Below are 283219 nucleotides of genomic sequence, written 5' to 3'. Positions count from 1 at the left end.
TTGTGTTGTTATCTCCATTTAATGGATGAAGAAACTGAGGCTTGAAGAGGTGGTGTGGCTTGCCCAAAGTCAGGGTCGGGGCCGGGCCAGCCAGTTCAGAGTCCAGAGTGTGGATGTGCCAAGCCCCAGGGGTATGTGCCTGGGACAGCTTTGCCTTTTCTCTCCTGTGTGGACCCTTCTCTGAGGTCCCGTAGCCCAACCCAGAGGAGCCCTCGTGTGCTCCTATGCTGTCACCACCCTGCATGCAGCCCCTGGTTATAATTTTTTGTATTTATATCTTCCCTTTGCTTGTCATCAGGCTGTTTATCAGCACGCAGTGATGCACCCGTGTTAAATATATATGCATCCGTGTGTGTGTGTGTGTGTGCGCCTTCCCAGTTATATTTATGCAGCTCCTCGGAGGATTAATTTAGCCAAATAACCGAAGCTATTTAGGTAGTTGACATTCACACTGTGAAGGAATGCGGGCGCTAAGTCAGCCAGGCACTGGCTTTGCTCCCAGGCCTTCCGAGGACTCAGTTTCCTTAACTTGGGGTGAGTGTGGCAGAGAATGCAGGAGCTCAGTGAGTCTAGGGGTCGAATCCTGACTCTTCAATGGGGAGCTGCAAGACTCTGGAGGAAATCTGAATGGGCCTCAATTTGTTCAGCTAAAAAAAAAAAAGTGGTCTTGTTCTTGCAGAGCTGTTGCAAACTTTGACCGATTCAATGACTGTAAACTTTTTTTCCTAGCAGGTGCTTATTGTTTCATTCTGTTTTTTTCCCCTTCTATCCCTCCATGTGGCTCCAAGAGGCATATAAGATGAAGTTAAAAATTCCTTGGGTTGGCCCCTGAGGTCCTCAATCCTGTTACCTTTGCTCACTTTCTTTCCTCCAAAAGTCACCCTCTCGCCGTGCCTGGAAGGACGGTTTAGTTGGGATGGCTGATCCTATTGGTGCCCTTTCAATCCCTCTCTGGCTCACTGTTGTGGGGCATGCCAACCTCATGGCTTCCCCCGGCCAGCAGGTGCAAGGAGAGGGTTTTCTCTGGGTGCAGAACCCATTCACCTGCCAGAGGGGCAGGCCGGAGGTGGGAGCAGCCCTCAGCCACAGACCAAAGGGAGAGGGTGTGTAAATACCCCAGCTCCCTCGCCCCTCGGTTGGAATAACTCCTAGGTCTGTTCTACTGTCTCGCTCACTGTGCCCCAGCGGGCTGGAGCCCTGGTTGCCCACAACAGGAGCTGCTCCATAACGCTCATGGTTGGCTTTCTTCTCTTCCTTTCCCTGTCTCCTTCCCTCGTGCTCCTACAAGGTGTGTCCAGGACCCCCTTCAAAATAAATCCTGTGCGTTCAAGTCCTTGTCTGAGGGTCTGCTTCTGGGAAGACCCAATCTAAGAGCAGGTGGGGTGGTGGGTGCTAAAAGCCTGGGCTTTGGGCCTCCTCACCCGTCTTTGAATCCTGCGTTAAGAGGCAGTGAGCAATTAATCACTCCCTCTTTCTGAGCCTCAGCTTCCTCGAGGATCTGTGGCATAGGGGTGGTGATCACAGCACCTGCCCCTGGAGGCATGAGATGACCTGCCCCTCACTGGCTGGCTGCAGCTTGGTCCACCGGCCTCTTCATCCTCTTCACAGAGCTTCTATTATTTATTGATTTGCACGTGGTCCATCCTCACAGACAGTGCCTCCCCCATCTAGAAGATCAGCTCTGTGAGCAGGGGTCCCCAGCACCTCTGCGCACTTCTGCTCCTCTGCACCATGGGCAGCAAGCGCTGAGCCCATTCTGCCCCCAGACACGATCCTATCTCAGTGCTTCTCACTCAGGAGCTCGGCTCCTTTGGCCTCTCGTTTTGCTCTAGCCGTTCCCATCACCTTGCATTCCTATCTGTCCAGCTCTATCCACCCTTTACAGCCCAGGGGGCTTCTCGGGTCAACTCTGGCCCTTACTGACACTGCTTCCTCCTTGATTCTCCACTGAGGCTCATCCTTGGAGGCCCAGACTGAGGTCTTGGGCCTAGAGCCAACAACTGCTCAGCCCTTTGTGGCTCTCCTCTCTCTTCCTTCTTTCCAGGTTCCATTGAGATGCACCCCAGACACCTGCAGCTCGCCCCCTCCTTAGCCAGCAATAGCAAGCAGAGAGTCCAGCTGAGGACCTCTCTGGACCTCTCCATGGCCATGTTCACAAGACCCCTCCCCTCCGCCCTGGCTTCCTGACCCCTGGCACACACAGGTCCGCTCAGCTTCACCCCTGTGTCCAGCTGCATGTCCAGCCTCACATGTCAAGAGCAGCAACACGGCTGTGTTTCCTTTTAACCTCCCTCAAAATGACTGAGGAGTTCTGGCTGTAGCAGGGGAAAGTCGGGGTGCTGAACTGCATGGAATTAGGAACAAAGTATCAGACAGGGGCAGGACGTTCAGAAGACCTGGGCCAGGCCAACTTGCTCTGGGGCCTCAGGGAACCCCTTCCCTCTCCGGACCATGTTTTTCCCATGCACACTCCAAGAGGGGTGGGCAGGATGACCTCCGAGGTGTCCCCAGCAGAGCAGAAGGGGCCCCTCCCTGAGTATCTAGCATATGCCCGCGTGCTCACAGGTGTGATCCCACTTTGTTCTGACTTCGCCAAGTGGTTACGAATTTCTCCGTTTTGCAGCGCAGAGTTCCTGAGGCCGGCGGGGGAGGCGGGGGTATGTCTGGAAGCCCTGGAGCTCTCTGCACCTCCAGCTGAGCCTCTGGGAGGAGCTTCCTGGGTGGGGGGGGGGGCACAGGAGGGACAGGATGAGGTGGGAGGGGTGCATGGCAGCTGGGCCTGGACGAGATCCCACCAGTGTGGGGCAAGCCACCTACCCCACCTTCCACTGTTGTCCCCGTGGGAGCCCTTGCCCACCTCCTGCGTCCCAGTTTTCTCCTTTTCTCCAGTTGCAGGTAGGAATAATAATGACGCCTACCCCTGCATTAACGTGAGAATTCGGTGAGTTCATATCAGTAAAGGACTCGGCTTTGGCTTGGGGCCTGGCAGGGTCAGGCTCAATAAGTAGCAGGTGCTATTATTATTTAACTTTGTTTTCCGTCACTCTAATTGCTACTAGTCTCACTGCAGTTTCCCTTTGCATCTGCCTTAGGTACCCCCACCTGCAGCCCACCTGGCCCCCAGGACCTGACGGTCCCTCACACAGCTCAGCTGCCAGCACCAGCAGAATGCCTGCCCCACCCCAGTCAGGGGGCTGCACTCACACGGGGCTGGGCTTTGCCACACTCCGTCCCACATGGGGTCGTGGCCGACTGGACCCAGGATCGAGGTCTGAGGCAAAGGCCACCTGTGGGCCGGCGTGAGTCAGCCCAGCCTGGAAATACTAGCAAACTCACATTGACCCGGTCGTGTGCTGGACGCACACGACCTGACTGCCATCCTCTGAGGCTGGTGCTCACAGATGCGGAAACAGAGTCACAAGGGTGAAGCAACTTGCCCAGCAGTGGGACTTGGCTGGGTCTGTCAGCATCCAGAGCAGACACTGGGGCGAGCACACTCTGTCCTCTCCTTCTGGGTGGTGATTAAACCGAGTGCACAAAGTCCTCCTTAGTGAACCACTCAGCTCTGGGTGCTCCTGCCTGAGGCCGACGCGGGGTTCGGGGAGTGAGGAGGAGCAGACACGGCTCAGCTCTGCGGCGGGCAGTTGGGGGGCAGAGGCCGGGGGCCGACGGAAGCCCCAAGAGCAGGTGTCAGGCACCGTGCCCTAGGCAGGAAGCTCCATCCTCCACGAGGCCAGGGGTCGCAGCGGGGGTGGTTCCCCATGCCCCAAGGGGCCCCGATCCCGTCTCCATCCCTGGGAAGCTGAGTGAGCCAATCCAACACTACTGCAACAACACCACCATGACATTGTCCCAGCCGCCGGTGTCCCCGTCCCCGGTCTGGTCACATGACTCCCATGATGTCATCTCCACGTCACCAGCACCGTCGACATAAGCACATGTGTTCACACACTCATTCTTGTATCCAGCAAATACCCAGGGAGCCCCTGTTATGGGCCAGGTGCTCCTGTAGCCACTGCAAACACAGCAGCGAACAAAACCAGGTGTCAGCTCTCGGGGACCCCATCCATCACCCTCCCGTGCCCTCCGTGACCTTGACCGCCAGCACCCGCATCACTATTGCATCATCACCTTTTAAGGACCGGGCATCGACTGTGTGCAACGTCCCAGGCCGGGCGCTGAGCATGTTCAGGGAGGCACCCGCCCTGCAGCACATGTCCTGCTTCCTACCCTATCATCTGTGCAGAGGGAAACCCCTCTTTCCCGGCACACGCCCCCACTGCCCCCCCCAGCTGGTACCCCTCAAAGCCTGCCACTGGGAGGATGGTGGTCTGACCTACTTGGAAGTCTTCTAGTGCAAAAAGGAGCTGATGCTTCATCACAGAGGCAGCTGCATTTCCCCAGAGCGAGAAAGGATATAAGACAAAGACAGTGGCTTTCCAAAAAAAAAAAAAAAAAAAATGTCCATGAGATACCAGAGAGGAGCTGAAGAGAACACCGGGGGTTGTAACGGGCTTGGCAAGCTCTGACCACGGCAGCGGCTCAGCGCGACGCCCGTATGGGATAACTGGCAGGTCAATAAGGATGCCCGGGTGGGGGGCAGGTGAGCCTTAATTCTCTGGCTGCAGATGAGCCCATGCATCCACCCAAGGGCCCCCCAGCACCCCGTATCACAGAGGGCTCCCTCTGCTCCCAGGCCTGGGCTTTCGGTAAACAGCGAGTGAGCTGTGTGGCTACAGTGCGTGTGAAGCAACGTTTATTACGATCAATAAATCATGGTCCCGGATCAGATCCAGAGACGGAAATAGCCCGTGAGCCCTAGCTGCAGGTGGCAGCCAGGTGACTGCGGCCCCGAGATAAGCCAAACCCGATGGAGGTCGCCTCTGCGCAGCGGCTGCAAGACACCCCAGCGGCCCGGCCTCTTCTCTCCCCACGGACCCTCTTGTGCCTGTCGCTGGGAGGAGCCTGGGCAGAGCAGAGGGCCCGTCCTTCCTCCACGTGAGCAGGCGTGTGCCTCACGGGGCCCGGTGGGCTCCACGCAAGAGCAGGACTTGGATGACAAGTTTGCTGGGGTCTCCTTGGCTGATGTCTCTTCTCATTGCACGTGGAGTTTGGCTCCCATCCCCGCGGGTCTGGAAGGGAGGCAGGGTGGCGGCGGGTGGGGACAGGACAGGGCACGCCAACGATGGGGAAGTCTACAGCCTCGCATGGGAGGAGAGGACGCCGTGGACGGGCAGTGCCGCCACGTCTCAGAGCACAGTCTGGTTATGGCAAAGCGCCGGGTTCGAATCCCAGCTCGGCCACTTCCCTGATATAGTTGCCTGACCTCTGCGAGGACCCGTTTCCTCTTGTAGGAAGCTGGGGAGGGGGTGGTGAGCAGCGTCGCCCGTCTCCCACGGTTGCTGGGGAATGCAGCGAGGTAACGTGCATAGACGTACTCGGTGCAGAGGCTGCAAGTGACACGTGTCGTGGGAGGCTGAGCGATGGCCCCAAAGACATCCTCGTTCTAATCCCCATGACCTGTGGGTGTCACTTACATGGGCAAAGGGACCTTGCGGAGGATCTGCAGGTGGGGAGCTTATCCTGGATGATTCAGGTGGGCCTGGGGTAATCACAAGGGCCCCTATAAGGGGAGGGGAGCGATCCGAGTGAGAAGGCCACGCGACAACGGGAGCGGAGCCAGAGAGAGAGAAGGTTCTACTCCATCGACGCTGAAGATGGAGGAAGGGGCTGCAAGCCAAGGACTACATGCAGCCTCTAGAAACAGCTTCTCCCCTGAAGATTCGAGAAGGAGCCGGCCTTGCCAGCACCTTGATTTTAGCCACGTGGGACTTGTTTCAAACCTCTCACCCCCAGAACTGTGAGAGTTTGTGCTGTTTAAGCCCTTGGGTTTGTGGCGATTAATTACAGGAGAAACAAGAGAACCAGTAGATCTGTGAAGACAGGGATGTTAATGATGCTGGTGCCAACTTCTGAGATGCTTCCCAGGGTCCCTTGAGGGGGCGTGTTGTGCAGGTCACCCTGCCAAGCATGGAAAGTGAAATCTGGCTACGGAGGACCCTACTTGTGCCTCTTGGCATGACCAGGACAGACCAGGTGGGAAGGTGGAGCGTCACGTGGATTTCTCATGAGGGTATAGGTGACAGCCAAGCCCTCGGTGGTCCCAGGCTTGCGGGTGGCATTTGTGGGTCACCTGAACCATTAAGCGGCTAATTCACAGCCCTGTGATCTGCCAACCGACACCGCTACACTGCCTGAGACGGCTGCTATTTGGGGCTTGGAGAGGGAGGGGATGGCAAGAGCAAGTTTTGGAGGAACCCAAATGCTGTGTAGGCAAGGAGGAGGAGGGACTTGGCAAAGCCGACTGCCGAGACGGAGACAGGACAGGAGGCCGCTTACTGGTAAAAAGCCGGAGCAAACCTTCCCTGATGCAGGGACACCTGACACCAGTCCAGGGCTTCTTACAAACCCCTGGCTATGATCAGGATCCGTCCTGGGCCTCAGGGTGGAGCATAGAAAAGCCCCCAACCATGGTGTCCGTGAGCTCTTGCTGCTCCCCCTGACCCCGAGAGGAAGAGTGGGGGGCTGTTAAAATGAGGTTATTTTCTCATGCATCACGTTGTCCTTTAGATGGATGCAGGGGCCCAATCTCAGGATCTACTCTGTTGAGGGAGGCTCCTCCTATTGCCACATCAGCCAGGCGAGCCCTCCTCAGCAGAATGACTCAGGCTGGTGGGAAGCAGTGGCTGGCAGTTCCCTTTCCTTCGCTGGGGCTGCTGGCTCTCCTGGGTTCTCCCTCTCTGCGGCGGGAAGGACTGTGCGGGGCAGGGGCCGGTGGTGACCGGTGCCGGGATGTGCTCAGGGGAGATGTCAGGGAAGAGAGAGCATGAGGACACCAACGTGCATGAGTCCAGGGTCCCCCCTAGTGGCTCCCAAACTCTGGTCCCTGGATTAGCCATAGCAGAGTCCTCCAGGGAGCATGACCGCTGCCCAGAGACTTCTGCTCTGTGGTCTGGGGTGGGGCCTTTGCATGTTTAGGCAGCGGGTTTGGGAAGCGCTGGTTTGCACATTGGTTTGAGCACGTGATGTCCAGGGGGCCCACAGAAGGCTTGGAGAAGAGAGAGAAAAGGAGGTGGGAGGAGCGGACATGAGGATGGAGAAAGCGAAAGAGGGAGAATCGGAAAAGACAAGGCCCGGCGTGGAGAACCCACCATTCGCGGGGCCCCTCCAGACGCCAGGCCTCTTTACTCCCCGTGACATTAATGCTTCTATTTACCACGACTCACTGTGGTTTGGCTCAGGATATCGGGGCCCAAGGAGGTTACGCAGCTTGTCCAAGGTCAAGGTCACACACAGACGATGGGCCGGGCTCTGATCATGTTCGTGCTTCCAGCGTGACCCCTCGAGAGCTTGTGTCCCCTGCATACCCCGGCTGAATGACTGGGAAGAAACGATGGTGCCCTTGGGTCCCTGGGAGAAGGAGCAACTTTCCAGCTGGAGAGTCAAGGCTGCTGCCATGGCTCCTGGCCCCCACCCTAACCTCAGGCTTTAGGGACTTCACCAGGGAGACGCGAAGTCTCATTCGCCAAAGCAGAGCCCCTTGGGAGCTCACCGGAGCCCGCTCCTGTCCCTGCACCCGGAGCGGCCACAGCAAGGGCCTCTGCCCCTGCCACGCGCTCCAGCCCAGGCCCTGCTCCCAGGCGGCTTCCCTTGGCTGCGCGCATCTCAGCTGCAGGCCTCACTTAGGGCCCGGGCCTCCGGACTGGACACTGGGAACCGCTCTTCCCCTTAAGTCTGTCTCCTTCCCCGAGGACTTGCCCCCAAGCCACCAAACGGCTCGTTCTAACCTCAAGTGCTGCACCTGAGCCTCTCTTCATCCCTGCCGCCCTGTTCAGAGCAGCATTGAGGACAGAATCCCCCCCCCCCCTCTGGGACATTCGAATTTTTGTTAGTAGGGCAGGGACCCAGGGTGTGATATGGAAACTCAGGCGGGGAGGAAACTTGTCCTGTTCATTTTTATCTTGTGTTTGTACTGAGGGGTGATCCAGCTCACCTCCAACCGGGAATCCCGGAGCGCGCCTGGCAGGGACGGGGCCAGGCCAGGAGCGGTGTGATGATCAGCTCATCAGATGAGGGAGGCGGGGGACGGGGAGGGAGTAAGCCCGCTTCTCTCTCTCTCTCTCCCCCACCGCCGACAAACCGCTCTCGGCACAGTAGGCAGAGCCATGACTATGATGCTCAAACAGAAAGATGTCTCTCGGCTGCGGGGTTTCTCGTTGACATTTTGGACGGGAGGATTTTTTGCTGTGGGGGATTTTCTGTCCGTTCCAGGATGTTTGGCAGCCTCCCTGGGCTCTACCCACTAGATTCCAGCAGCACCCAACCCCAGTCATGAGAGCTTAAATTACCTGCAGGTATTGCTGAATGTCCTGGGGTGGGGGGGTGGGGGGGCAACGTTGCCCCCAGCTGAGAACCACTGCCCAAGCACCACCAACCCTCCAGTGGCTTCTCTGCTGGTTTATACCACTGTTCCTCATTCTTCGCGGTCCCTTCCTTTAGAGACAGAGGACATGTCCCCATCGTGATGTTGGGCACAGCCAGACTTGCCATGGCCACTGGGATGAGACTGGAAGTGACAGCGTGCCAGTGCCGAGACGAGACCCGAAGAGACATCACCTGCTCTGCTCAGCCATCCTCTGGAAGCCCGTGCCCGGGGCAGTCCGCCGGCCTCCCGAAGAGGAAGCGTAGCGTGGAGAGAACCCAAGCTCCACCGCCAGCTGGCACCAAGGCCAGCCAAGCCCAGGCTTGCACTCAGCTGCCCCCAGCCAACCTGCAGACGAGTGAGCGAGGACAGGTGACCGCCACTTCAGGTCATTGGGTGGTTGGGCTGCAGCGTTAGGCGGCCCAGCTGACTAGTACAGCTTCCTGTTGAAACCAGGTGAAACCCTGAGGTCCTTGCTCTCACCTAGGAGGCCCTGCATGGTTCGACCTCCGTCTCACTCTCTAAGGGGTGGAGGATGGGGTGCACACGCCAGGTACGGGTGAGAGCACAGAAGGAGACCCTGAGACAGGACCAGTTCGAGGAACAGAATATGCTCCGTGTTAGGCAGGGACCGGAGCACAGCTGCAGGCTCCCGTTTCGGAGAACCTGTACCCGTACTACAGGTACAGCCAGAATTAAAAACCAGAACATTCCACCCTCGTGTGCTATCGGTGGGAACGCAAGTGACTGTGGCCGCTGTGGAAAGCAGTATGGAGGTTCCTCAAAAAATTAAAGATAGACTCATATGATCCGGTAATCCCGCTACTGGGTATTCACCGCCCCCACCCCACAAAGGAAAACTCTAATTTGAAAAGATATTTGCACCTTATGTTTACTGCAGCTTCAGTTACAGTAGCCAAGGTGTGGAAGCAGCCCACGCGGTGCCTCTAGACAGTGGGAGACCACTCGGCCCTAAAAAAGAATGGGATTCGCCGTTTGTGACAACATGGGTGGAGCTAGGGGGTGAGTTATGCTGAGTGAAGTGAGTCGGAGATAGACAAACACCATATGATCTCACTCATGTGCGGAACCCAAAAAGCAATAAAACAAACAAACGGAAGCAGCAACAGACCCGTAAATAGTCAGTCACCGGGATGGAAGGTCCAGGATAGGGACTGTGGTCGGCGACATCGGCGCAGCGCTGTGTGGCGACGGACGAAGCTGCGGCCGTGAACACGCTTCGACCTACAGACTTGTCCAATCACCGCGTTGTGCACTTGAAATGAGGGTAACATCCCTGCGTTGTGCTTCAGTCAAAGAGTAAAACATGAAAAAAGTAAAACTAACAGCCAGGATGTTCCAGTTCTAGGCTCTAGGTGTGCCTTTCTCTCCCACACCATAAATAAAAAACGATGATGAGGGCAGCCTGGGTGGCTCAGTGGTTTGGCGCCTGCCTTCGGGCCAGGGCCTGATCCTGGAGACCAGGGATCGAGTCTCACGTCGGGCTCCCTGCATGGAGCCTGCTTGTCCCTCTGCCTGTGTCTCTGCCTCTCTCTCTCTCTCTGTGTGTCTCTCATGAATACGTTTAAAAAAACGATGATTATTTTTTTTGACAATGATGATTATTAATATCACTATTAAGTTCTCCCTCTGGACCAGGCTCCAGGCTGAGTACCTCACATGGAGGATCTACCTCAATCTCCTTACGCTAATGGGATTCTGCTATTGCACCCGTTTTACAGTTGGGGAAATCGAGTCATGGCCTGCTTGAGCTCACACAAGTAGCGGTGATAGGGGGGGGATTTCAAGTCAGATCCACCTGACCCCCAGAGTCCAAGAGCTCAAGCCCTTGCCTCACCACCCCCCACTGCCCTGTGACGCGGTCTGCATACCCCCAGGCACATTCTGAAACAAACTTCCTTTCACAGAGCCAGAGGGATAGGCTGCTTTTCAAGTGCGGGACACCATCGCCATCAAAGTCACTTGCAGGGCCTGCTGCACACTCTCCAGGCTCCTGCACCAAATCCCCACCTTCTGCAAGGGAGGAGGACCTTCAGACCCTGGAGCCGGACACCACATCCGACACCAACATGCCCAGGAGGGGTGGGCTAGGGGACGTGAGAGGCTGGTTTTGCCAGACGCCAGCCGTGGAGGATGTGGAGGACGGGTCTCCGGCAGGAGGCCTTCAGGGCATAAGGGAACTTTCAAGGCTCCACCCAACCTCTGATTTATTTTTTTAAATATTTTTAAAGATTTTATTTATTTATTCATGAGAGACACAGGGAGAGAGAGAGAGAGAGAGAGAGAGAGAGAGAGAGAGAGAAGCAGGTTCCCTGCAGGAAGCCCGATGCAGGACTCGATCCCGGGTCTCCAGGATCACGCCCTGGGCTGAAGGCAGACACCCAACCACTGAGTCACCCAGGCGTCCCCCAACCTCTGATTTAGACTCAGAGCCGTCTCTGCTTTAAGTTCTCCTCCGTCCCCAGGTGGTTCCGAGTTAAGACTTTCTGCCCTGCAGGCTGTGTTGCGTGGAGTGCTCCTTCCTCATCATCACATTTCACGGCCAGGGGCCTTGGTATCCCCTCCTCTTCCAAGATGCCTTCCTCGGTTTATCAGTCCTAAGGCCAAGCGCCTTTTCTAGACTCCTTCCTCCGTACCTGAGCATGTGAGAACCTCAAAACCAACACTCCACAAACGGAACTCATCCTTGTCCTGGGCCACTCCTCCTCCTTGGGTTTTCTCTCTTAATAAACGGACTCTCCGTCCCTCCAAACGCCAGAAAAGGAAGGTACCACTGATCACGGGTTCAGGCCGCTGGGCTGTGCAGCCAGGCTCCTCGGTTTGCCCCACTCCCAGCTGTGTGACTGGTTAAGCCAGTACCTAACCCCTCTGGGCCTGTTTCCTAACCTGAAGGACGGGGTGACGGTCCTCCTGCAATCCTAGGGGTGTCGTTAGGCGTCCATGAGCTGATACACATAGAATGCTTAGAGCAGCAGTCAGCACACCGCGTGTGCTCAATCAATGTTCACAATTGTCATCCCTGAGGCCTCCCTCCCCCACCCCTTGTATGCAATCCATCCCCGAGCCCTGTCAGCCTGTCTCCTAAATATCAAATCCATCCCCTTTCCCGCATCTCCGCGGCCACCCGCTGAGCGCAGGTCACTGTCATCTCCATCCAGAGCCGCTACACCTGCCTCCTCATTAGCCTCCCTGCCTCTTGCTCCCCGCCTTCCAGCTACTCTCCACACAGCAGCAGCGCGGTGATCTTCCAGAAACATGCACGGAACCGTGGCATCGTGTCCCTTTGCTGCTTAAAACCTCAGTGGCTCCCCATCTCCCCCCAGGCTCTTGCGACGCCATCCTGCCTCCCGAACCCCTCTCTCCACCCGCATCCATCTTCTCCTGACTCCTTCCTGCTCATCATCAAAGCTCATAGGAGCCTGGCTCCCAGGTCAGGTCCCTGGGTCGGTGCCCCCCTCCCCCCAGCGTGTCCCGGGCGGCGTCCCCCGTCACGGCACCCAGCACATCTCTGCTCCCGTCTGCCTTCCAGGCCCGACCGCAAGCACGCCGCCGCTCAGCACAAAATGGACAATTGGCAGAAGCGACTGCGGTCTTCGGCATCACCCCATCCCCGTCACCATCTTCTCTGTCTGGTCGGCGGCTGCCCCAACACGGCCGCGGGCTTCTGTTGAAAGAACAACCCCGAGGGCTGCCCACAAGCATCAGGCTGGCGTCGGCTTTTAGCTTCTCTGCGACCCACTCTGCTAACCCAGGGGCCAGCTGAGGCTTTCAGAGCCTCTGTGCGTGGTCTCTCCTCCCTTCCCCACCTGCTGCCTGAGCCTGAGCAGCATCTCGGAGATTCCCCCCCCCCCAAGGCAAAAAAAGCCTCTGCCAGAGTAGCAGGCTCCCCCACCCTAAATGGCCCTGGGGGACAGCGACTGGGTCATCTCTCTGCTCCCCAAACCCCCACCCCGGCCCCAAGAGCCCACCTGCCCTGCATAAGGTGCTCTGTGTTCCCAGGAAACAGCCTCCCAGCCTCCCTAGTGAAGGCTTCTTCTGCATTTTTGTCGTTCGTCACTGGCTTTGCCTGTCGGGCTCCTGCATGCAGGGTGAACAGTGACCGGGAAACTCCCTTTCTGGCCCGACCGGGCCGATTCTTGGTTGCCACCCCTGCCCAGCCAGCATTTAGGTTGGTGCTACCCATGCACCCACAGTCCAGGAGACAATAGAAGACTTTTGGGAACTCAACACTTAATTCAGCATTCTTTTTCCTCTTCTTCTTTGAAAGAGAGAGAGAATGAACAAGCCGATTTTACACGGGGCGATTTTTTTGCACCTGTAGGTGCAAAACGTAGCCCGGAAAACTCCACCATCCCTGGCATCGTGGTAGGAAAAGGAAAGCTGCCCCTCTCTGCCTTGAAACCCTGATCATAGCATGGAATCCGCCAAAGAAAAGCAGGAGAAATCCCAAACATTCGAAAACCTATCCTCACATTAGCCCCCGAAAACATTAAAAAAAGAAAGAAAGAAACCGGAGAGGAGGGTCTTTCAAATGCTCCTGAATGTTTTAAAAATTTCTCAGACAACCCATTCTCAGGGGATGCGGTAAGACCTGTCTGCTCCCGGAGGGCCCCAGGGAAAATCACTTCCCCCTCCCGGGCTGGAGCCGAAGGCTGTCTCCCTCCAGGGAAGGGGGTGGCTCCGTCAGCCTCAGACGAGCTAGAAAGCAGCCCTTCAAATCAGCGTATGCTCCAGATGACCCCACAATCCCACTCCTGGTTATAGATCCCAAGGAATTGAAAGCGACATCTCGGAGACCTATTTGCACACTGGATTCACAGCAGCGTTATTCACAGCAGCCGAGAGGTGAGAGCACCCCAGGTGTCCATCGACTCATGAATGGATAAACAAAATGCGGTGTATACATATACAATGGGACACTATTTGGCCCTACAAAGGAAGGGGATTCTGATACCTGCTATTGTGTGGAAGACACCCCGCCACCACCGCCCCCCCCAAGACATTCTGCGGAAGGAAATAAGCCAGTCACCCAGCATCCAAAAGCTGTGAGTCCACTTCTCCGAGGTACCTAGATAGTTAAATTCCTAAGGACAAAAGTGGAAAGGTTGTGGCCGAGGGTTGGGGGAGGGAGAAATGGGGAGTCGTTAATGGGTGTTGAGCTTCAGTTCTGTAAGATGAAAGCATCCTGGAGATCTGTTGCACAACAACACGAGCACACTTAAGGCTACCGAGATGGACGCTTAGTAAGAGCTAAGATGGTAAACCTCATGTTACGTGTGGGGTTTTTTTAAAAATCATAATTAAAAATAAAAAGGTGTATACACTGTCCATCTACTAGATTTGTTAATGCCCACAAATATAAAGGTGAAAGCAAAAGAGGCCGTTCATTCCCACAGCCTGGCCATCCACTTTTGAACACTTCCAAGAAAACGAGTAATTTGCACAAGTGGTTAGAATTGCTACACGTTATAGAAAAGCAAGATTTGAAAAAAAAAAAAAAAGCAAGATTTGTATCTACTTTTTAAAATTTTGCACAGATCTTCTCATACCACTCTGGGTCTTGCTTTCCTGCCTTAATAATATACCTTGGAGATCTTCCGAAACCGGCACATCTAGCTACCATGTTCTTTTCAGCAGTCCACAGACCTGGGAAGAGGATCCACGGCTCAGCCTCTGTTCTAGGTCAGGTGCTATTCCGAGCGATTCACCTGTGCCCACTCATCTAATTTTCCCAAATGTTCTTATTATAACCCCCATTTTATACAGTAAGAACCAGGCCCGGAAAGGTTATGTGACTTGCTCAGGTTCACATACGTCACTGGGAAGTGATAGAGGATGGATTGAAAGCCGGAGGATCAGGCTCCGGAGCTACGCTCTCGGTCACTCTGCTGCCCTGAACCAGGTGGGATTTTCGTGGACAAATGAGCTGTGCTTTACTACCAGTTCCCTGTCTGTGGCGTTCTGGTTTTTTCCCTCTTTTACTATTACAAATATTGCTGCATGACTATTTCTGTGTGTGTGTGTGTGTGTGTGTGTGTGTGTGTGTGTGTGTGTCTTGAGCACAAATACAGGAATGAGTCTAGAGGGTAAATTCCTAGCCATGGCATGGATGGGTTGAGAGGGGCGTGCGTTGAAAATTCTGATGTGATCACCAAATTGCCCTCCAAAGACATAACATCACGTACACTCTCATCACTAGTGGATGACGGGCTGATGAGCATCTCTTTTGAAGCACACAGCTCTCCCTTTACAAGCTCTTCTCACACTTCACCAGTACGCTGGACACCTTGACCAGCTCCTTCAGGAGATCGGAGACCTGGACATGGCCCAGGTTTTGGCCCACCCCAAAACCAGGACGATGGAGACACCATATGAACCACAGTGCAGTGACTTGCTGTCACTGAACGCCGAAGTGCCTGCTGTTGTCTCGCTTTCCCAGGGGGGACAGCTGCCTTCCTCAGGGTGACCGCTTCCCGAGAGGATCCCCAGGGTGCAGGGGATGAACTTGCTGTGGGCCCTTAGTCAAGTGGCCCTTCCCCTGGGACTCGGTCTACCCATCCATAAAATGAGAAGGTGGTACCCAGCGCCCTGTGACGCCCTCTCCGGCCCCACCATTCTCTGATTCCGTGGCTCTCGGTATGGGCAGGGGTTTTCCGTAGACTCCTTCCAGCCTCAGGTATGTCCACAAAGCGCGGCAAAATACAGGGAGGCTGAAGCTGGATTGCCTGGGTGCAAAGCCCAGCTCAGGGTCCTATTAGCTGTGTGTCCTCAAGCAGATTCCCTAAGTTCTCTGACCCTCGGGGCCTTCACCTGAAGGTGGGAATAAAAGAGTTATATGTTAGAATTCTCGTGAGAAAAGAGATAAAGCATGCAAAGTGTCTGGCATTAGCAAAGACTCAGCAAATGCAAGCTCTGAATTCCTACAGCTGCCTTTACTATGTCCACACCACTGGCACCCGGAGCAAAGCAGATGCTCGGAAGGGCTCCTTCTCCCCGATGCCAGCTGCCTGGCTGGTCTTTCCATGGGGCACTTCCTTGGGCACCTCATGCCTTGAAATCTGCCTGAAAGCGAAGCTTCCATGTTGCGTGCCCCACGTGGCTCGGAGAGGTGGGGAGACACGTTTGTAGTTGCAACTAACATTGATAAAAGGTTTGGGGGTCCACCAGGGAGAGGATGCTCCAGGATGTAAAGAGGCGGGCCCACGGTTCCCCGAATGGAGGTCTTCGGTGCCTGGGAGCACTGCTGGGGGAGTGGTGGTGGGGCAGGGAGGCACTGCAAGGAGCACCTTGCTCTGCTTTGATGCAAAAGCAGGTGTTGGGAGGAGAGCTACCGACCTGGGGTCAGAGGCTAGGTCTGACACCTGGTAGCTGGGTGTCCCCTGGGCCTCAGTGTCTTCATCTCAAAAATGGGGATAATGTTGCTTTGCCAGCTGTAGTAGTGAAGAGCATATGAAAGAGTGTGGCACATAGTAGGTGCTCAGTAACTGCTAGTGTACCTTCCTCCCCTCTGAGCTCAGGCAGTCCCATGAGCGAGTCCTGGCGTGAGCACTGTAAGGAGTCAGTGGGGAACAGCAGATGCAGCCTCCCCCCTCCTGGGGAGCTCCCAGTCTAAGAGGGGGTGCCAAGCCCCCCACCCCTTGGTGAGCTTTTGGCCATCCAGGTGACACTTTTTGTCCTCCCCCAAGAGGCACATGGGGCCCTGCTCCTCAGAGTATGGCCCATGGACCAGCAGCAAGTGCATCCCCCAGGACCTTGTTAGAAATGCGGAATCAAGTCCATCCCGGGCCTCTTGGATCAACATCTTACACTTTAACAAGATCTCAGGGGATTCGTGCGCACAGCCAAGTTTGAGCAGCACTGGTGTGGGCATCCATCCTCATCCTCACTCTCCCGGCTCAGCCCAGCATTACCACGAGAGCTCCCCTTTCCTGGGTCAGGAAGGCAGTGATGAGTGGAAAGGGTGTGGCCCCGTCGGACCCACAGAGGAAGTAGGGGGTGCTCCCAGAGGGGCACACCTGCTGGGATGGATGGGCCCAACCCCAACCCCTGCCCCTGGATCCAGGAGGGCAGGCAGGGACGGGGGACCACGTCGCCACCCAGCAAGCAACCCTAGAGCTCGGGCCAGCAGGACAGAGCCTCCACCTCCCCCAGGCGACAGGCCCCTAAGCATCCTCCTACTCCCTTGTCTCCTGCATCTGAGGGAGCGAGCTGGGGAGACTGAGGCAGCTGGGGCCAGCTGGCTGGTAATGAGGCAGATCCAGCAAACAGCCGCCACAGAAGGCGTATTAAAGACGCTTGATCCCACTTTAATAACCTGCCAGCCCGCGCGGCCAGACGCGGCTCAGAAGTTGTGGAACAAGAGGGCCATTTCTTATTATTTTTAATAAAGAGCTTTTCATAACCGACTTCGTTGGTGCCATTAACATGCCGTGTGTTTAATAAGACTACACGGTAACAAGGGGACTGTCTCGTTACTCACGTGCCGGAGAAGCAGGAGCAGCTGTGCGCGCATCCGTGCTCACATGGCAGCGTGTGCCACGCACGTGGAGCCATACACATGCTTGCACGCCGGCTCTCCCAAACCCGCAAGCCCGGCCCCCGTGCAGCCTCACCCACAGGCACATGGGAGCACATCCCTAGGCACACGCGCGCTCTCACACACGGATGTGCGTGACACGGGTGCAAATACATGAACCTGAAATGGGTGCGCGTGGATCCGGTCTCACGAGCTGGACAAATGTACGCACACGTGTCAAGAAAACTGTCCTTGTGTGCGCACACAGGTGATTTTCCAACCCACGGCGTGGAGGGGGGAAGGCACAGTTGAGAAATGTCTCCCGCAGACCCACAGGAGCATCGTCCCTGGAGCTCTGCAGAGCGGGAGGATGGGGGGTGGGAGCACCGGGGCCCCTCCTGCTCTGTGCGTGTCAGGTAGGAAAAGATGAGTGAAGTGGCCCTCGGAGGATGTGGTCAGAAAGGAGAGAAGCCAGCCAGGAGAGGGGAGGTAAGAGCCTTCCCAAAGTCTGCTGGCCTGGGCGGGGTTCCGTGCATCAGCAAGGGAACTCGGGGGAGAGGGAGCCTGGGGGTGGGCAGGAGCGCTCGTGGAGGGCGACTTGTGAACAGTCAGGAGGGAGGTCAGGAGGGGGCATGAGGATAGAGGTCCTGCCTCCCTGTTCCGGAGATGCCTCTTCCACTCTCCAGGGTGGGCTCTGGGGTCATGTCGCTCTCACACACACGTAGGCAGGTGCACCCGGAATAAATCTAGTAGCAAACATCATGCAGCACCCACGACGTCCCGGGTGCTCCTCTAAGCCTTGTGCAGCTCTGAGCTCACTCAAGCCTCTCCACAGCCTTCTCAGAGGCCCCTGACCTCCTGGCTCTCTAGGCAAGGAAAAGGGGAGCAGTGATATGAGGGAAAGGGCGCCTGCAGCCTCAGCTGGGCCGTGTTTCCCACCCTCTCTAACAGCAGGGAGGGGAGAGCAGAGGCGGTGTGAGTCCAGGGCTGAGGACTGGGCTCCGAAGGAAAGAAAATGATGGGACGCCTGGGTGGCTCAGGGGTTGAGCGTCTGCCTTCAGCTCAGGGCGTGATCCCAGGATCCGGGATTGAGTCCTGCATTGGGCTCCCCACAGGGAGCCTGCTTCTTCCTCTGCCTGTGTCTCTGCTTCTCTCTCTGTGTCGCTCATGAATAAATAAATAAATATTAAAAAAGAAAGAAAGAAAAGAAATGAGGAAAGACGAAAGGTGAGTGCAGGGGACAGAGGACAGAGGGACCGGAGCGAGTGAGCACCCTGAGAACTACACCCTCCATGGCACTTGGTCCCTGGGTCAACCCAGGGAGGTGGCAAGGGAGGGCAGGAGGGTTGGGTGGCCTGGGAAGTTGGGCCACGAGCTCCAAGTGACTTAGCAGAGCAGGTGTCCGCCCAAGTCTGCTGGTCGCCCCCGCGGGCGTACGTTCGGGGCCTCCACTTGGAGTGTGACCACACACCTCCTGGCCACTGGCCACCCCCTTCCTGTTCCTTTGTCGACAGAACCGGAGAACAACAGGTCAGCATCTTCCTTGCAACATCCCCACGCTGGGCGACTGGTAACGAGACACCTGTCAGCCTTCTCATCCCCAGGCTTCCGCGCAGAATAGATGAGAGAAGCTCTTTGCAGAGTCGCGCTGAGCGGGAATAAAGAGGAGGAGAGGGCAGGAATGAGGGGAGGGAGTGAGGACGATGAATAAAACCATCGACGTTTGCAAAAGAACAGACGCAGCGTTTTTTTTTTTTGCCTTCTGATCTGTAAGCCTCTGGAAATTGGGGGTCTGCGGGGGTCCCTCTGTGCGGCTGTTTTAATTCTGGCCTCTCTGCTCCACGCAGCTTTCTGGAGCCATCATCGAACGGGCTCCCCAAAGGAGGCATCGATAGGCCCGGGAAAGACAAAACGGTGAATCCCTTGCCTTCTCCAGGGGCTGGGGGGAGGCGGCAGGCGGATGGGGAGCGATCGACATTTTAATAGCCGTAGTCAGCGTGGCACTGGGCATCCCAGGCCCAGACAAAGGCAGCGGGTCCCTCGCTCCCACCCCAGCCTGGCTTCCCCCTACTCAGAGTTGGCCTTGCCCCTGCTGGGCCCTCCAAAAGGTCAGAGGCTCCTGCCGCCAGGCTGAACTTGGGCCTTGAACTTTACAGGGGACATGGGAGGCTGCCGGGGGCTGTGTGTGCAGCGGATGGAGAGAGGGAGTGATTCGGGTGGGATGAGGTGCTGGGGGACAGTGGGAGGATGCCAGGGACAGGCCCACTAGCCAGCGGAGCACTGTGGTTATCGACTCCGCGTCAGGCGGCGCTGCGTCGGCCCCTGCGGCTTACACACTGACCTACTTTCCTGTCCCTCGTCTCCCCACTGCTCCCACTGCAACCGCCAGCCCCCTTCCCTGGACTGAAACCACTAATGCTAATGGACGTCTCTCCGACGCAGCCCCAGGACCCCCTATTATTGCCCACTGTCCTGATCCGCATCCCTAACCAAGCTTGGCAGGCCCGGCAGGGCTCAGACAAAGGGAATGAAACAATGGTCAGAGACACGCTCTGCAAAGCAGCCGCACAAATGTGGGCAATTCTAATTACAGAGGGAAGGGGAGTACTGTGAATGCACATCACCGCCACGAGGGAGACCACACGGCAGCGAGCGCATCGTCCGCGCCAGGTATGCAGTTCAGCAGTTTGCACAGGAGATTGTATTTAGTCTAGACAATGACCCTGAGAGGTAGGCATTATGATCTTCCTGGCACAGAGGGGGAAACTGAGTCTCAGAGAGGCTCGTGTGGCTTGCTCGCCATGACACACGGTAAGTGGCTGCGCCTGGGCTGGAGCCCTGGCTACCTGAGTCCCAGGTGCTCGCTTCTCTACCTTCCCTACTCACTGGGGGTGTGGGATGCAGCGTATCCCCCCTTCTAGTCTCCTTCCCTGTTCCCTGTGGATGCTCTCTCTGCCGATCATCTGTCCTCAGACTCACACCAGCTCAGTGACCTCCAAGTGTCCCCAAACTTACTGTCACTTTCTGCGGTGCTACTTCTCTCAGAAGCTCTAGAACGTCTCTCTGTAGGACACTGGTAGACGGTTAATGATGCTGACCTTGTCTCAGCAGGACCCCAGTCAGGGTGACTGCAGGGCCGGCACCCACAGAGCCCGCCAGGAACACTGAGGGTGGCTTTATAAGCTCAGCTGGATACTCACCCACATAGCACTTGCAGGGGTTGGGAGCAGGGAGAGGACAGCCTCATGTTCTGGGTTTTTGAGGCCAGCAGGAAAAAGGCACCAGAAAGTGGAGGTGAGCCCCTGCAGGATGGGGCACCTCATTTCTTGCTCTGCTGCCAGCACAGGGCTTGGAAGGCGGGTACCTCTCCAGCCTCCAGCTACGCATGGAATCAACCTCCCTCATCCATCTCCGGAGGATGAGGGGCAACAATGAGAGGTGGCAAGTGGCAGGAGAGACCCAGAGCCCATACTGGGAATCAGGCAAATAGGAGTTCAACCCCTATCACATATCCTATCACATATCAGTGGTAGGATTTTCCCAAACTGGGCCCATTTGGGCCTGAGTTTTCCCACCCGTAAAAATGAGGACAATCAGGCTCACTTTCACAGCTATTGTGAAGACTAAAGACTGAAGATGCCCGGTCATGCATATGTGTGGAGGAGCATTAGGGTCAAGCCAGGGCCGCTAACATGGTCTTCTAGAATCCCTATCCATCTTCGGAGAACAGAACTGGGAAGAAGAGGGGGATATTTGGGGGCCCTAACAATAGGGTGGACTGCCAGGGGGTCCTGAGCCGTGGGTAGTCAGTGGGCAGAGGCTGGCTGACCGCCTGGTAGGGACGCTCCTGAAGGACTTCTTCACGGGCAGGGAGGGGAGCAGGATGGCTTCCCAAATAGGGGTGTGCTCGTCGGCTCGGGCTGCCGTAACACAGTCTCACAGCCTGAGTGGCTTAAAGGACAGAGATTTATTTTCACATGATTCTGGAGCTTGGAAGTCTGAGATCAAGCTGTAAGATCAAGCTGGGTTGGCTTCTTCGGAGGCCTCTCCCCTTGGCTGATAGATGGCCATCTTCTCCCCGTGTCCTCACATGGTCTTCCATCTGTGCAGGTCTGTGTCCAAATTTCCTCTTCCTATAAGGACACTGGTTGTATTGGATTAGAGCCCACGCCGATGATCTCATTTTCACTTTATTGCCTCTTTGAAGACCCTTATCTTCCTGAGGCACCGAGTAGTTAGGATTTCAACATATGAATTTGGTGGTGGGAGGAGCACAATTTAACCCGTAATAAGGGGGCTCAGGGAATAGGTGGGAGACGAGGCTAGAGGGACAAGTAGGGTCAACTCCTGCCAGGGCTTCGCGTAGAAGGGACACATCTGGACAACATCTGGAGACACAGGTGAGGGTGGATGTGACTGGGTGATGGGGCTGTAACAGACCCTCCCCCATGCTTCTCTAGGCAGGTTACTCCACCGGGACAAAAGGCTCCTCTGGGTACCCACTTTGCAGTTGAAAAAAAAAAATTGAAGTTGGTGATGATGCTAAAGCACCACCATGCATGCAATTCTACGCATTTGCTTTGGCCTGGGATGCATGGGCGGTTTGCTTTTAACTGTAACACACGCACATCTGGAAATCCAGTAGACTTAACCAAATGCCGTAAAATGAACCAAACCCCCTCTAACAGACTAAATTGATAAATGGTGATGTTACGCGAGAAGGCATCACTAATTACAAGCCAGAGAGAGCAGCCACTGAAACCCGTAGCTCTCTCAAGCCCACCCTGCTGATTCGCTGATAACAGGGCATCCTTCCCTGGAAATGGGGCTTGCCACACTCTGCAGGGGCACACGCACAGTAGGGGCTGTGTGATGCTGTCGAGTGTGTGAGGCACCCACGTCTCTTAAAAGAAAGACAACGCTCAGCTCCGAGTTGGTGGTCACTGTTCACAACTCACTGAGTCGGTTAGTAATAAATGGATCTTAGTCTGATGTTAAAACAAAAGCTCGCAACCCAGAGCCATTTGCCTGGGAGAAGAGAAGAAAGGATCTGCCTTACGAGCTTGTTCGTGGCCACCAAGTGACCCTCATGAGGCCCTAGGGAGCTGCAAATAGTACCGTGAAAATCCCCGTGGTACAGAAATGTCTCAGAGCCACCACACCTGGCCCACACCCTGGACAAGAACAAGATAAGGTTCTGATACAAACAGAACATATTTAAGTGTATTAAACATATCCTCAGTGAGAGGTGTGCGCTTTTTCCAAATCCCTATTTAAAATCTCAAAGAAATTTAATGGCAACCTTCAACAATTCGTACGCCAGCAGAAAAAGTTCTGGACAGGGAGACAGAAGGCCCAAGTGCCATTTATCTGCCCCGTCCCAGCTCAGCCACAAATCAGCTGTAGAGATTTATTGATCTTACCTATAAATGTGCTCATTTAAGCAAAGTGTGGCTATGATTCCTTAAGGTCTGTGCTCCTATGGAAAATCGTCTTTTCCTGTACATTTCCTATATTAATGATCTTCCACAATGTAACAAATTATCCTCAAGGCTTAGAAGAGCACACTTTATATCATAGGTTCTGTGGGTCAGGAATCCAAGGATCCTCTGGCCAAGGATGTCACTGGGGCAGTGGTGTCATCCTAAGGCTCAGCTGGGGATGGATCTGTGTCTGGGCTCATGCCAGTGGTCACTGGCATGATTCAGTTTCTCCAGGCTTTTGAACCAAGGACCTCAGCTGCTCATGAGCTGTTATTCCAGCCTCTCTCAGCCCAGTTCTTTGCCATGTGGGCCTCTCCATAGGGCAGCTCACAAGGTGGCAGCTGCCTTCATCAGAGTGAGCAGGGTAGGGGCCAGGGAGAGCGCCAGCAAGTCAGAAGTCACAGTCTTTTCGAACCTAATCTCAGAAGTGACATCCCATCACTGTTGCCTGTTCAGTTCATTGGACGCCAGTCAGTAGGCTCTACCCAGACTCAACAGGAGGGGCTTACATGGGGGGTGTGAAGTCAAGAGATGGGGGTCACTGGGAACTACCTTCCCTCTCCACCATTCTCTGTGCTTTCCTAGGGCATCTGAGACCACAGTTCCCCTCCCGGACTTTTATGAGATGCTCCATTAAATAGGGATTGAGGTGCACCTGGGTGGTGCAGTCGGTTAAGCCTCTGTCTCTTGGTTTTGGTTCAGGTCATGATGTCAGGGTGGTGAGAGGGAGCCCTGAGTGTCTGGCTCTGGTCTCAGCAGGGAGTACACTTGATTCTCTCTCTCCCTCTACCCCTCCTGCTTGTACTCTCTCTCTCTCTCTAATAAATAAATAAATCTTGCCTTTCTCCCTCCTCCTCAAATAAATAAATACAATCCTAAAAAAAAAAAAAAAAGGTTTGAGAAGTAGGAGTGGTGGCTTAGAAGAAGACGGTGTTGGTGCACCGGGAGTACGATAAAGGGGAACACTGACACCAGATGTGGCCTCGTTACCATCTATGGGGGTTGCTCTAGCCAATTGCCCTGTGGAAGCTTCATCTTAATACTTTGCAAAGGACTTGGGAGAAAAGGTGGTATCCAAGGCACGTGAGATTTGAATCTTCCTCATGCTCCATAAGACCTTTTGCTCCCCACCCCCCCGTCCTCTAACTCCAAGTGTCGGGGGTGCTGGAGGCTGATGTGACCACCGGAGCGAAGCGTGGTATTTAACAGTTCTCTTGAGCTCGATGGATATGATCACCTTCCTGAAGAGAAAAAACAAAAAGCCAAACCCTCTTTAAGAAGGTTAATGGAGAATTATCTCCATTCCACGGGAATATCGCTTTCTTGCTGTGGGGAGTGAAGGAAAATCTAGATGCTTTGTGAAATGTGGAAGGACAGGATGGTACCCGTCTCAAGGTCTCGCCTCCCACCTTGCCTGGGCCAAGCGCAGGAAGGAGTCGGACCTTGGAGCGTAGAAAGCAGCACGCCGTGGGGTGCCCGAGTGCTACTTGGCAAATGCAGATGTTTAGCTGCGGGTTAAACTCTGTTGTGTGGTCTGGTTCCACAAATGGGGTTTCACCCCCTCTAGTGCCCCAGCTGGCAGGGCAAAGGCAGGCCAGGGCTGGAGCTGTTGAGGTACTGGGGGAGGGGGTGCCATGTATGGAGACCCTCAGTGTCTGAAGTGCGGCAGGACCCCAGTCCTGGCCCTGGGGTAGACTAACTGGCCCCGTGATTGCTGTTCAGCGTCAGCGTCTCCACGGGCACCCCGTGTCTGTTTTCGCTTACCACTGTGTTTGCAGTGCTCCCCACGGGCTCTGGCACTTATTGGTGGGATGAATGAATGAGTAAGTCATTGACTCAATCAATAAACTCTCCACTGGGTGAGATCCCATTTATCTGTCAAGACCCAGCTCAAAGGCTCTTCCTCTCTGAAACATTTTGCCTATTGCCCGGCCAGCAAGTGGCCACATCTTGGGTTCCCATCACGCCTCGAATCCCCCATCCCAACCCCCTCTCCCACCTTGTGCCCTTTGACCTGCCGTAGGATGGTTCTTAGGAGCTTGGGTTCTGCTGGCTTCGTGTCCTTGCTCCATCTCATGAGCTCTGGCGAATTAGCTGAACCTCTCTGTACCTCAGTTTCCCTACCTGTAAATTGGAGCCAATAATGGTCGTGTGGTAAAGATTAAAGACACAAAGACACGAGAAGCACTTAGGATGATGCCAGACACATAGTCAGTGCTCAACAAATGCTGGCTACTCCCTGCATTCACTCGCTTACCACCCTGCGCTGTAATGATCAACTTACTGGGGATTGTGGACTTCTCAAGACCAAGGACTTTGAGTGTCCCGTCTCCCGGCACATGGCGAGCTGTATATCGTCCCTCGCTCAGTGGACCATCTTCCCTCGGGGGGATAGAGCACAGCCTTGAACTCTAAGACCAGCCTGTGACCTCCTACCTCCCCGCCGCCTTTCTCCAGCACCCTGACATGATACAGACCCCTTTCTTGGTCCCTGGAGGTGTGTGGAGGGCTCTGGGCCCCCCGTTCCTCCCTCCCAGCCCCTCATTAATCTTGATTAGGAAGTCCTTGCACTGGAGTTAATTTTCTCGTAGATGCATATCAGTCATGTAGCAGGGAACCTCTCCCGAGCTAATGAGGAATCATAGTCTTGCCATGTTATTACTTAGGTAATTAGTACACAGGCTTCTTTGGTGGCGGTGGGTGGGGAGAAGGTCGGGGAAGTTATCGGGGAAAAAGGGAGAAAGTTGGAGTCTCCCGGGGACTGGGTGTAGGTGGCGAGTCTCCCACGAGGTGGGGGAAACACGAGACTCCCAGCCTCTCCTGGAGGTCAGGCCAGGGCAGAGAGGGTGTCCCTACCTTGAGCTCAGTGCCCCGTGGGGGGTGCCCCCCACAGCATCCACACCCCACCCTGCCCAGGTTGTGAGAGCCTCTGGTGTGCAGATCCGATGTCCCCGGGGGCGCTGCAGAGGCCAGCTGGGGGGGAACCTGAGGGCCCAGGGTGGACAGGAGGACTGCCAAGCCTGCGGGCCAGGAGACTAAGCCAGAGCAGAGGCGAGGCTCTCAGGGCAGCATCTGGCTGCCTTGTCTGGGTGTTTTGTTCTTCTGCTCAAGATTCAAATTCTGAAGAGGGGCCGGGCTCCTTGCCTGCGCCCCTCCGTTGAGTGGAAGTCGGCTGGTTGTGCCTGTCACGGAGGGGAGGGACGGGCCCTGCTAGGTAGGAAAAGTCACTCTAGCAGACAGGGAAAAGGCTCTCTCTGCCTCTCTGGTGAGCAAGTTTTCTCCTTTATTTTTTTAAAGCTTTCATTTATTTATTTGAGAGAGAGAGAGAAGGAGGGAGGGAGGGAGGAAGGGAAGGAGCGAGCATGAGTGGGTAAAAGGGGCAGAGGGAGAGGGAGAAGCAGACTCCCCACTGAGCAAGGAGCCCAAGGTGGGGCTCAATCCTGGGACCCTGGGGTCACGACCCAGCTGAAAGCACATGCTTAACTGAGCTCTCCAGGCACCCCTCAAGGTGTCTTCTCTATTCAACAAAGACAGATTAGGTGCCCACTGGGTGCTGGCATCTTGGGTTACGCGTGAGGGGCCTAGCGGGGAGGTCAGAGAGACCCCCATGTGTCTCCCAGGCATGGCTCACTCTGGAGGGCACGCTGGTCACACGGTCCCACTAGGGACGGCAAGAGGCCTGCCGTGTGGGGCTTGTGACATCCAGGACCCTTTCCAAAACCAGTGGGGTTGGGACCGAAAAGCCACGCAGAACGGTAGGGCAGACAGGTCTTGGCTACCGGCCCCCTGATGTGGCAGTTACGTCTCTGGGCCTCCACCTCCCCCGCTGCGGACGGGCTGTGTGACGATCGAGTAGGGCGATGCGTGGAGTGGTTAACAGAGGCCTGGCACGTTGTGGGTCCCCGGGCCTGGCAGGACCCAGAGTGCATCCGAAGAGTAAATTTGAGGCCACATCAGGAAACGATGCCAAAGATCAGGCTTCAAGGAGTGAACACAACGAAAGCCTAGCAGGCTCGGCCAGAGGTAGGGTGGGGTAGGACAGTTCCGAAAGGTCCTTCTGGCTGGAGGGCCGGGGGCACTGGCTGGCTTCAAGGTGAGTGCATCCTTCTGGCTAGATGGCAGCCTCCTCAAGGTGGAGAGCAGGCCTCCTCCCTCAGACAAGATGCTCTCTGGGGGAGGGCTTGGGCCTCCCTCGTCCGGATGGTGTGCAACAGCACAGACCCGGGAGCCAACTGCTTCTGGTTGAATCCTTTTCCTTTTCTTTCCTCTTCTTATTTATTTATTTGAGAGAGAGTGAGAGTGCATGAGTGACAGCAGGGAGTGGCAGAGAGACAGGGAGAGAGGGAATCCTAAACAGGCTCCGTGCTCAGCATGGAGCTCGTGCAGGGCTCGATCCCAGGACCCCGAGATCATGGCCTGAGCAGAAATCAAGAGCCGGACGCTCAACAGACTGGGCCACCCGGGGGTCCCGTGGAATCCTTTTTCTGACGCCTCTTAGCTGTGTGGCCTCGGGTAAGTTACTTGGCCTCTCTGAGCTTCAGTTTCCATGTCTGCAGAATGAGGATAAGAGTAGCACCTACACCGTAGAATGCGTACACGTAAAGGCCACAGTAAGGGTCTAATAAGTGCTCGCTAGGTATCAGTTATGAGCTCCTGCGTCGCAAACTACCCCAGAACTACCTCAGAAACAGCAACGTCTACTGCTTCAGAAGAACCAGGGATCAGGGGTGCAGGGTGGCTCAGCGGGGTCCTCTGGGGTTGCCATCCATGGAGGGCTTGTGAGGCTTCACCGGAGGCAGAGCCTGAGGCCTCTCTAGAGGTCACTCTCCCACCGTGGCCGGCAGGGTCGGGGGGTCAGGTCCTCCGGGAGCCCCCGAGGAGCTGCCCTGGGGCTGGTGGCCCCCCTCAGCTCCTCATTTGGGGTGGGGGTCCCTCCTCACCTGGGGAACAGGGGGCCGCTCCACAGGGCCGCCTCATCACAGCCAGCAAGGCAGGGGCCAGAGGGGCGCCGGCAGGTTACGAGTCACTGTCTTTCGGGGCTGATCTCAGAAGGGCCGCCCTGTCACTGTGGCCTGTGGGGTCCACCCGGAGCCGGGCAGTGCTCCTGCGAACACCCGGAGGCAGTCACCGTCGGGGTGGGCACGTCGGCAGGTTGGCAGTCACCCCCAGACGGGGCGCGGCCTGTGGGAAAGGGCTGGGCAGGGGCCCCATCCTGGTCTCTTCCTTTGCTGCTGCATCCCAGCACAAGCTTCGTCCCCCGTATCAGAGCAGGGGGCTCCCTGGGGCCAGGGGCTCCCCTCTGTCCTCCCAGATGGGAGTGTGGGGCCCAGAGCCCAGAAGAATCCCCGCAGGAGAGCCTCCCCCGTGTGGAGGAGGCCCCGGTTGTGGGGCAGCGTCTCGCTCTGACCTCCCATTCTGAGGGAAGACAAATTCCATCCAGGAGGAGATGTGCGAAAATTGGATTTGCTGCCAGGGTCAAGCTCTATCCCAGCTGTCACCTGCTTCTGAAACAGAGAGTGTGTCTCCAAGTGACACCTCTCAGTCGGGCCCTCCCCGCTGGGCTGAGAGCCCCGGTTCCCCCCCGCCGGCTCGTTGGCGGCCCCAGCCTGGCCTGGCCCCCTTGTCCCCCAGGGCCCTGCGCGGCCCCCTCCCTCCCACAGTGCACACAGCAGCCAGAGAGGAATTTCCAAAAATGCAAATCAGATCACACCTCTCGGAGCCCCATGCCCTGCCCCCACCGAGCCCCCATCTCTTTTCCCTCTGAAATAAAATCCCTACACCTACTGTCCCCAGCCTGGCCCGAACCTTCCAGAGCTCATTTCCTAAAACTCACCCCTGTCACCATTGGCTGGTTCCTGGTTCGGGCGAGGAGCTCTTCCTCCCTCCAGGCTTTCCTCCGGCTCAACCCTCTGCTTTTCTGCGACGGAGGCTCCTTGTGATGCTTCTTACGCAGCTTAATCGCCACCTCTTCAAGGAAGCCTTCCCCGACTGCACTGCCCGCCCATGATCACAGCCGGCATCCTCTTGTTTCTTTACGTCCTGGTACAGATGACAACCTGTTATCATTTTTTGCTTAGTTGCCAGCCGGTTCATTGTGCGTTTTCCCCACCACATCAGCTCCAGGAGGGCCGAGAGGGTGCCCGATGGGTCAGGGCTTCATCCCCTGGGCCCGGCATGCCTTGGGATGAACGAACTCCTCCAGCTGGAGGATGGCAACACCACCTCAACCTCCATCTCTGCCTGCAGGTGTGCCCTTGCCAGTCCACCCTGCACACGGCCGCCGCCGGATGAATCGAGGGGAAGCTGAATCTGAGCACACCACGATCGGGTCGGTCGCCCTGGCCGCCCACAGTGCCCAGGACACTTGGCCTCGGGTTCAAGGCTGGGCCCAGCCAGTCAGTTCCTAACGTTCCTGTACGTACGCACCATGCTCGGTCCAAGTGGACACCCCCTGCCCTCTGCAGTCTCTGCGTGTAGGTGGATATGTTCCCTCCACCTGGAAGACATTTCTCACCTTTGGAGGCAGAGGTGTGTCCTCATCTGGGCTCAAGCCGCCTCCCCCAGGAAGCCGTCCCGGGTGCCTCTTGTTGGGGCAGAGGGGAGATGTTGGGCTTTAGACTCTGGCCTGGATTCGGGTCCCTGCTCTGCCTCTTGCCAGTGTGTGTGACCTTGGGCAAGTCAGCCCACATGTCTGAACCTGTTCGGAGGGAGCCGCCCTGGCTATAGGAGTTGCTGGAGGAAAAACATCATCAGGAAGTGCCTGCTCCAAAGTGGATGCAGGATGGATGGGGGCGGGGGGGGGGTCCTTTCCAGGTTTACCGGTAACTTGGATGCTCCCTCACTCTTAACTCTTCCCACCGTACATCCCCACCGGCCTAGGAGCCACATGTGGGCAGGACCATACCCCCTCCGTCTCCACTCCCTCACCCCGCCTTCCAAGAGACTTGCGTGCACCAAGGAGGGTCCTCGGACAGTTTGTAGAACGTTCTTGACCTCTCTTGACCTCTCTTCTTCTCTGAATACTCCACATTTTTTTAAAGATTTATTTATTTAATTATTCCATTTATTGATTCTTCTCCCTCAGGCAGAGGGAGAAGCAGCCTCCACGCAGGGAGCCCGATGCTGGACTCGATCCCAGGACCCCAGGATCACGCCCTGGGCCAAAGGCAGACCCTCAACCACCGAGCCACCCAGGCATCCCTGGATACTCCGCCTTTATAGAATAAAGCAACTTGAGCAGTTCTATGTTTGTTCCTTCCCTCATTCCCTGAGCTTCCATCAAGCCAACGTGGCTTCACATTTCATCCCACCGTGGAACGTGCTTTCTAGAATTTTGGAGCTTGTGCCATTCATTCAGTCAGCAAGCATCCACCCGCTATGTTATGCACGTACTAGTGACCCCAGGAGAGCCTTCAGCTTCTGTAATGTTTTTAGCAATTGCCAGGGTCATCTGGGTCCCTCTTTCCTGGAGCTCCAAGTTCTCTGGGCACCGTCCCCCCCAACCCTACATCCTGCCTACAACGAGGCCCGTGAGACTCAGGACTCACGCGGATGGAGGCTGTGGAATCGGCCACGATCCACTACAGCTGGTCAGGGCGTCGGGAGCTCCACGTCTCCCAGCGCCTGCGTGCATCCCTCCCTGACCAGGCCCCCTACCTTCAGAGATAGCAGGAGGCGGGTGCCTGGTGGATGATCCCACGGGGCCTCCTTCCTTAAAGAAAAGCCAGCATGTGATCCAGCAATCCCACTTCTGGGAATATATCCCAAAGAACTGAAAGCAGAGTCTTGAAGAGATACTCGGGTTCACGGCCACGTATTCACAATAGCCAGAAGGTGGAAACCATCCCAGAACCCACCAACAGGCATGAGCAAATGTGCATGAGCAAAATGTGGTCTGGTCCATCCCTACAATTGGGTATTAGGCAGCCTCAGAAAGCGAGGCAACTGTGACATGTCCCACCTCGTGGATGAACTTGAGGGCGTTACTCGAAGGAATTCAGCAGGTCACCAAGAGACACATCCCGGATGACCCCACTCACATGAGGCACTTAGACCCGTCAAATTCGTCGCGACATCGTAGCGACGGGAAGCAGAAGGGCAAACACCACCGGCTGCTGGGAGGGAGAAGAAGGAATTGTTTAAGGGGTACAGAGTTTCAGTCTTACAAGATGAAAAAATTCTGGACGCTGGTTGCACAATAACGGGAATGTACTTAACACTATTTAAAAACTGGACGGTCAAATTTTATGTTATGTGAACTTTACTACAATTAAAAAAATGTTTTTAATTTTTTAAAAGATTTTATTTATTTATTCATGAGAGATGCTGAGACACAGGCAGAGGGAGAAGCAGGCTCCATGCGGGGAGCCCGGTGAGGGACTCGATCTCAGGACCCCCGGATCATGCCCTGGGCCGAAGGCAGATGCTCAACCACTGAGCCACCCATTGTCCCTCCAAAAAATTTTTTTAAAAAGTGAGCTAGAGGGGAGCAGAGAGTCCCTCCTAGGAGAGGACTCCTGGGCAGGTAGGAATGACCCTGTGGGGTCTCCGAGCTCCGCCTCCTGCCCACGTCCCTCTGGTGTTCACGTCTACTCCTACCCGACTGGCCAACCGGCCGACCCTCTCTTCTCTCTCTCTCTCTCCCTGTGGCCTGAGGGTGGACGCACCTCCTTTCCCCTTGATGCTCCTTCACACTGCTGACTAAGGCACCTGCCTCCAGCTTTCCCGAAAACAGAAATAAATCAGAAAGGAGATAAAGCGAGAAAAATCAGACTGGAAAGAGCAGGTTTCTGATCCAGTCACTGCCAACCTGCTTTTCCAGACTCCCGGTCCTGCTGGATTCCGCGAGGGCCGCCCCCTGACAGGCTCACTGAATTCTTCATTTATGAGTCGAGTCGGCGTGGCTTTTCCTATCAGCACGCCGGGCCGCTCCCCTGTATCCTTTTCACTGCCACGGCTCCCCTCGCTCTGCACACCACCCCCTGCGCAGGTGTGCCCGGGGCTCTCCCGGCTGGCATCCTGATGTCGGTGGCCCTGGACCATGTCCTTGTCCAATCCATCCTCCCTCTGGGCCCTTAAACGTGGTACTCACCCTGGAGGGCGGTGCTTCCCCTGGGCCTTCCTAATACCATCGGGGTGGTGGGGGGCACCCCAGGCGGCTCAGGCAGTTAAGCATCCCACCCTTGATTTTGGCTCAGGTCATGATCTCAGGGTCCTGGGATTGAGTCCCCTGTGAGTCCCGCTCACTGCTCAGCGGGGAGTCTGCTTGAGAGTCTCTCCCTCTCCCTCTGTCCCTTCCCCTGCTCCAGCACGCTCTCTCTCTCTCTCTCTCTTTATAAAATAAATGCATAAATCTTTACAAGCAAAAGCAAAATATAGTCAGGAAAGGTTTTTTCATCAGCTGCTAAGCCTCCCTATGCAGGGAGCTAGAATTCGGGGAGCCCTCTGGGGAGACAAAGGTAACAGGTGCCCAGCCCTGGACCCTTGGCACCTCCGGCCGGCCTTAGGGGTGACCTGGCCCCTGAGAAGAGAGCAACCTGCTTCCCCTCTGGATCATCCACGCTCGGATGTGAGTTCAAGAGATGAAAGGCCACAGCTCAGCATCCTTTGGCCGCCCCCACCGCGACCTTGACCGGCAGAGAGCTGTAATTGCTCGAAGACCCATCTTCTTCCCCGAGCACATCCCCACCAAAGCCTTTGGTTTCTCTCTCTGACTCTGGGGGCCTGGCGGATGAAAGCCATCCTCCCTCTGCTTCGGTCTGTGTATGATAAAAGCCGGGGCCTGGCTTCATGGCCCCTTGATGGCTGCAAGGTCACGGCCTCACGAGCACCCTTCTGGACTACGGGCTTGCTCTCCATCCGGGTCACCGGGGCGAGGCTGCTCCGAGGGACACACCACGGGCTGGGGCAGCCCCTGGCCCACCTCCAGCGGCAGCCCCAGATCCCCTGTGGTTGGTGCTGGGCCTCCTGGCTCACTCGCTGGCCTCCTGACCATGCACACCTTCCTTAACCTCCCTGACTCCGGCCTCCTCTGCCAGTGAACCGGGGTAGCGCCACCCCCCTACCCCCACCGCTCTGTTCAAATGCAATAATATATGTGTGTAAAGTCGCCAGGCCTGGAGCCGGAGGTGGGTCAGTGCTCCTTCCTTCCTCCTCTCCACGATGGGCGAGGCCGCCTGGAGCCCCCCCGCATCCCCTGCCAGCAGTACCAGACCCCGTCTTGTACTTCCACTAACCTGCTCCAAATGAACGGCTGGGGAGGAATAATGATAAGCCTCTTACGGTTGTATATCACAGTTCTCAGAGGCCATTGCAAATTCGTCATTATATTTGTTGTTTTGTAAAGACCTGGGAGGCTGACAGGGGAGGCATGATTAACCCCATTTTCTAGATATAGGTGCTGAGCCCCAGAGGACAGAAGGGCCTTGTCCAAGGTCACACAGCCGGCAAGTGGCGAGCTAAGGTGGGAACCCAGAGCTGTCTTTTTTTTTTTTTTTAATTTTGTTCTGGAAAGTTTGCCAAGGCATCCCCTTGTCCTAGGAGCTGATGAGCGCAGACGCCCACTCCAGGGAGAACAGAGCCAGTGATGCTGGGGAGTCAGGGAGGGATGGGGACGTGGCCTCTAGACCTGCCAGGGCCTGTGCCCGGGTTGAACTAATTGCCATGCTCCCTCACACTCACACTGAGCCCTGCCTTCCACAGAGGCCCTAAAGTGCTTCTGAGCTCCTCGTACATATTTATATGCCTGCTTGCGTGATAAAAATAAAACCACTTCACCCACCGCTGAAATGCAGCCACTCGGGGTGTGAAATATGGGGCTTATCGAACAACCACGAGGAACAGCTCTCGGGGAGAGGCCCCTGTCCCTCCTGACATTGCAAAGGGGACAGCTGGAGGCAGGTGGAATTTAATTATCTGGATAAGTAAGTGTTGGACTTGGAAGCAGGAGCCGGGAAGGCGACTGGTCCCCAGGCTTCCGGGACACCCTCAAGCCTTCCAGGGATGGAGAGCTGGTCCTGCCAAGGGGAGATGGGGCGACCTAAAGGGGAGAGTGGGCCCCGCTCCCTGAGAACCGGGCAACCACGCCAGCCTTCTGTTCTAGACCCAATGTTCACCAGGTACCACGTCTGTCTTTCAAGGAAGCTGCCAGGAGGCTTCAGTGATCTAAACATCTTGGAGCGAGGACGAGCATCTTTGCCGGCGGGCCACTCAAGGCAGCCCTAGTCAAGAAAGGTATTGCTCTGGAGATCTTCTGCGGCCGTCCCGACCTTCCAGTGGTGCCTTGACTCTGTTCTGATTGCTGATGCTGAGCCTTGCTCTAGATTCAGACTCCTGCCCACCCTCTCCCTCCTTGCTTCCCTCTCCCCTCCCTCCCCCTGTACTTTGCACCTCTTGCCACCATGCTCTGAATTTCCTGGGCCAAGCACAGACTAGGCACCTAACCCAGACTTCCTGAGCTAGTGGGAGCTGAAGCTGAGCCTGGGGCGTGAGTGGGAGTTAGCCTGCCTACAGGGTGTGTGTGTGGGGTACAGGGGGGTAGGGGAAGGGGGATGGGGAAGAGAGTGGGTGGGGGGAGGAAAGGGGGGGAAGGGTGTTTCCCGCAGAGGAGTGAAGGGTGTAACGGGCACTGACAATTGCAGAGTGGAGCCCAGAGTGGAGGTGAAGACCCTGTAAGCTATTCCAGGGATGTTGGCTTTGCTCTGCAGGCCATGAGTGGCCAGTGAAGGATTCTCAGGGGGCCGTCCCAGCCCTCCGGTAGCCCTTGGTGTGACCTGGGGTGTGGGGAGATGGGGGTCGTGTTTTACAGGCCGGCTAAAGGCCAGGCAACCACGCAGAGGTCCTTTCAGGCACCTGCATGGGGTGAGGCCTGGGGGGACATCCAGGAAGGAGGAAGCAGTGATGCTGACCGGTGGGCTCAGGACTCTGATGGTGCAGAGCCCTGGGGAGCAGATGCAGGGTGGGCGGCCCTGACTTTGGCTTTCAGGAATCTGAGCAGCATAGCAGCCCCTGCCCACTGTGAGCTCCTCAAGAGCGCAGGCTGTGTCCTTTCGGATCTGTACCCTCAGCACCCAGCTCCCCTGGGAAGACAAGACACCCAGGTGAATTGCCTGGAGAGACGCTGCTTCGCTTTACAGTACAGACAGCACGCACCTCCGACAGTGAGAATCCAGGGAGGCGGCAATCTTGTTTTGGGCCTCAATTTTCTCATCTGTAGTACTATGGACCCATCACACAGCTATGACTAACTAGGGAGTATAAGTGCACATGCTTCCTGCCAGTGTGCCTCACTGTGATTATACTAGAGCTTAGCAGAACTCCTGAAGCGGGAAGCCGATTCATTTAACAGAATATAGACCCTGGAACTTAAAAGGTTGTAAAAAATGGAACAAATCACATATTAGATGGCGCCACCTGTTGTCTATGGGGGGTACTGCAGGTTGGCAAGGCTACCTGCGAGGGGCTGCTGGGAGGGTGACCTCAGACCATCCCCAGGCCAGCTTGAGTCAAGAGCCCCGGGGCAGGAACAGATGGACTGATGCTGTGGAGCCGCATAGCAGAGGAGAGAATGGCAGATCCAGCGCTCACTGACATGGTCCTGTGGTGCGTGGTCACGGCAACCGCCCGCTGAGTCCCTGGAGATCCTGACCCTGGAGTCGCCACCTCTACCCCTTCTCCGCTGCAGAGAGCAGGAAGCTAAGGGCGAAAGAAGGAACGGCAGGGTGGGGTTCGTCACAGCATCGCGTGGCTGCCTCTGGGAGCAGTCATTGCTAGAGCTGGTATTCACCGATTTGGGGCTAGGGAGGCCAACTGCAGAGCCCGTGCTTTTACCCACGGTGCCTGACTACCTCTGTTGGCACCTTCTAACTATTACTGATACTTGTTAGTCCAGGTGTCTCATACTTAGCAAATCCAATGACACGGAAAAAAGTTAAATCTTGCTGATGCTTTCTAATCTTGATTCATCTATCCACTCTTCCATCCATGTGCTCATCCACCCATCAATCCTGCCTCTAATCCATGTGTCTACACATCCATCCACCATCATCCATCCATCCACCATCTACCCATCTACCCACCCATCCACTCATGCACCCATCCATCGACTCAACAATTCTCACATCCATCCATGCGCTCATCCATCCATCCATTCTCTCACCCATCCATCTTTCCATTCATCCATTCTTCCTCCTTTCCATCTATCGATCCAACACCTTCTTGAGTGTAATGCAGAGATGAATCAGCTGCGGTCCTCATTCTTACGTTGGTTATAGTCTCAGAAATACGTAAGAGCAACGTGACCTTAGGAAAGGAGCTTCACTTCCGTGCTTACCTTTCTTTGTCTTATTCTATTGGGGTTCAAAACAGAACCTGCCCCCTAGGGTTATAGATAAGATTCAATATACTAGTTCAAGCAAAAAAAAACACTTTGAACAGAGCCTGGCACATAGTAAGCCTTCGATAAATGCCATCAGTTGGCAGTGGTTGTTGTTTTTCTTCAGATGATCATGATTATGGTTATGATCACTGCTGCTGCTACTACTACTAGGGTAATCCGGGACGCTGGTCCTGGGCATCTCCCATCCACCCCATGATCTCCACACCTCTCGCTTATGACATGTTAATGGGTATTTATGCAAAAAGAGTTCTGAGGCCAAGCCGTTTGGGTTTCAAGGAAATAAAACCGAGAAGCTCTGCAGGATTTCAGCCTTTAATATGCTCATGTGGATTGTAAATTTCCAAGAAGCGAGGGGGATGACCTAATATGCAGCATTTCAAGAAATGCTTATTGCAAACTTGCAAACCAAACGGATGGGGGACCCACTGTTGGCCTGCTTCTCTACGCTGAGCTGGTCCCCGGGGCTGCATTTCCTGTCCCTGCTCCTCCTTGCGGCCCAGCTCCTGTCTCTGGGCTTGCATTATGGAAGCCCATTCAGCAACCCAGAGCAACACATTCCCCGCAGAAACCTGCTGGGGTCCTCCTGGGGGAAGACCTGCTGGAGCAGGAGCTTGAGAGTTCAGGTGGGGCTGAGGTCCATTAAGGACGCAGCGGTGGACTTAATTCTAAGCGGCCAACTCCGTATCGATTTGGGTCACCGGTGTCAAGGCGTCACTTCCAGTTGTGTTTAATTTAAACAAACAATAAAAAACTTGGTTCTGTCCGGGATGCGGCCTGATGGATGTTTAATTCCCAGCACGGAGTAGCAGAGGGCAAGGTAGGAAGGAGCCAGAGGACTCCGTGAGTGTGTGTGTGTGTGTGTGTGTGTGTGTGTGTGTTTGTGGTGGGGTGGGGATAGGGGAAGAGAGAGAGACTGTGTGGATCTCGGGGTGGAGCCCGGGCAAGGCCCCCCCAACTAGATTCCTGTCTCCAGAATCCAGCATGCCTCTACCTTCACCCCTTTCACTTCTGAGACTCAGTTTACTTATCTGCAAATTAGACATACATAAAGCTGCCACAGAGGGCTCTCATGAGGGATCAGGGAGGTGGGACACACTGGGCTCATGCGAGTTTTGTCACTTTTGTGTTTGTACCTCATTTCCAACCAAATCCTGGCTCCCGGGGCGGAGGCGGGGGCGCACATTTCAGAGCTCCGGCCTCTCCCTGGGTTCCAATCCGGCTCTATAGTGAGCTGTGTTGCAGGGGACAAGTTTCTCGGCCCACCTGTGCTTCAGGTTTCTCATCTGTAGAATTCAAATAAGGATAATACCCACCTCCTATGTTATGGTGAAGACTCTTGTACTTACTGTTTAACGGTGCCTGGCTAAGAGAAGCACTTAGGTAAATGCTCACCACCCCTACTGTTATCATCAGAGGCTGTAGGGTGTCCTTCCCCAACCAGCAGAGCCCATCCCCTCGGAGGCCAGGCTGGGGGAGATAATGATACGGTCACAGTCCTCCCCTCTCCTGGAAATAAACAGGCTAGAGGTCACAGAGGGGTCTCTTTGACCTCTGGGGGCGTTCCCTAGGGTCCGGAGAAGAGATTTGCTTTGTGCTGTAGTGCCCTCTGTGGGAGAGCCTAGCTCCGTAACCTGGGTCGGAGGGAGGTGGGGACAACTCCCCGCTGCCTGGAGGCTTCTGCTCCACCCTCTGCCCAGGGGGGAGGCATGTCCCTCCATGACTCATGGGTCTGAGTGCCAGGACTGCAAAGTGGAGGCCCCGTGCTGGCAGCCAATCCATTAGGAGTCAGGAACAGAGGGACATTTAAGCAAGTTAAAACCCTGTGGCTGCCCTGGGTGACTTTTCCTGTGCCCTCTGCCCACCGTGCCTCCCGGTGCTTCCCGTGTGACTTTCTCTGGAGCCACAGGGAAGGGCGCGGAAGCTGTGTTTATGAACCCGGAGCGGGAGGAGTGGGCTTCCCCAGGAGAGGGTGTGCAGAGCTCGTGCTATTACTCTGAGCGGCTACCAGATGGTCATAAACACACACTTCACCGCCCCGCCCCTTCGGGAAAAGCTGGGCCCCCTCGGGCAGGATGTCCTGTCTCTGAACACACCATCCAGGGGGATGTTGGCTCTTTGAAAAGATTCACTGCCACAGGATGCCTGCTAGCAGTTGCTAAGTGCCAACTTCGTGCCCAAGGAGCTGAGGCATAGAGTGGGAAGGACAAAGTACCCTGTCTTCATTCACCCACCCATCCATCCACCCAACCATCCATCCATCTCTCCCTCCATCCAACAAATATTTATTCTGGGCCTACTATGTGCTTATAACCCAGGTGATGTTGCAAGAGAATGGGGATGATTTGGAAGTCCAGGGGCTGGAGGACGGTTCATGGGGATCTCCCCCACCCTGCCCAGGCCCAATCCTTTGTCCCAGGAGGCAAACCTCCCTTCCTCCTCTCACCAGGTGTCATTCACCGCTGGCATAATGAAGGTGGGACTCTAGAGACTCTAGAGCCCCTTCCTGCTGCTCCTTGGGGATTTCTCTCCCGACTGGCTGGTACTGACCAGGGCTGGGAAGAGACATTATGGTGGGGGAAGGGGGGGGAGCACCGGGGGTGGGGGAGGAATGGAGAAGCTAGGATCCCCCACCCCCACCCTCCCATGTCTGGATCTCCTCTCTAATGGCTGGGCTGCAGTAGCGCAGACAGGAAGCCTCGCCTAGCAGGCGTTCACCTGGCGAACTGTTGCCCGTCTACCTGCCTGGCAGCTCTCTGATTTGCAGCTGGGCCAGTAAAGCAGGAATGCCCACACGGTGATGCCTGGTATCTGCCCTCAAGACTCAGACCAGCGTGCCAACGTGAGAGTCCTCCCAGCTTGCCGCTGCTCCCCAGCCGGGAAGGCTCTCCCATGCAGGGCCTAGCACCTGGGATGCACTGGGTTCTACTGGCTCTTTCCTGGGCTAGAGGTGGGGAGGTGGAGAAGTAGGGAGAAGACAGTCAGGGACTGTGCCCCGTGGCACGGCTGGATCAGCCCCGAGAGAGGGTGTGGGGGAGAGGTGACCTCAAGCTGACTCTCAGCTACTTGGAGAAGGGGAGACCTGGGCAGGTGGGGGCGAAGTGGAGCCAAGAACAGCCAGCCAGAGGGAGAAGGGCTTAAGACTCCAGCGCTAGAGCCACATCCAGCCCAATCAGCCTGGCAGCCAATTAGTCTGATTCAAAAAAAAAAAAAAATACCCACGTAGGGACAAACTGTAATCAAACACCTATTTATAAGGGTTTATTACGATCATTATTATTATTTTACTGAGAGGATCATTCTAAAGCCTGTCAGGTGAACGTATGCTTTCAGATCTTCATAAATGCAAATCGCTCCTTCCCCTGGGTGGGTGGGCGTGAGCTGCAGCAAGGCTGCCTTGGGAAGCCCTGTTCTGAGGCTTCTGGAGGGCAGATGGAGGGAGCAGCTCCCCGCCATGGGCATCTCTGCCTAAGAGTGGCCAAGAGAAGGCTTAGCAACCACCCGCTGCCCATCTCACTCCCTGTACCCCCTCAAAGGGCCACTGGAGATGCAACTGGCAACACACCCATTGCCCATCCAGGTAAACAGCAAAGCCCTTGTGCAACAACCTGACAGCTGGGGATTCACAGAGAGGGAAGCTGCGATCTCTCAACAGAATGTCCTAGAAAGAACACTGGGTCAAGAGCCCAGAGGCCTGGATTCTGAGCCCAGTTCTGCCCTCGGCTGTTGATGGCCTTTCTGGGCCTCAGTTTGCCAGGGGGGTAATTCCCTGCCAGGTGTGACCTTTGGTGCTCTGAACCCCATCTAACCTCCCCTGTGCCCACAGCCCACCCCAAGGGCTGGAGTGTCTCCCCTCCCACGGAACCTCATGCTCACATCCAGCCTGAGGCTCAATGGTGTGTGTGTGTGTGTGTGTGTGTGTGTGTGTGTGTGTGTGTGTGATGAGCTACAAGCCCCAAACCTCACTGGTCAGGCCTAGGGAACAAGTCAGGCCTGCCAAAAAGGTGAAAATGTGGTCTCTGCCAGGAGGAGAAAACCACCAGCTACTTAACCATCCCTGCCTGGATTCAGGAATGTGGCCACTCTTGGAAGAAAGGACGAAACATAACATTTCTGCCGCTACCCTGCGGGGTGGGGGTGGGGGGGGGACCATCCTTAATTTGGGAAGTTTGGGAACAACGATGCCCCTAATCCTTGCCACTAAAAAGCCTTAGTAGGTGCCAAGGCCAGTCCTGGGGCCACACCCTGCCTGCTCTGCTCCTTCTCCATCACCAAAGGCACCGCTTGCTCTCCAGGGACCTGCCTCTCTCCATCAGGCCGGCGGCGCGCAAAGAGGGGGGAGAGGGGGGTGACCCCAGGGAAGGGGTTAGGCGGAGGGGAATCAGACGGAGCCGGTGCTGGGGGGCAGGGGGGCTAGGGCAGCTGCGGGAGGGTTGCGCAGAGGGGAGCCCGGAGGGGAAGGAGAGGGGGTGCGGGAGCGGGGAGCTCTCCTTCTCCCTGCAATAAATCGGCTTAGCGGACGAGAGCCGAACAGCCCAGAAAGGATTAAAGAAAAGTCTGTATAATACAGCGGGGAGCGCGGCGAGGGGGGGCGGGGGCGGGGGCGGGGAGAGGGGGAGGGGCGGAGGGCGGGCGCGGGGAGGGGGCGCTCGCGCGGCCCGGAGAGGCGGGCGCCGGGCGGAGAGCGCGCTTCGGCTCCAAACTCCGGCGCTGCCGCCGAGCGGAGTCCGGGCCGCGCAGCCGGGGAGCCGGAGCCGGAGCCGGAGCCGGGGCCGGGGGCCGGGGGCGCGGCCGGAGCGCAGGGGCGCGGCGCCCCAAGCCCGAGCCCAGGGGAGCCCGGCGCCCCGGAGGCCCGGCTGCGCGGCATGGGGGCGCCCCCGCGGCGCCCGGCGCTGCCCGCCCGCGTCTCGGCCGGCGGCCGGCGGCAGGAGCGCGCCTGAGCCCATGGCGAGGGGACCCGCCGCCTCCGCCCGCGCCTCCGCCTCCGCCCGCGCCCCCGCCCCGCCACCGCCGCCCGCGCCCGGGCACCATGCGAGCCGCCCCGAGCCCCCGCGGCTGCGCCTGCCTGCTGCTCGCCGCGATCCTGCACCTGGCGCGCGGTGAGTGCGCGGCCGCCCGGCCGGAGCCCCGGGGTGGGGCGCGCGCGCGGGGGCGCAGGCCCGGGGCGCCCCGGAGAGCCTCGGGGGGCGAGCTCCGGTCCTGCGCGGGGGTCCGCGGGGTCGCCCGGCTCGGGCACGGAGCGAGGGAGGGAGCGAGGGAGCGAGGGAGGGAGGAGGAGGAGGAGGAGGAGGAGGTCTCCTCCGGAGCGAGCGCTCGCGGGTCTGTGCCAGCGCGCGCGCGTGTGTGTGTGTGTGCGCGTGTGCGTGTGTCTACGAGCCTGTGCCTTTGTTGCGTCCATGGGTGAGGGTGTCCGGGAAGGAGCCGTGTGCGCACAGGGTGCAGGAGTGTATTCAGAGACGCGAGTGTGCCGATGGGGCGTTTGAGTGGCCGTGGCCGTTCCACGGAGGAGGTGTGCGTGCGAGAAAGAGTGAGCCAGAGTGTTTGGGGGATGCGAGCCGGTGCCAGCTTCCCGGTGAGGTGTGAAGTGTGAGAGACCTTGTGTCATCGTAGGTGTGAGCATGTTCAAGGGTGGTAAGCGTGCGAGGTGTGGCGCGTCTCCCGGGTCCCAAGTGTGCGGGTCTCTTTGGGGGTGTGTGGCAGTGGATGACTGTTTCTCTGTGTGTGTGTGTGGGGGGGAAGCGTGTGTGCCTGGGAGACGGGGAGTGTGACACTCGGGCAGGAGTGTGCATGCATCTGGGATGTGTCGGGGGTTGTGTTGCTTCGTGGGCCGGGAGTGCGTGTGCGTGTGATGGAGCGTGTGGGTTTAGTGTGGAGGGAGGTATGGATGCGTCCGGGGGCAGAGGAGGTGTGAGCAGCCATGTGTGCGTCCCGAATGGACTTGGTCCCCACTGGGCTGAACCAGCCTGGAGGAGGTGGAAGCCCAGCTGGGTCCCCAGAGCAAGCGATCGGTGGCTCCGGGCTCCCGGGTCCAGGGCTCGCTGCTGCCTGGGTGCCTTGCTCCCAGCGCCGCCGCTGCCGCCGGGTGGGTCGTAAACGGTGCCGGGGCTTATCCTGGCAAGCCAGGCACCTTTCGGGCAGTGAGCCCACACCTTGGCCAGGAGCCCAGCAGGGGGGAGGCGGGGCCAGCAAAGAGCCGCCAGCTCTGAGACCAGAGGGTCCTTGTCCTCAATTCCCCGCTGAGCCTAGTACCGGACCTGGGTGCCCAGAACCGGCCCCTCTGGAGTCACAGCCTGGCTCCACCGTGAAGGAGAAGGGGGTGCAGAGTGCTCAAAAGTAGCCACTGTGGCCAGTAGGATCTCAGCCCCTAGCCCAACCGGGCGGTGAAGGTAGGGGGTCAACTCTGTCCTGGTGTTTGCCTTGCCCTACCGGCAGGTGCCTCGCCAGGCTCCGAGTGCGCCTGCCAGGAAGGGGTGCCCCTCTGAAATAACCCCGCCCCGAGGTGCTTGGAGAGCGCTGGGTCTGCGGATGGGAGGAGCTGCAGAATTTGAGCCTGAATGGTGGTCTCGCTGGTGGGGGCCGGGGTGGGGGTGGGGAGGGGTTGTGTAATGTCAGCCCGGTACTTCGTCCCCCTACCCTTGGAGCAAAAGACTTTCCAAAGTGGATCAGAATGTCCCCCAACTTTGGGGTGAGGGCTCCCTCCGTCGGATGCCTCTAGAGGGAAAGGTTGTATGGGAGAGGGTGTCTCGGTTCCAGCGCTGGGTACTGGGCTTTGTTGAAAGGCACTGGAGCCCTCACCTGGACATTGCAGGGAGAGGGGATTGGGGGTTGGGGGCAGGAGGGGAGCACCCTATACTCCCCAGAATGTGCAGAACAGACGCGGTGGGGTTGACCATGGATGGTTAAAGCGACATTGGGAAACCAGCTCGGCCTGGACCCCACCCTGCGAGCTGTCTCCAGAACCGAGAGCGCGTTCTTTGGGGCTGCAGGGCTGCGGAGAGCTGACCCGGCGTCCCGCCCCCCTTGCCCGCCCCTGCAGGCTGCGGGGAGGTGGGGGTCCGGGGGCTCAGGAGAGGGAGAGGGGGGTGATGAGCGCATCTGGGCCCGAGGAGCCAGGTGGCCTCCAGCCCCGCTGCTCAGGGTGAAGAATGAGCGCCGACCCGGACCACGGACGGGAAAGTTTCCGAGCCCAGGGCGCAGGCGAGGGACCTGGGCCACCGGGGGGCCCTCTTCTCCGCAGAGGAAGAGCCAGTGACTGAGGGTGGGGTCCCTTCATCCCCCTTCCAAGTCTGTGCCCACGAGGGGGTGGGGGGTACGAAAAGGGTCAGCAGGGGATGCAAGAGGCTGGCTTGCCGGGGGAGGGCGCCCTTCCTGGATGTGACCGAGAGCTGTGCACCTGGCAGTTAGCTTCTCCGGGCCACCTGCCAGGGGCCGCCCGGGCGGGAGGAGAGAGTGGAATCCAGGGCGGGCATTCCGGAACACGCCTGCCAGTGGGGTGGCGGGGGGTGGCGGCCGCTGCTAAGTCGGAGCATGGCTAGCGGGCCCTCGCCGGTGGTGCCACCAAGGGTTGCAGACAAAGGGGCTCAACCTGGGAGAGGGAGGTGGGTCTGTGCATCTGGAGGAAGGACTCCGCGCGGCACACAGGACTGGCTGGGCCCTAAGTTTCTGGCCCTATAACTCACCCTCCCCAGTATCTGACTCTGCAGTGGAGAAAAGCACGTTTCTCTGGCTCCCAGGCCACTCAGGAGGCGCCCCCAGGCGTTTTCAAGTCTTGGGGCCCCAGATTCCCCTGCCTGGGCACTTCTGGGAAGGAGATCCTGTGGTTGAGCCTGTGACACCGGCGACGGTGGGGGATGGAGGTAGGGGAGAGAATGGTTCTTGGCGGGGCCTCCTCTGGCCCCCGGGGAAATTCTCCCCCCAGAGTAGGGGGTGGGCTGGCCCAGCTAGGGCGAGGTGGAGGCCCCAGCCAGGGGCCCGGTGGGTTAGCTCTGTCTCCGCAGGTGGGTGCAGGTGGGTGGGTGCAGGTGGGTGGGTGCAGGTGGGTGGGTGGAGAGCTGGCTGGGCTGGGCCGAGGCTGCCGCAGCTCCGAGACTGCGGGGGCTGTGCGCGCCCGAGCTGCTGTGCAGACTTTCAAGTATTTATCCTTGCTCCCCCCCACCCCCCACCCAGGGCCTGGAGCGGGGCGGGGCTCGGGCACCGCTGGGCTCCCTCTCGGCGCCCCGCACCCGGCCGCCGAGCCCCAGCCTGCGGCTCCGCCCCTGCTCCCCGCCCCCAGCCTGGCCACACCCCCAGCCATAAACCCCACCCCTTTCCCAACCCAGCCGCAAACTCGCATTTTTCCTGAGAGGTTGAACTAGTTTTTGCTTTTTAAGTGCAGGGGATGTTTCGAGCCACAAGCGACCTCCGCCATCACTTATTCCGGTGGTTCTGGAACTCCTGGTTTTTTTTTTTAAGCAGGAGGACCCTTTCAGAGTCAGAACCCAGGATCATGCTCTCCTCCCTAAAATCCTAATGCCTTGGGCAAGATGGCAGGCACAGAAGGAGAGCTGCCTGGGTTCCTGCGGGTGATGAGACTCCACTAGGAGCGATCCTTACACACAAGTCTCCTGAAACAGTCTGAGATTGCTTCTTTCTCCTAATATCTGGCAGGGATTCTGGTTTTTCAATAGCCCCCATTGTGTGGATCAGCTGCAGTGTGTCATGCACGTGCTGGCCGCTTCCCAGGCCTCATGCAGCTGCAAGATGGGCTTAAGCTCCTCTTTTCACAGACTAGGAAACTGAGGCTCAGAGGTCTATGGTTGGTTAGTGACAGGAGTACTAGCTCCTTCCAGCTCCCACCTGGCCCAGCCCCAAGTGCTCTCTTTCCTTCCAATGTTCCTCTCTATGGGGCTCTGAGGATCCCTTGGGCAGGAGCAGGGAGCCTACTAGTGATGCCTTGCATTGGCCTGGCTAGCCTGACTTGCCAGAACATCTGTCTCAAGCACACCTGGGGCAGTGTAAGTGGCTTTCTCAGGTTTCTGGGTTATAGTGGTCATAAACTAGAAGGTGGAGGCCAAATAAAGAAGAGGCTGGTTAGTTCTGTTAACTGGATCTCCTGGGGTCCATGTAGGTGTCTAACCTGGTTTACCTCTCTACCCACATCTGCAACATCTGGGAACATGGCCTTGAACATGATGGGGGAGTCCCTGCCTTTATGGTGTTTACCGCTTAGTAGAAAATGAATTGTTTGCTTAGGGAGGAAGGGGCTGTATCTCTGACCCTACTTGAACTCTCACCGTGCGCCCGCATCCTGCCATGTGCTCCGTCGTTTTTCTCATTTAATCCTGACAACCACACTGAAAGGCAAAACTAGCCCAATTTTTGCTGGTAAGGGAACTGAGGCTTGCAGAGGGTAAGGGACTTGTCCAAGGCCCCCCAGTCAGTAAGTGGGGAGCAGAGCTGCAGATACAGGGCTGACTCCTGCCCTATGTACTCTGGTGCCTCCGCATGGGAATGGCCCTCGGGCACTTCCTCGGCTCTGGCCACGTGGACCGTTGCGGGGCCTGCAGTTCCCTGTCTGGATGTTTTACTCCTTCCCAAACCCTCACTGAGATAGAATTATCCAGTGTGTGTTTCTGCAAGGATGGGAGATGCTGTCCCTGAAAGCCCTCGTCTTCTTTAAGGAAATGAATGGGCATCCCTTGTGGACAGGGCATGTCAGAAAAGAGAGAGACTTCGAACCTCATCCCAGTGGGGTGAGAGGTTGGCCATGTTCCTGAGAAGATGAATGACAGTCCAGGTGGAAATGTGTTGACACTTGCCAAGTGATTGACATCCCCCCTACAGGAAGTTCCTGGGGAAGAGTGATTCCTTGGGGTATCAAGGGGATGCTTCACAGAGGAAGAGAACTTGAGCCAGACCTTGAAATAAAGAGAGGACATTAAAAAAAAACCTGAAGGCAAAGGAGGAAAATGTGCCAGGAGAGAAACCAGCGTGAGCAAAGAACTAGGGGTGGGCCTGTGCGTGGCGGGACCAGCTCACCTCAGGGGTCTCCCTAGAGTCCAGTTGAGAACTAGGAGAAACGAGAGTCATATTACAGGTAGCGACCATCTATCGCACACCTATTGGGTGTTATTTATGCATTAAATGCTCTCAGTAATCTGTGAGGCAGTGTCATTAGCCACGTTTTGCAGATGAAGACCAGAAACCCAAGTTCTTTCTCTTTCTTTCTTTTTCCTTTGTTTCTTTTCTTTCTTAAATAATGGATGAGGCTCAGGATCTCTTTTTAAGTGCAACAACTGGGAGTTTCAAACTCGGGTCTGAAGCAATCCAGAGACACTGCTACTCCCAGAGGAGAGGAGAGGAGAGACTATTTATTTTTTCTTCACTGGAAGGAGGAATACAATAGTCTCTACCACTTGCTAGAGGATGCAACGCCTTCTGTTTTAAATAACAAATATCAGTGGTGGCAAAACACACGACACCACTTCCTAAGGGCTGTGTGTCTTCAGGATGAAGATCCTGGGAAGGAACGGGGGATGAGGTCCCAAAACCCACCTTTATGCTTTTAGTGGGGTCCAGTAGCCCATGATAGGCAAGACTTACCGGCCAGGATTTCATGGATGGAGCAAATAAATCCAACATGCGTGGAGCTGGAGGTGCACGGGAGAGCAGCCCAAAGGAGCAGGAAAGGACATCGTGGCATCCAGGCAAGGAATCCGATCAACCAGCCATTCCTACATCTACCAGCAACGTACTAGATTTGCCTTGGAGAATCATGCACGCACCCCTCGCACCACATGCCGTCTTGGCAGGTGCCACAATCAGATAAACCGCCCCAAGATGAGCCCATCGGACACTCTCCCTGGGATCTGAATCCAGAGCAGAGGAAGACTGAGAACCACTGGAAAGCATCCCTTGCCAGTGGGCACCCCCAAGAAACTGGATTTCTCTGGTTCCCTGAGGCTAATAATGACAGGACCTACCCCCCGGGGTGTTCACAGGATGGAGCGAGTCATTACATGCAAAGCTCTTCTCCCAGTCCGTGCGCTCTGATGATCACCAGTAGTAACCGTGGTCATGCCAGGGGTGCTATGACTCAAGCCACATGGGTCCTCCTGGCGCCTGGGGCTTCAGCTTGGCCTTGTGTTCCAAGAACGTGCATTATTTTCCTACCAGTTCCTTTTTTGGGGCTTGAGCTGTCCGGAGTTGGTTTCTGCTGCTTGCAAAACGAGAAACCCCGCTGATGCCCAGCCATCCCAGGCTTGAGGAGCCTCAGAGCTGCTGGGGACGCCTGGGATGGTCCTCATGGACCGCTCATGGCCCACTAGCTGGGGGTGACTGACCCTACCACTTGCTCCCTGACTTCCCATTGAGGTGCAAGGCGCTGCCACCGCCCCTCCCCAACACCGAATGTAGATGCAGATTGTTTCTGCCAGTGAGATGCAGGGGGTGGAACCAGTCTCACCGTGACCCTCCTGTCCCCTACCCTGGGAAGCCCCCTGAAGGCAGCACCCCCCCCCCCCCGGCCCAGTCGCTCGCTAGCAAATCTTCCCCGTAGAAGACACAGTGGGTGTTCAGTAAAGCTTGGTTGGTTGGGTGCGTAAACCATCTTTGGCCTTTAGACATGGTTTAGAAGAGGCTTTTTACAGAAACGTGTTAGGAAAGGCTTACGACGGGTGAAATATGGGCTGGACTCACAGGTGAACTTTCCGCTGGCCAAGTTCTGCTCCTGGACCTACACTCTCGTCTTTCTCTCAGAGTCAAAATGGCAGAGGCGCTGGCTCCAGATCTCCTGCCTCCCTGCTGGTAGTCCTTGAGGGCTGACAAAATGCTTCCACACCCGGCATGTCATCGAGCCCTCCCATAAGACACGGAGACATCTACTCTCATGCCCGTCGAGCAGGGAAACTGAAGAATGGGGCGGTGAAGAGACGGGGTGGGAAGTGGCTAGAGTGGAATCTGGATTGTGCTGCTTCATGCAGCCCCCAGGGGTCTGGACTGGGACAGGCCAGCTCCCAGAAGCTTCCAGGCTGGTAAGCTGACCAAAACGCATGCTCTGTGAGCTGGGTGCTATTCTAGGCACTTTGCAGACGTAACATCCTTCTTCTTCCACTGCTGTCCAGGTGGGTGTTACACGCCCAGTGCATCGACAAGGATGCTGGTGTGTCCAGGTCACAGCGGGGAGACCAGAGCCCACTGTTTTCTCTGCCCCGCAGTCTTGGCTTGCTCAGAGGTTTCTGGCCTTAAACTTCACCTTGTCAACCTCCACCCCAATTTCTACGTTTTCTTGACTCAGAGGAGAGACACCTGCCCCTAGCCAGAACAGCTTTGACTCCCCATAAACCTCCCTCCGGTTTCTGCCCTCTAACTCCTCTGCTTGCCACCGACTCAGGTGTCCCCTAAGACTGTTGGCAGCAGCACTTTGGGCAACACTGTTAGAAGAACCCTCTTCTGGAGCTGGAGATGCTTGAGGGCTGGTCTCCCTGCTGAATTGAGAACTATCTAGGGTGGGCATCCCTGCACCCCCAGGCCTGGCACAAAGCTGGCTCTGGGCAGATCCTCAAGACGTTTGTTGGATGAATGGATGATTCCCGCCCCCCCCACCCCCAAACCTGTGGTTCAGTCCAGACACTAGACCTGGGCCTGTTTCTTGGCCCTGACCAGTCACCTCTGGAAGTACTTTTTGGTGTGAGAAGGTGGTCGTGGTCCAGCACTGCTCACCATCACTCACATTGGCATCACGACTGGCATCTGGGGGATGAGCCAACAGGGGAATGTGGTGGGAAGACCAAAGGGCTTCCTGTTTCCTCTGGGTTCTCCTTGTATAAGGGGCTATCCTGGCTGGTGATGGGTGGGAGTTTGGGGAAGAAAGGATGGAAGGAACCCAGGAAAGAAGGGAAGAAGGAAGGAAGGAAGGAAGGAAGGAAGGAAGGAAGGAAGGAAGGAAGGAAGGAAGGAAGGAAGGAAGGAAAGAAGGAAGGAAACATGCTTTGAGCAGCTACTATGTGTCCAGGCCTGTGCCAACCTTGTTCATGTGCGATGTCCTATTAAATCATCCCAGAAACTTTGGGAGGTAATATTCTCCCCATTTTATGGATGAGGAACGAGGCTTGGAGAGACTGTGATTTGCCTAAGGTCCCACCACTAGTGATGGGCAGGGCTGGACTCACACCCAGGCATTAATTTGCACCCCTCTTTCCAACTCCGAGGTGGTGGCCTGAATCCGACCATGGCAGGAGTATTTACACCAGGGAAATTGGCAAACACTCCAGATCAGAGCTCCGCCCAGCCCAGAGCTGGTTGTTAACATTTGCCAGCACGACACTGGGCAGCCTTGTCCTTCCTCAATCACTGTCTCTCTGGCTAGCCAGCTGGTGCTAATGGACCCGGGTTTCCATCCGAACTGGGTTCAAGTCCCAGCATGGCCACTTCCTAGCTGAGTATGCTTGAGCCAGTGGCCCCCTTTCTGAGTCATGGTTTCCTTGTCCTTTGAACGTGGAGGGGGTCCTGAAACAAATGAGATTCTATAGGAGAGCACTTGGCAGGTAACCAGCCGGCAGTCTTGGCCCCTCCCTTCCTCCTGACCCTCAGGGTGGAGTCACTTGGCCAGGGAGTGTCTCTGATAGGCCACGTGGGCTCGCCCTTTCTTCTCCCTCCCCAGGGGCTGATCCAGTCACTTCCATGAATTGAGCAGCTGCCCTGGCCTCGTGCTGGGCTGCCAGAGACCTCCCTCAAGGAGTTTCAGGTTGTTGGCAACCCCACAGCACGGACTCATTTGAGAACAATCAACGATCATGTATGATAAATGGCCAATACAGGGATACCATGGATAAATCTTGGGGGACTAAAGGAGTTCTGAGGGATTGAAAGCATCTTAACGGGCAAGGAGGACGTCCTGGGCAAGGGAACAGCTTACAGAAAGGCCTGGAGGATGGAGTCCGAGTGCTGTCCTGGAGTGTGAGAGGTTGGGAGGCAGTGAGGCTGCTGACCTCACTTGAGCATACGTGCCCGTCAAGAGGCTGGGGATGAGGCTGGAGTTGTTGGCGCGGGCCTGTGTGCCCGAGCCCGGGGACTGCGGCGAGCAGTTAAAGAGAAGAGGGGGACATCCCTAGAGCAGTGTTCAAGGAAGATGAATTGTTTTTCCTGGGCCACCTGAAGCTGGAAACGGTTTGGAACCTCTGTTAGGTTATAAATGGTTGCTTTGGGGGGTACCCAAAGAGACAATGGCCTAAAGGAAGAAATGCTGTCATGAGGGAGGGGAGCTTTCATCTCACCTGGAGTGTCCAGATCTGCCAAGAGGAAAACCAGGCCCCACCAAGATCACGTGGCTCAGAATGGGGCTGCTCCAGCCAGAATGTGTACCTTGGGCCTGAACCCTGAGTGATGGGAGTAGCTTTTCCTGGGGAGAAGCTTCTAGATCTCCAGGCACATGGCCTCTGGGGGTCTGACCAGGGTTCAGATCCCCTCTCCACCTCTCATCCAGCATGTGAACTCAGGTAGCTCTTCATTGCTCTCAGCCTTGGTTCCTCCAGCTGGACACACAGCTTGTCATGGTGGCCTGGTGGGGTGAGGGCAGCGGGGCAGCGTAGATCACATAGTAGGTACACATAGTAGGTGTGTGAGAGGTGGCTGCTGCTCTTATAATGTCTGCCTCACAGCCAAGTCCCTGAGTGTGAAGGGGAAGAAGGGTTTCCAAGCCCTGGTGTCCGGCCCAGTGGATGCCTCGTAGGTGTGCCCACAGGGAGCCCTGCACGAGTCCCCAGGCTTGGCACTACGGAGCATCAGAGCCAAAAGGGAGCTGAGAAATGGACTATCGCCTTCCTCCCATTTTAAGCTGGAAAAACAGGCCAGAGAGAAATGACTGTCTGTCATTATACACACTGTGTGTGACATGAGCACAGGCTTCTCCCTCCTAGTTCTGGGGACCATCCCAGACCTCGGTCAGGGGGACCCACCACCCTCATCGCCTTCCATCAGGGAGGCATCAGGGTCTCCCAGACTTGGGTGGGGACCTTGGCGGCACTCCAGTGGGAGCGACATTCCCCGCCCCCCCCAGCCCCATAAATCACAAGAGCAGCTTGGGAGTCGCTGGGGAGAGAAGCAGCTGAGCCATTGGGTTTTTTTGTTCCTTTGCCAAGCTGGTCCGTTTGCCCTTTTGTTTCTCTTTCTGCAGAAGCACTCGTGCCCCTCCGATGGGGTTGTTTGTCACTCGTCATTGGCGCCTCCATTATGTCCCCAGCACCATCTCTTCCTCCCCTCTCCCTAACACTGCCCCAGAGGAAGGCGTCCATCACGGGCCACCCTGGCGTGGTGCTGAGCTGGCGGGGAGGGGCCGCGCGGAGGCTCGGGGGCATTGGCAGGGTGAAGACCGGCTGGCACGCCTAAAGGGTGGATGGCATCCTCATCTAGAGCCGGTGCTCACTGCCCGGGCGCTCAGGCTGCCATCAAGAGGGCATTCGGGCCGTACAATAACCCAAGGCCAGGTGCCTGGTTCTGCAGACGCAGGTGATAAGCTGTGCATTGTTGCCCAGCGCCTGATGTCGCATGCAGGGGCCAGGGAGTGGGGTGGGGGGCGGGGAGCCACAAAAGCAGCCACATCACAAAGACTTCTTTGTTTGCTGGGGCAGTAGAGTGAGCTGGGGCCCAGCTCAGAGGAGAGGAGGCTGGGGAAGGCGCGTTCCTGAAACCAGTTGCCTGCCTGAAGAGGCTGGTGGGAGAAGGCAATTCCCCAGTGGGGAAGGGCTGCCATTGCCTAATGGGGAGGAGTTAGTGGTTCCCAGGACGGTCTGGGTGGGTCGCAGAGAGAGCAAATTCTTGTTGCAGGGAGCAGCACAGTTCATTCATTCACTCATTCATTCATTCATTCACTGACTCCATCTCAGGTGCAGCCAGGGTTCATTGAATGCTTCCTGGCAATGAACCACTGTGCTGTCCTAGAAATCCAGAGCCGAATGGAAATCCTTGCCCTCCTGGGGCTTACAGTCTAGGGCTGTGCTATTCATTTTGCCCCGGGGCCATGGCCTATGACTGCCATTGACGTCACAGCTACCCAGAGTGTCTCAGCTTTTCTTTCGCTGAACGAAACAAAATTCAGTTCTGCTGTCACAGCAGCCACATTGCAAGTGCCCAAGAGCCACACGGGCCTCCTGTATTAGCACAGACGGAAAGAGGACATTTTCATGGTTATAGCAAGTTCTACGGGACACCGTGGGTCCGGGGCAACATTCCTCCTCAGGCCCTAAGTAGCAAGGACTCGGGGAGGGAGGGTCTTTCCGGGCTTTTTCCTCATCCTGCCCTTCCAGTGGTGGCAAGGAGAAAGCCTCAGGTGGATGACATCATGTCTTTAATGCCCTCTCGTGTGCTAACCTGCCTTTCCAACAAAAACGGGCGGGGGGCAACACACCTCCGGGGAGCCCAAGGGAGCGAGAGTTGTAGTAAAGCAGCGTTTTGTTTTCGTTGTAATTCTTTTAGTCACTCTCTGTTTCAGGCAAGGGAGGCTGGCTTGCCATTTGGGGCAGTGATTTAAACTCTCTCTCTCTCTCTTTTTAAAATGGCTTATTTAAGTAAAAAATGAGCCGAGTTAAAGAAAAATGTTAAATACGCTGCGGAGCAGGTGGCTCACGGATATGGCCAATCTGTGAAGGTGGCGGGTGTGAATGCCTACAGTGCAGAGCGACACTGAGAGTGGGGCAGAGAGTGGGGTGCAGGTTTCAGCGCCCCTGTGTGCACGCTCTATGGCTTTGGGACGAGGTACTCCCCTTTCTAGCAGTGGGGTGCAGGCAGGAACCACCACGCTCAACTGGGGCCTCCCGGAGGGGTCTGGCCCAGGAGCTGGTTTGCCCCGGGGGTTAGGGCAGGCAGCCGGGGATGGCGCCACCCTGGGCGGGGAGCGGAGGGCGGCGGCTACCACCCATGGCCTGGAGAGGGCCATGCAGAGAGAGCCTCTGGGACCTGAGGGGGAGCTGGAGGGAGAAACGCCCCAACTTCACCCTCCGCTTGGCTTTGCATGGTTTTCCTTGGTGCCACCAATTGACCAAACCCAGCTGGAAGCCCATCCGGGGCAGCAGGGGTCTCCCAGGTACCCAGTGGGTGGAAAGCAGAGGAGAGTGAGGTGGTGTGTAAATAGCACCATCTTCCTAAGCCTCAGTTTCCCCATCTGTAAAACGGGGATCGTGCTATCTGCTGGACAAGAGTCGCCGTAAGGAGGGAAGGGACCGCGTGTGGCGCTAGTAACAGGTTGCTTTCTATATTAACGGCAACAGCAGTCACCCAGTGCGTACCCCTGTGCCCGATCCTGTGCCGAGGCTGGATTTTCCTGAGCTGCCTATGAGCGTGGGTCCCTAGGAAGGTGGAACCGGTGTTCAGGAGCACGTGACCTTAAAGCAGCGGGTACCTTTGGGATCACGTGGCGGTTTGCAAAGAGGACCCGCCTGCGCTCTCCACTCGCCGCTCCTGTTGACCTTCGCAGTGTGTCATCCATGCTCTGGACTGCTCAGTGTCCCTCCACCGCCCCGTCCCCTGGTCCATCTCGCTGATGGATTACCCCACCCCAGGGCACCCGAATTCGTCATCCTCCAGTCTATTTTCCACCCGATTTCCCACGGAGAGGTTCTTTTTCCTTAGATCCATTTAGGTCATCTTTCCTGCCATGCCCACTGGCTCCCACCACTTGCAGCCTGGTCCACATCAGTCATGAACGGGCTCCAGGCTCGCCTGCTTCCAAGTGGAAAGGCAGGTGCTCTCCACCTGCTGGCCTCTTGCCCTGGAGGCCGCTTCCATCCTCGCAGGTGGAGGAGGAAGGGGAGGAGGACCAGAGGGTAAAGTGAGCCCCTTGGACCCCCAGCTCTTTATCTTTCAGCCAAGAGCTGAAAGTGCCACTGCCACTTTGAGCGGCATCTTCTCAGCGGGGAGGGGTAGCCGGAGTTCAGAGAGTAGCCGCCTTCCAGGATGACAACTATGTCTTGGGAAAACTCCCTCCAGCAGCTCCCCCGCCCCACTCCGGCTTCTTGGTTGGCAGAGGTGACTTTCCTTATGGCCCTCCAGGTTCCTCTGTCTGGCCCTTTTCTTCCCATCTTCCTTGACTGTTCAAAATGACTTTGATGGGGACTAATGCTGTCCGTTGAAATTCATGAGACGCTTACACGTTCAGTGCTTTGCTGAAATTGCTGTGACAAATACCAGTGGCAATTTCTTCCCTGGCTCGTTCTCTAATGTGCTCCGGGCAAGACAGAGTGCCCCTGCCCCTCGCCAACACGCCATCTGGCGACATTGCCATCTTTTGCCAGCCCCGCCGCAGGCCCTGCCCCAGTGCAGGTCGGTTTCAGCCCCGCCCTCTGGCTCAGTGGCAGCCGCACCCTTCCGAGGGGGGGTGGGAGGGGGACTCGCTGCTCCCTGGGGATAAACACTCATTAGGGAGAACTTCACCATCAGCCCCCTTGGCTCTCAGTTTCCAATTTGGCCTCAGTGACATTCTTCTGTCCCCCCCACCCCCGCCTCCCCTGCTTCCTGTCTACCTGGTTGTCCAAATTGGCTTTGACGAGGACTCATTTTTCCAGCTGAATAGGGGCCGTGTCCCACAGGCCAGGTCTTCCTCTGTGCTGGCTTTGGGGCCTCCGTCTTAGCGCCAGGGTGCCACCTCTGGCTTCTTGGGTGGGATCCCGGGTCTCCGAAGGAGCTCTTGTCACCCCTGGATCTTATCTCCCTCCCTGGATGCTGATGCCTTCTGGTTGGCCAGCTCCAAACCACTCCCTGCTGTGATGGCCAAATTTCAGCTTCCCCTTCACGACATTTGTCCCACCTGGCGACATCCCATCCCTGCTACTATTTACATCATCACTTTCTTAAAATCAAATTTGAATCAATTTCTTCTTTTTTTTTTCTGACCTGTTTTATGTAAAGACGTAATGTATAGGTTTGTTATACAAAGTGTATTCCCCCCCCCCTTAATTTGTGGTAAAATAACACGTAACTATTTGGATTTTGAAAAAAGCTTACTCATACTGCCCAGCAGCAGCATCACGAGCCGCAGTGGAAAACATCAGTTTGGTAGAAGGGGCACCAGCCTCAGCCTTACGAGCCCCAGGATCTGATTTCAATTCCTCCAATAACTTGCTGCGTGACTGGCTCACCCCCCCCCTTCTGAGTCTTAGCTCCATAACACAAAGGGGTGAGTCTGGACGATTCCAGTTCTGAGATCCCGTGATGGGTAATAGGACTGGGAAAGAGAATCTCATCTACATCCAAGTTGTCTCCTTTAAGACGTGTTTGAAATACCCTCGAATTTCCGCCTTTGGGAATTTTGGAAGCATCCTGCCTCCAGTGGAGCTTGCTAAGAAACGGCAAAGTCCACGAGGGACGGACCCCTCCAATGGTCGCTCACTTCCTTGGTGCACACACACGGCCTCAAATCAGTTCCATCCAGCGGTCATCGCTCTGGGTTGGGCCCCGTGCAAGGGCTGGCACTGCAGGGATGAGTAAGACTCAGGGCCCGTCTTCAAGGAGTTCACAGTCCCCTGGGGCAGACAGGCAGGCAGACAAATACACTGTGCTGTGGTATTGGAAATGCTAAAATTGAAATCGCTTACCAAGTCCTTGCAGGAAGGCAGATGAGGGAATTAACTAATCTGCCTAAGGTTCAGGGGGAAGTGATATATCCCTAGAAGGGGTGACACATGACTGGGTCTTGAAGGATGCATAGGATTTTGCCAGGCTAAGGAGATGGAGAGATTTTAGGAGGAAGTAACAGTAGGGACAAAGACTCATAGGCTGGAGGGGGCCTGGATCTTCTGGGAGAGGCTGGGAGACAGTGATGAAAGGTGTGTGTTGCTGGAAAGGAGCAAGGCTGGAGGTGACACAGGGGACAGATCAAGTGCATTTGCTGGAGGCCGGTTAGCCTCACAACGAGGGAGCTTTTGGAGGCCTGGACCCACTCACAGGGGCCAGGAGAAGCCTGCTGGCCCCACTCTGGGAAGCAAGAGGCTGTCCTTTCCCACTGAAAAGACCTCGTGGGGCCATTGGCCACATACAGACGGGGGAAATGCCGTGGGCTGTGTGTGGCGGGACAGGACTTCAGGGCTGGAAGCAGACAGGCATTTTTATCCCAGTTGGTCTCTTTGAAAGATGCCCCCTCCTGTTAACCCTGGGCTCAGACCCTGGGACAGCAACTTGGTTACAAAGCAGCCTCTCTCAGCTGCGTGGATCCAGGGAAGGACTCCTGGGCTTGAAGTCAACAGCGCTGTGTGGCCGGGTAGTCCAAGCTCTCTGCCTGCACCTTCTGGACGTCGCCTGCAAAGTGGTGATAGTAGGAAACATGGACCGAACACTCACTGTGTGTGCACAGGCCCCGTGGAAGCTCCTGTTTGTGTTAATGACTCATTGCACCGTCTTCCTAACCCCCTCCTGGGAGGTTTGTGTGGCTTCAATCCCCAATTTTTACAGTAGGAGAAACTGAAACGCAGGGAGGTTAACCCACTTGCTCGGGGTCGCACAGCTACTAAGTGGCCGCGCTGTTCTGAATCCAGAATGTCTCACGTTTTAACGGCCTTCTGTGGCCTCTGCCTTCTTGCCTCTCTGCCAGAGATCCTTTCGCTTTGTGACCCAGACCTTCCACGCTGATCCTCCGCGGCTCTCAGGGGCTCCGGGACTCCAGCTGGAGCTAGGCCTGGGCCTCACGGCTGCACCATGGTGGAGGGCCACGGGCCTTGCCCCTCCCGACGCTGGCAGGCATGGGGTGGCAGCCCGGTTCTGCTCTTGTTGTTTGTGGCCTCGTTATTATTATTATTTCTTTCCAGCATGCTGCTAAAAGCTTCCCGCGGAGAGCATGCATCCCAGCTCTTTAAAATTTTACAGGCTTTACTTAAACAACGTTATTTCCCTCAGAAAGGAGACAGAAGAGGCATATGTGATGGTTATATTTAGTGCAGTGTGTGGGTCTGAGCACATGAGCATTCGGTGGGCCTGGAGGTGACTCTGGAGAGGTGTGTGTGGCAGTGGGAGTGTCTGCAGCTGGTCTGCCCTCCCTCCTGCTCCCAGAAAGCACAGCCCCAGAGAGAGCCTATCGTGTAGTGTTCAGGGAAGAGGAGGACGGATGCCAGCTGCGGGGAACCGCTGGGGAGACATGAAGCTGGTCAGAGAGCCCCATCCTCCTGCCATCCTCCTCGGCACCCAAGACACTGTGGTCCTAGCTGCCCCGGGGCCTTTGCACATGCTTTCTGCTCTGCCGGAAGCCACCTCCTTCTTTGGACGAAGGTCTGTTCATTATTCAGGTCTTACCTTGGACATGATTTGATTCATTCATTCTACAACTATTTTCTGTGCACCTACCGTGTTCACAGCACTCTGGGGCACGGGGGCCCCCTTGTGACCCATCTTCATGCCTCCTGCTTCTGGCACAGGTCCTGGGGTGGAGCAGGCATCAGCATGTGTCCGTGGAACTAATAAGAGCCCTGCACCGATGCAGTGGGATCTGGAGAGAGGGTATGGTTGCCTTCCGGGAGCTTCTTGTTGAAATTCCTACTGGAGACACCGTGAAACGCGAGTGAGCCCTTCAGGCCTGGCGGAGCTGTACTCATTCAGGGCAGGAAGGGAGAAGTCACTCCTTCCTCCTTCCTCCTTTGGAGCGTCCATCCATCCGACAGCCCGACAGCCCGAGCCCTTGGGGGAGGGGGAGAGCTCAAGCCCGCTCTCCTGGCACTTACCTTCTGCAGCTCATGCCTAGCACGAGCCTGAGTAGGAATTTCCACGGAAGGGCAGGGAGTGATAACCGCCGGGAGGAAGCGTGAGGCCTGGGGACGGTGGTGGCCATGTGCAGAGGTGCGGGGTCCGGGCGGCCCTGATGACCCTGTGCAGGCCCTGGGGCGGCGAAGCCCTCAGAAGAAGCCTAATCGTGGGCTGCGGTCAATGTGTGGCAGGGATGCGTGGGGGCCCGGGGTCTGTGTGAGGCCCACACTCAGAACTGGGCCTCGGAGGGTGGGAGGTGCTAGGTGGGATTTGGCAGTCAGTTTTCAAACCGTGTTGCTTGGAACCCCAGTATCCCACAGCGGCACCCCCGGCACTGCTCTGGGAGGCCAGGATGTGGGTCGCAGAGAGAGTCGAGCCGAGGGGACCCTTGTCTGCAGAGGAAGCCCGGAGCCCTGCTGTGCCAGGTTTACAGCCTGCGCCTCTACTTCTGCTTAAGGCTTCCTTTGAATGGAAGCTTTGGAAAATGAGTGTTTTGGATGACGGAGAGGGACCGTCGGGGCTGGAGGAGGTTCTGGAGCTTTCCTGTTTAGGTTCAACCCTCCTTTCATTCTACATGTGGGGAAACAGAGGCCAAATGCACGTGTGAGTGGCCCCGGGTCACTAGCAGGAGGGGCCACACCTGGAAGGCCTGTCCAAGCTGGAGGGGAGGCCCGTCCCCCCTCCCAGCCCCAGATCACCCCTGTAAACCTTTCTCCTTTGCCGGCCTGGTCGGTCTGCCCCACCCTCGTGGGGGCCTGGAGTTCGATGAAATATTTTATGATCCCACGCTTCGTTATGTTTTATTAAAAGTGCCCGTGCTGGCTTCCGCTGGCACATCTGCCAGGCCCAGTCCTGGGGCTTCCTCTCCCTCCCCACCCCCACCCCTCGCTGCCGCCGGAGGAGGAGGCAGACAGCTGCCACCCCATCCCCCCCGCCCCTTCCCTCCCAGAGCACGGCGGGGCTGTCAGGTGTCCATGAGATAAAGGGGAATCCCGCAGGTGAGGACAGATTGGGGGGCTTAGAACCGTAATCCTGTGTGTTCACACATCCCTAACCCCATCTGGCCCTGCTGCTACCCCTGGAGGGGACTGGTGCAGAGCGGGGGGGAGGCAAGTCCAAAGTCATGCAGCACATTAGATGCACCTGGGCCTGCGTTCTTGCCCCTCCCCTGCGCAAATCCCAGATCAGACTGACATCCCTCGGCAGGCCGGTCATGTCATATCCACCGGCGACCACAGGAGATGGCTTGCTCTCAGCAGCTGCCACTTTCGTTCTGGGTGCTGGGAGGAAAGCCTTGGTGTCCGGGTATTTCCGGCGGAGAAGCGGCATCCCCGTCCCTCCTGGTGTGAGGTGCTGTGCCATATCGGGGGGGCCGGGGCGGGGGGACAGGTGGAGTGGTTAGAGCGTGGACCACCTGGATCCGAACAGCAGCCGAGTCACCTGCTGGATGTGTCATTTGGGGCAAGACACGTGACTGCTCTGAGCCTCAGTTTCTTATCCGTAAAATGGGAGTGATGACACCTATGTTGTTGGGGGAGATCTGATGCCTAATAGATGTTTTATAGATGGGGGCAGTGGTTTTTAGTGGGATCCCCCACTATAGGCGAGGAGGCATTTATTCGTCTATTAAGGACTTACTGATCTCCTGCTGTATGCCTGAGGACATGGCACAGAACAAGAGAGTCAGAGCCTTGGGCTCATGGGGCTGCCATCGTGGTAAGTGAGGCAGAAATGAACAGACACATAACCTACCTCCAGAGGGTGCCATGCTGTGAGGACAAGGCCACAGGGTGGTGGGATGGTGCAGGGCTTGGGGGCAGAGTGGCTTCTCCAGATTGGGTGATCAAGGACGGCTTCTTGGAGGAGGTGCCTTTGGAGCTGAAAAGGGAGGAGAAGAGAAGCAGGACAAGTTGTGTCTTTCTGGCCAGGTCCTGTGTTTGTCTTTGACTCCTCCTGACGCGGCTGTCTCTGTACCTTGCTCTCCAGTGCCAGGAATAGGCCACCCCTGTGCCATGACACCAGTGCTGCAAACTCAGCTGGCCCGTGACCGCAGCCCCTTCTCCCCAGGGGAGAGGCCCAAGCAGCAGGAGGCATTAGGCACCTTCCTGACCTGTTCCCATTGAATTCTCGCCCACGTAGGAGGTGGATCCGTGGCTCCTTCCATTTTGCAGGTGAGGAACCTGAGAGCACATAAAAATGTCACAGCTGTTTGGAGGGGGCGCCATCTGGGCCCATCCCCCTGAGTTAGCCTCCACCTTGCACTCGCCGGCTGTACCCATTGGTGAGCCCAGCGGGGGATGCTCTCTTGTTCCTCTGGGCTGGGGCGGGAGCCCCTCTGGGCTGAGGCTGGAGCCCAGGTCAGTGGGGTCGAGTGGGCTGGGAGGGCAGGGAGCCCAGAGTATTGATGGCCCTCGGAGCTGGCAGGTGTCAGGAGGCAAAAAGGTATTAATTAGCAGTTATTCCCTGGCAGTGAGGAGATGGATAGAGATTAAGGTGGCGGCCTGTGCATCCTTTTTGTAGCAGCTGAGAAGCAACAGTAAATCAGTGCTATGAATCGATACTGTAAGAGGGAGATATGTTTTAATCTTATTAGCAAGGCGGGTGAATCCTTCACTTGTGAGGCCGGATGGGAAGTACGGTGGGAAGTGACAGGGGCTTGGACCTTCTGGGGGCGGTGGGCATCAGGATGGAGAACCGTGATCCCTGTTGGGAAAAAGCAGGGGGCAGGAGGTGGGAAAGCTGTCCTGAGTCAGCAGAGGGGGACGCCTGCCTTCTTCCTGAAGGTCTGTGTCGCAGCCTTGCACCCCTCCTGCCCCTCCCCGTGAACAGGGGTTTGGGGGCTCCGTGTTGGACATTGGTTCAACCACTGGGCGTGGATGGGACTCTGACTGTGGCCACGCTGGGATTTGACCCCATCTCTGGGTGGCCAAAGCCTGTGCCCTTTCCACTGAAACACCAGACCACCCCCAGCAAAAGCAGGGGGAAGACCCTTGAAGTCCAGCTTCGACGTGTGACAGGGTCTTAGATTCGGCACCTTCGTTCTCCTCCTCTTGTGGGGTCAGTTGTGCTCTGCACACTGGGACCGGAGGTGCCTGTGCCAGGGAGCCTGGGATGCAGAGGAGAAGGTGGAAAAAAAAACCCAAAGCAGTCAGATTAACTCCTAGCACCTGCCTTTCTGTTCCACCCCCGACAAGCAACAACTACTGTCTCTGGGCCTCATTTTCTCCACGAGATCTCTGAGGCCCCTGCCAGCTAGAACATTCTCAGACTGTATATTTCTCTCCTCAAATGATCAGTTGCCTGCTATGTGATTTACTCTCCTCCAGCGTCCCTGTGATGCAAGCATTGTTAGCCCCATTTTCCAGTTAGGTAAACAGAGGGGCTCCTAGAGGGTGAGTTGCTTGCCCAAGGTTACGCAGCTGGTGAGCGTCGGGGTCTGGATTCTAACTCAGGCCGATCTGTTTTCAAAAGCTTCATTTCACAGCAGCACCATCTTCTTGTCTGATGGCCAGACTGTCTTTCTGCAGTAAAGAGCAGCAACCCTGCTGTGGGCATGCAGTGGGGCTTCCAGCTCCCCCACCTGCCCCTGGGGCCTATCTGTGTGTGGCTGCCCCTTGTCCGCCAGCCTGTTCTGATGGCCGAGCCAGCCCCTGATGTGGCTCTGACTGCCTGGATGGGGGACCCAGAGCGCCCCTCGCCTCTGGCAGCTTCAGTCTGGCCAATGAAGATGTCTTGGAGGTCTGCCTGGGTTGCCAGGGCCTGGGCCAGGCCTTTGAAGGAGCCGGCTGCTTCCTGCGGCCGTAATCTCGTGTGTCCATGTCCTTGCTTCCTCTTGTCCTGGGAGGAGGCAAAGGGGCTCCTCTTATGGATTGAGAAAAGCCCCTCCAGAGAGACAGCAAGTGCCAGAGGAAGGGGGCTCAGCCTGGGGACTTGTCATCCCTGCTTGGGGAAGGGAGACACCAGAGACAAATTTGGGTTTTTTTTTTCCTCCATGTGTCTTGGTAACAGAAACCATCCTGGTGGTTCCAGGATAAACACCCAGACAAAGACATCAACTCCTCCTGTCCCAGACCGTGGTTCCCTGTCTGTATCCCCAGCTAGGAGCATACTGTCATATAAAACACATGGATGTGGGAGTTGGGTTCAAATCCTGGCCTGCCACCTACCAGCTGTGTGACTCTGGGCAAGTTTCTTCACCTCTCTGAACCTTAATTTTTTTTTCATCCATAAATGGAGGTGACAGTTACCTATCACATGTGGTTATAAGAATCAAATGACGTGATTTTATCCCTTCATTCACTTACAGAAAGTTGCTTTGCAGAATGCTCTTGTACTTGGGTAGCACTTGCTGATGTAACACACAAGCCCCCCACATTTCACTGGTGCAAACTCAGTAGAAGTTGAGTTTTAGCTTACACTGCAGGTGCCTTTCTAGGCAGGTGCCCCTCCTCTGTGTGGAGACTCAAGGACTCAGGCTCCTTTCATCTTGTAGCTCTTCCTCTCCTTTGAGGCTTTATAGCTCTCCTTTCCAGCCAGTGGGAGAGGAAAGAAAAGTAGAGAAGCATCTGAGAAATGTTGTCTATGGAGAGGTGCCATTTGCATCCTGGAGTCAGCTACATGGTGTGTGTGTGTGTGTGTGTGTGTGTGTGTGTGTGTGTGTGTCTGTGTGTTGGGTAGCCAGTTGCTGTCTCTGCTTCAGTAAATGTCCCATTTACTCACCTGCCTCACTCACTCCATGAAATCACCAAGGACAGGGTTTCTCTTTGTCTTATTTACCCTGTCTTATTAATTTCTGTGACACAGAATTCTGTGAGCACAGAACATGTTTTTATTACGCATTTGGATTGGTGGATGGATGAAAGATGGATGGGTGGGTGGATGGATGGGTGGGTTGGTGGATGGATGGGTGGATGGATGGATGGATGAATGGATGAATGGGTGGATGGATGGATGGATGGATGGATGGATAGGTGGATGGATGGATGGATGGATGGATGGATGGATGGATGGATGGATAGGTGGATGGATGGGTGGATGGATGGATGGATGGATGGATGGATAGGTGGATGGATGGGTGGATGGATGGATGGATGGATGGATGGATAGGTGGATGGATGGGTGGATGGATGGATGGATGAGTGGATGAATGGGTGGATGGATGGATGGATGGATAGGTGGATGGATGGGTGGATGGATGAATGGATGGATGGATGGATGGATGGATGGATAGGTGGATGGATGGGTGGATAGATGAAAGATGAGTGGATAGACGAGTGGTGGATACATGGTTGGATGAAATAATAATTAGTGAATCAAACCATACTGACCTGAGACTAGGGAACCCAAATATTTATGGTTAGTTCTGTGGGCGTTCCTGCCTTGTCAACTGTTAGATTCCCATCTCTTAGCATGGTAGGTGGCAAGTGGTTTTCAGTTGAATGGAATTCTTAGAAATCCTCTGAAAATGTCAGTATTTGAAACTGGGCAGAGCTTAGAAGCCCCAGTGGGCAGGTAGAGAGATGGCCCAGAAGACCTGGGTGTGTGCAAACTCCCCAAACTGAGGAATGACTGCAGAATTTTCCGCCACCAATAGATTCTGGTCCCCTGCTCTTGGGGCCTCAGAAAAGGAGATTTTGCACGTTTCTCCAGAGCGTCATTAAAAAGTGCCCTGCCCTGTCCTGAGTGCCACTGAGGCGGCCGGTGTTTCTCCGCTCTCTTCCCTGGCAGAGGCAGGGCCTGTGATGCAGACAGAGAGGCTCTGAGCAGGCAGAGAAAGGGCGGCGGGGAGTCCACTGAGACAGGGTTAAGTGCATTCCTCTCTTCTTGCCAGGCCAGTGAGAATTTGGCTTTAAATTTTTAACCTAAATAGAGTTATATTCATTCTCTCTCTCTCTCACTAGATGCAAAGCGCTTTTTTGGAGCAATTAAGGAAAAGCATAAATCAGTCCATTTTTAAAAGCTCAGGCTGACTTTGTGGCTGGCTAAAATTAGTGTCTCCATAAAGGAGGAGGAGGAGGGGGAGGAGAAAGCTGGATTTGGCTTCAAGACATTCATTCACTGAGGCTGGGGGTGAAGCCAGGCCTCTGTCCTGTGTGGGCCAGAGCTCAGGGAGCCACGGCTTCCAGCCCTATCTGGCTTCTGCCGACCAGCACATCCTTTCTGCTCCAACGCCCATCTCAGGCCTTTCCTGATTCCCTGATACGGTGGAAGGAGAGTGAGTTCCCAGAGCCACTGGGCTCAAACTCCAGCTTCACCGCACACTTGCTGTGTGGCCCTTGGCAAGCCATCTCACGTCTCTGAGCCCCTGATTTCTGTGTCAGACAAATGCCACCTTCCCACCTTCAGACCTTCTCTCTTCTACCTGATTTTGGATCCATACAGCTCAGAATACGAAGTAACGGCCCCCCTCTTGCAATCCCCCACCTCACTCTGTAATCACACACGGTCAGCGTATTGGCTCTTTGGCCACAGCCCACTCCTCCACTGGCCTGGAAGCCCCCGGGGCATCTCATCAGCTTGCTCGTTGCTGGCACATTGTAGGTACGCAGCCTGTATTTCATTCCTCATGGAAGGAATTCATAATGACCCCATGGACCTGTCACCTTACCTTGGGGCTTCACTTCCTAACTGTAAAATGAGAGTAAGAAATGTATTCTTTGCAGGGGGGTATTAAGTGCGACAAATCCCATATCTTGGAGATCTTTATCAAGCTCTTATTAGGTTCCGGGCTTCGGGGAGGCAGCAGTGACAGGACAGGTGTGGTTCAACCTGTGGTCCTACAAACCTAGCGGGAGAGAACGTAGGTTTCAGCACCTAGGAGAGCGCCCCGCCGGTTGCTCTTGGTTGACTAATGAGTGAATGAATGACTGAATGTGGAGTGAACAAATGAATGGATGAATGGAAGGAGAATCCTCCCCATTTGTGTCTCCCTTAAGTCCCATCTGTAACATTTCCACTACACGTTATCTGGGGAGTTACTTTTTGTGCTAACAGTTTAGAGACCTGGTTCCGCTCTGGCTGTGTTGCCCTGCTGGGTGCTGCACCCTCTCTGGGCCTCATTTTCCCACCTGCAAGGTGGAGATGCCCTTTGGTTTGGGAGAGATGTTCTAGTCTCTTGTAGACAGGGGCCTCGGAAGCTTCCAGGATAGAAATCCTGTCACCGCCCTCCTCCTCCCTGGTCTGGTTCTTTTGTAGGTCTGGCTCTGATGCCGGCTGTCTCCCAGGGGGAGGGTTAATTACTCACAGGCACTATCTGCTCATCTCCCAGGCCTCTTATCTGGGACATAAGCGTTTAGGCAAACACATTAGGCCAGAGCAGGCCAGGCACCTGGGAACCAGAGCCTTTTGACAAACATCTTTGGGATTCTCTCGGCCGTGGAGGATGGACACGGACACTCGCCTGTGCTCCTCGCTGGCCTCCAACCCCAAAGGCCTGTCCAGCCCACCTGTAGGATTGACCCACAGGTCCTGAAAATTCCAGGCACCTGAACTCAGCCCTCCCCCGGGACCCTGTTCAGCAAGACCAAGCTCTGGACTGGACCTCCCCCCTCCATCCTGCTCAACTAGACAGACACATTCTGACAGGGCCTCAGTCCATCACAGCGAGGCAGAGAAATCCTACATAGAGTTCCACGGCCATGCCTGGGAGATTAGGGGATTCTCTGCGATTTAGATTGATCGACAGATTTTTCTGGAAGAAAATGGGGCTGTCACTGAGCATATGCTGTCCTCTGGGCCTGGGCTCAAACTCTCACATGCACCAGCCCAGTGAACTGGCGTTCGGGGCTCCCATCACAGGTGAGAACCCGAGCCCCAAAGAAGCCAAGTGACTTCTGTCGGAGAACGGGGGGAAAGAAGCTCACACTGCATGGGCTCCTCAGGGCTGGGGGAGGGGAGGGCTGGGGAGGGGAGGTGGGCCCTGGGCCAGGTGCCTCCCTTACCTGTCTTCCAGTGCTCACCTCACCCTAAGAGATGGGCACCATCACTACCCCTGAGGCTGGGAGGTGTGCAGCCACGCCCTCCGGGTCCCACGGCGGTAGGGGCAGCACCGTATCTCCTGCCTGGCTCTGGGGGACTTCAAAGTCCTGTCTCTGTGTACCGCACTACAAAGCCCATGGAAGGAAGCCCCTTTGGGGAAACGGAGGAGAATTCATAACTATAATAGACGTGCCTGGATTTCTACCACGTACAAGGGATTTTCATACAGGTATCACCTGGTGATTCCCCCACAACCCTTTGAGGTAAGCAATATAGGTGTTTATTTAACAAATATTTATGCAGTACGTACTGTGCGCCGGGCATTCTTCTAAGCACTTTGTAAATATTAATGTGTTTAACCTGCATTAAAAACTCCACGAGGTAGACTCTGTCATTTCCCCCCATTTTATAAATGAGGAAGTGGGGGCACAGAAAGGTTGAGGAACTGACTTAAGCCACACAGCTAGTGAGTGGCAGAGCTGGGATGCCACCTCCATTAGTTCAGACACCCCTCTGCCCCCTGCCCCGGGGCCACCAGGTCCCCCATGTGGAGGGTGTTCTTTGTCTCGCAGCAAAGGCGATGAGCTTGGATCCGTTTCAGGGGAGCGTTCCTCTGGCCCAGGGTCGAGGCGGAAGGGAATGGGGCCCTAAGTGACAGGCACGGCAGCGGGCAGCCAAGTGGGATTAGCAGAGCCAGAGCTGTGCCTGCGTCCCACGGGGGGGGGGGGGGGGGGGGTGATGGCAGAATCGGTGAGCTTTAAGACCTTTATCTCACTTCAGAAATCTAATAATCCCTCGAGGGATATGTGGCCTCTTTCTTCTGTTCCTCATCTTTGTCCTGCTGTTTATCTCGCTCACTCCCTGGATGCCCGGAGGAGTAAGTGGGAGCAAGGGCGGTGCTGTGCGTCAGGTATTCAGTGCTGGGGGCTGTAGCATTTGCCTCAGGGGCTCCCATCAATGCGGAGCCTGGGACAAGAATTTGGATACTGGTAATTTATTTGGGAGCAAGCCCAGGAAACGCCAGCAGGGAGGAAAGGAGAGAGGCAGGAAAAGGAAGGAAGCCCCAGTACAAGGTGCCACCCGACTGCCCCAAAAGGCAGTGTGGGCCGTACCCAAGGATGGCCATCCCCAGGATGCAGCAGCTGGGACATGCATCCAGCAGTCTCCTTCCATCACTGAATGCACGTCTCTGTGGGGGTGTCGCTGCTCTGGCCTACCCATGTGGGCCAGGCATGCTCACGGTGGGGGTCTCCTCTGTGGTGGGGACGCTTGGGACGCCAGCCCTGCATCTGCTTCCTCACCCACTGCTGTAGACTGAGCACCTCCAACAAGCCAGGCTCCTGCTAAAGGCTTTCCCTGGATTATGGCACCTAAATCCCCTTTCCATGGACTTTACTGACCTTCTGCAGGTCAGGAAACTGAGGCACAGAGTCTGTGAGACAGTGGTATTCAGACCCAGACACTCCATCATCAGGCACCTGATAAGCACCTGCTGTGTGCTCCATCCTGGTGAGGACGACAAACCCCATGTCCATAACCGTCGTCCTCAGCACCCCTCCGTGCACGTGCGTGTGGGCTCTCATCCCTCTGGAGCACAGAGACTGTGTTTTCCAGATTCTCCAGGATGGTCCCTGTTGCAAGTAATTTTTTTTTTAATCCTTTTCAATACAGACAGTTTGTGACATAATCAAATACATGTGAACGTTTAGACCTTTTGAGACTTTTTGCATGAATAAATATGCTCTTCCCTTCCCACCGGGGGAGCCATGTCTCTAACAGGAAAGTCTAGTCGGGGCTGGGAAAATGTGGTCATCGAACCCAAGGGCAGGGAGCCTGACTGAGCCTCAGAACCTTGGGCTCCGGGGAAGCCCTGCCTGAGCCTCACTAAATGAGGTCATTGGGGTTCCCCAGCGCCTTCCCCGGGGCCTGGAACATCTCGGAGCTCCCGAGGTGAGGTACCTCGCCCTCTCTCCGCCCAGCAAGTCTTGGCTTTCTGCCCTTCCTGGCCTCCTTCTCATCTGTTTTCATCATTCATGTAAGCCCTCCTGTTGGGGGTAGACCACCACTGGGCGTCGTGGCTCTGTGGTTATGATCGCAGGCCCTGGGTTTGACCCCACAGTGTACTGGCTTGTGACCTGACATGTTTTGGGCCTCAGTTTCCTCCTCTGTGAAGTGGGGATAACATGATAGCTGTCAGAGCCCAGCCACCACCTTCCGGAGAGCCAGTGTCTGTTCACTGTGGACACAGGGACCCTCGGCTTGGGAACAGCAGCCCCAGTCTGGGCACAGGGCCGGCCAAAAGTTCTCTGGAGAGCTAGTGTCCCCGAAAGCGCCCTCAACCCAGGATGGACAAGAAGTGGGAGGACGGATGCCCTGCGTTGACACTCCAGGCGCACCCCAGTGAGATGGGGCTCCAGCTGCACACGGTGGCCAGGGGCTAGCGTGATGAGATGCCCACCGTTGGCTCCCTTCTCTCACTGACATTCCCTCATCACCTCCCAAAGAAGCTACCTGCACCTGAATCATTTTCTGAGTCCACATCTTGGGGACCCCAAACCAAGCCATTGTCGTGCCTCCCTTTGGGGCCACAGTGGGGATTTTGTGTGTCTTTGTAAGGCCCAGAACAGAGTGTGCCGTCAGGCAAGTGCTCCTGTAACTACTACCTCAGTTCATCAAGCACACCACACACTGCATAGTCTCTGTGCCTTTGCTCCTGCTCTTCCCTCCGCCTGCCCGGCCTTTCCCTTCCTCTTCATCTGGCCCATGCCGAGATGTCCTTCTGGATTCAGTTCAGAAGTCACCTCTTCTTGGAAGCCTTCCTTCACCACCCTTGGCACTTGGCTGGCGAGGGGATCCCTACTCCTTGCTTCCACAGCCTTCCTTCCTTCCTTCCTTCCTTCCTTCCTTCCTTCCTTCCTTCCTTCCCACCCAAGTTTACAATCCTCTGCTGACTGTCCCTCCTTGGGGAGAAGAGGGGAACTTGTGTGTGTGCCCTGCACCTCCCTCTGCTCCTCGCAGCCCCAGACACGTGTCTGCACACACACGAGGTGCCCAGCAGGCCTGGAGCACCGATGGCTTATGCCCACGCTTCCTCCCTCCTCACCACCTCCTGGGGTCACCGTGTGGGGCAGGATCCTGGGGCGACGGGAAGCCGAAGAAGGATGAGCACCCAAGGTGATGAGGATTGGCTTTGGGGAGGAAGGGTCAAAGGACCTAAGACCAAGGTCTCCTCTGGTGAGGAGGCCAGGGGGAGAGACAGACAGAGATGGAGACAGAGCGAGAGAGAGACAGAGAGGGAGAGGGAGCTGAAAGCTTTGAGGCCTGCTTTGTTTCCGTTCTATTTATTACGATGATAACAATGGTTATTTAATGAGGAGGACGCTGAGCCAAGGTTTTCCCCATCTGCCAATGATTAAAAAAAAAAAAACACACACACACACAAAAAACCCCGTTGGTTTTAAAGCAGGGAATTTGCAGTTAGACACAAGGGGGATCTTCCCACTCTGGTTGAGCAGGACTGGCTGTCATCAGGTTCTCAGCAGGCAGTCAGCAGGACGGCAGCCTCAGCTCAAAACAGCCAGGAACAGAGACCCTGGGGCAGAATGATGGCTGGAGGGGCGAGAGGGAGGAGGGGGGAAGGGGTGCACAGATGTGCGGGGTGCTGTGGCTCGAAGGCGCTTCAGAGTGAGGGGCCTGGAGACCGGGTGCCCTGAGCCATTGGCAGCCTGCTGGGCGACTTTAGGCCAGTGGCTTCACCTTTCTGGGCCTCAGTTTCTTTATCTGTAAAATGGACACCCCTGCCTCCTCCGCCAACTTCACCAGCCCTTCCCTAAGTTCCCGGATGGAAATACACCGTCGAGACGAAAAAAAACCAAGCAGACAAACACCAACAGAGTGAGGGGAGGAGAAGCGGAGGACACTCGGGGGTGTGCTTCTCACTCTGTCCCTGTGCCCAGCGGCAGGGGATGCCGTTCCGTGAGCAGCGGCTCCATACCCGGCGCTTCACCTGGAAGGACTCCGGGGACCCTCCTGATAACCTAGGGGGAGACATCGGGTCCATGTTACAGATGAGGATGCTGAGGCCCAAGGAAGTCAGTTCACTGACCCAGAGTCACCCGGCGGCAAGTGGTAGCGTCAAGGATTAGAACTCACATTCCTCGGGGTCGAAGCCTGAGCTGTTTGCCTTTGCCATATTAGCAGAGCTGTGATGGTCCCGTGTCCCAGGCTCATCGGATGACCCGACAGCCCCCTCCCTGTGCCGGAGATGGCCCGGCTCCTGTGGCTCCTCGGGAAGCTGTGCACGGGCTCCTTTGCCCTCCGGAAGGGAGCAGTAGGCCCAGTCGGGGACTCCAGCACCCACCGGGCGCCAGGCCCCCAGCCCAGCGGGAAGATCCCAGGCACTGCAGCCAATCCTGGCGGCCAGGCCCAGAGTATGCTAATTGCTCTGTCGGTAGTGGAGAGCCTTGTTTGCATATATGCAAATGGGGGGCTTATTAGCTGTTCTCCCAGATGGGTCAGTTCGGGCCTCGGCCTGACCCCTGCATGGCCTGGTTTGAAGTCTTCACTCGCCAGTGGGACAAATGCCCAACCAGATGGAGGACTCAGCAGGCCGGGGTGGCCCGTGGCCTTGGCAGCTGAAGGGTCCAGTCAGGACCTGAGTGTTTTGATGGGGGAACCGGAGGCTGTGGCCTGATGTTTCTCTGGCTCTCCCCATCTGGGGGACCCCGGAATATCCCGGGGCCTGCCTTGGGCCTTCCCCTCCCAGGCACAGGCTTCACAAAGCTGACCTTGGCCCCACGTGTGCCTAGTCAGGCCAGATGCCCATCGTCTAGCTGTGAGGGCTCCTGCAGGCCAGCGGGCCTCCGCAGAGGACCCCGGGGCTGTGTCCTAGAGCCCAGCCAGGCAGGCACTGAACCTCCTCACCCCTCTGTCAGGCGGGGCTCGAGGTGCAAAGCTTCAGGACTTCCGTTCAGCATCCTCCACCTCCAGGCCCTCGGGCCGGGTCCCTCGTTGCCTCCTGCCTGGATGACCACAGCAGTCTCGGCCCCGGCCTCCCGCCTGCACTCCTTCCCCGCTGCCTCTTCCTCCGGGCAACCTGGCTGATCTTTTCAAATCACACATCTGATCCCTCTCTTCCCTGCTTAAAACTTTCCAGGTTCCCCAGTGTCTGGACATCAAGTCCAAACCCCTGGCCTCGCCTATACCCCTTACATGGGTGTCCAGTGTCTGCTTTCCTTGTCAGGCTCCCTCCTCTTCCACACCATGAATTCCCTGGGGGCGGGGAGCCGGTCTGGTTAGTGGCCATAACCCAAGAGCCTGACAGAGCTGGGCTGGATGTTCAGAGAAACCATCTCCTCAGGGAGGCCCTCCTGGATGCTCTCTGTGCCTTTCCCTCTTTCTGGATTTGGCATCTCTCGGAAACTCCATTAATGCAAGACAACCCAGCTAGTTCAGACCACCCAAAAAGAACACCCGGGACCCTCCGGGGTGAGTGGACGCCTCTCACCCCATCTGAGGATGGTCAGCAGTAACCTCCGACCCTCCGGGCCAGCAGGGAACGTGGACGGAGAGGGGTGAAGGCCGCGCTGGGAGTGGACAGGGTGGCGGCTCCTGCTGGGGCCTTTTCCCTGAGTGACCTTGCATCAGACATTTCAACTCTCCGTGCCTCGGTTTCCCTCCACCCTTCAAGCCAGAGAATCATGTTGAGAACAAAATGAGATGCTCGAATAGGCGTCCCAGCGATGGGTTATTTCCGTGGGTGAATCGTGGGTGCCTCAGAAAACGTTCCTTCCTGCTGTTTTGGATGATCTGACTTTTAAAAATCACTTTTTCCCCCAATTACAAACGTAATACCCGAAAGCTGGAAATAATTTGGAGCATTTAGAAAGGCACAAAAAAGAAAATCCCAGTACTCAGAGATGACCGCTGTTAACTCTGCGGTGATTATCCTGCCAGCCGTTTCTGTGCGTGGAGATGCAGAATTTGGAGGGCAAAACAGAAAGGAATTTATGTGAATTTTTTTCTTGTTAAGTTAGCATTGCAGTGGTTCTTGTGGCTAAGCTGGCACTTCTTTGCCTTTGTCCCCTGACCCCGGTATGAGTATCTGAAAGCCGCCCGTGACCCTGTTTTTGCCACCAATTTCCTCGATTCATACTCCCTATAAACCACCATGGGGAACTTTATAGACCCACAAAGGCATTCAAAGTTAATGGCAAAACCAACCATGTGAAAACTCTGCCATAAAACCCGCCTCCCCCTCTCCCCGGCACCCGAGTGCCCCTGCCCCTCCCAGGCCCCACGAGGCCGCCCGTTCCTGGGCTGCCCCAGCCAGCCCTGGGCTCTGGGACAGGCCTGGAGGCAGGGAGAGAGTCCTGGGGGTGACCTTCCCCTCTGCCAGGACACGGAGCGCACACACACGCTCTTGCCAGCACAACACAGAAGCAATAAATATTGGGGCTGTAATTTATGTAGATGTTTGGAGTCCAAACACAGGGGTGGGGAGGGACCTAATGAAATGACATCCCTCATGTCGGCTTCTCAGGGCAGGCGCGTAGCGGGTTCATAATGTGCAGGGGCCCTGGCTAGCCTGAGGACGGAGGTTAGATAAATCCAGCCGCCGGCTGCCCTTGGGCTCTCCTTGGGCTCCCCTGCCGGGGTCAAGGCTGTGTCAGGGGGTGGAGGCCAGAACCGGGAAGGACTCCAGCCATTCCTTTATTCATCCCTTCAGTAAATCTCTGCAGGCTGTGTTCTCTCTCTGGCCCCAGCCCACCCAGGAAAAAAAAAGAGACAGAAGGCCGGCTTAGTCTTCTAGTGGAATTACGCGTGGCTTCTGCGAGGGCAGTGGACACAGCACGGGAGTGAGATGCTGGGCTGGGGGGCAAGCGTGATAAATGGCAGGTCCTCCCACCCTTCATCCTCTCCTGATTGCTGGTAAAGTGTGAGGGAGGGCAGGTCCCTCGCCACATACGTTGCAGATCGCCTGGGTTTAGAAGCCCCGGGCCTAGCAGGCTTCGAGCAGTCTGGGGACTGCCCTTCCCTCTTTTCCAGACAGAGGCTGTGGGGGCGGGATAACTCAAGCCTACTTTGCCCCTCTGATTGACTCAGCGAGTGACCTTGGCTGAGTCCCCTCCCCTGGGCCCTCGGGGGAGCAGGGACACACTGCGGTGGCTCCAAGGCAGGGAAGGGTTGTGGCGGGGAAGGACCAGACTGCTCCACCTGCCAGCCCAGCCACACCCCTGCTGCCCCCGCACACCTGCAGGGGGCACATCCTGCTCTGGGGCCAGGTGGGGGTGGGTCCTCTAAGCTAGAGGGTCATTCCCTTCAGCCTCATTGGCTGGGCGAGGGAGCTGGAACTGGTTTCTGGTCGAGGTCAGAGCCACCGAGGGTGCCAGGCGGGACCAGAATCTGGTCCAACATCCCTGCTGGCCACCCCCTACCCCTCTTCCCCGCTTCTCTGTTCAGAGCTTTTATCTCTCTCTGGCATATCTTGACTGATCCTCACAGCAAACCCTGTAAGGGGCCAGATAACATTATTCTGAATTTATTTGTGAAGAAAGGAGGCTCAGAGAGGTCAGGTGACATATTCAAGGTCACGCAGTGAGTTAATGGCAGGGTCGGAAATAAACATGTGTGTCTCCTAACAGATGCCCCCAAACCACCACAACCAAAAAAGGGGTCACCCGCTCTTCCTCTCATTTTCCGAGTCCGGCCTAAGAACAAGTCCTGGCGGCTCTTCCCGCCAACACATCCCAGGTGTGGCTGCCTTTCTGCACTGCCGTTGGCACCCCCGGGCCGGGCCACCGTGAGCCTGCGCCTGCCGCGGCCTCCCAGCTGGTCTCCGTGGCTGCCACCCCTCACCCTCCTGCGCTCAGCTCCTCTCCGTGTCCAGAGAGATGTTATTAAAATGTAAATCAGATCAGATTGCTTCCAGGCTTAAAACCCTCCAAGATTCGTCATTGTACTTGAAGCCAAATCCCACTCCTTACCCTGCCTCCTCCGGCGGTGGCCGCCCTCTCCGACCTCACCTTGTCTCGCTCGCTCGCCTGCACGTCGATGCTGTTCTGGCCACTCTGGCCCTCCTGCTTTCGTCTCCCCGGGGTAGGAGCTGCCCAGCCAGCAGGCCTTTGAACTTGGACTTTCCTCTGCTTGGATCACTCGTAGCAGGATCTTCCCATAACTGTTGTCTTCTTTTTCTGCAATTTCAGTAAAAAGGCCGAGGAGATGCCCTCCCCAGCCACCCCATCAAACCACACACTCTCTCTCTCTCTCTCTCTCTCTTTCCCTCACTCTCTCCCACTCTCTCCCTCAATGAACACATCTGAGGCATCCTTTAGGGCACTTTTTGCTCTCATTAATATTTTGCTCGGTCATTTGTCCGCTTGTTCATCATCTGATTCCCTGCTAGAATTGATTATTATTGAAAACTTTCTCCCTCCCACATACCAAGACTGTTCTAGGAGTTGATACACGACTCATTTAAATTCACAACTCTGAGGGGATCCCTGGGTGGCGCAGCGGTTTGGCGCCTGCCTTTGGCCCAGGGCGCGATCCTGGAGACCCGGGATCGAATCCCACGTCGGGCTCCCGGTGCATGGAGCCTGCTTCTCTCTCTGCCTCTCTGTCTCTCTGTCTCTCTCTGTGACTATCATAAATAAATAAAAATTAAAAAAATAAATAAATAAATTCACAACTCTGCAAGAGAGGTGGTTGTTACAGCCATTTTACACATGAGGGCACCGAAGCCAGAGAGGTCAAGTGATTTGCCCAGGGCCACACAGCTGGTTGGCGGTCAAAGTAGAATTTGAGCCCAGGCATTCTAGCTCTAGGATCCAGGCTCTGGCCACACAGCAGAGGATAAGCTGCACCAGGGCAGGGGCCGGGGCCTTCCTGTCCACTCCCTCCACTCCCCCTCCCCATCCCTGCCCCATTGCCCGTCGCATCTCCAGTGCCTGGCGCAAGGTCTGGCATGGAGAAGGCACACAGGACAGGTTTGTCATGGGAAAGAGTGCAGGCCACAGTGAGCGAGAGGCCTCCCGTTACAGCTTATTGCATTGCTTAGAAGATAAGGGGAAATTAAAATAAAAAGTGGAAAAAATACACCTGTATAGTTCAGGAAGTGAATGTTTCATCCTGCCCCCGTGCAGACACGTTAATGGTGCAGACCCATTAGGAAAGCCGGAGGATAAACCCAATACCTGAACTAAGCCCCTGTGACCTCTTACGGCATCAGTGAGACATGCTCACCATCCCGGGATCCGTGTCAGGCTGAGCGCGTGGAGGGGGTCCAGGGTCCCGTGTCCTCTGAAGTGGCCCGGCGGCTCGCCTCACCTGAACCGACAGCCAGGCCAGGTGTATGACAGGCACGTGGGCCCGGCCTGTGTCCCAGGCCCAGCTGGTCAGCGCTGGGAGTCAGGACTAGCAAGCCTCTGGGTGGTGGCGGGGGGTGGTGTGGCCAGAGTGGGGAGCACTTGGTGCTCAGGGGAGGCCACCTGGGCTGGGACAGCCCCTAAAGCCTTGGGGCGAGGGCCTTGCAAGGCTGGGATGACACGCCCGGAGGGAGGGGCCGGGCACGTCCACAGGCTCAGACTCATTGCTGGGCTAATCACTAGAGTCAATACCTTGGATGCGCGCGAATCACGGAGCTAATGTTGCTAATAATACGGGGTGATATATCCCGACTCCCCCCGCCCTGGCTGGGTGCCCAGAGACCGACCTGCCTCCCCAGCAGCCCTCAGCTACATGACTGGTCCACGCACCATGGGCTCTCGGTGGGCGCCAGCCCCCCAGCTTGCCGTGGGGCCGTGGGCAGGCCAGGGAAGTCGTGGGCGTCTTTCTAAGGGTGCTGCTCCGCAGGACGCAGGCTTCATTTACGCGTCTCTCCATCTGGCTAACCGTGTGACCGTGGGTAAGCCATTCCCGCCTTCAGTTCCTCATCCGTAAAATGGGTGCTGCGGTGCCCGTAGCGACTCACGTGTTCGTTTACGCAGCAGCAAGAATGCATGCAGGCTCTGGAACCAGGCTGATCTAGGGGAGAAACCCCTGCTGCCGCTCACTCTGAACCTGGGCCTCCCGAGCCTCAGTTTCTTCCTCGGGAAGGTGGGGATGATACCTACCCTGGAGGTGGTGGGGGCAATCAGAGATGGTGCGTACGTAACACCCGGCGCCAGGCGTGAGGGGAATCTCAAGCTACTTAAGGAGACTGGAAGCTGGGTTTCGGCTGTGCGCGTGTCCCTGTGCCCAGCCCTGGAGACACTTGTCCCCGGACGCTGTTTTAGGTCTGGGTGCTGGAGGCAGTGTGGCCAGGGACAGGAATGCTGGCCTCCTTGAAGCCTCGCTGGTCGGGGGACAGGTGTGTAAGCACCTAGTTGGGGATGAGGCAGTCCACAGACACCTGGGCCTTCCCTCCTCCCTGGATTCCCAGGGGGTTTATGTTGATTTTGTAGCACTTCCTGGGGGGCTGCAATCTCCGAGTGCCAGGTGATCTAGTTATCCCATCAAGGCCACCAGCACCGTCACCGGGGCAAGTGCCACCATGACGTGGTCTCACCAGGCGGGGTCGTGATGCCAATGTGTTCTGGACTGTTCCAAATGGAGAGTCTGCATTGAGGCAGGAGAGGCCTGCCTGCAAAGCCCCCTGGCATCTACTGCAGCATCAGCCTCCCCACCTGGCGCCCTCAGGGGACAAAGCTGGGGCAGTGCCCATCCCTGTTCACACCATAGAAAACACTTTCAGGCAGGGTATGAGACCCGAGCAGTGGGGCCAGGTGGCGAAGGATGAGACTTCTGGGCCCCTGGGGCCTTTGCCTGCGCTGTGCAATTCTCTCACTTCCTGAGGTCTCTGTTCACATGCTTTGTCCTCCAAAAGGCCTTCACCGACTGCTTGTTTTCAGGTTAATGAACGCAAACTGCTATAATAGATAATTCCCAACTCTCCATGACTTAATGAAAGTGTATTTCTTGCTCAGGCCAAGTCAAAGAGTATCTATTCCTGCATTTACTCCCCTGGGTGACTCACCTCTCAACAGTGGTTCAAGGGTCCCAGGCTCTTCCATGTTGTGTCTCTGTCACCCTCTGGGCCTTCTGGGGGTCTCCACTGAATGCTTTGTGGGGTTTTAAAAAAGATTTTATTTATTTATTCATGAGAGACACAGAGGGAGGCAGAGATACAGGCAGAGGGAGCAGCAGGTTCCCTGCAGGGAGCCCGATGCAGGACTGGATCCCGGGACCCCGGTCACGACCTGAGCGGATGGCAGACGCTCCACCGCTGAGCCACCCAGATGTCCCCTGATCGGATGCTTTTTACTCAGCCTGCTGCAGAGCAAGGAGAAAGCATCCAGAAAGCATCTCAGCTGGTCTTTCGGGGGACCAGGTCCAGAGCGGCATGCATCACTTACGCCCACATCCCAGCGGCCAGAGCAGGTCACATGGCCAAGCCCAACATCACAGTCAGCGGGGAAGGGAAGTCGCTCCACGCCAGGCCGGGGAGGGGAGTGAGTACTTGCTGACCAATCACTCACACTGTGGCAGAGTGTTTCACGGGGCGTCCGGGGCCAGGCCCGGAAGCGGCATGTGACACTGAGCACCTCCTTCCGGTGACCATAGCTGAGTCAGGTGCTCTCCTTAACTTCAGGGCAGCTGGGAAACACTTCTGTCTGGATATTGGCAAAACCAACAGTTTCTGCCTCGCAGCCGAATCAAAGATAGCTGGATAGTGTTTCCTGTCACAAGGGTGACACCGGGGTGTCACCCAAATGGGATTATTTTATTTATTTTTTAAAAGGTTTTATGTGTTTGAGAGAGAGAAAACGAGAGACAGAGCATGAGCGCAGGGGGAGGGGCAGAAGGAGAGGGAGAAACAGACTCCCCGTTGAGCAGGGACCCTAATGTGGGGCTCAATCCCAGGACCCCAGGATCACAACCCAAGCTGAAGGCAGACGCTCAACCTACTGAGCCACTCAGTGCCCCTAAATGGGATAGTTTTAAGGTGAGAAGGGTCAATAAGGGTTATTATCCACTGGATGTGATTGGCCCAACTACCCCAGATACATGGTCACCCTACTCATCACTGTCTGCCCCCTCGACCCGCTTTGTCATTCTTGTCTCCCCAGCACATTTACCGCTGATGTCCCTGTTCACGTCTTTGTTATGTCTTCCCCACTAGGATGCATGCTTGGTGGGGCCATACACTGCTATCTCCTTGGTGCCTAGGACAGGCCTGGCACATAATGGGCTCATCACATGGTTGCAGGATGGATGGTTGGATGGATGGATGGATGGATGGATGGGTGGGTGGGTGGGTGGATTTGCTCAGTCATCCCACAGATTCAGTTTGAGGACCAGCTATGCCTCAGCCCACGATGTGCCTAGACTCCCAGAGCTGAACTCTAGGGGCGCAAACAGATTTTGAATCGGGGGTAGTACAATTCGGGGGCTCCAGGTGGGGTCGGGGCAGCTCCACTGTGGAGGTGATGTCCGCACCTCCACAGTGCGGTGCGGAGAAAGCAGACCCCACCGTCTCAGGTCTAAACGGTCTTGAGCTCACGGCCCAGTATGGCCTTTTAGGTGCCGTGGGAGCCCCAGTGAGCTGCTTGGCCTCTCTGAACCTTAATCTCCAACTGTGGTGAACGAGGCCATGCCCCTGTACCCTTGCAGGGTGGAGGCGATGTCTGAATGCTGTGTTGTTAGAATGAGCCCGGCCGGGAGGCAGGGACCCAGCAGACAGTGTTGCTTGTCACCCCTGCTATCCCTCCTACATAGGTTTCAGGCTTGGCTTCCGTCACCATGTATTTTGGCCTCTGGCCATGTGGAGGACGTGAAGGTCCTGTCCTGCTCCCGATGTATCCCCGCAGAGCCCGTGCTGTGTTCGTGCATGTGCTAACAGGAGAGGCTGTCTTACGGGGCGAAGGGGAGGACTAAAGGGTCTTCCAATGCAAGAACCCAGCACAGCACCTGCCGTGTCGCGATGAGGTAGCAGCCCCAGCCGGACCTGCCCTGATCACTCGCAGTGTAACCGCCAGCAGTGTGACAGCCCTGGGCCCGGGGGTCCTGTGTGAGAGCCCCCGGAGCACCAGGGCCCTCCCAGCAGTGGCAGCAGCGGGCTCTGAGCACCAGAGGGAGAGGGGCATGTTGAAGCATCTGCTGGCTGGGAGAGGCGGCCGGTGGTGAGGAGGTGGGGAGAGGTGAGGACCACCCCTGGATGCTGGTTCGGCGTGGGCACCGGCCGTGTCACAGCTACAGGTGCTTCCGTTCTCTCCAGCTGGCCGTCCCGTGACCATCCGCAGGTAGCCTTCCTGGGCCTCGGAAGGCCTATGCCGACGCACGCCTTTCCTCGGCAGGGGAGGCCCCACCGGCGGGATGGGGTGGGCTCTGAGCAGCTGCGGCCTCCACCGCCCAGTCCCCAGCCTGGACACACTGTCCTCGCTCAGCCAAGCCCTGGTGGCCGGGCTCCTTTCGGGGGGACGGGGCGGGGACCAGTAGAATGGTCTCAGTCGCATGCGAGGTCCAGGAGACCGAGGGACGGAGGAGTGTTTATTCCGAGGCAGGTACCAAACGGGCACTGCCTTCCTCACTCCTCATTTGCCGTGTGTGTCTGGTCGTCTCTGCAGACGAGGCGGCCGGCTGAGGGCCAGGGAGGGGAAGCTGCCTTCGGAGATGCCGCAGCTAGGGATGGTGAGGGGATGGCGGCCGGGAGAGGGCTCGAGTTGTGGTCCCCACCACCCCCCACGGCGTCTGCACGACACGCCACCGTTGACCCAGGGAGCCAGTGCTTTATCCCATCTCACTGGCTGCTGAGAGGTCGGCAGTGCCTGCACAGCATCAGGCCTGCACGGTCATTCAGCAGATGGGGACACCGAGGCCACCACAGCATGGTGAGTTAACCCTGGGTGTCCGTGTTCCCACCATCTGTCTGTGTTAATTAATTTTCATACCTTTAGGCAGAGCCCACATTCCCCATCTGACCCCAGTCCCCACCACTCCCTAATGCCTCCACCCCGACAGGTTCTTGTGTCCCAGAGCGCCTGCGTTTGCCTCCCTGGCTCGGCTCTCCAGCCAGGAGACCTCGGCAGCACCCCACCTGTGCGGTTCCCTTCCCTGAGCACACCATCGCCCCTTCAGGCCTGTCAGCCCCAACTTGCACTTTACACCTTTGCTCCGACCTCCCTCCCACATGAAAACCTTCCCACTGAAAGCCCCACGCCCTCAGCTTCTCCGCTTCTGCTCGGCGCTGGAGGAAGCACAGGAGAGATCCTAGCGGCCTTGCGGCCTTCTCTCCTCTGACCTTAATGCCTGGACGGGGGAGGCTGGGGTCCGCCCTGTCACCTCCCTGACTCTGTGCCAGGTCCTGCCCCGAGAGAAAGCACACACGCGTCTCTGGGCATGATGCCCGGGCTGGGAATGCCTCCCTTGGAGGGACAGTCAGAGCTGAGAGAGGGACTCACTGTCCCTGGCAAGGGGCAGGTGGTGGCAGGGGCTGGGCACGTGGGGGCCTCACTCTTGCCTCCTGAGGTCCCAGCCGAGGCTGATAGAACCAAGAGATCAAGATGGCTAGATTCGCTCCTCCTCCAGGCAGCCCTCCAGGACCTTTGCCGATCCCTAGCATGGGTCTTTTCCCCTCTCATGAGACTGGGATCTTCTTAAGGGCAACCTCATTTTCTTTGGGCCTAAATGTCTTAGCTCATGTTGTTCCTGCCTGGAACACCCCCCCCACCCCCCCGCAAGCCCTCCGTGTGTCCTCCAAGTTCTAGCCCAGAAGCCACTGCTCTGCCTCTCTGCTCCCCTTCCCTCTGCTCTCCAGCCTGGTGGCACTTTGCATGTGCCTGGATTTCCTTCCTTACCTTTGTCATCTGTGTCCTCCCCGACCAGACACACACACCGTGACCTCCTGGAGGACAGAGCTGACCTTTGCCCCAGCGCCCAGCACAGGGTTTGGCACAGAGAGATCCTCACCCGGGCTTTGGGGTTGTCCCAGGAGCGACCCGAGTTTGAGTCCTGGGGCCCTGTGACCTTGGACGGGCCGTTAGCCTCCCAAGGCCTCTGCTCCTTCATCTGCAAAATGGAAGTAACAATACCAATCTGCTCTATGGGGTTGCCATGGGAATAAGAATCTGGCATCTGTGTACAGTGAGCTGGGTACGTCTTAAGGATGCATCCAGAAGTAGCTGTAGCATCGACAGAAAAAGAGGGCCTGACCCTGGCCGGCTCCCCCGCACGCTTCCAGGGCCATGCTGCTGAGCCCCCAGCGGGGGAGGGCACAGGGCCTGTGGGGCCCAGGATCTCCAAAGAGCCGGGGTCCCTAACAGAAGGACTTAGCTCCCTGCCAGAAACCAGGGTATAAGCACATGGCTGCAACCCTGAAATCGAGAAAGCCCGAGCAGCCTGGGGGCTGGTGGTGAGCGGTGCCGCCCCGAGTGGGGCAGGGACAGGCCGGAGGAGGGCCCGCCAGCGCCAGGCTGTAACCTTGGAGGAGCCCCCTCCGGGAGGAAGGGAAAGCTAATAACTGCGGTCGGTCAGGGAGGCTGGAAGCTTAATTGATTAATGTTGGTTCATGTTTTGACGGGCCCAGATGCAGTGCTGGCGAAAGGTGAAGTATTAATACATATAATATATAATTATGATGTACCACCGGCCTGGCAGCCTGTGTAAATAGTTACCCAGCTGGGAACTAATCCGGGTAAGTGGGCCGGGGCTGCTGGCCGGGCCCTCTCCGGCGCAGCAGGCCAGCTGCCACCCTGTCGGGAGGAGCTGGGCTCTTCCTGGCTTCGCGCACCCCCCGGGGGACCATTCTGCTGGGTGGGGGGAAAAGAAGGTCATTTCTTTCTCATCGACCTCTGAGAGGTGGCAGCCGGGGAGGGAGGAAGGCCAGGGTGGGCCGAACACTCGCCGCCGGCGAAGCGCTGTTCACACATTATTCCGCTTCACGCTCCTTTTGGCAGCTCATCCTCTCCTCTCTGCGGACGAGGAAACAAGTTCAGAGAGTGTGAGGACCTCGCTTGAGGATGCACAGCCAGTGGGCCGCAGAGCTGGGGTGCAGGCCCAGGCTCCAGGCCCGGGTGCTCTTTCTTGGGAAAGGCGAGAGCGCGGCCACCAGCCACCCCCTGCCCGGGACCCCCTACCACGGAGACGCCCAGGGAGGTCTGCTGCATTCTGGGTCTTTCTCCCTAATGTAAAAGTGTAGAAACTGGCTCTCATAGAGAGATTTGGGGAGGACCCCAGGCAACTCTAGCCTCCTCGGGCAGCCAGTTCACATAGCCCGGGAGGCACGGCACGGCCAGGAGGCACGAGGGGCATGAGGAGCAGCGGGAGTGGGGCCAGGAGGCTGTGGCTGGGTCGAGGCCGTGGAGTCAGGCACCCGGAGGCCCTCCTGGTACCAGCTGTGCCTTCCCAGACCAGAACTCCTCAGCCTTCCGGCCTTCTCTGCCCTTCCAGGGCCTTTTGGGGCCAGGAAGGGTTCTCACCTGATCTTGGGAGCTCTCACGCTGCCTCCTGGTCTGTGTCCTGGCCTGGGCTGAGCAGGACCCCAGGCCTGGTGACTCCCCTGCCTGGTGACTCCCCTGCATGGTGAGCTCAGGCAAGTCCCCGTTCTCTCAACCTCCTTCCAGTGCGGCCCCCACGCCGGGCCGGGCACTCCCCAGGCAGGGGATCCGTTGGCCCCCACGGTCTCCTTCCCGCCTCCCGGCCGGGCCTGGCACACTCACCTCCCGTGACGCCGCGGTGCACACGCCCCGTGCTTCCTCCCTGGCTGCAGCCACTAATGGGATGCTAAGTGCCTATTTTGCAGATGAGGAAATTGCAATTAAGGGAGGTTAAGTAACTTTGCCTGGGTCCCGTGTTCGGTTTGCCTGCCTCCAAACACTGATTTTTCCACTTTATCAGATTGCCTCTTGGATGGATGGATCTTCCAGGGCAGGGCTGCTTCCCCTATCAGACTCAGGGTCCCCCAGGGGAAAGGCTGGAGCTTCTCTAACAAAGTAGGCCCTTGCTCGGTGCAGGAACTCTGTCTTGGCCACTAGGCGGGTGAGCTTCCTCGGGGCAGAGGCTGTGCAGCCCCCGGCGGCCTGGGATTCTCCAAAGGTGGGATCTTGTCCCCATCAAGCCAGGAAGACCCTAGCGTGGGTCTTTTTCCCTCCTCATCAGACTGGGATCTTCCTAAGGGCAAGCTCGGTGCCTCCTCCATCCGAGTGCAAGCTCCTCGAAGGCAGAGGGAAGCCAGAAGTCCCTCAGCATCCCTGCCCGTGGCCTCTCACCCACCCCACCCCGAGGACCAGTGGCACCCAGGACCCTGCCCGTGTCCCGCACGCAACTTGCCCTTGGCCCAAGCAGAGGCTGCCGACAGGCCACTAAGCCACAGAGCACCCCCGGTATTCATTAGAGTTGCCGCTGGTAAGTGTTTCTTCCCATTAATGCAGATCAACGAGGTAAGAGGCATATAATGAAGTGTTTGTGGTTTAATACTGTGCGGTAGGAAGGAAGATGAATTTTAATTACTGGCTCCTAATTGGATGGACGGCTTGTTAATACCCTTCTGATGGGATGTCTGAGCGGGTGCTGCCCACCCACCCAGGCCCAGGTGTCTGCCGACCTGTTCCAGGGCGGCGCGGCCAGACGGCCCCTCTGCGAGCCTGCCTGCCTGCCCTTGCACAGGGGTCAGGCCGGCCATCCCTCTGACTTTGCCTTTGGAATGCTCGTGGAAGCTCGTTCTCTCTCTCTCTCTCTCTCTCTCTCTCTCTCTCTCTCTGCCTTTTGCGAGGTCCTGGGGCTTGAGCTCAGAGCCCCACTGTGCACTTACTGTGTGACCGTGGGCAAGTCCCTGTCCCCTCTCTGAGCCTCGGCTAAGTGCTGAAGGGCATGCCTGGGCGGCGGTGGGAAATCTGCAGGGTGGTGCAGGTACAGGACATTTCTCAGAAAAGGGGGGATCCTGAGCGATACGTTGACCAAGAGATGTGGAGGGAGGGGGCGGCTCAGGGGGAGTCTGGAGGAAAAGGGGCGTGTGGGGTGTTTGGGTGCATTGGAACTCAGCGCTGCCTGAGTTAGGGGGCTGCTGGGACCTGGTCGAGGGGCCCTGCCCCGGGTTTGTTGGAGAACTCTCAGGTTTGATGGCCTCTCTGCCTGCCATCGTAGTGTCTGTCACACGCAGCTCTCATTGCACATTTAGCGTGAGCCACCCTCCGTCCAGTCGTGAGCTCCCTGGGGCACAGGCTGCTCTGTTTGTTCGCCGGGTAGCCGGGGTCCGGCATGGCTCCAGGACCCTCTAAATTGTCCGAGGCTGAGTTGTCCGATGAAAGAAGGATCCGCAAGAGGGTCCAGCTTGAGGCTGGATCTGGCTGCGGCAGGTGCTCCAAGGCAGGGTGCCCTTTGGAATCTGGAGAAGCCAGGCACCCCACTGGCAGGGTGACACTCCCAAACCCCGAGAGGGAGGGAGAGCGGGCATTTACTACACACCTTCTGTATGCAGCAGGCAGTCCTGTGGGCGTTGTAATCACCCCCATGCTGCAGACGAGGAAACAGGCGTCGTGTCTGAGATCGCGGAGCTGGGGGTCCCACCGAGGCCCTCTGACTTGGGCTCCGTGCTCTCCGCTCTGGGCCTATGGACACCTGCTTGGCTGCCAGAAGTGTACCCAAGCCACCAAGAACCTTATTTGCCTTCCTTCTGGGCCACTTCCTGGGGCTTCTCAGGCAGACGCCAAGGCAGCTGCTCACATTGCAAATACTTGTTCCAGATGCCCTGCCAGTGACAGGAGAACAAACGAGGCTGAGCCCTCAGGAATCCCCTGGCTGAGAGGCCTGCCAGGGTATTTAAAGGATGGAAAAGCCATGAAACGGGCATTAAAAACAACAACAACAACAACAACAACAACAACAACAACAAAACTCAAAACCATTTGTTTGAAAGGAAAGCAGATGCCAGACAGATGTGCTCCCAACTCGCACGGCAGCCATCTAACGTGGTGGTGGGGACACATTCTTGTCCTTGGGAAAAGTGGCCAAATATTGATGAAGCATTGGCGGCCAGAGGCAAAGTGATATGACCAAAGGCACAGACACTTCAGGACCAAGCCGGTGAAGCAGGTCTGGGTTTCAGTCCCAGCTTCCCCTCTGAGTGCTGTGTGACCTTGTGTCACTTAACCTCTCTGAACCTCGATTTTCTCTGCTGCAGAAGACGGTCATCATACCCATCTTTTTTTTTTAAGATTTTATTTATTTATTCATGAGAGATACAGAGAAAGAGGCAGAGACACAGGTAGAGGGAGAAGCAGGCTCCATGCAGGGAGCCTGACACGGGACTTGATCCCAGGACCCTGGGATCATGCCCTGAGCCGAAGGCAGATGCTCAACCACTGAGCCACCCAGGTGCCCCCATCATACCCATCTTATAGGATTTATTAGTATATAATAGGGCATGGCATTGGTCCTGGCAGATAGTAGGTACTCAGGAAAAGTTGTTTCTTTCCCCATATCATAGAGGCTTTAGCAATCTAAGAATATGAAACTTAACCAGTGTTCGTCCTATAGATCAGGCCAATGGAAAGAATGATGACACGAAGTGAGATCCTGAGGCAGGAGGGCTACATCCTGTAGGAGGCTTCGGGCTTGGGGTGCCAAGACAGGCAGGCGGAGGCTCAGAAGGACCCCCTGATGGTGTCACCCTGGGGGAGGGGCCCAGCGGGGTGGTAACCGGATAGGCCAGTTGAAGGCTGTCAGGGAGGAAGTAGATGAGGGGAGACTCCTTGGCCACTCCGGGGTGACCCCAGAACTGAAGAGGTCGGTCTCCATGGGGCTTGGGGACATCACAGCAGAGACCGGGTGCTGCCACAGCCTCGTACCAGAAGGTCTGGGCTCTGAGTGTGGTTCTGCTGACCTTGGACGAGACTGCTTCACTTCCCCAAGGCTGTTTCCAAAACTGTAAAACAAGGGTCATAATACTGCTTACCTTGTAGTTTTGTTGCAAGAAAGAAAGGAAAGAAAAGAAAAAAGGAAAGAAGAGTACCAGGCAGGTGTTAAATGCTCTGAAAATAGTAGTTTTTAGTGTGTTGCTGGCAGTGATGGCCCCAGGGTGGGGGCAGGGGAGTGAGGGTGAGGGATGGGGGTCGGGGGAAGGGCTGGAGGAAGGGTTTCAAAGACAATGAGTGAGGGCAGCCCGGGTGGCTCAGGGGTTTGGTGCCCGCCTTCAGCCCAGGGCCTGATCCTGGTGTCCCGGGATCGAGTCCTATGTCAGGCTCCCAGCATGGAGCCTGCTTCTCCCTCTGCCTGTGTCTCTGCCTCTCGTTCTCACTCTCTCTGTATCTCTCATGAATAAATAAATAAAATCTTAAAAAAAAAAGAGTTTGTTCTAAAAAGAAAAAGAGAGGATGAGGGCAGGGGGAGCAACAGGTGCAGGTGCAATGCGGGAGGGTAGCTGGGTCTCTAAGGAAGCCTTCCTTTCCTTGGCACTGGCGAGGAGATCCTTTTATGGGAACAATGGCTCTGGACAAGCCTGCCCAGGTCAGACACGTTGGCCTCAGTTTCCCCAACAGGAGGCAAAGGCTGGGTGAGACAAGCCTGGACTTTGCATCCACTCGGGTTCGTGTTGAAGGCCTGCATGTCGCCAGCCCCCCTGTAGCCCCACCAGTGCCGCCAGCTTTGATGGGTGGGGAACTGCACCCTTTGGGGGGGCCGCAGAGAGGGGAAGGAGCCCAAGCATTCACCAAGGTCACCTGAGGACATCTGGGGGTGCTCCTGGGGTTAAGTGGAGGTCATAGCTTCCAAACCCCAAATCAGGGCTCGGGACCTAACAGGGGATGTTTCCTGATTCCTGGAAATCCACGTAGGAATCCAGAGGGAAATACAGTGATAGCCGTTAGCTTAGTCACTGATTCGGTAAATCGCTTTACTGGAAAAAAGCAAAGAAGAGGAAGAGGGCAGAGTCCACCGATAGGAAGCCCCAGTGACGTCACACTAAAGGACAGTGATGGTCACACTAATAGAACGATACCAGCTACGTCTGTATGGCGCTCTGTGTGGAACGCACTACTACTGTCCCCTATATAGATGGGGAAACTGAGGCACAAGGGAGGTTAAGTAACCGCCCAAGGTTACTCGGCTAAACAGTGGCAGAGCCAGAATTTATTTTTTTTCAGAGCCAGAATTTGAACCCAGACTTGACTGACGCCGAGACACAAGCTTTTTTTTTTTTTTTCTTTCCTTGCCTTTTCTTATCTTTCCCTCCCCCCTTCCTTCTCTCTTCCTTCCCTCCTCCCCCTTCCCTTCGCTTCCCTTTATTTTCCTTTCCTTTCCTTCATTCTTTCAGTCAGATACGGCCAAATTGCCATCTGCAGGCTTGCACACTTTACACTGCCACCAGCCCCTCCTCGCTCTCTCACACTCATGCCATAAGTGACGTTAGCACGTCTTTGGAAATCTGGTCCGTCTGATGAGTGAAAGATGATGTGCCAGCGCAGTTTGAATTGGCTGTGAATGCGGTTAAGCACCTCTTGAGGGATGGGGGTGGGGGGAAGGACTGGAGCTCATAGGTTTATGAGCTACCTGTATTTCTTTTTCTTGCGAACGCCTATCATATTTGCCCATTTTTGATATTAGTGTGTTGGTCTTTTTCTTATTGATTTCTAGGGACTCTTTAGATGTGAAGGGTAGTATTTGTAATAGGAGACTGTATGGGTTTGCTCAGGCTGCCATGACTAAATACGACAGATGGTGTGGCCTCAACAACACAAATCTATTTTCTCATGGTTCTGGAGGCCAGAATTCCAAGATCGAGGTGTCGGCAGTTTTAATTCTTCCCGAGGCCTCTTCCCGTGGCTCGCAGATGGCCCACTTCTCACTAGGTCCTCACAGGGTCTTTCTTCCGTGCACACACATCTCCTTGTGTTTCCAAATTTCCTTTTCTTATAAGGACAGCGATCAGATTGGGCTAGAGCCCACCCTAACAGCCCTACTGGAACTTAACATCTCCTAAGGGCTCCTATAGTCACAGTCTGGGATACTTGGGGTAAGGGTTTCCCAAATATGAATTCTTGGGGGAACATAATTCAGCCCATCACAGAGTCTTCCATATTTTTTCTCAGTTTGCTTTTCTTTCTTTCTTTCTTTCTTTCTTTCTTTCTTTCTTTCTTTCTTTCTTTCTTTCTTTCTTTCTTCTTTCTTTCTCTTTCTTTCTTCTTTCTTTCTTTCTTTCTTTCTTTCTTTCTTTCTTTCTTTCTTTCTTTCTTAACCATGTATATTTTCTCTTACTGTATTGTGAAGCCTCCTCAAATGCCTGAATTTGAGTATCTGAAATGAGGACTGATCCAGAAATGTTCCCAATTTGTCCTCTGAGAGAGCTTGGTCCAGGGGGAAGGGTGTGGCATATTCGGGGGTCACTTGGACCTGGCCTGAAGTCCTGGCGCTTTACAGGCAGCGGGATGACCTTGGGCGAGTCACTCTCTGTGAATCTCAAGACCTCCCTCCTATACACGACGCTGTTCATAGCTGGCGGGCAGGGCTGGGCTCAGGATACAACGAGATGACATCTGTAAAACGAGCTCCGTGTCTGGCCCACAACAGGCTCAATGTGCGGTAGCTGTTGTGATGTCCCATGTTTACCAAGCATCCAGGATGCGCGGGGTGTCCGGGTGTCCACCCTCAGAGGCCCCCGGTCTGAAGGGGCAGCTGGAACACAGCAGCCAGGCCCTGCTGCTCTGCAAAGCTGGAACGGGGAGGGGAACGGTGTGCTGGCTGAGCTCTGAGTCTCCGAGGAGGCGGAGGGTTTCTGCAGGTGGGAGGCAGGTGCCAGGGGGAGGGCCACTTAGGCACAAGAGCAGGGGGCAGGAAGGTGGAAACCACCTTCGTGGGATAGGGGTCTCTTTCCACGCTGGGAAGAATGGAAGTGGTTGCAAGTGGGGAGTCCCTGGGGGAAACAGAGCCCCCTTCTCCCGAAGTGAGCCGATCACCTGAGTGCTTGATGGAGTTTGCTTGCTGGGTGAGCAAATGTCCAAGTTGTGCATCAGTGCTCAGCATATCGGTGGGGAGCCCTCACGAAGGGGAGCACGGCCTGGCACCAACTGCTGAGGACCCTAGCAGGGTGCATCGCAGCAGGAGTAAAGGATGACCAGAGTCATCGGCAGGGTGGTGGGGACTGGTCCCAGGGACCACACTGGGTAGAGGCAGCTCAACAAGACAATGAGAAGGAAGGGACCTCAGTGCCTGGCACTTAATCTCATCCAACTCTTGCTTCCAGCCTGCAGAGTGGATGCTACAAGTCCTGTTGTACCTGGGAGGAAACTGATGCAAAAGTGAAACTGTTGCCTAAAGTCAAATTCGGGGACGGATGGAGCAGCGGGTCTCAGAACCAGGGTGCCTGTGTTCTCTCCGTGCACCCCTGTGCTGGCTGGGGAAAGGGTCTCGGGCAGGGGGAGTGACTGTCAGGACAGGAATCCTCATGTCAGGGGTTGGTGCTCCCGAACCATAACCACCTGCCATGCTGCACCCTCTCCTTTCCCCCGGAGGGGGATTTGGCTGAACAAGTGTGCGGTTATGGGGTGCCCTGTATGGCTCCCTTCTTAGGAGAAAAGGACCCCTTCTTTTCTACTTTGTACCTTCACCCTCGTGACCTGATGGCGGGAGCGCATGCCGGGCCTCTCCTCTGCCTCCCCTCCCTGCTGATACGGAGGCCAGGAAGGGCCCCGCTTTTCCCATTTCCCCGTGGCGGGAGGCGCTGGGTGGGCAGGGAGCTCTTGCTCTCCGTGGGGTCTGGGTGCCCCTCTGAATAATTTTGTTTGGCTGCGGGGTCCTGGGGCTGAATCTTCTCCCACATGTCCCTTGTCCTCCCTGCTCCGAGTTGGCACCTTCGTCACATGTATTACAGGAACATCTCTCCTTTTAAAGATCGCGTTCTCGGGAGGCGACCCCCCAGCTCAGCACCCAGGACCGGAATGTCTCCCAGGGCTGGTGGAGGCCTTGAGAGTCCAGCGGGGCCGCCCTGCTGCCGATGGGATGCGGGCGGGGCGAAGACACAGGAGACCCTCTGAGCTCCGAGGAGGGTCTCTGCTGCTCCTGCCAGAGCCCCCTCCGTGTCCCTCTGCCCGCCACGGAAGAGCATCTGGCCGTTAACTTATATATAATAACCCTTAAACACTGCCATTAAGTCACTTCTCATTCTTTTAAACTACCCAGGAAGGGAATTCAGGGTGATATATGGAGGCTTTTATGGCTGGTACTGGGCAGCTTAAGGACTTAGCAGCACGCTGAACACACACATTGTTGCATAAATAAGAATCGCTGTGATATCAAAGCATCACTCAACTCTGCATCTGCGCCTCTCAGCGGCGCGGAACCCCTCCTGGTGCCCCGAGTCACTGCCACTTGGAGGAGAGACACTGAAGACAGAGATTGGCCTAGAACCGGGCCCCTGGATCTCCATGAGGTCACCACAGCTGGATGCGCTCGGAGACCCTGTTCCTCGGTCTGCCCCTCCTTGTCCTCAATTACCCTTCATTCAGCGCGAGGGACGGGGGTGGGAGAGAAGAGGCACTGCCTGTATTGGAGTTGATGCATGTGCGCCAGGTGCTGCACGCGTGTTACTGCCCCAGAGCCTCGCTTTTACACGGTAGAAGTGGTGTCTGGTCCAGTAACACCAGGAGAGGGGGTCGAGGTCACCCAGCTCTTCAGTGGCCAAGCTGGGGTTTGAACCCTGCCTCTGTGCCTTGCCTGGAGGTGGTCTGTAAGAAACACGAGGCTCTTGGGCTGGGGGCGGATACTGGTGGACAGCTCGGGGGGCTCAAGGAGCCCTGTGGGGGTTACCAAGGCAGGATAGGAGGCGGGAAGGAAGGGAGAGCTCAGGGCTTGTCAGTGGGTCTGCAGCCGAGGGAGCCGCTCACCCAGCAGGTGCACTCTCATACGAGCCAATGGACAGTGTTAATATTTAATGAGCGATGCTGGCTGGGGGAGAATTGCTGTTTACTCAGCCATTCTCTTTGACCTCCCTCTGCGGAGGGCCCCGGGCCCTGTAGGCAGGCCCACATGAAGGCGTGTCTGCAGGCACGCCAGGCCTTGGGGCACCGGCTTCGGCTCCGGAGTTAGGTGCCAGCCAGACAAAGAATAGGGGGCTGGAGTCCGGTCACCGTGCTTGGGGACCTACGTCTCTGCCCAGGAGCTGCTGAAGACAAAGCCCAGACAGTGTTTCCGCCTTCTTGCTCTGTGCAGTCCCCCTCAGCCCTCCCTCCAACACCGTCTGAGATGCCAGGGTCGCCTGGTTATGCCGGGGTCTCCTGCCTTTCCCCTTTCACAAAAGCACCGCACGGGTGCAAGAGTCCATTCCATTTTCGTCGTAAGACCTCAGGGAAATCATCCGCCTCCTCTGTTATTGCCACCATCGTGTGGACAGTGGCACAGGTGACCACGTTAGCGGGTATCTTTGCTTGTGGCTGGAATACCTCTACCCCCTCCGCGGGGGCCCCCGCAGCCCAGGGTAGGGAGTTCTCACAGAGCTCGTTACGTCTCATCGACAAACAGGGAAGATGAGCTTGATGCCAGGGGACATGTGCGGCCGCCTGTCTGGTGGGGAGAAGCAGCTTTGCCAACCCCAGAGTGCCGGGGAGGGAGGCAGAGGCTGCAGATGGGCCTCCTGGTTAAAGGGTTTGGAGTCCACAGGGTGCGTGCTTGCTGCTTATCGCTACGAGCAGTCTGCCTGCTGGGTGGCCGGGAGTGTGCGGGCTCCAAGCCAGGAGCGGAGCAGGGTCTTCAGGAGTGGGGCTGGGACCCGGAGGGGTTCGACAGAGCAGATGTGCCAGTGAGGCGACATGGCTAACGGCCAAGGGCATGGGCCTCGGGGCCGCGGAGCTCTGTGCTCAGACCCAGGCTCTATCCACCCAGGTGGTGCCAGTGGGTGATACTGTCATGGGGAAGGCAGTTAGAGGGCCCAGCACGGGCCTACAAGCCGCACCTGGGGAATCCTAGTCCGGCATGAGAGGAGAAAACAGAGGCCAAGGGAGCGGGGACTGGTGGCAGTGGGAGGTTGGGGACCAGCTGTCTAGCTGAGGAATGGGGTCCTGGGGGCAGAGAGGAGCCAATGACCATCTCTGAATAGGGATTCTGAGAATAAGACACAGTGGCAATGCTCTAATGGGCAACCCTGAATCCCTGCTGGCTGGCCACAAAAGACCCATTTGGGACAAGATGGAAAAATACAGGGTTTAGGTTTCAGAGAGTCTGGTTCAATCCATAAAATACCTATTAGGTATTGGATGTCTTCTAGTTGCTTTAGTTTAGGTGCTTTACTTTTTTTTTTAACTTCATATAATTCTCGCCATCGTCCTATGGGTATAGGTACTATTAGTGTCTCCATTTTACAGGCGGGCTCCGGGTGAAGCACGGAGAGGTCAGGGAACTTGCTCAAGGTTGCACAGCAGCAGTCGTCAGAACACCCTGAACCCAGGCTGCCCGATTCCAGAGTTCATGCTTTTAATCACACTGCCGTCCTGGCCATTCTGCAGGCGGGGGAAATTTTACTTTACCCCCCTCTCTTCCGTGACGCTAACGGGCCGCAGACCGGGGACCCGCTGGCATTGGTCTGCAGAGCGCCCTTGCATTCAGAGAGGGGAGAGGTCAGAGAAGTGGCGTCACAAGGAAGGGCTTCCTGGAGGAGGTGGACCTAAGGGGGTCAGGTCGGGGGCACTCCAGGTGAGCAAAGCCAAGGGCAAGCGGACACTCAGGGCAATGGCAGAGGCTCGTGGAGGCTCCAGGGAAGGCGAGGCCGGGCGCGGAGCAGACTTCGAATGCCCCGGAGAAACGTTGGTCCATGCATAGCATGCGGAGACCCGAGTGGGTCATCGTGGGATTTCGAGACCCCCTTCTTCTCCAGAATCTCCCGAGCCCGTGTGAGAATGTGTGCACGGTACAAAGGCCAGCCCCGCGTGGGAGCACCTGTCCCTTCACTTAGAAGCATCTCTCTCCACAAGGACTCCTTGGTTCCCTTGGAGCCAGAGAGCCTGGTCCTCAGGTGGAACATTCTAGTTCTGACTCCGCCACACACTAGCCACGTGGCCGGTTCCACTGACTCTTCCTCTCAGAGCCTCCGTTTCCCCTGCTGCAAAACGGGGAACTCACATCACCCGCCGGGGTGAGCTGATGCACAGTGCTCATCACGGGTGCTCACTACACCAAACCCACTAATACTGTTTCTTGTCGCCAACTCTCTCGGTCACCTGCCTAACAACCGCTGTCACGCTTTACTCTTTTTTTTTTTTTTTTTTAAGAAGACTTTTTGTTCAGAAATCCACCTTTTTCCATGTGGACGTGGACTTCACCAAGGTGGTGCCACCTTCAGCCCCAAGGGCCGAGCCATGGTTGGTCTAAGGCTAAGCCAATCTCAGCTGTCCCCATCCCTCTGCCAGGGACTGAGGGGGTCACAGGAACCTGACATGGTTCTGGCCGATGAGAGGAAGTCTGCAAGGGGGTTTCTGGGAAAAGCTTATGTCAATCAACTAACCAAAGAGGGTACGTGGGAAGAAATGATCCCTCTTCATCCCGGGATGGCAGCTGATGGCTGGAATGGATGCAGCCATCCTGTAACCATGAGGGGACTTAGGCTAACAGGCTGGGGGGCGGGGGGAGGTGGGCAGGGAAGAAAGATAATGAGACCTGGGACCTCAGGGAGGGCCAGTCAGGCCTAGGAGTCCCCTCACTCAGGATTTCTTATGTGAGATCACATATTTGCAACGTTGTTTCAGCCAAGTCTGAGCTGGAATTACCCACCTATCGCCCTGGATTAAATAATTAAAGTTTATTAAGCGAATGAGTGTCCTGGAATAAGGCGCTTATGTACATATGATCTCGTGTTATCCTCACAATGACACAGCAGAATTGCCACCTGTTCCCCCCCCCCCCCCCTCCGCCTTAGTCAGCTGGGGCTGCTGTAACATTGGTTTTCTCATGGTCTCCAGTATGACCAGTTTCAGGTGAGGCTTTCTGAAGAGCTTGTAGATGAAGGGCTTGTGGATGCCACCTTCTCTCTGTGCACCCATGCACCCTTGTCTCTGCACACTCACGGCGGGGGGGTGGTGGAGAGGGGTGGCGAGAGATCTCCCCGTGTTCTCATGAGGCCACTTGTCCTATTAGATTAGGATCTGACCCTATGGCCTCACTTAACCTCAGTTTTTTTTAATTATTATGAACAGCCCCATGTCCAAATACAGTTATACCGGGGCGCCAAGGCTTCCACGTAGTATTTTGCGGGGAACACGATTCAGTCCATAGCAGTACGGGGCACACGAGAACATTTAGGCACACACAGGTGACGTGACTCATCCAAAGTCTCCCAGTTTGCGAGGGGATAGAGCTGGGGCATGAACGTGAATCTGAATTCCAAGGTGTGTACCTTCCGTACTTGTCAGGCACCTCTGGGGAGCCTGTGTGTTGTGTGTGTTGTGTGTGCCCTTGATTCCCTAGTCATCTCGCTCTAAGATACGTGGGGTTTATTAATTTTTCTTATTGGTGAAGTCAGCTTCAGTGGAGGTATAATTTACCCACACAAACCGCTAGTTTTAATCGTCCAAGCACAGGACTTTCGACAAATGTGTCCATTTGTGCAAACACCACCGCTGTCAAGATACAGGGGGAAAAAACCCTTATTATCCACAAAAGCCCCTTCAAACCCCAGTGTCCCCACCCTGGGTCCAGGCAACCATTACCTGCTCCCAGTCGCTGTTCTGGAATTGCCTATGAATGGAACCATCCAGTCTGTGTCTTCCAGGTCGGGCTTCGTTACTCAGCCCAGTGCTGAGGTTTACTCCGATGGTGGCCAGTGGCAGTCGTTCGTTCCTGTGCACTGCTGAGTACTACTCTGTGATAAGGATATACCAGCGATCGGTTCATCCGAATATAAAAATAATGCATCACGCATGTGGATGCTCCAGGAAGGGCAGCCCCGTGTGTTCTGTCGCTTCGCGTATCCTCTCCGCAGCGCGTGCCTGCGGGGCGTGCAGGTGGCTGGAAGAGCCCCGGGAGGGGGGGGCTGTGGGGTCTGCGTGGCTCTCCACCCCCTGCATCTCAGCAGCCCCCGCTCCCCGGTGTCACCGGAGAGCCTGTGAAGTGCCGTGGAGACACAACTCTACGCGTCCCCCCCACATCCTCCTAGCCAGTGTTTAAGCATCTTCACAGATGGGCAGTTCTTCTTTTATCTGGCCCCAAACCTTCATGCTTCATTACCGCCCTTCCGGCTGCCGACAGAACGGGAGCTTTGAAGTGAGGGAGGCGCGTGGCTCTGAAGGCACAAGGGGAAGAGCTGATAAGACGACCCAGGAGCCCCTCCTCCCGTCCCTGGTTGTACAGAAGCTGTTGAGCTCCCCCCCCGACCCCCCAACTTCAGAGCACGCCTCCCACCCCAACCAGCAGCTCCTGCATTTCCTCGCCTACAGGGCCGTCTTTGTCTGGCGGAGCCCCTTTTGCCCACCTGCTACCCCGCCGCCTTTCCCCCCTTTGCTCTGGCCTGGTGGCTCCGAGGCTTCTGTTCCCCACTGGCTCCCAGTGTCACCAGGGGACTGAGCCCTGGTCACCCACAGCCGTAAGCTGCCTCATAACACACTCCCTCTGGCCTCCCCCGGGCCCCTGACCGTGTTTCCAGGAACAGCCCCCCAAATAAACGGCACGTACTCGAATCCTTGTCTTGGTCTGCTTCCGGGGACCCATCCTGAGCCAGACGGTACCATTCAGTGAGCCCTCTGGTCTCATAGGCTTGGGGCTAGATGTTGTTTTTTTTTTGGGGGGGGGGCTAGATGTTTTCTGCATGCTTTTAAAAAAAAAAAACAAAAACTTACTTCAATTAATTAACATATAGTGTTTTATTAGTTTCAGAGGTAGATACGTTCAGTGATTCATCCGTTGCATACAACACCCCGTGCTCATGACATCACGCGCCCACCAGTTACCCCATCCTCCCACCCTCCTCCCCTCCAGTGACCCTTAGGTTGTTTCCTACGATTCAGAGTCTCTTATGGTTTGTCTCCCTCTCTGATGTCACCTTGTTTTCTTTTTCCCTCCCTGCCCCCATGTTCCTCTGTTTTGTTTCCTTTTTTTAAATTTTTTTTCCTCTGTTTTGTTTCTTAAAGTCTGCATATGAGTGAGATCATATAATTTTCTTTCTCTGATTGACTTATTTCACTTAGCATAGTACCCTCTAGTTCCATCTACGTCATTGCAAATGGCAAGTTTTCGTCGTTTTGATGGCTGCGTAGTATTCCACTGTGTATATACCACGTCTTCTTTATCCATCATCTGTCAATGGACATCTGGCTCTTTCCATGGTTTGGCTATTGTCGACATTGCTGCTATAAACACTGGGGTGCAGGTGCCCCTTCGTATCACTACATCTGTATCTTTGGGGTAAATACCTAGCAGTGCAATGGCTGAGTTGTAGGGCAGATCTATTTTCAACTTTTTGAAGAAACTTCATTCTGTTTTCCAAAGTGGCTGCACCAGCGTGCATTCCCACCATCAGAGTAAGAGGGTTCCCCTTTCTCTGTGTCCTCGCCAACATCTGTCGTTTCCTGAGAGGCTTATCACTCCTTAAGTCTCCCAAGGTGGGACACAAGCCTCCCAAGGTGGGACACAACCTTTGTCATTTTGCCGATGATGTGACCGATGCCCGGAGAGGATGACGAGCCTGTCCTAAGTCACACAGCCAGTGGCCAAGCCAGTTTTCAACCTCCCAGCACTTACCCTACCCCTGAAACACACACTCAGATAATCTGTGTGCCCCTCATCTGGAGGCTGGATTAGGCGCTCTGTCTTGGGAGTCCCCGGCTCTGCCACAGATGTACTGCGTGGCCTTGGGAAGGTCATTTGCCTTTTTCTGGGCTCCATTTCCCCCATTACAGTCTGGAGGGACTGGATCGCTTGACGTAAATAGGCCCTTCTAGCTCCAGCATTTGGTAAAAGTCTAAGGTTGAAGAAGGCACTTTTAGGACAGATAACAGGCCACCCCGTTTCACCTAGTGGTTAAGTAAATATGTTGAATTAGTCCCAGTAGTTGGTAGGAAGGGAAAAGAGAGTCTTAAAGGATTTAGGGGAAGATGACCATAGAGTAAAAAAGCAGCTCCTAGAGAGATAGCGGGGGAGGGGGTGTGGTGTAGACGTCCAAGGTTGTCGCGGGAGGGTCAGCCTAGAACCAACCTCTCCGCACCCCCTCTTGTCTGGAGGTGTCCTGGAGAGAACCCAGGAAAGAAAGGGAAGAAGTCTCTCTTTTCCATCCATTATGTGGGGTCCCTGGAACAGAGGCTGCTCTAAATCCTCCTTCCCAAGGCGGCCCACTCCCTGGGGGGAGGTTGTCTCCCCCCAGCACAGAAGAGTAGCAGATGAGGTGGCGGGAGTGCTAATGAGCCAATGCCATGTTCCCTCCACCTCTGAAAGCAAAGAGCAAGGCAGAGGGAAGAGCCGGGTGAATTATGCATGGGCCTGTTAATCATGCCCTGATTAAAATGATTGTGCTAATATTAATGCCGCCAGCCCTCTCAGAGGAGGGGTGCCGGGGGCCCCGGTGGAGGCCAGGACCCGCTCCCTGCCCCTGGGGCCGGATCATGCCCACCAGACCGGTGAGTTTGTAGGATGCTGGCTCTCTACCAGGCCCTGAGCACCCCCTGGCTGTGGGCTCACCCCCCAGGTGTGCGCCCCCCCCCACCTTGTGGAGGAGGAAGGATCTGGTGATTGACCTGGTCCATCCCAGGAACCCACAGAACAAGGATCAGAAACATCAAAGGCCCAAATGATGGACATGACATGGCAAGGGGGTCTGTTCAGGAAGCAGGGTTCTGGTCCCCCGTGTGTCCAGAGGGGAGGGGACAAGAAGGATTTTCAAGGCGGTGTCTACGGGGGAGCTAGTTTGGAAAAGAGGATTCTTCATCTGGGCAGACATCTTCAGGAGGGGCGCTGGGAGACATCCTCAGCTTACAGATTCCTGAGTTGTGAGGCCCCGGGCACATGGAGCTCCGTTTTTTCAGACACCTGGAGGCATCGTGGTGACATTAGCAAAGAGCGTCGACTCTGGAGCTAAACAGATGTGAATTCTAGCCGGGCCTCTACCAGGCTCTAGTGAGTGATCTTGACGCTAACTGACCCCACTTCTCTGAGCCTTAGCAGCCCCATCTGGAAAATGGGGTAATAATGCTCCCCCCCGCCCCCGCCGATGCCATCAAGGTGGAAGGAGACGATATAAGTAGGGCACCTCCTGGCTCCTAGTGGATGCTCTGCGAGGATGAATTTCCCAAGGAGAAATCCTGCTCTCCGTCCAGATGGTGGGTTCACACAGAGCTAGTGTTTGCGAGTTTCTACCCCGTCCTCCTCCCTGCCGCAAGGCTCTAGAGGGCTTGCCTCCTTGTCCCCGGGCCGGGCAGGAAGAGACCCAACAGAGAACACAGAACACAGCTCAATTCCCCCAGGACACTGTTTTCAATCACTGGTGACCACAAGCACAAATAGAACTTCCTCGCCAGGTACCGTGGGCATTCCGAGGGCTCTGGGGGGCCACCCTGGGACTCCAACAGCCATCGATGGTGAGAGCAGCGAGCTACAGCATTAGCAGCGATGCCAGGGGCCGCAGCCTCGGCTTATTAAGTACTTGTCTGGTGCCGGGCTACCGACATGCATTATGTCCTGTTTTTTTTTTCCAACCCATTTGAGGTTGGTGGATATTTTAATTCCCCCTTGTTATAGATGGGGAAGGAGAGTGGTTCAATGATTTGCTGAAGTGTGCCTTCCTCAAAGTCTGTGCTTTTCCCCGCGACCTTGTTCATCGCGTCCGGTGACGCTGTTTCTCTGGGAAGATGTATTGCTTGGTCCAGGAGGCTGACTTGTCAGTGAACTTTGGGCACAGACCCTTCCATAAACTTAAAGATTGTGTGGGCTCTGGTGGCCGGAGGACCGAGGGCCGGGAGTAATCCAGTCAGTGGGCACTCTCTGAAGGGCCCAGATCCCAGGGCCGGAGGTCCAGGACTTGAGCTTTTGCTTCTGCCCAGAAAAGTCCCAACAGAGCTTCGAACACGCCAACCAGGGATGGCTGGTGAGACCTGTGGGCGCGTGAGTGTGGTGTGTGTGTGTGTGTGTGTGTGCACACGGTGCATACACCTGAACCTGCCTGTGCTCACCTCACACATGCATAAAATTTGCAAAGCTTCCCGGAATGAAATGTTTTGCCCAGCTGATGACTGCCTTGCTCTGTCCCCTCATCCCTGGTTTACAAACCCGCTCATCTCATTGGCGTGGTCTGCATTCTGTTCATTTGCATGGGTTTGCATAGTGCCCGTGGAAGGATTGCAAGGTCTCCTCTACCCTCACTCCGGCTGCCGACTGATCAGTGAAGTGAAGTGACCCCATGCAGGGGAGAGGATGCCTGTGTTTTAGAGACGGGACTGGGGGAGGTGGCACGTGTCCTTTGGAGAGCCATCTCCAGAACATATCCTACAGCAACTCAAGCTCCTTGGTCGGTGGAGGAGACAATGAAAGTCTGGATTTGGAGCTGCCGGGGGTTGGGCATGTGTGGATGGAAGGCCCCTGAGGTCGGTGAGTTTAGCTGAAGGGGAAGGGGTGATGGTTGAGAAGCCTCCCAGAGAGTCCCAGGCCAGGAGTTGCAGCCTGGCAAGGAGGTGAACGGAGCCACCACGGGGCCAGCCTCCTCTGTGTGCCGAGCTCTCACTGGCCGGTTTCGAAGAGCTCGCTTAGGTTTCCCTCAGTTATAACAGGTGTAACCTGGAAATGCCAGGTTGTGAGGTTCTTGGGGAAAGCAAAAGGTGGTGGCAAGGGAGGGGGACGCTGGCTGGAAAGAGGGAGAGCTCCAGGCTGTCTCCAGAACACCTACTGTGCGTCCAGCCATTTCCCGGAGGCCTGCTCAGGCCTGGCACCCTCCTGGCGATGATGCTCTGTGCTTTCTCAGTGAGGAATTGGGCCCTTAGAGAGGCCTCTTGGCTGCCTGGGGGAGACTCAGGTTCGAGCCTCCCTGTCTGTCTTCCTGGGTTCAAATCCCTAATCTGCCTCTTACCGGCGTGTGATATCAGGCGCGTTATCTAACCCCTCCATTGCTGCCTCGATTTCCTCTCCTGTGAAATGGGATTAATACGTTGGAACCCACTGGGGTCATCTGAGCATTAAATGAGTTAACGTATGTGACATGCGTGGAGCGGTGCCAGGCACACAGTAAATTCCGTGCAAGGATTAGCCATTAGTCTGTTATTGTTATTCTATGTGCGTAGATTGTTCGCCACGGCCCCAAAAGCCCTTTTCGTCTCTTTCTCCCCAAACTCCCCCTTCCTGCCAGTGCCCCCTCCTTATAGAGTCCGGCCCTGGGGTCAGCTTCTCCAGCCGGCCGGGGCTCTGGGCAGCCCCCGGCTCCCACCCAGGGGTTCGGCCTCATGAACGACTGAGACCCCTTATAGCAGGTGGAACAGTGTGGGTGGTGGGCACCGGGATGCGGGTCCCCCCACCCCTTCTCTCTGAGAATCCGAGGGCATAAGTTAGATAACCGTGACACCTGTTTTAAATTAGCCTTCAGAAGCCTCCGACAGCTGAGAAATTATTTAACAGGGAAAGAATTGAGTACATGAATAAATATTAATATTAAATCACCGCTTCCCTAGATTTAAGAGGAAGGAAGGGGGGACTCAGTAAGAAATGGAGGCAGCGGCTCTCCCAGAGACACGGCTGCCCGTGGCTTGGCGAAGCGAAGCATGGAGCGCAGGCCGCCGGTCTCGGGTTCCTGTTGGCGGGCGGGGGGGCTCCCCCTGTCAGCCCCAGGGAGCGGGGAGGGGATGAGCAGGTGGCAGAGGCTCATGGCAGCTCAACAGGTAGCTCCAGCCTTCCTGGGCTCTCCCGGGGGGGGGGCAGAGGGGCAGCCTGGGGGTGGCCACAGGTGGAAGGAGCAGGTGTTCCCCCCAACCCTGCGAGGGCAGCCACGCCGTGACTTTCACAGGCCTACCAGTGTTGTGGCCATGGGCACCTCCTTCGTCTAAAACATTTTATGGGCTCCTGGGTGGCTCCGTGTGTTAAGCATCTGACTCTTGGTTTCAGCTCAGGTCGTGATCTCAGGGTCGTGAGGTCGAGTCCCGTATCCATCAGGCTCCATGCTCAGCAAAGGGGTGTCTGCTTGAGGTTCTCTGTCTCCCTCTTCCTCTCCCACTGCTCATGCTCTCTTTTTCTCTCTCTCAAATAAATAAATAAATCTTTAAAAAAAAAAGTTGTAAATTCTTTTTAAAAAAAGTGTCTTGGGCAGCCCCAGTGGCTCAGCGGTTTAGCGCCGCCTTCAGCCCAGGGCCAGATCCTGGAGACCCGGGATCGAGTCCCACATCAGGCTCCTGCGTGGAGCCTGCTTCTCCCTCTGCCTGTGTCTCTGCCTCTCTCTCTCTCTTTGTTTCTCATGAATAAATAAATAAATAATTTTTTTAAAGAAAGTGTCTTATGGCCGCATTGATATAAAGACAAATGCAAAAAAAAATTAAAAAAAAAAAAAAAAGACAAATGCATTCCAGGCCAGGTGCATGATTATATATATATATAAAGATTATTTATTTATTTATTCATGAGAGACAGACACAGAGAGAGAGAGAGACCCAGCAGGACCGGTGAGGAGGGGACAGCCTGCGGGCAGGGGTCCTCCAGGAGAGCAGAGTCACCGGAGGGTTGCGAGGACTGGGGAGCTCAGATCCTATCTTTCAGGCCCAGATCACATTGTATTAATGGACAGTAATAAGTTACGATGAATAACAAAAGTAAGAACGATGGCCCCAAGTACCTCACTGCGCATCTGCCACCTGGGCTTCCTGGGTACTCAGGAGCCGCACGCACGCTGCGGCCTTGACATTCCCCCCTCCGCCCCCCGGCCGGGAACCCAGTTTTTCTAGCATCTGGATGATGCCCCCTCCTGCAGCTCCTGGGGATTTATCCTCTAACGTTACTGCCCCGGTGGGGTCCTTCCTGGCCCTTCTATGTACAAAGCCCCCCAGTCCTTTCCCTCTGTGTCCCCCGACCCTACTAAGTTTTCTCCATAGCCCTTCTCGATCCTTGAACCTCATTACGTGACAGATATAAACAGAGAATACAGGAGACGCCGTATATGACACGTGTGTCCGTGTTTCCTCGGCTGTGGTCCACCAGACGCTAAGCTCCCTGCGGGCGGAGGCTGTGTCTCATCATCCATCCTGTGTCTTCAGGATCTAGAGCCTTAATGCTTGGCTTATAGCGTGTGCCCCATAAAATGTTTGCTGAATGAATGAGGGAATGAGGCATTTATGGCACGTGGTAGGTCCAATACTCACGTTGGGGTGTTGAGTCCTTGGTGCCCCATATGAGGGGGTGTTGCCTCACTCCCCCTGCGGGGGTGCTGGGGCCTGGAAACTCAACAAACAAGCCTGCCCCCAAAGCCACGCGGTCAGATCCAGCATCCCTCAATAAAACAATAGTCTGGAAAGTCCAAGGTGTGAACCAAGAAGGTCTGGGAGGTGCATTTAGGGAGGGGTGAGGCGCAGCAGGCTGACTCAGTTTCCCCCTCCTACTCAAGGGTTAGCACTTCAGTTCCTGCTCCCTTCGGAGCCTTCCGGGCTCTCCTGTGGAAGTTGGGGATGCCGCGCAGCAGCTGCCCCGGGGAACCTGAGCGGGTCTCCAGTCTCTGGGGGCCTCACTCCTCACCTGTGACTCCTGCACTGGCCGTGGGCTCAGCGCTCCCCTCTCACCAGGGGAAGAAACATGCCTTCCTCACTTCTCCCCCCCCTTCCTCCTGGTCTTCCCAATGCTTGGGCACCTCCATTTTTGTCCTTTAAAACCCTTTATTTTGGGGCACAAAGCCCTGAACGTCTGGCAGGCCATGCTTCCTTTTTACCAGAAAGGGTCTCTCATGGGCTTTCCCTGGACCGGTGGCCTGGGTCCCATCCACCTGCTGCAGGCTGTCACGGGACACCTGTATGCTCCCACCGAGCAGCTGCCAAAGCTGTGATTAGGTCATTGTGAGTCTCAGGGGAAAGAAGGCTCTGTTGTCTGTCTTGGTCATCGCTGTGGAATGGATGAATGCGTGCATGCCTGAGTGAAACATGCCGCTCATTCCTGAATCCCTTCCTCTCACCCTCCGCTGCCACCCAGCTGTCCCACCTCGATGACTGCCTGGGAGGGGGTCCTCAGTACAAATAGGAGGGACTGGGCTCCGTGTGCCAAGCGGGGCTGGAGGCCTTTCCATCTGGCGACATTGCCCATGGGGGTCACCGCTGTGTCCATCTACCTGACCCACTGTGTCCTCATCTCTCGTCCTTCTGATGAATCACATGAGCGCTCGTGATCTTATCGGGCAGGTGCGACCTGGCCCCTCTTCACCTGCTGCACCGTGGGTGCGCTCCACTGCCAGAAGCCGCCCCACCCCCTCCCCAGCCAACCTGCGGTCCCCCAGTAATATCCTTTTTCTAATAGAGTGACCTGAACCCTGGGTGATGGTCTAAAGGCAACTCGGAAGCCCCTGAGAGAGGCGGCCGGGTAACTCCCAGGCTGACGCGTACCTGGTACCTGTGTGGAGCCTGGCTGGCTGGCTGAAGAGGCTTCCTCCCCGGGCAGTCTGGTGGATGCTGTAGGGACATTGCGAGGACCATTGAGCTAAGTAAGAGTCAGGCCACCCCGCTCTGTCGTGCTCCCCCCCCACCCACCCGAGGCTCAGTGTCCCCACTGATGTCAAAATAAAGGAGCTTCATTTCACAAACTTGGAGGCACCAACCATCGCTGAGATTTGGGACTTTTTCCCCATTACGTCATCAACTCCATGAGAACAGAACATCTCTGTGAATTGGTGGATTTTATTTTGTGTAAATTATGCCTCAGTATAGCTGGGGGGAACATGAAGGCGGGCGAGCAAGATATACAGCCGTCGAAAGAATGTTCTAGGAACCATGAGAATCGTGTGCCTATGGGACCAGCGGGCACGAGGTCAGAGACGACCCCAGGACTGGTCCTGGTCACGGGAGGCCTTCGACAGTATTCGAATGATCCTGAGATCCGTAACTGGTGATAACCGGCCCCAGACTTGGTGGCTTAAAACAATCATTGATCCCAATATCCAAGGATCTGTGGCCGGAGAGGGGGAGACGGGGCAACTCATCTGGGCTGGTGTCCAACACCCTAGGATCAAAACAAGTCACATGACCGTGCCCTGGATTAATGGGTGGGGAAGGGATTGGCGAATGATGGTCCGGGTGATTCCAGGGTAACGCAGGATAATAGTTAAAAGTCAGCTTGGGCTCCCGTTCTGATACTCATCAGCCATGTGACGTTATGTTGTACCTCAGTTTCCCCATCTGGAAAGCAGATACCAGGCACGGCCTACTAAATTATGGAATGTCCATCAAGCTTCACATGCAGGGAGCACCTGTGCCAGCCACTATTTCAAAGAGGGCGAGAGATTTTCCCAATGTCATCGTCATCATCGTCTCCGATGCCCCTTCCCCTCATTTCCTTCCTGTCCCCTCCCCTCCCTGGGGTCTCCACTCTCTTCAAATATTTGGAAATGTTCCCAAAGTCCCCAATCTCGGTCATGGTTAAGCCAAGCTCTACAGATTTAGTTCCTTTAATCTTTCCTTGTAAATTAATCCCTCTGAACCTTTAATCATTTTCCTCGACGAGATTCAAATGAGACACGTCTCTGGGCCCCCACCGTACATAGGCTGCAGTCTGTGATGGGCTGTCGTGCTGTCGGGCTCCTCGCCCTGCAGGGAGGCTGCCCCGAGATAAGAAGATTGGAGCCTCAGGAGCCTTACCCCAGACCATGAGCCAGCCCACGGTTTTGTTGGGGTCCCGCCCCTGGTAGAAGGAAGGACCATCTGGCCCTGTGCCTTCTCCACCGTGGGGGTGGGTGGGTGGACCCACGCATGCTGCCTCCCCCAGGCCCTGGTGGCCGTCAGCCACCAACGAGCGGCCTGTCCTGGATGCAACGTGTCTAACCCTCCATTTGAGCTCCAAAATGTTGAGAACCCATCTCTTTGGACAACTCGAAAGCCGGGGAGGTCCCGACTCCCTGGTTACCTTTGCAGAAAGGGAGCTAGGTGTCCCTAAAACTAGACAGCAGGTGGGGCCGACAGGCCCATCTGGGAGCTACACCCAGGATTGGGGACCAGCAGCAAGCCAGGTGCACGCCCGGTCCACACCTCTGTCTTTCTCTGCAATGCAGGTTTGGAAGCTGGCTGCTTATTTCTACGACCTTCTAGGAAATACTCCCCTGACTGAGCTTCGGCATGGTTTCCAAATATTAGAGTCAGTGATCGCGGAGGGACACCAAAACGTGGCACGTGTCTGGCCCGAGTTTCTCCAGGCAGCAAGATCTACGCAGTTTTGTGATTCCTAAATGGCCTTTCTCAGGCGCTTAACTCACAGGCTGTGTGGCCCACGGGCAGCTGGGGTGCTGTGACGTCAACACGGGGCAGATCAATCTAAATTCCTCCCGCCTCGTTCTGAGGGCACCTCACCTGGCGACTAGAGATAGATCTCGGGGGGCGATTTCCTGGATCCCAGCTCTGCCACTTGCTGGCTCTGTGCCCTTGGGCGAGCACCTTTGCCTCTCTGTGCCTCAGTCTCCCCCTCTGAAAATGGGGATTATAGTAATACCTGTCTCCTAAAGTTGCTGTCAGTGTGAGTCGATGAAATGTCTACGCTTGCCTCCGTGGTACCAGGACTCGGACCCGCTTGCCACTGGTATAGTAGTGACCATTCCACTGTGTCTCCCATAGCCTGGCAGGTCATTTGCCTTCTCTGGGCCTTGGTTTCTCCGTCTGTAGAATGGGCACACAGCCACCTGTCTCCCAGGTGAGATTCAGGTGAAATAAAGTGTGTAAAGCGCTTTGCAAAATGGCAAGGCATTATGCATTTGGAAAGATTACTACAGCGCCGGTGATGTGAATGTGCTGGCAATGAGGTGAGTGATGAGCTGTGATATTTAATGAGAATTTCTAAGCTTCCCCAGAAGCCTTTATTCCCCGTCCCCAAACACGTATTGTGTCGGAACATCTCGGAGCTTTCTGTTCTCTACCTGGGAGACTGATTTGCTAGAAATTGGCTTGGGGAAGGCAGAGCTGTCGGGGCAGGGCACAAGGGACGGGTTGTGAGTCTCTCAGCAGGGAGTTGCCAGGTGATGAGAAGATGGGTCGTAGGATCTCAGTCTCTCTCTCTCTCTCTCTCTCTCTCTGCACACTTCCTGCCTCCCCTGGGATGATGGAGGAGTGAGATGGATACTGTCTGTCAAAGCCAGATACCTGGAGCTCACTCTCCATACAACTTCCATGGCCTGTAAGAGCTCTCCAGAATGTCACTCATGACTGCAACCCCCCCTTACCCCCTTCCTCGGCCAGAGCCGAGGAATGTCCCCTGAATGTCTCTAGTAGCATCCTAGCTGGACCCCTTGCTTCCTTTCTGCCCTCCTGGAATCTATTCTTCAAGTGGCCACTAGTAGGGTCTTTGAAAAATGTGAATCTGATCCTTCCCCACATCCTCTGGAGGCTTCCCTTTGTGTATTAAAAAAAAAAAAAAAAAAAAAAAAAAGAGTTCAGGGGCAGGCCAGGTGGCTCAGCAGTTTAGTTCCGCCTTCAGCCCAGGGCATGAACCTGGAGACCTGGGATCGAGTCCCACATCGGGCTCCCTGCATGGAGCCTGTTTCTCCCCCTGCCTGTGTCTCTGCCTCTCTCTCTCTCTCTCTCTCTCACTCAAAAATAAATAAAATCTTAAAAAAAAAAAAAAGAGTTCAAAATCCTCTGCAGTAGGTAACTGTTATGATCCCATTTTACCAGTGAGGAAACGGAAGTCCAGTCCAGGGGAGTGTCTCTGGCCCCATGTCCCTGCTCTGAGAAGTGTGAGGATTGGGTGAGTCCCCCAGCTGCCTGAGTCCATCCGCCTCTCCAGCCACTGTCTTCCCCTTGTCCTTCTGATTGAACAGCCTCCATGTGACCTCAGAACCTTTGCATGTGCCTTTCCTACCACCTAGAACTCCCTCCCCTCCTCTCCTGGTCTCTCTAACCCTGCTTCACATCACCTGCTAGAGCTGGGTGGCTCCTGCTCCACCTTCCGGTCACCATTCCCAGGGCACCTGCCGAGAGGCTCACCTTCCTGGCTGGGTCTGGGGTCTGCACGCTCACAGCCTCTCTCCCTTTCTTTAGGGCGCTTCTCCTGATGCAGCCATCACCCCCCTTGTGACTGCGTGCTGAGTATCTGGCTCTCCCGGTAGAGTGACATCTGATGGCGAGGCAGGCGTCCCAGCCAGCTCGGGCTGCTCTAACAAAATGCCACAGACATATATTTCTCAGGGCTCTGGAGGCTCCAACTCCAAGGCCACAGAGCCAGCAGATTCAGTTCCTGGTGAGATCCTTCTTCTTGGCCTGCCTTGGGCCAACATCTCCTCGTAGGACAGAGACAGGGTCGGCGGAGGGAGCTAATCCCATCGTGGAGGCCAACCTCATGACCTCATCTAAACCGAAGTAGCTCCCAGAGGCCCCACCTCCAAATACTTATCACACCAGGGGTTAGAGTTTCAACATAGGAATTTCAGGGGTTCACCATCAGGTGGTATGTATACAGGTGGTATATGTCTTGCTCCCTCTGGATCTGTGATTCCAGGCACTTAGAACATCCATAAACTGAATGAATGAATGAATGAATGAATGAATGAGTGAAAGGATGAATAAGGAATTGTCGTCCTGCTTGGACACTGGATCTGGACGTCCCCTCTGGATGTGAGAGGAACCCTGCCAACCCACTTAGGTCCCAGGAGGCTTTTGTGACATCAGAGAGGGCTGAACGAGTCACCATTTGGCAAAAACCCTCCTTTTTATTAGCAGTGACCTCACCATTGGCAAACTTGGGGTTTGCTAGGATACTTTCCCTTTTCTTGAAACATACAAAATTAAAAAAAAAAATTTTTTTTTTAAAAGAAGGGTAAAAAGTCACGATGAATAGCTCTGATCTCCCAACCATAAAATATACCCCTGGGATTAGATCCCCCCTGTGAAATATTACCCCGTGATTAGATCTCAAGCCATGAAATATAACCAGGAGTTTAGATCTCCACCTTGGAAATACAGTTTGCTGATGAGATCGCCCCCATGAAATACGGCCTTCGGGTTAGTGCATACGGGTAAAATATGGCCTTTGATTAGATCACTGCAGGGAAGGCTGAGACGCTAGCTGGGTGTGGGGACCTTTACCACATCCTCACAAAGTAAAATATAAATATATGGAGAGGAAGAGAAAGTGGAGAAGGTAAATTAATAACAGTGACATGTTGGAACATGGGCTTTCTTGGAGGCTGTCAGCGTGAGGCCCGGGGATGGGGACGGACTTGGCGTGGAGACCCTCCCACCAAGGCCGGCAGCGTCCTCCGCGGGGCGACGCTGGTGGTGGTGATGGCTGTCGTACGGGAGGTTCCTGTGTGCCAGGCACGGCGCCGAATGCTCCCCGAAGGTTGGCTCTTCCAGTTCTCAAGAAGGCGACGTCATTACCGTTTCCAGCGGCAGGTGGGACCTGAGTCACAGAGGAGTGAAGTCACTTGCTCAGGCATACGTGCCCCAATGTGTCAGAGCTGGGACTTGAACCTGGGTCATCTGCCCCTCGAGACTTTTCCCGTCACCGCTGCCCTTTGGTTGGTGGAGCTGATGCCATCCTCGGTGGTGCTGGGGACGTGTGTTCCCCACAGGCTCTCTGTGTCGTAGGGATGAGGGGTGGGGAACCCTGCAAGAGTCAGAGACAGGCTGGTGGTGCCCCTCGATCACCCTGGTGAGGATCGGGACAGAGAACCCCAGGGTCAGGGCCCACAGGGACATGGGGTCCAGCTGGGCTCATCCCCTACCCAATAGCTGCTTGATGGGACACCAGAGCCCTGTCCTCTTGCCTCAGTTCAGAGTCATCTCACCCCTGGAGCCACCAGGGGGACCCCGGGGGACCCACAGCCCCCTCCCCTCTGCCTGTCTTCCCTCCCACACTTCCTGTGCTCCCATAGGGGCCATCCCAGGACACCCCCAGGTCCCCCCCAGCCCCCTGCACACGGCTCTCAGCCTCATGGCCTGTTTCCCGGAGCCCAACCTACCCCAGCCCCTCGTGTGCCTCTTCAGACCTTCGTCCCTCGTCTGTAAAATGGGGATGTGACCACAGCTCCCCAGGGCTGGTTGGAGGCGAGCGCGGGCTGGCGTGCGTGGTGTTTAGTCCAGCTCCCTGTGCGCGGTGAGGGCGCAGCAACCCGTGCCAAGACCCCTGATGGCGGACCTCCCGGAGGGGGAGCAAACGACTGCGCCTCCTTTCATCTGCAGCCTTGGGGCCTGTCCGCCTGTCCTGGGGGGCCGTTGTAGCGTCCGTCTGCCCGGGGCAGTGGAGGGGGGTGCGTGGGGGCCTTAGCTCTGGCTGCCTCTTTCTTCCCCACGTGGGTGCTCAGCGAGCCGAGGGAGGGAGAGGTGGGCATCTCCTTATCTCGCTGGAGCCAGCCGACTGGCCCGCTCTTATCGCGGATTTGTGAGCTTGTAAAACATGACCGGTATCGCGCCATCTCCCTGGGGCAAGGGTGCTCTCAGCTGGACCTTATCATGGGGTGATCTTGGCCTGTGATTGGGGGGAGAGCTGGGGTTGTCCCGGGCAGGCAGCAGGCACGGCCGCTGGGGAGGCAGGGGGAGGGCATTAGGGCTGGCCCACGGGGGAGGGGGGCGGATAGCACTGTGAAGGCTCCTCCTTCCCTCCTCTCTTCCCTGCCATAGGGTTTCAGACTGTGGGGTGACCCTGAGAAGCTCCAAGAACCCAGAAGGAGAAAATCTGGGGGGTAAGAGGAGGACTGCATCAACCTCAGTGACCCCCTTCATTCCCCCTTCCTTATTGAGCACCTGCTGTGTGCCAGGCCCTTCTCGGGGACTTCAAGTGAAGTCTCAGACTTCCCGTTGTGCCTCTCGCTGTGTGACCTCGGGCCAGTCACTTGCCCTCTCCGAGCCCCGTGTGTCCAATAGGGATAAGAACACATCTCACCAGTGGCTGTGAAAGCCGCCCTGAAAACTGAGGTCTTGTGCCCATAGGAAGGGTGGGATCCAAGGATACGCTTGCACGTGCATTGCACACAGAGAGGGATGACGGAGACCAGGGACCAGAGCAGGATTCCGTGAGTGGGAGCCGATCATGCTAGGGCTTGCCGAAGACTCTGGGGGAAAAGAGGGAATTAAATAAAGAGAGGACATTCCAGGCGACGGGAATGGTCCCCACAAAGGCCGGCTGGGCAGGGGGCACCCGGGGCGGGCCCTCCCCAGTGGTGTGGGAACAGGCGGCCTGAGCCGAGCTGGCCTGTGACAGGCTTGCTGGTTGGGGAGGCCGGACCCATCTGGCTCTGTTTTTCTCTCATCAATTGGATGCTTTTGTGCTGAGTTCCCCGTTTGTCACTGTTTCCCTGTGATTCTCTTTTGAACCTGGCATCTGTTGGGGGCTCCATCCGGTCCCCGCCTCCTGTGTTCTGATGCTCAGATCTGTTTACAACCTGGGCATCTGGTCTTGGGGCAGTAGATGCTTCTGGCTCCCTCCCAGGGTCTTGAAGATGAGGTGGGGGGGGATGGGGGGGGCCAGGGCAAAAGTCGCATGTGGCAGGCCCTGGCCCTGTGTGGCTCCGGGCATGTGGCACCTTCCCTTCTTCCCCTGCGCCCCAGGCCCACGTGGGCCTCCCTTTCTCCCACGGGTGCATCCGCCCATCCTTCACCAGGCTTCAGGTAGCAGAGGGCCCCACCCCCCAAGTGCTGGCTTTGGAGCCGGCAAGCCTGGGTGTGACCTTTGGCTTCGTCACTCACCAGCTGAGCATCCCTAAGCTCAACATCCTGGGGCCTGTGTCCTGCCTCCTTGAAGTGGGGATGGTTTCACCTGCCCAGGGCTCCTGCAGGGCTTTCCTGCCTGTGATGAGCACAGCCCTGGGCTGGGCGCTGGAGCTGTGTCCCGGTTCCACCAGGGCACGTTAGTTAACCTCTCTTTGTGCCTCAGTTTTCTTATCCACAAGATGGGAATGAGCTGTGTCCTCGTAGAGTTGATGGGAGCTGTCAGTGAGGTTCTGCGTCTGTGAAGTGCCTGGAGCTGCACCTGGTGCAGTTATGGTCACCGTCAGCATCGTTAGTGCCCCGGAGCATTGTCCTGGGGCTGCCCTGGGGCCCGGAGAGGACAGAGGCGATGACCCAGGTTGCAGCGGGCACACTGAGGACCAAGGAGGTCCAGCCATCAGGCTAGGCTCGTACTGCCACTTATGATTTGAATCTGTGTGTGTGCGTGTGCGTGCACGTGTGTGAGTGTACGGCGATGGCGGGGGCATCAGGAGACTTGGATTCAAGTCTCCCCCTTTGCTGATAACTGTCTGGGTGGACTCCAGCTGGTGACTTCTATACTGTAAATTCAATTTTTATTTCCTTCTGCTAGAAAATTGAGATTTTGCCCCATGAAGCATTTATGAGAATTAAACAAGAAAATAAATGTGAACGTTGTTCAGAAAACCAAGTGCTATAGGCGGATTCGGTTCATTGCTTGATACCAGACTAGTGAGCACCTACTGAGTGGACCACTCCTCCTGGGTGCTGGGGACCCCAGGGTGAGCGGGACAGATGGGATCCCTGTGTTCACAGAGCCTTTGCCCGAGACGGGGCTGCAGGCAGCATAGCCTGGGCCGAGGGGTGGACTCTTCAAGTTCATGCTGCTAAGATAAGTGCTGAGCACCAGAGGGGCCATCAGGGTGGGCAGTGTGAGCAGGTGACATCGACATGACAGCTGAAGGAACGGGGACAATCTCGCAGACTTATGGGGCAATGGCATGTGGGTGGAGAGACGTGGAGCATAGAGGTGGGAGGGCGAGCCTGTTCAGGGACATGGTGGGGTGAGGTGGGTGTGCAGGGGCTTGTGGGCCAGGTTCAGAGGCTGGAATCGGCTCAAAGGGAGATGGGAACCATGGGGGGCTTTAGAGGCGGGCGCGATCTGATGGGATGTTTGTCCATTGTGCTCGTGTCATACACGGGTATTAGTTAGCCTACCTGGGACGGGCTGGGGGAAAATGAACTTTCCCACGTGTGTGTGTTTGCGCGTACGCGCGTGCACACATATATGCACACAGGCACACGCAGGGAGGGTATTTGTGAGCCTACGGAGATGGTGCCGTGGTTTAGAGGACACTCGTGAGTCAGAAAAGAACTGGATGAGTCAGCCTCTGAGGTGCTTTGTGACCCAGAGACTTTCATTTTAGGAAGAAACGATCCCGAGGCTTGTTTCCCGAGGCCCCAGACCATGAGCGAATGTGAGATGTTAGGAAGAAGCCCCGTGTGGACCTCGCCGTGCAGGCAGGTCGGGGCAGGGGAATCGTGGGAATTGCCTTCCTCCACCCTGAGGTCTCTGCTGCTGGAGGAGGGAGAGGAGGGAGGCGTGGCTGCTGAATTTTTTTTTTATTATTTTATTTATGATAGTCACAGAGAGAGAGAGAGAGAGAGAGAGGCAGAGACACAGGCAGAGGGAGAAGCAGGCTCCATGCAGGGAGCCCGACGTGGGATTCGATCCCGGGTCTCCAGGATTGCGCCCTGGGCCAAAGGCAGGCGCCAAACCACTGAGCCACCCAGGGATCCCTTCTAAATTTTTTTTTTTTTTTTTGTGGCTGCTGAATTTTTTTTTTTTTCGTGGCTGCTGGGTGGCTCAGCACCTGGTTGGTTAAGCATCTGCCTTTGGCTTGGGTCATGATCTCGGGGTCTTGGGATCGAGCCCCACTTCGGGCTCCCTGCTCGGCGGGGAGCCTGCTTCTCCCTCTCCCTCCGCTGCTCCCCCTGCTTGTGCTCTCTTGTTCTCTCTCTGTCAAATAAATAAATAAAATCTTTAAAAAAAAAAAAAAAAAGAACCAGTGAGCACTAACGTGTTGGGGGCGCTTACTGTGCGCAGGCTCCATGTCCCGCTTCCCATGAACTCCATCTCCTGCCTCTTACGCCCACTGCATCCGTCTTCTAGGCCTGCCCTAACAAATTACCCGAACCTGGGTGGCTAAAAACAACAGAAATTTATTCTCTCCCAGCCGTGAAGGTGAGAAGTCTGAAATCAAGGTGTCGGCAGGCCGCGCTCCCCCCCGAGGCTCAGGGGAGGGAGGCTTCCTTGCCTCCACAGCCCTGGTGGCTGCCAGCGGTTCTTGGCGTCCCTCGGCTTGTGGACACGTCACCGCGTGCTCCTCTCTGCCGTTGTCACGCGGCATTCTCCCCTGTGTGGCCGTCTCTGTCTCTCCTTATAAGGACGCTCATGGTAACAAATGACATCTGCAAAGACCTTCTTTCTAAAGAAGAGCACGCTCTGATGCTCTGGGTGGACACGAACATTGGAGGGGGGGACGCTGTTCGACCCACTACACCCACTCTCTTGAAGGGGGTGAGAGCATCACTCTGGTTTCACAGAACCTCCAGAAGGTGAAACATCCCACTCAAGGTCACACGGGGACCAAGTGGCAGAGCTGGATTTGAACCCAAGAGCGTCTTCCACGGGGCTCGCTCTTGCTGCGCACCACGAGGCTGGCTCCCCTGGTGGGCCTGGCACGCCCGCTGGCGGCACAGCCCGTGGAAACCAGAGGTGCGTGCAGCTGTGCGGGTGGACGGGAGCGAGCCGGGGCGGGACGTCAGCTGCGGGGGAGCTGGAGTGAGGACTGGCGCAGGCTCCCAGGGCCCCTCCTTGTCCACCTTCTGGATCCCTCGAAACCTACCAGGGACCTGCCCTGGGAAGCCTCCCAGACGCCCTTCGCCCTGTTAGGCTGGGTCAGCTCTTGCTCTGAGCTGCCCCCGCCCTGTTACCTGTGTCTCCCTGGAGCCAACTCTCTTCTCTCCGCACCCTACGTTCTGTCGGGAAGTCGCGTTCACCTTGGTGCTTAGTCTTGACCTCCAGGCAAGGTGCTGTGCTTGAATCCCTAACCCCCCGGAGGAGCGGCATGTTGCAGGTGCGTCGTAAATTCAGTCATTCTGCACATAGCTACTGAGCATAGGTCGGTGCTGGAAACTGAAGACATAGCCTGGAAGGAGAGACCGTCTGGTGAGGTGACAGACACAAAGACGGACACTGTCCATGGGGGACGCGCAGCAGATCGTGGGAGCCAGTGGGGAGCCCAGTCCAGGGGCAGGGTGACAGGTGAGGCCGTGTGGTGATGGGAAAGGAGAGGGAAGGTCGCTGTGCGGGAGGGGGGTGAGCAGCAGGTGCATCACTCTTGCCAGCAGCAGTGAGAGCTCAGAGCCTTCCAGAACTGCGGGCACTCGCTGAGGCTGGCAGGTGTGTCCAGAGAGAAGGTGGGAAGGGGAAGTGATGGTGGGGAAGCTTGGATGAGGAGGTTGAGGCTTTCTCCTGGAGTTACCCTCCCCTTGAGACAGACATCGGAGTGGGGGGTCGCTATCAGGGGGTCTAAGTGGGGTCTGGAGAGCTCTTACTGGTGGCAGAGTGGAGCGAGGCTGGAGGCAGGGAGGCAGGGAGGCAGGGAGGAGGCTATCCCGTGGTCCCATAGAAAATGCCAGTAGTGGTAGGGGACCGTGAGGGGCGAGACTTGGGTATTTACTAAATCCCCATTGAACCGAATTCTATATTGACCTGCGGGACTCGATGTGACCTCCCTGCAAGGAGGAAGGGCCATGTCTTGGACGCCTCCTGGGTCCTTGCTGAGTGTAGGGGGTCCTCTCTGTTGTGGGGTTGGGGGTGGCGGTGTGCAAGGGGAAGGCAGGGAAATGGTCTTCGTTTGCCACTCCCAGCGAGGTCAGGTCCTCTCCGTTGCCCACGAGGCCCGCAGCTGTGTCTGCAGAATCCAGGGGTGTGGGTGGCCCGGAGCTCAACAGCCAGTGAGTGCACTCAGACGTCAGGAAGAGAGCCTGGGGCCTGTCTTCCCAGCCAGAGCTTAGCAGGGGACCCCACGGGCCCCGAAGGTGCCCCCCTTTGAGAATCCCAGTCGGAGCTGACATTTACCGATGACTCACTGTTCACCAGACTCTGGTGCAAGAGCCCTGGGCATCATCTCATTGAGCCCCGTTATTATACCCACTTGTCGGAGGGAGAAACTAAGGCACTGAGCGGGGAGGTGACTTGCCCGAGGTCGCACCCCCAGGGAACAGCAGAGCCGGGACTGGATCCCTTGTTCTCGTGATTCCCAAGCCGGGGTCTGTGCCGCCACCCCTGGAAGATGCTGTTTTCCGGGGACAGTGATCTGTCCGGAAGATAACCTGCTGCCCGGAGCCGCGGAGCCGAGCGGGACAGCCGCGCCACGTCCCATCCAAATGAGTGAGGGAAGACTGACGGGCTGGCTTCCTCCCTTTCCCTGGCTTCCCGGTACCAAGTATATATTTTTTCTAATCGGCCTGGCTGCTGATGGTTATCTGGCTTCGCGAGAGAGCGAAAGAGACTTTGTGTCAAATGCTGAAAAATGACTTTTCAGGCAGCCTCTCTGTCTCCCGAAAGGAGGTGACGTGCTCAGAGCATACAAATCACTCAGTGCCCGGGCGTCTTGATGCGAGGAAGGAGTGTGTTTAGATTGCTAAAACCACTCCCGTCCCTTCCCAAGGTCACGGGCAGGCAACCCGGCCTTGTCAGCACCCGGAGGGCAGCGAGGCCCAGAGGGAAGAGGTGCTGTGGCCCCGGACGGCAAGCCCAGGGGGGCTCTGGGCTCAGGAGGGGTCCCTAGGATGCAGAAGCTGTGAGGGCCGCAGGGGAGGGGTGGCCTGGGGTTCCAGGTCTCCATCCGCCTGCAGTAAGCTGGCTGACCTTGGGCAGGTTACTTAGCCTCTCGGGACCCTGGGAATCCCTCCGTCGACATAGCCCCCCACGAACGCCGTCTTCAGCTCTGCCCTGCATCCAGCCAGAGGTTCTAATAAGTGGGCTTGCCTGATGTCAACTGACAACTCGGAATCCCAGGCTGCAGAATTTCCCGAGAGGCCACTGGGTGCAGGGGAAGAGGGTGGGCTCGGAGCTCACCAGAGCGGTGCTTGGATCCAGGGTCTGGAGTGGGCAGCCTGCTTGGGTTCCCATCTTGGCTCTGCCACTCGAGCTGTGTGACCTTGGGTTCGTGGTTTCCCTACCCTGAGCCTGTTTCCTCATCTAGCAAGTGGGGAAATGACCAAGACTACCTCGTGGGAGGGCTGTGGTGAAAGCAGAGGGCTTAGAACAATGTCTGGCAGGTGCACCCAGGCCTGGGTATGGTCCTGATGACTGCTTTTCAGTGATGGGAAGACCTCCCCACCTGCCCAAGCCTCGGCTTCTTCGTCCATAGGAGGGAATAAGGATTTAAAAGGTCAAAGTACTTAAAATACTTGGCACTTAGTAGGCTCCTAATCCCATATGGACGTTATTCGGGTTTTGTGCACAAAGATGGTTTTTAATGAAATTTCAGCTTCTAAGTGGCGATGATGTTTTGCAATCTTTTGACATTTTAGGATGAAGTAGCTCAATATCAGTATTGGATTAACTAGAATGTCCCATTTTCTGCGTGGCTATGATAGGGGTCAACTGGGGGGGGGGGTGTCTTTTTACTGGAGTGAGAGCCCGTGGAGGTCAAGGCTCGGCGAGAGTGCCCAGAGTAGGCTCCAGGGTGTAGCATGTGCCCCATTCTTGGATGTCCAGCTCCAGTGCCCCTAGGGCAGGGGCCCCACCCTCCCTTCCTCCTGGAATGCCAATGGGCTGGAGGGTGACCCCCCACCTGCACAGAGAGGGAAGCGGCTGCCAGAGCCAGACCTAGGAGAGCACAAGCCAGACCCCCAGGCTACTAAGGGGAGGACATTCATCATTTCTCTCTCTCTCTCTCTCTCCCTCTCTCTCTCTCTTTTTATTTTCCTACCTATAAAACACAGAGAAGGCAACAGCCAGGACTTTAAAAATAGGGACGGTCTCCAGATCAGTTTGTGATGTTGGCCAAGGCACTTCCCTCATGCTGTTGCAAAACCCCTGGCCCTCCCTGGCTGGGAGAAATTCTAAAATTAGGGAGTTAGGCCAGCAGTATAAAATGTGTGGGATCAAGAGGGAGAGCAGAGTATTGAGGAAAGGGCATCACTTCATAGCTGGGTGACCCCAGGCCCATCACCTCCCTCCCGGCCCCACCTACCTCCTGGGGTGTTGTGAGGCTCTAAAGAGATCATGGAGGAAAAAGGCTTTGCATTTTGCAAAGAAGTAGCATAAACCGATAATGGGAAGGCCCCTGTGGCCCCGCAATGCCCCAGCCCCCCCACCCCACAGATGCTCACCAAGAGCAGAAGCATGCTGCAGTGACAGGCTCCACAGGACAGGTGAGGGTGGCTGGGTGGGGCTCTCAGACAGGAGCGTCCTGGAGGGAGCACAAAGGAGCACAGTCCAGGGGCACCCAAGGGCTGAGCAGAGAGGGAGCGGCGGGCACCACGCCACAGCACACAGGGCAGAGCAGCCTACAGGGACGGTGCCCAACAGAAGATGGACAGTCCTGGCATTGAGGAGAGGAGGCCTTGCAGCAGCTTTCTGGGGGCGAAGGTGCCGGGGGGTGTCGGTGGGGAGGAGGCCCCGACCCAGGGCGGTTGCTCCGTGCCCCTGTGCCTGTTCACGCACCACGTGACCCAGGTGATGACCTCCCGGAGCACACATTCGTGCTTGGAGCCTTGTGGGGTACCCCAACATGCCAGACAGATATCAGGGAGCTGCTCCAGTTAAAGAGGGATTCGGGGGCTCCACATCCCATCTGTGAGGTGCCCCCCAAGGTCCTGACACTGGCTGGCCAGTGTCAGTAGGGGGAGGTGTTAGGATAACTTGACCACTGTTCGCTCACCTGTAAAATGGGGATGGCGTTGGAACTGATCTCACACACCGGAGATGACATAAGACAGAGCAGGTGCCCGACCACAGTGTCCCCCACAGTAACGGGGACTCCCTGGTGTCGCGACCCCTCCCCGGTCCCCTGGGTCCGGGGTCTGGGTCCACCTGTCTACCAGAGTGACGGTCGCCTCGAGTGCCCTGTGGCTCTAAAGTCCTCAGCATCCCGGACCCAGCGACTCCAGGGGTCTCTAATTGGGCGACGCTGCCCTTGCGTGATGGGAAATTGTGCCACCTTGCCCATGGTTGTGGTGATGGGCAGGAGGAGAGGGCCCAGCCCCTCCCTGGGCTCCCACCACCCCGCTGGTCGCCACCTCTCGTCTCAGGCGGGCACAGCCACAACACTGGCCACGGTCCACCTTGTCTGCTTGGCGCCTGCAATCTGGGCTTGGAACACACAGTAACAAGTGGGCAGAGTTTCATCGGGAGCCGGGCTCCCCTCCCTGCTTCGTCAGATAGGATGCGCCCCCCTCCCGGGCTCGTGCTGGGGAAGCCACTCCCTCGGGAATGGGCCCCTGGGCCTTTGCACAGCCGGCAGAGGGAGAGCAGCAGGATGGGCGGGGGCTGGGGGGCGCTCCTGGCGAAGACCCCCTCCGGGCTCGGGGCCCCTGGAGACTCTGCCAGCTGTGGGGGGGTGGGGAGGCTTGCAGGGGTTCTGGGTTCGAGTCCTGCCTCTGCCTCTTCCTACCCGTGTGATGCGCACGCGTCTCTTCCCTTCTCTGGAAAAACAGCATCAGCCTCTGGTGTCTCGTAGGTGACCCGTCACCCCTCTTTCCTGTATTAGTTTCCTAGACCTGGTGTAACAGAGTGGCTCAGGACAGCGCACATGTGTTCTGTCCCCGGTCTGGAGGCCACACGTCCAAAATCAGGGTGTGGGGGCCGCGCTCCCCCTGAGAGCCCTGGGCAAGAACCCTTCCTTGGCGTTGCCAGCCGTCCTTGGCTTGGGCATGCGTCCCCCGGCGCTGGCTCCGTCCTCCCCTGGCGGCCTCCCTCTGAGGGTCTGTGTGCTCGTGTCTGCGTTTCCCTCTTCCTGGAAGGACACCTGACACCGGATTGGAGTCCTTCCTCGTCGGAGCTTGATTGCGTTTGCCAAGACTCTGTTTCTAAGAAAGGTCATGCTCACAGGTGCCAAGGGTGAGGGTCTCACATCTCTCCCCGGGGGACACATTTCACCCCCCATCTCCCCAGTGCTACTCTTTGGCCAGACCTTCCTCCGAGGGGAGGGATCATTAGTGCCCTTGGAGGCAGCCCACATCCCCAGCCTCGCCCTGCTGCCAGGGTCACGTCCTCATCTCATCTACCTTACCGCGGCCCCGTGGGGGACATGCAGCTATGGCCCCCCCCATCCCCTCCTCGGCGGCTTCTCAGTGCTCTGCAGGCAGGGGGGTGTAGACAGATAATAGTCTTCACGTGCAGCGGGGGCCCTGCCAGAGACACGAGCATTTACGGCAGAGACACGGTGTTCCTTCTGCATAAAGGGGAAGTGAAATTAGGAAAGCTCTCAAGGGACCAATTAATGGAGCCCAGAAGAATACAGAAGGATGAGAAGGGCATTCTGGGCAGAGGGAACAGCAAAGGGCTGGAGGAAGGGATGCACTTGAGCTGTCCGGGTCGGGGGTGGGCGCCCCGAGAGAGGCCGGGGCAGGGACTTAAGTGTTTACTGGAAGGGGGAGGGAGCTCCCGGGAGGAGAGGCTATGGGGGTGCAGCTGGACTGACACCTGGAAGGGCTGAGAAGTGCAGACTTGAGCCTGCAGGCACTGGGGAGCCGGAGAAGGTTGTGGAGCAAGAAAAATGGTGGCATCACAACTGTGGCTCACAGGACTAACCCAGTGCCAAAAACATTTTAAGGTTTTTGCCAAGGGAAGGCTCTCCTACCTAGGGACATAATTATCACTGGAAATGGAAAGAGCTAGAGAAGGCTGTCGACCAGAAATTTGCCAGCAGGTCTTTAAGCCGCATCAACTCAGCCTTCTGGTCCTGGCTCCTTCTGCACGTCGACGGTGGACATCAGACTTGACCCAGGACATCCAGGAGCTGGGGCCCAGCTGTCCTCTGTCCTCAGGAAAGAGGCCAGGGGGGCACATATCCCTGGGGCCTGTCCCCTTTGCCCCTGATCAGGCCATGGGGATCAGCCCTTCTTCGTGGGCCACCCTCTCCCATCCCACTCCCCAAATTTTCACTTTTACCTCCAAACTTCAGCTTTCCTGGTGGAACCTCCCGGAAGCCAGCAGTGAGAGGCCCCAAAGGCCCGGACATCCATTTCCGTGCCCTGTACATAAGTGCAATCATTTATTTCTGTCCTCCGACCTTGAGCCAGATATTAAATCTGTGGTCTCAGCTCTCCCTCCTCCCTTGCCTCCCCTCCCTCTCTGCCCCGCAGGAGAGTGCCCAGTATGGTCCCGGAGAGCATGGGCCATTGGAGCATCCGCGCTCCAGGCCCACCCACCCCTCTGTCCCGTGCCCCGCCGCCTCCCTGCCGCCTCCCGACCAACGCCTCACTCCTAACTCTATTTACATTCTGAAAAGTATGTAAGATTTCTATCGTGCACTTTCCTAATGTCAATTTTCCCACGAGGAGAACAAGGCTGTAAACACCCATATTTTCATAAGCCTATTATAGCTCTCCATGTATTCAGAGTAGATTGAGTGATGGTATCTCACGCTCCCTGGGCTGGTGGGGGCTGGTGGGGGCTGGCGGGGGCTGGTGGGGGCTGGCACAGGACGTCGGCCCAAGGCGAACATCAGGTGCCTAAATTCATCCGCGTTGCCTTTATCATTCATTCCATGATTGGACCACCACTTTCGTTACACTTCGGTGGCCCTTCTTCTTCGGTGCCCAAGTCACATACCCATTTCTGATCGGCACCATCAAAACCTGCAGGGCTGCTAAGTCAAGGCAAGGGACAGATGGCAACAGTGTCACCCTCTAAGGGAGGGCACAGGGCAGGCATCCCCTAAGCCCTGGGCGCCCTACTGGCCCCACGTGGGGTTGGGCTGTGCATGAGAGACACCACCCGTGCGGTTCTCCAGAATTCTAGGGCTCCTGAAAGGAACAGGATGCATTGGGCTGGTGTGTGATAGTGAAATTTTAAATCCTTGAGCTTCCTTAAAAAAAAAAAAAAGTTTTATTTATTTATTATTTATTCATGAGAGACACACAGAGAGAGGCAGAGACACAGGCAGAGGGAGAAGCAGGCTCCCCGCAGGGAGCCCGATGCAGGACTCGACCCCAGGACCCAGGGATCACGACCTGAGCCGAAGACAGATGCTCAACCACTGAGCCACCCAGGTGTCCCCAAATCCCTGAGCTTCTGGCGGGGGAGGGGGGCTTTCCCTGGAGGACATAAGATATCAACCACCAGAGCAGTTTTCTGGTCAATCTGAGCTTCAGTAGGGAACCCTTGCTCCTTCCTGCAGTGCTCGGGTGAGGTAAGGCTCAGCTCCCTGGGCATGGAGCAATGTAAGCCCCATGAGCGCAGGGACATGGCTGGCTCCGTCCGTGACCCCCGTGCTAAATAAATGAGTGAATAAATGGGTGAATACTGTTTGCATCCCCTTCATGTGGGCTGAAGGGGATTCCTTCACTAGAACTAGTGCGTCAGAGTCTCTATGAAAGGGGACACGTTTGGGGCTCAGCATCCCACCCCCAGTCTTTAACCCTTCCTAAGCCTGGGGTTGGCAAACTTTCTGAATGAACCAAAATAGCTTCGCAGACCAAGACGTAAAATTGAAGATATTATGTGGGGACTTAGATGACCATTTTAAATGTAATCATTTAAATACATAAAAATCATTCTTCGCTGGTGGGCCCTACCAAAACAGGTGACAGGCAGGATTTGAACCCTGGGGGCCATGGTTTGGTGAGTGCTGCTCCAAGCCTTGTGTCCTGATTCTGTAAGTTGTGCTCAGGCCTTGTCCTATGGGCGGTCGTGGAGAGTCCATAGAAGGTGATACTTGTCCGGATACAAGGTGTTTCTCTGACAGTGTTTAGCACATGAGAACAACACAATCCTAAATGCTCTGTGGTTCGAACAGCTTACCAGGTCCCAGGCACTGCTCTGAGAATATGAATTCGTGAACTCCTCTGACCCTATGAAGTAGGTACTGCTGTGATCTCCATCCTACAGATGAAGAAACTGAGACTCCGAGTGGCACAGTCACCTGCCCAAGACAGAGCTGGGATTTGAACCCAGAGAGTTGAGCTCCAGAGACCGTGCACTTAACCACCAAGATCTGCTGCTCGAAGAGACCTTCCCACTTAGGAAGGCCTAAGGACACAGGTCACCTCCAAGCAACGGGCGACCCGCAAGCCCCCCCATCTGGGCGTGCTGTCCATGTGTTAGTGTTATTCGGCCACCAATTTCCATCCTGAGTGACACCTGCTTGGTGTGACATCTCTGAGCACCAGCTCGGCAGGGACGACAGAGGGGAAGTGATGGGGAGGAGGTTTCTGGGGAAGGCTGAGCCTCGTAAAAGAGTCACTCAGATTTGCAAATGTGCAGACAAAGCGGTCAGAGTCTGGTCGCCTTTGGAGCATGAGAACTGGTTTCTCTCTGTCCTGAAAACAAAGACGCAAGGAGGACAAGAATAGAAACTAGAGGGAGATCGTGCAAGAATGGGATGCACGTCCAATCCATGGCCTGGTTTCATCCAGGAGGCAGGGCAGTGGACAAATTGCTCTCTCTGGGAGGCATCCTGCTTCCCTGTTGAGCCGGGAGTGTGTGGCCTGCAGGAAAAACCACTTCACAGTCTCAATGTTCTCCTTACAGTTTGAGTGTTCAAAACCCCCATGTTCAATTTTGCTTAAAACAGACTGAGGTTGGAGATACAGGATCTGAGAGGCTTTACCAAAGCTTCCTCTCTCTGGGCAAGTCTGGAAAAATTTTAGATGATTACGGTATTGGTGTTACGGATGGAATATTTGTATTGGCCCCAAATTCGTATATTGGGATCTGACCCCCTCCCCCCACCCCCAGGTGATGGTAGCAGGAGGTGGGGGTCTCTGGGTTAGGTCAGGAGGGTGCTGTGCTCATGAAGATCGGAAGATCGGCGTCCTTGTGAAAGAGACCCCAGAGAGCTCCCTCACCTGGGGAGGACACGGAGAGAAGAGCCCATGGAGGCCGCGGGAAGTCGCCCTCACCAGACCCTGAATGTGTCAGATTGGAGAATTCCCAGCTTCCAGAACCAGGAGAAGCAAATTTCTGTTGTTTGAAAGCCACTCAGCCCATGGTATTCTGCGAGAGCAGCCCCAATGGCCTAGGACAGAAATAAATGGCGTCCTTAGCATCTCTGCATCTAACCAGGTTAGAGAGCCAGTTCCAGAAACCCCAGAACCAATTCAGAAAACTCGTCCTCAAAATTCTTATCCTCTAGACCCTTATGGGGTTTAGAATCCTGTGAAAGTCAGGGTTCCCCAGGGAAACAGAGGCTGAGAAATCCCATGACCTGCCTGTCAATGAGCTGGAGACCCAGGAAAGCCGGTGGTGTGATTCAGTCCGAGTCCAGGGCCCTGAGAATTGGGGGGAGCCCGTGGTGGTGTAAATCCCAGGCCAAGGACAGGGGGACATGAGAGGAGATGTCCCAGCTGAGCCAGTGAGGCAGGAGATAAAGAGGCAAATTCCTCCTTCCTCTGCCTTTTGTTGTGTTTCTGGGCCTCCATGGATTGGATGCTGCCCACCCACACGGAGGAGGAGGAGGAGGAGGAGGAGGAGGAGGAGGAGGAGGGGGAGGAAGATAAGCTACTTTACTGAGTCCCCTGATTCAAATGCTAATCTCATCCAGAAGCACCCTTACAGACGGGCCCAGGAATACTGTTTAATCTGGGCACCCCATGACCCATCCAAGTTGACACATGCTCGTAACCCTCACAATTGGGCAGGAGATGATTACCATTTGCGTGTCCAGGGATACCAGTATCACAGAGTCCCACTATTTTTTATTCTTATTTATTTATTTTTTTTAGAGAGAGAGAGAGAGAGAGAGCAAGCGAACATGCATGAGTGGGGCAGAGGGAGAGGGAGAGAGAGGAGGGGGACGCTTAACCCACTGAGCCACTCAGGCACCTCCCCCCCACCCCCAGCCACTAAAACATTGATGGGGGAAATAGAGGCTGGGATTCCTGTAATGCTCTTCTCCATGGGCTGGTTTACAGGATGGGATGGGTGTTTGTTTGCTTGTTTTCTGTACTTCTACTGGTATTGTTTATTTTCTCCACTAAACAAATGTTCTTGAAGTCACCAACAGGAGGTCATTAAAGATAAAAATATTGATAAGAGCAGGCTGCGTCTCTCCTTTCAGAACCCAGTGGGGGAAGTTCCCTTCTCCGTGGAAAAGCCATCCCATTTGTGCAGGGGGTGTTTGTCATCCCGGCCTTTCCCCGACTCCTTATCTTGCTGACAAGGAGAAGGATGGAAGAAGGGGGTTCTGAGCAAGTGAAGCTCACAGGAGCATGACTCAAGCAACCCCATCATGAAGAGAATTAATCACAAGACTCGGCTTTGTAGCTGGGGTGGCGGGCGGGGTGGGGCAGGGGGGTCTCTCGAGCATTTTGATTCCAAGCTCTGCTGACACCTTGGAGCCCCATTTGAACCCCAGGAACACTGACGGGCTGACTCAAGGTGACCTACGCACAGGATGCTAATCCAGATGGAGTCCCGCATGCGAGTCCGGGAAAAACCCCGAGTGCTGTCAAGGGCTCTTGAGGAAGGTACAGGCTCCTCCTACCTATGGGATCTTTCTTCGTGAAGCTTGTTCTGTAAGATGATCTGTTTTAATGTTGAAGAACGGTCGTGTCGACTTGTTTTCAGTAAAGCAGCGGGTGGCATCTAATGCAGGGCCTCGCTCGCTGCCATGAGTGCTGTAAAACGTTGGCGACTCCCAGACACCGTTCCCGGTGCTGGAGACACTGCAGCAAACAGACAGACGAAGCCCACCCCCTCGAGGGGCTGACATTCTAGTTACTGGTAACAAATTACACGTAAATTAAAACATCGTGTCAGACAGCGACAGAGTCGTGCAACGTAAAGCAGTTTCAGGGATAGGAGAGAAAGAAGATAGGTGGGAATTTTAGAGAATTTTAGACTGGGTGGTCAAGGAAGGCCTCGGGCATGACAGTGAGCAGGGATCAAAATGAAACCAGTAGGCCAGCCTCACACACCGCTGGGAGGTGATAGGGTTCCAGGGAGAAGAAGCAGCAGGTGCAAAGGTCCTGAAGCAGAAATGAACTTAGGGTATTTACGGAAAAGCAAAGAGGCAGGTGTGGCTGGAATGGAGTGAGCCAGAGGGTGCGGTAAGAAGCAAGGTGCCTTCGGGACCATGAGAAGGTCTTGGCTCTCACCGTCTAGTGAGCTGGAAGCTGGGTGAGTGCTTGGAGCAGGGGAGTGGCGTGATCCAGTCGATCCCTCATCAAAAGGCTCCCCGGCTGCTGTGGCCTCAAATGAGCATGTTGTATCAGCAGCTTAGCACAACACCCATCTCTTATCTCACATTTCTGTAGGTCAGCAGTCCCCACGGGCTGGGCTCGTCTCCCTGCTCCGGGCCTCACAAGGCCCACACCAACGCGTCGGCGTCCTGGCGGAGATGCCGCTTCTCATCTCATTCGGGTGGTTGCAGAATTCAGTGCCTTGTGGGTGTGGGACTGAGGTGTGTGTCTGCTTGCCGGCCGGCCGACCGTGGGGACTGCTCTGTGCTCCCGCAGGCCGTCCGCACTCCTTCCTCGGCCAGCAGGGGTCATGCAGAGTCCTTCTTGGACCTTGACCTCCTTCGACCTACACACGCGTGATGTCTACTTGCAGGGAAGCTACATGGGTAGATGCAGGCGTCTCCCTAGTTGTAGAACCTGAAGATCCAGAATCACAAAGTCAGTCCGACAATTCCAGTCTCCCTGACCCTCTTGCGGAGCAATTATTAGGCACTTCTGTATTCCTAAGACTTGCTGTATAATATAGAAGGATTATGGGTGGGAGAAAAAAAAAAATTCATCTCTCCGGGGAGCTGGGATTAATGGTGCAGAAAGCAAGCAGTGGATTTTGTAGAACACAAGGGCACTCGGCACTGAGGCATGCAGAAGCCAGAAGAATCCGCCAGGAGGTATGGTTCTGTGTTTACGCATCTCCCACCAAATTGATTCCTGGGCTCTGCTCAGATGTCGGGGCCCAGCAGCTGACAGGTGTTTCATGAATATTTGTCCAGGGAGTGAACAAGTGGATGAATCAACGTGTTTTCAGTTTTCCTCCCTGGGAAATGGGACATCCGCTTCCCCAGAGGGTCTTGCGAAGATCAGATACAGGAGAACTCCTCCGTTTGCAAAAAGCCAAGCGGGTTCAAATGTCATGCCGTCTATCGTTCGAGGTGTCAGAGATCGGCTTTGACGGGCCCCTGGGAGGAAGGGCAGGGGTCCAGGGGGCCGCTCGGGCGTGCTGAAGGCTACCTCCGTCTTCTTCATTACCTACCAGCCGGCCTCCCTGCCCAGAGCTGGCTAAGGACAGAGAGCAGTCCCCCTGGGACGACAGGGGGCTGGCCAGTTGTCCCTTTGGGGCTAAGATTAATTTTTTTTTAAGATTAATTTTTTAATGACACAATAGGCTTTATTTATAATACGCCTAAACTAGAAACCACCTAAAACATCCCTCGGTGGTAGCATGGATCAGTGAATTGTGGTCTCTCATACAACAGAATGCTACCCAGGGAACATTTTTTTTTTCTTTTTTTTCTTAAGCACGAAGTGCTGATAAATGCAACGCAGCGATGAATGTCACAAACACCGTGCTGAGACAAAGTGGCCGGACACAAAAGGGCACAGCTCGCATGATTCTATTTATACGAGGGCCAAGAAGCAAAGCTAATCTGAGACGGAGCCGCCAGGATAGAGGTTATCCTTGGGGTGGGGGTGGGGCCTGGCGAGGTGCAGGAGGGAACCTCCAGGGCGGCCGGGCTCGTTCTGTATCTTGATCCGGGTGGTGGTTACAGGAGTGTGTGATATATAAAAATTCATCGAGCTGTTCACTTGAGATTTGTGCGTTTTACCGTAAATTCTCCCTATAAAAAGAAATAAAATGGTGCCCACCGTGGTAGTGTCAACCAAGAATTGAGTGATGCATTAGCGCTGTACATCCCTTCCCTCCAACCCCGGGAGGCAGGCATCCGGATTCCTAACCGGTTGGATAAAAGGCTGGAGCCTCGTACTCCCAGAGCCAGGAAGCGTCAGAGCAAGATGCCAATGTGTGTTCAAGCCCGATCCTACCAGAAAGGCGGGCAGGCGTGCCCCGTGCCTGCACACAGCGGGTTTGCCATTCTTGTGTGAGCTGAACTAGAACCTTCTTTGGCGTGTGCTGTGCTCTGTTCATGCATTTTTATCTCCGGTGACAAACTGGCCCCAGACGTGGTCCGTGCAACTCTTCCCCAGAGGCCTTTCTGTCTTCCCCGGGAAGCCTCGAGCCCTGGAGGGTGGGAATAAAGTGTCTCCTGCTCACCCGGCGCCGACCCACTTGCTCCCCACCTAACCCGTCCACTCAGTAAGATGCCTACAATCTGTACCTTGGCCTGCAGCAGGAAGAAGTTAGATGGTGAACGAATCGGGCCCGAATAGCCTTCGGGTGACAAGAAGTCACTCCATAACCGAACAGCTGTAATAGGCTGATGTTTATCTTGCAAGACGTGTGCGTTTAATAAAGTATTAATATGAGGACCAGATTGCTTCTCCTGCCAAGCAGCAGAGCGAGATTAGCAAGGAGGGAGGCTCTGAGTGGTCTCCGGGGAGGAAGGAGCCCTGAAGACTCTCTCCTCCGTGAGGCTAGGACTCTTTTACTTTGCGGAATAAATGCGTTTTGCCAAGGGTGACCGTAAAGAACTTTCTCCTAGGATTCTTGTATCAGAAAATCAATAGAGGTTCCGGAGGGCAGGAAGGATGCTCTGATGGAGTGAGTTGATCCATGTCGGTGGTAAGGAAGCTTGGGTGAAAGTCGGGTGTCAGGCACAGCTGGTGCTGGGGGCATGTTGAGGGACAACTTTTCGACCATCTACATCCCCGGCTTCAGATGGCTGGATGTTCGGAGACTCTCTTGGTCTTGGTCTCCCGTGGCTGCAGACTTGTGAGTGCATATTCATGACCTTCTAGAAGTTTGCTTTCCTCACTATTGACATTTGGGGCCAAAAGACTCTTGGTTGTAGGGGATCATCCCATTCACTGTAGGATGTTTGGATGTTTGGCAGCGTCCCCGGCCGCCGCACAGTGGATGCCAGTAGCAACCCCCCCACACCTGCTGTGACAGCCAAAAACACCTCCAGGCATCACCCAATGTCCCCCAAGGAGGAGAGGGGGGTACAAACATTGCACCTGATTGAGACCGCTCTGTTTTATGGGACTATTTCTAATGGCTTCCAGAATGAAGATTTGAAATCTCATGGACCAGGAAGGCTGGGAGCCTGACAGTGGAGCCACCCCACCGAAGAATCTTAACATAGGGGCTTTGATTCAGCAAAATGAGCCCATTCCCCCAAGTCATGAGTGGGAAACTCTGTCGCGTGGGTTTAACGCCGGCGCAGGTCCAGCGAGCCAAGCCACACCTCGTTCAGAGCATGCCTTCAAATCACAGGTTGAGGGAAACGGTTGCTACCGAGCAGATTCCCTTTGCAAATTTCCAGATCCTTCGGTGCCGAAGTGAGGAAATCTAGTCCTTAACGCAGGATGCCTCTTTGGCAGAGAAAAATAAAAGATCAAAAAATTAAGGATTCCTTTACTGTGCCTTTAGCTTCCGAGTCCAGCAATTAATTCTTAGATGCTAAAGGACTTCTGTGTTTATGAGGCATTATTATTTAATGGAGGCCTATTTTAAATTGTAATTTTTTTCATTAAGTTGCCTCGTTTTACTGATTAAGACCAGTTTATAACCCAGCTTAGACTGTGTTCCTTGAGTAATAACTATTTTTCTTTTAAAATATTCCTTAATAACTTATCATCCATATTTTAACTTTTATTCTAAGTCAGAGAAGCCTCCCTGTGGCTCACGAGTCTGTCCTCGTGATCCTGAGTGATGTCGGAGGAAGCAAGGCTGCCAGGCCCTCTATGTGCTCTGCTTCAAAAACCCCCACAGAGGAAACAGGGCGGCATCGGCTAGTGCCACTCGGCCCGTGTGCTCCTGAGGCTCATCAAACACCCAACGAAAAACGGGCCATCTGCCCCAAAGCTTTCTAGCAAAGTCCTCAGAGCAGTCTTGCTTGGTGGAAGAGGGCAGAGGGTGTGGGGAAGTAGGGCGGCCGAGGCAGGGGGGTGATGGCCAGGCTGGAGGCACCTGCTCCTGCCCCAGGTGCCGGGCACTGTACTGGGCTCCTTGCGGGGGGAGGACGGGTCTCCCTGCATATGCCTTGTCCCCACCCCTCCCAGCCCTAAGAAAGAAGAATGAGTATCTCCATTTGGTAGAGGTGGAAACTGAGCCCCAGAGCAGTGAAACAGCTTACTTGGCTGCAGAGCTGCCTGTGACAGTGTCAGAAGCTGTGCCCACAGCTGCCTGGTTCCCAAGCCCAAGGCTATAACCCCTCAACACCAGTGGCTCCTGGTAACATCCCCATACAAAGGAGGCCTTTTCCAATGGTGCTTTTTAGATCCCTTTTGCCTCTGGTTTAGGTTTGGCATCGCCATGGCCTGGAGCATCAAGCATCACGAGCCCCTTTATCAGAGGAGACCACTGAGGCCCAGAGACGGATGGGGACTTGCCCTCCATGTCCATGGCAGGACAAGCTGAGTCTTCAGCTTCAAAGCCTAGAACTGTTTCCTTTTCTTCCTGCCGCTGCCTGCGGCTTCCATGTCGGCAGCTGCATGGCCAGTCCTGACGGGGCTGGCCCTGGTCCCCAGAGAGGGCACAGCGAGGCAGCCACGGCTTGTCGGGCATTCCGTGGGCATCCTACATCACATATCTCTCGGCCTCCCGCCTCCCAGCAGGTCCAGCTGTTCTTTGGATGCTGGACTGACCCAAGGATAAAGGGATGGTGATTCCCTCACCCACACCCAAGGATACAGAGAAAGTTCCGGGGCGGGGGGCGAGGAGGTGGGTGGCAGGCTGTGAGATGAAGGCAGCTGGAGGGAAGACGATGCTGTGGCAGAGGGGTCACAGGACCATGCCTGTGGTCTCTGTGACCCTGGCCACGGCCCTTCCCTTCTCTGGGCCTCAGTTTACTCATCTGTATAACAGAAAGTTTTTGATTCGAGATGAAGAATACCACTTCCCTGTGATAATCTGTGATGAGAAGCATAGCTTGGGAGCCCAGCTCAATGACGGTGTGGCTAGAACCATCGATTGATTTTGTTGCTTATTTCTTTACCTGCCCCTTCACTTTGGTTTCACCAAGAACCTTCTGAGTACCTACTATCCACTGTACCAGTGGGAATAACAAAATCTCGGCGGCTTAACACAGTAAGATTTTATTCCTCGCTCATATCATTGTCCACTGGGGACTGTGGGAGGATGTCCCTCCATGCTGTCATTCAAGGGCCCAGGTTCTTCCCCCTTATGACTCCACCTCCCTCCAGGTCCTCCATGCCCCCTCCATCCAGGCAGCTGGCACAGAGATGGTGTGGAGAATGGCACAGGCCATTCCCAGGGCCCAGGCCTAGGTGCCACACTCTGCTGCCATTAGTCACATGGCCCCACCATACTGCAAGGGAGGCAGGGAAGTGTCATCTGGGTACACAAAGGAAGAGAGATAGAGCTTGGGGAGCTTGGGGAGCATGCACACATGCAGAACAGGTGCCATGTACAAGACAGAGCAAAGACAGCTTTGGACCCTGGAGTGGATTCGGGTGGAGGAGCCTGGGAGGGGCCGAGCACAAAGCTCCAGATGGAGACCTGCTTGGCTGGTCCAGCATCAGCGTCCTGCTGTCAGTGCCCTGTTGTCAACCAAGGACATGCTGCCTCGTGAAGCTTTCCCCAGTCTAGTCACTTCTCCGACGTACATCTCAGAGGCAAGGGGACTGACTGAACAAATCCTGCCTATCTCCGTCCTCAGTGTCTCCCATCCACAAAATGGGAAGAAAAATGGTTCTCTAGGGAATTGGAGGAGCATCAGGTGCCTGCAAAGGGTCACAGAACAGCTTTCTCCAACCTTCTTATTAATAGTATAACCACATCATTATCAATAATGAAACACAAATTAATAATAAATAAACAAACTAATGATAAATAATACATAGGTCATGAATAATACATCAATACTACAAGGCTTTTGAGCATCTATTGCCTCTGACGGAGGGGAATTTGATTAGCTGGCTGGAGATCACAGAGTGGGAATATTTCACAAGAGCCTGGAGGCTGGTGCACGGGATGGACGCCCGAAAGTAGTAAGCACATCTCCCTGCAAAGCCTGCAAAATGTTTGAGGCCCCCGGTGGCTCCAAGATGGGCTGGGGGAGGTGAGAACCAGGAGACTGAGGGTAGGGACTTCCCTTCTAGATTTTCTTTCATGGCCCAAATTTTAGGATAAAAATTTCATAGCCCACTGAGGCAGAGAAAACCTTCCAGCCCCAGCAGAATTGGATGTTATGGCCAAGGCTAGACCAGCTAAAGTTATCTGTAGAATTTATTTGTTCAGCCATGGATTCATTCATTCATTCATTCATTCAGTAAATATGCCTTTAATGCCAACAGTGTAGTCAATAGCATGCTAAGCCCTAACAATGCAGTTACTGAGCTATGCTTTTGGCCCTCCAAGAGCTCACCATCCATGGTATTGGGAAACAGATTAGCCACAAAGGGTGTCACCATACAGTGTGTTAGGGCTATGGTAGATGCTCTGAGAGAGGCGCTGAACCCCGGCTTAGGGGTGCTGGCTCTGAGCTAGGTGAAGCTGGGGTGGTGTCAGGAGAGGCCTTTAGCGTAAGTGATGTCTAAGCTAAGCTCTGAGGGCATATCAAAATGATGAGGGTAAAGTGATGGCAGGTGTTGCAGGTGGAAGCATGGCATGTGGACAGACCCAGTAGCCACATGAGGTCTAGCATATTTGCGGAGCACTAAGTAATTCAGGATGGCTGAGGCGCAGCATATAGAAGACAGACCAGAGATGAGCTGAGGAGGAGGCAAGCCAGGAGTGTGAGGAGAAAGGGTTTGGACTTCATCCCAATGGCAGTAGGGAGACAAAGAAGGATTTGGATCCAGGGTGTGACATCAGTACACTAAGCTATAGCATAATCCTCATTTGTCCAGGGCTACACAGCTCACCAAGCACTGTCACATGCAGTGTTCGTGGGATGGCTCATTCACTGCCTCATTTGTGCAGCACGCTGGTTGAGCACCGCCACGTACCAAACATCATGCAGGGAACTGGAGATGCACATCAGGCCCCTGACCTTAAGAATTAAGAAGCTCCCAGTCTGATGGCAGAGACATACACAGGGAACCATGTGTTACATTACGGTTGGCGTGGATGGCTATGATTGAGATGTTTACAAGGGTGTACGCGCCCAGAAGAGGGAGCATCAGACTCAGATAAATCCAGGAAGGGGTGACCGTTGCACTGAACCTAGAAGGACACGTACAAATTTCCCTAGGTGAACTCCGCGAAGGGCATTCCAGGAAGAAGAAAGTGGAACCCGAGGGGCTGTGGAAGGGGTGGCGGACGGGGTTGCTCGGCGGCACAGACGCGGCGGGAGACTGATTGAGTTGGAGAGGCTGAGAGAGGCAAGATCATTAGGGGCCTGGTTGGCCATGACAGAGTCTGAACTTGATCCTGAATTGGAAGGCAATGGGGTGGGGAAATTGAATGGCATTAGCCAGCGAGGTGGCGTCATTATATTTGCATTTTAGAGACGCCAGTGAGACCCCAGGTGGTGGTATGTTGGAGGACCCAGGCTGGAGGATGGACACCAGCAAGCTGGCTGCACAGAGTCCTGGGGAGGAATTTTAGGAGCCCAAACCATAGCACTGGTGCTGGGCAGACACAATTTTGAGAGCTATTTGAGAGGAAGAATTGATCCATCCTAGAAACAGGTGAGCTGCTAACTTCTCTTTGCTCAGAGGCTTTCTTTTCTTAAAAGGCCCCCTCCACCCTCTCACCGCGGTCCCCGCTGGGAGCACCTGTTAGCCCAGCATGGAAAGTGTATTTCACAGAACGCTCTGTACCTGCCTGAAAGATCTGGTTGCAGTAATTGTTTTGTTGTAATAATATTTATTACGATAGTAATTATGCGGCACAGGGAGCCCAGGGAGGCTGTCGTCAGTGCCACGCTATGGTATTTATCTTCATGAGATGGGGTGACCTCCTTTCTTCATGAGTGCTGGTGCATGGAGCTCCCTATCACATGGAGATAAATCCCAGCCCCACAGAGAGAGGAGGGTGTCATCAGGAATTTATGTGACCCCGACTCCCATCATCTACCCCAGCAGGGTCTTAAATCCAGCTGGTGGAACTGCTGCTACCACCTGACTGTCTGCCCCAGGAACGTCTTGGGAATCTAGGATGATTCTCCCAAGGGAGTGGGGTCCATGAGTCCCTGCATCACTTCTGCACTCATACCCACAGAAGGAGGTGAGACACTGTCCCTGCCCGCCCTCAGGGAGCTCCTAGTCTGATGGCAGGTGCAGCCCCTGCCTCTGATAGAGAAGTCACAGTGCATGGCCTTTGATTCTTCTGCAGCTACTTTACATCAAAAAGTGATGGTTTGAGTGACACCAAACCGGCATTTTCAGACTAAGGTAAATGTCCGGAGCTGGGATCAGGGGACTGTGCACGTTAGGGTTGCGATAGAATAAACTCATCCGTCCAGGCTTGGGTCTCTCACTGCCCTGGAAACGGTCTCAGACACCTCTCCCTGGCCTTCCTAGCATCATCTGCTGGCTTTGAACTTGAATATGGCCTCAGCTGCCTGCCAGTCATCCTGCTGTCCCTTGTGGAGGTGTTATGTCCTGCTGATCTTGCCTGGCGTCTGACCCTGCGCACCCAGAGCAAGGTTTCCAGGTCCTTGTGGGCACTTGACCCTCCGACTCACCCCTGTCTTCAACTTACTTGCCATTTGAGAGCAATGGGCAGGGGGCTCCTGTGGGAGGGATGGCAAAGGAGTACCAGATTCAGAATCTGCCTGCCAAGCCTGCCTCCGTGTGATCACGAGGAAGTCATTCTGTATCCCAGCGCCTCCATCTCCTCACCTGTAAAATGGGGACACTGACCCACAGGGCTACCATGGTGATCAGTGAGCTAATATTTACAGGTATCCTTTGAAAATCACCAAGCACTAATCACATGTATTTGCTCAGCTTTTGGTGCCTTCAACACGTATGTATGGCAATTCCTATTGAAATGCCAGGAACTGGGATCCCTGGGTGGCTCAGTGGTTTAGCACCTGCCTTCAGCCCAGGGCATGATCCTGGAGTCCCTGGATCGAGTCCCACATTGGGCTCCCTGCATGGAGCCTGCTTCTCCCTCTGCCCACGTCTCTGCCTCTCTCTCTGTGTCTCTCATAAATAAATAAATAAAATCTTTAAAAAAAAAATTAAAAAATGCCAGGAACTGTTCTAGTTTCTAGGGATAAAGTCATGGTTTAAAAAAGCACACACACAAGTGAAGGACTTCTGGTGTGACGTGATGAAGACCAGCCTCCCTTTATCTCCCACTCATATGACTGTGAGACCTGGACAGAATGTGTGGACACCTATGTGGAAAATCAGAGACATAAACACTAGCAGGTGGCTCGGGGAAAGAACACCAGGATTTGAAGTGCCCAGGAAAGAATGAGTATAAACAAGTCTATAAACCAGACTCTCATAGGGTAATACTCAAAATGTCCGAGATACAAACTAAAATCACTCGATACAGAAAGAACCATGAAAATCTCAATTCACACAAGGAGACAATCAGCAGTGATGAGGTGACACCGGTGTTGGAATGATCTGACAAGGACTCTGGAGTAGCTTTTATTTATTTATTTATTTATTTATTTATTTATTTATTTAGAGTAGCTTTTATATATATATAAAAAAATACTTGGACAGGCAATCACAAATAGTCTTGAAACAAATATTAAAATAGAAATGCTTGGCAAAAAAGTAGAAGGTAAAAAAGGAGAACCGAATGGAAGCTCTAGAGCTGAAAAATATAATAACTGAAAACAAACAAACAAACAAAAAAAACACCTCACGGGATGGACTCCGTAGCAGGACAGAGATGACAGAGGAAAAGTCCATGAGCTTAAAGTTGATCAATAGAAATCATCCAGTCTGAATTCTGGAGGGGGAGGGAGGGAGGGAGGGACTGAAACACACGTGCATACACCAGGGCTCTGCTCTCGTGGAGCTTGGTTGGCTTTGCGGATAAGGGGAGGGAATATCGGTAGACAATAACCAAATCAGTATAAACCCAATAAATGTTTAAAAAAGAATAAAGGAGGGCAAAGAGCAAGACAATGACAGGGGTACTATTTTTTAAAGATAGAAAAGGCGCCTCCCTAAGGAGATGGCAGTTGAGCAGCAGAGCTGAGAGACTGAGCCACGTAGGTATGGAGGGAAAGCTGTTCTGGGAGGCGGGACCAGCAAGTGCAAAGGCCCTGAGGTGGGGATATACTTGGAGTATTCGGGGAGGGGTAGGGTTCATTGTGGGTGGGTGGAGGAAAGGAGGAAGGGGAGGGGGCGAGATGAACTCAGAGAGGTGGGTTTGGGCACCGGTGGGGAGGCGTTGCGGTGGGCCAGCAATAAATGATTGCGGCTGGGCCCAGAGAGGTAGTAGTGCGGGGGTGAGGGAGTTGGGTAGAGACTGCCGTGCGTGCGGGTGTTCCCTTAGCCAAGTGGGGACCTGTTCGTCTGAGGTAGCTGCAGCATGCAAGGGTGCATGAAGCAGTAATGTGGTGTCCTACGTTCCGGGTCCCTACCCCATCCGCTGCGAGGTCCCTGGTCACCACCGCTGGCAGCCAGGCTCCTAGAAGCAAGGGAGACAGGGCGCCTGCTCAGCACAGTGTTCCCAGGACAAGCAGGACACGGCTCAGAACGCAGCAGTAGCTCCGTCCCCCGACACCGAGCCTGCCAGTCCTGGCAGTCACCTTGCTCGTGTGGACACCCCCTTTCTGGGGCCCCGGGTCATGCTCTCTGCCCACCCAGTTGGTGTGTCTTACATCCATCCACTGCTCATTTCCTCTTTTGGACAGAGTCCCCCTGCCTGGACCCCCCAGAGTCCCCTGGGTAGTCTAAGGGGGCACTAATGCCAGTCCAGGCAGATGTGGCCGGAGACACAGGTGCAGAAGGCACCTGAGTCCATGGAGAACCCTGGCCCTGGGCACATGCATCACATGCAGATGCAGAGACGAGCTGCTTGCACGAGGACCCTTCTGGGAACACCACCCCCTCTACATACGGAACAGCCTAAGGCCCGGGCAGGGCTAATCTGTTCTTTCATCCGACAGAGACTCTGATTTAGGCCCTGCTGCGGGCACATGGGTGCCACAGCACCTAGATATGGTTCGCGGCAGTGGCCCTCAATACATCATTACAAGCCCTCCTCTGGGGCCTTAATGGGAGGGAGGAAGGGGGAATGTCGGGGACTGTGACAGCCTGGGGAGTCAGGAAAAGTCATCCGAGGAGGTGAGATTTCCATTAATCCTTGAAGGATGAACAGCAGCATCCCAAGCCAAGAGTGAGGGCTCGGGACAGGGGAGCACCAGTGCTAGGACCCAGCAGTGAGAGATGGGGTGCTCGTGAGGAAGAGCAGGGCCTGGACGGGGAGCTGGAGCCCGGCGTGCACCAGACCCTCCTCCCCCGGGGAGGATGCAAGATGTTTCCTATGGAGCGACTGGCAGTTCTGAAGGCCCCTAAGAAGGCCAGGGGTGTGCGTTCTAGAGAAAGCATCCTGGCTGCTGGCAGAGGATGCTGGAAGGGCATGAACGGATGCAGGAAGTCCAAGCCGGACCCCAATCCGCAAGTTACTCCCTCTAGAACCCAAGTCTACTGAACCCGTGTGGAGTCAGGCACCAGGATGGAGGAGATCAGATTCACTCCACCAGTCCTTGAGTTGGTCAAGGGAGGTGTGGTCACCCTCATTGTTGAACTAGGCAGAGAGGTTTAAGCAACGTACAAGGGCCATCCATGGGCCATGGCGGAGCGTTAACTAGGGTGACCCCTGTGGTTTGGTTTGGTCGGTGTCGAAAGCCCCTGTCCTAGGAAATCCAGACTGAAACATCTGGTCACCCTAATATAACTTCTGTCTCCTTTCTCTACATCAAGGCAGGTCTGGACCCCTCCCATGGCAACCCTCGCTGGCCCATGGGGCCAGACGTGAGCTGGCTTTGTGGAAGCATCCCTTCTGAGCAGGGAAAGGGGAGCGGAGGAGCACTGGGAGATGACAAGGCGAGCTTCCGGGCCGAGGAACTATTTGTCATCACCTCGTTGGGGAGGGCACCTGGTTCCTAAATATTGCCTGCGATTTTGCTAAATGTATCTTAACGGGAGTGGTGTAAATGCTGTCAGAGATAGAGGGGAGAGTGATGGCCCCGTACGGGATAATGAACTGCTTAGTTAAGATGGATCCAGCTCCACTCCTGATCCTGCTTCTTGATACCGAGCTTGGGGTCCTTCACGCAAAAGGCTGATTGGTGGCAAATTTAATGCACAGAGAGACAGAGCTCGGTCTTTAGCTGGTGGCTGATTAATTGATGGATTCACTTGTCGGAGAAATGGTGTTGAGACGTACCAGGAAGGAAGGGGGCAAGAACCGGGCTCAGTTAACATCTGACGTGGGATTGATTGGAGCTGGAAGGCCCTAAAAATCCAGTTCACTCCTCATTTTAGAGGCAAGGCCACTGAGGCCCAAAGAGGGGAACCAGAGCTGGTTGGCAGCACGGCTGAGACCAGAACTCACGTCTCGGAGGCTCTTCCGACTATGCTCACGGCCTCCTGGCTGGGGGATGAGCCTGTCTCCCCCAACCCCTACCTGCTGAGCTGCCCCTTCCCACCTGCCCGGACCTGGGCCGTAGCAGGAAGCAGGGAGGGGGCATGGGTCCTGGGTCCTGCTCACATCTCTTCTCTTCGGTTTTCTGTCCTCTGCCTCGGGGGAAGGATGCCACGTGGGTCTCCTGGCTCTGATCCCTGGTCACCTCTGACTCTCCTACCCCTTGACTAACTTCCAGATGTCAGACTCCACTCTTCCCACCATCTTTCCTCGGCTGGCTGGTGGGAAACGGGAAGGAATGGAGGTCTGGGAGGGCAGGAGGCCTGGTGCCAGCTTGCCCTGCCCAGGGACGCCTCCCCGTGTGGGCAGGGCTCGTGGGGAACGATACCCTAGAACATGCTTCACCTCCCTGGGATTTAGTCCCATGTCCACATTGCACATGGGGAAACTGAGTCCCTTGGAGGCCGCACAACTTGCCCAGGTCACTGCTGAGTGGTGGAGCAAGAAACTTGAACCAGGTTAACTGGCTTCACATTGGTCGGAGGCCTGTGGGGGGGAGAAGCAAGGGAAGGGAGGGAGGAACCTTCGGAGAAGGATCCAGGGCAAGGCATTCAGAAGGCGAGGGAATTTGGTGAAACGGGAGCTGGAGCAGTGTTCGTCCGACCTAAAGGGGGACCTTTTCTGGTGTTTCTCTTTTGCAAAAGCCTCCTTGGCTACGAGCCCTCGCCGTCCCCTCCCGTGTGTGCGTCTGCGGTGGGGAAGGTGACTTCTCACCTGTGATCCAGGTGTTGATTGGCGCTGACGCCGTCCTCGCCTGGTACATCTCTCAGAAAATTGCCTTGTCACCTGCCTCTCCCCGCCACCCCCCGCCCCCACCGCCCGGCTAGTGGTCCTCCCTCCGGACCCGAGGTGATGCCCACACACCGCACGTCACCTGAGCCTTGTGCTGGCCTCGGGTAGGAAGCGGCGGCGCCTTGACGGAGCAGCACGCGTGGGGGGTGGCAGGATCGGCACCGCCTGCGCGTCGGAAAGCTCCGAAAGCAGCACTTGTCGAGTCTCATTTTCATACCCTACTGATACTAATGGAGCTCGCATTCCAGAAGGAGAGGCAGATGCGCAGACAACTACACTCCAGCGCGACGCACGCAGCGAGCGGCGCCGCGTCTCATGGGCTGTTGCCAGAGCTGGTGACTGCACAAACGGGAGCCCGGGCACTGGGGCGGGGGGGTGGGGGGTGGGAACGGGCCACACGCCCAGGGAGGAGGTTTTAGGCACCGCGCGGTGGCCGGAGCCCCTCCCTCAGCTCCCAGGGTGGCCAGGTGAGGAGCCCGCACCCCCAGCACCCACCCCCAAGCAGGGGACCTCGGGATGTGAGACACAGTCCCTCCCGCCTGGAGTTAGGGACCCGTTCCTGGAGGAGGGGAGGCAGGCGGGACTCAGGGGCCTGCGGTGGGGTGAGCCGCTCCCTCAGCCCGGCACCTCCCCTTCGCCCCTGCCCTGGTCCTACTCATGCAAGATGCTGAGGCGAAGATGGGATCCAGAGTGGTTGCGGGGTTAGGAGGGAATTTCCTACCCTGGGCCACACTGAGTGAGCACCCCGAGCACACTCCCGCTTCGGGCGTGTGCCCACCTGGCGTTCTCCGTCCGCAGTGCCTTCCCTCTAGACACCTGCCTTCCCTCTGACCCCGTCAGAGAGGCCTCGAGGGCCACCCGGTCCAGAGCGGCCCCTGCCCCGCCGTCCCTGTTGCTTTACCCTGGTCTGTTTTCTTCGTGGCATCTGTCACCACCTGCCGTATGTCCCCTCGTTCGCTTATTTGACTGTTGCCCCCTCTGCTGGAAGGTCACCTTCGTGAGGGCGGGACTTGCCCCTTCTCGTTGCTGTGTCTCCGGTGCCTGGAGCAGTGCCCGGCACTGCATAGATTCCAAATGATTTTTTTTTGTTTTTGTTTTTATGAAGGAAGGCAAGACAGGAAGCTGGAAGGAGAGAAGTCTTGAAGGGGAGGAGTGTGCTTAATTTTGTTCAGCGCAGGGTTGGTAATGAAATCTTGTCGCCTGCGGGACGCCTGGGTGGCTCAGTGGTGGAGTGTTGGCCTTTGGCTCAGGGCGTGACCCCGGGGTCCTGGCATCGGGTCCCACATCGGGCTCCTGCATGGAGCCTGCTTCTCCCTCTGCCTGTGTCTCTGCCTCTCTCTGTGCGTCTCTCACGAATAAATAAATAAAATCTTAAAAAAAGAAAAAAAAGAAGTCTTGTTGCCTGAAACATCTATCAGAAGCTCCCTCTTCTCTACACACTCCAGGAAGTGTGGTCTAAAGGCATCAAAACCACTCTACTCAGGTGCCCACCTTCTAAATCTCCTCTTCGTGTGTCCCCTGTGACCCTGTCCCCATCCCCGCTGCCATGCAGGGGGCTCTTCACAGCTCTCACCCTGCACGCCCCGGACATCTGCTACACCTTGTGGGGCTCCTAACACAACCACTGGTTGCCAGAACTTCGCTCGTCCCCCTGGTCCCCTCCGGAGTCACACCTATAATTCCCCCGTGGTTTGCCAACAAATGGCGACCCTGCAAGCTGGCACCTCCATCCCGCCCTGGCCCGCCTCACATGCACACACCATCTGCACCCAGGATTTACCCATCCCAGAGTGTGTCCTTCCCACCTCCTTCCGGTGGGAGGGGGCCCTTCTCTGGTCTTGAGCTCTCAGCCATCTGGCTTGTAGCTTCCGAGGTGAGACCCTGGGGGAGGGCAGCCGCCTGCCCCCCGCCAGACGGGTGAGCCAGGGGGTCTGCCCAGGGCTGGGAATGGCAGCAGGCAGGATCAGGTCCTGGGCTTCTGTCACAGCCCTCCAGCAGCGTGTCCCCCTCGTCCCCAGGGCTGGATGTGGAGTGTCCACCGCCCTGCCCTCCCCTCCCATCATCAGAGAGGCTGTGTATAGCGTGGCGGTCCGAACGGATCAGCAGGCTGGGCTTCAGTCCCAGCTGTGTCACTGACAGCTGTGTGACCCTGGTAGGTTACTTTACCTCTCTGTTTCCCTATGGAAAGTGGGAATAATACTGCTTCCTCTCCCCTAGGATTGTCGGGACACTGAAATGAGTGTGTAATGAGCGCTTAGGCCAGCACCTGTCTCGGAGTAGGTGCCCTGGAAATGTGACCCATTATTACTACGTCCTGCTCAGGATTGGCTTACCCAGAGTCCTCTCTGTCACTGGGCTCCAGCCTCTGAGGGGCGGCCTCCTCGTTTGTCATGGTTTGGGATGCGCCTGGGCTTGGGGACTTCCCTGATGGTCCAGACTGGAAAGTTTCCCTCCCCTGCGCGGCCCCCACCTCCACCCGCCCACGGAGTGTGACCAGGTTGTGAGTCTGTCCCCAGACTGTGCATGCGTAGTAGACAGGGCCATGCTGGGACATCCTGCTCCCCGGGTCACCGCCCTGCTCAGAGCAGGTGGGAGCAAACTGAGGCTGAATGAATGACGAGAGCGGGAGGCAGAGATGTCCTTCCAGTTGGTTCCTGTCGCTGCTCTCAAGGACCACACAGGCTCTTCGGGGCTCCCTGGGAGTCTGACCTCCAGCCTAAGGTTGGGGCTCCCTAGAGGTGAACCTCCCGCCTTACTCCCCTTTCCCCGGCCTGTTGGGACCTGAAGGCTGGTACCACACAAGTCGATCCTGATTCCCGCTTCCAAATTGATCCTGAAGAGGTCAATTCTGGGTTGTTGTTTTTTTTTCTTTTCTTTAACCCCCGGGGAGTGTTGTAACTATTAAGCTCCAGGCAGGGGTCAGGCGCCTGAGCTCCGTGTGCTCAGGTTGCCTGCACAATTGAAATCCCTGAACCATCCTGGCTAGTTTTCTCATTAAGACAATCGGACTGGATTGATCCATCAGATCAATGGCTGGACATCAACCGACAGGAGGCCAATCAGATGGGCCCGGACGATCAGCCCAAGAATGAGGTCCCCTGCCGAGCTGGAGCGGGGCCTGGCCCTCTGGGATGGGGCTGCGGGAGGCGGCGGAGAGGGTCAGAGGCCTCACCAGGCTGGACTCCGGTGTGGAGACAGGAGTGTTTCCCCAGGGTGCGGCTTCCAGGTTAAGGGTGCCCGCTCCTGGGATTTCCAGGGGCTGCTGGTGGGCGAGACGCAGCCTCTCGTGCTTGCAGTGGTTTGGGCTCGTCCCTAGGTGGTCAGCTCGTAATCAGCCCTCCACCGGTGTGGGCTCGGGGTGGAGCTGCCTCCCCCCTTGGGTGGCCCGGCATGTGAGATGGGAGATTCAGAGGCCCCTCAGGGAGCTCGTCCCCTTTCACCAGGAGTAATTTGGTTATGAGGCTGGGAACGGAGGTAGTCCGGGACCCTAGAATAGTTTCCCAGTGTGGGTTCCATGGGACCCTGGCTGCACCGGTTGCCGATGGGGCTTCAGGGATGCCTAAGAGGCCGGTAGTCACGTAGGTTTGGGAATGCCGGATTAGATGGGTTGTGGCACACTCATTTCCCGTGGGGCTCAACTGGCCAATGCATAGGGAGGCTCCGTGATAGGGAGGAGGGAGGGATAGTGTGTGACCGCAGGACTGTTGCCCTGGGACGATCTGTAGAAATACATTGAGGCATTTCCCCCAGCTGCCAGCGGGTCTTACTTTCAAGGGAAAATTGATGCCCAGAAGAAATGTTTCAGGACTGGAGGGACCCACAGGAGCCAGGGAGGTCCTCAGGGTGGAGAGGTCAATGAGAAGGAGGAAGGGAGCGATGAGCCCGGCACCAATCGCAGGGGCTCCAGTGCGAACGGCACCCCGGACGGCGGTGCCAGCCCTCCCCCCACCCCGCCCCACTTGGCCCAACCTTTCTGATGCTCACATGCCCTCACCTCCGCTTTCTTTTTTTCCCGTAGGCTACCTGACTGTCAACATTGAGCCTCTCCCACCCGTGGTGGCTGGTGATGCCGTGACCTTGAAGTGTAACTTCAAGACCGATGGTCGCATGCGTGAGATCGTGTGGTACCGGGTAAGTCGCCGCAGTTGTCTCCTCCGCGCCACCAACCAGGGCTGGAGGTAGAGTCCCCGGAGCCCCTCTGGAGACCCTTGCAGGCTTGGCTGCGTCCTCCGTCCTAACCCAGCTCTGTGTTGTTCTGTGCCCTCAGCCAGGTTCCCATCCTCTGCCCAAACCCTCCTCCAAGACCACTTTGTTCCAGCTTTGGGGTCTCTCCCTCCTTCTGGTCTCCTCTGTGTCCCTAATATGCCCCTGTGCTCAGGAAACCCCAGCAGCACCAAGTAGGAGTCATGAAGAACCCCGTGGGGCCTGGGTGCTGTGTAACAACCAGGGAACATCAAAGGCTGCAATTCCAGGCATGAGGCTTTGGGTAATGTTCTTGGCAGAGCACAGAGCACTCCCCTGAAGGGAGTCAGGATCAACTTGTGTGGTACCAGCCTTCAGGTCCCAACAGGCCAGGGAAAGGGGAGTAAGGTAGGAGGTTCACCTCTAGGGAGCCCCAACATTAGGCTGGAGGTCAGACTCCCAGGGAGCCCCGAAGAGCCTGTGTAGTCCTTGAGAGCAGCGACAGGAACCAACTGGAAGGACATCTCTGCCTCCCGCTCTCTGTGCCTTCTTGAAACTAATTCCAGAGATGGTCCTCCTTCTACTTCGATTACGTGTAGGACTCTCGTGGTGTCTGGCACCTTGAGCTGGGTCCAAGGTGCAGGGCTCTTAGAGGCACACAGATGTCCACCTGTCCATGCCCGGTTGGTGGCAACAGGAGCACCGGCTTGGGTACTGGGCACAAGTGTTGGCCTTTTCAGGCACTGATAGGAGCCTTCATGTGTCTCAACCGGGCACCCCAGCCTGGTGTCCCTTGGCCACAAGGGAGTCAGGCCTGGCCGGGCTCAGGAGAAGTTCAGGTTGGAATGGACGTTGCAGTGCCACGCTCAGGTTCATGCAGAGCAAGGTGCAAGAGCAAGAGTTGGAGCAGAGAGCTCCCCTTCCACGATCGAAAGAAAACAGGGTTTGGCAACACTTTTCGGTGAGGTCCAGAGAGTAAATATCCTCCTCTCCTGGGGACCGTATGGTCTCTGTCACAACTCCTCGGCTCTGCTGTTATTGTGTGAAAACAGCCATAGACAATGTGTCACCGGGAGGCCATGGCTGGGCTCCAATCTGTATTCATGGACACTGGGACTTGAATTTCATATCATTTTTATATGTCATAAAATATTCTTCTTTTTATATATATATTGCAACCATTTAGAGAAGTAAAAAGCCATTCTTGGTTCGTGGGCTGTACAGAAAGAGGCTGTATGGGCTGATGTGGTCCACCGGCCATGGTCTGCCAACCCCTGATCTAAAACAATACTTCTCTAACCTCTGTCTGCTGCATTGCCCTTTCTTCAGATGAAACCGGGAGGTGACACAGTCGAGTGGAACTGCTCTGCATGGAGCGGATGGAGCGAGCAGGTGGGGGGTGCAGAGTGGGGAGTGGGGGGGGGTAGCATTGGCAACCTGATGATCAAGCTTCTAGAACTGGTTCCTTTGCTCCTTCACACTCCCACCGCTTGCACAGGGCGATGCTGGGAAACCCTGTGTTAGAGGATCCCCCGGGGGGCACACTCACCACTCTGACCCGGCTCCCTGCTCCTCAATAGTCTTGCTCTGGCTCCAGCCTTGGTTGGACCATCCTGTCCTTGCTGGTCCTTCTTGCATTCTTGGCCTTTGATTCATCCTTTGCTGGTTTGTTGGCTGTGACTTGGGCTCCTTTTAACCAAAATCATCGTTCTCCATCTTAGCATTGTAGCCCCTCCCACTTAAAATCGCCTCTAGGGCCCCACCCCCCAGTACCCAAGCTCTCCCGGCAGCGGCCTGAGCCCCACAGGTGTGAACCTGACATTCGACACCCCGCGGGGCCCCAAGTTTAGATGAGATTGCCATCCCGGATAGATCAACAGGCCTAGAGAAAGTCAAGGCCTATGTTAAACAGTGCCATGAACTGAATCACTAAGAGGCGTATTTACATGATATGGAAGCTGCTTGGCTGACACACTGCGAGCATCTCATTAGCACCTGGCAGAAGGACTGTGCTAAATTAACTGCAGCTCGCTGCTAACGATGGGACTGTCTCTCCCTCAACCATCCGTACATGGGATCGGAGTGAGGGGAAGTGAAAGACCCGCCCAGCTGGCAGACAGAAATACGGAGACCCAATGGGCACAGTTTATGGGGGCGATGGTGGGAGGGCGCTTGCACACAGGGAACTACCAGTGGACACCTCACTGCCTTGCCAGCCCTTGAGGCAACTATCCTCACTCTGGTTGGAAAAGGGATTTCTGTGTCAGTGGTGAAAACCTGCCTGCAGAGGTGGCCGCCAGGGTGGGGGCAATGCCAGCGCCAGGCCCAGGTGTAAGAAACCAGAAGCCGGCTTCCGTGCGGCTCCACTCTGCGTCCCCTGAAGATGCGGGGAGAGGGCCGGGGCAGGACGAAGATGCCCAGCTCTTGGCTCAGACGTGGTCTTTCCCTCCCCTTCTCTGCTGCCAATGCTGAGAAATCCCCATCACCAGCCTCTCCGGCTCTCTCCACCCTAGCCTGCCTGCGATCATGTTGATTGCCTTGAAAATCAGTTGCATCTCTTACGGTGTCAGGCCCTGTGTATTGGGCTATGGTAGGCTGCACTAATTAATTTATTTTACTTCACTTCACATCCTTTGACTGCACGCCTCTGGAGTGGGGAGGGGGTATGCAGATGTATGCAAATCACATGCAAATCGCCCACCGGAGCCAAATGTTTGGGCCCTTGTGATTCTGTAGCTGGATTGAGGGAGCAGGCTCAGCTGACTTGGAAGTCTCCTTGGGACCAGGGGAACCTCGCATGCCCCATCTGGGATGGTGAGGATGGGGGAAACTGCAGGGAAGTGGTCCACGCTTGCCTGTTCTCTCTCTGCCTGTTGCCACTCTGGCCTTCCCCTCACTGATCGCCTCTTTCCCCAAGGAGCCAGCTGAAAGGAGAGAGATAAGAGCTTACCAAGATGGGGGCTGCAGGAACCAAGGCTCCTGGGTGGGGGGAGGAGGGCAGAGCTTCTAGAGGATGCAGGAGAAGCAGCAATGGGAGCCCCACTCTCCTGCAGTCAGACCCCCCCCAAGCAGAGAAGCCCCCCCAAACAAGGAGCTGCCCAGCACTGTTTGTTTTCTGTACGTCTGTTTGCTTCCCCAGCTTCCTTTGCCCGTCCTCTGTGAATGAGCTTACAGAGCCCAGCTTGGAAGGAAATGAATAGATTACACAGGCCCAGCCAGGGCTGTGTCTCCAATCTCTTTAGAAGGGAAAAGCAGGGCATTGTGGGGAGGCTGCCACTGCCCGCTCAGCCCAGTGGGCACAAAGTGGCCCAAGACGTGTACAGCCCAGCAGCCTCCCCTCTGGCCCTAAAGACATTATCTTAGCAGTGGAATCGTCCTGAGCTTTCAGAAATGTAATGAACGGATTGGATTCTTTGGGTGGATTAGTAGAGCTGATGAAATTGTCTGAAGCAAAAGGAGTCACTCCCTTGGGGCTAACAAGACCTCTGGCTGAACATTTGGGAAGGTCTTGCCATGTGGGTATCTTAGGGATGGGGTGGGGGCAGGGGATAGGAGGAGGTGCACCTTGGGCACTTTGCCCCATAGCCTGCCCGGTTTGTAGAAGAAAATGCCAGAACTATAGAAGAGGCTCAAGAAAATGTATACAAGGAGAGCCCCTGGGTCTGTGCTATCCAGTGTGGCAGCCGCTACTAGTCACATGTGGCTATTTAAATCTAAATTAAATTAAATCAAATTGAATTAAATCCAAAATCCATTGTCCTCAGTCAGAATAGCCGTATTTCAAGAGCTCACTAGCCACGTGCAGTTGGTGGCTACCATATTGGATGGAGTAGGGATGCAATATTTCCATCATCACAGAAAGTTCTACAAGACAGCCCGCTCTAGATATTGGCAGTTTTTCTGAGACCTCTGGAATATACTGTGGTTTCCTGGCAAGGGAAGAACAGTGACTGCTCACAGAGCCAATTTTCCAGGCACGCTTATTCTAATGTGAAGTTGAAAAAAAATGAATTGTATTTGTTGTGTAACCTGCCATCATTAGACTGTGGGGGGGTGGGTGGTGAGAGGGATGGGCAGAGGGACCGTCATTCTCAGGAGACTTCTTTGAAGACAGAGAGATGTCGAGAGAGTTGTCAGGCACCTTATGTGCTGGGCATCCTGGTTATCTGTCAAAGCCCTGCTCATCCTCAGGATGCCTCACAGCCCTCCTCTCCATCTCCCCGTGCTTCCCCCACTGCTGCGTGGCTTCCTCTCCCAGGTTTGAGTTTCCGGGGACTGATGCTTTTTCCCTAGAAATATGCAGCCGTGGCTAAAAGAGCAGGGGTGCGACCCCATACTTGGACAGTAGGGGGAAGGTCACCGAAAAAGCAAACTACCCTTTGCGTAAAAGTCAGGACTTGGTTCTAGAAAACAAATGATTGATCCTATCCTTGGCTTAATCGTTTCTATCCATTCACATCTCTAACTGGGGGCTCATCTGGTAATGCTGCAAGTATGAATTACCACGTGCCAGACCCTGGATACGTGACTACCTTTCATTTCCACGTTGGCATTGTGAGGTCGTGTCTCTTGTTACGCCTACTTTCCGATGAAGAAACTGAGGCCATCCAAAGAGACCGTGTCTCAGTTCATGTTGCCTCCTCTGACGTCTGCAGAGTTCTAGACACTCCCTCCTCCATGATTGCTCTTTGCCGGTCTATACCCGGGCTCTTACCTACGTCTCTGCGTCTGTCAACTGGACGGTGAACATCACAAGCACCAAGGCCAGGCCTTTTCCCCACCGTATCCACCACGTCTAGTGCAGAGTCACCTCTGTAAATGTTTGTTAAGTGAACAAATGAGGTATAAATGCAAATGCATGTGCTTGTTTTGACGGACCCACACCACACAGCCCACTGGTATTTCAGATGGGCGTGTGCGTGCCGCCGATGGTATCTGTCTGAGAGGGAGAGAGGGTCTCTGTATGCTCAAGGGGCTTTGTGGAGTGTGTGGGGGGGAAAAGGAACATTTCTTATTAGGGAATACTGTCTAAACTCATTTATTTGGAGGTCACCTGCCCAGCAGGCAAAGCCAAAGGTCTGTTTATATCATAGAAATCCATTAAACAGCCACAGAGCATCATGGGAGTTTAACCTTTCATAGCAGTTTTTATCATCTTTCCTTTGTTTTGTCTCTTTCCTTCACAATCTGTTCCCAAGAGCTGTGCTGGGTCCAGGTTACAAGGCCACAGAAAAGAGAGCCACAGAGGAAGCTAGAGAGAGGAGGAGACTGATCAACAATGTGATAATGCTCTGCTTTCAGCATCCGGTATCTTGCTTCTTTCACCTGGCGGGGAGCGTGCACCTGGGTGTTTGTTTTGTGGTACGAGGGTCTCCTTCATGATGCTACCTGGCTGGGGCGAGCTCTCACCCCAGGGCCCTCTGCTCGATGCCTCCGCAGTGGGGCTGTGGCCGCTCTGGCCCAGGAGGCTGGGAAGGATGAGGTAGGAAGACAGACAGCTGAGGTGTCAGGATACTTGCATATGAGTTCAGGGTATGTGTCTGGGCAGTGACCTAACCTCTCTGCGGTCTAGCAACCTCATGTGGAATTAGGCATGAAAACACCTACAATCGTAGGCATCAACAGATAAGGTCTGCAGCCAAATAAGCCCAGGGCTTGAATCATTGTGGCACCTATTCAAAATGGTGGCCGTTGTCCTAGCACGTGTCTTGGTAGCTTAAAGGGATGGAGAAAAGGAAATTATAAACTGAGAGTGGAAGATGTTTTCGGAAGATCACCAAGGATCATCGGATTCCTTGAATTGCATCCTCCCACCTACATTCCCGAGGCAGATAGGCGGAGACAACAATTTAAAATGGTATGTTCCTTGTGTCTATGTGGTTATGCTGGTGAACACGCCGGATTTCAGCTCATGGAAATGTCATCACACAGTTAAGCCACTGCAGTGGATCTTAGCTCTTCTCTCCCTGAAGCAAGAAGTCATTTCGAAATGGTTTTACTGGCATTGGCTCTCTTTTAGTGTAAGTCCTTGACAATGCTTTGTTGTCTGAAACCAAAATAGAAAGTGATGAGCAGAAGGGGACATTACGGTCCAATGATGTCATCAAGGGTGAGAAGGCAGGTACACTCTTGGTGATGAGTAGAGACCAGACCTAAGTCCTGGAGAAGTGAGCCGGGTGATGCCCCCCCCCCCTGCCTCCCACCCCAGCCCCTCTGGCTTGGACCCAACCGGGCTGCTCTGTGTTCCTCCCCTGGACTCACATCCGGATCCTGACAGCTCCCGAATCTGGAAGAGGAAGGGAGTAAGAAAGACAAGACGCGTTCTTCACAGAACCAGAGCCAAGCTGGCCGGAGCTGCCTTATCCAGGCCTCCCTCCCTTGCCCCTGGCCTTTCAAAGGGGCAGGCTCTCTCCGATGAAGAATGCCCCATGCCCAATCTCACCTCCCCAGTTGAGTAAGAGGAAAGTCGGTGTGCCAGGGAGTGGGCCTGCCAAAGGACAGCTGCTTATTGAAGAACTCTAACACATAAAGAGGAAGTAAGAATACATTTCCGCGTCTAGTTCCATTGCAATTTTTTTATGCCATGCTCAGGACGGGTTGAATGCATCCCAGACCCTCTGCACCGGGCTCCTCCTTCTGGGGGTGGAGTGATGGAGAAACCCGGGAGGCTCCCCCTAGAGGTCAGACTGTGGGCTGCAGGCATTGCGGCCCCAATCCCAGGTCTTTGGCGGCACTTTGGCAGGAAACGGGTAGGAGCTGCCCACTGCAGCTGCTCCATGGGATGTCCATAAAAATATGCCAATAGCTGAGGTTAGGGACCTCAGGGCATTTTACTTTTAACCAGTTCCCTGGGTGATCGCAATGCGCTTGGCCCAGCCAGGGACCATGTGCTGGTACATGGGAAACTCTGATAGGAGCTAGCTGCTCCATTAGTTCAGCACGCAGTTACTGAGCAGGATGGTTCTGGGCACTGGGTGTGCATCAGGAAATAGGACACCAAGATCCTGAACTCCCAAAGTTTAGCTGGCTGGAGGAGGTGAAAAAAAGATAAACAGGGAAAATACCAGACAATGGTACTGTGCACCTGACAATGATGGGGCAAGTGCAGAGAGTTAAAATAGTCTGGTGGGATAGAAAAGGATTGAGTGGTCAGGAAAAGACTTGTTCAAGCTGAGACCTCAAAGGCAACAAGGAACCTGTCTTGCCAGGGGAAGGAGATGGAACATTCCGGGCAGAGGAGAGAAGTACATTGAAAGGAGCTATTCTGGGAACAAGCTTCATATGTTCAAAGAACAGAAAGAGAGTCCACCAGCAGGGCTCCGGGGTGCTGGGCCTGGGGTTACTCCAAGGGCAGCTTTGGAGGGTTTGGAACAGGGAAGTAACAGGATCTGGTTCACTTTATTAAAAGGTCACTTCTGGGAAGGGGATGGATTGTAAGGGAGACAAGACTAGAGTCTGAGGGACTGCGTGGAGCTTGTCACAGCAGTGACAAGCAAGGGGTGACAGCGGCTTGGGTAAGGACTAGGGTGGTGGCATCGGAGTCGGTGGGAAGGAAAGTTCTGCTATGCCCTGCAGGTGGAATCTAATGGGCTTGCTAATGTGTTGGCGGGAAAAGGATTGAGGGTGACTCCTGGCTTTCAGGCTCCAGCAGGTAGGTGTGGGGAGGGTGCTATTCCCTGAGACCTGGAACACAGGAGGGGAGGAGAGGGCTGGCCGGGATTCTCTGCTATCTGTGTCAAGTTCCAAGTCCCTCTAAGACATGGGGATGGAATTGTCAGAGCAGCCGCTGAGCCTACAAGTTGGGGGCTCTGGACTGAGGTCAGGACTGGAGATTTATATTTGGGGGCCACAGCTATGGATAGTGGGCCTGGACGAGGTGACGGGGCAGGGGGTGGGGAGGAAGGCAGGAGAAGAGCACTCAGCACTGGGCCCTGGGGTGCTCAAAATTTAGAGATAGAGGGATGCCTGGGTTGTTCAGATGGTTAAACGTCTGCCTTTGGCCCAGCTCATAATCTCAGGGTCCTGAGATCAAGCCTCACATCATCATCGAGCTCCCTGCTCAGCGGGGAGCCTGCTTCTCCCCCTCCCTCTGCCTCTCCCCTTCACTTGTGCACGCGCTCTCTCTCTCTCTCAAATGAATAAATAAAATCTTAAAAAGAAAAAATTAGAGGTAGAAAAGTAGACCAGGGAAGAGGCTGAGAAGGAGCAACAAGCAGGATGTGAGGAAAGTGTGTACGTATTCCAGGTCCCAAGGGGGAAGAGCCGGCTGTGTCCAATGTGCCACAAGACGACTTAGGACAAGAACAAAGAAATGGCCATGCATTTGCGACATGAAGCCCACGGCGGGTCTGGACAAGGGCAGCCTCCTTGGAGTTAGCGGGGCAGAAGCAGACATTGAGGCTAGCGGTGGCTTGGCCTTGAGGTTTCGACGATTCAGTGGATTTGACCCTGATCTCCTGGACAAACTTTGGCCATAATATGAAGACTCGATCGCTTCTGTTGGGTCCGTCTCCATTTGTATATCTTTCCTAAGCTACCAGCTACTTCATCTGTTCCAATCTTGCCCAGCCTTGCAGCCCAGACCTGGGGGCATCCTTGTTCTCCTCTTGGACAATGGGAAGGTGGCATCCCAGGGAGCTTGGGGGATCCCAGAGTATTGGATCAGAGTGCATGTGGTATTGGAGCAGAGATCCAGCTCTACCACCCAATTAACTCGGTGGCTTTCAGCTGAAAGCCATTCATACAACCTCCCCGAGGCTCTGCTCGGTGCCAAGCACGGTACCCAAGGCTGGCTACCAAAAGAGCCAGGTGGACGCAGTTACCCCAAGGGGAGAGCTTCCAGTCCCGCCAGCCTTCATTAAATCGTAAAGATGTTTCCTTATCTGGCCAACAGGCTTGATGGCCGTCCCCCAAGCATCTTACAGGGATTTGTGTGAAACAGAGGAGACGCCCTGCAGACAAGCTGCTTCCTTCACCCACAGAGCAGGGGAAAGAGGCTTCGCTTAGCTTACTAAATCCTCTCTTTGCGCCTGGCCAAACCTTTGTGAGGCCTCTGACCTCATTCACCGAGATGGAATTAAGAGATCCTCCTGTGAAGCTCCCCAGCATCTTGTACGTACTTCCATTAGAGAGATGTCACTTGGTATCTTACTTATTCATCTCGTTTTTGTGTCTGTGGCGGAGTTCTATTTATCTGCTTCTCCAGTATGTGCTGTGATGCTGGCAGACCCTGGGCCAGGATCCTTACATGGAGTCTTTGGATCCCCACGGAGTAGTTGGATAAGCTTCTGGGGCTTCTGCTTGAAACCCCGGAGCATATGTCCAAAATGTTGTACGTGGCTCTGGAGGGGGGGGGGAGAAAAGGGGCTGAATGTCCTCAGAGGGGTGTGTGACGTCCCCCTGCAAAGCTCAAGAACAGCGGCAGGTGTCCAGGTGCTCGTGAGTATGAAATGTGCAGGGCCTCCACCCTCGGGTCAGATGGGACCACACTCAGGACAGATCTAGGAGACCAAGGGGCTGCAAGGCTGCGTCGAAGAGCCCGTGGTCCATGAGCCCTCCGGGGACCTGGTGGGAAGAGGGTGCCATAGTCAGCCTTATGGGGGAAGAGCATCCGGCGGTTGGGCTCAGCCCAGAGGCCGCAGCATGGTCCATCTGGATGTGTGCACAGACGCCCTTGGACAGAGGAAGGGAGGAGGCCTGCTGTGGCAGCACGTCACTGTGCTTCCTGGCCCAAGGCGGGATGTTCTGACCAGGAGAAATCCATCCTCTTTGGGGAATTAAGATCAAATTTCTGATATTGGCAATGAGACTGTTTCTCTGCCCGGAGGCTTTCATACAGGACTGATGAGAGCCCTTGGCTCCCAAACTACTGAGAGGGACACCCAAATAACAAGATGTCCTATTGGGCCCCACTTGGACACCCCCAGCTATAAACCGTCACATCAGATGGTTGTGAAAGACACGGTAGGCTGGAAGACCCAAGGCGAACATTTTGATGACTTGACTCCGTCTGGGGAGTCTGTCCTCACTTACCAAGTGCAAAGAAGAGACAAGAGCAGGGGACTGGGGCCAGACATCCTGCTGTGTGACCTTGAGCAAACCAGTTTCCCTCTCTGAGCCTCAGGATCTCCATCAGTAAAATAAAAGGGTGAAGTAGGAAGGTCTGTATAGAACATGCTGTCTCTTTCCCACCTTGCGACCAGCCTCCCTCCTTCCCTAAGAGGACGCTAAGCTGGGGAAGAGGCTGGCGCTCCCTGCTCAGGGTGCTCCTCATCGGAGGCGGAGAGGCTCTGAGCCAGTGGACGCTGGGAGCTATATTGAGCCCAGAGTGTGGTTTCAGCGGCGTTGGCCTGCCTTAGCCCTGCTGGGTTTCAGCGACAAGGGGCTGACTTAACTTGTCGCAGAAGGATTAAAGGTGAACTGTGCTCCAGCACGCCTGGGATAGGAAGTAACGTGGCTGAAATGAGGGATGTTTCCGAGAACACCAGCCCGGGGTCTCGTCCTCAGCCCACCTCCTGGCCCATGGAAAGGGGGACTGTGCCTTCTTACCAGGGGACTCAGAGACGCCCGTGGGCAGTCACACAGTCTCCCCGTTGCAGACGGGCAGACCCTGGCACTTCTCCAAAACACACAGCTGATCGCTGATGAGAGCATGACTGCACTCCCACCTCTCGCCCCACCCTTCGCAAGAGCTTCCATCACCTTTAGGACAATGTACAAGGTCACTGGCCCAGCACACTGGGTCCTTCGTGATTCAATCTCTGTTGGCTGATTTCTTCAGCAGTGCTTCCTGCCACATTCCCAAGTGGGGCCCCCACCCGATCTTACGGCCTGTTTGCAGTCCCCGGACGGTGCCGATGCTCGTTCCCACCCCCGTGCTGATGCACACGCTGTATCATCCTGGGCCTGCTCCATCTGGCAAACTCCACTTGCTCACCAAGGTCAGCTACAAGGTCATTCCCAGAGACCTCCCCCTGCCCCATCTATTTTCCCCTTCCAGCCTCTTTCCCCATTCAACCCGTGACCAAGTTGAGTAAGATTCTCATAACAAGCCTCAAAATACTCACAAGTCTACCTCCTGACTTGACACCCTGGACTCAGGTGTTCATTAATGAGGCAGGTATTTCTTGCGCCCACTATGCACCAAGGACCGGGGACAGAGCACTGAGTAAGAACAACCTAACAACATGGCCATGTGTGTACGGCGCTTGCAGTTCAGCGGGGAAATGGGTGTTATGTGAAAGATTATCAAAGAAATGCTTTGAAATTGTGGTCATTGCCCCCCCTCCCCCAAAAAAGCTTGGTATCTGGTAGCTGAGAGCTCACAAGGGGGTGATTAGTTGTAATAGTGGAATGTCTCTCTCTCTCCAGGAATATAACCCCTTTTGGTAAGGATCAGATGTCCTGTTTGTCTTTGTAGCCAAGCACATACCTAGAGAACGAATGAGTGAGTGAGTGAGTGAGTGGGCGAGTGAATGATGGCTTATGCGGTTCTGAAGGACACAGAAGTAAACTCTAAGCTGACGAGCTAACAAATATTCTATTAGAGCTTGTCAACAATAGATGGAGTGTCTTGGAGACTGGAGAGATCCCCCAGCCCTGCAAGTCTCTAAGCAAATGTTAGCGTGGTCACAGGTCAAAAATGCAATAGAAAGGATTTCTGGCTTGTGGGCCAAGTGAGCACAGGGCGGGACGACGCTGCCCATTCCAGCTCTGGAATTCTATGCTGTCTCAAGTCCAGCTGCCCAGCAAGGACATCACGACAAGGTTGGGATTGGAGTATCCACCCAACTTGGTGAGGTCCCACATGTGTTCCGGAAAGTTCTAGATTCCCCGGGAGAGGGGTGGATTATGGATGTTCTGAGAATCACACTCGTGTGGGTGCCCCACCCTTGAGTGAGCCTTCAAAGCAGATGAAGCAGCAGACAGCTGGGAGCCAAAAAGAGGGGAAGAATGTGGAGGAAGTTGCTAAGACCAGATCCAGAAGACCACTGTGCAGCCCAGGCTCTTGTCGGCACCCCTCTGCCCATGTCACCCTGCCTGCTGCACATCAGGGAAGCGTCCCCATCGCTCTCAGGATGGAAACCAGAATCTCTGCTGTGGCTGGAGGCTGTGCCCCCTGCCTCCTCTCCAGGCTGGTCTCCCCGTGCTCTCGGGAGGAAGAGGGTGACCTGGGGGAGGGCAGGACAGCCCCTGCAGCCTGAACACCATCGTTCCCATTTCGGAGCCTGGGATCCTGAGATTAGGCACAGTTATGCTAGGGCAGAGTGACCGGTCATGCTTTGAACCCGGCTGCCTGACTCCAGAGCAACACTTTCTGGGATGCTCCACTGAAGGCCATAAATGCCATATTGGGGGTGGGAGGGATTTCCCCCCAGTGACAGGCAATCCCAGGGCTGGACCCTCAGAAGGTCTGAGCCCCCGGGGCCTGGGGAGCCTGTCCCTTCCCCATCATCACCATTAATGCCATCACTGTGGTACAGGGCAAGGCATGTCAGGGCTGTTCACAGTCACCCCTGTGAGTTCTCACAGAAACTGCTAGATGCCGGTACCATTGTGCACTTTAGGACTGAGGCTACCAAGGATCCAAGAGGTTAGGCACCTGGTCCCCAGCCTCAAGGACAATAAGATGGAGCGGGTTTGTACACCGGCCCATCTGACTTCCCCCACAGCTCGACCCTCCCCGTGCCAGGGCTGGTCCACAGAGCTGGCAAGGACCACCAGGATCCCCCTTGGGGAAGCTCTGAGCACCCCACCCCTCCACAGGGAGAAGGCTGGCCAGGTGAGCCGAGTGGGCGGGAGCAGCCTGGGTCTGGCAGCTTGGGGCTGTCCTCATCGTGACACAGCCGAGGCCTGTCTGCAGAGCCATGCAGGGGCTGTCACCCTGGAAGGAGGACCCCAGGGAGAACAATTTCCACTTGCAGAGATGATGCAGCAGCATGCTTCACCTACCCCGCGACAGACAGGTGTGTGCAGAGCAGACAGGTGGAGCCCATCTCCCCCCGGGCTCTTCAGTCACGCAGGGCAGCTGCCCAAGTTCCTCTGGCAAATGCGGGGAAGTGTTTGGTGGTCCCGTCCAGGACAAGGCCTTCTTTGAATCAGGTGCATAGCCCTTGGGAACCGTGTTCATAGGGAGACGGGCAGCCTGGAGCAGTGGGAGATCTGAATTGGAGACTCTTCTTCAAGAAATGAAATTTTTATTATTATTATTATTATTATTATTATTATTATTATTATTATTATTATCGTTTTGCAAGCAGTAGAGGAACGCAAATGAATCTAAACAAGTGTTGTCAAGTAGTGGTTCTTGGGGGACCTGCTTTAATGGTGATAATAATCATTTTAATTGGCACATTAATTATATGTGAGCAGGTGTTTCCAAAATAATTGAGGGTGTTGGAAAGCTGCTTATTTCCTGAAGTGGTTGAAACATTCCCCTTTGACCCTGTTTATTCTATGAATATCAAATCACGCAGGGAGACAGAGAAGTGAAGCCTGTCTGAATGCGTGCACGCTGACTTACTGAGGTTTCCAGGCCATTCCTTCTGGGATAGAACGAACTCCCATTGGAAACCCATGCAGGGTGCAGGCGCCACACAGAGGTGCTGTCCCTGGCTCACCCTCTGCCGGGAGAGACAGGATGTCACAGACGCACAGATGAGGCGCCCCTACCCCGGTCTGCAGCTGTTCTGGAAGGAGGAGGGGACCGAGGGTATGGGAAGCAGAGGAAGAACAGGTGCGAAGGCCCAGAGGACTGGCCCATTGGAATCCCATCAGGTGCTGGTGAAGGATGGGGGCCCCGGGCAGGGGGAGGAGGCTGCTGGCCGTCAGGGACTCAAGCAGGACGTGTCATGTCTGGGGTCTCGTGTAATGGAACTTGGGTTATAGCCAAAGGGCGTGCATTTGAAGAATTTTAAGCAGCAGAAGCCAATTTTACAAATCTCGGGACACCCCCCCTACAGATATCTGAAAAGCATCTCAGACTTGACATGGCCAAAGGAAAATTCTGGATTCCTCCAAATCCGTTCCTCTCCATTCTTCCCCATCCCAGTAAATGGTGTCATCATCCACCAGGTTACTTAAGCCAACAACCTAGGGATCTCTCCTCCTCCTCCTTTCCTTTCGCTTCCCCTACCCCACCCTACAGCCCTCCCATTTTACCCATTCAGAGACATGCCCTAAATCCACTTGCTTCTTCCCACATCCTGGCCACCCTTCTCTTGCAGAGCATCACTCACCACCTAGAATTGGCAGCCCCCTAACTGCACTCCGTTTCCAGTCTTATCCCTCCCAGTGTCTACACAGCAGCCAGAGTGCCCTTTTATATATTTTTTAAGATTTTATTTATTCATTTGAGAGAGAGAGAGGGCATGAGCATGGGGAGCGGCAGAGGGAGAGAGAGAAGCAGACTCCCCGCTGAGCAGGGAGCCCTATGCGGGACTCGATCCCAGGACCCTGGGATCATGACCTGAGCTGAAGGCAGATACTTAACGGCTGAGCCACCCAGGTGCCCCCCCCCCCAGAATGCCCTTTTAGAGACAGAACCAGAACCAGGTCAAGTCATTCCGTAGCCTTTTTTTTTTTTTTTAGATTTTTATTTTATTTATTCATGAGAGACACAGAGAGAGGCAGACGGGGCCGCGGGGACCCCAGGATCACCCCTGAGGCACCACTTGGGCCCTGACCTCCTCCCCACTGCCACCTTCCACCACCACAGCCTGGCTAGTGTTCTGTAAACACCCCCAAAAGGCCACGGCTCCTAAGGTCCAAGCCGACCCGATTCGATTCCTCGTGTGCGAGACCTTGTATCTGGTGGTGTCTCAAAGAAAAGCAGCCTGTGTCCCAAGGAAGGTGTGGACCGGAGGCGAAGAAGCCGCTGAGCCGAGGGTGCTGGAGGCTGAGATCTGAGGTCAGGCTCCCCGTCTGCCCCCGTCACCTCTGAGCCTCCCTATCGGCGTTTGTAAAACGGAAGGGCAGGGAGAGTAGCCCGCAGCCCAGTTTGCCTGGAACCGTCCCGACTGTGCCGGGCATCACCAGGGTAATTGTGAAGAGCAGCCCTCTGTCTGCTTCAAAAGTATCCTGGTTTGGATGACAAGTCACACCGTTGCCAGTTCGGCTTGCAGGAAGTACCTTTCCTTTTTTTTAAAATTTTCTTAAATATTATTTATTTATTAATTCATGAGAGACACAGAGACAGAGAGAGAGGCAGAGACACAGGCAGAGAGAGAAGCAGGCCCCATGCAGGGAGCCCGACGTGAGACTTGAACCCAGAACCCCGGGATCACACCCTGGGCCAAAGGCAGGCTCTAAACTGCTGAGCCACCCAGGTGTCCCCGTACCTTCCCTGTGTTAGTGTTCACGATGGCCCTCTGGGTCTCTGAGAACGCAGGCTGTGGGACAGACTCAAGGACAGCGCCCCATGCATTGCCAGCGGTCCTTGGACACTGAGCATTGGTGGAAAAAGGGAGGGCGCCTAGCCGCCTGGACTAAGAGGGTGTGGACCTGAACGGCACCCTCCTCTCCCCTCCCAGCAGGGACAACGTGCTGTGATCCCACCCAGCTGTCAGGCTGAGACGGGACGGGGAGGGATGGCAGGTTTGAAGGGGTTGTTGCAAGGACCCTGGGGAGACCCCCCCCGCCCCACATCTGAGAGCACATGCTAGAGGGGGTCCAGCTGGAGGCCGGAGGGAAGTCCCTCAGTGGATCCCTCGGAGAAACCCAGCTGCACCGCTGGCCTAGTTTGCTCTTTCCAAACAGCTGCGTGCTCCCCGTCGATTCGTCTTTCAATAAATATTTGTCAGGAACCCACCATGTCTCAGGCAGGGTGCTAGGCGCTGCTGTAGAAGTTCTGTCCTAGTGGAATAAAGGAAACTGGTGACGCTGGCATGTTTGTCTTTTACGCAGACATCTTACTGACGTGTCAGTTCTCGTAGGCTTTTTTTTTTTATTTCAATTTTTTGGATTTTTTTAAGTAATGCAATTATATTATCTGCAAATAATGGTAGCGTTTTTAACACCCGAGACACAGTATCTCACGATATATAAAAGGACATATCCTGGGACCAGATCACTTAGATTCAAGCCTTAGCTTTGGCAGGTAGAAGCTGTGTGACTCTGGACAAGTTACTGAATCTCTCTGCGCCCATTTTCCTCATTTCCCCAAATAAACTTAGGATGGTGCCCGGCACTACAAGAATATTGGTGTTGTCATTGTTTATTGAACTTACTATAATTTCTTGCCTTATTCTAATATCTGAAACCTCCAGAGCACTTGTAAAATGTTTGTCTTGTTTCTGTTTTTCGTCGGATTGCATTTAACATCGCACATATATGATATTTTCCTGCTGGTTTCTGATAAATACTATTTTTGTCGTATAAGGGAAGTTCACTTCTGTTCCAATTTTACCTAGAGTTTTTATAAAGAAAAATTAATTAAATGCTTCTTAAGAATCCATTGAAGTAATCATATGGTTTTTCTCCTTTAATTTACTAATGTAATGAATTATGTTGATGGTTTTCCTAATATCGAGCCTCCATTGGGTTTTTATAATTTCTTTAAACAAATATCTTGTGTCCCAAATTAAAAGAACTCTCAAGTATTTATTTTTTAGTATTATAAATGGAATCTTTCTCATTGGATTTTCTGTGGGTTTCTGGGATGTAAGAATGCAATGCAATTGATTTTTTTTTTTTTGTGGCTTTATCTTGCATCCTACAAATTAGATGAATTCATTTATTCTCTCTAATAAGCATGTGGTGGCTTTCCTTGTATTGTCTGGGCTTTCAATCTCTCCACCTGACATTTTTATTTCTTTCCTTCGTGGACTTTTCAGATATATTGCATTTATCCCTGAATAAGTACATATTGCTTGCCTATTATGTGCCTGGCACTGAGCTAGTCTCTGTCTCCTCAATGACTTGACTCTTGTCACCATTTGGCAGGTGACGTGGTCGGGGTACCTTCTCCTCTGAGACTTGAGGAAGAGAATGAATCCCTTCCGGTCCCCAAGCCCCTTCGGTTCTGATCGAGATTCAAACCCCATTAACCCTCAGGCCAGGCGGCCTCCTGCAGGATGACTCCCCTCCTTTTTGCGGGGGCGGTTAGCAGGAGGAATTAACCTTGACCCCAAGGAGAAGCCAGACCTCTGAAAAACATGGGTCATTTCTCAAAGAGAAAATGGAGAGAGATGCCCTTGCGCTCAAACCTGGCCTTGAACGGGCCAGCTCACCGTCCCTCTTGACCTTTGCGTCTGGGACTTGCTTGGACTAAAAAAGCGCAAATGTCTCTGTTCTGATTTTTCCCTCCAAGCAGCATCTCAGCTGTGGGAGGCATGAGTTGGAGCTGCAGCATGCCTGGGCTCTTGGCTTCCCAACACCCTCCCTCCCGCCCCCACCACCGACCCAAGCCTTGGGTGACGCTCCGCTGCTCCCCGAGTGAGTGTCCCTAAGAGATTGTTGGCATCTCGGTGCCCAGCAGGCTGCAGTGCCTGCCCGGCTCGCCCCAGGCCTCCCACTTCCTGCCTGCTCTCATCTTGCTCTTGTGTTTTAGCCAATTAGCCCACCTCATCCTGCACAGACGAATGCACCCCTAGGAGCACGTACCCCATGTTCTCCCTTCACCTCCACCGGACAGCTTCATCATCCTCGCAGGCACCCCGGCCCTGGCCTCCTGATGCCCCCTCTGCGGCCTCACCTCCACGCCCCCTGCTCCTGGGCTTCCTACAGTGGAGGCCTTAGGTGTGTGTCCTACCCACTGCCTGACGCGGCGTGGGCTCTAATCAGCGAGCCCCATGCTTCAGACACTTTTATTAATTCACACCAAACCGCTGTGTGGGTTTGTGGCAGCCTGTGTTGCATGTGGCACCAAAGAGCTGTCCTGCCCACACAAGCCACAGGCTTGAGAGCCTCCCAGGGTCCCAGGCAGCCCTTGGGCTCAGCTCCACCCCCCCGCCCCCTCCCCCCGGGCTCTCAGAAGATTGTGGGAAATCCAGCAGCTGCTGAAGCCGGGTTTGGAAGCTGCGTGGGACTCGAGCAGGACAGAAGGAATCCTCCTTGATTATTCACGTCCTGCCAGCTGAGCTGTCCATGTGCCACCCGAAGCGAGAGCTATGGGCAGCTCCATTGTATAGATAGGGAAACTGAGGCTCAGATTTATGACATGAGTTCCCGAAAGCTGCAGGGTCAGGATTCGAACCTGAGTCCTTCGGACTCTGGAGCCCCACTCTGGCCTTTCTCCTGTTCCCTGGAGACATTCAGAGGGTGAGAATCGTCCCCTTCACAGGGGCTGCTGGCCCTGATGGCCCCAGGTTGGAGCCAGCTTGGTCAGGCTCCTGGAGATGGTGCTCCGGGCCGTGCCTCGGGTCGGAGCAGCAGATGTGTCCCCTTCTTCTTCATCAGAACCCCACCGGGACCCACTGCTTGTCTTTGTCATCCTGGGTGGTGACAGTGAACGAGGGCATCGTCCTTTGAGGACGAGCCTCCAGAGCGCTTGGCGGAGGTGGGCGCCGGGAGATGCCAGGAAGCAGGGAGTGAGTTCCCTGCGCTGCTCTGGAGGCCCAGCCCGCGAGCCATCAGCCGGGAAGCAGCCTGGGTGTCTGGTGGCGGCTCACTGGCCCCTCCCGGAAAATGAGGGAAGGAATAGCCCCCTATGGGGTATTGTGGGGGATGAAATGATACGGTTCCGACAAGTGTTTGCTGGAGTGTCTGGCAAACAGTATCAATAGCAGTAATAAAAGAAGCTAATATTTACTATAGGCCACTGACAATAGGCCAGACACTAAGCGCCTCGCACATACTGGCTCCTTTAATCCCCATAGCAACCCCGAGGGTAGGCACTGTCCTTGTCCCGCTTTAGAGAGGAGAGGGCTGAGGCTCAGAAGCCAAAACTCGCTCAAGACCATGCAGCTGGTAAGCGACAGAAGTAGGATTCGGCCCCTGGCGGTTTGGCTTCGGCGTCCACGCTGCTCTTTAGTGAGTACTTCACATGTTAGGTCCTCCCCCCACGCCGCCTGCCCAGACAGATGGAGTCGGGAGCCAGGAAAAGTAAACACTCCAATGGACAAGCCCAGGAATAGACGTGTCTGCGCCGCATGGAGGATTGCTCCCCGGCCCTGGGGAGAGATGCCCCCATCCACCTGCCCCAAGAGGAGGCAGTCAGCTCGCTGGGACGACTGGGTTCCTGCAAGTGGAGTCAGGGTCCCCCACCCAGCCCTGCTCCATCCCTTCAGCGCTGTGCTCCCTTCCTGTGGCTGTGCACACACTGGGGCCCTGCCCGTGCTGGCCAACTCGACTTTGAAGGAGACACTGCAGCTCATCTCGAGCGCCTGGACTAAACCCTTCTGTGCAGCTCCAAACTTTGCACAACGTGGGGGGCTTTGGCAGACGGTCAGCGGCTGATTTCTGCAGAGCTGGTGTAGCTCTGCAGTGTGATTTATAGATTGCCTTGATAGAAAAGCGATGCTGGGAATTTCCATTAGAACGGGGCAGCTTGCTGTTGTGGCTTTCTAGAAGGTCAGAGGGTAGGGGCCTGAGAAAATGTTACCAAAGGAGACAGACAGCCTCCTCCGTGGGGCCTTGGGAATTCACTTAGGGGGTTCACTTTTGCCTGCCATGGTCCCTTGCACACAGGGATTGGTAGGACAAGGTCCAATGATGCCACATGGTGAGTTCCCTTGTGCAAGGTGCTCTGGGCAAAACTCATTCGCTATCCAACATCCCCAAGTTGCTCACTTACTTAGCAAATATTTCTGGGCACCTGAGGGGTGCCAGAGGCCCTGTGCTAGATGCTAAGGATACAGCACTGAGCAAGGCAGATGAGTTTTTTCTGCTCCCCAGGAGCTTCCACCGTGTTGGGAGATGCAAAGGGTATGGACCAGAGTCGCTTGTGAAATGTTAGGTATGTTGTTTGAACCCCCAATCCAGACTCGAGTGGTCAGGGTTGGCTCCCCAGAGGAAGGAAAATGTAAGCTATGGTTTGAAGAATGAAGAAAACTTAGGCAAGCCTCCAAAGATGAGGGACTGTGGCACCCTGAAAATTAAAGTGGGGGCTGTCTGGTGGAGCCAGCCAGGAGAGGCCAAGAAGCAGAACACACCTGGAAGGGACGGCGGGGCCTAGACCACATATTCATCAACTTAAGATGCTTGAAATTAACCCCAAGGGCAAAGGAGCCACCCCCTTGGACACAGAGGAGGTGCACAGTCCTATATGGTTGCTGGCTGCTGTGCGGTCACTGAACAAGGACTGGGGGTGCTGGGGAGCCCAGGGCGGTGGGAGGCTCCTGCAGCCATCCAGGGGAGCAATGATGTGACCCTGAGTTAGGCAATCGGCTGGGGGTGGGGAGGTGGGGAGGAGTGCAGGGGATGGATTAATGGCCAGGGGCTTGCTGGATGCCCAGCTGGGGGAGAAAGCTGCTGTGGGGGGACCTGAAGAGAGGAGGTGGCGGCCGAGGCAAGCTGGCGGCGTGGGCGCCTCCACCAATTCACCAGGCGGAGACAGTGGTGGGGGATGGAGAGAGAGTCCAGGCAGGGCCAGCTGCATGTGGCTGCCTGGGCCAGCCTCTCGGAGCTCATGGGGGCTTGGCCGGCACAGCTGGGTGGCCGCTTCGAGACCCAGGCCCATGTCTCCTCGCCCCATCCCGCCTAATCTGTCTGGTTGACACCCAGAATGGGCCAGGGCCACGTGGCAAGAGAAGCTCCAGGCTTAAAAAAGAACACCTGTCACCGTACGTCATCCTAGATTTTGCCTCCCCTTCCCTACCCTGGCGCATGGAGGAGGGGTGGGGGCAGCTGGTGCTGTGATGGTCCACGGTGCTCAGAGCCTGCAGCCCGGGCCCGGGCTCCCGACCTCCTTCCCCTCGTGTCCGCACACTCACGGGTGTGCCCGGGAGGCCGCGGCCACTTCTGAGGCTCTGCAGGCTCATCTGTGACCCTGCGTGCTCTCCTTGCCGGGGCGGGGGGAGCGGGGGGAAGCCCAGGCTTACAGCGCTGTCTCCATCTCTCTGTCTCTCTCTGGCTCTGTATCTCTGTCTCTCTGTCTCTCTCTGTCTCTCTTTCTGTTTCCCTCTGTCTCTCTTCCTTCTCTCTCTCTCTCTCTCTCTCTCTCTCTCTCTCAGTTCATTTTGCACAGACGAGACTTTGGGGAGGCCCTGTAAGCTGCCGCGTGCTCTGCCCATTGGCACTCCCCTACGTGTTGCTTTGTAAATGCTCATGTGATTCAGCCGCTGGCTTCAATCTCAGACCGTGTGTCCCTTCAGGAGAAAGGGACCACGTCTCCTCATTCAGACCGGGAACCCGTGAGGGCAAGGACTTAATGAAGGGAAATTACTAAAGACAGAGTAGATGCTTCTCTTCGTGTTGGATCATAAACCCTGCGTGGTTAAAATACCTTTGAAAGAAGCAAAAATTATGGAGCAGAAAGAGGATGCCCATGGAATTAGAGGCTGCAGGTGGAATTCTGAGCTCTGCCGCTTACTGGTTTCAACCTCTCCGGGCCTCAATTTCCTTCTATGCTACAGGGCGGTAGTGACATCCGCCTCACAGAGCTCTGAAAATTAATGTTCCCAGTCCACAAACACAGAGCGTCTACAGGTGCCAGGCACTCTGCTAGGTACTGGAATCTAACGGTGAACAAGACAAACGATGTCCCTGCTCCGGTAGGACTGGGGTGGGGAGATGGACCATTAATTAATCAATTAGCAAGAAAATATCAGACAGTGATAAGTGCGGTGTAGGTAATGCAGGATGATGTGCAGAAGGTAACTGGGGCTTCTTAGGTTGGCTCGTCTGAGAAGGTGCCTTTTAGGGAGTGACACTGAGGCTTGTAGGACGAGAAGACACGCAAAGACCTAGGAGATGCAGGGAGGACTCCTATGGAGGGGAGGAGCAGGGGTGCTCTGTCCGGAGATCAGACCTGTGGCCTGGAACCCGGAGGGCAGAGGGAAGAGAGAACATAAGTCAGAGAGGAGGCAGCGACACCTCACATAAGGCTTTGTGGATGTAAAAAAGAGTTTTTCATTGAATTATCATTGGCGTACAATATCACGTCAGCTTCAGGTGTAAAACATAGCAATTCGACGTTTTTATAGGTTGCAAGATGCTCACCACGTCAGTGTAGTTCCCTCCGTCACCTTACAATGCGGTTACACTATTATTGACTGTATTCCCTATGCTGTACTTTTCCTCTCTGGAGATTTATTTGTTTCGTAACTGGAAGTTTGTACCTCTTAATCCCCTTCACCCACCCCCCCACACCTTTCCCTTCTGACAACCACCTGTTGGCTCTCTGATTCTGTTTCTGTTTTGTTTTGTTTGTTCATTTGTCTTATGTTTTTTAAGATTCAGCACATAAGTGAAATCATTCAGTATTTGTCTTTCTCCGTCTGAGTCGTCTCGCTTGGCATTATACCTTCTGGATCCATCCATGTTGTTGCAAATGGCAAGATCTCATTCTTTTCGATGGCTGAGTAATACTCCCCTGTGTGCGTGTGTGGATGTGGGTGTACACACACCACATTTTCTTTTTTTTCTTTTTTTTATAATTTTTATTTATGATAGTCACACAGAGAAAGAGAGAGAGAGAGGCAGAGACACAGGCAGAGGAAGAAGCAGGCTCCATGCACTGGGAGCCCGATGTGGGATTCGATCCGGGGTCTCCAGGATCACGCCCTGGGCCAAAGGCAGGCGCCAAACCACTGCACCACCCAGGGATCCCCCACACCACATTTTTTTTAACCTATTTGTTCATAGGTGGATATTCAGGTTGCTTCCAGGACTTTGTAGATTTTCTGTAGAATGTGGAACTTATGGAGAGTGTCACATGGGGAGCAACATGTTTTGAAAAGGATCCAAATTTATGTTTTGAAAAGAATTCTCTGGCTGTTGTGCAGAAACCGGACTACAGGAGAGTGTGTGAGTCAGGATAGCCTTGGTTGTGGTGCATTAACAGAATAACCTCCCAGGCCCTGTGACTTGATGTAGCAAAGGTTTCTTTTTCACAGAAAGTTGGGTGTGGGTTTCACCTCTCCCTGGCAGCTCTCCTCCATGAGGTGACTCAGGGATCCAGGCTCATCTCACATTGTGGTTCTACCCTCCCCTCGTGCATGTTACCACCAAAGGGGGACACACAGGAGCAAAAGAGTCATGAAACTGCTCTTATGGGCCAGTCTGGGAGTAGCATAGGTCATTTCTATTCATAGTCCATTGGCCAGCACCCAGCCGCATACCTGCAGCTGCACGGGAGGCTGGGAAGTGTAGCTTTCCTGGCTGTGCAGGAAGAGGACAGCACAATTAGGTTTGATGATCATCCTGCACTGTCTCTGCTAAGGACAGGATCCAGGAGAGAGGAGGGTTAGGAGGCTCTCACAGCCTCCCAGAGGTTGTGGTGGCCTGGATGTGGGTGGTGGTGATGAGGATGCAGAGAAGTGGACAGACAGTGTAACTTTGGTAAAATAGCTGGTACTATGCTGGACCAGTAGCTCCCACTAACCCATCACCCTTATTATAATCCCTTATAATGAAAACATTTAGATGTTCCTTCAAAGGACAGAGTCACATTCTCCCAAGTGTCCTTTTCTCTGATTCCAGAGGCTAATAGATTGAGGTACTGTCTGACCAATGCTTTTAAAAGACATGATCCTATGGGGCGCCTGGGTGACTCTGTTGGTTAAGTCTCCAACTCTTCGTTTCAGCTCAGGTCATGATCTCAGGGGTCATGGGATTGAGCCCCAGCCCCATACTGGGCTCCCTGTTCAGTGGGCAGTCTGCTTGAGATGCTCTCCCTCTGCCCCTCCCCCTACATGTGTTTCTCTCTCTCAAATAAATAAATAAATAAAAAGACATATCATAAGACCCTGGAACCTTAGCCTTGGCATGGCTCTTAGAGTTGTCCAAGTCCATTCTCTGCATTTCTTAGGTGGAAGAGTGGCCCAGGGGAAGCTGTGGAGGAGGTCATTAGCTAAGCAGAGCCAGGGCCCAGGTCTGGACACCCCATGTGTCTTTCTATGCAATCAAGTGACATCTAGATTTCTCCTTCCTCAGCTTCCAGAGCTGGAGGAGTGAGGTCTGAGTGGAAGGGGAGAAAGACAGGGGGTGGGGTGGGCTGGGGCTTGCTCACCCAGGTCTGCTGAAGCTCTCTTCCCTGTCCCTGTGCTCCTGAGAAACAACATGGGGTGTGAGAAAGACCATGGGTTCTAATTCGCACTCCGTCACCTCCTCACCATGACATCTTCAGTTGGTTACTTAACCTTTTTAGAAAAGGGAGCTAATGATATGGCTTCATGGGGTTGTCATTAAGACTGTTGAGATAGTATAGGTAAAAAGCCTAAGCTCAGAGCTTGGCACCTAGAGGGTAGGTGGGAATAATTACTGGGAACAATTGCCAAGCCTCCTTCTGTCCCTACCCCTCACGCCCATGACCCTGGGTGCTGATTCTGTATCATCTTGCCAAAGCTCCTCTACGACCAGAACAAGTTTAGGACCTCTCTCTGCCATGATGAATGCTTCCCCCTTCCCCAAGTATGCACCATGTGGGATCCATTGGGCCTTGTGGTAAGATGCGACTGAGTATCCTTGCCACCATGTCTAGAGCTCAGAGGGGCCAAACCCAAACTTTCCCTAGTTGTCTAAGGGGCTGTATTATTTTCTGGCACCCAAATGTCCTTAGATAGGCTTCTGTCGTTTGCACTGGGTCAAATTTAGAGGGTATAGGAGCCTCTTAGCAGGTGCAGGGGCCCCTTCATCTCTCCATGGTCCTGACCAGCCAACTTCCAAGCTGGATCCTGCTAGTCCCTGGGATCCAGCATGGGCTCTTAGAGGTAGTTCAATAAAGAGAATTTTAAAGCCTTTTAATGCTTAGCAGGGAATCTAGCCTTTGCCAAAGCACCAATTAAAGGTACAGGCCAGTTCAACATGACTTTATTACTAGCATTTTATCTTTGAAGAGGAGGCACAGGGGAGGTGCAGGCACTGAAGACTCTGGGGCAGGCATCTCAGCTTCCCTGAACAGGACAGTTGTCTACAATTACCAGGCACCTCCCACCGAAGGCTCCATGGAGAAGCCAAAAGACTCCTTGACTTTGTCCCTATCCTCAGGAGCTCTCAGAGCACTGGAGAGACATGAGACAGTGGAGTGAGATTGGTCAGTGAGGATGTCCTGAAAGGGGCAGACTTTAAGCTGGGCTTTGAAAGGTGGGTCCAGTTAGGGCAAAGTGGAAAGAAGCCCTACAGAGAGAAAGGCAGGGTTAATGGACCAAATGATAACATTTGGGGGCGCTCTCTGTGTCCCAGGAACTGTGCTGAGCATTTTATAAATGATCTCTAATCTCTCCAACAACTTTGTGATGTAAGTTCTGTTATTGTCACCATTTTATTGATTTAGATGTATAGAAACTGAGGCTTAAATACTTCAGTCCAGTTCATGCTTCTGGTAAGTGCTGGAACCTGGACTAGACCCCAGACAGATGACCCACGCTTCTGCTTTTAACCCCTGGGCTGAGAAGTAGAAGGAGAGGTGTGGCAGGGTCATGAGCATGGGATTCATGAAGCTGGTAGAGTTGTGTTTATCTGAAGCCCAGAGGTCCCTATGACCCTCTTTCTTAGCCTCCCAAGGGCCGCTATACACTCATTTATCTCTCTATCCATCCATTCATCAGATCTAGATCTACCATCTAAACTGACCTGGCATAGACCCCAGCTCCTCTTACTAGCTGTTTTAGCAGGTGCCTTTGGAAACTGTATTACTCTCAAAGGAGAAGGAATTTGAGCCAAGTGGTTGTGGTTGATGGTGTTGAAATTTCTCAGCAACCACCAAATAGACCTTTAGACTGTTGCCTATACTACTGCTGGACATAGGCTAAGGCCAGTGGCTCTGTCCCACATATGGAATCTTCCAGAGACTTTGTCTATGCCTAGAGTGCATAAAAATGTGGTGACCATTAAGGTGTTTGACCATCCATTCACTTCATCCATCCATCCATCCATCCATTCATCTATCCATCCATCCATTCATCCATCATCCATCCATCCATCATCCATCTATTCATCCATTTGTCCATCCATTCATCATCCATCTATCCATCATCCATCCATCCATCCTCCATTCATCATCCATCTATCCATCTATCCATCATCTATCCACCCACCCACCTACCCATCTATCCACCCACCCACCCATCTATCCAGCACATATTTTGAGCCATTGACCTTGTCTTCCTTACACTGAACCCTTGGCACTGTAGACGAGGGCCTTCTAGAAAATGGAGAAGTTAGTTCATAGCCCATCTCCCTTTATGTTTTATCAAGTGATAGATGCTCTGAATCAACTAAGTGAAATATACTGACCCCAGGACAAATGACAGGCCTGGATCTGTCCAGACTGACCTTAGAGTCTCTAGCCCTTTCTGCTATAGAGAAGTGGTTGAAGGGTCCCCCCACCCTCATATTACAGAGTGTTGGAAGAGGGAGCTGAGCATTCAAGAACCAAACCCCACTCAGTCCCCCGGCCATCTGCTCAGTGCCCACCTAGCTTGATGCTTCTGCTGGGCTTATGGGGGTTTTCTCACACATCCAAGCAGAGGAGCTTTTGTCAAGCCCGATATTGCACACAGTTCTGTGCAGACCCACAGCAAGCCCTGTGGGTTATGGGCAGACATCCTGATGGGACACACAGGTGACAAAATAAAGACTCAAGTCACTAATCCTGACTATGCTATCATGCCCCACACTTTCTCATGGCCTTCCCCTTTCCCTGTGCTCCTCACTCTCATTTCTGTGCCCACATCCATCTCAGTTCTAAGTTACTCCCTCTCTTTCTCTGTACCTCCCCCTTGATTCTACCTCATTTCCCTTTTCTGCATCCCTCTTCTTATTTGTGCCCACACACCCTGATGCTCATCCTTAAGCCCCCTCCTCCTCACTCCTACAAAGCCCTGCCGATTCTATTTCTCAAATCTCTCTCAATCGTGTCCACTGCCTTCCATATGAGGCCCCATCTGCTAGTCTGCTGCACCATCAGCCTGGTCAGAATGATTGTCACCTCCTGACCTGCCCAGTAGTATGGGCTTACCTGGCCCCAATCTATGCAGCTAGAGGGAACTTTCAAAATGCAAATCTAATCATACCCTTCCATTGCCGAAAGCCCTAAGGCAGTCTGCTGTTGGCCTCCGAATGGAATCCAGCTCTGTTCCATGTCATAGAGAGAGCCCTACAGGATCCCGCCCCTGCCCACCTCCCCACCCCGTCTTGTGCCAGCCCCCAAGCAGCACCCCCCCCCCCACCTGACCTCCAGCCCTAAGGAGCTTCTTTCAGCTCTTCAATAAGCCACACTCTCCCTTACCTCTGGGCCTTTGCCTGTGCTGTTCCTCTCCCTGGAACATACTCACTCTCCTCTCTTACCAGGCCTGTTCCAATTTGCCCTTCAGTTTGAGTCTTTCCTCTCCACTCCCAAACCTAGGTTAGATGCCCTGCTCTGTGTCTCCAGGGATCTCCACTTCCTCTAAATCAGAGCACTTACCAAAGTGAATCTGAATTGCCTGTTTTATTGTCTGCCTTCACAAGGGCTTAGGGTACAATAGGCTTCCAATTTCCCAAAAGAAAGCCCTTTAGGGTGGATCCCTAATGTCAGGGTCCCAGCAGAGGAGGAACCAGGTCCTATAGCCATTACTGGGAGCTGTCCGCGGTGCTGCGGGCTCCCATGTGTCATTGAGGACATTAATGTCCTTGCTCCCACGTCCTCTTGGAGGTGCCCTGTGCTCCTGGATATTTCCCACGGGGGAGGGAAAGGCCTTGGTCTGACCTGAATTCGCAGTCTGCTCCACCTGGTGAATGTGAGTCTGCCTTTATGTGAAAAGCTCAGTGGGAGAGCTTCAAGCCTCCTGACACCGCACTTACCTCTTGACATTTGGCCAGATTTCTGAGATGAGGGGGCCATTCCAGCAACAAATAATTTAAGAGTTTCTCTATCCACTAGCCAACCCCCCCCCCCCGCCACCACCAAGTACCGGGGAAATGGAGACCAGATCTTCTTTCTTCCAACCCTGGCTCAGGGGCCAGCAAGGGCCCCCTCTCCAGTCAGCTCCACGTTGTGCCAGGAACCGGCTCGCTATCTCTATAACTCACCCATCTCAGTTGCTTTCCCCTTTTCCTCTCAAACCCAGCCCTCTTTGTAATATTGGATTAGCCCACTTTCTTGAAAGCTGATTTCTATTTGCATAATCCTCCCCTCTCGGAGTTGCTAGGCCCTCAGTGATAAGCCGATGGGCCAGGGCAGTCAAGCAAATTATACACTTTACTCTGAACAGCCGCGGAAAGTGGAGGAAGCTATTTTTTTTAAAAGAAGACACATTTTATTTTTATCTCCACATTCCTTTTGACCAATAGTGGCAGCCCCGTTTTGGGTGCACTAAGCCTACGTCTCCTGGAAAACATAGATCCTAACTAAACTGAAGCAGACAGGATGGAAGTCAGACCTTAGGAAGGGCTTCCTCACAGTGCAAGAAGAAAAAATGCATATGAAAGCCCTAGGTAAGGACTATGCATTACACTTTATCTGTATAAAGCACATCTCATTTTTTTTTTCACCCATGGGATACAATAGGCACCCAGGACAGGCACCTCTCCCAAGTGACAGTCCAGACCCCTGAAGCTCAAACAGGGCCTATGTTGAGGTGTGGATAGAGCCAGAAATGGAGACACTGATGCCAACTCATCGAGCTCGATTATGATCAACAGACACTCACCCACGACCTGCTGTGTGGCAGAGGCACCCAGCCTGCAGGCAGTGAGCCTTTTAGTGAGAGCCTACTGTGTGTCCATCCACACATTACAGCCCCGGGGGATTTAGCGGCGACCACAGACCTCTGCAGAAAAGGGGATGGACGAAGAGTCAAGAGAAAGGCAGCTCTTAGCTCAAAGTGTCCTTTTCTTGCCCAGTAGCAGGATGGGGGATATGGGAGCCTGCTCCCCCCCTCCCCTCCCCTCCCCTCCCCTCCCCTCCCCTCCCCTCCCCTCCCCCTGAGCATGTTCTGCGTGTTCTGAGGGTCTCCAGCTCGCTTACCAAGTGAATGATGCTCTTCATGGAACTGAGGCTGCAGGACTGCTGAGCTGTATTTGTACAACTTGTAAATCAGCGTGTCAGGCTCTCCTGCAAAACCCAGGAACCCTTTGTGTGGGGAAGCAGCAGCTCAGCTGGTCCTTGCCATCCCCCAGAACAGCCACACTCCTTGACATGCCTCAAGCCCACCAGCTCCCTAAGGTCGCACACGCACCGAAGACGCACCAGCGAAGGTGGAAGGGACGGAGAGGGCTTGTGTTGGGCTTTGCTCTCTGCAAAACCCTGCAAAACCCTTTCCAGGGGATGTTTGGGAATTAAAAGGATCTCTGTCCGCCACACTCATTGCTCCTCTTCTCTTTCAAGGCTGATTAAGAGGCAGAATGTTCCAGAAGCAGGAGAAGGGGCTCAATGACCCTGAAGGGCCAAGTGGACCCTCTCATCTCTGGGACTCTGGTAACCCTGACCTTGGAAGGCGGTGCCTTGGGCAAAGCCAGAAAGAGCACAGGACTGGGAGCTGGGAAACCTAGCCTTGATCTTTGTTGCTGTTTGAGCTTGGGCGTGTCTGAGCCTCAGTTTCCCCATGTGTGAAATGAAGACTCCAGGGTAAGAATGTGTACAGGGAGTGTTATACAGGAAGAGTTGAGACTTACAGTCAAGTCCTGGCTGTCACATTTACCACTGTGTAAGCTCAGGCAGTTTGTGCCACTTCCCCAAGACTCAGTTTCTCCATCAGTTAAGTGGGGAGATACTTCCTTCCATGTGATTTTGTGAGGATTGGGTGCACACTGACATCAAGTTTCTGGTACCTGGTAAGGGCTCAAGACTCCTCATCTGGTTTCTGGAGAAGCTTTCTGCAACCAAATCCCATGGGGCTCCCAGGCCTGAGTGTTCACCTGAGCTCCACGGTGGACAGAACCAGGCAAGGAGCCAGGCGCAGCCCCTTCCTCCCCCCCTTCTCCCCTCAGCCACTGCTGAGGCCCTTTGGAAAGCAGGTAAAACAGTAATAAATGTTGAAAGAAAGGAAATGGGCCTGGCTGCCGAGTCTTTGGATAAATAAATAAAATAGCAAAATTGAAAAGATCGCCCCAGAGTTGGGCATCTGCCAGAACCCCTTGAGGCTGGGACGCACTGCTGAGGCCAGTTTATGAGGGATAATTTAGCTTATTGCAAAGACCAGGCACTTTGGGGCCAAGCTAGCTTGAGTTTGAGGTTGTTTTTTTGTTTTGTTTTGTTTTGTTTTTTGTTTTTTTTTGTAGAGAGAGAGAGAGAGAGCAAATGCATGGTGGGGAGGGACAGAGAGACAGAGAAAATCTTAAGCAGGCTCCACGCTCAGTGTGGAGACCAATGTGGGGGCTTGAGCCCCCAACCCCAAGATCATGATCTGAGCCAAAATCAAGAGTCAGACGCTTAACTGACGGAGTCACCCAGGCACCCCGAGTTTGCATTCTTGAGTCTTCCTTTTGGGCATCTCTGTGATGCTGAAGGGGACCGCTCCAGGCTTCAGTTTCTTCACCTGTGAAATGAGGAGATCCATACCCACCGTACAGTGGTCAGGGTTAGAGAGAAAGTGTCTTCCGGAGTTCACGGCATACACCAGGTGCTCAATTCAAGCTAGTACTTCACCCTCTCCCAGGAGCCCCCAAGACCACGGAACAAAAGAGGGGCTTTTTGTAAATGAAATCATCTGTGTTAACTTCAGGGGACAAAGAGGAGGTTTGAAAAAGGCCAGTGGGCTCGGTGCCCATGAAGCTCCTGGTGGAAGCCCACCCGTGAGCTGCCTACGTTCCATCGTCATCTCCTCGGAACTTCTAGCCTCCCCCATGCCACTGGGTAGGGTCTGCTCTCTTGACATTTCCTATTAAAGAGCAGGAAGGACAAGAGTGTGAGGGTTTGCGTGTGTGTGTGTGTGTGTGTGTGTGTGTGTGTGTGTGTGTTTAGGATGTGGAGGCCCCGCCCCTGTTTGTGGGCTGGGGAGCAGGAGCCAGTGGACAGGAGCGCTTGGTGGCCAAGGTGGGAAGTGATGAGGAGCAGGGCCCCAGCAGGTGTAGGGAAGGACCCCTCCAGCACCCCGCGGACGGGTGGCCGTGGGAAGGGATGCGAGTGTGCGCAGTAGGGCAGGATGTGCCCCGGGCAATGCATCAACTCTGCTGACAGATAAACCTGGTCCAGACTCCAGCTCCGTCACATGCCGGTGTGTGGCCTTGGTCAGATCCCTGTCATCTGTGAGCCTCAACTTCCCCTCTTCTCAAATGGAGAGAACAGCCACCACCTTATCCATTTGGGGTGGGTTTCAGAGAAGCTTCTGGTTTGGTGCTTGGCATTTCGAATGTTCTCCACAAAGGTGAGCTCCCTTTCCTCTCTGGGCTGGAGAAATGCGGAAGCGGGTGAGGGAAGAGTCACAAAAGGGGCAGGAAGGAACGATGCTGAGGTGGTCCCAGGAGAAGAAGGAGCCCGGTGTCCTTTCCCTCATGACCCCCTGTCCGTGTCAAGGGGAAGCGCCGGGTGATCGGTCCCGGGGGCCCCAGGCCAGTCAAGAACCAAGAGGCCCGGTAGAAGCCGGCGGGGGCTCTGCTTCGAGCTTGGAGCTCACGTACACGGGCTGGCCTTGGCTAGTGTGGGCTACGGCCACGCGATGCTCATGAGGTCACCTGCATGAGGGAAGGTGTTGAGGATCGGTAGGTGGAGCCCAGGTGTAAAGATTGGGGTGATCTCCTTGCCTTCAGGCCAGAAGCAGCCAGAGGCAACTTCACAGCGAACTGTCGCTCCCTCGTGCTGGGGGACCCTGCGGTGCCCGGCTGGGGGACCCTGGCTGGCTGACCTCACTTTGCCTCAGCCCCTACCTGTCAGGTGGCCAATCGCTGCACCGCCTCCAGGGATTCGATGGCCTAGTTAAAGGAGGTGATTCACGTGAAGCTGGCCCCGAGGAAGTGCCCCGTAAATGTCAGACGTGGGGGAGGAAGAGGAGGAGGAGGAGGAGGAACATCAGTCGGGGCACTCGGGGCTGGACTGCAAGGACCTAGCACCCCTCGGAACTCATCCTCACTACCAGCATCCAGATGGCTCTTCTCACCTTGGTCTCCAAGATGCCACAGAAAGAGCTGGGTATCGGGTCTGCCTTAGGTGGGTTTCCCCTGAACCGCTCCCCTGCGCGACCATTGGACTACAAGACATTCCATTCCAGAGGTGATCCCAGGAGGTGTTTTCAGAGAGTGGGGACACGGCTCAGGGAAGGGAGGCCTGCCAGTAAGTAGGGTGCTGTTGACCAGGTGGACGCTGAGGCTCAGCAGCCCCGCCCCCTGCAGGGGGTTCAGGAGACGCTGTAGGGGAGGACCTGCTAAAACCTTGGTGTTTTAGCAGGTCCCCTATAGGAGGGTTGCTTTTTTTTTTTTTTTTAAGATTTTATTTATTTATTTCCGAGAGAAAGCAAGCAAGTGAGTGAGTGAGCAAGAGAGAGAGCACAAGCAAGGAGGGGGGCAGTGGGAGAAGCAGACTCCCCACTGAGCAAGGAGCCTGACGCGGGGCTCAATCCCAGGACTCCATGATCATGACCTGAACCAAAGGCAGTTGCCTAACCAACTGAGCCACCCGGGTGCTCCCCTGATGAGGATTTTAAAGGAAGATTCTGGAGTCCCACCTCCAGAGATTCTGATTCTCTAGGTCCGGGACAGAGGCCAAGAGTTCACATGTCTAATTACCTCCCGGGTGATGCTGACACTGCACCGCAGAGACCACACGTGGAGTAGAGGTGGAGACCACACACCAGGTGACCCTGCCCCACCAGGGCTGGCGACCCTGGGTATCTGTCTGCTGACTCCCTGCCTGCCGTTCCTGAGGACGGTGTCCGGGATATGAACACTCCGCAACTGGGGCAACCAAAGACTCAAGCTGGAGCAGAGGGTGGCAGGGGGTGGCAGCAAGTGGGCATGTAGATGTGGGCATGGAGCGAGTGGGCATCTGCTGCAAAGACAGAGGGCCTGGGTCTGAATCTTGGCTCTATCACCAATGACCTGCAGCATTTAAGTCTCTTTGGTGTCCTCATCCAGGAAATGGGGTGGTAATTCCAATGTTAGTGTCATTATGGGGATTGATGAGGTTAGTCTAGTGTGGGGAGGGCACATAGTAGGTGCACAATATGTGTTTGTTGACTGTGTACCAGCACTGTGCCTGGATGGGCATGAGCAAGCTTTGGATCCTAGAGAGGGTTGGAGGCCAGACACCAGTGCAAGTGCCATCTGTGCACCTGCTGGCTCCTCACCGCCTTGAGCACTAAATCATGCATTGAGGGAGGGTCTTCTTATGGGCTAAGCACCAAGTCCACTCCATCCCAGGAAGGCTTTAGCAGACACCCAGCCTCCTGACCCGGCGTGCTTTCCAGTGGGGCTCCTGAGGCGCGTCTGCGTCTTGAGTGGTGGTTCGCAGCTGCAGCCACACAGTGAGTGATGTGGCAATGGGACAAATCAGCCACCTGCCCTCCCACCCCTGTCCAGCCCACAGCCCTCCCTCTGCCCTCCCTGCCCTCAGCATCTTGGAGACATAAAGGGGAGGGTTCTGGACAGCTGCATGGGGGGGGGTCAGCACCTGCGAGACATGGGCCAGGTGTGTGGGTCTGTCTGGGAGGGGGTAGGCAGGGCAGAGCCGGGAACCCAGCACCGACCGACATTCCCTTCCGGGGGCTGCTCAGAGCCAGCCTGGGGGATGGCCCCACATGCCCAGGATGGGTTGTGCTTTCCCGGCGTGGTTCTGCCCTCACGTGTGGCCACTTTGCTGAGATGAGCCTGAGCGAAAAGAAGGAAGAATGTAGGGCCTCTCACTCCCGCACTAGGCGTCTTGGCGTCTGGAACCAGCGTGTGGCTCTGAACCTCGGAGCTTTGGCCCCAGTCTGCCTCTTACTTGCTGTGGGACCGCGGAGCTCTGGTTTCTACCCATGATGTGAATGTATCGGGTTCTGTCTGAAACCCTTTCCTGCCCTGACAGCTTCCGAATCGTCACCTTCTGGACACCTCTCAGAGCCTACACGGCCCCCCGCCAGGCGGGCTCAGGGAGGGCCCCAAGCCGCAGCACCCGGAGCCCCGATGAAAAGTGCAGATTCCCAGGTCCTGCGGCGGGGGTGGGGGTGGGGTGGGGCTTGCTTTGACTTTCCCTGCCCGCCCCTCCCTGGGACCATCTCACACACCGCATTTTGAGAACTCCTCTTGAAAAGATGGGAGAATGCTCCCCCTCTCTCTCTCCCTTCCTCTCTTCTGTGACCAGTTAAACAAAGCCACCCAGCCGGGCCGGGTCACCGACACCGGTGCATGTAATTTCTAAGTGGGAACAACAACTTATCAAACGGAACGGGTTACAATTGCCTGGCATAAAACTATTTTCTTTTCAATCTTCTCTGGAAAGTGACAGATAATAACCAGCCTGGAGATTGTAATATTATTAGGGCCCAAAATAAAATAAAACCCCTTAACGGCTTCCTCTTACAGAGTGAAGCCAAATATTCTTCAATTCATTTAAATAAAGTGATTGCTTTCCTTGTTCATTTATCTCACATTGCCAGGAATCTGCGCGGCCCTCCCTCGTCCCTCCCTCTGAATGAGGGGGCGGTCCTCTTCCCCCCTCTCCCCTTGTCTCCTGGGGTCTAATCTCTGATTCATCTCCTGTTTGGCTGGCGTCCTGTTCAAACCCACCAGCGAGAAGCCGCGCGTGTATAAACCGCTTTTAGCGAGCTTGCTTCGGGTCCGATCCCCAGCGCTCACATTAAATGAGATAATACACGTAAGGCACAGAGAACCAGGCCGGGCATATAAGTGCCCAACTAATGCATAGCTCTATTATTAATAATGTGGTAGATGGGACATTCGAATGCCATGATCTTTGTCACGCTGAGACAGCGTGTGCCCTCAGGGCGCCGTACACTGAGCCTCAGTTTCTCCAGCTGCGAGTAGGGGGAGGAGATATGGACAGAGCGAGCCCAGAGGAGGGGTCGGTGCGCCGGCAAGTCTTTCCAGGAGGATGAGATATGGTAGGAAGCCCCCGGGGAAGGGGTCTGATGTCTTTAGGGCCTCGTCTTCCTCGTGTTCTGTATATGTTCTGTATAGAAACAGAAGCAGACAGGCAGGTGCAAATCCAACTGATGGACGATTTAGTTCATACTAAACCTGTCTCTTCCTGGGCACGTCATTCTAGAGGATTCTCTGAGCGCAACTTGCTTCTTTTATGCTCCTGCGTCTTCCTACCAGCTGTGTCAACATAGGCGCCCCCATAACCTTGGCATCCTTACCTTTCCCCTTCTCCACCAAGAGGGAAAGTCCACGCGTGCATTTTAGGGCCCTGATGAATGTTCCAGCTGACCTATGTGCAGGACCAACTCATGGTGGGTGGTGACCCCCCCACACATGGAGCCCCCGCAGGTGGTCCCTGAAATAACCTCTTCATTCTTACTTTGTTTTCACAAGCCTGCAAAGCAGCCCCTTACCTGCAACCTGGAAATCCAAAAAGATCTGAAAATTGAAAGATTTGGGGGGGTTATTTTTAAATTTTTTTTGGTGATCCATTTGGTGGCCAAACTGAACCTGACATGAACCACTTTGGTGGCAAAACCTCACCTGGGCCGATGGGAGGTTATTTATGGTGTCTCATTTAGTGTTTCCATCCAGACGTCTCACTGCAGAGATATCGATGCGGGTGATTACAGCGAGTCCTCAGCCCCCCCACCCCCGCCCCGGGGAATGATGTCATGTACTGAAAAAGAACCACATCACCTTCCTGCAGAAAGAGGCCTGAGTCCCACGCACATCTGGCTCCAAGGTCCCGGATGGGGACTGTGGGGCTGGGGTTGCAGTCAGACACAGAGCCTCAGCCCTGCGTGTCCTCTGGGTGCCTCCTGCAACCTTCTGCTCTTGGCAGATCGTGGTTCCGACAGCTGTCCCCTCGCTGACACGTGCGTGGAAACCCAGCTCAGGGCCCCTACCCGAGCACAGCTCCTTGCCATGCCACAGGCGCTTGGCAGCCCTGCATCCCCGGGCAGCCCCTTCCTCGGGGTGCCGGGTCCCCGTCTTCCCAGGCCGCCCCATCGCCACTTCTAGACCGCCGGTCGTGCTCAGCAGGTGGCTGGAAGGGGAGGCCTCTGCCCTGCGTGACACCCACATGCTTGCCTTCCCCATGCGGCGCCGCTGACTGAAGTCCCTGCTCTTCGTGAGGATTTTTGGCACCAGGTCCATGCAGCCAGCCGGGGATCTCACAACAGAGGTGTGGTTTCCCCGGCGAGCCTGCTGCCTTCCTTAAGCTCCCAGACGGAAAAGAAGCAGGTGGAAGCCCCACCAATCGCATCCAGCCAAGGTCCGGGATCTTCTTCCCCTGGCACTTTGTCCCGCAGGCTTTTCTCCTGAGCCACGGAGATAAAGGGCTTGAGGCAGCCACTGAGGAAGGGGCTTCCATCCCTCAGGGCCTTGCTGGTGGAGCCCCGAGCGGCAGGGCGTGGGAGTCCCTTTATGTCACTGTGCGGAGGCCAGAAGGACCCGGATATGTATCCTTGCAGGTTCTGGCACAGTTCTGGAACAGCAATTTTGCTCATATTTTTCTTTTTTTAGATTTTTACTTATTTATTTACTTGAGTGGGAGGGAGACCAAGAGAAAGAGAGAGATAGAGAGAGAGAGAGAGCATGTGCACGAGCGATGGGGAGGGGCGGAGGGAGAGGGAGAAGCAGACTCCCCGCTGAGCTGGGAGCCCAACGTGGGGCTCAATCCCATGACCCCGAGATCCTGACCTGAGCGCAAGGCAGATGCTTCACCGACTGAGTCCCCCAGGCTCCCCGAGTGAGTATTTCTTGGCCACTTGCTATGTGTTAGGCTCTGTTCTAACCACTTTACAGGAACTATCACATTCAGTCCTCTCAACACTTTATGGGGTGAGCTCTATCATTACCCTTACTTTGTAGATGATGAGACTGAGGCCCAGAGAGGCTAGATAACTCACTCCAGGTCACACAGCTAGTGTGTGGCAGAGCCAAGAGCCAATCCCAGGCCATTGGACTCCAGAGCCCACATTTGTCACCATAAATGTATCAGCAGCCTATTGTTGTGACGATGCCGTGTAACAAATAAGCACGAAGCTCCAGTGGTTACAACAATCAGCATTTTTTGCTCATACATCTGGAGTGATGAGTGAGGCAGCTCTGTTTTCTTGGCTGTGCTTGCTCACATGCTCTGGGCATTGGCTGCTGGCCGGCTTGGACATTGCCCTCACCCTAATGGGAACTAGTGGGCTGAAGGGTGAGGTGGGACACTCATATAATCAGAAAACAAATGTCACTGTGCCTGGAGAGTCAGCTGATTAGGAGACGTATAGGAAAGACCTGGTCCAAGAGAGTCACTCTGGGTGGGCATCCTGTAGGATGAGGCTTGCCTACAGAGAGACAGGAGAAACTCCCAGCTGGACAAGGTTAGAAGGTGGAGCCAGGGAGAGCAGGGGAAGAGGATGGAGGAGCTAATTTCTCAGCACCTTGGCCTTTTGGGGGCTCCCTACGTACCATGCCCCATGCTCTCGAGGCCTTCTGCATTCCCTCTACCTCCCTCTCTCCCCAGCAGCCACTATGGGGAAGGAGAATGTGGAGGGGGTTGGAGAAGGAGGCCCCAAGCACCCTGGTGAAACCTGATGGAGGGAGGAGAGGGGGCAGCAGGGCAGGACAGGGGAGGGAAGGGGGAGCAGGCCCTGCAGCTGGAACCTGCTAATTCCCCCAAGACGCAAGCTCTCAGAGGGCGGAGGCTCTGTTCCTTGGGCTGTGCCTGGCCCCATCAGTTGGAGATGTGAGAGCTAATTCTCCAGTTGGGTCCCTCAAAACAGCCTCTGGAATAGATGGAACCACAGCAAATAGGCCAAATCTGACCCATCGCTTGTTTTTGTAGCTAAGATTTTATTGGAACACAGCCATGCTCGTGCACTACATGTTGTCTACACTCATCAACAGCAGAAGCGAGTAGTTGTGACAGAGACCACGTGGCCTGTAGTGTTTAAAATTGCTTCCACCCAGCTCTTTACAGAAAACCCTGTGGCCTGCTCTAGGACGCGAGCTCCGCGAGGGTGGGGATCTTGGTCTGTTTTAGTCACTGATCTGTCCCTGGCGCCCAGAACAGTGCCTGGCACGCGGTGGGTGCTTGATCAATGTGTCCTGAACACATGTTGCCCCCTTGCCTGCCCAGCTCCCTCATTTCACAGGTGAGGAAACAGAACTTGAAGAGGTCAAGGTGAACAGCCTTAGTCTTCCAGCCGGTCAGCAGCGAGCCAGCCCTGACCCAGGTCTCCTGGCCCACATCTCATATCTCCTTCTAGAATATTCCCTCAAAGGTTCTAAAGCTTCCCTCCCCATTGACTGAGCGATCGCCTTTGAAGTTTCCCTCTTTGGTGTTTTACAGGAGGTGCCCAGTGGGTGCACATCCTCTGGGGCTGTTGGGGGGTGGGGGGGATATTAGGGACCCCCGGGTTCCTGGGGAGTGAGGCTGGAGCAGTGATGGGTCCCTGAGCTTGCCTGTGGTATGTCCAGAAGACCGTGGGGTGCACTCAGGTGGGAGACCCTGAGGCCCGGGCTGTAATTTGTCTCTCTTCCAGCCCTGCTTAGGGCGGCCGCTCATATGACTTGGGAACGGAGTAAACGACTTGTCACCAACTCACAAAACGAGAAACCAATTAGTTTTTCCCAGAGCTAGAAGCAGACAGAAGTCCAGGAGGCATCAAGCCTGCAGCCAGCCTTAGCCCTGGGGGAACTTGCATGGAGGGGGCAGGGGAAGCAGCTGGATAATGTCGCCCAGGTTTATCTGGGTGGAAGACAGTCATTTGTCACACAGGTGCCATGCAAGCCAGGGACCCTCCTCGGTCCTCTCAATGGCAGAGTCTGCAGGTTGAAATGCATGCAGGTGTGTCTTGTGCTGCATTAGCTCCAGGGCCTTCGGTGCCGTGAATCCTTCACCTGTGTCAATTCAGAACCATCTCTTTCCTTTATTTTTTTAAATTTTTATTTATTTATGATAGTCACAGAGAGAGAGAGAGAGAGAGAGAGAGAGGCAGAGACACAGGCAGAGGGAGAAGCAGGCCCCATGCACTGGGAGCCCGATGTGGGATTCGATCCCAGGTCTCCAGGATCGTGCCCTGGGCCAAAGGGAGGCGCTAAACCGCTGCGCCACCCAGGGATCCCAGAACCATCTCTTTCCTGAGCCGGCCTATTGTCCTTGATGTCCCCAGCTCTTCCAATGAAGCTCCTGGTCCAGGAGCAAACGGGCTATAAATTAACATGTCAGGGTGTGAGAGGAATGGTTGTTTCAGGCACCTGTGAGGCCTGGATACCCTACGGGGGGGCGGGGAGTCTCGTGGAATGGGGGTGACTGCAGCCTCTGACGGGCTGTGACATCATTTGCAGGTGGGGGAGGCTGCATAATGCTGATGGGACTCAGTAACAGGTCAAGAGAATACCTGGGGCATGTGGGGCACCCCGAAGGACTACTTGGGCACTCACCCAGGCTTTGGAGTCACTATCAGTCCCTTCCTAGAGGAGAAAGGAGAATCCAGACCACCTAGATCATGTGTCGAGGGGTGGGATGCAAGTCTTGGTGAGGACTTCCCGGAGGAGGAGTATCAGGAAGCTCATGGGCAGAGGTCACCGCGGGCTCCCTTCTGCTGAGGCTCAGCCCTGGACAAAAGGTCGTCTCTCAGCCTGGAAGCTTCCCCAAGTCCAGAGTCTGCACCTGTGCATACAGAACTCTGTCTCCCACATCAGACTGGGAGTCCCATTAGAGTCAGAGCTGTGTTTGCACCATCCGTCTGACAAATCCCCCGGACTGGGGAGGACATATGTGTCATCAGACCAGCAGCCCCCAGAGGGCAGGTGCTGAGTCTCCCCGGCCAAGGATGCATCTCCCCCATCACGTAGCAGCAAGGAGAGCCCCCCCGCCCCTTGCTCTCTGCTGAGCATCCCAGGCCCTCACCTCCCTGCAGGGCCACAGGACCATTGAGAAAGCGTAGGGGCCTCCAAGAAGGCAAGGACAGCCAAGGAGTTAGCAGCTGTTGTTTCCCACGTGACCTGAAGCTCATCCCCTCCCCTCTCTGGAGCTCAGTCTCCCCCATGCACTCACAAGAGGCTTCCCAGCATTCCAGAAGCATACTTCTGGCTCTGTGAACTCCTGCCACTCGCCACGTCCTCGTCCTCCTCCGGAGGAAGCCTGCTTGCAGCACCCGCCCCCCACCCTCCACCTTCATGCGGCTCCCTCCTCCAGGACTCTGGCTCCCAGGCTGAGCCTGGCTGCATCTTTTCTCGTGCTGGCTGGCGGCAGCCTCATTTCCCACCTCTTTGTGCTCCAAGCCTTCCTGGTGGCTGAATTACCAGCCCTGCAGGGAACCCAAATCAAGAGGCTCCAAGCCCTATCTGTCCCCTCACCTGCCCAAAGCTTGGGGAAGTGGCTTCTTTGAAGCCCTCAATTTAATCAAGAGAGAAAACAATCCTGAGAAAGTCCACTCGCTCAGCGAGGTCTCTCGATTTTCCTTCTTCCCCAGCTTCAGATATTCTAGGAAGGGTGGGAAGAGGATTGGGGTTGGGTACCTGGATGATTCACGTCCCCCAAGATTCTACTAACAATGGGCACCTGCTTGATCCCTCTCCGGGGCGGCTAGGTGCTCCAGGGGGCCCTTTGTGTCATCACTCAGGTCGAGGCACACCAGCACGGAGCTGGCACCTAGTAGGTGTTTTACTTCCCCACGGAGGGGGCCTGAAGCAGGCGCCCTTGGGCTACTCAGGGCCCACCGCTAACCAGAGACCAGATTTACGGTCAGGAGCAGGGAGCGTACAGGTCAGCTGTTCTGGGAACAGGTGCCCGGCTAGGTGGGAACAGGCTTCCTGCCCTCTGGGCACACTCCCCCCGCCCCCCCCCAGAGGCGTGAGCTCCCATCTCCTACATATCAGTGTCTATGAGCGCTTTTTAAAAGGAAAAAGAAAAAAAACCCAACTGCCCAAACTGGTGCTATCGAAGCTGCCAATCACCGCTCTCCCCTCTTGGGCTGCGTGTGTAATTTGATGCACTGGTAGCATTTCTGCAAATTACACATCATTCTCCCCACCAAAGCCGCACCTTTGACTGCTGTAATATTTACCTGACCGTGCAAGTAATTTTCAGGCCTCACTTAGTGGGCCGGTGAGGCATGGCAAAAAGCAGGCATGGAGTCGACTTCTGACAGCAGGCCCAAGGGAAGCTAAAATGTGGTGAGGAGGGGTCCTGGCTGTGTAGCCCGGCTCAGAGACACCGCTTCTGGGCCCACTTCACAGTTAGAGACAGAGGACGGGCTTTCGGGGCTCTGTACCAAGTAGCCTCTAACTGTCGTTTACATGCCTCCGTGACGGGGAGCTCACCAGCCCCTGTCCACACACCGTTCCATCTCCGTGCCTCTGACAGCTAGAAAGGGCTGGCTTGACATTGATGGCATCTGTCGCCTGGTAACTTCAACTCATCAGTGTTCCTTCTGCTTCATGAGTGACATAGAATCAGGCCCTTGCTCGGCGGAAGAGGAGGGCCTCCCAAGAGGCTGGCAGGTGAGGCCGCAAACGGAGGCCACTGTGGATGCACCACCAGGGCCCGAGTGACAGGTCGGGCAGTGCCGTTCCCCTTCCCGCCCCAGCTCCAGGCCCAGTTCCTCCACATCTTGGCTGGGTGACCTTGGGACAGTCACTTCACCTCTCGAGGCCTTGGTTTCCCTGTCTGTAATGTGGGAACTTCAAGGTAACTGGAAGATCTGGTGAGCAAGTGACATAAGGTGCTTCCCACGGTGCCCGGCCCTGGGTAAGCTCGCGGGACGCACCTCGTCTCTGCCCTTGTCATTACTGCTGTCGCGTCATTGCGACATCGATGCTGCTTGGCCCATCGCCCACATGACCCTGCCAGTTGGTTCTTGCATTTTCTGGCGTTGGAATGAGTGATTTGGAGGAAATTGGGTCCCCTGCTGGGGGCCTGGCTGCCTAGAGCAGGGAGGGGCTTTCTGAGTCTTGCTGACTGGACAACTGAGACATTTTAATCCCAAGTGACCTGAGGTCTGAAGATCCTCCTGGACCTTCTTCATTTGGTCTTTAGAACCTCCTCAGGGGCTCCTGGGAGGCTCATTTGGGCTCCTTGCCCCAGGGTGGGGGGGAGGGGGCGTCTGCTCCTCCCTCTCCCTCTGTCCCTCCCTTCTGCTCATGCTCTCTCTCTCTCTCAAATAAATAAATAAAATCTTAAAATAAACACCCCCCCCCAAAAAAAAAAATTCTTGAATGACAGGGAAATGCAACAGAACAACAAAAGGAATAGATCAGGGGCCTGGCTTCCATGCTCAGATGAGAACTCTCTGCTCCATGACTGAGGAGCCTCCGGCCGGGTCTCCAGCCCCACCCCGCCAAGCCCTGCAATCTCTTCTCCACCAGCAGCCAAAGGGATCTTTTATTTTATTTTATTTTTTTAAGATTTTATTTATTTATTCGTGAGAGACACACACACACAGAGAGGCAGAGACACAGGCAGAGGGAGAAGCAGGCTCCATGCAGGGATCCCGACGTGGGACTCGATCCCGGGTCTCCAGGATCAGGCCCTGGGCTGAAGGCGGCACTAAACCGCTGAGCCACCCAGGCTGCCCAGAGGGATCTTTTAGATTTGTAAATCAGGTCAGATCACCCCCCTGCCTAAGGTCCTCCCATGTCTTTCCATTGCAACAAAAATACAGTTCTTCCAATTTGCAAGGCCTTCCGTGACCTGGCCTCAGGTAGCACTCGGAACCGCAGGTCGGCCGCTCTCCACCTTGCTCGCTCCACTTCCACCCTCCAGTTGCCTTTCTCTCCCCTCATAACCGGCTTGATCTGTCTCAGGGCCTTTGCAGTTGCTCTGACCCCGGCGTGGCGTCCTCCTCTTCCTGACCTCTCCGAAGCCGAGTCTCTCTTATCATTCAGGTTTTTTGAGAGAAGCCCCCCTGGACTCTCCAGACACCCCCCCACCCCCCCGGCCAGGGCAAGGAGAGCCTTCTGTCCCGTGACGCTCTGGTTTGTTTGCTCAAAACCAACTTGCTCTTTGGATTTTCTAACGTCCGTGTGCATGACTGGGCTCTCAGAACCATGCGTGCTCACTGAGAACAGGGGCCACGTCTCCCACAGAAGTGCTTGGCACAGAGTGGTAACTATTGGCCACATCCTCATCTCACCCTCCCTCCATCCTGGGAAACAGGAGCAGTAGCCCCACTTTATAGGCAGGAAGACCGAGGCTCACAGACATTAAATGATCTAAGTCCCTCAATGAGTCTGGGCTCAAGCTGGGGTTTGGACACAAAATTCTCTGACTCCAAAGCCTACTCTTTTTTTTTTTCTTTTTTTCTTTCTTTTTTTTTCTCTTTTAATCACCCAGCCAGTGAAATCCATGCTCTCTGGGGACAAGAAAACAAAACACAACCAGATCTATAATGAAAAGCAAATGGGATTTTTTTTTTGATGTAATAACATCAAGTGCTCATTCAACACCAGGTAAAGATTTTTTTTTTAATATACTGGGTGATTTTTATTGGACAGTTTCCTTGTAATAAGACCCAACACCAGAGTTCAATTTTCTTTCCCTCGGAGGAAATAACCCAGCCCTCCTACTGACCCAGTGGGGAGAGGGACTATCTGGACACCCTCCTTGGGACCCGAAAAAGCAGGTGCCCGTGTTGCTCTCCTGGCTCTGTCAGGAAACCCAGTGCCTAAGGCCGACTCCTGGGTGTGATGAAAATGGGGCTGCCTGAGAGTCTGGATCCCACCTCTGTCACTAGTCTGCTGCTGTGTGTGTTTTAGGGCAAGTTGCCCAGCCTGTCTGGTAAAGACATTTTCTAGGTTCATCCCAGAGATGATTCAAGGGCTTAAGCCGTCCAACTCTAAGGACAAAATTGTGAGCATGTGGCCGTGCATTTGGGTATTGGTTCACTCATTTTGCTACTACATTATTATGCTAAGATTGGGGATATAGGGCATTGAACAAATTGGCCGCAGCCTTGCGCTCCTGCTGCATCTACCCTAGGACTCCCCAGCTATTGACTACAAAGCTCCACCAAAGGCTGCCACCATGCTTCCTTGCTCACCACTGTAACCCCAGGGCTTAGCATAGAGCTCGCTTTTTAGCTCAGGCTCAGGAAATAAATATGCACAGTTGCTGGTGGAGATGGGGGCGGGAGGGCTTGCCGAACTCTCTCCCTGAAGATGTTAGGGAAAACTTTTGAGCTGAGTCAGAAAGAATGAGCCAGAATGAGACAGGAGGACAAGGAGAGGAGGGACTTACAATCCAGGCCAGGGGGTGGCTACCTATGGCCCACAGGCCAAATCCAGCCCGTCATCTGTTTTTACAGATAAAATTTTGTTGGAACATAGCCACGTCCATTCATCTGTTGGTAGTTTGTCTATGGCCACTCTTGTGCCGTGAGTACAAAGCTGATTGAGTGTGACAGAGACTGGAGAGCCTGAAAATTCTAGAATATTTACAAGCACAGAAGATTGGCTAAACAGGGGGTCCCGGGCTAGGTAAAGGAATTGGCCCAAGGGAAGGCCCAGAAACCCCTTGCTTGCTCAGAAATAGGATTGCCTACCCAATGTGCATGGCCTGGTGTGAAAAGAAATCGTGGAGTCCCTCCCTCAAAAATGACTTCAAATTTCAGGAAGGCAGCGACAGAGCAGTCAACCATGTGTGCACGTCAATGGGGTGCTGCGGAGCTACACCCCTCCACCCCCATGGAACACCCGAAGACTATCCTGGGAGGGGTTCTGGGAAAAATCTCAACCCTGGGGCTCTATGTCTTGGTTCTGAGTCTCCAAGCCCCCAGCCCAGGGGGTGGAGGACCTGCCTAGCTTCATCGGCTCTCCTGCATCGCCCTTTCGCAGGGCCTGGCTATGATGAAACAGCAGAGATGGGCCTGCCTCTGTCTCCCCGGTGGGGGGCCCCGTGGGGATCAGATGTAAGGCAGGGAAGAGACATGACGGTTTATGGGCATCTTTCTGATGGTGCTGCTTCAGCATGTTGATCAGGAACCGTCGGATGAGGGGAGCAGTGGGGAAAGGGACCCTGCTCTACTCAGCCGGGGACAGCCAGACAAGGAACAGCATCTAATGGAAACCGCCAAGTTCAGTGGCCACTCGGGCTCAGCCCCCTGGGGCCCTACACTAAGGTCCATGCCCTCTGTCCCTCTGTGGACATCTTCCTGGTCTCACCTCATCTTTCTCTGTCCCCTTCTGTACCGGGAGGCAGACCTGGGCCAGCGGCATCACTGGGCCTCCTTGCCCACCAGCTTCCAGTTGCATTTAGGCAGCCGGGAGGCACCTGCGGGCGATGGGAGGGCAGGGTCTTCACGCAGCTCTTCTGGGGCAGATCCGGGTCCCTCCACCTAAGCTTGTGCTTGGGGGGGGGGGTGCTCCTGCTTCAGCTGCTGTTCTCTTATGCGAGTGAAACTCCCACTCCTTTGTACCTTTCCCTCTGCTCCTTAGAGAAGCAATATCTCCCACTGACCCCCACCCCGGGGCCACCCAGGGGCCACCCAGGCCTTGTTGGGATCCCCGCCCTGTCCCCTTTGTGCACGCGCCATCTGTTTCCTGCCGGACCCTGCCCGACACGATCTCTCCCCACCACCCACTGGGGCTCCAGTCAAATAGAGGCTTTCGTGCCCAGATGGAGCCTGGACCGGCACTTCCTGTGCAGGTGGGTGCTCACACCGGGCTCCCCCTCTGCAGGAGGCTGAACAAGCAGCTCTGGGGATCGCTGCAGACACACCATCCCAAATCACAGCAGCTCAAGAACAACAACTGCTTTATTGTATTGTGCAATTACACGGGCCAGGAATTCAAGCAGGGCTCGGCTGGGCCGTTCTAATGCTTCAAAGGCGTCAGCTGGGGGCACGGGGTAGTATGCAGTTGGTCGCGGTCTGGTCTGGAAGGGTCCAGGCGGCTTCACCCATGTGCGCGGCATGTGGAGCACGGCTGGAAGGCTTGGTCCGGCAAGGTCCCGTCCCTGTCCACGTGCAGGACTGTAGCCAGGGACAGAAGTGGATGCTCCCAGCCTCCTCAGGCGTGGACGTGGAAACCAGAACACTTTCACCACTTTTGCATATTCCTTGGGCAAAGACCATCCCTGGCTTCAACGGGAGGGAGCCCAGATGCCCGTGTCTCTCCATGGGGGTGTCCAAGGAGTGGCTCCATCTCCAACCCCCCTCCTCCAATTATCATCACCTTCATCATTTGATTAGAGCTGGGCTCACAAAGCCATTGTCTGGGGCCAAATGTGCCCTGTTGATTGCATCGGTGTGATACACACGGGGAGGGGGGGCTTATTTTTTAATGAAATGGCTTTCGGGGCACCTGGGTGGCTCAGTGGGTTAAACGTCTGACCTTGGCTCAGCTCATGATCGCGGGCTTCTGGGATCGAGCCTTGAGTCAGGGCTCCCTGCTCTGCTTCTCCCTCTGCCCCTCTCCCCACTCGAGTTTCTCGAGTTCTCTCTCTCTCTCAAATAAATAGATAAACTATTTTTTTAAAAAAGAAATGGCTTTGGGCATGCACAGCCTCTCCATCCCAACACTGGCTCCCCACATCCTGTGTCTGCCAGAGGCTCACACTCTGGGGCCCTTGACCTCATGCTCCCAGTAAGGTGGGTGGAGGGGACAAGTTTGCTCTGATGGGCTCATGCACTGGGACACAGACACACCCAAATAGTCAAGGCTTTTCTACAACTCAGCTCTCCCAACCTTGTTTCTGGAAGGGAATGCTGGTCCAGCACATGTGGGCACCTTAGCTGAAGGTCCCCAAGATGGGGCCAGCATGGTGTTGGGAAAGAACCCTATGTTCTTGTCACCACACTGCCTTTGTGACCCTGAAAAGACCACCTGGCCTCCTGGGGCTGCTGCTCCTGCCTCATGCAGGACAAAGGAAAGAGCGTGGCTTAGAGTCACTCCAAGTCTGGACGGGTTTTGGACAGGTCTCTTTGTTACTCTGGCCTCTGCTGCCCCCTCTGAAAAATGGGGTCACAATAAGCACCCCACAGGGCTGTTGAGTGGTTGGCATGCGTTGACAGGCACAGAGCACCGAGTCCCATGCACTCTGACCTGCTGTGCCTGCTTGGAGCTGTCAGAGTCCAAGACCCCCGCCCCCAGGCTGGGGTCACTCCCCTCGGGGTCTAGCACAGGGCCTGACACATAGTAGGTTCTCGGGAAACACTTATTGAATTGAACCGACCTTTTGGTCAACAAAGCACCCATGGAATAAACACAAATGTCCACCAACAAACCAGGTTACAAGGATGCCCTTAGCCGCTGCGTGCATGGAGAGCCAAACTGGGAACTGTGTAGGTGTCTCCTAGCAAGAGGACACAGACGGTGTTGTCTTCTTCCAGTGAAAGATGACTTGGTGATAAAAAGGAATGGACTGTGAGGACACACAGTAACACCAGTGGATCTCAGAAGTATGCTGGGAGCCCAGAGCTTTCACTAAAAACCATGCTCGGTACGATCCCACGTCTATGAAACTCTAGAACCGGAAAACATGGCATGAGAAAAATGGAAAAATTGGAATAACGGTTGCCTCCGGGGACAACGATCAACTAGGATGGGAAGAAGGAAGTTTCTGGAATGATGGTGATGTCTTCCATTGTGAGAGGGATTCGGGTTACGCAGATGTGTGTGTGTGTGTGTCGCCGTTGAGATTGGTGCAGTTCATAGAACACAAATTCAAACTCTCACAAAAGAGAACGTAAATAACTACGGAGCCCTAAGTGGTGATCTGTGTGCTGAAGCATTTCGGGGCGGAGGGTACAGGCGCCTGCAAATTGGGAGTGCCTCAAAGGAGCACAGGCAGGTGGACGGGGAGGGATGAGGAGAAGGGGGCCGTCTGTGACACAGCGAGCATGGCCTAGGCAGCAGGGGTGTTGGTTTTTGTTTTTTTTTTAAAGATTTTATTTTTTTATTCATAATAGACATAGAGAGAGAGAGGCAGAGACACAGGCAGAGGGAGAAGCAGGCTCCATGCCGGAAGCCCGATGCAGGACTCGATCCCGGGTCTCTAGGATCGTGCCCTGGGCCAAAGGGAGGCTCTAAACCGCTGAGCCACCCAGGGATCCCCCGGGTGTTGGTCTTTAATCCTTTACAGTGTCCTGTATGTTCGAAAATGTTCACCATCAAATATTGGGGGAATAAAACATGAAGCGATGGGACAGAGCCAGGGAGGAGGGCACCAGTGACTTAGGGAAGGTCACTCAGTCTTCCACAAACGTGAAGACTGGTTGTCGGGAAGGTGATCGTCAGCTGTAAAGGTGCAGTAGAAAGAGGATTGCAGTTGCCAAACGGGGTCAGGACTGGGGGCCCCCTGGCAAACCCACCGGCTTCCCCGAGCCCCTGGAGCCCGGGCTGTAAACTGCAGGCAGTGCCACCGGGGCCTCTCTCGGGGACCAGATGAGGAGCCAGGAGCACTGAACAACGAAAACTTCCTAGAGAGCTGGTGGAAAGCAACCTGACGCTTCCTGAGCAAGCCTGACCCTGCTCCTCAGTGGAACATCAGCTTAAATCCGGCGTCCTGAAAACGGGCCTCCCGGGCCACCCTGCACACCGCGGCCCCCACCCCCTGCACCCGTCACACTCGCTCCTTTAATTGTCATCCGGACTCGTATCCCAATCTGCTACGTGCCTCCATCCCGCCCGAGTGCAGATTCCAGCAGAGAGGGACTTCGTGCTGTTGGCGCTGTCCTCTGCCCCTAAGACAGCCTCAAGCCCGCAGTAGGGACACAACGTGCCTTGGCTGAAGGAGGGGACAGGGGAACACTGCCGGCTAAGCCTGCCTGCAGAATTCCGCTGGCCCCAGCTGGCCTGCTGCTAGCACCACCTGCACAGCAGAGCGGGAAGCGGGTCTAGAGGTCAGCCGTCTACACCCCATTAACAGATGAGGAAACGGAGGCTGAGAGGGAATGCGAATTTGCAGCACCCACGGCGGGTCAGCGGCTGAGCAGAGACCGGCCCGGGCTCCTGGCAGCAGGCGGAGGGACAGGCCCCCGCTAATCACGGTGGGCAGGATAGGCCAGCCTGCAGGGAGGGTCGGCCGGCGCGCTCCGGCCCTCGCTGAGCAGGTGGGCAGGCTGGCACCGGCGGCTGGTGATGCCAATGCAGGCCTGGGGGGTCGGCGGCACCTGTAGGGCGCTGAGGACCTCCCCCCCCAAGGACCAGCAGCCCTGCCCACCTGCCCTGGTCGGTCACCCGAGCCCGAGCAGGCGCCCATCCCCGCCACCGGCCCACGGGTGTGCTCGCTGGCACCTGGCCCCGGAGGTGACAGGGGCTCCGAGTTCTGAGCGTAGCTCCTGAGGGACGTCACGGGGTGTCGCCGGCAGGATTCGGGAGGGGCCCGAGCCTCCCACATGGATACCCAGACGTGGGGATCAGACTGGACTCGGCCGCGCCCCCACCCCAACACACACCTGCCCCCCCCCCCCCCCGCCCTGGGCTCGTGGGACCCAAAGGTCAAGTTGCAACTCTGGAAAGGGGCCTGGGAAGATGACGTCTTCTCTTTCTGCTGGTGGCCTCTTCCAAGTGCAGACCCGCTCGCCCCTGGATCTGTTGTCCGCCCTGCAGCCTGGCAGGGGAACAGCCTGGCGTTCCCACCAGGGGGGCTTTCTGGCCCTGGCAGGAGCCATCCCTCCCCTGCTGGAAGCTTTCCAGGGTTCCCTATCTCCCTCCCACAAAATCATCGCAATAATAATGTTTACTATGTAACATCCCCCATGCTAAGCATTTTACAACTAACAAGCTAACGCGTAATTATCGTATTGACCACACGCTAACCGCTTTTTCAGGCATTTTACCGGGGAGAATTGAGCTCACTCTCCAGCCACCGATGAGGCGGCACTAAGGTTTATCCCCATTTTATAAGAGAAAACTGAGGCAGGGAGATGAGAAATGACTTGGGTGAGATTTGGACCTGGGGGCTTGACCTCCAGCACCAACCCCAGATCCCATGTGTGTGAAGCACCACCCGCCCCAATCCGGCCTCCCCGCCAGGCTCCCCGAGTCCCTGCACCCCCACCACGTCCCCCTTAACCCACGCTGCGCTCTCTCGCTCACTCTTTGCCTGCACCTCATCCTCCAGGTGCCTTTGCAGGGCTGTCTCCTGGGCTCCAGGGTCCTGCTTCTCTCCCCTGCCCTGCAGGCTCCCCCACCCGCCAAGGCACAGCTCACTGCACGCCAGGCAGCCGTGGTGGGGCGAGCGCAGGTGGCTGGTGTTTGTGTTTCTCTCTGCGATGCCCCTGCCGGCCCTTATCTGTGAGCTCCTCGAGGGCCAGACCCGGGTCCGATGCCACCCACTGTCCACAGGCCTGACCCGCAGGAGGTGCTGAATGAACAAACAGATGAATGAACAAACGAGGAGCTGAAGACCAAGGGCAGGGAGGGAGGAGTGGCCTTCGGGGAGAGAGAAATGGGGCGAAATCCCTCTTCCCTCTTCCGTCCCAGCACCACCGTCCAGAACGCGGCAGAGGAGGGCGTTAGTTGTGCTGGGAAAGAGACCATCCGCATGATCCCGGAGCCCATCTCTAATGCTCGGGCTCATTGTCAGGAGGCAGCAGGGAGCAGGATATGACACCCTGACAAGAAGGTCACCGGTGCCACAGCTGCACAGCACTCAGTGGGGACCCTTGCTTTCTGGGGTCTGGATTCCAAGCAACAAAGGCGTGTGGTGCAAAGAGGAGGTTCTTCAAAGCCAAGGGCCTGGCTCCTCTGGCCCTGGCACCTGCACCCTGGGTGACCCTGGACATGCCCCTCTCCTCGGTGGACCTCAGGTTAGCCCTTCTGTAAAGTAAGAGGTCCAGATGGGTCAGTCGGGGTCCCTCCTGCTCCCCAGGCCCCATGGGTCTGGCGGTTGGCAGCCGCCTGTGAAAGCTGCAAAGTGGCCCTAGTTGGGGGAGGTACCAGGGGTTAGGGCAGAGTGTCCCTCCTGTGGTCCCCAGCCCCTGCATCCAACTGGCTCAATGGAGCTTTTTTTTTAAAAAACAAAACAAAAAAAAAAACAACAACAAAAGGGAAAATCCAGACTCCACCCAGGACTCCCTGAATTTCAACCTCGAGGGTGACTCTCAAAGAAATGGACATTTTCAAACCCTACTCCCACCCAGTCAAGTGATTCTGCTGCGCATAGAAGTCTGAGCTCCTAGCATGTACCCGGGTCCTCCCTGCCTCCCTCGCTTCTTGGCTGCTAGCCCCACAGCGTGGGTTTGGGGTGCATAGGAGATGCGGAGTGAGCAGCCTGTGTTACTGGCGGAGTTTGGGGGGCTCAGGTGGTCGGGCTCTGACCTGTGGCTTTGGTCTCACAGGGCTGGGAGACCACACGGGGCCAGGGTTGGCGTGAGGGTGTCTCCCGGCCCGGCATTTCTCAGCAACATACCCACCGCACCCACGTGCCCTCGCTGACATCCTCCAGCCCCCTGGGCCAGGGCAGGGAACAGGGTGTGTGGACTGGCCTTATGCGGTGGGTGCAGGCATCGTTCATGCACACACGAGTGCACACACCCCATGAATCCACGAACTGACACACACCCCTGAGCCAGAACACAGTCTCTCTTACACCCCCACAAGCCCACACATTTAGAACCACAGCACACAGGGCAGCCCGGGTGGCTCAGCGGTTTAGCGCCTGCCTTCGGCCCAGGGCATGATCCTGGAGTCCCAGGATCGGGTCCCACGTCGGGCTCCCTGCATGGAGCCTGCTTCTCCCTCTGCCTGTGTCTCTGCCTCCCTCTCCTCTCTGTGTGTTCTCATGAATAAATAAATAAAATCTTAAAAAAAAAAAAAAAAAAGAACTACAGCAAATATTCTCACCAGTACTTTGCTTTACACACACATGCACGCATGCACACCCATCCTTACATGCAGCCCAGAAGCATGTGGATTCATATACTCCCCCTTGCTGACACACGTATACACCTACAACCTCTGGACCACAAGCTTTCTTGTTCACATGGGTGCTCACCCTCATGAGCTGGCCTCCGAGGCCCCAGGCAGCCCTGTCCTCACACTAGCTACACACACACACTCACACGTGCATATGCACCTGCCCACAGAGCCAGCAGCCGCTCTCCCGCCTGCCATGCTCACTGGCCCTCCGAGCCCCCAGCCCGCCCCACTCCCTTCCTGAGCTGCTGTCTGCCATCGCACGGTAACCAGATGAGACAGAGCAATTTATGACACCAGCTGTCTCTGTCAAAACCGGAGCTGCCACACACATGGGGGAAGCCAATTACCCCGAGCCCGGCCCTGCCAGAAGCCTGGGCTCACAAGGGGGCTGGAGCAGGGCGGCATCTGGCCATCCAGAGACGTAGGTGGCACCGGCCTCGGGGATGTCCCTCCCTTCTGTCCTTGGGGACCCCAGTGTCCTCCTCCCCCTGCCTCAGGGGAGCCTGCCCTCCCCTCTCTGGGGCTGCTTCTCTGGCCCAGGAGCTACAAGAGCAGACTCGACGTGGAGAGTGGGTGGGCAGGGGTCTGGGGCAGGGGGGGAAGAGTGGTCCCAAGTCACCATGGCAACCAAGAAGCCTGGCGCCCTGTGCCCCTGCCCTACAAGGCAGCCCATGGGGAGGCTGCTTCCCTGGCCCCTCTTTCCTTCCCCTTTTGTCTTCTCCCTCCTCCCTGAGCAGATGGCCTCTTGCCCTGTGCCCCTGCCCTCCTTTCTCTCCGCCCAAGACGCCCCTCCCTTCCATGCACCCCCCCCCACCCCCGACTCAGCACTTCATCCCATTCTGCTGTCCGGATCACTTCCCCTCTGGACCCAGGTTCGAATCTCCACTCCTCTGCTTACCAGCCGGGCAGCCTGGGCTAGGGGCAGCCCCTTCCCTGACCCCAGTTTTTGTGCCTAACGAAACGCTGCTCATTCCTATAAAAACATTGGCCCAGAGTCCCCTGGGTGCTAGACGGTCGGGGCTCTGGGAGTCAGGGGTGCGGCACAGAGCGGGATGAAGGCCAAGCCGCCTGCGCTCAGGCTCCGCAGAGGAATCAGAAAACACCCCGCTGCAGAAATGTAAGTGAGGTGGTCACGTTTCTTCGCCGTCACATGTGCTGTGTTCACGGCTCTGCTCCCGAATCAAGCGCAGTTCAGCAAAGAGCTCAGTCGATAAAGGAATGCTCCGGTGCGCGACGGCTTGAGCTCTACTCTTGACTTGACCTAAGTGAGCCCGTTAGGAATGCTAGTTGACCTGCTGCCCTCTTTGCATGTGTTGCTGAGTGGGGCAGGAAGGGACTTCTAGGCGATGGTTTCACGGCAGAAGTTTCTGGAATGCTCAGCACCTACCACAGTGCCGGGAACAGAGCAGTCAGTCCACATGCTATGGGGCTATGGGGTGCGTTCACAGATATTCCTTCCTGTGAGTGTTTCCAACAACTCTGGGGCACAGGTTCAGGTAACATCCCTCATTTTGCAGATGAGGAAACGGGCTCAGGCCAGGCAGCGACCGCGACCCCCGCAGACCCAAGACCGGAGACTCTCGCTGGGCGCAGCATGCCAGCCGGTGCTGGGCACACTTGCGTTGGCCAATTAAATGTCCCTCCTGCCCCCAACAGCCACCCTGCAGGGCTGGCATGGCTCGTGCTCATCGTGGTGGCGGTGCTGCCTAGAAGCTGCCCGCGCGGGGATTTGAACCCGGGCCACCCAGCTCCAAGAGCCCAGGCGCCGTTCCTTCTCCCGTGTCTAATCAGTTCATTAACACCCTCCTTGCACGGCCCCCTCCTCGCTGCCCAGCCCCAGAGACCTCAGCTGCTCCATTTCCAGGAGAGCAAATTCCTTCCCGGCTGGAGAGGAGCCGGGCTAATGTAGGCAGCCAATTTAAACAGCTCGGGCGAATACACCAGCGGTTTTCACTCCCCGCCACTATTACACTTTCCAGCCGCGGCGGGATTGGCCCATAAGTGGGATATCAAGTTTATTACAGCTATTTCCAACCTGTAATTGGTTTTGTGGAACACAAAGAGAAGGAGGTTGGGGGTGGAGGAGGTGATCTCCCCCCCTTCTCTCTCTCCCTCTCTCTTCCGGATGATGGCACCCAGGGACGCTGGTGAGGACGCCGAGTTTGGAGGCATTTGTTTTTCAAATGAAAAACCCCGGCCGGCCTGCGGGCCATGCTGCTGGCTGGACTAGGTCCATTTGCCACGCTTTGGTGGCTCCGCTTGAAAATCACCCCCAGACCCCAGCCCGGCTGAGGCCAGATTTGCTGGGGGTGGAGGGGTGGGGGGCAGGCAGGGCGCTGGGGCAGGGTCTGGGCAGCTGCTGAGCCCCCGTGAGCAAGGCCAGAGCGGGAGTAGCTGTGGTCTCCGGGGCTGGCTGTTCTAGAATCAGAGCACTTGGGCATTCAGAGTAGAAATGGTCCTCAGAGGTCACCCTGCCCCGAGTCTCCTTGTTGAGCACCTAGGGAAACTGAGGCTCAGAGAGGGGGGCGTGGGGGAGCCAGCCCGTGGCATACAGAACCCGGGCTCTGTGTCCTCCATCCCTTCCAGGCAGCACAGCTGATCATTCTGGGAAATTGTGGCTGAGACGCAGTCGGGGTGGGGGAAGGCCGCTTATTCTTGAGCACCTACTGTGCGCCCCCGGCCTTCCCCGGAGTCTGCCCCCCCGACCAACCAACCACCCTGCTTTGTACCCAAGTGAAACAAATAATAGCCATCAATATGCATCGAATTCTTTCTTATAATTACCCGAGTTCATGTTTGCCAACGGTGCGTGGCCCGCTGCAAGCACCCAGGATCGCTGGCTGTGGCTCTTCCTACCACCAGGTGCCAGGCGAGCCCCTGGGGGTGCTGTGGGTGCGGTCGTGTGTGCGCCGCGTCCTCACACGAGGGCCTTCCAGGGAGGTTCGGGTGCTCCCATGTGGCCGGTGAGGAGGTGGAGGCACGGAGACGTCTCCAAGGTCACACAGCTTTAAGCCACAAGTGGCAAAGCTGGCCCCCGAGTGTCTAGGGCCGCGTGACCCCCACGCCTCTGCGCTTTGCCATGTCCTCAACCCCAGAATGGATCCCCCACCCGTCTCTTTTCAACCGATCTGTGCTGAGGGCTCAGCCCCACCACTTCCGGCCCTCGTGACCTGGGCAGTTCACCTGCCTCTCTCTCTCTCTCTCTCTCTCTCTCTCTCTCTCTCTCTCTCGGCCTCGGTGTCTTTATCTGCAAGATGCACAGATCTCCTGGGCAGGTCCTGTTGGGCACACACCGTGTGCCGGGCCCCGTGCCAGGCGCTGGGAGGCGATTCCTACAGCGCGTGGCCCTGAGAACCCAGACAACATAACGGACACCGTGTACACCGTCAAGCCAGGCACACGCCGGTTAGGACTTGGATTCTTCGGCACAAGCGCGTGCGCAGCGTCCTCTCTCTGGCCTGGGTGTGCCCTTTGCATGCACGGGGATGCCTTCCTGTAGTGGTGGAGCTTGGAGAAACTGAGGCTCAGGTGCCTGCCGATCCCTCCCGGATGGTGGCTGCGGAGATGGTCGAGGCACCCTCCCGGCTGGACCAGGCCGCTCCTCCCGGGGAGCCGCAGTCAGGTCGGGGTGTGGACGCAGTGGGCTGTCCTGGGGCAGAAGTGTCTTCCTAGCTCTTCATGGTATCCCAGTGCCCGGCACGTGGTAAGGACCCAACTCCATTCATTTATTCACTCATTCGTTTATTCATTCATTCATTCATTCATTCATTCAACAAATATTGAGTGAGGTCCATGTGCCAGGCTCTGCGGACAGAGCAATGAACAGGACAAAGACCTTGCCCCCGTAGAGTTTATGTTCGAGGAGTAGCTCACATTCAAGGACCTATTTATGGAGTCCGTAGAAATCTGTTGCATAAGTCAATGAACTCCGTCTGAGACGGAGACCCCACACCTTGGGCCTCGGCTTTCCAGGACAGCATCTCAGCCGCTCCCGGCAGCCTTGCTGTCCTCTGCCGGCCGCGACCCCATGGTCTCAGGCCACTATGGCACCAGGGGAGCATCTTAGAGCCCCAGGGACCAGCCTGCTTCTAGGAACTGGCCCAGAGCATCCTGCAGCTCCCTCCCCGGGCTGCTCTAATGACTGCTAGCCAGACCGCAGGCCCCCCACCCCCGGTCTCTGCTCCCACTCCCCCACCAGCCCTCCAGTCCTTGCTCGCCAGGTGGGTCCCCTTCTTTCATTTATGGACATTCTGCATCCTCGGACTTTCCAGTAAGAATCATTCTGCTCCCCAGCCCCAGTCCTGGAGGGTGGCAAGGGCCCCAGAAGAAGGGATGGCCGAGAAAACATGTTAATATGCATAGAAATAGCTGTCAGTGCTGAGCGCTTACCACACATCGGTGCTGTTACAAACCTCCTCTCATTTAATCCTCTCGAGAGGTTCAGAGGTACCGCATTATCCCATTTTACAGACGAGGAAGTGGAGGCTTGGAGATGTGACGTGCACAGAGTTAGTAACAGAATCAAGAATTCTACTGGGGGTGGATGACATCAGTCTTGGGGCTTGCTCCAGAGTCTCCCAGAGGCGGGGAGCACCGGCCTGGGACTAAGCCCTCTGAGAGGGGCCCACCTCCACCTGGAGGCCTTCTGTGACCACCCCTCCCCCCAGAAGAATCCTTGGCTCCTCCATGGGCATCAGATCGCACTTGGCAAATATCTGTCGCTTCAGCCGTGCTCTCCCAGGCTCTGGTCTCAGTGACCTGTGGGCCATGCCTCCCCAGCAGGCTGTGAGTAAGCTGGCTCGGGATCGGCTGCAACCGCGTGTCTGAAACTTGGTTCTTCCTCTCCCCAGGGGTCTGGAGCCTCTCTCTGCAGGTCTGAGGCCTGCAGCAGTGTTTCTAGAATTAGAGAGACGGTGTCCCTCGCCATGCCTGCTGTCCCACAGCCTGCGATAACCCCTGTCCCCAACCCAGTCTCATCTGGTGCTGCCACCACCAAGAACCATAGAATAACCTCCTTGCAAATAGCCACTCGCCCAATGGTCTGGGACCTGAGGGTGTGTTCCAAGGCCCTTCCCGGAGCCGGGCCTTCCCTGAGGCCGAGGGAGGGAGGGCAGCGAGCCAGCTGCAGGGCTGTCACAGCTGGGGACAGAAGCACCTGTCTTGGGCTGCCTGAGGCCACTTTAAGGGGAAGGAGTGATTTACTTCGAAGCTGACAGGGAGGCCCCAGACGCAGCCCCAGGAAAAAGATGTAAATAAAACCAAAGGAAAACTAGGTGCGTCCTTGAAACTCCCCTGTCCCTCGGCCCCAAAACAGTGATTTACGGCTGAGATCATTCTTCAGTGCTTTATCTGGGGTGTGTGGGTATGTGTGGACGTGTGGGGTGCAGGTGTATTTTCCTAGTAATAAAATCCTCCATCCCGGCGAATAAATTTGAAGAGACAGTTTTACTGACAGATTTTTTTTTTCCTCCTTTGTATAATAAAAAAAATGGAGTGAAATTTGAGATTGGGACGATAAGGGCTGCCGCATTTTAGGAGAAGATAAAAAAGCAGTACCTGAAGGAGGCAAGGCCGCAAGTCACAGGGCAGGACACCTTCCGCTTTTATGACTTGGGGAGAAAATTCTTCAAGCCTCCGCAGGGCTCCCCCAGCTGGAGGGATGGAGGAGAAGGGGCGCTGAGAGCGGCTGCACCTGCTCTGTCCGTCTCAGCCCCCGGGGGCCCCGCCCAGCGGGTGGGGGGCGGCCCCGCCACAGGAGCCAGAGCCACGCCAGGAGCCCCCGCGTGTGCCCTCAGCTGAATCTCCCCTCCAAGCCACGGTTTCTTCATCTGCAAAGTGGACAAGCTGTGGTCCATTCCACTCGCTTCCCCGGGGGTACTGTGGGTCTGCACAAAGCGATGGCGCATTTCTCATCTGGGGCCAGATCATTCCCGGGGGTCATCCTGTGCATCGTAGAGTGGTTATGGCGTCCCTGCTCTGTCACTAGATGCCTGGACCGAGCCGCCCTCCCACCAAGGCCGTGACACCCCAGGATGGCTCCACTCCTTGCCGACTGGCCCAGGCAGTGGGTCAAAGCATCCCTCCCGCCACCACCGCTGAGGGCCCTGCTTGGCTCCTCTTCTTCCCTCATCCCCCAGTGTCGGGGTCCCCTCTTTGGGAAGCCGGTGCTGCTGAGAGCACACAGCCACACAGGGAAAAACAAGTGAAGAGTGTGAGCTGGAGATCAACCCAGGGGAGTCAGAGGGGCGTGAGCTTGGTGAGGAGTAAGGAGAAACCGTGCAGTGGGGAGTCCCACTGCTGATCCCCCCTTCGGGGTCCTGGAGCTTATCACCACTCTAACCCAGCCTGTGGGGCTCCCTGGGCTGCCCCCGAACCCCTGGGACTCTCAAGGGCCTCCTTACTCCTTATGAGCTTGCAGATCATGGCGGGGGTTGAGGCCGGGGGTGGTGGTGACACATACTGACGTGGGCCGTGCCTGGTATACAGCTGGCACTCGATAAATGCCAGCTGCATTACACTGAGCCCGTGTCCCCTAAACCAGCGACAACGCCACGTAGGCCAGACAGATGTGGTGCCAGTCAGCTTGGGTCCAGAGGTGCCCGGAGGGGCCCAGCCGCGCCCAGGCCTGTGGTCTTCTCGGGAAGGCTGCAGATCCAAGCAGCTTTCCGCATCCCCCCCCCAGCCCCTCGGAGGAAGCCTCCCGGCCGCCGCCCTCCCAGCCGGCCCCCTGCCTCTGCCAGGCAGAGCCGCGGGGAGTTAATTCCACTTCTCCAGGCCCAGGCATGAGGCCTCCCCGGTCGCAGGCTGTTAGCGCGGAGCCCAGCTGAGCAGCGAGAGGCTGCAAGCTCCGGTCTATAATAGAGTTGCTGACGCAGGCGGAAAACTGTAGGGAAAACTGCAGCCGAGTAAACAGATAAATAATTGAAACAGTGACAACACATACCTTGCTGCTTTGTGGAGTAACACTTTCATTAGCTGGAGGCAGCGCGGCGAGGGGAGGCGGCGGCGGGCGGGGAGCGCGGGACGCTGGGGTCCGACGCCCAATCAGCCGAGAAGAGCCGGCAACCCGCGGCCTTTGTCTTCCTGCAGAGGCCCTACTGTCACCTCCCCAGGTCCTGACTTCTCTGGGCCTCCCTGCTGGCCTGTCCCCAGGGCTGTCCCCTTCCCTCCACCCCCAGGTCCGTAGGTTGGGTGCTCCCCAGGCTCCTGGAGGACCTGCTGCCTCCAGACGGGCCTCGCCCTAGGGCCTGAAGGAGCTTGGAAATACCATCCAAGGTGACCTTCCACCACGCTGCCTTCAGGGACCGTTGAGCTGCGTTGCCGACCAGGCCCTCCAGGCTCTGGCGCCCGTGCTTTCTCACCATTTCCTTTCTGCCGCCAGGGAACTCTGAACACCGGCTTCTTTCCCCACACATACTTGTTCTTTCCCACCACAGGGCCTTTGCTCCTGCTGTCTCCACCTACGGAGCACTCCCACCCTTTGCCAGAAGGCAACTTAGACCTCGCTTCCTCGAGGAAGCCCCCTGGGACTACCCTGCCTCTGCCTGCCTGGGCTCCCCTGCCATCCCATGCCTACCTACCCCTGACAGAATTTGCCAGAAATTCCTGCCCGAGAGAAGAGCCAGCTCTGCCCCTTCCTGGCCCAGGACCTCGGGAAGTCACTCCAGAGCCTCGGTTTACACCTCAGTGCAGCAGGGATGACCCGGGAGGGCTCCGGTGATGGCAGTGACATGTCCCCTAGAGGCCTCTCCCAGGGCACCGGGGTGTCGGGCGGCTGAGCGCCCCCCTGTAGCTGCCTCTGTGCTCTGTTGTAGGTGACGGACGGCGGGACCATCAAGCAGAAGATCTTTACCTTCGATGCCATGTTCTCCACCAACTACTCGCACATGGAGAACTACCGCAAGCGAGAGGACCTGGTCTATCAGTCCACCGTGAGGTGAGGCGCCGGCGGCCGCGGCCACTTCCCCAGCCCGTTCCCGCCTGCCCTGCGATGCCTGGGGGTCCCCGGGCCACCCTCCACGGGCTTGGAAGGCAGGGCGGGGGCGGTGCTGCAGAAGGGCACCCCGTGCTTCGAGGGGCGCCCCACACACACAAAGAAGGGCAGGGAGGGGTCAAGTCCGACGCCTGCCGCATGCAGCAGACCCTCCGCAGTGGCCTCCCCAGCCCCCTCCTCCACCAGTCCTTGCACGGTGGGTCTTCCAAACCCACTTTCCAGGTGGGGACACTGAGGTCCAGAGAGGGTGAGCAGTATGCCCAAAGTCCTGCCGCCAGGAGGGACGGAGCTGGGGACGAGAGCCAGTCCTGCCTGGCTCCGAAGCCCACACAACACGCTCCTCTGTCCCCCAGAGCCCTCCGCCCCAGCCAGGAAAACAGACCCTAAACAACAGGACCCCAGGACAGAAGGGGCAGCAGGACAGGAGGGAAGCACCCTCGGGGATGGAGATACTCATATTTTCCACTTCTAGCCTTTTTCTAGAAGACTTTAAGGTGGCAGATCCCAATCCATGCCCTGCCATGTTCTAGGTGTGAGGGTACCGTGGCCCCGCACCCTACTCGTGTCCTCTCTGAAGGGCCCCGGCCCTGTGTGCACTTGCCATGCCCCCCTCCCTGAGGTGCCCCCACAAACTCCCCATCAGTCTTCAGGGCCCGGCCCCAGCAGGCCTTCCTGTGGCTTTCCTTCTTTACGCTCCCCTGCACCCTAGCAGAACGACTGTCCCCCAAAGCCAGATGCTGCTGGGCCCCCAGGGCCCACCCCCCCATGAGCTGGGGGGAGTCTCGCTGCATTAATGAAAGTAGCTTCACACAGGCTTTGGCCGGGCACAGCCTTGCACACACACATGTGCACAGACACATGTATGTGCATTTTTCCACGCTACACACCAAATGCTTTGCCTGGTGTCCAGGCAGAAAGCAGCAGTCTGCAGGCCTGGCACGTAGTAGGTGCACAGTGAAATTTGCACACTGACTAGGTGGCCTTGGGTATGCTCTTCCGCCCTTTGGGCCTCAGTTTCCCTATGGGTAAAATTAGGAAATGAGGGGTGCCGGGGTGGCTCAGTGGTTGAGCGTCTGCATTCAGCTCAGGGTGTGATCCCGGGTTGAGTCCTGCATCGCCTGCTTCTCCCTCTGCTGGTGTCTCCGCCTTTCTGTGTCTCTTGTGAATAAATAAATAAAAACCTTTTAAAAAAAAATTAGGAAATGAGAAATTAGGGAAGGTTGCACGGGGCTCACCCAGGAACCTGGCAGGTGATTCTACCCTGCACACTTTGTAGGATGGAAGGTGACTGTGCTCCCCTGGACGACCTTTCTGGGTGCCCCTCCTCTCTGGGCTTTGTGCCAGGAGCTCAGCACCAGGCCTTGCTGGGGGAATCTGGTGAGCATGTGGGCTCGAGGGGACGCGGAAGAGGCGAGCAAATGGCCGCACAGATGCCTTCATTCATGTCTATGCTTTCCCCTGTACCTGCTTCCAAAAAGGATCTGGGGCTCCTTAAAATATTAAAGCACACCTAAGACAAGCCCGTTACAATCAAGATGAAAAACTCATTTTGGAGAAGAAAATAATCGTCCTGGGAGCCACCGATGGTTCTGCAGAAGTGAGCACTCAGATCACCACCCTGCTTCCCAGAAACCCGCTGCTGCCACCCACCCCACATGGTTACCATGGTCTCTGAGAAGCGCCCCCCCCCCCCCCCCCCGCAGCCTATCCCATCATTTCCCCGCCCCCACCAGCACCCTAAGCCAGGAAGGAGGCCCAAGACCACCAGCAGAGCCCTGACCCCCACCCTCTTGTGCTCACTGGAGCACCCGAGCCTGAGCCCGAGCCCGAGCCCGAGCCCGAGCCCGAGCCGGTACCAGAAGACCTGGTGCAGAACCAGCTCAGCCACTTCCCAGTGGGTGACCTTGGACGAGGGCCTTAACCTCTCTGTCGTCTTCTTCTTCTTCTTCTTCTTTTCTTCTTCTTCTCCTTCTTCTCCTCCTCCTCCATCACCTTCTCCTTCTCCTCCTTCTTCCTATTAAGCAGACTTAATAGGATCAGCTTCACACCATCATGGTGGGATTTAAGTGAGATTTCTGCCCCTCGGCCTGAGTTCCAATCCTGGCCCCTCTGCCCCCTTGTGTTAGTGTCACCCAGGCTTGGAAACTCTGTGCCCGAGTGGCACCATCTCTAGAAGGGAATGACAATAGTGAGCAGCTCACTGCTTAATCCGTATTAAAGTGCTGCCACAGTCGCTGAGCTGTGCATGCTCCCTGTTCTTGCCCAGGAAAACCCCTCCTTCTTCCACCGTAAAACAAAACAAAACAAAACAAAAAAAAGCTCTCCTCACCTTTATCCAGATCCCATAATGGCCCCCTGTGTGTCCTCTGGCTCTTCGAATCCTCACGAACAACCCTGTAAATGCTCACAGGTGTCACTGTTGGCTCGAGCCCCCCTGTACAGGCAGGGTCAAAGTTGAGCAAGGTTAAGGGACTTGCCCCAAGGGCTCGCTGCTGGAATGACACAGAGGGCAGCAGACCCCACGCCCCCTCCCCCGGAGTTCACCTTGCGGCCCTGCTCATTTTACAGCTGAGGAAACTGAGGCCCAGACGGATGGGAGACTCGCCCAAGGTCACATGGCAGTGCTGACTCGTGGCCGGTGCTCCTTCCTTCCCTGGCCTCTGCTCCAGGGCTGATGTCCCAGGCCCTGCGCCCGGGGGCAGAGGAGCCCCGAGGAGGCCACGGCGGGCGGGAGGAAGGGAAGGGAGGAAGGCATCTAATCGGATCACGGAGAGCCTCCTAGCCAAGGAGGCTGCGTCTCCAGGCTGCAGGGCCCCATTAGGGCTGGCGGCGGGGCGCGGGACTCCGCATTTACATATAAATGAAGATATTTACAAATTAATGCATCTCAACTAGAGAGAGTCCCAGCTCCACAGCTGTCTGGGCCGCTTCCTCTTCAGCTGGGGAAAGTCAGGGGGAGAAGGAGGCTGAGATCACTGAGAATTGGCAGAGAGCGATTCGCAGGCAGCTGAAAGGAGCTCCAGGGACTCCCAGGGCATCTCCTCCCGCTGGTGGGGTTCCCGGAGGGGTGGGCCGCGGGCGGCATGACGGGGCTTCTGCGTCCACGTGTGCCACCCCAGTGCATGACCTTGGGCAAGTCGCCGCCCCTTCCCAGTGCCCCCAGGCCCCATCTATCAATGGTCTATAGAGTGAGCCTCAGAATCGAGAACTCCCGGGTTGGAGTTGACAGCAATTTATTCCCTCAGAGGATGTTTAATTGAGCACCTACTAGAAGCCTGGCATGGTGGATCCAGCGGGGAACAAAAAAGACCTGGCATTGAACTCTCATGGGGAGAAGACAGTCAACAAGGCAAGGGAGGCCTACGGAAATCAGTACACATTCCACAGAGGTGGGAATTGTGGCAACTGTGTAAGGGGGGGAGAGCGGGGTGCAATGCCTGGGTAGGACCACCGTGCTGGGGCGCCCCACATGGTTGGCCAAGGCCTGAGGGATGGGAGGAGGCCGTGATGGTAGGGAGGAGGGCCATGTGGCAGAGGCCTGCCCTGCACCCTGCACCCACCTGCAGCATCCTCCACCCCTCTGCGGGCTTCTGGGGCTACCGGAGCCCCACTCAGCTTGTTCACGGGGCGGGGCGGGGGGGGGAGCATCCCCAGAGGGTGGGCGTTCCCAGAGCAGCCCTGCGGATGGAGATGTTGGGTGATCTCCCAGCACCCCTGGCCCTTGGGTGGGACTACTCAGATGGGTGGTCACTGTCTCCTTGAGCTCCCCAGCAGGACGGAGGCTGAGAGGCTCCCCAGAGTAACCTCCGTGATGCACCCCTATTGGCTTCTTCCTCCCCGCTATTCCTCACTCCCTTCCCAGCTTCCTGGGACACCTCACAAATCAGCCACTGGCTCCTGAATCCTTGTCCCAGGTTCTGCTTCCCTGGGGTCCCCTTGAGTAGGGGAGGCATGATCTGGGTGACAGTCCTGCCCGCTGGCCTCCTGCACATCGCCATCCTCCTCCTCTCCCCCCTCACGCCTGTGTCTCCACCCTCCTGCAACTGTTCCCCCTCAATCCCCCCGCACCTGTTCCACCTCAGCCCCCCCACACCTGTTCCACCTCAGCCCCCCGCACCTGTTCCACCTCGGCCCCCTGCACCTGTTCCACCTCAGCCCCCCCACACCTGTTCCACCTCAGCCCCCCACACCTGTTCCACCTCAGCCCCCCGTACCTGTTCCACCTCGGCCCCCTGCACCTATTCCACCTCAGCCCCCCCACACCTGTTCCACCTCAGCCCCCCACACCTGTTCCACCTTGGCCCCCCCACACCTGTTCCACCTCAGCCCCCCCACACCTGTTCCAGCTCGGCACCCCCACACCTGTTGCACCAGGCCAAGAACAGGTGGAGCAAACAGATGGAGTCCCCCACAGAGGGGAAGGTTACTGTGTGGGCATACCCATTAATCCCTGCAGAGTGCGCCCATCCATGTCCCAAAGTCCTCTGCCGTCCCTCGTCCCATTCCGTGTGCCCAGGATGTCCTGAGGAGCACCAAGCAGCCTTCACTGGCCCTAATTTGGCAGCGAGGGAAGTCTAAACTCAAGGGGGTACGTGCCCTTCCCATGCCTTGCCCACCTCCCTTTGCCAAGGCCCTACTCATCCATCCAGGTTCAGCTTGCACACCGCCTCCTCCAGGAAGCCAGTCGTTACTGCCGAGACTGGGTCACGTACCCCAGGGTTCATCCCCTCCACATCCCCACTGCCCTGACACTAGGTGTTCAAGGTCTGCCTCTCCCGCTCTAGACTCAAAGCCCATGGACGGGGACTGGGTCTGAGGCCTTCACCGTGGTCTCCCCGGCCCCCCGGCCCAGCACCCCCACAGCATTGAGGACAAGGTGTAGATGCTTGCGGGGCCGATGAGTTAGTGGCGGAAGCTATGGAGTTCTCCCATCACAGCCTCCCTGCTGCTGGAGACACGGAGGAGGGAGCAGTTCGCCACCCCCACCCCCCCACCCCGAGCCTTCTCCGACGTTTTCATCCTTCATTCATCACAAAGGAATTGAGCAATTGCTGTATGTCAGGGACAGTGCTGGGGATAAAATGGAGAGGAAGACATAATCAGACCCGCTCTTGTGAGGCTTGCAGCGTAGGGGGTGAGGAGAGACAGACTATAAAAATATGTTTAAAAGAATAAGGAAAAATATTGACAGTCGGTGATGAGTGTGTGAAGGAATAAGGTTACGTGACAGAGGATGACAAGAATAATGCAGTAGGTGGTGGGAGGGTGGTGAGCGGGGCGGTGAGTTTTCTTATAGGAGGTGACATCTCAGCAGCAATCTATAGGATAACAGGAAGTTATCCTGGCAGGGTTGGGGTAGGGAGGGCATTCCAGGTGGAGGGCACAGCAAGTGCAAAGGTCCTGAGGTGAGGAAGCTGGACGTGACCTAGGGGCTACCAGAGGGCCCCGCGTGGCCAGAGTTTAGGGAGCAAGCCGGCATTTATTCTGCGTGTCCTGGAAGTTGCTGGAGGTCATGGTCTGATGCGATGTGGGTCTTGTGAAGCTCACTCTGGCTACCACGTAGAGGGTGGATTGGAGGCGCCAGGGAAGGAGGACAAAGCTTCCCCAGATTCATCTGGGGAGGGGGAGAGAGGTCTGCCCATAGGCCCCAGGACTTAGCTTCCAAGTCTAAGCAAGGTGGGAGAGGGCGCTGGACCACACTATAGGGCTGGCAGGGGCACCAGGAGGCAAGGGGGTGCCGGAGAGCCGCCGCCTCTCTCTCTCTCTCTTCCTGCCCCCCCACCCCGCTCTAATTTCCGTGCCCATCCCCAGGAGCCGCAAGCAGGAGGTGGAGAACAGCTGGGTGGGTGGAGGAGCCGGGGGGCTTCATGGAGAGCAGGAGTACACAGTTACACCTCCCTAATTCATATTTATCAGGAGAGGGAGACGCGGGAGAAATCAAGTGAATGAAGGAAGAGCCTGGAGGAAAGAGGACGCGGAAAGAAATGCCACTTCCTTTATTGCTTCGAGATGCAGCTCGCTCTCATATTCGCTGCACAGCGCATATGGAACAGTTGCTGCATCCGAGGCACAGGGCTGGGGCACAGCGCTCCGAGGTGGTCAGGATGCAGCCCCGGCCCCCTCCCTCTCCTCCTCCTCCTCCTCCTCCCCCTCCTCCTCCTCCCTCTCCTCTTCCTCCTCCTCCTCCTCCTCCTCCTCCTCCTCCTCGTTCTCCCCTTCCCCTCCTCCCCCTCCTCCTCCCCCTCCTCCTCCTCCTCCTCCTCCGTCTCCTCCGTCTCCTCCTCCTCCTCCTCCTCCTCCCTCTCCTCTCCTCCTCCTCCTCCTCCTCCTCCTCCTCCTCCTCCTCCTCGGAGCTTACAGCCTGCCCCTCCCCCCATGCCCAAGTGCCCAGAAGCTCCTCCAAGGCTCCGTTCCATCTCTTCCATCTCAGTAACCCCCCCAGACCCTGCTCGGCATTTAGAGACGAACAATAAATATTTGTGGAAGGAAGGGAGAGAAAGGGGAGATAAAACATGGAGATAAATAGCTAACAATTCGAGTAATAAAGTGATAGCTGTCGTAGCAGAGACTCGGGTGTAATGCAGTGAGGAATCGGAGCTGGAGAGACCCGGGAAATCACAGAGGAGGTGGCGTTCGAAGTGGCCCTGGGCGCGTACGTGGGTTTCAGACAAGGCGGAGTGGGGAGCGGACGGGCTAGGTGGAGGGCACCGCGTGGACAGAGGCCCGGAGGGCGGGAGGCGCGGCCAGGAGTGCGGACCAGAGGTTGCCAAGTGGAGGCTCCCTGGAATCTGTTGGATGGACTGTTATGCTACGGTTTATTCTTTTTTTTTTTTTTTTAAGATTTATTTATTTATTGGAGAGAGAGAGAGGGGAGGGGCAGAGGGAGAGGGAGAATCCTCAAGCGGACTCCCCGATGAGCACGGAGCCCGACGCCGGGCTCCATCCCAGGACCCGGAGATCACCACCTAAGCCAAAATTAAGAGCCGGATGCTTAACCGACTGAGCCATCCAGGCGCCCTTGTGCCGGTTTTTAAATAGACACATTGACTGTTTGGTCCAAGGAGCAGAGGGCCTTGCTTCCCTCTGAAAGGTCACCTAGGCCCTTCTGCAGACTCACCTGTGAAGGTCCAGGGCAAACTTCTTCTCTGGTCCTGGTACAAAGCAAAGTGCCATCTGGTCCCGGGGGCTTTGAGTCTGAGGTCCACGGTTTCCTTGTCCTTCTGCATGTCATCGTGAGCCGTGCATCCTTTTCCTCCCAAATATGCAGAGCACCTGCTGCTTGCACAGAAACGGCCGTTCATTTGTTCACTCATCTGACCCCTCGGCAAGCACACACCGAGTACCTTGAATGTGCCGGGCTTGTGCCAGGTCACCCTCAGTTCGTGACCGGCCGGAAACCCCCGCCTCTCTCGCACCCACTGAGCCTCCAGGACGATGAAAGAACCAGAATGACCTTGTGAGGACAACCTTGAACCCTTTTCTGAAGTTTATTCAGAACAGATTATGCCTCTTAGGGGCACCTGGGTGGCTCCATCGGTGGAGCGTCTGCCTTTGGCTCAGGTCATGATCCCAGCGTCCTGGGATCGGGCTCCCTGCTCGGTGGGGAGCCTGCTTCTCCCTCTCCTCCCTGCTCATGCTCTCTCACTCTCTCTGTTGCATTCTATATCAAATAAAATAAATAAATCTTTTTTAAAAAAGAGAGAGATTATACCTCTTGGTCACATCTGACTTGAACACCCCAAGGGGGAGGCCAGGTCCCCATCGAAAAACTAGGGGATGATTTTAGGAGCGAGGACTGCAGTTCTCCCAGCTACTGGGGCGATTTCCAGCCTGAAAGCTCCGCTCTCAGAGCCTGGGCTGCAGAGTGCCTGAGCAACAAGCCTCCCTCGGCCCGGCCACACTGCAGGTCAGTCCCCGGACCACCTGCACTAGTATCACCTTGGAAGTTGCTTTAAAACATCAGTTCCTGAGTCCACCAAGATGGAATTTGATTTAAGGGGTCTGGAGCAGGGTCTGGGGGATTAGTCTTTTAAAAAGTCTTCCAGACAAAGTTGCTGGGGGCATCCGCTCCGTGCAACACCTTCCACCTGCTGCAACCTGCCCAGGGGACCTAAGAATTCAGTGGGAAGCCACAGACACAGATCATGCTAGTTGCTTCTGGCAACTAGACGATTGTCCTAAGGCCCCTGGGACCAGACTTATTTGGGTTGAAGACGACAAAATAGTTGACCAGGCAGTGATCTCCCAGGCCCCAACCAGTTCCAAGCCTGGGTCACCCCCCATGCCCAGCTGGAAGTTAGTTACTGGTGGAATGAGAAGAGCTGGTCTATGCGTGACCCTGTCTAAGCTTCTCAGAAAATGAGGCCTTGACTTGGAACAAGGGGGCCCAGGAGCAGCCCCCCAGCATTTCCCCCAAGGCAGGGTGCTTTCTGAGCCAAAGCCCCCCCTGGACCCAGTCCCAGGCCTCTGGCCCCCAGAGCACCAGTCAGAGAAGGAGGAGTTACCAGACTAGCCTGGGTCAGGCCCTGAGCCCGTCTCTCGGCGGGGACGCATTTGAGGGAGCGGGGGTGCCTACCCTCCTTCCCCTCTAGGTCTCAGTGTCTGGCACAGAGCCTAGGGTGGAAGCCCAGGGCCTCAGCAAAGGTTTGCTGAAGCAGTAGACTGACAGGTTATCCAAATGTGCAATGACCATTTCAGGCAGCCAGCAGAACTTTCTTCCGACCCATCATCTGGTTTCACCCTAACAACCGTCCCATGGAGTACACCTCATCGAATCCTGTTGTACAGATGATGACACAGAAGAACAGAGAGGCGCGGTCACTTGTCTGAGGTCACACGGTAGACACGTAGTGAAGCCTGGGTTCACATACCAAGCCAGAATGGGGCTCTGGGCCATTGGGAGCACAATGCCCACCCATTCCAGGACCACTGCCAGGCCCTAGACACCCAGGTAACTTAGCAGGGAGGGCATGCGACCTTGTGTGTCCTTCCCAACACTCACGATGGATGCTCCTGTGCATGCACACACGCACGTGCAGTGTATCTGTTGCCCAAGATGCTTGGTGCCTCTGGGTAGGAAGCTGCCAGAGTCAGCCTCCACTTGAAAACTAGCTGCTGCCCGAGGGTTGTAGGCCCCTGGGTGCCCTGACCAAGTGGTGCCCAATCCCAGCTCCAGAAGTGGGACTCCAGGAGCCACCTCCGTCTCCTCGGCTGGCGGCATCAACCCCATTGACTGGCTGAGAGATCCGTTTAACCTGACGTGTTCCCACTGCCCTAAGAGGACGCACCCCCTGCCCCCACCCCTCCATCCCCACCCCCACCCCAGCTTCCTCCCTGGGGCAGAAGCACTCCGTTGGCGGGGATGTGGCAGGAGCACCTGGTGCATCACACCTCTGCTCTCCCGTGCCAGGTGGCCACTCTTCATGCACACAAATGCCGCCACTGCCCCCACCCAGGCCCCCGGCCGCCCAGACCGGCAGGGCTGACTCCCACAGACTGGTCCTGAGCTCACGCCTCCCCGGGGCCCTGACTTCCTGCAGGTAAAGGTAGGCCCTCTTCCCTTGTTCCCTGAATTCAGTCGTTCCTTCTGAAAGAATTTTTCTTTCTTCAAATCTCTTCTTTTCTTTATGTCCCCTTCCAGTCTTGCACTTCCCATGTCCTCCTGTACCATGCACGCACGCACACACACATACACACACCACGCTCTGCTTCCCCTCCCCCTGCACATAGCTTACATCTCTTGGGATGGAGTCCCGCAGAGGCCCCAGAATCTCCCCAGCAGCAGGGACCTCAGATTTCAAGGCCCAGGGGCCTCGGGAGCTTCTAGTGGGTCCTCTTTCCACGCTGGCCACACTGGGGCAGGTGTGGGGTTAGGCACCTCGCCATGGTTGGGTCTTGGGGTAGCGAGTGGACAGCTTTGATGCAGGGGACAGAGATGTGCTCTGTTGAGTTGGCAGCTTCCACTGAGCAGCCTCTCCCCCTCCCACGGCCCCCATTCTCTCTTTGCCCACCCCCTCTGCCCATGGGGAGGCCCCTGGGGCTCCCAGAACGGGCCCCTCTCAAAGGTACCCCCCCACCCCAAGGGAAGTGCTTGCAAAGCTGTCTGCTGCCCTCTGGTGATGCACTGGGGTATTGCAACGGGGGGGTCCCCAGCCTGTGCCCCCTCCCCGCAATCACCCAGGATAGGTCTTATCCCTTAAGCACGGGAACCTTCCTTTCTGCATCTCCAGGGCACCAGTGCCCAGCACAGAATGTCAGCAGAGATTTGTTAAATTAATGATCTGACAGGTTATCCAAATGCGGAATTACTATTTCAAGCGGTCAGCAAAACTCCTTCCCATCCATCATTTGCTTAAACCCTAACGACAGACCTATAGAGTGCAGATCTCAGACCCTATTTGTGGAGATTAGGCTCGGCCCAGGGAGGCAGGGAGGGGAAGAGCCCAAGAGCTGGGAAAGCTCCCCTGTCTCACGCAGAAAGCTCCTGGCCTGGGTGATTTCTGCAGTGAATGGGGCCAAGCTGATGGGATGGGGGCCTCCGGGGTAGCCCTCCTCCTCTGGGGAACAAGTTGCCTTCTACCAAGGGCCTCCCGGAGACAGCGTCTTCACTGCCAGCCACGAGGAACTGCAGACTCATGTCAGACAATGCCCCGGGTCGTGGGGGAGAGGTAGTTCTTATGATGTGTCCCGTGCACTGCGATGTTTCCGGTAGGGCTGGCCCTAATTATTCATTTGCCATTTAAAAAGTGTTTCTTTGTTAACTGTGGACATCAGGAAACAGAGATGAACAAGGGAGGTAGGGTCCCAGTGCCTCTGGAGCCGACATTCCCCAGGCTGTGCCTGCGACACAGGGAGAGGTCAGGGGAGGGTCCCTCTGGGGTCTGGAGGAAAGATGAAGCAACCACGCAAAGAAAGCTCAGGGAATGAGCATTCTGGCAGAGGCGGAAAGCAAGGGCCTGAGCTGGGAGCCAGCTTGATGTGTCAGTGAAGGGCGGAGAGAAGCCAAGTGGCTGTCAAGTGATGAGCCCTGCAAGGAGTGTGGGGGAGGAGAGGTGGGAAGCCTGCAGAGGCCGGATCTCGGGGAGCAGGGCTCTTGAACTTGACTGCACACAGGCATTGCTGGCTCAAACTCTGTGGGTGGGGGCGGGGAACCCTGTGAGCCTGTGTTTCTGATCATCTCCCAGGTGACGTCAGAACCTCGGGGACACAGGCCTCAGTTTGCCAAAGCTCCCCAAGGGGATTCCCGGCGGCAGGCAAGTTTGAGAACCACTGTTGTAGCACATTCTGGGCGATCGGAGAGAGTTTGGGGTGTATCCAGAAGGGATGAGGAGTCGTTGAGTTGGTCCTGTTCCTATTTTGGGGTTGTGAGAAGATCGGCCTCAGCTACTGTGGAGGATGCGGGAGTGGAGGCAGGACGCACCTGTCACTGGGGAGCTGGGCAGGTGAGGGGGTGTGCTGGCCAGGCCGGAGCAGTGGGGTGGGAGAAGGGTCTGGAAGCAGAGCTGACGAACTGGAGGGTGAAGCCATCACAGGGAGAGAAGCAGATGGAGGCCGTCAGGACCATGGCCAGAGCACGTAGCCGGAGGGGGGCGGGGCGGGGGGGCGGGGGGTGCTCCCTCCTGAGACCTGAGACTGGGAGCCCAGCAAGGACTGGCTGGGGCTGGGGCGGGTGCGGAATCCTCAAGTTCGACCTGCGCCAGGTGAGACATGTCCCTGAGACGCCTGAGCAAAGACGCCAAGGGAGGGACAGGTCAACAGACACAGATTCAGGAGCCACCCGCACACAGATGCCATTTAAAGGCACCGTCCCCTCCCAGACTCAGGATACACCTGCCAGTAGACCTTCCGGCATCACCCAGACCAACCCCCTCATTCTCCAGATGAGAAAACCAAGGCCCAGAGGCTGTGGGCGACTTCCCTGAGGTCACACAGCCAAGTCAGCTCTAGAACCAGGGCCCATCTTCTGGCTCCTGGGGAAGCATTTCCGCTCCACAGAGCTCAGCGTGGCTTCCCCTGGACCCCAGCCCGTGGGACAGAGTTGCTGAGAAGACAAATCATTTATGTATCTGCAGTCAGAAAACCAGAGCTGTTAGAAATTATCTACACACACACGCACACACACACACACACACACACACATCTTTTTCCTTCTAAGTAAAAAATCAGTAACTGGGCTGTCAGCTTTATTACTAATTATGCAACGACTTTATTGCGAGTATTAAAAAAAAATTGAAGGCTAAAAATGTCCAGGAAAGACTTAATTTAGTAAACGGTTCAGAACAAAGTATTTGTCGCCGTGGTATTTCTTCACATTAGAATTTGCTCCGGGTGATTCAGGCCTCCTCTTTAATATATTATTGCAGCCTAATAAAGTTCCCAAGTTCTGGGAGAACCTTCTTTGCCTCAGAAGGTAATTTTGTTCCAGGAGGTGAGGGTTGGTTGGGATTGATGGTGAATGGAAGGTCTGGTGAGCCTAAGGGTCCCGGGAAAGTCAGGCAAGGAGACGTGAGCGCACTGCTGAGCACGCGCAAGTGTGCAGTGATGGCGGGTGACCAGATGAATGGAGGATGGAATGAATGAATGAATGAATGAATGAATGAATGAATGAATGAATCCAGGGGGGAGGAGACAATGAGTGAACGGTGGAGCAGTGCCCAGCCGGATCACTGGGTGGTTGCAGAGCTAAGCCTCAGTCAGGGAAAAGGAGTCACCTGCCACTTGCCCTGGAGAGAGATAAATGGGAAGGTGGTGGGAGCCATCAGCCTTTTGTACAAAATACGCACCTGTCACCTCCATTTGCAAGTGACACCGGCCACAGCCGAGATGATGAAGCAACACCACGCGAGGCTGCGGGGCAGGGAGGGCTTTCTCATTTTAGAAAAAGCAAAGAGCCAATCAGAGAACTTGAGTGATTTGCTCAAGGTCACAGAGTCCAGGAGCAGTGGAGGAGCCAGGGCCCAGGCTTCCAGGGGTCTAGTCAAGGGCTAGCGGCTTCTTTGCAGCTCCCAACAGCTTGGGTCCTTTCTTTTTTTTTTTTTTGCTTGGGTCCTTTCTCGGTGCATCTGGTCTCTCGCTGCCCAGGTGCTTTCTGCACCCAGCAGCCAGAGGGAGCTTTCAGATCATGGCACCTGCTACCTGAAGCCCTGCAAAGCCTTCCCAGCTCCACGGGAGAGAATCCCAGTTTCTTGTAGCTTCAGGGCTACAAGGTCCCAGATGATCCCAACCCCCTGGCCGGCCTCATCACCCACCCCTCTTGCTCCCTGGCCACCCTCTGAGACCTTCAGCCTTGTGGCCAAGCTCATTCCTGCCTCCGGACTTTTGCTCGTGCTTTTCCTCTGCCAATGATGCTCTTCCCCATCCCAGGTCTCAGATCAGACGTCATGTCTGCGGAGATGCCTCCCTGACACCCCCCTCTGCAGGGATTCCCTCTCACCCCAATCCCTTATCACTTTGTTCCTGGATGTTGGCTACTGGCTTTTCATGGCATTGGCTACTGTCTGGTGTGACTCTCTCATTTATGCATCTGGATCCAGGTTTTCCCATTTGCAACCCTGGGGGTGAGGGCTTGCTCCCTCCAGCTCTCCTGTGCTCCCACAGTGTCCAGGCGATGCTAGGCAGCTCCATAGCCAGCAGCCAGTAAATACGTCTTAAAAAAAAAAAAAAAGATTTATTTATTTATTTATTTATTTATTTATTTATTTATTCGTGATAGACATAGAGAGAGAGAGAGAGAGAGAGAGAGAGAGAGGCAGAGACACAGGAGGAGGGAGAAGCAGGCTCCATGCCAGGAGCCCGACGTGGGACTCGATCCCGGGACTCTAGGATCACGCCCTGGGCCAAAGTCAGGGGCTAAACCGCTGAGCCACCCGGGCTGCCCGAGGGTCGGCTTATTAGACCACAGGCCTGGCACTGATACAAGAGCCCGGCGGCCTAGTCCTGAGTCTGCTGGGAGGCTGAGTGTGACTCGGCTTCTCTGAATCTCACTGTCATTTTTCCAGGGCACGAATGGGAGGGAGCCCTCGGCGATGGGCATCCCTCCCAGCTCTGTCCCTGTCTGCCACTTCCCCTCTGTGCTACCGACGGGAACCGGTGGCGGACCCCATCCCCGGGGTGACAGCGCTCGGTGCACAGCCAGGGCTGGGGCCTGGGAGACGCCTGCAGTTCTGAGACGTGCCGGGAACCCACCTCAGTGCCCATTGGGGTCCGTGTTCTCGCGTTTGGATTCTCAGGGGAGCGGCAAGTCCTTGCAATGGTGATTTCCTTGTGAGCTGGGCCGACACTCCTAATTATTATTTGGAGAAGCTTGGGGAGGCTCAGTTAATTGATTACATATTTCCTTCCTTGACAGGGCATTTGTTTGGTTGTGTCGTTCTTTTTCCCTTCCCTGGGCAAGTTAATGTTCCTGGGCATGTTGAGTATTTTGTGGGGACCCTGGGACTAAAGCCAGTCATAACTCTCCCCCCACTCGCCAACCCTGCCAGGGGCTTTCAGGCACTTTAATTTAATTTCCCTGGACCTTTGCTTCCCCCACGAGGGTGATGATACAGCCAGAGCCCTGAGATCTGAGGACTAACAGTAAAGCCAAGGCCAGTGTTTTTCAAGCTCTTACTGTTGTAAGCAGTTCCCACACACTGACTTGCAGATCCTCGGTGTGAGGGTACTTTACTGTCCTCATCTGCAGGTGAGAGGATGAAGCTTGGAGAGGTTAAGGGACTTGCCCAGGGTCACACCCTGTGAGTGGCTGAGCCAGAGGAGAGGTAAGAGGCAGGACACTGGGCTCTGGCCCGAATCCAAACCCAAGACCCCCGAAGGGCGCCCCCAGAATTTTAAGCAGGTATCAGGCTGGGTCAGGACAGCAGGGAACAGCTGGAGCTCAGGCTGGGGGGCTCAGGATCCCACTCAGTGCCTGGCAGCGAGGGCTCCTCACATTTGCACTGCTGCACTGGAGGAGAAGTGGCTAAGCTCTGTCTGGCCTCTGCATCAGGGGCCCACCAGCCCGGGGAGGGGGCCCCTCTCTCTGCTGTGACCCCTGAGCTCCCATCCCTCTGCCGTCACTGAACCCTGGCCTCACCCCCCAGCTTCATCCCATTGTGAGTCCTGGAGAAAGACGAGGAGGTGCCCACAAAGGCTCTGTCTATAGATCTGGGGTCCCCCAAGGGCTCCTCCCAAGCAGAGTTGTGACCTTTGTTGCTTTCATCTTTGGAGCCACAACACGAATCATATTATATAAAAATTATAGTAGCACTGGGTCCTCCTATGTGCCAAGGCCGAGTATTTCACTGGTAAAAATTCACTGCCATGGAGAAAATGTCACTACTTGTCCCATTTCACAGATAGGATAATTGGGGCTCCAAGAGCTTAAATGTTTTGCCCCAGGTTAAGTACAGAGCACGGGGCAGAGCCAGGATTTGAACCCAGGCAGCCCACAGCCAGGCTAGACCACAGCACCGCTTCCACTGCTGGCCTGTGAGTTCACTCACTTGTTTGTGTGCCGCGTGAGCGAAGCACCTGGGGAGTCGGGAGGAAGGGGCCAGGCTCTGGGGTTAAGCGGACCAGAATAGGGGGCACAGGGCTGCCCCTTTGGGAGCTGCGGGCCATGGTACCTGGTCTCACATCACACCTCCCATGACAAGATGCTCAGTCCTGCCCTGGGTGACGTTCCATCCCCTGCCTCCAGCCGGCTGCCCCACAACAGGCCCGCAGAGGAGGCAAGTGATGAGGGCAGGGCCCCAGGGCGGCCGCGTGCAGGTGCAGAGGCCTGAGTGTACACACCAGGGCGCCCCGGGAGGGACGGAGCTGAGGAGCACAGAGCGGGGCCCAGCAGAGAGCCGATAAGGACAGGCCTGCAGGGGAGAGAGCGCGCCCGGGCTGTGTCTCTGCACCATTAGCTCTCCGCGCTCTGTTTCTCCCTCGCCTGCCCAGGCTGCGATGCCAGCCCATGAGATCCAGGGTGGGGAGAGGCACACGCAGGCCCTGCCAGCTGCTCTGGCTGCTGATGGGCCAAGGGGGGCCCTGGACTCATCATAAATCTCCTTTCGATGCCGCTAAGTGCCCCCAGCCCTGGCCTTGGCTGCCCGCACCTCACCCTCCGCTCAGCAGTCCTCCATCCCCAGCCTCCCAGGGGCCAACAGAAGCAACGCCAGATGCCTCCGTCCTACCTCCGAGGCTCTGCCCTGGGGGTCCCCATCTATTTATTTCCCTTTTTCACGAAGATATAACATGCACACAGTACAGCGCTTAATGTAGAGGGCCCGGCTCAGGGAACCACACACGTACGGCCGAGTGCCGCCCGCCGTGCGGGGACGTAACACATTCCCAGCATCCCACACGGTGTCCTTCCCCCAAGAGGGAAACGCGATTCTAACCTCTGAACAAACTCCCGGGCTCGTGTTGCACACACATAGGATTGCACCTTCTGTGTCCGGCTCCTTCGGCCCGGCCTGATGTCTGGGAGACCTGTCTGCAGGGGTCATGTGTCAATGGATGATCCTTTTTTTTTTTTTAAAGATTTATTTATTTATTTATGATAGACAGAGAGAGAGAGAGAGAGAGAGAGAGGCAGAGACACAGGAGGAGGGAGAAGCAGGCTCCATGCAGGGAGCCCGACGTGGGACTCGATCCCGGGTCTCCAGGATCGCGCCCTGGGCCAAAGGCAGGCGCTAAACTGCTGCGCCACCCAAGGATCCCCATGGATGATCCTTTTTCATCTCTGTGAACTACTCCATTGTGTGGCAAAATTACAGTCTCTTTATCCGTTCTCCTGTGTGGGGACGTTGGGGTTGTAGCTTCTAGTTTGTTTGTTTTTTTTTTTTAAGATTTTATTTATTTATTTATGAGAGACACACAGAGAGAGAGAGAGAGAGAGGCAGAGACACAGGCAGACGGAGAAGCAGGCTCCATGCAGGGAGCCCCACGTGGGACTCGATCCTGAGTCTCCAGGTTTAGGCCCTGGACCGAAGGTGGTGCCAAACCGCTGAGCCACCCGGGCTGCCCTGTTGCTTCTAGTTTTGAGCAATGACGAGTAAAGTGGCCTTGAATGTGAGCGGGTGTTCGTATCTCTCGGATGCATCCCTAGGAGAGGGGATGCAGGAGCGTAGGGGAGGCTGAGGCCCGACCTCAGTGGGGGCAGCCTGTTTTAATTTGCGAGGCTGCCATCACGAGCTGCGTGGCTTAAAACAACAGAAGTATGTGTGTTCACAGTTCTGGAGCCTTGAAGCGGGAAACCAAGGTGTCAGCAGGGCCATGCTGCCTCTGAAAGCTCTGGGGAAGTCATACCTCGCCCCTTCCCAGCATCCGGTGGTGGCCGGCAGGCCTTGGCTTATGGGCGCCTCTCTCCATTCTCCGCCTCTATCCTCACGTAGCATCTGCCCTCCGGGTCTGTGCCTCTGTGACCAAACTTCCCTCTTCTAAGGACACCAGACACTGCATTAGGGCCCACCTAATCCAGGATGACCTCTGCTTCCCTTACATCTACAAAATATCCTATTCCCAAATGATGTCTCATTCACAGGTACCGAGAGTTAGGATGTCAGCAGATCTTTTGGAAGGACACAGTTCAACCTACGACACTGCCTGTTTCCCCAAGTGCTTTTCCCCTTTTCAGAGCCCTGCCAGCAAGGTCTGAAAGTTCCAGATGCCCCCACTACCTATGCATTCCTACCCTTGGTCCAGCCATAAGGGTGACCCCATTTCTTAAAGCTCCCACCGTGCTTCTCTGCCACCCACCACCTGTGCCTGTCTGCCCTCTTCCACCAATCCTTCCAGAAGAGACTCACACATTTCTGCCCCTGGGAATCCGCCCTGAGACCTCTACCCAGGCTAAATAGGCCCTCCCTTGTCTCCAAACCCAGGTGAACAAGTACCTCACTTTTCTGCAGTTTCTTTGCCTGGAATGTTCCAGATGTCCACAAGTCTTCCTCCTCCGGTCCGTCCCTGTCTCTGCTCAGATGTCACCTCTGCAGCGAGGCCTTCCATAACCACTTTGTCTAAAACAGCAACCCATCACTATCATTACTCTGCCTCCCCCCGCCCCCATAGAATATGTCTATGTAACTTCCTGGTGTTATGTGACCCATACGTACAAGTAGGCTTGTTTATGGTGTCCCTCTGCCCTCCAGAAATCACCGTTCCTCCCCTCTCTTGCTCTCCTGCTCCATCCCCAGCACCTGGAAGGTTGCCTGGGCAATCAATAAGTCCTTGTTAAATAAGTGAATAACGGGGTCTGTAGAATGGGGTGAGAGCACCTGCTTGCCTGAGGAGAGTGGCTGCTGGGAGATGAAATGAGATCTCGCTCGGTCAGGTTCTAGCACAGTAGCAGCTAACTCCATCCATGTGGCTGCTGTAGTACTGTCTTACCGCCTCCGCCACCGTTCACCGTAAACCTAGTGGCTTCAAATGCCACAAGTTCGCATTTTACGATTCCAGACGTCAGAAGTCTGAAATGGGTCTCCCTGAGCTAAGATCAGAGGCCAGGAGGACTGAGTTCCTTCTGGAAGCTCCAGGAAAGAGCCTGTTTCTTTGCCTCTTGAGGCGTCTGCAAGTGTCCACAGCCTGGGCTTGTAGCCCCCTGCAGCAGTGGCATTGCGCCAACCTGTGCCTTTGTTACCACCTCTTCTTTCCCGAGCCTGCCCCTCCTGTCCCTCTCTGCTGGGGACTCTTGTGATTTCATAGTCCAGGAGAGTCTCCCCATCTCGGGATCCTCAACCACATCTGCGAGGGCCCTTTGACCATGTGTAGGATGCAAGGACCAGCCCCTTCCTCTTTTCTGCACCAGTTGCCCCTCCGGGGTCTGGTGCACGGTAGGTGCTCAGGAACTTGGTGTGGACTCCTTGAGAGCAAGAAGCCCTGCCATCCATTCTCATGCTCCCACCGTCCTGGGCTGGCCTGGCGGGCCGAGCCTCTCAAAGGCATCTGTTGAATGGAGCAGACCCACTGGGTGCTATGTGGGGCCACATGGAGACCACCTGGGCAGAGAAGGGGGGCGTCTGGGGAGGAGGAGGCTGACGGGGCAGAGGAAGCAGAAGGCATTGCAGCTGGAGAGGGAAGAGGTGGCCAGCTCATGCGGGTTTTGGGCTCCAAATGAAAGGGTTTGAGGTATCATGGAACTGGATCTTTGTTGGGCATAATCAAGCCAAATATAAGGCACCTTTAGGACAGGAGATGACATGATAGGGTCCCCTTGCGCTAGGCTTCTGGTGTCTGAATCCCAGCTCCGCCACACTGGCTATGGGACTCTGGCGGGGCCTCAGTTTCCCCCCTTTCTAAACTGGGACTGACGATAACAGTACCTAGCTCGTAGAATGCTCTTGAGGTTTAGATAGGTTCATAAAGCTCTTGGAACTGGCCCAGGGCACAGGAAGTAGAAGCAGGTGACGATTAAGGGCTACGCACCTTACACAGCAGTCGGCCTCTGACACATTCACCCCACACCCTTTACTGAATGCCCGTGATGAGCCGGGCATGGTGCTGGGCCCTCGGGAGACAGTGCTGACCAACGCCACCCAGGCCCTGCTTCCGCAGGGCTCTCCATTACCACTGATGGGGGAGGGATCTTTATTGCTCCCATTTCACAGGTGGGACCACTGAGACTGACCTGCACCGAGCGCTGGCGGTCACGTGACTAGAAGGCAGAGGTGCCGGCCTGGAAGACTGGACAGTCTGCGCTCTGCGCGGACCCCTGTCCTCTGTCGTGTCCTGATTCACACCCCTGGTGCCCAGCGCCCTGGAACTCTGCCCTGAGTCTTTCTGGAAAACTTGGAAGCGGCCCTGAAGCAGGGGTCTCTTGCCTTATTACGGCCCCTCTCGGGAAGACGTGAAAATTGGGCTCGGATCAAATTAGACCCATGTTGTGGTATAACTTTCTACAATCCCCATAAAGCTAATAAACTAATAAATTAGACGGAATGAAAATATCATCGGGCAGGACTACACACTAACGCGTGGCCATAATTACTCCCACGGCCGGGGCCAATTTCTCAAATTTCGCCTTGGCCAACTTTCCTCAGCTCACCGTGTCCCTAATAAGGCATAACTCACTCTATAAACATTAAATTGACTTATTTATTTTAAATTACAGTGGAGCTGAAAACCACCTTGATAAACCTATTCTCATGCATCTGCCTTCTCCTGAACGTACCTCATTTTTTTTTTTTTTAAACAAAGACACTGTGTACTCAGCGGCGGCCCTCCCCCTCCTCCCCCTCCTCCTCCCCCCCACCTCCCCCTCCTCCGCCTCCCCCTCCTCCCCTCCTCCAGACCAGCCTGGCTGCTCTCACCACATTCCAGCTCTAGAGATTTGACTCATTCCCTGGAGGCTAGCAGGTCATCCTTCATGTATAGAGATGATTCGTGCCTCATCAATAGTAGTAACGGTGCTAACGTTTATTGAGTGTGTAGGAGCGCTGCTGTGGGCTGGGCCCTCTGCCCCAGCTTCTGTGTACAGGAGCTCGTTGAAGGCTCACAATAAGCCTGTGAGGGTCACCCCCTCATGAGCCCCACTTTGCAGATGAGGGAAAGGGAAACCAGGGAAGTCAAGTGCCTTGCCTGAGGCCACACAGAGAATGACTTGTAGCAGAGCCAGGACCCGGCTGGGGTGGTCTGAGGCCATCTCTCCACCATCCTGTCCCTCAGCAAACTTACACAGAGGCCAGTGATGCGCCAGGCCTGGGAGAGTGGCTAAGAATTCTGGCTGCAGTGAGACACACTTCTCGAGCTATGGGAGGCACTCATAGCCCAGGAGTCCACAAGCATCTACCGGGCCTGGCTGACAGAGGTGCAGGGGGGTGAGGGGCTCGGATGGTTTATCAGAGACCATGCTTGGTGGGAAATGGCCAATGAATTAGAAGGAAGGCTTTCCAGTCACAGGGGGGCACAGCAGGGACAAAGGCCAGTGGGGCATCCAGAGATCTATGGCTGGAGTGAAGGCAGGGGAGTGTGAAGTACCATGTGAGAGGAATCTCAGCAGTGGGGCACGTTTGCTCTGATCCAGCTATACCCTCCCAGGCTATTCCCACTCAGCCCCAAGGAGCTGAGAGCTGTCCAAGAGCCAACACAAGCTGGCCCGCCTGGAATCACCTAGAACCAAGAAAAGAGGGAAACTCTGGCTCTGGCCAGCACGCTTGGCCACACTTGAATCCAAGGGTTTGATAATATTGTTCTTGCCAGAGAAGAACTTGGAAAGGCCCAGCACCAGGGTGTATTTTGTAACTTCCCTGAGGCCTCTCCTCATGTCTACAATGGGAGTGGTGATGCTTACGTCAAGGACATTGAGTGATTCATGGTAGACACTTAATGTAGACTTGTTAGATGGATGAATGATGGTTGGATGGATGAATGGATGGATGGATGGTTGGATAGATGGATGGATGAGTGGTAGATACTGGGATGGATGGATGGATGGATGGATGGATAGATGGGTGGTGGATACTGGGATGGATGGATGGATGGTTGGATATATGGATGGATGGATGGTTGGATAGATGGATGGATGAGTGGTGGCTACTGGGATGGATGGATGATGGATGGATGGATGAGCAGAGAAGTAGATGGACAGATGGATGAATGGGTAGGTGAAAGGAGAGACAGATGCACTGAAGATTTAATAAGGTCCTGTGTAGAAGCCCGCAGCATGGTATCTGGAACAGAAAAGTCCTTCAGTGTTTGTGCGGTTGGAAGCACACAAAGCCTTGCCACACTCTGGAGTGCAGAGATCCGTGTTTGCCTCTCAGGCTCACTTTCTGAAAGTCCAGGCCCCTGATGAGAAACGCAGACCCAGAGTCAGCCTGAGACAGAAGTATGCCGGGGACTAGTTGGGGTCCTCAGCCTGTGCCCATCACTGGGCCTGGGCTGTGCCAGCCAATGATGCAGAGCAGTGGGGGTGGGGTGCCCTGGAGAACTTGGACCCTGTCAGAGCAGAGCTGTCATTGTCCCTTCCTCCAGGCAGGGGCACTGTGAGGGCCCTGGAGTGAGTTTCGGTGTGACTTTTGGCGTGTTACTTAACCTCTCTGTGCTTCAGTTCCCTCAGCTGTAAAACGGAGATGAGACAGACACATAGACAGACTACATAATAACAACCACAGGGTGATGAGGCGATTCAGTGGGTCAGCCCGTGTAAGTGCTTATTTAATTTTTTTTTTTTTTTAGATTTTATTTATTTACTCATGAGAGAGAGAGAGAGAGGGAGAGAGAGGCAGAGGGAGAAGCAGGCTCCATGCAGGGAGCCTGACATGGGACTCGATCCCAGGACTCGAGGACCACGCCCTGGGCCGAAGGCAGGCGCTAAACCACTGAGCCACCCAGGCATCCCCTAAGTGTTTATTTAGAACAGTGTCTGGCACACTCTAAGTGCTGTGTGTTCTGTATTATTATTCAGCAAACTCACTGACCACCTGTATGTGCCTAGCAAAGTTCTAGATGTTAGGGACACAGGGACAGATTGGCTCACGGAGCTAACGTTAAAGGATGGGGCCCACCCTTTGTTCCACTTTGCAGGGCTCGTGACGTCTCTCTGTACCACTGTCTTCTGGGGTGACCTCGGGCAGCTCAGGGAACCTCACTGAAGCCCCAGTTCGTCATGGGTATGGTGCCCGCCCCTCCAGGTCTTGGTGACAATTAAGAGATGGAATAAGCGAGGCACTTAGAACCAGTACCTTCGCCATACATGGTGGTGTCGTTCGTGCCAGCTTTTTCCAGGACCGGCACCCACCCCTCTGCTCCAGGGTCTGTGAACAGGGAAAGAACTTCCGTCTTTCTGCATCCTATAACCACAGTCACATCTTATCGGTCACTTTCACAGTCGGGAGGCAGAGCACAGACCTGCCCAAGGTCACTGTGCTTCCAAGTGGCAGAGCTAAGATTTGACCTCAGGTGACCTCTCTCAGATGCCACCACCTGTGCTTTTGGCCATTAAGCCAACTCCCTAACTCCGAGAATCAGAACCACCAGATTCAAGAGACCCTGAGGCCAGGACAAAGCCTCGAACATCCAAAACCCGTTGGAGAAAATGAATTTGCAGTGTTCGGTCTTGAGTGTTGTTGAGAGCAGCGCGCACCCATGTTCCCTCCGGGCGCGCCCTGACGGCGCCATCTTCTGGGACCTCCTGGTCCTTGTCCTTCCCCCACCTGGTCTCTGGGCATGAGTCCGCATCCCTACGCAGGCCTCTCAAGGAGCAGCCGAGGAGGGCCGAGTGATTGGCAGGCAGCGTAAACCCCAATGCTAATGACGGAATAAAAACAGAAAGGCAGCTTGGGGGCAGGGCTGGTCTGTGCCATCTCGTTTAGTCCCTCCAAAAGCCCAAAGCCCACAGGAAACGTAGTATTACTGTCCTGAATTTTAAGGTGGGGAAAGGTGGGCACAGATGGGTAGAGTAACCTGCTCGAGGTCGCACGGTGCGTCAGTGGAGGAGCTGGGGTGCAGAGCTGGGGCCCTGAGCACCGCCGTGTCTGGCATCTGTGGGATTCACGCGGGCGCTGACAGCGGGTCCAGAGAATGCACAGGGACAGGTCCCCTGTAAAGCTAAAGGCCTTCCCCAGAGTCAGGGGGCGGGCATGCTGGCTCTAGGTGGCTCCCCCCAGACCAGGATCGCGGGCCACCCCACACCCAGCTGCTGGCATCGTCCTGGGCCAGTGTGACTGTTCAATGACATTGCCCTGGGCCTGAGGGACAGCCCCTGCCCCGCTCCAAGCTCCCAGCAGGGTGAACAGTTGCCCGGTCCTCATTCTCACGTTTCCAACATCACCACCAAGAACCCGTCTCCTCCTTCCGTTGGCAGTTAGCACGAGGAACAGATGGTGGATTTGGTGGAGAGTGACGTGTCCGTTCAGATGCGCCCGTCTGCCAGGCCACTGCTCACTTCTGCAGGCCTTGTGTCCGCTGAGAAGGGGTGGGGGTGGGGGTGGGTGCTGGGCTGAGCAGGACTATTCCTGTTTGGCCTGGGTGGGGTCCAAGGTGCCCACTCCGGGAGCTCGAACCCAACAAGGCTCGAAGCAAGTTGCTCACGCAGGTGGCTATCACCTCGATGCTTCCAACGGCAGGTTCACCTGAGCCCGGACGGCCCCAGCTCTGCCCTCACTCACTTGCTGTGTGGCCCCTGGAAGTCTTTCCTCCCCTGGCGTTCTCACGCACAAGCTAGGAGCACCCAGGCCAAAGCCAGCCAGTAAACAAGTTCTGTTTGATCAACCCTGGGAGGTTTTTTTTGTTTGTTTTTTAAATAAAAATTCTTAAAAATTAGATCAATGGCAAACTTTGGAAAATCGGGAGATTGCACATCCATGCCTTTATTTTTGGCTTTTCTTTAAAAAGGCCAAAGAGGTGCCCTTTAATTCTCCAATTGTAGCAATCTACTGCCATCAGTAGTGGCTGGATTTACACCTGGGAGTCATCTCTCCTGCCCCTGCCCCCCGCAGTGCACCCACTTTCTGTTGTCTGAAATTATATCTGTTAGTATTCGTTTGGGCTACATGCAACAGAAACCCAAAGTAAACGTGTCTTAAACTAGATAAAAGTCTCTTTTTCCTGAGAGTCTAGGTAGCCCGTCCAGGGCATGCGGGGCCTTCCATGGAGGCAGGGACTCAGGCTCCTGCGCTCCCGGGGCTCCGCGGTGCCTGGCCTCCATTCTCCAGGTCACCTCAGAGCGCAGGAAGGCTGCTCCGGCTCTAGCTCTCGGGACTACATTCCAGCCAGGGGGACCAGGAAGGGGATGCAGAAGGGCACAGCCCCTCCCTCCAGGAGCCCTCAGGACCTCCCTACCGAACACCTGTGTTCCCATCCCATTGGCCAGAAGGTAGTCACATGGTCAGCCCCGTCCTGGGGGTGGCTGGGAAATGTAGTCTTTGCTTGGGGCGGCTGTGGGTTCTGCTCTCATGGGTTCTATTACTAGGGAAAGAGAGTCGCTGTTGAATCCTTTCGTGTCCTCACCCAGGAGGCAAGCCTGTGAAGGGGAGACTTTGTCTCTGACGTTGTCTCTGAGCTTCTGCTACTTCTCCGTAATTTGCACACCGTCGCTCATCTCCTAAAGCGCGGCCCAAGGAATCCGCAAGGAGATGCTGGATGTCACCGTGCCGAGGAAGATTTGTGGTGCTTGATGTCAGCGGGGTGATTGTCGATCGCATCCATTCCTGTCCCCGAGGCCCACGTGGCTCCCTGGCTCCCACCTTGGGTCCCTGCTCCAGGGCCCCCTCCCCTGACCACCCTGCAACTCAACACTTAAAATCGAACCCCCTACCTCCACTCCCAGCACACCCCATCCCTGTCCCGTCTATTTCATATGCACAGAGCCACCGACAAGCGACAAAGCTTGCTTCGTCTGTGGCCCGTGTCCCTCGTCTAGGACATCGGCGTCAGGAAGACGGTGATTTTTGTCTGTACTGTTCACAGCCGTATCCCGGCACCTCAGGCCCTGACACATAGTAGGTCCTCAGGAAGCCTACGCCGGGTGAATGTCTGAGTGAACAGATAATGTTCTAGAATGTCTGCTCGGTGCGAGGCACGGCGCTGGGGTGACAGAGCAGGGAACAAGCTCCCTTCCAGTTTCCACATCCCCGTGGCATCGAGCCCAAAACCGAACTCACTAAGATAAATACCTATTACCTTGGATGGGATCTCGGTGCCAGCGAGAGTCCAGGCGTTTTAATTTTGTTTTGACAAAGGGGCTGATGGGAGAGGCTGGCTGGCTCCTCCGTCTCCCATCTGCCGGCAGCCCCGGGCGCCCTGGCCTGACCTTCCCCACGCTCAGCCCCACATTGCTCAGGACAGTAAAACATAATTGGCCTGCCCTACTTTTTAAGAGAACCCAGATTGAAGGATTGGGTTTTTTGGTGGGCTGACCTGTTTAAGAGCCTTAAGAGGAAGCTGGGAGTTTCAATTTTCCACTGCCAGAGCAAGGCTGTTTTTAGCTCAGCTTTGATGAACCAGCAGGAATCAGGTTTGGCCCCGGGTCACCCATCAGCTGACCTGGTTGGGATAGGCCTCCCGCAAGGCCCCAGGCCCAGCTGCGGGTTTGCAGGGAAAGTTGAGGTTGCCTTTACGCAACCTGGGTAATTGGTCCTGCTCTGCAGCAGCCCCGGGGCCGTCCCAGAGGAGAGAGGGAGCTGCAGGCCACCCTCTCATGTTTTGTCCTCCCGCTGGACTCTTGGAGCCAGACAGACCTGCGCTCCTGCCCCAGGTCTTCCCGGCCTCGGCCGCGGGACCTCAGACAAATTGCTTGGCCTGTCTGGGCCTCAGTTTCCTAATCTGCTAAGAGGTTTGTCATTTTGATCTCGCCGGGCGGTTGCAGGTGCTGAATGATAGAATGTCGGCTGGCTGCTGTGTCCATCTCGGACTCTGAGGACATTTCCCCCACTTGTCTCCCTGCAGGAGGCTGGGCTGATTGATGGCCACACGGGAGGGCCGGGGGTGGGGGGGCCGAGGGCGCCTGGCGGACGAAGCCTCCTGAATTGCAGTGCTTTGGCGTGCCGCCTGCTTGTCCAGCGGTCAGGAACCATGCCTCTGAGCCTCTTCTCTGATCCTTTTGTCAAACTGTGGTCAGAGAGATTGACCTCGGGGCCACTCCGGTCCCAGAGTAGAGGGACCCATGTGATGGATTCTTGCTGGAGTTTGCTTCCAGGAAGAATGTGGTCCCTGCACACGAAGGGGTCTGTTCTCAGTCCCCAGAAGGCACAGCCAGGCCATGAGCTGCCTCGGCTGGCAGGAGGCCCAGAGCCCAAACCACTGCTCTAAAGCCACAGTCTGCCGCCTTGCTTGCCTCCGAGGACCCGGGCGTCCTGCTCCCCCTTCACCTCTCTTTCCAGGCTGCAGAGTTTGCGTCCACCCTGCCACTGGCCAGTGACCTTGCAGAAACCTGTGTCACTGCCACCTCGAAAGGCAACGAGCTTGGGGGTTCAGGGCATCAACCCTGGCTGCCAGGGTGAGAGTCCAGCTCTGACATCCTCCAGTTGAGTGAGCGTCAAGTTCTAAACAACAGCCCCGTGCCTCAGTCTCCTTATCTGTGAACTTGGGATGATGCTACTCATACCTACCTCATGGGGTTGTTGTGAGGATGGGGCTTTACAGATGGGGAAACTGAGACACAGATATAGAATAACTTGTCCCAGATCACTCAAACTTCAACATGAGAAAACTGGGAGTACTTGGCACACAGGAAGCTCTATTATTATTATTATTACTATTAATATCTTATTTCGGAGGGCTTCTATGAGGGCTGAAAGAGATCAAAGTGCCCAGTGGTGGGTCTTACACATAGTAGGTGCTCAATGAACCATTGACGTGCAGGGATGAATGAGGCATGCATGGTCGGGGCCCCTAGAGTTCCTTGACACAGGTCAGCTGTGTTCACTAAACAAGACCAGAGTGATCTCTGGTGCCAGGAAGCGTGCAGAGCCCTGGAAGGCCACCTTCTATGCCTTCCCACTTCTGCTCAAGGCGGGCTTGACTCCAAGACACTCGGGGTCTTCATGATGCCAACTGTCACCACTGCCAAGCAGAGAGGCAAAGACAGAGAGGCAGAGATTTCTGCTAAAAAGTAAAGCTTCCACGGGGATAGAAAGGAGACAGCAGGCACAGCCATGTGCCCCCACCCTTCTGCCTCACTTCTAGATGCCCATCACCCAGCTTCCTTTGTGGTCCCTTTGGCTCATCGCCTGGCTTCTGGCTCCCCACTGCCCAGTGTCTTTCCAGGCGGCACCTGTCCCTTGCCCACCTGTCCCTTGCCTGGTGCCTGCTGGGCCTGGGATGGCGTGGGGTAAAGACAGGTGGAAGGAACATCCTGAACCTTTGGCCCCTTCCTATTTCCCCCACCGCCCACCTCCCCACCCAGACCCTGAGCTCAGCACGCTGACCATGAGAAAGGGATCAATCAGAACTTGGAGGAAGAAGTGGTTTCCATGGCAGCAGCAAGAGGCTGGGGAGGAGAGGCCAGAATAGGAGGGGGAGGGAGAGTGGGGAGGAAGGGTCAGAAGGGGAGGCCAGGGGAGGGGCAGGCAGCTGGCCGGAGAGTCAGGAAAATGGGGTGGATGGAGCAAGAGGGGGGATGGAGTGGGCTTCTGGGCCCCCGGGAGCAGCTGAACACGGTGGGAAAGGCCAGGATGGATGGTGCAGTGACCCCCACCTTCCACCTACCGGGCGTCTAGGAGGCCAGAGCGGCAGGGGCCAGTGAGCCCAGATCTGTCAGCCTCCAGGGTCCCAGTTACTAACCTCCCCGGTATGGGCAGTCTAGGGACCTCAGGCCAGGCTCTGTGGATTTTTCTTTGAGAATGCATCACTGGAAGATAAAATCTGATTGCTGAGAGGCATTTTCCCACCTTGGAATTAGGCCACTTCCAGGGTGCCCAATGGGAAGTCACAGCTGCCATCTCGGCAGGAATGAGGTGCCTTCCACGGTGACCGCCTCTGAGCCTCAGAACAAAGCCTCCCTACAGCCCTGATACAGAAGAGAGCGGTGACCTGCCTGAGGTCACACAGACCTGGCAGCCTGAGCTGGATTGGCATGAGCACCCAGCGCCTTTCGGTCCAGGAGGAAGGGAGTGAAATTCTAGAATGTAGGAGGGTGCAGCTCAGGAGTGGACAAGTGGGAGATAAGCCCCTTCCCCCTTGGAAGGGCAATGGAAGGTCAGAATGGGGCCTCACCTGGGTCCTCACCTTCCATTGTTGCTATAATGCGGGGCTGGCCAGAGACCCACAGCACTTGGGTCCCAGTTATACCTCCTTAAATGCTCACGGCCAGGATTGCCAACCCACAGAGTCTGGGGCCAGCCAGGGCCTGAGACTCCCCAGCCTGTGGAGGGAAGCTGGGGGCAGGGCCGGAGGAGGCTGGCATGTTCTGGAACTTCTCCCCTCCTCTGCTGCTGCTCCCCATCATCCCTCCCTACCAGCTCTGCATTTGATTGGAAGCCACAGATGTTTTGCACCCACTGAGACATTTTATGATGGAAACCATTTTCAGATTGAAAGGGGGATGAAAATCACTAATGGCTTTTCAAAGGCCCTGGAAAAAAAAAAAAAAAGGAGTTCAGGCAGTTTCAGAAAAGAAAGAGGAAAACACACAAGGAAGAAGGTAATGAAACTCTCAGAGCCCAGGGAGGGGCTCGGCCCTTAGCTAAAGGCCTTTTTCTGGCAGCCCCAGACCTCCTGCCTGGAGCTCCCTCACCTTCTCCACCGCCCCCTCCACCTGGTCCCTGGGTCCCCCAATTCGAGACAGCCTGTTCAACCCTAAGTGGTGCTGCTCAGAGATTCTCAAATGAGCCCACTACATGGAGCTGCCAGGACCCTTGACTGGCTCCCCAGCCGGGGGGAGGGGGAAGTGGCTGGAAGGGGATGGGGGGCGGCTCCGGGCTTCCTGGGAGCAGTTCTGAGAGGTCCTTCTCCTGCTGGGTCGGGGGCAAGAGAAGTCAGACCCAAACTCTCCAGCTTTGTGTTGTGAAAAAAGGCACCGGTATTTCAGGCTTGTTGAGCCCCCGACTCACTGAGGCTTCCGGCTCGAAGCGGCCACAGGTCAGGAGCAGCCCGTGTGTGCGCCGTGCGAGGAGGGGTCCGTAAGGCTGTTACAGTCCCTGGGCCCCCAAGCGGCGGGCCGTCTGCGGCCCATTTCCCAGGTCCCTCTCTGGATCAGCTGGCACAGGTGGCCTGGCCTCTCATCCTTGATCTGCCATGAACTGCTGTCTGGCCTAGGGCAGATCTCTCCTCTCTCTTTAGTTTGCTCATTTGTCAAATATAAGGTGACCAGCAGCTTGATTTGCCTGGAGCTGAAGGGTTCCTAGAGCCTGGGAATGGCAGCTCTAAAACGGGCAGAGTCTTAGACGAACCAGGACTGATTGGTCGCCCTGGTTAAGGAGACCAGGCTGGATTGGGAAATCAGCTGTTAGGGGCGCCCGGGTGGCTCAGTGCTTGAGCCTTTGGCTCAAATCGTGATCCCAGGGTCCTGGGATCAAGTTCCACATTGACCTCTTTGTGGGGATCCTGCTTCTCCCTCTGCCTGTGTCTCTGCCTCTCTCACTCTCTGTGTCTCTCGTGAATCAATAAATAAAATCTTTGAAAAAAAAAAAAAAAGGAAGAAATCTGATATTAAAGGGGCAAAACCCCCAGCCTCCTCCATGTACATCCTGTGTGCACAGGACAAGTCTCCCTCCTCCATCAGCGTCTCTGCGTGTACAGTCCCCATGGCTGCCTGCCCAGGGGACACATTTCCCCAGTCTGCTCCTGTCAAGGGCTTGCTGGAGGAGAACCCCCAGGAATTGACCAAAAGGAGGTGAGGGAATTGTTTCTCGGTTTCAGAATGTCCCATCCCTATCCCATTGCAGTTGAGCCTTCTCTCCCCCGCAGGCAGCCTCCCTAGGAAGGTATTAATGACGACAGATGGCTCAGGTCTTATCACTTCAGGTGACATTAGCCAAGTTCCCACCAAGTAGAACGAGACCCCACTTGTCCTTGATCTCAGTCCAAGGTCTGGGTTCCACTTTCTGGGGTGAGATTGAGCTTGGACTCACCCTCAGGGGACCAGGAAAGATTGAGAAAGCAACATCTCTCTCAGAGGCTGGAAGACCAGGAGCAGGTGCAGGGTCTGGCTCAGGGGGGGCAGAGTGAGAGGGATGGAGGCCATGCTCCGTGTGCAGCCAGCTTTGTGGGAGCCCCTCGTGGTTTAAAGACCCATGTGGAGCTGCAGGATCTCTCCTCAGATCATTTCTACTCCACGGTACTCACTACGGACACACCCCTGTCAAGGCCTTCCAAGCTCTACGTTCTGATACTCGGGGTTTGGTGAAGCCAATGGAAGGGGACCACTGAGTGTGTCTGGTGGGAGGCGGCAGCGTGAAGTGGACGGATGGACCTATGGGGTGGGGAGAAGGTACCGAGAACCTGAGACTTGGGTTTGCTGGCCAGTGGCAACAGCATCACCTGGGAGCTTCTGAGACCTTCTCAGGCCCTGCACAGACCTCCTAGAATCTGCATTTCAACCAGACCCTGGGGGTCGATTCTTGAGTACATTCAAGTTTGAGGTCTGTACCCCCGCACCCTCCCAGAGTCTCCGGTAGAGGATCCCACCCCTGGACCAGGCCCTTTCTCACCTGTCCCTGGCTGCTTTCCCACGTCTGCCAGTTGCCACAAAGGCTACGACCCCCGGTAGCCAGGCCATCTCCTAGTACTGGGGGATCCACGCAGGCACCAAGGCTGTGAAGGGAAAGCCAGAAGCAACGAGGGCAGCTGGGAGGGGGGAACAGCTGAAGCTGGCTAAGCAGGTGCACACCTGGGCCACTGGGCCAAACACACAGGTGTGTGTGTGGGGGGGGGGCAGGCCAATAGCTGCCCCGCCCTTCCCAGAGAGCAGCAAACCCTTTCCAAGTGTCTTATTAGCAAACATCCCAAAGGCACCACCCATGGCTGCCAGAGACTTTATGGCCATTTTTATTAGCCCTGCCTCCAGGCTCTGTGGAGATGGAGTGGGCGTCCGACACGAGTTAGCCCAGCGTTGCGGGAGCGTGACCCTGAGCTTGGGAGAGTGAACAGGTGTTTGAGGCAGGGAGAGACTCGGTGGGGGCAGCCACTCAGGGAGCCATGGCAGATGCACGAACTGGAAGACTTCATTACTTCCCACTTGAGATCTTTCCAGCAGGGATGGCAGGGAGCAGAGCTGAGGCAGGCACTAGCTAATAAGATTGTAGGGGGTGTGTTTAACCTACTTGCACGAAGGAACTGTCTCTCCCAGCCCCTCGGAAGCTCCGTTTCCATGCAAACAATGGTTACACAAATGAAAAGGATCTCTCTGCTCTTCATTAAAGCAGAGCCTCCAAGGACCAGTCGCTACCTGAATCTCCTCCATTAACCCGGAATGAGGAACTGCGTAGATAAATGAAGACATCGGAGTTACAAAATGCTTTTTAAGTAGGGGAGATAATAAAAAGTTTGGGCCTGACAAGTCTTCTTATTTAATTGTTGAATTTTGGCAAAAGATGTGAGGCCACACGCTCCCTTTCCACCCTCCATCCCTTCCTCCTTCCTTTCTGGGTCCGGATCAGAGAAAGTGTCGGTCTCACTGAGTTTGGGCTTGAGCCTCCGGAGGATGGAAGCCCAGGGAAGGTTCTGAGTTGGGGGAGGACCTGTCGGATCTCATCGCGCTGTGATAAGGTCACTCTGGCAGCACGGTAGGGAGGGGATGGCCCGGAGGGGCCTCTGGCAAGGAGAGCTGACAAGAATGGATACAGGTGGAGAGGTTGCGGGCACAGCAGAATGGGCAGAGGGAGGCAAAGAAGAAGAGCGGGTGTCCATCACCTGCCCTGCAACCCCCTCTCCTGAGAGATTAGAAGGAAAGAGGGTCAGAAGCACCTACAGTAAGGGCCCTGCATACTTTTCTCATAGAGCAAATACGTTTCCCTGAAATCCTAGGAAACATGATCTATAGGAACAGAGAGCAGATCAGTGGTTGCCTGGGGTTGGGGAGCTGGGGGGTTACAAATGGGCACAAGGAAATCTGGGGGGGGGATGACAGATATGTTCTTTAGCTTGATTGTGGGAATGGTTTCAATGGTGTCTACATATGTCAAAAGCCCTCAAATGTGTAAACTTTGTGTACAGTTTATTGTTTGTTGAGCGTGCCTTGGGGCGCCCGGGTGGCTCAGCGGTTGAGCATCTGCCTTCGGCTCAGGGCGTGATCCTGGGGTCTTGGGATCGAGTCCCGCATCGGGCTCCCCACGGGGAGCCTGCTTCTCCCTCTGCTTGTGTCTCTGCCTCTCTCTGTGTGTCTCATGAATAAATAAAGCTTTTAAAAAAAAAAAATCATGCCCCAATAAAGTCATAGACAAAGAAAAAAAAAATTTAAGAGGCAAGGATCCCAGGGGACCTGTATGTAGTATAGGAGCAACCCGACCTAACTCGTGGCACTACGCCTAAGACGTGGCAGGATGAGATGGATGTTTGTCATGATGACCTTGATCTGAAAGCAACTTAATTAAAGTCCAGCCGACTTCTTCTAAGATGTGGGGAGACCTATAGGCCGACGGGATAGAAAGGATGTGTTACAGGGCCGCAGTGTTGCTATTGAAAAGTGTTGCCCTGCCTTCCAGGATCCATAGTTCACACCCCAAATGGGTGCCTCGGGGGCTGGTCAGCACTTGATAATTTCTTTAAAATGTAATAATCATGGAACAGTGTAGAGGGAAGAATCTGACAAGCGCCACCAGGCTCTGTTCAGGGCGTACTTGCCTTGTTCAGCCGTCCAGGCTTCCGGTGTCAGCACATGCCACTCTCTGGATCACCGGATTCCCCCATGATACAGGAAGGGAAGCTCAACGATGCCTTCTGTTCCCCCCCCCCAGTCCTGCCCCCTGCTCCCAAGTCCCCCACCTCCCTTCCGTGAGAATCTAGGACTCTTCCCCGTGGAGAGACAAAGCCACGAAAGGAGAGGCGAGCGGAGGCTGTGAGGCCGGGTCAGGTGTGGAGGATGTGAACACAACTTGCTCAGGGAATTGCAGTCAGCCGAATTAGGGAATTAGGGGGCCCACCGGAAGCTGGGGGAAGGGAATTAAGGAAACTAAAAGACCTTCCCCGTGTCTCCCAGCAGGCAGGAAGCAGATGGCTCTCATTACCTGGATAGTGGTGGGGCTCAGAATAGAAATACGCTCCGGAGCAGTGGAGGCGAGTTCCGGTACCAGAAGGCTCAAGCTCACCTGCTAGTTGGTGAAGGAAGATCCCGGGAGCGGTAGGGGGTGCGGCGATGGGCCCCAAAGACAGTCCTGCGGCTCTGGCGTCCTCCAGGCTTGGCTTCAAGGGATGGCGTCCAGTTGCCTACTCTCTGACTTTGGTCGTGTTGCCTCTGTGCATATAGGATTGCGAGGCATAGAGGCATAGGGACATTCTAGTCCCCTGGACTCCGATGCATCAGCTCTGAGCCAAACTCTTGATTTATGCCCTGTGGATTATGTCATCTTCTCAGCTGTCCGACGGGCTGGGATCACAGGCGGAGACTCACCTGCTGGGCTTTGAAAGCTGGCTAGAGCCTTGCCATGTGGACAAGAAAGGAAGATGGGTGGACGCAGGGGTCACAGCCCGGGCAAAGGCACGGGGGCAGGAACCCAGTCGTTGTGGCCCTGTATCAGCCCCTCACCTACGGCTCAGCACGGGGCATGGCACACAGTAGGCCTACACACTGGTGCTGCCCCTGGGCCTGGCAGTAGCCGCGGTGACCAGCCCTTGCCTGGCCTCACCCGAGCCACGGGGGCCACAGGGAGAGCCCGTAGGACCCCCACCAACTCTGTCCGGTTTTTCAAAAACATGATTACATGCCCTTCAGGGCCGCCGTCAATGTTGGTAAATTCCAGCCACTAAACTGCATTACACTGATTTTGCCAGAAACCTTTGCAGTTATTAATAGTTTATTGATCGGAGCCCGTTGCTGATGAGAGTCGGTCTTCTTGCCCCAGCCCCCTCAGGGTCCTGCTATCTGTGCACGGCCTTTTATCCGGCATGCAGATCAATGTCACTCACATCGGGGGAGAGGAGGCCTCTGGGCTGCTTAATCCACTTTAGAAGGATAGCACTGAGCGCACGAGCGCAGACAAGGAGGCGTTTGGTCCAAAGCAGAGCTGTGCCCTGCAAACTGTTGGGTCTGCAGGTAAGAAGTAGACTTGGCACCTGCTTTCCAGCACAGACGGAGACAGGGTTCTCCGTGCGCACTCTGCGGCCTCCTGGGGGGTTGCCGCCCGTGTACTGAGTGTTGACTGGGTACCTACCAGGATGGCGAGCAAGCGCCACACAAGGCTCTGCCTTCCCAGAGCTTACTGTGCATGGCAGGGGAGGAGGGTGAGTTCGGGAGTCATAGGCGTAAGTCATCAAGTGACAATTTAGACAAGTCCTGCTGTCTGGGTTCGCTATTGCTGCGTAACGAGCCATCCCAAACCTGGATGGTTTAAAGCAATGACCATGAATTGTTGCTCATGAGTCTAGGGGTTGGCTAGGTTCACTCCCGCCTCCCGCATGTGGCCTTGGCTGGCATGGCTGGGACAACTGGGGGCTGTCTCCATGTCTCTGCACGCTCTTGTCCACACCAAAGGCTTATTCTCAGGGACGAAGTAGGGAAAGGGAGGTAGAGGAGGAGAGAGCAGCAGGGGTACAGAGAAAGAGAGAGAGAGAGAGAGACTTCTTTTGGGACCTTGGCTCGGAATTTGCACACCTACACATACTACTGGTCAAAGCAAATCACAAGGCCAAGAATTGGGAAAGAGACTCCACCCTCAGAGGAGAGGAACTGAAAGGCAATTTGCCAGAGGCATGGATCCGGGAGGCTGTTATCCAGGTGGTCCAGGTGGTCACCAAGAAAGTGACCCTCCCTTGTAACTTGAAGGATGCAGCCGGAGGGAAGAAAATGCATCATTCCCAGGGAAAGGGGATATTGCAGGCCAAAGTGCTGCATCACACGGGGCGCTGGGCTAAATATGCCTGTGTCGTCTCTGATGGGTCCTGGATGGGATTCTGGAACGGAAAAGGGACATTTAGTGGGAAAACTGGGGAAATCTGGAAAGAGTCTGGACTTGAATTAATAGTGATGTATCAGTGTTGGCTGCTCAGTCTGGCAACTGTACCGTGGTCGTGTGAGATGTTCACAATGAGGGAAATTGGGTGAGGGACGTATGGAAATGCTCTCTTCTCCATGCGACTCTTCCGTAGATCCGAAAGGATTCCAAATTTAAGTTTTTTTGTTTGTTTGTTTTGTTTTTGTTTTTGTTTTTTTTAAAGAAGGCAGTTGGCACCTGAGAGGATTGGAAGGAACACCGTCGTAGCTGGAAGAGGGCAGGGCTACTAAGGGGTGGCTGGAGATGTGGCGGAGGCCAGCACGCTGTTGACCAAGATAAGCAGTGGGGTCTTACTCTTAAGAGCAGAGAGATGTCTATGAAGGGCTTTAGGTAGAGAAGTGCCATTAATTCTATTGACATTTGAAAAGATCTGGGTTCTAGGAGTTGAGTGGATCATAGCAGGGGCAGAAAAACCGGTTAACCTTCCATCCCCCCACCCTTCCCCCACGTTCCAGGTGAGAAAAGGTGGTGGCAGGGGAGATGGAAGGAAGTGGATGTAGGGCGGGATGTACTTACGAGGTAGAGCCCCCAGGATTGGCCACCGCGTGTGGTCGGGGAGATGGAGGACGGTGCCCAGGAGCAGGACTGGGGCCATTGGAGGAGCTAGGGAGCCCAGCGACAGTGAAGGAACACTTGGTTCTGCACAGAGTCCTAGGCGGCAAGCTGCCTTCTTCACAAGGCACCAATGCAGGTGTCCCCTGGGCAGTCCTCCAACCACCTGCACTGTGTCGTCTACACGAGTCGCCCAAACATACCACCTATGTTACTGTCACGTGAGCACGTCATCCAGGTAGCAGTGACCTGAACGTGTCACCTGCGTTGCTGTCACACAAACACGTCTGCGTGTATCCCCCGCATGGCAGTTACCTGCGCGTTTCCACCTGTGTGCCAACCCTGTCGCCGTTACCTCATTACCTCACCTGGGTGCCTGCCAGCTACACGTGTCTCCTGAGCCTGTTTCTTTACAGGGCTGTCGCCTCAGCATGTCGCCTGCACACATGTCACCTCCACAAGTCATTTAAACAGGTCGCCCGTATGACTGATACCTACGAGTGTCACCTAAACATGTCACGGTAGGCGACTGTCACTCAGCACCCGAGCCCGGTGGAGGGGCTGCTTTTCCAGCCTAGCTGGGTTACGAACAAACAAAATAGCTCCCGAGGGGAGACAGTCCCCTGCTGTTCCCACTGACAGGGTGCTCCTCCGCGGGTGGGTGGGGGAGGAGAGGAAGACAGCCTCTCCCCCCACCCACCCACCCACCCCGCAAAGTTTCCCTGGTGAAAATTCCATCCTCCCAGTCCTTTTATGACAGTCGGTAGACCAGATGTCAACCTCTGCGCAGTCTATGTAAATGAAGGTGTTTGTTTATGCTAATGTGTGCCGGCTCCCCGAGGAGCCAGCCAGCCGCCTGGAACCCAGGCTGAGGGCCCAGGTGTGGGGAGCACTGAGTCAGGAGCGGACGGAGCTGGGAGACAAGGATGGGGGGCAGCGGACAGGAGAGAAGGGAGTGAGTCTGAGGTTGGACTGCGCGGCAGAGGCAGATGGGAGCACGTGGCTCGGCTGAGAGTCACTGTGTCCACGAGGGGGTGGGAACAAAGCCGGATGGAAGGAACCTCTCTCCTCGGGGTGGCAGGGCGGGACCCACACCCCGGAGCCTGTGCTCTTAACCCGCCCTCTCTGATCGCAGGGCCTGGGGGAGCCAGCGGGGTGCATAGGGCCTCCGTGACCGTGACCGAGCGCTTCTTCACTTTTGTGCTGCAGTGTGACAACCTGAGACCCAAACCGAGAGACCCCACTTCCTCTAAGCCTGATGAGGCTCCCCTTTGGCCCCATGACCAGGCCCAGAGAAAGCTGCAACGTGCCGGAGGACCCCAGATGTCCCTGATGCAGCAGCGACCTAGCCGCCCTCCCTCCGGGCCAAATCTCCCTCCCAAGGACCTCAGAGAGAACCAGATGCTCCCCACTTTGTGTTCAGATGGGCTCACCCTCTGAGTGATGGGAGTGCTGCTCGGCTGGGACGAGGTGGGGCTCCTTGGAGATAAGGAGTGTACTGTGTTTCTCCGCAAGCCACCAAGGCCGGACATAAAGCGACAGCAAGGCAGTGTGGAAAGAAGAATTCAAATCCCCACCATGGCTCTACTTAGCCATATTGGTGGCAGAGGAAGGGGGGACACCTGTGCCCCCTCTGGAGCCTCAGTGTCCACGATGGGAATAGCGATCCTGTGTAGAGGGCTGAGGGAGGGGACGTGCTAGGACACAGTTCTGAGCCTGTGCCACAGATCAGGTGCCTCTTACCCTGGTCACACCTGGAGCTTCTAGGGTTGGGCACCATGACCATCCGCAGTTCTCAGAAGCTGAAAGGAGCACAGATGCAATTCGGGTTGAACACACAGCCCCCACCCTTCACCTCCCGAAGCATCGAACACAGGGCCTGGCATACAGTCGGTGCTCCATAAATGTTGCTTTTGCCCTCAGCACAGCACAGGAGCATGTGAGGGTCCTGGAAGCGTTTGTGGAGCAAAGGCTGAACAGTGGGGCTCGGTGTTGTTTTGGGGGGTGGGACGCTGTGCCACCCAACGCCATATGAAAGGCCCTCATCTTGCCCCTCTGCCTCCCCTACAGGCTGCCCGAGGTCCGCATCTCAGACAACGGTCCCTACGAGTGCCACGTGGGCATCTACGACCGCGCCACGAGAGAGAAAGTGGTCCTGGCCTCGGGCAACATCTTCCTCAACGTCATGGGTGAGTGCAGGGCCCCCAGCCCCAGAGTCACAGTCAGGAGCGTGGGCAGGGGCGTGCGAGTGGGTGCATAGAGAGACTGTCCTGGGAACCACCTGCCAAAGCAACGGGAGGCAACGAACCCTCTTCTTTCCCACTCTTGCCTCGAGGAATGAGGAGATAGGATGGGTGTGGCCTTACCACCCGAGGATTTCATCTCGGGAAGCCCTTCTCCCACCAGCACTGATACCCTAACCTCAGGAAGGCAGGGCTGTACCTCGGCCCTGGATCCCCGTGGCCTGGGCACTTTGGAGGAGCTCTGACACCTTGGCTGGGACAAATGAGGAGCTGAAGGAGGAGTGAGGGCTTCCCCGGGGGGGGGGGGGGGAGCAGTGGTCCTGGTGCTCAATGTCCACTTCTGTAAGGCAGGGGTGGGAGGTGGGCCTGGGGGGCCATTCGTGGACTCCCAGCTCCGGGCCCTGAGACCCAGTGAGGACACAGGGAGGGAGGGAGGTGCTGGGCAGCACGGGGGCAGCTGTGGGGGAGCCTTTCCCGCCTGAAGCCAAGAGCCACGTTCATAGACGTGCCCGTGGGGACCATGCAGTGGGGGCAGGCCCCCCACCTCGGAGGCAGGACAACCCAACACACTGGCTACAGAGAGTGAATCTGACCCTGGACCTCCCACGGCCTCTCCTGGGACACGGAAGCATCAAGTGATCAGTGAGAAAGTGCAGTGGCCTGGGTGTCAGGATGTCCTGGGTTCGGACCCTGCGTCTGTGACTCCATTTCCACATCTGCGAGGTGGGGATAATAATGGGAGTGCCTGTCTCTGGCTGGCTGTGTCCCCCCACCCCACCCCAGCCTCGGTTTCTCCACTTTAGGACAAGGGCCTGGCTCCATGCAGCCTCAGAAACCCCTGCGGGTGCTGACGTCCTCGTCGGGCACGCTCTCCAGTTCTGCTGCCGGAATTCCGGGACTTGGCCCCGACTCCCAGTGTTCTCTGATTTTCTTATCAAATGATATTTACCGGGGAAACAAAGCTTGTCGTAGTCAGGCAATCAGTGAAAGCATAAAGGCCCCGTGGAAAGCCACGGCTTCTGGGGAAATGGAAAACCTCCAAAGGCCAGACCTGCAGAGGGACCTTGATTCCTGCAGCGGCAGCGCACGGTGTGTTCTGGCTTCCTGGGGGATGGGCCAGTGCCAGGTTAACCTCCCTCTTGCGGTCGTCCACAGTGTTCTTGGTGCCCGGCCCCAGGCCGGCCACCCCAGGGAATGTGGTGAAGAACAAAACTCAGTTTGCGCCGTCAAGGGGCTCCCAGTCTGATGAGGGACGCGTGCGTAATCATCTAGCCATCGGATACTTATTGAGTAGGCAATGGACACTCTCCTTCGATGGGACAGGGTCCTTGGGGGCTTGTCTCGGTGCATGAGACCAGCAGCGAACGTACTTAGATGCGTGTGAGAGGCAGCTGTGGGCAGTGCTAAATCCTGGGCAGAGAATCAGGCAGGTGATGGGATAAAGAGCAGCCGTGGGTGGGGTGAGAGCTAGTTCAGGGGGAGGACTCGAGGAGGGCCCCTTGGGGGCTGCTGGGCTGTGCCTTCCATGTTACGTCCTTCGGTCCTCACAAGCCGCCCGAGGGCGGGTACCAGTGTTACTGGCCCCATTCTGCAGACGCAGATATGAAGGCACAGAGAACGCAAGCAACCTGCCTAAGGTCACACAGCCGGGATCACAAAATCTTCCTGTGATCGCAGCCCTGGCTAGGACCGGAAGCCACGCATCTTAACCCCCACCCTGGAAGCGGTACCGACGCTCCAGCTGAGGTTTCTCTCTATGTGAGCGAGAACAGAGGCCTCAAAAGCCACCTCCTCCGTGAGGCCCACACGCCTCAGTAATTCACCAAAGCTCCCTGAGCACGTTGGCCTCCCTCCGTGGCCTCCATGTCATCCTCCGTACAATGAGGAGGTACAGCAAGATGGTCCTAAGCCCCCTCCTCGCCCTGACATTCGTACCATCCATTACCATCTTATGGGGCCAACCGGGATGGCACCGCTGACCTGCTGGGCCTGCCTGAGCAAGGCTCCTCTCTCTGCCCCGGGCACAGCCGGCTGAGACTCTTCTCCTCCGATCTTGCTGTCTGGGCTCCTCCCGATGGCAGGTGGCAGCCATCTGGGGTGGGGCCAATGGAGGCTGAGGCTGTCAGGGAGACCAGGGAGGGGCAGGACCACCCAGTGGCCCCAGACTCGGGGAGGGGCTCTGGCCTCTGCAAATTCAGGGTGTCCCTGGGCAGGTCCCCACCCCGTGCCTGCTAAGCCTGCAGCTGAGCCATATCACAGCTCCTGTCCACCCCCGGCCTGTGCCTCACAGTGCATGAGCTTCTGGCTTCATGGGCATTATCTTACGGAATCCTGGGGACAGCCCTGTGAGCCAGGAGGTGTTATAATCCCTTTTATGCAAAGTAAGGACACTCAGGTTTCGGGCTGAATCCCAGATCCTCATTGTGTTCGTTAGCCTCCCTGGGCCTCAGTTTTCCCATCTGTAAAATAGGGACAATGGTGGCTATGCCCATATGTAGAGTGGATATAAGTTTTTTTTTTTTTTTTAGTTCATTTATTTAAATAAAGCTTGCAAGGCACCTGATGGTTCAGTCGGTTAGCTGTCCAACTCTTGGTTTCAGCTCAGGTCATGATCTCAGGGTTGTGGGATCAAACCCCACATCAGGCTCTGCACTCAGCAGGGAGTCTGCTGGAGATTCTCTCTCCCTCTGCCCCTCCCCCCTGCATGCTCTCTCTCTAATAAATAAATAAATCTTTAAATAAATAAATAACGTTTGCAAAGCACTTAGCCCAGACGAGGCAGCCAAAAGTTCAACAGGCCAGACTTTATTGTCCTCAGCACCGTTGTCTCTGGCCTGCCGTGGCTCGCCGAGGTCCTGGAGGTCGGGCGTGGTGGTGGGGTTGCTGGGAGACACTGGGGGCTGCGTGCGAGGTCGCCTCTGCTGTGCGGCTCCGGTGCTCCTGCAGCCACGTCAGCCTATGTGGCAGGGACTACCCTGTACCTGTCGCCCAGACCCAGGGTCAGAGAAGGACGTGGGTCGGCCAAGGTCGGGCGGTTAAATGAGATGATCCCCAGGAGACAGTACTGCACTGAGTCCAGCGCCGGGCACGTTCCAAGTGCTCGATAAATAGTATCTCTCCTGACGGGTAGGGATCATGACAGTCACACGTCAGGCACAATAAGAAAGACTTGAAGGTTCTGTGACTCTGCGACCTGCTCCCTGACACCCGCCTTTAAATATATGTCAGGGCGGGTGTCAAGCACCACAATCTGCTCCTTGTCTGGGCCTGTGACATGGCATAGACCCCTCCTCGTCACACATGCACCCACGAGCGAATGGAGGCCATTGGAAGCTTGTGCGACACAGGACCCTAAGGACCGTGGCCACCAACAGTGGGGCAACTAGCCCCCTCCTCCATTTGGGGGTCAAAGGGAAGCTTCCTAGGATAGTAGGGGGGAAGGGAGACGAGGAGCGGGGCACGTCCCACGGCCCCACGTGCATCACAAGCGCCGAGCGGTTGTGCGGGAGAGCCGGCCTCCCCTGTCTGCCGCCCCTGCATCTGCATCCAGCACATTCTAACGCGCCGTTTCCACGGGCCTCGGGGTGCAGATCAAAATGTGAGAGCGGCTGTAATTTCACGCCTATAACATCCCCGCTATGTGGTGGGAAAAGACATTTGGGAGCCCCGTGGGTGACACCGAGGGATCGTGCCGCACACAGTCATTAAAATGTTTTTATCCGAGCTGCAGATAAATTGTAAGCCAATTTGAAAGTTGCGTGCTGGGCCCCAGGAACGCATTATACACAGTCACGGAAGGATTGCAGAGGCTCTTCTTGGGGGTGCAGGTTACGCGGGGGAGCATGTTCAGGGTGCGATGTTACAATCAATTAAATGTGAGCCCAGGACCCCCACCCCCGCCCAAGCCGAAGACGCTGCTCTCCTGGTTCCCCCGGAAGACCAAGAGGCAAGGTTTCTCTGCCACCCTCGCCGCACGCGGCTGCCACCGAGGGGGCCTTTCAGCCCGCAGCGAATAATCAAGGCCACCTTCCATCAAGCACAGGCTGCGTGGCCGCCGCTGTGCGCCCGGTGCGCTGTTAATCACACGACCTTCACGGGTGTCCCCCGAGACAGGCACCGTCCTCCCCATTCGCAGACGAGGGAAGGAGGTTCTGACCGTTTAAAGTGTTCCCCGACCCGAGTGAGAGAGCTGGGGGCGCCCACCAGGTCTGCCCGAGACCAGAGCTCGTGCACCTAACAGCGACTCCCGGCTCCCAAGGGACGCGTCCCCACCTTTGATATTTGACATTTGATGCAAATGTCAAGCATGGGGGCCGGGCGGGGGTGTGCAGAGCTGGGACAGTGCGGGCCTCCGTGGGTCCGAGCCCTGAGCAGGAGCACTCGGCACTCAAACCTTCTGAAAGGAGCACCAGACTTGGAGTCCAGCAGACCTGTGTCCAAATCCTGGTCAGCATCCACTTGTGGCATGGACAGTCCAGTACTGAGCCTTTGTCCTAGGGAAAATGACACCAGAGTGGTTTTCTCTCTTTTCTTAAAATGGATGAGAAGGTCACTTGGATGTCCACGCACAGGCATTCCTAACCTCAATCATTCATTCCTCCATCCTTCATTTCTTCACTTATGTAACAGACATCTGTTGAGCACCTAGTACCTTCCAGGTGCTGCTGTAGGTGCTGGATTCTGCTTCAGTAATGAGCCAGATGAAATCCCTGGTCCTCGTGGACCTGGCGGTGCAGGAAGGGAGGCACCCGGAACAAGGAGATCTCGCTGGAGCCCGTGGATGTCAGAGGGTGGTCGAGCAAAGCAGATGCAGGCACAGCCTGGGACAAGTGGGCTGTTTTATTTGTTTTTGTTTTTTTTGTTTTTTTTTTGAAGATTTTATTTATTTATTCACGAGAGACACAAAGGGAGAGGCAGAGACACAGGCAGAGGGAGAAGCAGGCCCCCTGTGGGGAGCCCAGTGTGGGACTTGATACCGGGTCCCTGGGGTCACGACCTGAGCCAAAGGCACATGCTCAACCACTGAGCCACCCGGGTGTCCCAAGTGGGTGTTTCGAACAGGGTGCTCTGCAAGGTCCCTGCGAGAAGGTGAGACCTGAGCACGTGGACTTGAGACCTCCATGCACCTGATCCCACGCCGCCTTACTCAGCAGCTGCCCAGGACCAAGCACAGTTCTGGGGGCTGGGCATGTGGGGGAGAAAGGAAAGTCTTTGCCTCGTGGAGCTTAGATGCCGTCGAGAGAGATCGATAGCTCACGATACAGATGCAGAACCCCAGGCTTGGGATCTGGGCTACGTCCCCAGGATGCCGTGAACCAATGGTCACCCTGACCCGGGATGATCTCATCTTAACTTGGTTCCATCTGCGAAGCCCCTTTTTCCAAATAAGATCACATTCGCAGGTGCTGGGGGTTTGGATCTCGGCACATCTTTTTCAGGGACACAATGTGACCCACAACAGGAACCGAGCCCGGAAGTAACAGGGGAGGGTTTGCATCTGACTCTGAAGCTGATACCCTTGCCCCCAACCACACGGGTTGTCCTCCACTGAGCGTTTGCTAATGTGCCACGCACCGTGCTAAGGTCTTCATATACTAACTTATGAAATAATTTCAAAAGCTCTGGAAGATGGGTACCGCCAATTCCTTGCCAGATGAGGGAAGTGATAGGTATGCCACTTGCCTCGGATCCCCGGCCCGCCAGGGGTAGAGACAGGCCAGGGCATCCTACACACTTACCCATTCTGCTCCACTGGAAGTCATAACATATTAATGAGCATTAGTAAAAATGTTCTATCTTGGGATCCCCGTCTCTCTTCTGTAGACTTCCAAGCAGATAAAGGAAGAATTTTGGAACCCAAGGCCATCATGGCACCAAACCACACCAAATGCTTTCCAACTCTGGAGCCAGGTGACACGGGTCCCTCTCCAGAGGAGAGTTGTTAATGAACTTTGCACAGCTCGCTTTTTATCTTTTTTCAGTATGTTTTACTGAATTTTTATTAAGTGCATCTGGTGCCTTTTTTTCTTTTTTTTTAAAGCTGTTTTATTGGGCTATAATTCATATAACATATAATTCACTCACTTAAAGTATATAATTTAATAGCTTTTAGCATACTCATGAGTTGTGCACACGCTTTTAGTTGTGCAACCAACTTTAGAGGATTCTCACTGCCCCCAAAAGAAACCCTGTGCCCTTTAGCAATGACTCCCCATCTCACAACTCTTGCCCCAGGCTTAGGTAATCACCAATCTACTTTCCTTCTTTTCTTTTCTTTTCTTTCTTTTCTTTTCTTTTCTTTTCTTTTTTTCTTGTTTTTATTAGAAAGAGAGCACACACACGTGATGGGGAGGGGCAGAGGGAGAGAGAGACAGAGAGAAACCCAAGCAGGCTCCATGATGCTCAGTATAGAGCCCGATGCAGGTCTCGATCCCCAGCCCTGAGATCATGACCCGAGCTGAAATCAAGAGTCGGACGCCCAATGGACTGAGTCACCCAGGTGCCCTTCACCAATCTCCCTTCTATCTCTATGGATTGGCCTGGGCATTTCCTATAAATGGGATCATACAGTAATATGGGGTCTTTGTCACTTAGTGTAAGATTTTCAGGCTTCACCTGTATCGAAGCGCACATCAGTCCTTCAGTCCTTTTTATGGCTGAGTGATATTCCATTGATACGTGACAGTCCTTTTATACAGTCGCCAGTGGATGGACGTTTCCACTTTCCAGCCGTTATCAGTATTGCTCCTGTGAACATTCATGGACAGGTTTTTGTGTGAACGTTTAGTTGCAGTTCTCTTGGGTGTATACCCAGGAGTGGAATTGCTGGACCAAATAGCAACTCTGTGTTTAACCTGTTGAGGGACTTCAGGCAGCTGCGCCATTTTACTTTGGCTCCTGCGTCATTGGGGGTCCCCATCTCTCCAGACCCTCCCCAGCTCCCACTCCCTGTCTCGCTGATTACAGCCATCCGGGTGGACGTGAAGTGGTCCTCATTGTGCTTGTGCTTTGTGTTTCTCTAATGGCCGATGATGTTGATCATCCTTTCATGTGCTTTTTTTAGCCATTTGGATACCTTCTCTGCAGAAATACCTTCAGATCCTTGGCTCGTTTCAACTAGGTTGTCTTTTCATCATTAAGCTGTGTGCATTCTTTATTTCAGATACAAGGGCCCCTTCAGATGTACAATTTGCATATCTTTTCCCCTTTTGTGAGTTATCTTTTCCCTTTCTTGTTGGTGCCCTTTGAAGGACGAAAGGGTTTCTTTTGGATGAAGTTCACTCCACCTATTTACTTTCTGTTGCTTCTGCTTTTGGTGTCATAGCAGAGGAGGCTTTGCCTAACCCAAGGTCACAATTTACTCCTATTTTCCTTCTAAGAGTTTTAATAGTTTAAAACTCTCACATTTAGGTTTATGATCTATTTCTTTCTTTCTTTTTTTTCTTTGACATTAGCCAAAAGAGAACTTTTTATTACTTTTATGTACGGAAAATTCAACGGCGTCCACCCAGCCCAGTTTGGTGGCCAGTTCTTTACCCTCTGCCTTTTCCAACTTGGCAATGTGAGCCGCCAACTTCAGACCAGGATGCTGCCACCCAGGCAGGAAGACAACCAGCTCCGGGGGATCCACAGCAAGTGTGATCACTACCAGCTGAGCCTTCCTGTTTTCCACCAACGTGGTGACATATGAATCCCAGGGCGAAGGACAGGCAGCCTCTTAGTGGGGACCTCCCCTTTGCCGGCAGCTTTCTTCTCAACCTGGGGCCAACAGTCTCTGCTTCTTCTCTTGCTTTGTCTCTGGTTTGTGTTTGTTGAGTGGCTGCTTGGCGGTTCAAGGCCTGGGTGAACTGGACGTTTGTAGAGAATAGCCCTTTTGCTGCTGCAACCAGAGGTAGCAGGGCCATTTGATGAAGCAGGTGAGGTCCCTTGGGGGCTGGATGTCCTGTCTGATGCCCAAATTCTTAGGCCTTTTCTCAAACAGGGGATTGATCACCTTCTTGGCCTCCTGCTTCTTCACAACAGTAGGGGCCGGGGCCACCTTTCTCCCCCTTCACCTCCTTTCGGCATCTTGGATGCCGGAGGAGAGACAAAACTATGATGTATTTCAAATTAATTTTTGCACATGCTGTGGAGGAGGCATCTGCCTCCATCAACTGCCTGTGGATGTCCACTTGTCCCTGCACCATTTCTGAACAGACTCCTTTCCCCCCACTGAATTGTGTTGGCATCCGTGCTGGGAATCAATTGACTATAAATGTGAGGGTTTATTTCTGGTCTCTATTCTATTCCGTTGACCTATACGTCTCTCCTTCTGTATGTACTTCTGATGCTTTTTAAAAGCCATCTGGCCATCTCCAGTCTGGCTCTGTTGCTCCCCTGCTGTGTGACTTGGGCAGTGAGTCCCCAGGAGGTCCTCCTGGGGCTGGTTCCTCGAGCTTTCCCATGAAGAGAAGCTCACCTGGGGCTGGTCAGTGCTCCCAGGGGAGAGGATCCTACACCATGTGACAGAGCTGAGCTCACCTCCATGAGGCCAGGCCAGAACCTAGGATTTCCAGAGATCTGGAGCTCTGCTTTCTAATGCCAAATTCTTGAATCCTATCCAGCCTGGTGCCCATCTCTAGAAAAAGGAGCTCATTCCAGGACCAATAATTGGAGTGTCAAGGACCTCTCTTGACCTGGAAAGGAGAAATGTCTATGGCTCCAAGGTGGGTGGGGAGTCTGAGGGCTGAGGGCAGAGCCTGCACCCCTCAAAGATCTGGTGTTGCTTCCATGGATCTGAGCAAAAAGAAGAAATGCGGCTCTGCATCTCTGAAGGACGCTAAGTGGGAAAGCAGGCAGCGGTTTGCAGAACCCCTTTCGAGAAGCCTGCCTGTGCTCAGGACAGCCGTGGGGAGATGTGCGTCTCCCAGGTAGATCCAGCACGTGCCCCGAGTATGTGGCAGACCAGGGAACAGCTTAGGTCAATGGAGGGAGGCCGCTGGTCTGAGAATCCCTGGGGCGCCCCAAGCGGGGTGGCTGGGGGGCGAGACTCGAGACTCGGAGCTGCCACAAAGCCCTCTCCATAGCCCACGATGCCTGCTGGGTGGGAAATGATCGGTTCATTCCCTGTCTTGGAGCCTGAGCGGATAGCTGCCTGCTGGGCTTACACTAATTACATGAACTGGCCCCAGGCGATGGCAGTGGCCACAGGCTGCTAGCAGAAATAGGAGGAGGAGACGGGTTGGGATCCAAGCCAGAGCGACAGAGGAGCTTGGGGTGCAGAGGGAGAGAGCGCACAAACCCAAATCTCCATCTCCCACCCCAGAAGCCCCCAGGGTCCTGAGGACGAGGCCTGGGCACTTCTCTCTCCAGGCAGGCCCACCCCCAAGCCCCCTGCCCTCCTTGGCCCCCACCCCACCCACTCTGGGTGAGTGACAGTGAGTACCCAAGGGCCTCCACATCGGAACGAGGAGAGGGCTGGGTGGTCCCCAGTGAAGAATTAGTCCTCTATTTGGGGAGATTGACTAGAAAAAGTGTTTACTCCGTTAGAGAGCTGAGGAGTGGTTACGGGGGTGGGCCTTGGATCCAGCCATAGATTTTAAACCCAGTTCTGGAACTCCCGATAATAAAAGCGGCAAGTATTTACTGAGCATTTACTACATGCCAGGCATGGTTCTGCTTTGCACCTGTTTACTCCCTGGCCTAACAGCCCCCTAAGGAGGGCCCACGATTACCTTCCCCTTTGTGCAAGTGTGAAAGCAGAGAGCCTACTGCACATGCCCAAGGGCATAGGCCTAGCAAGGGGAGAACTTGATTCGAACTCAGGCAGGCTGGCTCCAGAGCCTTCGGCAGAGCCCCCACCCTGCACTGGCAGGCGGTTTGTTTCATCTCCTGGGCCTGTTTCCCCATCTGCTAAATGGTGGTTACAGTAGCATCCCCCTGCTGGGACAGGAAACGTAAAGTCCCATGTCCTGACTCTGCTCACAGAGTGCTCTTAAAAGAGGCACTTGTCCTGACCTCCACCTTGGATATGTCAGTGGGCCCCAGGGGACAGGGTCAGAGCTGCAGGGAGTGACGCCAGCCAGGGGGAGCTGTCCACGCCGGGCGGCGAGGACTGTCCAAGACTGGCACCGGCAGCAGGGGCCGAGCAAGAGCAGAGCCCCAGCTGCGGTCCAAGCCTCCCCAACCCCAGTTACGGCATCTGGAAACTGGGGTGTGGAGGTCCCCGGCCCACGGGGCTGTGGTGGCTGGTGGCCTGGGTCTGCGGGCAGGTTCCGAGGGCAGGGCGGGCAGCCAGAGGGGGAGAGATGACACCAGCCAGCCCGGGGCTTGGGCCACAGGGGCCAGACGTGCGAGGCGTTTCCATACAGAAGCCGCAGGACGTGAGGACCAACTGGGAAGATGGGAGCGGCTGTGGGAACATGGCAGGACCTGGCCCTGCTGGGGACGGTGGTCCCCAACTGTGGTCTCGCTCAGCAGACGGCGAAGGCAGGAAACGCGCTTTGGGGTGGAGAGGCCAGGGCTGCGTCCTAGGGACATCTGCAGGCCTCCTCCCTGCTCGTTGGAGCTTCTGCGGGGACGGCGCGATGGGCAGCAGGGGCCCGAGACAGCTGGCAGGCGTCGGCTGCTGGAGGGGGCTGCAGCCCAGACGGCGGGGCCAGGTGGCCAGGGTCTTCTAGGCCGGACCGAAGAGCATGTTCGGGGAACGTGCGCTTAAGTGCCTTGAGTGCCCCAACCTGGCCAGGGACCCGGAGGAAGGATGCTCGCTCTGCCCGCCTGCCCGCCCACAGGACTGCCGCTAGCCTAGGGCACCGGCTGAGAGCCAGTTCAGACAGGGGCCAGACAGATGGGTTTGGGGCTCGGAGGAGCACTTTGGAGCTAACTGGGTCATCTACCAAGGACAGTCACTTCCCAGCTCCGGCCCCAAAGGCCCGAGCCTGCTGACCGCCTCCTGGACAGGCTTCTAGAATCCTCCATCCCTCCCTGTCTGAACACGGCCCTGCCAAGAAGCCATGCCCTTGACTGCAGCCCACTCTGTGCCCTCAGCCACAGGCCCAGCACATTCCGTTACCCACTGTCCCACCCCTAGGCTCCCCGCCCCCAGGCTGGCCCCACGCGGCCTCAGTTACAGGGGACACACTGCTCGGAGAGGGCGGGGAACCTACCCTACATCCCACAGCAGTGAGCGGGCTGGGATTCGAGCTCGGGTCTTCTGGAAGGAGGAGCCCCCGATTCTCCCGCTACACGAGGCCGCCAGGAAGACAGAATGTGGGGCAACACGGCAGCCGCATGGGCCCGGGCCGGACACCAGCGCTCCCCTGCACAGGGACACACGCAGCCTTCGGGCCGCCCCGTCAGCTGCTCCTCCCAGCCGTCTGGGGAGTCAGCAAGATCAGCATCCCCCGTGTTACAGAAGAGAAAGCCGAGTCTGCTCGTGGAGGAAGCCTGGAGTATGAACCCGGACCCAAACGTTCTCTGATTTGTTTCCCCTGTGGGGACCCGAGGCCCCGAGCTGGGGTGGAGACAAGGCCTCCGAAGGGCCCGTTGGGTGCGATTCGGAAAGCTCCATAACCTCTCTGGCCCGTAACTGAGGCTGCAAGGAGCAGGGGGCTTAGTTGAGCAGCACGTGCTGCTTTTTGCGTCTTGCCCACTGGGCCACAGAGCGAATGTCACCAGCCTTCGTGTGAGGGAAACAAACCTTTCGCCCTCTCGTCCCTCACCCATACAAGTCCTGCTTCGACCACTATTATAAGTACCCACGACGTGGGTACTTGCTTTGGGGGAACAACTGAGACATTCCTCTTCACGTGGGATAGCCAGGCTAGAATAATGGTGAATTTTGCAGCTACGGGTGTCAAATGTGACTCCAATATGTTGAATTCATTAATTTATTTGATGCTCACTACGCCAGGACATGGGTACTTGTATCATTCCCGTTTTGATCAGGAGGGCACAGGCCCAGAGAGGTTAAGTAGCTTGCCCAAGCTCACCCAGCCAGCGAACGGCGGAGCTTGTATTCAAACCCCAGACGGCCCGGCTGAGGAGCCTCTGCATAGCCTCTCACAGAATGGCCCTCTGTGCCCTCCTGAGCCAAGCTGGAGAGACCCCTCTGCTCCCGGGACTGTCTGGGCAGGTGGCTGCCGCCCCTGAGACCCTCGCCAGCTCCCTTGACTTTCAGGGTCTCGCAGACCCGGGGGCTCAGGCCTTGTTGCAGGGTTGCCTCTCTGCACCGACTACCTGCCCCTCTCGGCTGCAGCCTCCCGGACCCCACTGGAGCAGGCCTGCAGGTGCATCATTAAACCTTGACAAGTGGTAGGTCAGGGCGATGCTTTATCCCCTCCACCACCGGGAGCTGGATTTAGTGTCTCCGGCAGAAGGTAAACTTCCCCTCCCTGGGACAGGCCCCTTAATTACAAGTGATATGTGGCTGTTGAAACTGCAGCGCCTCGGGCCCAGTGATTTAAGGAGCAGGCATGAGTCTGAGGGTACAGGTGTTAACAGAGCTGTGTGCGAGCCGGGAGGGAGGGCAGGGCAACTGTGGGAGGCAGTGAGCTGGCCCCTGGCGCGGGTCTGTTCCCTGCAGACACCCCTGGGGACACAGAAGGAATCCCACCGCCTCGTGTACAGGAGGGGAAACTGAGGCCAACTCCACACTCCAGCTTGGTTTGCCCTGGGGGTCAGCAGTCCTGTCTCTGCTGTCAGCTTGCTGGGCACCCCTGATAATCGCAATCATCTCAATTGCAAAAGCTAGCACCCACCAAGGGCTAATTTCGTGTCAGGCAGCGTCCCAGGTCCCTTATGAGCATTCTTCTGTTTGATGCGCATGCGTGCTGGTGAGAGTGTGGTTAGAGTCATTTCCACTTTACAGACCAGGAGCCTGAGGCTCTGAAAGAGGAAGCAACTTCCCTGCGATCCCGAGGCTAGTGAGCCACCAATGGAGATGCTCAGCCCCAGTCTCTGCATCCAGAGCCTGACGTCTAGGCTCCGGGGACAATGGAAGGATGTGAGACCCAGTGTCTGCCCTGCAGGAGTCCCTGAAGGATGAGGGAGACAGACAAGAACACAGGTTTCCAGAATCCAGGAGGAAGAAAATAAGGGGGGCCGGGAGGAGTAGGGTGCAAGCTGAGGGATGCTGGAGTTTCCGGGGGGAGGGACTCCTCCAGGAGGAGGCATCGGGGAGGCTTCATGGAGGAGGTGGTATATAGCTGGGCCTCGTAGGCCAGGGGCAGACCCACAGGGGCATTGCAGGCAGAAGGAGCCCTGTAGGCGACGGTGTGGGAGCAGGAAAGCCTGGCAAGTGGGGAGCACTCCTGTGTGGCAGGACCCCAAGGCACGGGTAAGGCGTGGGCACTAAGCTATGACAGTCATCACAGCAGCACTGGTGACAATGACATTTATTCAGCGTTTGCCAGGGGCCAGGCCAGGGTCTGAATACCTGACTTCAGAACCCTATCACGTAGAGATGATGATCTCCATGCTACAGACGAGGAAACAGGCACAGTGGGGGTGAGTGACTTGCCAAGGTCACCCAGCCAAGAGGTGGCAGGGCCAGGACCCGGCAGCGTGGCTCCAGAGCTCATATCGAGCCAATTGCTATGCCGAGTCCTGGCGGGAGTTGGGGCAGGGGGGAGGCTCTTCTCTCATGCTGGGCTGGCGCAGGCCCCGCCTGCCCTCTGTCCACCTGGCTTGGCCACAGGCAGAGAGGAAAGACGAGGCCAGAGCAGGGCCCTGCCTCCAGTGACATGTGTCCAGGGATGCCCCGGGAGCCGGATGGACCTGGCATTTGGGAGCAGAGGAGTTAGGGCAGAGGAGGAGGTGTTCACCGGGCACGATGCTTCTAGCCACACCCTCCCACCAGCTGACTCTCCTGTGGCCCCCCAAGCCCATCAGAGGAGAGACCCCAACTCCTGAGGATCCTCCTGAGATGGGGGGGGGCTGGCCCTGCTCTGCCAACCAGTCCCCCTGTGTCACAGCTGCTCAGGGCTGTCTCCTCCTTTCTAACCTTGAAGCCTCCTGCTGTAGCTACTCTCCAGACCTGCTCCCTCAGAGCCACAGACGTGAGCAGGGATGTGATCCGGCCCTATCACTGCATCACAGACGAAACCAAGGCTTTGAGCGAAAGCCGATGACACATGAGAAGCAGGGCCAGGTGGTGCCCGCAGGGTCGCAAGCCCGGGCTGGGGACCTGGGCTGGGAACCAGACACGGTTCCAGAGCTAGCCCTGGCCCTCGCCGGCCGAATGGCCGTGGACCTCTGCCTTTGGAAACCTGTCTGCCTCTGTAAAGCAGGGATAATAGCCCCTGCTTCCTGGGTTATGTGAGGCTCGAATGCATTAAAGCATTTAGCCAGGACCCTGCCCCTGAGTGACCCCCAGTGAGTGCGGATGATGGTCAAGTGCCCTCCCCAGCCCTCAGCCCTGCCCACTGTGTGCCGGGTACAGAGGGGGATACTCGCTGAGCAGACCTGCCCCCGCCTCCCTGTCACCCTGCAAACATCCGCTCAGCGCACACTGGCTGAGAACTGCCCTGTACTCCCCCCGCCGGGACCCCGGCCAGCAGAATGAACACGTGTCCCCAGCCCCCAGCATGAGGAGCTCTCAGGCTGGCAGCCAGAGTGAGCTGAGCGGTGTAGGCAAAGGCCAGCTACTGTTCCAGACCAGTGGCGGGAGTCGCTGTTCACAAATACGGTGGCCGGTGGGAATTGGACTCGCCCACACCAGGCGACCTGTAAAGCACTTAACAAACACAAGCTCAGCTCAGCCTCACAATGCCTGTGCGACTCATAGGTACTGTGACTAGGTACTAGCGCCTGTGCCTAGGTACCAGTGCCTGTGACTAGGCACTAGTGCTTGTGACTGAGTACTAGAGCCTGTGCCTAGGTATAGCGCCTTGACTAGGTACTAGCACCTGTGACTAGGTACTAATGCCTGTGCCTAGGTACCAGTGCCTGTGACTAGGTACTAGAGCCTGTACTAGGTACTAGCGCTTGTGACTAAGTACTAGAGCCTGTGCCTAGGTATAGCGCCCTGACTAGGTACTAGCACCTGTGACTAGGTACTAGCGCCCGTGCCTAGGTACTAGCACCCATGCCTAGGTACTAGCACCACCTTGACTAGGTACTAGCGCCCATGCCTAGGTACTAGGGCCTGTGACTAGGTACTAGCACTTATGCCTAGGTACTAGCATCTATGCCTAGGTACTAGCACCTGTGCCTAGGTACTAGCACCTTGACTAGGTACTAGTGCCTGTGCCTAGGTACTAGAGCCTGTGACTAGGTACTAGAGCCTGTGACTAGGTACTAGTGCCCATGCCTAGGTACTAGTGCCGTGCCTAGCTACTAGCACCTGTGCCTAGGTACTAGAGCCTGTGACTAAGTACGAGCACCTGTGACTAGGTACTAGAGCCCATTCCTAGATACTAGGGCCTGTGACTAGGTACTAGAGCCTGTGCCTAGGTACTAGTGCCTTGACTAGGTACTAGCACCTATGACTAGGTACTAGAGTCTGTGACTAGGTACTAGCGTCTGTGCCTATGTACTAGCGCCTGTGCCTAGGTACTAGTGACTATGACTAAGTACTAGCACCTGTGACTAGGTACTAGAGACCATGCCTAGGTACTAGGGCCCATGTCTAGGTACTGGGGCCTATGCCTAGGTACTAGCACCTTGACTAGGTCCCGAGGTGGGAATGCACCTGCTGAGGGTAGAAGGTCCAGAGATGAGTAGGTGGCTGAGGCCCCGCACATGGGGCCCCGGCCAGGCTGGTGCAAGAGGCGGCCTCCCCCAAATGGAGCCCCTCCACCCCTGCCCACAGCTGCTCCTGTGGGGACTGACGCTTGGCTCGGCCTCACCCAGCTTTTAAAAAAAGACACATCCCACAGACGTGTGACAGGTGTGGGTACGTGTTGGCTGGAGGACCTGGCCGGTGGTGGGAGTGCTCCCTGGCCAGTTCGTGAACTTCTGCCTGGGTTTGAGAATTTCCATCATAAAATGTCGGGGAGAGAACACGCACCATCCCTGTGGCCCCAATACCCATTCTCCAGGCCTTCTCCCCCCTCCTACCTTGTCCCCCACCCCCGAATTTGCTTTATGAGAAGCAAGTTTCAAGAATGATTTACCTGCCCCCTGACTCCGGAAATCAATCCTGAGATGCTGAGAGAGCAGGGAGACGCCTCTGCAGAGGCCTCCGCTGGGAGAGAGGGCTCCGAGCTGGGTGCTGGGGCTCTGCTGGGAGCTCGGCTGGGGTGGCACCTGCCGTATTCTTCCGTTCGCACAAGTGACCCGCGTGGACCGGTGACACCGGTGTCACCCTCGCTCTGTGGACGAGGCCAGGGAGCTAGCAGCTGCCTACGGGTTATACTGACTGTGGACAGGAGGGCGGGGACTTCGGGGTCAGGGGCCCCGGGCCCTGGGTGGGCGAGGTCAAGGGTGAGCCCTGTTCTGAGCCCCAGAATACAAAGGTGTTGGCGGGGGGTGGTCAGTTCTGCTGACCCGGGACTGGCGAGGGGGGGAAGGGAAGGTCTCTAAGCATCTCCGAGCTCCCGCCCGCTGCTCTCCGGGGTCACGGAGGTGGGGGAGAAGGCATAGAGCCAGCTGAACTTGAGCTCAGCTGAAAGAACTTCAGCTGGGTGCCGCTGCCCCGGCCAGATCGTGGACGTGCTTTCTTCCCACTTGCCAGGGCCTCCCAGGCTTCCGCAGGCCTCCGCAGGCGTCTTTCATAAAGCGGCGGATATGGCACCTGGTGAAATCGCCCATGTGTGTAATATATACCTCTGGGAGACATTGAAAACATCCTCCGAAGAGCCAGCCTCGCTGCTATTTAGAACGGATTCATGTCACACCCCATAGATTTCATCTCTGCAGAAATGGCACCTATCATGGGCCTGAACACATTTGCTCTATTGCCACATCAACTACAGTGGCGTGGAGGGGCTGAGCCCGCCGCCACGGCGGCTGCAGACGGCTGCTGGGCAGGCTGCCTCCAGCCAGGGAACCCCCGGGCCCCGGGAGGGCCCACGGGGGACTGGCGGCCTCGGAGCCCAGTCAGAAGCTGCGAGCACTGGCGCAGCGGCCAATCAGGGCATGAGCCCAAAGTTAAAACCCCTTGTGATGGGGGGTGGGTGGGGGATGCTTCAGGGATTTGAGGTCCTTCGGCTGCTGCAGAGAGCTGGAGCCTCCAGACGGTGTTCCCCTTGCCCTGTCTGCTCTCCCCGAGTCTTGCCCTCCCAGCCAGCAATAATTTCCGCTGTTTCCTGAGCACCCACGGTGCACTGAGCTCTTGGTGCACAGAACACCTCCAGGGGGCGGGTCATATTACCCCTACCCTGGAGATAAACCCACGGAGGCTCACAGAAGTCAGAGAGGAGTGGTTCTCCCACTGAGCTTGCTGGAGAACCTCCTGGAAGGCTTCTTAAAACCCAGGTGGCTGGACCCCCACCCTGCCCTCCCTGGGTGGCTCCGGCAGGTCTGGAAGCGGGGTCAGGGATTTGCCTTTTACGAGCTCCAGGGTGAGGCCGATGCTGCGGGTCCAGGGAACACACTTCGAGAGCCACCAGGTTAAAGGTGTGTAGTGTAGGATTTTGCACCAGAATACAAATCCAGCTCCGACGCTAAAACCTGTGGCCCGGCCTCCCCACCACTCCTCTGAGTGTGTGTGTGTGTGTGTGTGTGTGTGTGTGTGTGTGTGTGTGCACGCGCGCATGCAGGGTTTTATTTCTCCATCAGCAATAACCCGAGTTGGAACCCACTCTGCCCAGCCTCACCGATTCTCTGCTTCCCGGGCTCCCCGCTCCCTCCCGGCTCCCCCCCCCAGAGCAGCCAGCCAGGGCCTCCAGTTGGGGTTGTTAATTTTATCTTCCATCACTGCGAGAGCACAACAGCTGGCAGGGGAGGGGCGAGGCAGGTGAACGGGTGCTGAGGGGAAGGTGGGGGGATGGATTACGCCTGCAGCCGCTGGAAGGTCCCCCCACCACCACCACTCGCCTTCGAGACCCTGTGCACTCGGAAGGGCCCCCATCTCCGGGCAGGGAGGGTCCCAGGTTGTGCCCACCCACACTGGCCATGGCCTAGCCCAGGTCCCCACCCCTCACGTGGCATCATCAGCACGCAGGCTCTCACTCACTGGCAAGTTGGGGGGGGGCCGAGCAGCTGCCACGTAGCAGGGCCCGCTGCAGCCCATAGAGGCACAGACGCTGCGTTTGTCTCTCTTGTCACTGATGGTGGCTCCATTTGGGGGCTTTTTGTCAAGGTTTTTTTTTTTTTTTCCTCCCTTGGCTGCTGTTACTACTCAGTTCAATATTTAATTTTCCCATAAACCAAAGAGCTATGCTTCTCCCCCGATCTTTTTTCTTGCTGGAGTCTCCCCCTCCCACTGGTGGACCTCCTAGGGCTTCTGTCGGAGGGAGGGTCCTGGGGCGGGAGGCCCAGAGATTTCAGCCCCTCCGAATGGGGCAGGGACTGGAAGGCACGACCCGGGGGGGTCCCTCCCCACCCACTCATGGGACTGTCCCTCGTTCATGGGACGGATATTTATTGAGCGAGTCCCTGTGTGTCCAGCACTAGGGATGTGACCATAGACAAGAAGCAGCCCCTGCCCTCTGGGGCTCACATTCTAGTGGGGGCGTCAGCGAGAAAGCCCAGATGCAAACGAACGTACGTACGAATGGAACATGCGATGTGCTTTGTGAAGAAGTGGCAGAGCGTTGTGACAGAGAATAAATGGGGAGCCCAGCCTAGGTTGGAGGTGACATCTGAGCCGATACTTGAAAGATAAGCAAGACCCAGCCGTGCAGAAAACTGAGCAGAGGGCAGCAACAAGTGCAAAGGCCCTGGGGTTCAAAGGCGTTGAGGGTGTTCATGGACTGCCCCCCACCCCCCGAGGCTCGGCGTGTTTGGGGCACAGGGAGGGGAAGGTGGCCTCGGTCCAGGCAAGGCAGAGTCCACAGCATTATAGGGTCTCCTGGGATTCCTTCTGCAAGCAGGCTGTGTGCTTGCCTGTGCCGGGAGAGACGAGGGAAGGAAGGAAGGGAGGAAACAGGAATTGAACTGCCGTGTGTCAGGCCTGCGCCAGCTCTGAGGTCAGGTGGAGCAAAGACAAAGCTCCAGACTTCAGGGAGCACAGCCTCGCGGAGAAACAGACGCAGACCCAGGACACAGTGACAAGCACCCGTGAGAATGACAAAACAGAACTCCCCAGGAATCCCGAGCATAAGCCCCAACCCAGCCTGGCAAAGTCCAGGAAGACTGCCTGGAGGAGGCCGCGCCGGAGGCCAGCCCTCACGGGTGAGGCGGAGTTAACCAGCAGAAGGACTGGTTCCCTCAGGGCAGGGGAAGGCCGTGGGGGTGCAGAGGGAACCTTGGGCAGCTCAGCGCGGCAGGAGCAGGGTGGCTGCCTGGAGGGGGTGCTCCTTTGAGCAAGAGAGACCGGTGGAAAGGATGGAAAGAAACGGAGATGGGGGATCTCCTCGCCCCCCAAAAAAAGGGAAAAAATTAAAAAAGGGAACATGGGGGGACATTTATAGTCACACATGACACTTTTATATTAAGAGGGTGGCTCTCTTTTTTTTTTTTCTTTTTTTTTTCTTGAAATACGGTTAATGACCGGTTGCTGATTGAAAGGAAGGCAGTCAATAGAGCAGGCGTGCTGAGAGGAAAGAATGGATTTTTGCAAATAATATAATTTTGAACTTGTCTTTTCCCTCCCCACCCCTCCCCAAATCTAATTGATTACCACCCCGTGATAAATGACACTCAGAGCAGGCATGGGCTCGGCGCCGACGCTCGGTGGTATGCAGGGAACAGGGCGGCTGTCGTCTCCTCCAGACACTGGTCACTCCTGGAAGGGAAAGAGGCTCCCTCAGCGCGGGGAGGGCTGTGGGCAGTCGAAGGGGTGATGCACGTAATCCTTTTACGTTTGTGCACTTTGTCATCCTTATAGCGGGTTCTTGTCTGCTGGCTCTTCTCAAAAATCCCGGAAGCAGAAACATTAGCAGGTTGTGCTTTATTGAACCCATTTTGCGGATTGGAAGATCGTCACCCGTCTGGGGGCGTCAACCATGGTCCCACGGGCTGTTGGTGGCAGAGCCGGCGCTGGCCCCTCGGTGGGACTGTTGTCTGAGCCCATAGTCCGGCGGGGGCCGGGGAGGACCTCAGGGGCAAGGAGGGGACTTAACTCCCGTAGACGCAGGTAGACACGGGCCTGCTGGGGTTTGTGTAAGAGCAGGTTTGTGTTCTCACATTTCAAAGGCCACCGGCTGATCTACAGCGCCAAGAACCATTGCGTTATCTTCAAAGCGAGTCACGATGACCGAAACGAAGTTCTGCTTTCAAGATAAAGACGGGCAATATTTCAGAGTTAATTTCATAAAAACCCATCCCCCCACCATTGCCTCACGGTCAAGAATAAAATAACCGCAAGCCCTGCGTCCGGGGACGAGCGTGGGCCGGGGCCGCAGACGTGGGCTGATGCGACACAGAATGGGTCAGAGAAACTTCCAGCAGCAATCCTCTCTGCTTCGGACGAAGTCACACAAACCTGGGAAGTTGACTGGCTCGACTTGGGATTGGGGGGACTCAGGGGACGCCTGTTTGGCCGTCGACGTGTAGAGCCGGTGGGGGGCTTCCTACTGCCCCGGGCTGAGTGTGCGCGACGAGCCTGGGAGCGGCTTGTGGACTCTGAAGCTCTGCTCAGGTGTGGGCTCTCGCCGCCAGGACTGCTACCATTTATCCCCTCCCCGATCCAAATACACCCACTCGGTGTCTCTTCCCCTGAGGAGGGTCCTTTCGGGTAAATGGTGTGGGTGGGCTCCCCCGGCCACCTAAGAGAGCACTGCACCAGCACAGACACCCCTGAAGGTGCATCCTCGGAGTCCGTAGGGACCAGACACTCGTAGTGGGTGCACTGGGTTCTTTGTGGATTCTTTGCCTTATATGCCACATGGATCACAGCAAGGTGATCCTGGAGCCCGGCTTGGAACTCGGAGATTACTCTTCTCCAGACGGTTGCATGGAATTTATGCCCGTGCGTGCGTGCATGTTGCAGGTCACCTGCCTTTGACTGGACACTGCTCCCGGGACCACAGGGTCTACCCCAGGCATGGGGCACATAGGGGGTTGCTTGCTTTGACCTTGGTCAGATCTGTAAGAGGGATGGGCATGGAGATGAGAATAGAGATGAGGATGGGAAGGCCCGCGAGTTGGGAAGAGAGCAGAGCTGGGGATGGAGTGGACCAGGTGCAGAGGGAGGCAGGGATGAGGTTGCAGCCGGGGGGGTGGAGTGGGGGGGGAGCTGTGCTTAGTGGGGAGACGGGAAGGGGAGGAGGAACAGGGAGAGGATGATGTGATGTGTGGAGGGAAGCATCCGTAAACAGCCAGGGACTCCCAGGTGTAGACAGCTCCCTGACTGCCTGCACTCAGATCCCTCCACCGCAAGACAGGAGGCGAGATGCAGAGTGACATTTTCCTAGGACACGGCGACTGAGGAATATGTTGATGGGGAGATAGGAAGCCGGGGCTGTCCACGCTGATATTAGCAGCTCTGCTGTGTCATCGTCCATACAACTGAAATCTGTTATTGTCTTATGAGCTTGATTAGCTGTACATGTTGCTAACACCTGCTCAGAAATATAACGAGGGACAGGAACACGTCTCCCAATCAGGGCCTGCGTGGGCGGCGTGCGTGACGTGGGTGCAGATCTCCAGGATGGGGATGTGTGCGTGTGCAGATGTGCGGGGGACGGGGCGGGGGGTGGTTGGGGCACCCGTGCTCTGCAAGGAACCCTGGCCGGGGTCTGGAAGTCCTGAGTGCCAGTCTCGGCTCTGCCACTGGCTTCCAAATCTGTCCCTCTCTCTGACCTCAGTTTGCTTACTCGTCAGATAGCAGGTCTAGACCGGTGTCATCCAACAGAAACGCCACTTGCCAGCCACGTATGTCATTGTTGAGTTTCCTAATCACCACGTTGAGAAAAGTATTCAAAGGTGAATTAAATTTAATAATATATGCATTAAGTCCAGGAGAGCCCACAGTTTCAACATATAAAATTTATATTGAAATCCACATTTCAATATAAAATATATTTGTCATATATTTGACTTTCTTTTTGAAATGGCCTTCGAAAGGCAGCATGTACTTTACAATTACGCACGGGAGCTCAAAAAAGCCACGTTTCAAGGGCTCAATAGCCTCATGGGGCTGAGCTGACTGCTATGTGGGAAGGTGCCAGTCTAGGGCATCTTCTGTTCTCACTAAACCGTGAAGGCCCCAAAGGCAGAGAGACCTTTAATTCTCGTGGCCAGCAGCAAGGAACCTCAAGAAAGAATGTTAGTAAATAATCCCGCTAATAAGTGCAACTGACACGTATCGGATGCGCTTTCAGGCCACCGTTCATCCAGTCGCTGCAGGTACCCTGTGATTCCGTTTTGATCTCACCCTGTGAGATCGAGGTTCAGAGAGGTTCGACCACTTGCCCAAGGTCACACAGCCAGTAGCAAGTGGTACAGCCAGTCTTTGAACTCTGGGTCGTCTGATTTACGGCCCACGCTTTTAACCACTGCCCTGTACTACCTCCCGGATGACGGCGATGCAAACGGTAAGGAGCACCGCGGCACTGCGTCTGGCAAGCTGACAAGCCATCCTGTAAGCATCCTGTCATCTGCTCCTGAAAGCAGTCCTATGAGGAAGGTTCTAAGGCTCTCCATGAAAGTGAGGGGAAATGAGTGACATTGAAGACGCCCCTGCCATTTCTGGGCCTGTCGGATTCTTGGAGGGTCTAACTTACACCTGTGCATGCACCACCATGGGTAGCGCCAGAGTTTTCTGCTAAAGCTCTAATTGGCACGGCCCCTTCGTCTCTGGGGTAGCCCAGTCAAGGACAGACGCCCACAGGAGACCCCCCACCCCGCCCCTGACCCAGGGACCTGCATGGCCGGGCTTCCACAGAGGCTGAGCTGTGCCAGTAAATGAGGGTTCCATAGGTGCATCCTTAGGGCTCGAGCTGCCGACACACACGAGCTCCTTCCTTCATTCCGAAGAGTGGGGCGGCATAGCCCCATGTCCGAGTCATTGAGCTCGGGCTCCAATCCCGACTCTGTGGAACCCCAGGCGGCCTCCTTGGCCTCTTCCGTCTCCCATCTGTAAAATGGGCATAAATAAACCCACCTCTCAGACTGATGGGGAGGCTGAAACGAATTCACCCCACGGCGGGCCTGGAACAGCGCGCTCCTGGCTCTTCGGCGTTGGCCGACGGCAGGATCTGGCTGTGGGGCCCCAGGTGTTTTGCGGGGGTTCGGGAAAAGTCGGATTGCAGAATGTGGGGCTGCCAGGTAATGGCCGTGTTCCGGCGTGTGTTTCCCCTCTCCGAATTCCAACCCCACTTACCATCTGTTTCATACAATCTCACACTTAATTACAATTCTCCGTCTATTGTTTGCCCACTGCTTCCCCTTCGCGCCGCTTCCCTTGCCAATAGCACAGCACGCGGCGGTGGCCCGAACGGATGAATGGCTCGTACCTGGCTTCGTCGCACTAGGCCTTAAAATAGAGTTGCCAGGCGGCTGTCACCCCTCCCCACCGCCCCCAGCCTGTGGGCTTCTCGACACCGTGTCTCACCACGGGGCGCCTATAGCAGGTGCCTGGCGCCATGCCCGGCACCTAGTAGGTGTCAGGAACTGTTTCTGGAACTTAATTAAACTTTGCCAGAGTGAAAACCCCCTGCAGGAAGGAAAGGCCCACGGCGATCCATTCTCTCTGCTTCCCCCGTCGCACTTGACCCAAGGCTGGACAGTCTTACCCAAGTCGGGTTCTCAGATTCTGGCTCCTGTCCTGGCTGAGCGCGAGGGGGCCGGGGAGATTAATAGTGGGAATCCGAAGAGTAGCAGGTCCCTACCATGTGCTGAGCCCTCGCACGCCTCGTCACTGGCCCGTCCTTCTACCTATGTCTGCCCGGCTTTGCTCCCCAATTTAGCGAATCGGGGGAACGGAGGCTCACAGTTTTGGTAAGTTGCCCAAGGACATGGAGATGTGGTGACGTGGCTGGGATTTGCACCTCGGAGTTCCTGATGGCTCCATCTGTGTCCTTTCCAACACCCCACGGTGCCCGGGAGCTCTGGCTTTGTCACACCAGCCGGTGGTGGCCGGTGAACAGAGCAGCGTGAGCCGGCGGGAGGCAGGCCCAGCCAAAAGGAGGCAACTTCCAGGAAGAAAGGAAAGAAGCAGCTCTTGACTCTAAATAGCTCTCAAAGTCCTCTAATCTCTACTGCCCTCACCCCGCTCTAAATGGTCAGCCTGTGTAGCCTGAGTCACACTCTGTGTTTTCAGTCTCCAAAATGCAACTCAGAGCATGTCTCAGCTCTTGCCTACAACCTTCAATGGCTCCCCGCCGCTCCCGGGACAAAGAAGAAAACCCATAACCAGTGGTGTGCTGGGAAAGCCCCTCTCTGGGGGCTGCGGCAGAAGAAGGAGAGACACAAAAAGCCCTGATTTATAGTGGCGGCCAATTTCCGTGGTGTAAAGATGCCCGCTGTGGCTGATTTCGGGCTACCAGCGGCTCGACAACTGCTTGACAACAGTCCTGAAAATGGCACATTTGAGCCTCATGAGCCGTTAGGAACCGGCCCCAGCACACGCCTGCAAGCGCTAACCTACCGTCAGCGGCTCTTCCCTGCATCCCCCAGGCCCCCGGGCACCACATCCCCCCATCCCCACTGCCGCTGCCACGGCCTCCCACCAGCCCCTGCCCTGGGCCAACATGCTCCTTTGCATGCGCCGCTGTTCCCTCCACCTGCCACACTTGTCCTCCAGCGGCTCTTGCTTCCTCAGTAGCAGCACAGTCACCTCCTCAGGCTTGCCCGGGGACCCCTTCACACCCATTGTACCTCCCGGGATCTGACGCCCTTCACTCCTTTACCTGTGCCCTGGGCTCCATTTGGGCTCACCCTGCCCAGGAGGCTGTGAGCCCCGTGAGGCAGGACCCTCATCTGTGCGCCCAGCCCCGACGCTGCTCTCACTATGGTTGATGCCGGTGCAGTCGTGCTCCCAGCAGCCGCAGGGGACCTGGCCCATCTTAGGTCATCAGTGAACTCCCAAATCTTTCATTAAAGCCTTTGTGTCGCTGTGCTTCCCTCCCGGTAGCTCCCCCCACCTCCATCGAAGTGGTGGCCGCGGACATGCCAGCCCCCTTCAGCCGCTACCAAGCCCAGAACTTCACGCTGGTCTGCATCGTGTCCGGAGGGAAGCCAGCCCCCATGGTGAGTCCCCCTGGAGTGCCCAGCCCCTCCCCGCCCCCTGCCGGACCACCCTTCTCTGTGGCCTGTCCTACATGGGGCTTGATCTCAAGACTCTGAGATCATGATCTGAGCCGAAATCAAGAGTCAGATGCTTAACTGACCGAGCCACTCAGGCGCCCCAAAATTTTCCCCTTTTTTAGAAGCAACAGGACCTGTTTGGTCTCATGAATTATATGAACCCTCACGTATAAGACATTTAGAAGTGAAGGAAGGGCAAGTTGTCCTTACTGACGCCTGGAGAACCTGTGTGGGCCCCTTAGGGTTCCCTGACCCGTACTGGGATCCATGGGCTACATGCTCCCCAGGCCCCCTCCAAGAGAACTGTTTACTACTCTTGCCCCTGTGAGTTCCATCCATCACTAGGATTAGGGAGGGGCTGGGGCTGCAGTGGAGGAGGGTAGGGTTAGAGTTCAAGGCGGGGGAGACCACACATTGCTGACCCTGAATGTCTCATAAGCATGATGCAGTGGGGTGACCTAGGGACCCAGGCCAGCTTCACCTCAGGACCTAGGCCCAGATAGACCCACTTCTCAGGGCAGGGCAGTAAACAGGTGCAGAAAGAGTCAATACAGGGCAGTGGGAATGTGCCCACAGGCACAGGTGGGGCAGTAAACAGGTGCCCATGGGCATAGGTGGGGCAGTAGGCAGGTGCCCATGGGTACAGATGGGGCAGCAAACAGGTGCCCACAGGCACAGGTGGGGCAGTAAATAGGTGCCCACAGGCACAGGTGGGGCAGTAGGCAGGTGCCCACAGACACAGATGGGACAGTAAACAGGAGCTCACAGGGGCAGTAAACAGGTGCCCATAGGCACAGGTGGGCAGTAGGCAGGTGCCCATGGGGACAGGTGGGGCAGTAGGCAGGTGCCCATGGGCACAGGTGAGGCAGTAGGCAGATGCCCACAGGCACAGGTGAGGCAGTAGGCAGGTGCCCACAGGCACAGGTGAGGCAGTAGGCAGGGCTGCAGAGACAAGCCTTCAGTGAGGCCCTTCCCCCTCCACCTGTACTTCCAAGGAGACAAATAAAAAGGCAATTTCAAACCCAGCGATTGCTGAGAGCAGGACATGGCACCCGAATTTCCCCCTTTGGAGCCCAAAAGAGGTCTGGTCTCCCCATAATCAGACAAGCTGGTCTTTTTCTCCAAAGAACAACTTCTTTTTGGAGGGGCATGAAGAAAGGCTCCTTACCCCCGGGCCTGAGGGAAGACTCCCCACCCCCAGCCCCCACCTGTTCCTGACATTTAAGATACGGCAGTAAAATATTCAATTTCGTATCTATATGTAGCTGAATATACGTATAGATGTAAGCGACATCTCTCTCCCTGTCTCTCTATCTCTCTGTCTCTCTCTCCACACACACAAGATCCTTAATTCATCCACATTCCAGGCATCTTACGTTTGCCTGGGACGTCAGATCAGAACTTAAAAAGAAATCTTTGGTATAAATTACAAACCTGCATTTGAAGCACTTTTCAAAGAAAGAAAGAAAAATCCAAAGCAGGTTGTTATGTGCATAGGAGACTCCTCGTTGGATCTGTAAACCCTGACAGCTTCTCCCAGCCCCTCGTTTCCTCCCCTCGCCCTCCCCCTCCCCCAAGACCCCCTCCCTCCCTTCACCTGCACCAGCATCCCCAGAAAGCTGCTTCCTGCCCTCCCCTCTCCATGTCTCCCATCCATTTATTTACCTGATTTATTAAAAAATACACCCCATCCCCACAGTCCTCTGGGCACACCTTCCAAAATTAAAAGACAGCAAATTAAATTAACTGCCGCCTCTCAAAACTTGAATTCTCCATTAGCAGAAAAAACGAGGAGACGCGCCCGTTTGCCTCATCCCCACCCCTCGCTGGCTCCCACACACACCTGTGTCCTTCCTCCCTGTCGCACCCACGCGGAGATCCTTTTCTCTTCATTCTTCTTCCAACAACGACAGCGGCTCAGTTTACTCTCCGGGGCCCACCCACCTTCTCCCTCTTCCACAAGCCGGCCCCAGGTGGGCACGGGCGGTCCCTGGAGCCCAGGTGGCTGCTGCAGGGGCGGCCCCTGTTTGGGTACACCGTGTCTTTTAAGCATCCACAGCCCCACGAGGAGGTGCTCTTAAGTCCCCTTTAAAAGTAAGGAAATTAGAGGCACGCCCAGGTGGCTCAGTGGTTGAGCTTCGGCCTTCAGCTCAGGTCATGATCCTGGGGTTGATCCTGGGATCGAGTCCCACGTCGGGTTCCCCGCAGGGAGCCTGCTTCTCCCTCTGCCTGTGTCTCTCATGAATAAATAAATAAAATCTTAATAAAATAAAATATAATTTAATTTAACAAATTTAAAAAAAAGTAAGGAAATTGGAGCTAGAGCCGCTCACCTGCGGGCAAAGGCCGTGATGGGCTCAGGCACTGCCGCTAGGGGCTGTGTGTCCCCCCCAAACTGAGCTGACCTGGCGTGCTGGGGGTGCTGGTGTCCATCCAGAAGGAGGGGGAGGTTCCGGGAGAACTGGCGTTCTGCGGCCGGCCCCTCTGAGATCCATGGGGAGGTCCGGGTCATCCCCACAAACTCTTTCCCACACCCTCTTTGCCATTTCAGGTTTATTTCAAACGCGACGGGGAACCCATCGAGGCAGTGCCCCTGTCCGAGCCGCCGGCTGCAAGCTCGGGCCCCCTCCAGGACAGCAGGCCCTTCCGCAGCCTCCTGCACCGCGACCTGGACGACACCAAGATGCACAGGTCCCTGTCCCTGCTGGACGCCGAGAACCGGGGTGGGCGTCCCTACACAGAGCGCCCCGCCCGCAGCCTGACCCCGGACCCCAGCACCCTCTTCCAGCCCACCACCGAGAACGTCCCAGAGACGGTGGTGAGCCGCGAGTTCCCGCGCTGGGTCCACAGCAACGAGCCCATCTACTTCCTGCGCCACAGCCACACCCCGGGCAGTGACGGCACAGTGGAGGTGCGCGCCCTGCTCACCTGGACGCTCAACCCGCAGATCGACAACGAGGCCCTCTTCAGCTGTGAGGTCAAGCACCCAGCGCTGTCGATGCCCATGCAGGCAGAGGTCACGCTGGGTAAGACTTGGTGGGTGCCGTGCTGCAGGCCCCCTGCAGAGCTGGGTGGCGAGGAGCCGGGGGTGTAGGGTGCTTGGGTTGCTGGCCACCACGGACGTGGGGAGGAGGTGGGGCAGACGGGCGTCAGGCACAGAGATCAGAGCTGCGGTTCTTAGGGTGATTTATTTGATTATTTGAGAGCAAGCAAGAGCGAGAGGGATCACAGAGGGAGAGGGAGAAGCAAGCTCCCCCCTGGGCAGGGAGCCCGATGCAGGGACCGGTCCCAGGACCCCGAGATCATGACCTTAGCGTCAGCCAAAGACAGACACTTAACCGACTGAGCCACCCAGGCGCTGCCAGAGCTGAGGTTCTTCAGAAGGTTTGCTGAGCTGGGTTGGGGTGCACGGGGGGTCACAGGGGCGTCGGGAGAGTATGCCGGACAGAGTCAGGAAGGCCAGAGGTCAGGGGAATTTGGTCAGTGGGGATCCAGAATATGGAGAGTCAGAGAAGTTTGCAGAACCAGTAATGGCTCAAGGTAAGCAGACGCGGACTCAGAGGCAGACAGTACGGCCCCAGAGTCTCGCTCTTAGCCTCTCACTGCGCCTCCTCGCACATCCACTGTCATGAGCCACTGCCACCTGAGTGCTGGCCACTTGTCGTTCTGGAGAGACTTCACCGGCACCCCTACAACCAGGCCTTGTGCTGGCTGCTGGGACCTGGTCAACCCAGAGCCTGCCCCTACCTCACTCTGTGGACCCTCGGCACTTCCCGTTGTTCTTTCTGGAATTTGAACCTCCCCGGCTGGGAGCCAGAGCAGCCTCAATCCAGGGAAAGCCGTGTCCTTCCCCCCTGACCCAAATGTTGGCTTCCCTGGGATGGTGCCCTGCCCCACCCCCCAGCCGAGAGCAAGAAAGACCAGACAAGGACCTCGCAGCAGCTGGAGAGGTGAGCTTGCAGTTCACATCTCACACCCGGGGGGTTATGAGGGGTGCTGCCACTGGCCTGCCCCACCCCCATCCCACCCACACCCCAAGCCAGACTAAAGGGCTCACCTGCCCTGTCCCTGATCCCAGGCGGGTCCCTTGACTGGAGCCATGTTGGTGTGTGCACTCCACCCCATCATTAGAGCAAGGGCGAGGCTGGCTCCCATGCATGGGCTTGTGCGTGCGCCCCAGGGACCTGCAGAGTGGGGGACACAGCAGGGCCACCAATGTGCAGGGGCCAAATTGGGTGAAGGAGTAGAGATCCTGGGCTGGCTTCCCATCCACCCTTGACCGCTGTGTGTTGGTGTGACCTCAGGCCTCAGGGTTCCTGAGCGTTGGGTTTCTGATCTGTTGAAGGGAGCCAATAATTGTGACCTCGTAAGTGCCAGGAGCCAGGCTCTATGCAAGATGATTCCCTCGTGAGATCTCTTTGCGCCTGGGCAATGTGCCTCTGGGGCAGTGAGAGATGCTGTCATCATTCCCATTTCATAAGTAAGAGGAGCCAGGCTTGGAGAGCCTCCCTGTAGGTCCCCCAGTCAGGTCTGACCCCAGGCCCACATGCCTCACCACTGTGCTCTACTGCCCACCTGCTGGGGCTGTTGGTGAGGACACTCAGAGCCAGTGGGCATTGGCATGACCCATGGACAGAGCAATGAGCTGGAGGGTTCCCAAGGGAGTGGGGGGCACCCTGCACTCTGGCCATGGTGGGGAGACAGTGGGATGGGTGGGCAGATGAGCCCGGGGCACAGAATCCAGCCATCTGATGGGGACTTTGAAGGTCAGGCCGACAAAGATCAGAGCACGCCTCCCTGTGACTCCTCTGTTCCCTCTGCCAGGATGTCCTCCCCAGCTCCGTAGCCGCTCCCCACAAGAAGACACGCCTGGTGCTCCTAGAACCCATCTCAGCAGGTGGCAACTACGTTCTTACCATTGATGGAGTCAGAACCCTTGGAGTCACCTGCTTCTCCTGCTCTTTTCCCGTAGCCCACATCCAAGCCAGCATCAAGCCCTGGCTCAGAACCACCTCTCACCATTTTCCCTCTGACCACTCAACCCAAGCACTGCCAGTCCCCATCTGGATTCTTCCATTGGCCCCAGACTGGTCTTTCTGCTCCCACTCTTCTCCTTCTCTGTTCTTTGTCCTGATTGAACTACTTAAAATATAAATCAGATCATGACACAGATACACACCCACCCCAGACTCTCCAGTGGTAGACAAATAGACTGATAGAACAGAATAGAGTCCAGAAATAGACCTACATAGAGAAAGTCAATTGATTTTTGATGAAGGCCCCCGGGCCATTGAATGGGGAAAGAGAAGTCTTTTTTAACAGGCTGCCCTGAACAACCGGACAAGCTTAAGGACAAAATGACCCCAGTCCCCTACCTCCCATACACACAAGAATTAATCTGAGATGAATCACAGGCCTAAATGTGAAACCCAACAACGTAAAGCTTCGAAAGCAAAACGTGGGAATGTAGCTTTGTGACATTCAGGTAGGCAAGGATTTCTTTAAAAGGTCACAAAAGACAACAAATGAAAAATTGGAAATGGGTAAATTAGCCTGAATCAAAATTCAAAGCTTCTGCTCATAAAAAGGCACCTTTAGGAACACGAAAAGGCAAACTACAGACCTAGAGAAAATACTCCCAAGACAGATATATGACAAAGCACTTGTATCCAGAATATATAAAGAACTACTATAGATCAATAATGACACGACAACTCAATTAAAAAAAACACACACACAAAGGGCCAATAAGCAAATAAGCAGTGTACAATATCATTGGTCACCGGGAAAATGAAGACTGAGGCCTCAGTGAGATATGCCATTTCCCAGCGACTAGAATGGCTAGTGTTGGAAAAACCAGCGATATCAAATGCTGATGAGGGCATAGAACAATCAGAACCTTCACGCACTGCTGGTGGGAATATAAAACAGAACCACTACGTTGGACTATTAGCAGTTACGTACCAACTGCTACTTTACTACCTAGGAGTTTCACTCCTGAGTGTTTACCCAAAAGAAATGGAAGCGTATGTCCGCAAAGATTTGGACATGAATGTTCACAGCAGCTTTATTCATCACAAGAGCAATAATAAAAACTAGAAGTAAACCAGATGTCCATAATTAGGAAGATGGGAGAACAAATTTGTGGTCTATTCGTACCATGAACTACTTCTCGTCCATACCAAAGAACTCCTGTTATAACCAACAATAGGGACAGAGCTCAAAAACCGTATCCCAAGCAAAAGCAGCCAGACAGCAAAGAGGACCTACTGCATGATTCCATTTACATAACAAACTGCTAGAACATGACATTTCTGGTGATAGAAGTCAGAACAGGGTCTTCCTAGGGAGGGTGGAAGGAAGCAAAAAGGAATCTTCTAGAGGGATGGGAATGTTCTAGACTTTGGGAAGGTGGTTAATAGGTGTTCACACTGAGATTGTCACATTGTGTTCTTAAGAAGAGTGCATTTCCCTGCACAGTTGCCATTATATTTAAAACCAAATCCCAGCGGTGTTCACCCATCCCTCCCCTCTGCTCCATCTGCTCCAGCCACGGGGTCCTCTTCACTCTTCTGTGAATATGCCCAGCTCGGGCCCACCTCTGTCACTTGGCACTGGCTTTCCTTTCTGCCTGAAATAATCTTGCTCCAGATAGTCTCAAGGCCTCTGTCACTGAGGCCTCTGTTCAAATCTTCCTCTCAGAAGGTCCTTCCTTGAACACCTTATCTCAAACAGCCTCTTCCTCCTGGCCCCATCAACCGCTCGCCTTGCTTTATTTTCTGACATCACCTTTATCTCAACCTGCAAGCATATAATGTATTTCCTTATTCCCTGGATCCCCCACTGGAATTTAAAGCCCATGCAGGCAGGGTCTCTATCTGCCTTGTTCACAGGGTGCAAGCCTCTCAACTATCCCTAACATATTACTTAGTGAGCACCTGTTTTATAATTAATTCATAGTTTTCTGGGTTGCTGAGAAGATTAAATAAGGCAATACGTACAAAGTGCTTAGCATAGTGACAGAGTAAGTACTCAGTAAATACAAGCTACTGTTATTTTTTTTTAGATTTTAATTATTTATTTATTCATGAGACACACACAGAGAGAGAGAGAGAGAGAGAGAGAGAGAGAATGAGAGAGAGAGAGGGAGAGAGGCAGAGACTTAGACAGAGGAAGAAGGCTCCATACAGGAAGCCCGATGTGGGACTCCATACAGGAAGCCCGATGTGGGACTCAATCCTGGGACTCTGGAATCACACCTTGAACCAAAGGCAGATGCTCAATCTCTGAGCTACCCAGGTGTCCCAAGCTACTGTTATTATTCATCGTTGTATCCTCTATATTGCCCTGCAAGATAATTGACATATATTAGGTTTACAATAAAAAACTAAATGTATAGAGCAGATGAATGAGTAGGTGGATGAGTGGAATGGTAGGTTTATGGGTATGTGTGTGAGGGATGGATGGATGGAAAATTGTTAGATGGGTGGATGAATGAGTGATATGAAATGATGGATGGATGATGAGTGGGTAGATGGATGGATGGGTAGATGAGTGGATGTTTAGATGGATGGACGAGTAGGTGGGTGGAGGAATGGATGGATAGATGGAAGATGGATGGATGGGTGTATGGGTGGGTGTATGGATGAGTGGGGGCAATGATGAGATGGTGGATGGATGGATAAGTGGATGGGTGGATGGATGGATGAGTGGATGAATGAATGGATAGATGGATTATGGGTGGTTGGATGAGTGGTTAAATAGATGGATGATGAAAGGATGGATGGATGAATATGCAGATGGGTGGATGGATGGATGAATGAGTGGGATGAATGGACAGATAGATGATGAATGGATAGATGAGTGGGTGAGTGGATGGATAGATGATGAATGGCTGAATGGGTAAGTAGGTGGGTGGATGCATGGATGGGTGGGTGGATGGATGAATGGATAAATGGATGATAAATGGATGGATGAGTGGGTGAGGGGATGGATGGATAGATGAATGATGAATGGATGAATGAGTGGGTAGGTGGGTGGATGGATGGGTGGCTGTGTGGGTGGGTGGGTGGATGAATGGATAGAATGGATGATGGGTGGCTGGATGAGTGGGTGAGTAACTAGATGGATGATGGAAGGATAGATGGATGGATAAGGGGATGGATGGATGGATAATGAATGGATGGATGGGTAGGTAGGTAGGTGGATGGATGGATGGGTGGCTGTATGAGCGTGTAGATGAATGAATGGATAGATGGATGATGGGTGGATGGATGAGTGGGTGGGTGAATAGATGGATGATGGAAGGATGGATGGATGGGTGGGTGAATAGGTGGATGATTGGATAAGTGGATGGATGGATGAGTGGCTGGGTGGTTGGATGGATGGATGGATGGATGGATGGATGGATGGATGAGTAGGTGGGTGGGTGAATGGGTCGGTGGGTGGGTGGATGGATGGATATTTTAGTGAGCACCCAAAATTCCTGGAGACGCCTAGAGGGGCTTTCCCATGAGATTTCACAAAGCCGTTCTTGAGCAGACTGCTCAGGAGAGGTAAGGAGGGAAGCTCATATAATCAGGATCTTTGCACGCCCTGGTCGGATGCATATGACTTTATATTTCATATTGTAGTGCAGTAGCCTATTCTCTCCACTTACAGATAAGGAGACTGAGGCTCAACGACTTGAACTGACACATCCAGGTCAGGCCATCAGAGAGCAGAAGGCCAGGCCCCACCTCTGGGTCCCTGGACCCCCTCTCTTTCTCTGTATCCAGGGGTAGACAGCAGGGAAGTCCAGGGGCTGAGAACACTCCTATTGGACACTCTCAGTGCCTGAAAAATGGGTTTCGTGGTCCCCAGCCTCAGATGCACCGGGATGGGTGATAGGCCTAAAATGGGGTCTTGTGCACGTGAGGCTCCGTCTCCCTCCGTCACTAGGAGGACTAGGGGGTGGCGGTGAGGAATCTGACCTGGCAGGGAAGGGGGTTGATCCTCGGGGTGCAGAGCCCTTGTGCGCCCTCTGCTGGCTGCAGCGGGACACGAGACGGAGACCAAACCACCCAGGGCCACACTGCCCTGTGCCCAGCTCCCACCTGCAGCCGGCTTCACAGTCCTGGAGGGCTGGTAAAGACAGCAAGGAAGCTACTAGATCCCCGCCCCACTCCCCCCACCCCAGGCCTTGGTTTCATTACAGGGATGATGCAGAGGGTTGGCCTGGCACGCAGCAGGCTCTTGGCAAACATTGGCCCTAACAACCAGCCTGGGGGCGGGGGGGTCAGGGACGGTTCTCGGTGTTGCCATCGTGCACCTGGGGGATGCAGGTGAAGTGACTCGCCCAAGGGCGCATGCGTTAGACCGGAATCTGCCCTGACCTCCAGCTGGGCTCCTTCCTTCTGCTGGCGGAGGCGGAGGCGAGCTGGAGACGGGCAGCCCTAGCTTCCTTCCCTGCACTCCCCCACTTCCCGTGTGTCTTCCCTCAGCCCCATGTGGCACTTCAGACACCCGGCTCGTGGTTTAATTAATAGTCCTTTAGCTTCCTTCTCGGAGAATGAACTTGGCAGTGCCTGGGAGACCACCCACATCTGCCGGCTGCTCTGATTCCTGCTCAGAGAGCTGCTCAGAGAGCTGAGCGGCCAAAGGAGACACCGGGGAGGAGGCAGGAGGAGGTGGGGGGGGGTTGGGGGGAGGTCCCGGGCCAGCCCCAGGGCCGGGGACAAAGCTCTTCTCCAGCTGCCACCCCTGGAGGACGTTCCCCGAGAAGGCCGGAGCGTGGCGCTCTGATCAAAACCCTAGGCCCTTCCTCGAGCCTGGGACGCCCCTCCCGCCCTGGCCCTGACCTTGTGCCCCAGCCCCAGGTCCTGGGTGCTCCTCCCCCAGAGCCCTCCTCGGGGGTTTCCTGTCTTGGCTGAAATGTCACCTCCTTGGGAGACTCTGGCCACCGCTCACCCTCGGGGTGCCTGTCCGCATAACGCTAACGCTCCCCGCAGCCTCCTTCCTGGACGCTTGCTTGTGCGAGAAGCGTCTGCCCTACTGGCGTGTAAGCCCCCAGGGGCCAGGCGCCGGCCTGCTCCCCACCGCGCCCCCCCCCCCACCCGCCGCCGCCGAAGTCAATGTCCGGAGCAGCTCAGTAATCACTGAATGAATGAATGAATGAATGAATGAATGAATGAATCTGGGGGAAAGAGCCCCAGGCAACATGGAAAGTTAGCTCCGTGGATGACCTTGGCTAAGCCCCTTTGTTGCCCATGCACCTCAGTTTCCCAACGTGAACCTGTGGGGATAGGCTCAGAGGTCCCAGCGGCTCTTCCAGCCCTTCTGCTCTCTCATGCACTGGACAGCGAGGACCCCGGCATCCTGTCCCCCAAGGACTCAAGCTGTAAAGGGCCCAGAAAGAAGCTGTACAGGCATGTGAGGGAAGGGGACAAGGAGGACCAAGCCCCAGGAAGGAGATGGTCCCTCCACACCTGTCTACCCCCTCCCCTTGCCGCCCCTCCAATCCAGGAATTCCAGAAAAACCCCGCTGGGCAGATTACCTAGTGGGAGGAGCACTGGAGCAGAAGGGAGACTTGAGTTTTGTCCCCTCTCCTCCACACTGTGGGACCTTTGGCGAGTCGCGTCCCCTCTCTGGGCCTAGTTAACCCAGCCGTGGGGGGACGGTAACGGTGGAGCCCCGCCTGGCAAGGGGTTTGTGCAGGTGGGAGTTTGGGGGTGCTTCAAGCAGTCACGGCTGCAGGAACAGCCTTCCCCCCAATGGCAGCTGAGTCATTCCTGGGGAGACTCCTTCTGGGCATCCCTGACGGCACCGTCCACTGGGTTCTCTGACTTGACCCCGGTCACCCACTGAGGGTGAACCCCACAAGGGCAGGCATCCTGTTCTGTGCACATTGAGCGCCCACGTCCCACAGGGTGTGGCTGATTGCAGGGGCTCGAGGGCTGTGTGCGAATGAGCGCGGGCCTGACTCCATTCAGAGCTCCCGGCTCGGTGGCAGCTGACCCCAAGGACGCGCAGCGCTGGACTGGAACTTTCTCTTCCATTTTCCCTGCGCCTCCTTTCCTCGCTTGGCCACCCCTTTCCCATACCTACGTACACCTCTCTTACCTGGCCTTCCTCTCCTTGCAGTTGCCCCTAAAGGACCCAAAATTATGATGACGCCCAGCAGAGCCCGCGTCGGGGACACAGTGAGGATCCTGGTCCATGGATTTCAGGTCGGCCTCTCTCTGAGCATCTGGAAGGGTGGTGGGAGGTGGGGGTGCAGCGGGGCACACGGGCATCCCTGGCGGCGTGCTCCAAGAGCCTTCCCTTGGCCCCCAGCGCGGCCAGCGGGCCTCAGTCTCCTGGTCTGTGGGGCAGGATTGGCCTGTGGAAGAGGAAGGGCAAGAGGTGCACGCATTTTCGCCCTTCCCTCCAGAACTCCGAGCAGGCGCAGCTCGCGGACCTTGACATCCTGTCCAGTCGGAGAGCCCTTCTCTTCCTGGGGCTCCGGGCTCCGGGCAGCCGCTCCCAACCCATCAGATGGCCTTGTGCTCTCAGCCCTGGGGCCAGGCCAGGCCTCCAGCCGCCCCCCCTGCTCCGGCAGACTGGTTCCTCCTGTGACCCGACTCTCCCCTGTCCCGACCCACACAGAACGAAGTCTTCCCGGAGCCCATGTTCACGTGGACGCGGGTCGGAAGCCGCCTCCTGGACGGCAGCACCGAGTTTGACGGGAAGGAGCTGGTGTTGGAGCGGGTTCCTGCCGAGCTCAACGGCTCCATGTACCGCTGCACGGCCCAGAACCCCCTGGGCTCCACCGACACCCACACCCGGCTCATCGTGTTTGGTACGCTGCCCTGACCGGGGCTGGGGAGGACTAGCGGGGGCGGCCTTGGCTGGAGCTGTCCCAAGGAGGACGGAGCATCAAGAGCCCGGGGCCCCTGAATGTGCCCCGAGAGGATGCCCTACACGAAGCACTGGAAACCAGGGAGCTCTGGGTTCGAATCCCAGATCCATGACTTTGCAGCTGGGCAACCATGGGCAAGCTGCTTAACCTCCCTCAGTTTCTCCATCTGTAAAATGGGGCTGACACGACTCACCCCGGGAGGCTTTCAGCTGCTCTGAAAGCAGATGCATGACACCACACAGCAGGTGCTGGATACAGGGGAGCTCCTTTACCGAGCTCTGAACGCCTCCCCCCAATCTGATTCTCATCCTGTTCTTTCCAACAGAAAACCCAAATATTGCAAGAGGAACAGAGGACTCCAATGGTAAGTCCTCACTCTCAGAGCTGCTTGCCTAAGAGCGTGTGATGTGTAAGGCATCAGGACGCCCCGGTCCCCCAGCCGCCCGTGCCTGTGCCCTTGCCTTTCCCTGGAGTCCAGGCAGGTGATTGTCTTCTAGTTCAGCAGTCTGGGTCAAAGGTCATCAGGGGTGGGTGCTGAGGCAATAAAGGAAGGGCTCAGCACCCCAAGCCAGCCAAGAGGGATTTCCAGGGACCTAGTGTGCTCCCTGCCCCCCACCTCTACCCGTGACTCTAGCTGTCTTAGCTCAGACAACTTAGTGCCCTGGCCCCAAGAGGATGTGTCTGGCATTGACCATGGGCCCCCCATGTGACCCCCACCTTCCAGGCTCTGGACCCCTCCATAGGTCAGTGGGGAGCACAGACACGTGCCTCGGCTGGAGACTTTGATACCACCCTCTCTGAGCTGCCCCTAACCTGAGCACCACCGCACAGGCCCCAGACACTGCTCCCCAGCCCACCCGCCCTCCCCTCCTCACACTGAGCCCATCGCACATTCACAACGGAGGCCCCTGCACCTAGTCCCTGCTGGATGGTCCCAGTGGCCACCAGGCTCAGCCCAGCAGGCCTGGGACAGAGAAAGGGTCATACACCATTTGGTGGGACAGGCGGCAGTGCTGGGATTGAACCTAGCACATCCTGTTGCTGAATCTAGACTTTCCAAGGGCCCTTTGAAGCTCTGCCATTCCAGGATCCGCACCTGCCGCGCCCATCAGGGTCGGTGGCCTTGACCCTGACCCTGACCCTGCTCCCTGACTCTGCTCCCTGCTGCCCGGCACAGGTTCCGCTTCTGGCCCTCCTGGCGTCCGGCTCACCTTGGTGCTCGCCCTAACAGTGGTCCTGGAGCTGACGTGAAGGCTCAGCCCCTGCTCCCGCCGCTCCGCCCAGCACTGACATCTCTGCGATCGGTTTTCATTTCTTTTCTAAACGATTTCCAGTCTGTTCTTAGTCTCTTTCTGTCTGTGTCTTGGCTTCTTCAGTCAGTTTAATTAAAACAGAACAATTTTCCCCACCTTTGTCTGTGGCTCTGAATTTTTCATTTATTCTGTAGCCACAGCTGGCACCCCCTGGCACCCAGTGTCTGGACAAGCACTGGGGGTGGGTGGGGAGTGATGGAAGAGATGGAAGACAGGCTTCCCCCAGGAAGAGAAGCAGAGCTGCACCTCATCATCCCACTCCAGTCCTAGCGCGCCCAGATGAGGGAAGTGGCTGGATACTCTCAGGAAATCCAAGGCTCCTTGGGGCCAAGTGTAATAGTCAGCTCTTGCCACAATAATGCTGCATAACAAACCAACCCAAACATCACTGGTATGCAACAACATGCATTTATGATTATGTTTTTTAAAGAATTTATTTATTTATTTATTTATTTATTTATTTATTTATTTATTCGTGAGAGACACAGAGAGGCAGAGACATAGGCAGAGGGGGAAGCAGGCTCCCTGCAAGGCGTCTGATGTGGGACTTGATCCTGGACCTTGGGATCACACCCTGAGCTGAAGGCAGACACTCAACTGCTGAGCCACCCAGGCATCCCTATGATTACGTTCATGTTCAGGATGAAGCAGCTCCACTGATCTAGCTGGCAGGTGTTAGGTGCTGAACAATTATTGTGAGTGAGTGAGTGAATGAATGAGTAAAGGAAGGAAGAAAGGAAGGAAGGAAAGAAGAAAAAGGAAGGAAGGAAGGAAGGAAGGAAGGAAGGAAGGAAGGAAGGAAGGAAGGAAGGAAGGAAGGAGGGAGGGAGGGAAAAGCACCTCTCAAAGGCCTTCTGTGGGTCAGGCCCCGCACTAGGCATCCAGGCTACAGAGATGAGCAAGATGTGCTCTTATCCTGAAGAGCTGATGGTCCAGTGAGCGGAGAACATTTGCTCAACTAACCAAGGTGGGTCAGTGTGATGAGTGTTCAACACCTGCCCAGGCCTCTGGAGCACTGAGGTGGGAGAGATTCATTCTCCTGGGGTGGGAGGGTCAGGTCAGAGGAAACCAAAGAGAACAGATGCCAGAAGCAAAAAGAGAGGTTGGCCAGGCAGAGAATGGAGGAGGGATCAGAATCAGCAAAGGCATAGAGCCAGGACCATTCACTGTGTACTGCGGGGAAAGACAAGTAGTTATATCAGTGCTTCCAAGAGTACATTCACTGATCCCACAAATACTTATGAAGCGTGTGCCATGGGTCAAAGAGTGTGACGCATGCTGCAGGCTCATTAGGAACACTGCCGTGTGGCTCTTGTAGCAGTTATCAAATGTCACAATGCTGCTGTATAACACACATCCCAAATCATCAACAGCAACGGTCGTTTATCATTATTATGCAGCTGATCTGAGGCAGGTTTAGCTGATTGAGGCTGGGCTCCCTTTTGCATCTGCAGTCAGCTGGGGGCCGCCTGGGCTCTGCCCCGTATCACCTGTCATCCTCCGGCAGGCCAGCCCCCGGAAGGCAGAGGAGCAAGAGAGAGAGCCAAAGCACACAGGCCTCCTGTGATCCAGGGGAACCTGCTCTCTTGTCACTTCTAGTACATTGTGTTGGCCAACGCGACTCATAAGGCCAGCCCAGCTTCAAGGGGTAGAGAAATAGATTAGATGTCTTTTAAAAAGATTTTATTTATTTGTTTGTTTGTTTGTTTGTTTTGCATAGGTTGGGTGAGGGACAGAGGGAGAGGTTGAGAATCTCAAGCAGATTCTGCACCAAGCCTGGAGCCTGATGCAGGGCTCGACCCCATGACCCTGAGATCACAACCTGAGCTGAAGTCAAGAGTTAGACACTTAACCTACTGAGCCACCCAGGCGCCCCTAGATTGGACTTTTTGATGAGAAGAGCTGCAAAGTCACATTGCACAGTGTGTGGCCACAGGGCAGGTGGCAGACATAGGGCCATGTTTGCCGTCTAACGTGATCCATTCATTCAATAAACCTTTGCCGGCCTGCATTTTGCAGGTTGTTAGCAAACGAAGCAGATGATTTCCGAGTGTTGGGGGCTCTCCAATAGATGTTCATCAGTATAGAAACATCCAGGCCAGATCAGCAGGTGACAACCACATAGTGCCACCAGCCTCCTCATCCTACTTCCTTCTTCCCCAAAGCTCTGTTCTGTCTCACAGGAACCTCCTGACTCCTCCCCCCACCCGACCCCCACTGCCACCCTCCAGCAATCTTACCTAAGCCTCTCTCACACAATGCCTTTGGCTGTTTTCTAGAAGGAATAAAAAAAGATTTGTTCCCTCTCTTTGCCTTAATAGAGGGAAGCCCATGTAGGCATGAAATTGGAATTGCTTTGCCCTATTAACAGTGTGGTCGTCGGGCTCCACTGACCCCTAAAGTGCATTAATATCTCAGCAGTGAGTGGATGAACTGCATAAAGTGGCAGGGGACACGCCCGAAGAAAGCCAGCTGGCCGCCTGCTTTGGGCTCTAAATTTAAGGACTTTGTGCTCTGAGCAGACTCAGAGCCTGGGTTTGTTCAACCTGGGTTTGAAGGGAGGGAAGGAGGGATGAGGAGAGCAGAGCCCAGCCTGAGAGGGCAGATGGATCCTTCGTTTCTTTCTCTGCTCGCGTAGTCACTCATTTGACGGACTCCAAGCATCCCCCTGGCCCGGGCCTGTGCCAGGCAGGGAGACACAGATCGTGCCCTCGAAGAGCCCCCCGTCCATCTGGAATGACAGGCCGAGGAGGAAAGGGCTGAAGTCCCGTGTCAGAATAAATGTGTGAGAGAGCACGGTGGAGTCAGAGAAGGAGTGAAAGATTGTTCAGGGGAGGTTTCCCGGAGGTGGTGACATAGCAGCCAGGCCTCAAAGGATAAGAAGAAGGCACTGAAGTCAGTTCTGCAACCTTCACAGTTGGGCCGCAGGTCCCTCCAGGTACCGGAGCTGACTCTCAAGCACCAAGTGCTGCAGGGTTGGGAAGCAGAGGCTGCAATTTTGCATTGTGTCCCCTAAAGTGCATCTGACTTAAAAAAAAAAAAAAAAAAAAAAAGCCTGACCATTGAGCCCCTGGAAGCTCTATCTCTGCCCACTGCTCTTCCCAGCCACAAGTGAGTTCTGATCCCCATGCACCAGCTGTAGGCGACCCTCCACCCCCGTGGTGCTCAGGTTTTGCAGAGGACCCTCAGGCTGGTCGACTGCTTTCCCGGTCGCTGAGCCCGTGATGCCCACTGACCCCTGTGCCCAGCCGACCAGCCAGGTGCAGAGGACCCTGCCGGGCCTCAGGGGGGCCGCTCCCAAGCCCCACGCCAGCCTATGGGTCAGGGTGTCAGTGCCTCCCGCTGGGGCTCTCAGAGCTGGCCTTGCCAATAGAAGCTCCCGCAGCTGTCGTTTGCTGTCTCATGTGGTGGCTCCGAGTGGGGGGATCACCCTCCTCTGGCCTCGGTTCTCGAGCTGTGATCAGCTGTGTTCCCCACCGCTGCCCCCCGTCCCTCAGGTCACCTGACTTCACCCCAGCACTGCCCCTTCTGGGAAGGAGGGTCTGTGCCAGCTCCGCTGGGGATCCCTTGTCACCATCTACTCCTCAGCACCCCTGAGGGGAGTCCCATGGCTCTAGGTGCCACTGCAGACTGGAGACATCTCCCCACTTCCTGCATCTACCCTGGCTGGGCTGTTGGCCAAGCAGGAGCAGATCTGGAGACCCACCTCCACCACCTGGACCCCTGCCCAGGATCGCGGCCCCCTTGTCCGTGGGGAGATGCGGGGCGGGGAACCCTTGTGCCGCACAAGACGGGGACCCAGGGTTTCAGAGCCGCAGCCCCACCTCAGGAAAGCTGTGGCTGGTATGCCATGCACCAGTGCACACAGAGCTGGGAAAACAAAACCAAGGGCCCCAGGGTCTGCCCCTGCAGGGTTGGTGCCAGCCCCAGGCCGACCCTCGAACCTGGCTGCACACCCACTTTATCAGAGCGGCCAGGGTCGGGGGGACTTACCCAGGAGCACCGACCGCTGGTGAACAAGAAAGGGGGGTGCGGTGGGTGGGGGATGGGGTGGGGGTGAGGAAAGGAGCCGTGACCCAGGGAAGGCTGCCTGGGGTACCGTGGGTCAGGCTCGCCCTGGGATCAGAGATCCTGGGGAGACAGGAAGCTCCTCAGAGGGTCTTGGAGGTGAGGGATGGGGGGGATCCCTGCAGGAAGACTCTGGAAGAGAACCCTGCAGTCTGATGGGG

At 55.7% G+C, this 283219-nt stretch overlaps 1 protein-coding gene across 2 annotated transcripts; it reads left to right on the top strand.

Annotated features, from left to right (window-relative positions):
- The first annotated feature begins 40903 nt into the window (after positions 1-40903).
- IGSF21 (immunoglobin superfamily member 21) lies at positions 40904-279085 on the top strand. 2 transcript variants are annotated; one of them, XM_041765187.1, is made up of 10 exons: positions 40904-40993; positions 142063-142175; positions 202001-202122; positions 240351-240469; positions 265626-265741; positions 268350-268824; positions 276921-277006; positions 277425-277617; positions 278003-278041; positions 278855-279085. In XM_041765187.1, the coding sequence occupies exons 1-10, from the start codon at positions 40924-40926 to the stop codon at positions 278926-278928; spliced, it is 1407 nt and encodes a 468-aa protein (XP_041621121.1). In that variant the 5' UTR covers positions 40904-40923; the 3' UTR covers positions 278929-279085. The 2 variants fall into 2 exon arrangements, with proteins under 2 accessions (XP_041621121.1, XP_041621122.1); XM_041765188.1 differs by lacking the exon at positions 40904-40993 and adding an exon at positions 42193-42280.
- Positions 279086-283219: the final 4134 nt, after the last annotated feature.

Source organism: Vulpes lagopus, chromosome 8 (assembly GCF_018345385.1).
Source record: "Vulpes lagopus strain Blue_001 chromosome 8, ASM1834538v1, whole genome shotgun sequence".
NCBI classification, from domain to species: Eukaryota; Metazoa; Chordata; class Mammalia; order Carnivora; family Canidae; genus Vulpes; species Vulpes lagopus.
Note: the sequence above shows the minus strand (reverse complement) of the source record. Positions and strands in the feature narration are given on the sequence as shown.

Bases quoted from the DNA above. Each gene is read 5' to 3' on its own strand.
- IGSF21 (XM_041765187.1), top strand. From the start codon at position 40,924: ATGCGAGCCGCCCCGAGCCCCCGCGGCTGCGCCTGCCTGCTGCTCGCC. The intron at 142,176-202,000 runs GTAAGTCGCCGC...GCTCTGTTGTAG, and splicing joins GTGAGATCGTGTGGTACCGG to GTGACGGACGGCGGGACCAT. The intron at 202,123-240,350 runs GTGAGGCGCCGG...CCTCCCCTACAG, and splicing joins GTCTATCAGTCCACCGTGAG to GCTGCCCGAGGTCCGCATCT.